Source organism: Hypanus sabinus, chromosome 1, assembly GCF_030144855.1.
Source record: "Hypanus sabinus isolate sHypSab1 chromosome 1, sHypSab1.hap1, whole genome shotgun sequence".
NCBI lineage: Eukaryota > Metazoa > Chordata > Chondrichthyes > Myliobatiformes > Dasyatidae > Hypanus > Hypanus sabinus.
This window is the reverse complement of record NC_082706.1, coordinates 200,378,202-200,666,559: the sequence shown is the minus strand read 5'-3', so window position 1 is coordinate 200,666,559 and position 288,358 is coordinate 200,378,202. Positions and strand designations below refer to the sequence as shown.

The window sequence follows — 288,358 nt, the reverse complement described above, 5'->3', positions numbered from 1 at the left end:
CCTTGCCGGTGCGTAGGCTGGTGCAGGTAATGCGTTGGGCAGTTTTGAGGAAGGAAGCTGTTAAGTAGCCTTGTGGTTTTAGTTTTGATGCTCCTGTGACGTTTACCTGAAGGCAGAAGAACAAACAGTTCATGGAGAGGGTGTGAGGGGTCTTTAATGATGTACCGTATCTTCTAGAGGCATCGACTCTGAAAGAGGTCTTGGACAGAAGGTAGGGAGACCCCAATAACCTTCTCTGCTCCCCTAACCACTGCAAGGCTTTTTTGTCGGCAGCACTGCAGCTGGAGTACCAGGTTGTGATGCAAAAGGTCAGCACACTCTCAACCACGCCTCTGTAGAATGTAGTTAAGATGTTAGTGGGGAGTGATGCTTGTTTAAGCTTCCTCAGAAAGTGCAATCTCTGCTGGGCTTGTTTCACAATCCCAGTGGTGCTCCTGTACCAGGTGAGATTGTCTGAGATCTGCACCCCAAGGAACTTGATGTTTTCCACTCTCTCCACTGTGGAGCCGCTGATGCTGAGGGGTGTGTGCTCAGGCTGAGACCGTCTGAAATCGATGATCATCTCCTTGGTTTTGGTGACATTAAGCATCAAGTTGTCACTGGACCAGCTCTCTAGGTGTTTGACCTCCTCCCTGTACATTGTTTCATCATTTTTGCTGATGAGCCCCACCACTGTGGTATCATCAGCAAATTTACTGATCAGGTTCTCCTTGAATCTGGCTGCACAGTCATGTGTTAGCAGTGTAAACAGCAATGGGCTAAGCAGACAGCCTTGTGGGGATCCAGTGCTCAGTGTGATGGAGTCAGAGATGTTCCTGCCAACACGGACTGACTGTGGTCTCTCTGTCAAGAAATCCAGAATCCAGTGACACATGGCAGTGTTAAGGCCAAGCAGCGACAGTTTCTCCACTAGTCTCTGCGGGATGATGGTATTGAACGCTGAACTGAAATCAATGTACAGGATTCTGGCATAAGTGTCTTTGTTGTCCAAGTGAGAGAGAACTGTGCGCAGTGTGGTGGATATTGCGTCCTCTGTAGAGCGATTGGGACGATAAGCAAACTGTAGAGGATCCAGCGATGAGGGGAGGCTGGCTGTGATATGAGGCTGGACAAGCCGTTCAAAACATCTCATCACCATCGGGGTCAGGGCAACGGGACGGTAATCATTCAGACAGGCTACAACTGATTTCTTTGCTACAGGGATGGTTGTGGAGGTTTTGAAGCATCTGGGGCTTGACTAAGGGAGATGTTGAAAATGTCTGTCAGGACATCTGTTAATACATCAGCACATTCCTTGAGCACACGTCCAGGGATGTTGTCGGGACCTCCTGCTTTTCGTGGGTTGACCCTGGCAAGGGTCCTCCGTGTTTGCTCTGAATCAATGATTGGAGCCGGCTGGTCAGATGGTAAGAAGGGACTGGCTCTCAAGTTTGGACCACACCTAGAATATTCTGTTCATTTCTGGTCACATCATTAAGGGAATGTTGTGGCAGCTTCGGAGAAGATGCAGAAGAGGTTTACCATGATGCTGCTTGGATTGCAAAAAAATATCTTATGAGGATAGGATGAGCGAGCTAGCGCTTTTCTCTGTGGAGCAGTGGGGGATGAGAGGTGACTTGATAGAGGTGTAAAAGATGGTAAGAGGCACAGATCAAGTGGATAGCCAGAGACTTTTTCCAGAGTGGAAATGGCTAATTGAATGTATAGGGAGTATGTCAGAGCTAAGGATTTTACACAGAGAGTGGTGAGTGTCTGTAACACATTGCAAGGGGAAGTGGTAGAAGCAGATACATTAGGGAGATCTCTTAATTCTGGCATGGTCACGAAGAACTGGAAGACACGAATATCACTCCACTTTTCAAGAAGAGAGGAAGGCAAAAGAAAGGAAATTATAGGCAGTTAGCCTTACTTCAGTGGCTGGGAATGTGTTGGATCCATAGAAACATAGAAAATAGGTGCAGGAGTAGGCCATTTGGCCCCTTGAGCCTGCACTGCCATTCAGTATGATCATGGCTGATCATCCAACTCAGAACCCTGAACCTGCTTTCTCTCCATACCCCCGATCCCTTTAGCCACAAGGGCCATATCTAACTTCCTCTTAAATATAGCCAATGAACCAGCCTCAACTGTTTCCTGTGGCAGAGAATTCCACTGATTCACCTCTCTCTGTGTGAAGAAGTTTTTCCTCATCTCGGTCCTAAAAGGCTTCCCCTTTATCCTTAAACTGTGACCCCTCGTTCTGGACTTCCCCAACATTGGAAACAATCTTCCTGCATCTAGCCTGTCCAATCCCTTTAGAATTTTATATGTTTCAATAAGATCCCCCCTCAATCTTCTAATTTCCAGTGAGTATAAGCCTAGACGATCCCGTCTTTCTTCATATGAAAGTCCTGCCATCCCAGGAATCAATCTGGTGAACCTTCTCTGTACTCCCTCTATGGCAAGAATGTCTTTCCTCAGATTAGGGGACCAAAACTGCACACAATACTCTAGGTGTGGTCTCACCAAGGCCTTGTACAACTGCAGTAGAACCTCCCTGCTCCTGTACTCAAATCCTTTTGCTATGAATGCCAAAAGTCTATTATTATGCATGAGGTTTCAGGGTACTTGGAGACTAATAATGTAAGTCAAAGTCAGCATGGTTTCTGTAAAGGCAAATCTTCTCTGACAAATCTGTTAGAGATCTTCAAGTAAGTAACGAGTGGGGAGAACAAAGGGGAGGAATTGAATGTTAATCGGATTTTCAGAAGGCATTTGATAGGATGCCACACATGAGGCTGCTTAGTAAGGTAAAATTTTTTGGCATTACAGGAAATGTACTGGCATGGATAGCGGAATGGCTGACAGGCAGAAGGCAGCGAGTGGGAATTAAACTGGCTTTTTCTGGTTGGCTGCCAGTGACTAGTGGTGTTCCTCAGGGGTCAGAATTGGGACCACTGCTTTTTGCATTGCTTGTGAATGATTTGAATAATGGAATTGATGGCTTCAAGGCAAAGTTTGCAGATGATACAAAGATAGGTGGAGGTGTAGGTAGTGCTGTGGAAGCAATGCGATTGCAGCAGAACTTCGGCGAATTGAAAGAATGGGGGAAAATGGTAGATAAAATACATTGTTGGGAACTGTATGATAATGCATTTTGGTAAAAGGAACAATAGTGTAAACTATTATCTAAATGGGAGAAAGTTCAAACATCAGAGGTGCAGAGGGACTTATGAGTCCTCGTGCAAGACTCCCAGAAGGGTAATTTACAGGTTGAGTCTGTGGTAAAGAAGGCAAATGCAATGTTGACATTTATTTCAAGGAGAATAGAGTATAAAAGCAAGGAGATAATGCTGAGCCTTTATAAGACACGAGTCAGGCCACATTTGAAGTATTGGCAACAATTTTGGGCCCCTTGTGTCAGAAAGGATGTGGTGTCATAGGAGAGAATTCAGAGGAGGTTCATGAGTATGATTCTGGGAATGAAGGGGTTAAAATATGAGGAGCATTTGGCAGCTTTGGGCCTGTACTCACTGGAACAGAAGAATGCAGTGGGATCTCATTGAAACCTACTGAATGTCTAGATGTGGAGAGGATGTTTCCTATGGTGGGGGTATCCAGAACTAGAGGGCACATCCTCAAAACGGAGGGGTGACCTTTTAGAACTAGGTAAGGAGAAATTCTTTTAGCCAAACCTGTGGAATGCTCTGTGGAGGCCAAGTCCGTGGGTATATTTAAGGTGGATCGTTCCCTGATCGGTCAGAGAATCAGAGGATATGGCAAGAAGGCAGGTATATGGGGTTGAGTGGGATCTGGGATCAGCCACGATGGAATGATGGAGCAGACTTGATGGGCTGAATGGCCTAATTCTGCTCCTATGTCTTATGGTCTATTTAAGGAATTCTTAGGTACATGGATGAAAGAAACAGCGAGGGTTACATGGGAGGGAAGGTTAGGTTGATCTTGGAGTGAGTTAAGAGACTGGTACAACATTGTGGGGTAAAGAGCCTGCCCCGTACTGTGCTCTATGTTAAACTGACTCACGGTGGGAACACTGCAGGATGACCATGTCCAGCCAGAAGAAACTGCCAGTGTTATGCCAGGAGATGATATGATGATGTATATCATATCTGACTAGTTGTCAATGCTGCCGTTTTCCCAAATTGAACAACACATTAATTATGCACTGATGGACAAGTCATAAAAACGAACAAGAAGGATCGGGCAGTGCCAGTTAAAGGAATCAAGAATTATTTTCAGGTTCATTACTGGATTCTTCATTTTATCTATGGTTGCAATCATATTTGATTTTCAAGGTGTGCTCCCCTTAGCCATAAAGTCATCAGCCTTTCTCTTACTTCCTTGTAAGTAAGGAAAGGGCAAGTGAGTCAGTAGGGTCCTGCGATACGGAATTTAAAAGAATGAGAGTAGGGGTGATCTTTCAAATATTGAAAGGCCGAGTATGTACAAAGGGTCTTTGCTAGAGTAGGAGAGTCGGGGACCAGAAAGCACAGCCTCAGAATAGAAGGATGTCCCTATAGAAATGAGATGAGGAGAAATTTCTTTAGCGAGATGGTAGTTAATCTATGGATTTCATTGCCACAGACAGTTTTGGAGGCCAAGTCATTAGGTATATTTTAAGTGAAGGTGATCAGTTCCTAATTAGTAAAGTCCTGACTAATCAAGAACCTATCAACCTTTGTGATATGTTTTGCAGCTCCAAAACAGTAAAGTGAGTGGAAGGAAAAGATGGGAGTCCACAGTGTGAGCTAACTTCTTGTTTACTTTAAGCAAGGCACACCCATATCAGATGGTAGTGTGATGATGTATATCATTCATGTACATATATATATATAACCCACAAGGAATTGTTTAAACAAACAAGAATGCTTAATCAAACAATGCATTTACAATATTACTGAAATATTAACTACACAACACTCCTCACTTCTTAGCCTTAAACTCCAACCCAACTCAATATGCTTTTCAACTGTATGCACAGTATACTATATAAAACATTCATAGCATAAGAAATGTTTACATTGCCCTTTTCTGGCCTAAAGGTTTAGTACTGTTGAAGCCTGCTTACCCCTGCAGGTTTGAGTCTTTCCTGACAAGGGGGGAGATGGACACTCTGCTTGGCAGGTGAGACTTGTAGCTGTGAGAAACTCTCAGGAGAGGCTCCGATATCGACATCCCGAATGGTGCAAGGCAAGCTGCTCGATCTGCTGATCTATCCCACACCATCAGACAAAGTTTGAAGCCAAAGCTTTAATGTTAACCATGCCTAGATGACCAGCATGTATCTCCTCCAGTACTTTAGCTCTCAGCTTAGATGGAACCACAGCTACCATTCCCCACAAAAGGCATCTCCATCCAGAACAAGTTTATCCGAGCGCTGGTAAAAATGAGTGAACTGGAGTTTCTGCTGCACATTCCAGCCATTATGGGTGGCCTCATAGAGCTGAGACAGTGTGGGCTGTTTTCTGTTTTCCCTTTGGATTGTCTCAGTCAGAACAGGGAGACTCTCAATTTGAGTTAGGGAGAATACATTAAGGACTGTAAACACAACGTACACTGCTGATGCTGTGGTCAAATCAAGACGTACAAAGAAGCTGGATGAACTCAGCAGGTCGGGCAGCATCCGTGGAAACGAGCAGTCAACGTTTCGGGCCGAGACCCTTCGTCAGGACTGAAGAAGGAGGGGGCAGGGGCCCTATAAAGAAGGGGGGGAGGGTAGAAGGTGCCAGGTGGAAAACCAATCAGAGGAAAGGTCAAGGAGTGGGGAGGGGAAATATGGAGGGGATAGGCAGGAGAGGTGAAGGAGGAATCTGAGGGGAAAGCACTATGGGTAGTAGAAGAAGGCAGAGTCATGAGAGGTGATAGGCAGCTGGAAGAGGAGGCAGAGTGAAAGTGGGATGGGGGAAGGGAGAGGGAGGGAATTACCAGAAGTTGAAGAATTCGATGTTCATACCAAGGGGCTGGAGACTACCCAGACAGTATATGAGATGTTGTTCCTCCAACTGAAGAGCCTCCTCTACATCGGCGAGACCCGACGCAGATTGGGGGACCGCTTCACTTTCTTCACCTCTCCTGCCTATCCCCTCCCTGCTTCCCCTCCCCCACCCCTTGATCTTTCCTCTGATTGGTTTTTCACCTTCCCCCCTCCCCCCACCTTCTTTATTGGGCCCCTGCCCCCTCCTTCTTCAGTCCTGACAAAGGGTCTCGGCCCAAAACGTTGACTGCTCCTTTCAACGGATGCTGCCCGACCTGCTGAGTTCATCCAGCTTTTTTGTACATCAAGGACTGTATTCTTTTGTAAATTTTTTCAGGTATTTCCTTTTCCAATGGTAAATGGGACAAGCCATCCCTATATCCATGCATAGTCATCATCTTGAATTCAATCTTGTAATTGTGTCCTCCAAGAAACAGGGCTAATCTCTACATTTGTGCTGTTAGTGGATCACCCTTCTGTGGATTGCAAATGGACACTGGGGTTTGCTGATCAGTAGTGAGGGAAGCTCTCTCCCATACAAGTACTGGTTGAAACGTTTTACACCCCAAACCAGACTCAAGGCCCCACTGTCAATGTGTGCGTAACTGTTCTCTGCAGCAGTAAGGGAATGCTATAGGGTGTTCACTTCCATCACACATAACATGTGACATGACTGCACTAATACCATAAGCCGAGGTGTTACAGGCAAGTTTACTGAACAATGTGGACCATAACATGTGAGGACCGAGTCTGACATCGCTATTTCCTTTGCCTTGTGGAAAGCCACTTCATACTTCTTTGTCCATTATAATTTCTTCCCGGTCTGTTGTAACAAGTTCAAGGGGAGGAACATGTTGCCAGATTTAGCAGGAACCTGTTACAGTAATCTACAAATCCTTAAGACTGACACGTCCTTTGTCCTTGGGGCATCCTTCCCTGCTGGAATTTTCTCAGCACCCTTGAGTAATCCTTGTGCGTCAACTGACTTTGTAAAACTTGGGTGTGGCATTTTCACTTAACATTATATTGGCCTTGATATGCAAATACTGGATTAACTTATAGTTGTCTCAGCTAATTATTACCCCACAATGCTGGTCCTCCTGTTTTCACCACATATGAACCCAGTTTGGCTTGTTAATTGTTGTATTTCACTGTTAGAAATGTCACACACTCCTTCTGTGGACTCACTTTCAAGGATAGTTTAGCTAATGTTCTCAAAATTTATTTCTTAATTATTTATTATTATGATTATTTCTATCTTTTTGTATTTGTACAGTTGTCTTTCAAATATTGGTTAAGTGCCCAAGTTGGTGTGGTCTTTCTTTGATACTATTATGGTTATTTTGCTATTATACATTTATTGAGAATGCCTGCAAGAAAATGGATCTCACAGTTGTATATGGTGACATATATGTACTTTGATAATAAATTTATTTGAACTCTGGAAAAAAAAGAAATGTCACTCCCATAAGAGTTCTTATTTTTTCAGTGTAATTTCTTAGATACCTACAAGCTTCAGTTCTGCATCTTAGAAGTGCCGTTCAAACTCATTTTGTGGAATGACTGAAACAGCTGAGCCAGTGTCCAATTCCATCTTTAATTCATTTGCCGTTAACTCCTGGTGTAAGCCATATTGTTTGTTGTTAGTTTTCAGTGTAAATCTCAAGGCTGTGTCACTCTCGGATTTTTCATCAACCGCATGCAGATTAGTGCTTTGTAAAACTGCAGCTTGACTTTTTAGCTTTTTCTCTTCCCTGTGCAGTCCATTTATTCTTGTCTGCCACGCACGCTCTTTGTTTGTGCTCTACTTCGTTGCATTTTCTGCAAGCTTCACTTGCAAACTTACATTTGGTCTGGTGTGTGTAAGCCCCTGCCACAAGAGTGACACAATTTGTTCAGCCAGACTTGCTGCTGTTTAAACGTTGCAATTTTGTTCATGCTCACTTTCAACCCCGACTGCAACTCGATTGAATCTCTGCCTGCTGTTTCCATTGATACAGCTATTCCAACTGCTCTTTCAAAAGTAAGTTGTGCTTCAGTTAGGTTGCCATTTTTGAATGCTTTCTTGTAAGATTCCACAAACTAGGTGATCTCTCAAAGTACCATTAAGCCCATCACTGAAGTGACAATGCTCAATCTCTTCAATTCTGCCACATGTGCTGAAATGAAACCTAAAGCAATCAACAATGGTTTCAATTCTAAATGTACCTGCGTTACTTCCACATGAGGAAAGCTTATATTCAGCTGGTTTGGTTGTAGCAGGCAAATTTCTAAGCAAACTGTATGCCTTTAAACCCAATGCATTCAGCAAAACTGGTACACAAGAAGTCAGCCATGATGGAAAGTCACAGCAGATGTGATGAAATGATTTGCTAAATTCTGATCCCACATTTTATGGTCTAATATCTATAATACAAAAGGCAGTAGGAGTTCCTATGAGCAAATGAAGAGTAATTACAGTAAATATTGGTCTCTTAGAAGATGAGAAAGTGGTTTCACGGTAGCACAGCAGTTAGCACAATACTTTATAGTGTCAGTTGTAAGATAGGGGCTCAATTCCCATCGCTGTTTGTAAGAAGTTTGTGCATTCCTCTGTGACCACATGTGTTTCCCCTGGATGTAGAGTCATACAGTCATAAAACACCACAGCATAGAAACAGGCTCTTCGGCCCCTCTAGTCCATGCCAAGCTATTAGTCTGCTTAGTCTCATCAACTTGCACCCGGGCCCTCAGCTCTCACCTGTGGCTCCAAGCAGCTGTTTGCATGCAACAGCGGCCACAGCTTAGATCAGACGACCTAAACCAGGTGAGGGTAGCTGGTGACCACATACCCCGGTGAGATAGGGACATGTCTGTCCCAGCATGCAAAGTCAGCTCTGGTGGACTCAGCAGATAGAATCTACTGTGAGGTCCAATGGTGAGAAAAGCGGTACTGCAAAGAGTGAACGCACGACAAGGCACAGAAGATATTATGGTCAACCACTGCAACCAATGAAGACCTCAGTTTGTGATGCTTGTTTGTACCTCTGGACCTACGGTGGACATCTGAGGTCGAGAGAATGAAAGTGCCCCAGTGAAAATGGCTTTTCCCACTCAGGTCTCCCGCCATCATTGTGATAGACATCCACCATGACTCCAAATGTACTAAAGTTCTTTGAGCATGTGACAAACAGGATGGAGGTAGAGGAATCATAAGTTGAAATACATTTGGATTCCCAGTTATTGATAACGTGCCAATTAACATGTTCCTGTACCAAGTATGAGATCATATCCTTTGGGATAAGATACTATTTTATTTAGAGACACAACACAGAATATAATAATGGATTTTAGATTGTGTAGACAAATTATTTTAAAATTTATTCCTTGTTCTTTTCTGATTCAGCAGCAAGTGTATCCACAAAGGAGGCACTGTACACATGTAAGAAGAAATAAGAAATAACTTTATTAGAGTTATATAAAGAATAAAATACAGAAGAAAAGGAAACAAAAAGTAGTAAAAGAGACAAATGTCAGGTTTTTTACTGGCAACTCCTTGCAAAAAATCTGATCAAGATCACACTCGGATTCTGACATACATCCTAGGATGTGATTGGACACATTACCAGTGAGGTAACCTGACGTCATTGAGTGCTCTTGGACATCCTCACCCAGGCAACCCAGCTCGGCTTGATGTGTCCCAGCAGCACTGGTGCACAGGTCACATCTTTGATCCGGAGCCATCTTGAGGCTCGCTCAGCAGCCTCTGTGACTGTCCTGACAGCTCTCTTCTTTGTAGCCCCTGGAATGCCAAGGAGAGAGGAGGTGCTGCGCGGCGAGCAATTGCATAACTATAAACACCAGAGATCCTGCAGATTATGGAAATCCAGAATAACACCTGCAAAGTACTGGAGGAAATCAGCAGGTCGGGCAGCATCTGTGGAAAGTAATAAACAGTTGACTTCTCAGAGGCTCAGCCCCAAAACATCGCCTGTCTGTGCTGCATAAGTTAATTAGTTGCTATGGGGACAGACTGCTGACATTTAGCTCCATCAGAGACCCTATCAGTTTTCCAATATCACAACTTGCAGACTCTGAATCAGAATCAGGTTTATTATCACTGACATCTGTCATGACATTTGCTTTATTGAGGCAGCAGTACAGTGCTAGACATAAAAGAAAAGTTACTATAAGTTACAATAAAAATTAAACAGTACAAAAGAGGAAAGGTGAGGTGGTGTTAATTGACCATTCAGAAATCTGAGGATGGAGGGGAGGAAGTTGTTACCTCCTCCCCGATGGTAATAATGAGAAGAGGGCAAGTCCTCCATGGTGAGCATCCTTAAAGATGGACACTGCCTTCTTGAGACACAAGCGTTAGAAGATGTGTTTCATGATTGCCCATAGTGGAGCTGGCTGAGTGCACAACTCTCTGCGACCTCTGTCGATCTTGTGCATTGGAGCCTCCATCAGAATTCAGGCTCCTGTTCCCAAACACCACCCTGTGTTCATGGCCATTGGGGGGGAGGATGGAGGGTTTTCTTCCCTTTGTGCTTCTATCCCTCACTGTGGCAATGAACTCCATAGATTCACCACTCTCTGGCTGAAGAAATTCCTTCTTATCTCCATTCTAAATGGACGTTCTTCTAATCTGAGATTATGACCTCTGGTCATAGATTTACCCACTATAGGAAACATCTTCTCCACATCCACTCTATCTAGGCCTTTCAACAATCGATAGGGTTCAATGAGATTGCCCCCTGCCTGACTTGGAGTCTACACCTCGTACGAGGACTTTGTGGAAGTGCAGGGCGATGGAAGGGCCCACCGCGAAAGAGACTGGGCCGGGCCCAGCCCCGGAAAGGGATATGGATTCGGAAGGTGCTGATTCAGATGTGTGGTACATGCCGCCATTCGCTAACTCCCCCGTGACAGAGGAAGAGACTCCAGGCCCTTCTCCCACCTGCATCAGGTGAGGTGAAGGGGGCTATTGGTGGGCAGCAGGGAGTGCAGCAGGACTCGGGAGGAGAGGAAGTGGGGCCTGAACCTGAGGCAAGGGGCTCCGAGTTGCAGAGGGGTTTGAGTGACAAATCGTGGGAGGTTTCACCAGATAGCCCCAAAGTGTCTCCAGTAGTGTCTGAGCTGGAGGAGCTGGAAGAGGGGGTATGGAGGTCTCAGAGAATTAGGAACACCCCGGAGAGGGTGGCATATGTAGCACCTGGGAAACAGGGTGTGATCTCTACTGTTTTGGGGAGTTATGTCACCCTCTTCTACGCTTGGATTGGGCTCTGTGTTTTGCAGGAAGGGTTGGCAAATTATCTGAATGTCATGACTAAGGGCATGACTAAATTTGGTGGTGGGAGAATGTAGAGTTCTCAGTAATATTAACTGTAATGGTAACTGTTAACTGCTAATAATAAAATGGTTTCTCTGGAATGTTAACTGATGAGGTAATGTTCTTTGGAGCTGAAATGTTTGGGTTATAATTATAGATAATGGGGAACTAACCAATGGAAGTCATGTTATTCTATCTATATATGTGGGAACCTGGATGAGTGTGTGGGAGATCGGCGAGGAGAAGCAAAGAAGAAGGATGTGAGGGAAGTGCTCTGGTCGACCACAGTGGTTGGTCCCAGTCCGAGGGTCGTGGAGTCCGGAGGAAACCAAATGGTGGACTGAGGATACTGCATGAGCTCCAACGTTGTGCATGGACTGTATATTCTCTATTCTTCGTGGCTTGTTTATTTTATATTTTTGTTTCTCTGCTAACCCCATAGACCCAGTACAATTTATAAAGTGTAATTGTTCAAACGTTTGTTGTGTACTGACTGATATTTCACGTTGTGGGTTTGTGCCGGGGTGCATACACAGCATCTACGCAAACGTGAGACAGTTTGGCGGGCAGATGGCAGTCTCCGCTAGATGAACGTGAGTGGATAGAGCTGAGTGTTACACCTGGACTCATTCTCATGAATCTCCTCTGAACACTCCCCAGTGTCAGCACGTCCTTTCTTAGGTAAGGGGACCAAAACTGCTCACAATAATTCAGGTAAGGCCTCACCGGAACCTTACAAAGCTTCAACATTAAGTCCTTGCTTTTATACTCTAGTCCTCTTGAAATGTATGCTCACATTGGATCACTACTTTCCTCAAGTTAATCTTTAGGGAATCCCGCATGAGGATTCACAAGCCCCTTTGCAGCTCACATTTTTGAATTTTCTGCCCAATTAGAAAAGAGCCTACGCTTTTGTTCCTTCTACCAAAATGCTTGACCAAACACTTCCTGACACTGTCTTCCATCTGGCACATCTTTGGCCATTCTCCTCACCTGCTTTAGTCCTTCTGCCGCCTCCCTGCATCTTCAGCATGATCTGCCCCTCCACCTGCTGTATCTTTGTGCTGTGACAACCAAGCAGGAGACAGTTAACATTAATAAAATTTAGAGTTCAAAGTAAATTCATTATCAAAGTACATAGATGTCACCATGTACAACCCTGAGATTCATTTTCTTGTGGGCATTCACAGTAATCTAAGAAACATAATGGAATCAATGAATGTCCACGGCCAACAGGACAGACAAATAATCAAGATCACAAACTGGGCAAATACAAATGAAAATACATATAAAAACAATAAATCAATCAATAAATAAATAGATGGATAGATAGATAGATAAATAAATAAATAAATAAATAAATAAATAAATAAGCAAGCAATAAATATCAAAAACATGAGATGAAGAGTCCTTGAAATTGAGTCAATAGGTTGTGGAAACAGTTCAGTGATGGGGTGAGTGAAGTTATCCTCTCTGGTTCAAGGGCCTGATGGGTAATAATTGTTCCTGATCCTGGTGGTATGAGTCCTGAGACCCCTGTACCTTCTTCCTGATAGCAGCAACAAGAAGAGAGTGTGTCCTGAGTGGTGAGGTCTCTGATGATGGACGTTGCTTTTCTGCAAAAATGTTTGTGTGGATGAGGGAGGTAGGGAGGGCTTTACCCGTGATGGACCGGGCGATATCCACTTCTTTTCGTAAGATTTTCTGTGCAAGGTCTTTGACTGTGATGCAGCAAGTCAAGATACTCTCCACCACCTATCTAAAGAAATTTGCCAAATTTTAGAATGGTCACTCATGAACGAACAATATCTAAGGAAAGGTGGAGAAAGATAAAAATGGTACGTATAAAAGCTGAATGTTCAATTCCATGTTACAATTTTATGATGATCAAAGTTTTTTCTTCTCTTCTGGTAATACTAAAGAATAATAGTGTATAAATAATTTCACACCACTATATTGCATATTCTCAGCAGCAATAAGTATAGTATTTAAATTTAAATATTTATGATGTATAAAAAAATCATAAATCTGTATGCACTTCATAATGGCATTTTCCATTATAGACTCTCTTTTGCAAATTTATACTGAGCACTGGATAGCCAATGTATTGTTCTTGCTGAAGCACCGTCATACGAGCCTATGAGGGACAATCTCTGCATTGCGTCTATATTTTTCCCAAGTAAATTAAAATCATGAACCTGTTAAATATCTTGAACTCACAACACTTCAGGATCTGATTAAATTTTCCAAAGAGCATATTTATTTGATATTATTGATTTAATAATAACGCACTGGAAATGATTGATGACCAAGGCAAGAATCATTGCACAGGATCAGAATTTCATCCCCAGTTGCAATTTTCTACTTACTTTTGATTGAATATCAGTTGAACAAACTATGGCTTTTCTGTGCGGAGCGAAGGAGCACGAGAGGTGACTTAATAGAGTTGTACACAATGATAAGAGGCACAGATTGAGTAGACAGCAAGAGATACTTTCTCAGGATGGAAATGGACCTGTACTCATCGGAATTTCAAAGAATAAAGGGGGATCTCATTAAAACCTATTGAATATTAAAAGGCTTGGATAGACTGTATGGGGAAAGGATGTTGCCTATACGAATGGAGTCCAGCACCAAAAAGCACTGTCTCAGAATAGAGGGACGTCCATTTAGAATGGAGATGAAGAGAAGTTTCTTTAACTAGAGAATGGCGGATTTGTGGAATTTGTTGCCATGGGCAACTGTGGAGGCCAGGACATTGGGTGTGTTTAATCTGAAGGTTGATAGGTTCTTGATTAGTCAGAGCATGAACGGTTACACGGAGAAGGCAGAAGAATGGGATTAAGAGGGATGAAATGACGGAGCAGACTCGATAGGTCGAATGGCCTATTTCTACTTGTATGTTTTATGATCTTATGGAGATGCATACGGATGATAGAAAAGTGGAGGGTATGTGGGAGAGAAGGATTAGACTGATCGTAGAGTAGGTTAAAGCACAACATCGTTGGCAAGGGGTCTGTACTGTGCTGTAATGTACCATGTCTAATTTTGTAGTTAGTTACATGGTTACTCCAGGCCTGTCCCCTTCTCCCTGCCAGCCCCTCAATTTAGCCAGCTCCACACCTCTGATTTTACTGGAAAAACTGATAAAAGATTAGTTGAATCCTCCCCCCAGTAAATGAAAACCTAAACATCTCCAGATGCTAAAATCTAAAGCAAAAGCAGAAAAGACTGGCAGGTCAGGTTGCAACTGTGGGAAGAAGGACCAGGATGGAGGCAGAGCCTATGAATATGTTTAAAGCAACAGTTGACAGAAACTTGTGAATGCTAGAGTGAAATATCAGACTGGGTGCTGGGGTAGACGAGAATGCAGGGTGAAGGCCTTTCAGCAGAATCCTCCACATTGTGCAGATAGAGACACTGAAAATCTTTGGAGGTAACATAGGCCATGAAACATAGAACAGTACAGCAAGTACAGGCCCTTCAGCCCACAATATTGTGCTAACCTTTAATCTCCTCTAAGATCAAGCTAACTCTTCCCTCCTAAATAGTTTATCATCCATGTTACTATCTAGAAGTTTCTTAAATATTCCTAATGTATCTGCCTCTACCACAATCATTGGCAGCATGTTCCACACACCCGTCACTCTCGGTGTAAAAAGCTTTCTTCTGATATTCCCCCCCCCCCATACTTTTCTCCAATCACCTTGAAATTATGCCACCTGGTATAAGCCATTTCTGCCCTGGGATAAAGTCTCGCTGTAGTCCATCTAAACTTCTTACCACCTTGTACATCTCTATCAAGTCACGTCTCATCTTCCTTTGCTCTGAAGAGAAAACCCTTAGCTCAACAAGCTATCCTCATAAAACATGCTCGCTAATCCTGGCAGCTCCCTCGTAAATCTCTTCCGCACTTTCTCTAAGCCTCCACATCCTTCCAACAATGAGACGACCGGAACTGAACACAATATTCCAAGTGTGGTCTAATCAAGGTTGGAATGGTTGGAATAAAGCCATGCGAATACTCAGGAGGATTATTTTAATCCAAAATATAGTAGGAAGGAAGCACACACACCAAAGCAGACGTACACAATATATTAAAGTGAAAAGCATTAACAAATAACAGCTGAAATAACAGCTCAACGTTTAATGGGCTAGTGTCCCGATAGATTACTGGAGGCATATTTAAGTGTGATCACTCAAATCAAGCATACTGTTCCCTCAAGGGATTACTCCCTCAAAGGAGAACGCCTGCACGTGTCTTTGTTTAATGCGGGGTGGCTGATTCACGGGCACCACCTCACGGTCTTTGACAGTTCTGGATCAGTGTCCACTGGCATAAGATGGTTGAGGACCCTACAGTGCTGGGACCTTCCTCTGCCTTCACTGCCGCTGTGATGTGTCCTCATCATCTGCCAACTCCACCGTTGAGGTCTCGGTTGGGTTGCTCTTTGTCTGGAACCTTACCCCTGACCTCACTGACTTGGACGACCTTACCAAGAGCTAAGCTCCAGACTCAGTCGATCTCCGAGTCTTGGGAACTCGCAAGCCCCTCCAACGCAACAAAGTGAAGATCCTCAGAGAAGGGAAGAACAATTAAACAACTACTTTGTGTCAGTCTTCACAAAAGAAAGCACAAAAATATTTGCCAGAACTATCAAAGGTCCCTAAATCAGCAAGAATGTAGATTATTGAATCCTTGGGCTTTACTAGCTTTCAAGATCACCAATTTCTCTGGAACATATTACTTTGCTCATACCCTGATGTATTGTGGAGTATTAAATTTTGTAAAATTATTAAATGAAATTCTGAGCAATTCCAAATGACACTTTAACGCTTTGTGAGCTCACAACATATAAGATGTCTGCTCAAGTTAAACACTATAGGTTTGTTAATAGCAGTTGGATTCTTTTTGACTTCAGGCGCAGTGGCATGAGAACAAAAGACCAGATAGCTTCTCTACCTCTCTGTGTATCGCTGTATTTGTGGATTGAACCCCTATTTATTAAGGCACCTTTCGCTCAGTCCTTGGGACTTCACATAGAGCGAGGAACCGCAATCGATCGGTGCCTAGGACGGACTCAGTGTGATTTCATGTATCAGAATTTAGAGTTCCCCCAACAACAGCAACAACCAAGACCCCCGACGACAACAACAATTGAGTGGAGACGAAGAAACGTGAGTCCTGAACTATTTGTAACTTACTACATAGTATATTTTGTAATTTCTGTTTTATGATAATAAATTAGGTTTAAGTTATTTTGTTGTGGTTCTATTGCCACAGTTCCTGCACTCTGAGCCTTTATAATACACTAGTCAGGTTGCACTTGAATTGAATTGAATTGACTTTATTATTTACATCCTTCATATATATGAGGAGTAAAAATCTTTACGTTGTGTCTCCATCTAAATGTGTAATCTGCAATTTAAGGTAATTTGTAATAAATAGTTTGTACAACAGGATAGTCAATATAACATAAAAGTACAGTTTAGTCAGCATGAGCTAATCAGCCTGATGGCCTGCTGGAAGAAGCCGTCCCGGAGCCTGTTGGTCCTGGCTTTTATGCTGCGGTACCGTTTCCCGGATGGTAGCAGCTGGAACAGTTTGTGGTACTTGAGGAAGGATATACTGGCTTTGGAGGCAGTGCAGAGGAGGTTCACCAGGTTGATTCCAGAGATGAAGGGGTTAACCTATCAGGAGGGATTGAGTCACCTGGGACTATACTCTCTGGAACTCAGAAGAATGAGAGGGGATCTTATAGAAACATACAAAATTTTGAAAGGGATAGATAAGTTAGAAGTAGGAAAGTTGTTTCCTTTGGTAGGTGAGACAAGAACGAGGGGACATTACCTCAAGATTCAGGGGAGAAGATTTAGGACAGAGATGAGGAGAAACTGTTTTTCCCAGAGAGTGGTGAATCTGTGGAATTCTCTGCCCAGAGAAGCAGTTGAGGCTTCTTCACTAAATATATTTAAGATACAGTTAGATAGATTTTTACATAGTAGAGGAATTAAGGGTTATGGGAAAAAGGCAGGTAGATGGAGCTGAGTTACCGACAGAACAGCTATGATCTTATTGAATGACAGGGCAGGCTTGATGGGCCGGATGGCCTCCTCCTGCACCTATTTTCTTATGTGGTTGAGGTGTCTCAGGTCCCCAGTAATCCTCCGGGCCCTTTTACACACTTGTCTCTGTAAATGTCCTGAGTAGTGGGAAGTTCACATCTACAGCTGGGCTGGGCTGTCCGCATCACTCTCTGCAGAGTCCCGCGATAGAGGGAAGTACAGTTCCCATACCATGCAGGGATTCAGCCAGTCAGGATGCTCTCAATTGTGCACCTATAGAAAGTTCTTAGGATTTGGGGGCCCATACCAAACTCCTTCAACCGTCTGAGGTGAAAGAGATGCTGTTGTGCCTTTTTCACCCCACAGCCGGTACGTACAGACCATGTGAGATCCTCGGTGATGTTTATGCCGAGGAACTTCAAGCTGTTCACCCTCTCAACCCCAGATCCATTGATGTCAATAGGAGCTAGCCCGTCTCCATTCCTCCTGTAATCCACAACCAGACATTGAGGGAGAGGTTGTTTTCTTGACACCACTGTGTCAGGGTGATGACTTCTTCTCTGTAGGCTGCCTCATTATTATTTTATATTAGGCCAATCAGTGTAGTGTCGTCAGCAAATTTAATTAGCAGATTGCAGCTGTGGGTGGCAACACAGTCACTTGAAGTATTGTCAACAGTTTTGGACCCCATATCTCAGAAAGGATGTGTTGTTATTGGAGAGAGTCCAGAGGAGGTTCACAGTGATGATTCCAGGAATGAAGGGGTTAAAATATGAGGAGTGTTTGGCAGCTTTGGGCCTGTCCTCTCTGGAATTTAGAAAAATGCATGGGGATTTCATTGAAACCTATCGAATGTTGAAAGGACTAGATAGGGTGAATGTGGAGAGGATATATCCTAAGGTGGGGGTATCCAAAACTAGAGGTCACAGCCTCAAAATTGAGGGGTGATGTTTTAGAACAGAGTTAAGGAAGAATTTTTTTAGCCAGAAAGTAGTGAGTCTGTGGAACGCTTTGCCACACACCGTGGTGGAGGCCAGGTCCATGGGTATATTTAAGGCAGAAGTTAATCGTTTACTGATCAGCCAGGGCATCAAAGGATATGGTGAGAAGGCAGGTGTATGGAGTTGAATGGGATCTGGGATCAGCCATGATGGAATGGCGGAGCAGACTCGATGGGATGAATGGCCTCATTCTGCTCCTATGTCTTACGGTATTATGGACGGTCAAGCTGTTTGGGTCTTGTGGGCCTGATCAGCCCCGCACGTTACACCTGAGGAAATCTGTTTTAGCAACATATCGCCACCACGACAATGTGACAATCCTTGGAGAAGAATGTAAGCAATGGTTACAAGTGTGGAATTGTCTTCTTTGCCCGTTGTCTTTAACAGAACTGCAGGCATGCTGGTAACAAACATCCAGACCTGTATGACCAATACACACAAAATGCTAGGGGAACTCAGCAGATCAGGCAGCATCTAACGGACGGGAATAAGCAGTCAACGTTTCTGGCCGGGATCCTTCATCAGGACTGGAATGGAAGGGGGAAGAAGACAGAATAAGATGGTGGGGACAAGAGAAGGAGTACAAGCAAGAAGATGAGAGGTGAAGCCAAGTAAGGGGGAAGTTAGGTGGGTGAGGGAAGGGAATAAAGAAAAAAGCTAGGAGGCGATAGTGACCGAGAAGAAAGGGCTGAAAAAGAATCTGATAGGAGAGGAGAGTGGACTACAAGAGAAAGGGAAGGAGGAGGGGCATGAGAGGGAGGTGATGGACAGGTGAGAAGAAAAGGGGCAAGAGAGGAGTGAAAATTGGGAATGGAGAAAGAGAGAAGGGGGAGGGGGAGGAATTGCTCCTGCATGATGCAGAATCTCAACTCGAAATATTGACCAATCCTCTGCCTTCGCAGATGCTGTTTGTCCCACTGACTTCCCCTGGTGGTCTGTTGTTTTATTCCAGGCTTGCATATCTAAAAAGGAAGTGAGAATATTTTCTGGAACTTAACATTAACATGTCAGCAATTTCAACAGCTGATTAGATTTTCAGATTCCGATTTATTCATCATGTGGTCATTTGAGTGAACAACCAACATACCAAAGGATGTGCTGGGAACAGCCTGCACGTGTTACTACACATTCCAGTACCAAGAAAACATATTCACAATGTTCAGCAGAAAAACAAGCCCCTTTCCTCCTTCCCATCCACCCACTTACACACACAGACAGTCCTCCAACCTCGGAACAGGCCACTTCTGCGCCTCCAGCCCCCTTTGGGCTCACAAACTTGCGGACATCGGGCCTTGGATTGCATTTCCAGAGGACCCACAGATTCACAGAGCCAGAGCTTTGGCCATCAGCAGCAAAACTTCCAACTGACATTCGAGCTTCAATCTTCAGTATCAACCCTGGGGCCTGCTGGTGACGGGACTGATGATGGAACCCCAAAATCCAGGTCCAGAACAGCCAACGTAGAGAAGGACATTGTCAAACACTCTTCGCTTCTATTTTATTTTAAATATCTCAATTTTGAACCCATTAAAAACGTTAACAACCACATAACAGGTATATTTATTTGGCAAGAAGCAATGATTCGATTTTCTCTATTCCTAGTTGAACCTGGGATCATTCTGAATAAAAAGTTTTCTGAACCCCCAGCCAATCATATTCACACACATAGAAACAGTAATTGAAGACATATTAATATACTAATATGAACCAGAAAATTACATTGTGTTATATTATTGTGAAAATGCTTAACACATTTGTGTTAAATTATTCTGTCACTTTATGAAAACATTGTTCACGTTAGTGGATTTTAAAATGGTAGTTGGTAATAAGATTGTAATCATATGATTTGCTTAATAGTTCAAAGTTCAAAGCAAAGTTATCATAGAAGTGTTTCCTTGGCTGTGTAAATCTAGGGAAAACACACTCCAGTCCCACCAAACCCATGAGATTGAGACAGCTCTCCCACCCCAAACTCCGGTTTGTGTAAATTTTGCATAATTTGCTACCCTGTTATGACTCAGTGCCAAGAAATAACAGATAGAACACTACATGCGATTAAAGGAATTACATTTATGAATCTTAACAAACTGTTCAGCAAAGAAAAAGAAAGAAAAAAACAAAAAAGGCCCATTATAATTAAACCGTCAAATGTGCACACGTTGGAGCTCAACTCTTCCGAAAGTCATATTCGCCGATCCTCAGTTGACCCTGGCACCTTGTCCATTGTATCACGATCCCCCACCTGCTCGAATCTTCCCTCTTCGTCTCCCGCCGAACAAAGGACCCAGCTCACATTCCAAAGTACCCATTATCTCCAACCATAACCCTAACAGTGCTTCTACAAATATATAATTGTGTGTGTGTGTGTGTGTGTGTGTGTGTGCGTGCGCGCGTGTGCGTCCGCATGTGTGCGTGCGTGTGCGCGTGTGAGCATGTGTGTGTGTGTGTGTGTGCATGCGTGTGCGTGAGCATGTGTGTGTGTGTGTGTGTGTGCGCGCGCGCGAGCATGTGTGTGGGTGTGTGTCCATATGCTACCTTGCAGGCATTCATAGTAGAATAAAGAAATACAATTGAATCAATGAAAACCTACAAACAAGGCCTGACAAACAACCAATGTGCAAAAGAAGACAAAGTGCAAATTAACAATATATAAGTGAGTAAATAACTAATACTAAGAACATGAGTTGCAGAGTCCTTGAAGATGAAGATTGTGGAATCAGTTCGGAGTTGGGGTGAGTGAAGTCAGTAAAAGGAAGATTAAATTTTGATATTTCAATTTTCTCTTTTCCTTTGCTTTTCCGTTCTTCCTCGCAGCAATTATTAATGACCAGGTTGAAAGTCGATTCAGAGGAGATCTCTTACACCACTCTGTACACCTACAGGAAGATGTGCGAGAACAATATGTCGCTATGTTGTGTATTTCCAACAATTTTAGTCCTCAACATGCTTTGCACCTCTGCTCAATGTCTTTGTTCTGGAATTCTCTAAAGCAGCAAGAAGGATCTCAGAGCATCGGCACCACTCACTCTCCAAACTCCACCCCACTTATTCCTCCAGTTCCATATTCTTCAAAGTCAAAGTAAACTTAAAGCGTGCTTATGTCACCTTATGTTACCCTGAAATTGGCTCTCCTGCAGGCATTTACAGGAAAATAAAGGAATGCAATAGTATTTATAAAAAACATAAACAAGGACTGACAAACCAGAAGACAAATCGTGCAAAATACAGAAACAATACTCAGAACATGAGTTGTAAATAGTGAGTCTGTAGGTTTTGGAATCAGTTCAGAGTTGAGGTGAGCGAAGTTATCCATGCCGGTTCAGGAGCTTAGTAGCTGAAGGATAATAACTGTCTCTGAAGCTGGAGGTGTGGGTCCTTGGGCTCCTGTACCTCCTGCCCCGTGGTAACTGCAAGAAGAGACTATAGCCTGAATGGTGCAGCTCCTTGATGATGGAGGATGTTTTCTTGGGACAGTGCTCCTTATAAACATGTTCAGTGGTACACATCCTTGATCTAGAAGCTTAAAGGATCAAGCTTGAATGTATAATATACAGCACCTACCATGAACTTGGGACACGTCAAAACACTTCGCAACAAAGTGCTGCCCACATTGACAGTCCAATTGCACACAGAAATGTGATAAAGATTCAAATTTAGTCGATGTTCAAGGGATAAATACCACCAAGGACTCTGTTAAAGATTCCCCCTGCTTTTCTTGATAGTCGTGCTACGGATTAGTCAACCGATACTGCAGAAAGCAGAATTAGTTTAATCTTTCTGCAGGACTTGGAGAGATTAAAAGAAAGGGCAAAGAAGTAACAGATGGAATACAGTGTAAGGAAATTGTTCAAATGCTTCAAACAGCTCTGTCTATTATCAGAGAATGTATACAGACGGGAAACTGAGATAGTTTTCGCAGACATCCACAAAAACGAAAGAATGAATGAGAGAATAGTGTTAAAACCCCAAAGACCCCTCTCCCCCTCCCCCACATAAGCAGCAGCAACCTCCCCCTCCATCCCTCACTCATTTCAGCACCCACCACCCGCCAAACAATAACAAAGCACATAAAGAGAGACCATGACCTGCAGACAACAAAAACTGTTGTTAACTGTGGTGAACTACATATACCTGTCTGGACACGCCCCCCTGCTGACTGCTCCTGTGGCTCCTCCCACAGTCCCCTGTATAAAGGCAATTGGAGGCACTGCTCCTCCCTCAGTCTCCAGGATGTTGTGTGGTGGTCTCTTGCTGCTGACAGTGCTTTCTTCCAGCTAATAAAAGCCTATCTCTCGCCTCTCGTCTCCGAGAGTTATTGATGGTGCATCATTAACCCGACAGATTGATATGCTGCAGGCTCTCTCTCTCTCTCTCTCTCTCTCTCTCTCTCTCTCTCTCTCTCTCACAACACACACAAAATGCTGGAGGAACTCAGCAGGCCAGGCAGCATCTGGGAAAAGAGTACAGACGATGTTCCGGGCGGAAACCCTTCAGCACGACAGGAGAAAAAAAGCTGAGGAGTAGATTTAAAAGGTGGGGGGGGAGGGAGAGAGAAACACCAGGTGATAAGTGAATCCGTTGACTGCTCCTTTCAACGGATGCTGCCTGACCTGAGAGTCCATCCAGCCTTTTTGTACGTCTTGATTTGACCACAGCATCTGCAGTGTACTTTGTGATAGGTGAATCCTAAGGGCCGGGGGCGGGGGGGGGGGGGGATGAAGTAAAGAGCTGGGAAGTAAATTGGTGAAGGAGGCAGAAGGCCATGGAAGATAGAAAAGGAGGAGGAGCACCAGAGGGAGGTGATGCATAGGCAAGGAGATGGGTGAGAGAGGGAACAGGGGATGGGAAATGCTGAAGGGGTGTGGGGGGCATTACCGGAAGTTTGAGAAATCAATGTTCATGCCATCTAGCCAAGCGGAATATAAGGTGTTGTTCTTCCAACCTAAGTGTGTCCTCATCAGGACAGTGGAGGAGGCCATGGATGGACATATCGGAATGGAAATGGGAAGTGGAATTAAAATGGGTGGCCACTGGGAGATCCCGCTTTTTTTAGTGGAAGGAGTGTAGGTGCTCGGCAAAGCGGTCTCCCAATCTGCTTTGGGTCTCACCAATATTCAGAAAGCCACACCAGGAGCACCGGACATAGTATATGACCCCAACAGACTCACAGGTGAAGTGTCACCTCACCTGGAAGGACTGTTTGAGGCCCTGAACGGTAGTGAGGGAGGAGGTGTAGGGGCAGGTAGCACTTGTCCTGCTTGCAAGGATATGCGCCAGGAATGAGATCAGTGGGGAGGATGAATGGACAAGGGAGTTGCATAGGGAGCAATCCCTGTGGAAAGCAGAAAGTTGAGGGTAAGGTGCTTGGTGGTGGGATCCCTTTAGAGGTGGTGGAATTTTTGGAGAATTATGTACTGAGTTCGAAGGCTGGTGGAGTGGCAGGTGAGGACAAGAGGAACCGTGTCCCTGGTAGGGTGGCGGGAGAGTGGGGAAAGAGTGTGAAATGTAACGATTGAGGGCAGCATTGATGGTGGAGGAAGGGAAGCCCTTTTCTCTGTAAAAGTAGGACATCTCCTTCGTTCTAGAATGAAAAGCCTCATCAGGAGAGCACATGTGGCAGAGACGGAGGGATTGAGAGAAGGGGATGGTGTTTTTACAACAGGGTGGGAAGAGGTATAGTCCAGTTAGCTGTGAGAGACATCAGTGGATAAGCTGTCTCTAGAGATAGAGACAGTGAGATTGGGAAAGGGGAGAGAGATGTTGGAAATGAACCAGGTGAATCTGAGGGCAGGGTGGAAGCTGGAGGCAAAGTGGATGAAGCTGACGAGTTCAGCACGGGTGCAGGAAGCAGCACCAATGCAGTCGTCAATGTTGCATGGGAAAAGTGCGGGACGGTCACCAATGTAGACTTGGAACATAGACTGTTCCTTGTAGCCGACAAACAGGCAGGCACAGCTGGGACCCATGCGAGTGCCCATGGCTGCACCCATTTCACAGCGAAAGGGGAGACTGACAGTTACTGTTACGATATTACAATCTGCCATGTCGCTTTTTATTCCAAGATTCTCTCATTCAAGAACTGGCTGCAGACTCTCCCGCCATCAAGAGTGCGATCACTCGACTGCAGAGACTTCCGTCCATGCATCTGCTGCAGCAAAATCGTGATGCTCCTTCTGTGGGCAACGCTGACCTGGAATCGGTCATTCACAAAGCCGCGCAAGGTGCACCCTGGGGAATGTCGGAAAATGGCCGCCTGGCAAGCCATGAGAAAACACAGTTTTTGAATGCCATTGCAGATGAGGAACCTCGATAGAACCCCAGCCACCTTGAAAAGGAAAAGAGAGGAACTTAAGCTGAATGGTCATGCACTTGGACACAAGGAACAAAGACGTAGACTAATTTCTAAACGGTGAGAAGATTTAAAAATCTGAGGTGCACAATGACTTGGGAGTCCTCGTACAGGATTTCTCAAAGGTTAGATAGAGTGGATGTGAAGGGGATGTTTTCTCTGGTGGGGGAGTCTAGGACCAGAGGGCAAAGCCTCAGAATAGAGGGATGTCTGTTTAGAACAGAGATGAGAAGGAATTTCTTTAGCCAGAGGGTGAAGAATCTGTGGAATTCTTTGCCACAGGCAGCTATGTAGGCCAGGTTCCTGGGTGTATTTAAAATGGAGTGTTCTGTACTTAATATTTGAATTGCATTTGAATAATATTGTAAATATATTGCTTGATTAGGATTCTGATTCATTTAAATAATTCATTATGGGTTATAAATAAAAATAAGTGAATTGAATACATCATGACACAAACAGAGAAGAATTTCTTTAGCCAGAGGGTGGTGAGTCTGTGGAATTCTTTGCCCCAGGCAGCCATGGAGGCCAGGTCATTGAGAATATTTAAGGCAGAGGTTAATAAGTTCTTGATTAATCAGGGCATTTAAGGTCATGGGGAGAAGGCAGGAGAATGGGGTTGAGAAGGAAATGGATCAACAATGATGAAATGGCGGGACAGACTCAATGGGCCTAATGGCCTAATTCTGCCCCTTTATCTTATGGTCTACCGTGAAGATTAAATTGGTAGTAAGGAAGGCAAACATAATGTTGGCATTCATTTTGAGAGGACTAGAATATAAATGCAGAGGTATAATCCTAAGGCTTTATGAGGCACTGTTCAGACCACATTTGGAATATTGTGAGTACGGAGAGCAATTTTGGGCCACGTATCTAAGAAAGGATGTGCTGGAATTGGAGAGGATCCAGAGGAGGTTCGCGAGAATGATTCCAGGAAAGAAATGGTTAACACATGAGGGGTATTTGATAGCTCTTGGCCTGAACTCACAGGAATTTAGAAGGATAAGGGGGATCTCATTGAAACCTATTGAATATTGAAAGGCCAAGATAGAGTGGGTATGGGGAAGATGTTTCCTATAATGGGGGAGTCTAGGACCAGAGGGCACAGCCTCAGAACAGAAGGACAACCCTTTAAAACAGAGACGAGTAGGAATATCTCCAGCCAGGGGATGGTGAATCTGTGGAATTCATTGCCACAGAGAGCTGTGGGCAAGTCTGTAGGTATATTTAAAGAGCAGGTTATACGTTCTTGATTAGTAGAAGTGTTAAGGGTCATAGGAAGAAGACAGGAGAATGGGATTGAGAGGAAAAATAAATCAGACATGGTGGAATGGCAGAGCAGACTCGAAAGGCCTAATCCTGCTCCTATGTCTTATGGTCTCATGGTTTCATGGGGTGTTTTGATGACCAGGAGTACAGGGCTCTCTCAGTAGTGCATTAAGGCATCCAGTATATTTTTGTGCTTTCAGTTCTGGAGGGGCATTTAGACGGACAACGTTTGTTCTCAGAGATGGGAATGCCATGACCAAGTGACGGATGATTGGTGATCTAATTATACTTATTCTTTCCTCCAGTTGCTAAAGCTAATGTTTATTTTTACTTCTTGAGCTTGAAGTCAAATTATGCTTGCCTAGAAATTGAATTAACCAGAAGCACTAATCCCGCAGTTAGCCCATGACAATTCGGCGCTGGAGTGGCTCGGGTGTGAGATTCCAGTTCAGAGGAACGTTTAGACTCTCCAATGGGGACTCTGAAGTGGCCATCTGTACAAAATCCAATCGTCAGTAATTCAATTTGGTGCACCAGCTGTCACATTAACATGCTAATTAATGCCAGGTTCCCCAACCCAGAAACAACAGCCTCCAGTAAAGCAAGGCCCTACTGCTGTTTAAACTGAACATTTGTTGGTGGTGGGGGTTGGGGGGGGGGGGGGACAGAGAGCAAGTCCCCACAACTGATCTTTCTCCGATCTATGGCTCATTGTTTTTAACATCATAAGACATAGGAGCCGAGTTAGGGTATCAGCCCACTGTCTGTTCCACCATTCTGTCACGGCTGTTTTTATCATCCTTCTCAAACCCATTCTCCTGCCTTCCCCCTGCAACTTTGGATGCCCCCCTAACTAATCAAGAACCTATAAACCTCCACTTTAAATATAACCAGTAATTTGGCCTCCAAGGCCGTCTGTGACAATGAATTCCACAGATTTACTGTCCTCATCTCTGTTCTAAAGGGACTTCCCTGTATTCTGAGGTGGTGCCCTCTGGTCCTAGACTCCCCTTCTATAGGAAACATGCACTTCATGTCCTCCCTGGACAATTCAATATTTGATGGGTTTCAATAAGATTCCCCCGCCCCCCGAATTCCAGTGAGTACAGACACAGAGCCATAAGTGGCCCTTTATATATTAGTCCTTACATATCTGGAACCGTTCACGTGAACTGCATCTGGACTCTCTGCAATGCCTGAACATCATTTTGTAGATGGGGTCCAAAACTGCTCACACAGTTCTCCAAGTGCAGTCTCACCAATGCTTTAGAAAGCCTCAGCATTATATTCAGAACAGGAGCAAAGAGGGGGTGCAGGCAGTAATGGTGCAGCTTTGGAAAGCACCTCTAAAGCATGTACATGAGATATTCTGCCGAAGGCCAGCTGGAGGCTCAGGTTGATCCACCTCTGAGTCCTGTACGTTAAAGATGTTTTCATGAGCAACACAAGGCAACCAAGGATTTCTCTCCGTGGTAAATTGCTCTTTCAATCTCAACCCCTCTGGTATTGGAGGATTAAGAGGCCTACAATCTGTGGATTTCCAAAGCAGGATCTTCATTTAATGGCTGGCATATACTGTAACTACCCAAACTCCACCTTGCCAGCACATCACTTTTTAGACAGAGGTCCAACACCGCTCTCTATACAGTCCCAAGCCCGACTATGAAGGGAGGAGGGTTGGGCATGGGGCCAGCAAACCCCATCCCATAAAAACCCAGAGCTACAGAAATGGCAAAAGAAGCTCGAAACGCCTCATCCCCAAGAGAGGAAGGAAAGACTAGACCGGGTCAGAGGAACACAAACAAAGTGCTGGAGGAACTCAGCAGGTCAAGCAGTATCTATGGAAAAGAGTAAGCAGTCGACATTTCGGGCTGAGACCCTTCTTCAGCTGCTGTTGGTAGCCTATGCCCCAGTAGGGGAGATGGGCTTAAGTAAGTAGGTAATTAAGTAACTAACAGGAAACAACACAACCTGCTTGCAGTGGAGTGCCCAGCAAGAGGATGGTAGCTCTGCCTCTTACATCCCTGACTTTGAGTGTTGGTCGTAGGTCCTCGCTGTCACCAGTTCTGTCTGCCAGGTTCTCCCCCTGTCCATCCTGAAAAAGTCACTGGTTAACCCATTCCATAGATGCTGCCTGACTTGTTGAGTTCCTCCAGCTTATTGTGGGTTTTGCTCTGGATTTCCAGCATCTGCAGAATCTCTTGTGCTTATATACTGCTGTAACCAGTGTTTACCCATTCCTTCGCTGTTAGCTTTGATGAGATCAGTATTAAAACCATACTTTAGATTGCTTTCTGTCAGTTGGACAACTGCCTATTCTTAAAACTTATCTGCCTTGGTGGGATTTGTATTAATTGCTCAGCACAGATGTGCTTAGTGTTTTGGGTGACTTCATTCGCCATTCTCTAAACTAATTCTACAACCTACAGACTCACTTACAACTCTTATTCTCCATATTTGCACAACTTGACTTCTTTTGTACATTGGTTGTTTGACAGTCCTTGTTTATGTATGTCTGTTTTTGTAAAATCCTATTGTACATTTTCGTGTAAATACCTGCAAAAAAATGAATCTTAGGGCTGTATATGGTGATATAAATGTAATTTGATAAATAAACTTACTTTGAACTTTCCTCCACTAGTCTGCATGTCAATCTAGGGCAAGGAGTGGCACCTGCTTAGCCCCCAAACATTGTCACGTGAAACCAGGGGAGCAAGTGGTGGATGGCCGTATGAGCAGCTGGTCCATATCACAAGTCCTGGTTATACAACCACAGATGCCAGGAAGACAATCTCTGAAGAGTATTGATAATGGCTGGGGTCACCATCTTGTAAAGGCTCTGCCCAGAAAAGGCACAGAAATGGCAAACCACTTCTGGGGAAAAATTTGCCAGGAACAATCATGGTAATGGAATGGATGGCCCACTCATACGACATGGCACTTAATGATGATGATGCAGAATATGTATTTTGATAATAAATTTAATCTGAACTTGTAGTTTTAATACCTGCTTGGCTGGAAACTCGTGTTCATTGTCCAGTGACTTGCCTTTTTAAATATTTGAGCCACGTCCTTCTGTCTGCATGCTAATTGCTGCATCTTCATTGGCCTATGACGTCCCCTCTTGTTTACCCCCACAATGTTTAGCTGAATTTAAACTCCCACCCAACTGGTGGCCATATACTTAATCTGGCTCTGACATCATCCGAAACATGTTCCTCCGAACACAATAAATGACAATAAACTTGATTTGCAAACAAGAGAAAATCTGCAGATGCTGGAAATCCAAGCAGCAAGCTCAAAATGCTGAAGGAACTCAGCAGGTCAGGCAGCACCTGTGGCGTGCTGAGCTCGTCCAGTATTTTGTACGCATTGCATAAACTTGATTTGATTTGACTAAGCAATTCTGGTCAATGTTTAGAATCTGCAGCACTCCAGATCTGATCTAAGTGAATCAGCAGTCTCTGTCTCTACTTAATTGCTAATGATCTGGACACGATTTTATAATCATCTTTTAAGCAATGAAATTTGATCTGATTCCGATTCATGAACTTATCACATGTACATGCAGTGAAATGCATCGTTTGCATTAACAACCAAGACAACAAGATGTGCTTGGCAACCGTCTCCAAGTGCCTTCACACATTCCGGCATCAACAGAACATCAAATAAAATCTTCAGCTCTTTAGTGTTGATGACGTTAAATGTGGTGCCACTAAACCAGGTGTCCCAGCTTGCTCTGGTAATCTGACTCATCTGTCCAATCACAGTGCTGCTGGCAAATTTGTATATGGCATTGGAGCTGTGCTATAAAGTTATATATATGGCCAATTATTTGATACCTATCAAATGTTGAAAGGCCTTGATAGAGTGGATATAGAGAGGACTATTCCTGTGGTGAGGGAGTCTAAGACCAGACGACATAACCTCAGAATAGAGGGAGGAATTTTTATAGCCAGAGGATGGTGAATCTGTGGAATTCGTTGCCACATGCAGCTGTGGAGACCAAGTCATTAGGTACGTTTAAGGCAGTTTGATAGATTCTTGATTAGTCAGGGAATGAAGAGATATGGGGAGAAGGCAGGAGATTGGGGCTGAGAGTGAAAATGAATCAGCCATGATGAAATGGCAAAGCAGACTCAATGGGCCAAGTGGCCTAATTCTGCTCCTCTATCTTATGACCTTATGGTCTTATTTACATCAAAGCATACAGAGAAATGTGTTGTTTGCGTTAACAACCAAGACAACATAAGGATATGCTGGGGTCAGGCCCAAGTGTTGTCACACATACCAGCATCGACATAGCATGAAATAGAGTCTTCAGCTCTTTGGTTTCGATGGTGTTGAGTGCGTCACCACTCAACCAGGTGTCCCATCTTTCTCTGGTAATCCATCCAGTCACAGTGTCATCGACAAATTTGTATATGGAAGTCTGATTTGTATACAATTTGTATTTGGGCCATATAAATCTGTATATGGCCCTGTATATGGTCAGGGAAGACCGTGGATGTTGCATCCTAGCTGTCTAGATACATGAGCCAGATCAGCACGATATGGAGGGCAAACTGTTGTCCATGTAACAGGCTGCAGCTCTCCATGCACCTGATGAACCCAAAGGAACGGCAGAGGCCGATACAGTTTGGCACCAGCAGTGTCGCTGGAGTTGCCAGGCAGTGCTGAACTCAACTTAGAACTGCCTTAGGGATTCCAGTTCTGGATTGTTCCCTCGGGGTTTATGCCTAAAGCCTTCCCCATGAGTGCGAATGGTCGCAAGGCAGCGGAGGTTTGCGATCAGAGTTTTCCCTCTCCTAGTTGAGCTGACAACCACAGCTGATGAGCCCCATCTGTCTGAAGTGACTGGTTTTAAGACACCATTAACCCACTGTGCCCCTTTTCCTGTCAGTAGAAATGGTTCCGCCAGGCTTAGTAGCTAAACCATACTTGAAGGCCAAGAGCTGGATTTGGTTGTCAGAAGCTATTTGAGATGTACGTCATTGGGAACATTTAATAGGTAGCGGGTGCTTGTCCCCATTACCACCCCCGGCTATAACGACATTAAGGAGCCAATAAGGCACTGGAGCTGCGCTACATAGTTATCTGTATATAGAGTGTAAAACAAGGGGTTAAACACTGTCGTGAGGCGCAACTGCGTGATGGTCAGTGAGGGGATGTTGTTACCAGTCCTCACTGTCTGTCAATGAGGAAGTTGAGCCTCCTGTTGCAGAGGGAGGTATGAAGTCCCAGATACTGAAGCTAAATAATGAGCTTGGATGGGACGACTGTGTTGAACGCCAAGCTACAGACGATGAACAGCGGGATGAGTATATGAGTTCCTGTTGTCCAGATGCTTCGGAGCAGAGCAAAACAAAGAAATCATCTGCTGTGCTGTTGTGGCAGTAGACAAATTGGAGCAGACCTAATCCGAGGCAGATGTGATTACAACACTCAAAAGGCATCTAGGCAGATACTTATATAGGAAAGGACAGAGGAATATGGATGTAATGCAGGCAAATGGGATTGATGAGAATAACCATTGTGGTTGGCATGGACAAGTTCAGCTGTAAGGGCTTAATTCTGTGTTGTTTTTTTTAATTTAGAGATGCAACATAGTAACAGACCATTCCAGCCTAGTGAGCCCCCACCGTCTAATTACACACATGAGACTAATTAACCTATTAATCTGGAAGCCTTTGGTATGCGTTAGGACACTGTACATCCGGAGGAAACCCATGGGGTCACAGAGAGAACGTACAAATGCCTTACAGACAGTAGCAGAACTGAACTATGGTCATTGGTGCCGTAATAATATCACATTAACTACTGTGCCACAAATGTTTCCATGATTCCTCTACTTCCCAGACTGAAGCTGTCTACACAGGGACCTGGAGTAACAAACAGGAACACATCTGAAGGTTTCACAGAGTTTTACCCATCAGGCAGTTTTGTATCTGTGCCATACCCCGTCTTGGCGTGTATCAAGAAAACAAACTCTCCTCAATGTCGCAAAAACAAAGGAGCTGGTTGTGGACTACAGGGGGAATGGTGACAGGCTAGTCTCTATTGACATCAATGGGTCTGGGGTTGAAAGGGTGAACAGCTTTTAGATCCTTGGCATAAACATCTCCAAGGATCTCACGTGGTCTGTACATACTGGCTGAGTGGTGAAAAAGGCACGACAGTGCCTCTTTCAGCTCAGACGGTTGAAGAAGTTTGGTATGGGCCCCCCAAATTCTTAGAACTTTCTACAGGGGCACAATTGAGAGCATCCTGACTGGCTGCATCACTGCCTGGTATGGGAACTGGACCTCCCTCAATTGCAGGACTCCCCATGATTCAGGACATTTATAAAGACAGGTGTGTAAAAAGAGCCCAAAGGATTATTGGGGACTTGAGACACCCCAACCACAAACTGTTCCAGCTGCTACCATCTGGGAAACGGTACTGCAGCGTAAAAGCCTGGACCAATAGGTTCCGGACAGCTTCTTCCACCAGACAATCAGACTGCTTAATTCATGCTGATGCAAATGTATTTCATTGTAATATTGACTACCCTGTTGTACATAATATTTGTCATAAATTACTATAATTGCACATTGCATATTTGAACGGAGATGTAAGGTGAAGAGTTTTACTCCTCATGTATATGAAGGATGTAAGAAATAAAGTCAATTCAATTCAATTCAATATCCTTTGATATACATTGATCCCAACCATTGAGCACATCTACATGAAATGCTGCTGCAGGAAAGCAGCATCCATCGTCGGGGACCTCCATCGCCAAGGACATGCTCTCTTCTCACTTCTGCCATCAGGAAGAAGTTACAGGAGCCTCAGGATTCCCACCATCAGGTTCAGGAACAGTTATTACTCCTCAAACATCAGCCTCTTGAACCAAAGTGAATAATTTCACTCGACCTCACTTGCCCTATGATTGAACTGGTCCCACAACAAATGGACTCCCTTTCAAGGACTATTCGTCTTAATGTTGTCGATAGTTATTGCTTATTTAATAAGCATTACATATTTTTATTATTTCTTCTTTTTGTACTTGTACAGTTTGTTTTCACCACTTCATAAGAATAGTATTGTTTCAAAGATTTCAAAGGTTTCAAAGATACATTTAATGTCAGGGAAATGTGTATGATATACATCCTGAAATGCTTTTTCTTCGCAACCAGAGTAGTGCCCTCAAAGAATGAACGACAGTTACATGTTAGAACCTCCAACTCCCCTCCCTCTCGCGCGAAAGTGGCAGCAAGCAATGACCCCCCTCTCCCCATTGGCAGAAAGAAGCATCGGCACCCACCACCGAGCACTCAAACGTGAGCGAAGCAACAGCAAAGACACAGACTTGCAGTGCTCCAAAGACGACTTGTTCACCCAGCATTTGACATACCACAGGCTCTCTCTCTCTCTCCCCCTAATAAGAAGTGTCTCTGTTGTGTTATTGAAACCCAGAGATTTCACATATTTAGTAGCAGAGCAGTTAATGTACCACTATTATACTGCCAGCTACAAAGGGTCCATCCTGCCACTGTCTATAAGAGTGTATGCTCTTCCCTCCAGGTGCCCTGGTCTCTTCACACATTCCAAAGATGTATGGGTTGGTAGGTCACATGGGTATATTTGGGAGGAGACGGGCCTGTTAGCATGCTGAACCTCTAAACAAACTACAACTCTCTGGGTGTTCTGGTGCCCATCAGGGTTCCCATTCTCCATTATCCAGCAGAACAGCACAGCACAGCACAGGACCTTCAGCCCTCAACGTTCTTCTGACCTTTCAACCAACTCTAAAATCAATCTAACTCTTCCCTCCCACACAGCCCTCCATTTTTCTGTCATCCCCGTGATTATCTAAGAGTTTCTTAAAAGTCCTTGAACGTCTGCTTCTACCACCACCCCTGGCGGCACGTTCCACCGCACCCACCCCTCTGTGTGTGAAAAAAACTTACTGCTAATCTCCCCCCTATACCTTCCCTCAATCACCTTAAAGTTATGCCTCTCTTATTAAGCAGAGGAAGGTCTTGAATGGCATTAACAGTAAAGCAACGCAAAAAAAATTATCTCTGCTCCTTATTCACATACTGATCACCCACTTCCCACGAGACTGTGCTATTCTGAAGGGACAGCTCCAAACCTGGATGTTTTTGTCATGACTAAAACCTCCAGCCTCCTATGACCTTGAGCACAACCACATCTCTGTGCCTTGACTGCATTGTTGCTGTCCCGGAGACCCGGACCGTGGTCACACTCCATTTCCCACCCTCGGCTACACTGCTGATCACCGATACATCTCCCTGGATTGTTTGGTCACCAAGGTACAATTACTTTTGCTTTGACCACAAGAGCTCCCACTGCAGGGTTCAAAAGGTGTTGGCACTTATAAACCTGACGTTACAGAGATCTTCCTGACCAGAGTATCTGGTCTCCAGGAATTTCCAGGCTTTTCAGGTTATTCCACCTGTATACTGCAGACAATGGCAGGATTCTTGACTATGGAGGGACAGAAGGATCTTCGAGTCCATGCCCTTGGATCCCTCAAAGTTGCTGTAAAAGTCAAAAGGGTAACTAAGAAGGCACGAGATGTGTTAGCCTCCGTTTGTGAGGGGACTGAATTCAGGAGCAGCGAGTTTACAAAAAGCAAAGTTCCCAGCAGATTCCTGCTGAACACCACTGGTCACCGACCTCCTAGAAGAATAGATTCCATCTACTATCACTACTACCTCCACTGGGCTGGGAAATCCTGAATGCACATAGCCAAGTTTCCCTGGACAGTATACCTCCTGACATTCTGAATGAGCCTCTCAAGGGGAACCTTGTCAAATGCCGGCAGACATATTCCAGCTGGGTGTTGTGGTAAACTTTAAAACATAGAAATCTACAGCACATTACAGGCCCTTCGGCCCACAATCTTTAGCCGACCATGTAACCTACTCTAGAAACAGCCTAGAATTTCCCTACCACATAGCCCTTTATTTCTCTAAGCTCCATGTACCTACCTAGAGTCTCTTAAAAGTCCTCTGACATCCCCCCTGTACCTACTTCCAAACACCTTACAACTGTGCCCGCTTATGCTAGCCATCTCAGCCCTGGGAAAAGCTTCTGGCTTTCCACACGATCAATGCCTCTCATCATCTTGTCAGGTCAGCCCTCATCCTCCGTCGCTCCAAAGAGAAAAGGCCAAGTTCACTCAATCTATTCTCGTAAGGCACCCTCCCCAATCCAGGCAACATTTGTGAGGGAACCAGATAAGCTCTGTATAGAAATTAAGGTTTTACCGCAACTGATACGTATGGAAGGATCCCAGCCATAGTGACATGGTAGCCCAGTACAAAATATAAGGAGTGCAAGACAGGTCACACTTGTTAGTTCTTTGTCTGGGTGTAGAATCGGTAGAGAAAAGTTCCCTTAGGACTCGCCAAATAATCTGATAATCCTTTCCAGTATCTCCTGAGGAGGTACCCTTCATCCACCAAAACCCTCTTATGCTATCCCATGTGTCATTTTTTCTGCAAAGGCCGGTTCCTTCTGCAAAAGATAGTACAATGCTCTTCTTGCAGGATGTGGGGAGAGGGGGGGGAGACCTCCAGCGTCCCTGATAATTACAAACGTGAGAAGTGTATCCAGCTGCAGCTTCTAACAATCCACATTAAGTTGGAGCTGGAACTAGATGAACAGATCATGCAGGAGGCTGAAGCGGTACGGAGTTAAGGAGTCAGTGCAGGGTACCCCTGTGGCCATCCCCCTCAACACAGGAGTATCACTTTGGATACTTTTGGGTGGGGGGGGGGGTGGGGGATGACCTAACAGGAGATGTCATAATGGTCGGGTCTCTGGAACTGAGTCTGGCTCTATGACTCAAAAGAGAAGGGAGGAGAAGAGGCATGCTATGGTGATAGGGGATTTGTTAGTTAGGGGAACAGTCAGGAGGTTCTGTGGGTGAGTGAGAATGAGATTCCCAGATGGTATGGTCCTTCCTGGGAGCCAGGGTCAGGGACATCTCAGCTCCAGTTCTCAGCATTCTTAAGTTGGAGGGTAAATGGTCAGAGGTCATGGCCGATGTAAGTAGCAATGACATGGGTAGGGTGAGTGATGAGGTTCTGCGGAGTTAAGTGCTAAGTTAAAGGGTAGGATCTCCAGGGTTGTGATCGCAGGATTGCTACCCATGCCAAGTGCTACTGAGGTCAGAACCTGGAAGATTATATCATTTAACACGTGGCTAAGGAGTTGGTGTAGCAGGGAGGGCATCAGATTTTTGGATCATTGGGCCCTCTTCCTTGAAAGGTGGGACTGTGCTGAAGGCACCTGAACTGAAGGGGGACTAAAATCCTAGTGGGAAGGTTTGTTAATGCTGCACAGTGGGGTTTAAACTCGAGTTGCAGGGGGGGTGGGAACCAGAGTGCCAGAACAGTTAGTGGAGAGGTTGTGGAGGCAGATGTTGGTCAGACCTCAGACAAAGTTAGGAATCAAAAGGTTGAGCATGGTGTGACTAGTCTTCCGAGCTGTGTGTATTTCAAAGCAAGAAACACCATGGGAAAGGCAAATGAGCTCGGGGCATGAATCAATACCTGCAATTATGACGTTGTAGCCATTAGTGAGATGTGGTTGCAGGAAGGGCAGGACAGGCAGCTCAATATTCCGGGGTTCCATTGTTTTAGACATGACAAAGCGGGAGGGATTAAGGGAGGAAGGGTGGCGTCACTAGTCAGGGAAAATGTCACAGCAGTGCTCTGTCAGGTCAGACTGGAGAATTCGTCTATTGAAGCAATGTGGGCAAAACTGAGAAATAAGAAAGGTATGACCACGTTAGTGGGCAATATTACAGACCACCCAAGAGTCCTAGGGATTTAGAGGAACAAAATTGGAAAGAGATTGTTGCAAGAATCATAATCGGGTTTCTTATCACCGGCATGTGTTGTGAAATTTGTTAACTTAGTAGCAGCAGTTCAATGCAATACATCATACTATAGAAAATAAACAAGGAAACCAATTACAGTAAGCATATATACATGTATGTATATTAAATAAATTTTAAAAGTGCAAGAACAGAAATAATATATGCTGAAAGTAGTGAAGTACTGTTCAAGGATTCAATGTCCATTTAGGAATCATAGAGCAGAGGGGAAGCTCTTCTTGAACCACTGAGTGTGTGCTGTTAGGCTTCTGTACCTCCTTCCTGATGGTAACAAGGAGAAGAAACCATGGACCTCCTTTCTGAAACACTGCTTCTTGAAGATGTCTTGGGTACTACGGAGGCTAGTACACCTTGTGTACCTAGTACACAAGGTGGAGCTGACTAATTATACAACTTCCTGCAGCTTCTTTCAGTCCTGTGCAGTAGCAACAATCCCCCACCCTACCCAATACCAAACTGTCAGAATGCTCTCCATGGTACATTTATAGAAGTTTTTGAGTGTTTCAGGTGACAAACCAAATCTCTTCAAACTTCTAATCAAATATATCCTCGGCCTTGCCTTCTTTTTAGCTCAACACTATGTTGGGACCAGGTTTGATTCTCAGAGATCTTGACACCCAGGAACTTGAAATTCCTCACTCTCTCCACTTCTGATACCTCTGTGAGAATTGGTTCATGTTCCTTCGTCTTACCCTTCCAGAAGTTCACAATCAGCTCTTTCATCTTACATTGAATGCAAGGTAGTTGCTGCGGTACCACTCCACTAGCTGGCATATCTTATTCCTGTACACCCTCTCATCTCCATCTGAGATTTTACCAGCAGTGGTGTGTCTTCAGCTAGTTTATAGATGGTATTTGAGCTATACCTAGCAACATAATCATGGGTATAGAGGGAGTAGACGGTGGGCTAAGCGCATACCCCTGAGGCGCACCAGTGTTGATCGTCTATGAGGAGGAGATATTATCAATCCACATAGGTTGTTGTTTTCTAGTTAGTAAGTCAAGGATCCAATTGCAGGGGGAGGCACAGAGGGCCAGATCCGGTAACTTATCAATCAAGATTGTGGGAATGATGGTGTTAAACGCTGAGCTCTAGTCAACAAACATCATCCTGACATAGGTGTTTGTATTGTCCAGGTGATCTAAGGCCGTGTGAAGAGCCATTGAGCTTACATCTGCCATAGACCCTTAGTGGCAAAAGACAAATTGCAGAGGGTCCAGGTCCTTGCTGAGCCACAAGTACATTCTAGCCGTGACCATCCTCTCAACGCATCATAGTTATGAGTGCTACTTGGCAATAGTCATTAAGGCAGCTCACACTACTCTTCTTAGGCATTGATATAATTGCTGCCTATTTGAAGTAGTTGGGAACTTTCGACCTTAGCAGTGAGGGGTCAAAAATGACCTTGAATATTCTTGCCAGTCAGTTGGCACAAGTTTTCAGAACCTTAACAGGTACTCATTCGGGGCCTCTCACCTTGAAAGGGTTCAACGTCCTGAAAGACAGCCTGACATTGGCCTCCAAGACAGACAACACAGGGTCACTGGGTGCAGCAGGGATCTTCACAGTTATATTCTCTCTTTCAAAGAAGGCATAGAAGACATTGAGTTCATCTGATAGTGAAGAGTCTCTGCCATTCATGCTATTGGGCTTTGCTTTGTAGGAAATAATTTCCTGCAAATCGTGCCAGAGCAGACGTATATCTGATGTTGTCGCCTCCAACCTCACTCGGAAATGTTTCTTTGCTCTTGAAATAGCCTTCACAAATCATACCTGGTTTCCTTGTGCAGACTTGAGTCACCAGTCTTCAATGCCATAGATCTAGCCCTCAGCAGACGATGAACCTCATGGTTCATCTACAGCTTTTTTTTTGGAATAAGGTTGCTAAAGTAGGTGATTTTAACTTTCCACATGTTGACTGGGAATCATGTAATGGAGAAGGACTAGATGGAATAGAGTTTGTCAAATGTGTTCAGAAAAGTTTCCTTCATCAGTACATAGATGTTCCAATGCGACAGCATGTAACACTAGACCTGCTATATAGGGAATAAGACAGGGCAGGTGACAGAAGTTTGTGTCAGGGAATACGTCGTATCCAGTGACCACAATGCCATTAGTTTCAAAGTAAACATGTAAAAATATAGGTCTGATCCACAGGTTGAGATTCTAAATTGGAGAAGGGACAATTTTAATGGTATCAGAAATGATCTGGCAAGTGTGGATTGGAACAGGCTGTTTTCTGACAAAGGGGTACTTGGAAAGTGGGAGGCCTTCAAAAACGAAATTTTGAGAGAACAGAGCTTGTATGTGCCTGTCAGAATGAAAGATAAAGATTGCAACTATGGAGAACTTTGGTTTTCAAGAAATATTGAGACCCTAGATAAGAGAAAAAAGGAGGTGTATAGCAGATATAGGCAAGTGGAAACAAATGAGGTGCTTATGGAGTATAAGAAATGCAAGAGAATGCTTAAGAAAGAAATCAGGAGGGCTAAAAGAAGGCATGAGATTACTCTAACAAACAAGGTAAAGGCAAACCCTAAGGGATTCCTCAGAAATCTTAAGAGCAAAAAGATTGCAAGCAACAAAATTGGTCCTTTGGAAGATCAGAGTGGTAATCCACGTATCATACCAGAACAGATGGGGGAGATCTTAAATCAATTTTTTGCATTCCATATGGAAGGTTCAATCTTTAGGTATTAATATTGAAATAGTAAAATGGATTCAACAGTGGCTGGATGGCAGATGCCAGAGAGTAGTGGTGGATAACTGTTTGTCAGTTTGGAAACTGGTGACTAGTGGAGTGCCTCAGGGATCTGTACTGGGTCCAATGTTGTTTGTCGTGTACATTAATGATCTGGATGATGGGTGATGCACCATCAATAACTCACACTGAGACGTAAGGCGAGATATCGGCTTTTATTGACTGGAAGAAGGAACCAGGAGTGAGTGTCCATCATACTATGTCCTGGAGACTGAGGCCGAGCATCAGGCCTCAGATCGCCTTTATACAGGGGCCTGTGGGAGGAGCCACAGGAGCACTCAGCAGGGGGCGTGTCCAGACAGGCATATAGTTCACCACATTCACCCCCCCTTTGTTTGAGAGTCCCCATGTGGCGAAGTTTCTTACAAGTCAAGTCTATCAGGTGGTCGAATCTGTCGCTGCGATCTACGTAGCACCGGCTGTGATCGCATGGATGCCGGCGACATTGGTGATTGCACAGGGGACGGAGGTTGCGCTTGTTCCTGCCCACTAGGCGCCGGTGATCCCTCACGCATATGCGAGGCGCCTGGTATAAATGTGTACGAAACGCCCGGTATACAAGTGTCATGAGGAGTCTGTGTAGGGCCTGGTGAGTACGGTGTCACCACTGGTGCAGGGTTCATAGTTACCGGAGAGCCTTCAGGGTAGTGGTCTGCTGCACCTGCGGGTGCCAGGTCGCGGGTGGAGACCATGTCCTCCCGCCCATCAGGTAAGACCACGTAAGCATACTGGGGGTTCGCATGTAGAAGGTGAACCCTCTCTACCAGCGGGGAGTATTTATTGCTCCTCACATGTTTCCGGAGCAGCACTGGCCCCGGGGACGTCAGCCAAACTGGTAGGGTGATCCCAGTGACAGACTTCCTGGGAAAAGAGAATAGGCGTTCGTGAGGGGTGGCATTGGTGGATGTACATAACAGAGAGCGGATAGAGTGCAGTGCCTCAGGGAGGACCTCCTGCCATCGAGAGACCGGCAACCCTTTTGACTTAAGGGCTAAATGTGTGGCCTTCCACACTGTGGCATTCTCCCACTCCACCTGGCCATTACCCCGAGGATTATAACTCGTGGTCCGACTGGTAGCAATGCCCCTAGCTAGCAAGTACTGGCGCAGCTCCTCACTCATAAAGGAGGACCCTCTATTGCTGTGGATATAGCAGGGATACCCGAACAGAGTGAAGAGCTGGCGCAGGGCTTTTATGACGGACGTGGCAGTGGTGTCGGGGCAGGGGATGGCAAAGGGGAACCGTGAGTACTCGTCGATAACACTGAGAAAATAGACATTGCGGTCAGTGGAGGGAAGAGGGCCCTTAAAGTCAACACTCAGTCGTTCAAAAGGGCGGGTGGCCTTGACAAGTTCTGCCGTGTCAGGACGGTAGAAGTGCGGTTTGCACTCAGCGCAAATTTGGCAGTCCCTGGTCATCGTCCTGATGTCCTCCAGGGAGTATGGCAGGTTCCGAGCTTTCACAAAATGGTAAAATCGGGTGACCCCCGGATGGCAAAGTTGTGCATGAAGGGCGTACAGCTGGTCGAGCTGTGTGCTAGCACATGTTCCCCGGGATAGGGCATCAGGGGGCTCATTGAGTCTGCCAGGCCGGTACAGGATATCATAGGTGTAGGTGGAGAGTTCTATCCTCCACCGCAAAATCTTATCATTTTTGATCTTGCCCCGCTGTTGGTTGCTGGACAGGAACGCAACCGAGCGCTGGTCGGTCAGCAAGGTGAACCTTTTGCCAGCAAGATAGTGCCTCCAGTGCCTAACAGCCTCCACTATGGCCTGGGCTTCTTTCTCCACCGTGGAGTGCCGAATTTCGGAGCCTTGGAGGGTGCGAGAAAAGAATGCTACTGGTCTGCCTTCCTGATTGAGGGTAGCAGCCAGAGCAAAATTGGAGGCGTCACACTCCACTTGGAAGGGAGCGGTCTCGTCCACGGCATGCATCGTAGCTTTGGCAATGTCCTCTTTAATGCAGCTGAAGGCCGCGGGGGCCTCAGCAGAGAGGGGAAACGAGGTAGACTTGACCAGGGGGCGTGCCTTGTCTGCGTAATGGGGGACCCATTGGGCGTAATAGGAAAAAAAAACCCAGGCACCGTCTGAGGGCCTTGAGAGTGGTTGGAAGAGGGAGCTCTAACAGGGGGCGCATACGTTCGGGATCAGGGCCAATAACCCCGTTTTCCACGACATACCCAAGTATAGCAAGGCGGGTGGTTCCAAACACACACTTGTCCCTGTTATAAGTAAGGTTCAGAGCTGTGGCCACTTGGAGAAATCGTTGGAGGTTGGCGTCGTGATCTGGCCTGTCGTGACCACAGATGGTGATGTTATCCAGATAGGGAAATGTGGCCTGCAGTTGGCACTGGTCCACCATCCGGTCCATTTCCCTCTGGAAGACAGAGACACCATTCGTGACACCGAAAGGGACGCGCAAGAAGTGATAGAGCCTGCCGCCCGCCTCGAAGGCGGTGTAGGGGCGGTCCTCTGGGCAGATGGGGAGCTGGTGATAAGCGGATTTCAGATCTATTGTCGAGTACACCTTGTACTGAGCAATCTGGTTGACCATATCCGCGATGCGGGGTAGGGGGTACGCGTCAAGCTGCGTGAACCTATTGATGGTTTGACTATAGTCCACCACCATCCTATTTTTCTGCCCAGTCCGAACAACAACCACCTGGGCCCTCCAAGGGCTTGTGCTTGGCTCAATGATCCCCTCCCTGAGCAGCCGCTGCACCTCCGACTGAATGAAGGCCCTGTCCCCCGCGCTGTACCTCCTGCTTTTGGTTGCCACAGGTTTACAGTCGGGGGTCAGGTTGGCGAACAGCGGTGGGGGAGGGATCTTGAGAGTGGAGAGGCTGCAAGTGTCGGTAGCGCAGCTGTCGGCATGGTTCTGGATGGGATGTGTGTGCCCGTGTGTGTGTGTGTGGTCAGTAGCGGGGTATGTGAAGAAGTCCCACAAAACTGAGGATTCCTGACAGTGAGTGGTGGGAGGGGCCCGTCATACACCATAGTCACACTTTAGAGATGGCTCTGGAAGTCCAGCCCCAATAGCACAGGTGCACACAGATTAGGCATGACCAGCAGTTCAAAGTTCCGATATTCTGTGCCTTGCACCACCAAAGTCGCTACACAACCCGCCCGGATGTCTGTGGACTGCGACCCAGAAGCCAAATGGAACCTCCGACTTACCGGCCGCGTTGCGAGTCCGCAGCGTTGCACTGTGTCCGGGTGAATAAAACTCCCAGTGCTGCCCGTGTCAAACAGGCATCTAGTCCAGTGCCCCTCCACCTGGATGTCCATCATGGACCTTGCAAGCTGGCGTGGGGCGCTTTGGTCGAGAGTTACAGTGGCCAGAGTTGAATCGCCGTCGGGGTACCCGGTAAGCATCAGAGGGCCGGGGGCGGGGCATGCTGACGTCGACAAAGATGGCCCCTCACATCCGGGGTACCTGGTAAGCATCGGAGGGTCGGGGGCGGGGCGTGCTGACGCCGACAAAGATGGCCGCCCACATCCGGGCATGCAAGATGGCGGCCCCCACGTTTCACCCGCAGCGCTGCACTCCGCTCGAGGTTGAGACTTACAGACCTTGGCGAAATGGCCCCGCTTTCCGCAGCTGGAGCAGGTCGCTTCTCGCGCTGGACAGCGTTGTCGAGGGTGTTTTTTATGGCCACAGAAAGAACAAAGCACAGGCTTCCGACAGGCCACAGCCGTGGTCGGGTTCGGGGAGCTCGTGGAATCGCGACTGGCAGTGGCGTAGGCGAATTCGCTCCCGGGAGCCGGCGGTGGCGGGGTCTGAGGTGTCCACAGAACCGGCGGGGAATCGCGTGACTGGACAGTGTCGGCATAGTGCAGCGCAGCTTCCAGAGCGTTGGCCGTCTCCATTGCCGAGCTTAAGGTATGGTCGGCATTTTCCAGCAGGCGCTGGCGCATGTACACTGACCTCAGTCCCGTCACAAAAGCGTCTCGCACCAGCAGCTCCGCATGCTGTTCTGCCGTGAGCGTCTTGCAGTCGCAAGCTCAGACGAGCGTCTGTAGTGCTCGGAGAAACTCAGCGCACGATTCGCCAGGCCGCTGTTGCCGGGTAGCTAAACAATGTCTTGCATAGACGGTGTTCACCGGCCGCAGGTACTGTCCTTTGAGGGCGTCCAGTGCCCCATCGTAGGTCGGCAGGTCCCGGATAATGGAGTAAACTTTGGGGGTGACCCTCGAGAGTAGAATTCTGTGCATAACGGCGGGTTCAGTTGCACGAACCTCCTCCAAGTACGATTGGAAGCATGCAAGCCAGTGTTCAAAAGCGAGAGCTGCGTCTGGGTCTTGAGGGTCCAAATCCAACCGGTCCGGACGCAAAACGGTTTCCATGTTTTAAAACTTCCAGTCAATAAAATTGATGCACCATCAATAACTCACACTGAGACGTAAGGCGAGATATCGGCTTTTATTGACTGGAAGAAGGAACCAGGAGTGAGTGTCCATCATACTATGTCCTGGAGACAGAGGCCGAGCGTCAGGCCTCAGATCGCCTTTATACAGGGGCCTGTGGGAGGAGCCACAGGAGCATTCAGCAGGGGGCGTGTCCAGACAGGCACATAGTTCACCACAATGGGGTGGTAAATTGGATTAGTAAGTATGCAGATGATACTAAGGTAGTTGGCGTTGTGGATAATGAAGTAGGTTTTCAAAGCTTGGCCAGTTAGAAGAGTGGGCTGAAAGATGGCAGATGGAGTTTAATGCTGATAAGTGTGAGGTGCTACATTTTGGTAGGAATACTCCAAATAGGACATACATCGTAAATGGTAGGGCATTGAAGAATGCAGTAGAACAGAGTGATCAAGGAACAATGGTGCATAGTGCCCTGAAGGTGGAATCTCATGTGGATAGGGTGGTGAAGAAAGCTTTTGGTATGCTGACCTTTATAAATCAGAGCATTGAGTATAGGAGTTGGGATGTAATGTTAAAATTGTACACGGCATTGGTAAGGCCAAATCTGGAGTATTGTGTACAGTTCTGGTCATCGAATTATAGGAAAGATGTCAACAAAATAGAGAGAGTACAGAGGAGATTTACTAGAATGTTACTTGGGTTTCAGCACCTAAGTTACAGAGAAAGGTTGAACAGGTTAGGTCTTTATTCTTTGGAGCATAGAAAATTGAGAGGGAACTTGATAGAGGTATTTAAAATTATGAGAGGGATAGATAGAGTTGACATGGATAGGCTTTTTCCATTAAGAGTAGGAGAGATTCAAACAAGTGGACATGAGTTGAGAGTTAGGGAGCCAATGTTGTTCTGCTGTTTGAAAAAGGCTCCAATCATAAACCAGGAAATTATAGGCCACTGAGTCTGACATCAGTTGTGGGAAAGTTACTGGAAGGTATTCTAAGGGAACGGATTTATAAGTATTTGGCTAGACAGGGATGGATTAAGGATAGTCAGCGTGGCTTCGTGCTTGGTAGGTCAAGTCTAACTAATCATATGGAGTTTTTGGAGGAAGTTACCAGGAAAATGGATGCTGCCTGTATGGATTTTAGTAAGGCGTTTGACAAGGTCCCGCATGGGAGGGTGGTCAAAAAGGTTCATTCGCTCGGCATTTAGGATGAGGTAGTAAATTGGGTAGTAACTTGTATCCACAGTGACCAAAGTGTTATGGGAGAAGTATTTCATTTATTATGGCATCCCCAGGTGGATACATAGTGATCAGGGATGGGATTCAAGGGTAACCTCATCCGTGAGTTACTGAGCATGCTCAGAGTCGAGAAGTCGAGGACTCCTCCTTATCACCCATAGGGTTATCCCCAGCCCAAGAGGTTTAATTGGACCTTACTGGACTTGCTCGGAACCTTGGAGATCAGCCAGAAGAGCAGGTGGAGTGAACATATTGGGCATCTGGACCACTGTTACATCTGTACCTGAAATGAAGCTACCAGATACTTGACATATTATCTGATTGCCCACTGATCTCTGTTTTGGGACTGACAAGGACGACCTACCACCAAAGACCCACCTGAAGTATGTGTCTGATATGACAAGGGAGCTGAAAAAGGCATATGAATTAGCTGATGTCACAGCAGCCAAGCAGAATCAAGGAAATAAAACAAGACATGATCAAAAGTTTAGATTCTCCCAACTCGTGCTGGGAAACAGAATCCTCATAAGGAATCGGGGGCTACCTGGGAAGCATAAGTTGGCCAAACGCTGGGCGGCTACGGCCTATGTGGTGGAGAGTCAGATGCCAAACGTACCAGTTTTCCAGGTGAAACCAAAGGATGAGAATGGGCCTGCCAAGATTCTCCAGCGAAACGAACTCCTGCCTCTGGGACAAGAGGAGCAGGTTGATCCAGAGCCCAAGCTGAAGCCTACACCTAGTAAGAGGACTCTGCAGTGTTACAGGACCAACAGCAGGAAAGGTTAGACCGGCCCTCACCCCTGAGTGGGATGTGGATTCTGAGAATGAGGACATTCTGGATGTGGTATGTGTTGCCTTTTACTAAGTCAGCACTCATTGAGGAAGAGACTCCCAACCGTTCTCACGCTGAGTCAGGTGATATCGAGGGGGCTATCTGTGGACGGCCTGGGTTGCAGTGGGACCCTGCATGGGATAAAGCAGGGCTCAAGCCAGGGGACAGAGGGGTCCGAGTTGCAGGTGGGCACGAGTGATAGGCCAGGGAAGGCCTTGCCAGGTAGGCCAAAAGTATCCGCGGTGATGTCGGAACATGAAGAGGTCGATGAGGAGGTACGGAGGTGTCTCAGAATCAGGAGGTCTCCGGATAGGCTGGTCTGTGTCACACCAGGGGAACTGAGGGTGGCCCCTATCGCTTTGGGGAGCTATGTCACTGGGTTGTACTTTGTGTTTTGCAGGAAGGATTGGCAAATTATCTCAAAGTCATGAGAACATGACTAAATTTGGTGGGGGGGGAAGTGTAACACCCTGGGAAAGATTTCACTGCTAATGTAACAGTTTCTCTGTAGCAGCAGTCTTTGGGTTATGACTGGGGATGACCAGAGGGGCTTTGGAATGGGTGGCGTCCAACGAGGGCAGTGTTTTTCTTTCTTGTGTGCCTGAGTGTGAGGGATTTGTGGGCTTTTGTTCGGCAGAATGGAGAGGTCGTAGCCTGCAGGACTGAGTGGACTTGTAATAAGGTTGGAAAAACGAACGGACAGGAAAATCATGCGTTCCAACGTGCATCTTAGACTGTTTCATTAAAAAGGAACATTTTTCTTTTTGTTTTCTTTACTAACCCTATAGTCAAATTAAGAATGATAAAACTCAATCGTTTAATTGCATATGCTGTACTGTTTGTTACTTGGTGCTACTGATTTACACAAGGAAAAACATCACACAGCATCCACACAAACGAGATTTCACAAGTCTGGTGGGCCCTGAGACTGAATTCCCCTAGACTAACGCTGCCGGCCGAACCTGAGGGTTACTTGGGTTTAATTGGATCAGCAAGTTTGTGGATGGCACCAGGATTGGGGATGTATGGACAGTGAGGAAGGCCATCATGGATTGTCGAGGGATCTGCATCAACTGGAAAAATGGGCTGATAGGTGGCAGATGGAATTTAATGCAGAGAAGTGCAAAGTTTTGCACTTCCGTAGGGCCAACCAGCATCAGTTTTACACAGTGAATTGTAGGGCACTGAGGAATGTGATAGAACTGGGGATACATATCAATAATTCATTAAAAGTGGCATCATAGGGTCGTAAAGAAAGCTTTCGGCACATTGGCCTTCATAAATCAATATATTGAGTTCAGGAGGTGGGATGTTATGTTAAAGTTGCACACAATGTTGGTGAGGCCAGGGTTAAATGGCTAATACAAAGAGATATAATTTTAGGTGATTGGAGGAAATTATGGGGGGATATCAGAGGTATTTTTTTACACACGTGGATGTGTGGGATATGCTGCCAAGTGTGGTAATAAAGGCATATACATTAGGGACATTTAAGAAACTCTTAGATAGACACATGAGTGATAAAAAAAAAATTGAAGGCTATGTAGGAGGGAAGGGTTAGATTGATCTTAGAGTTGGTTAAGCATTAAGTTTTTACTCAGTCTAGCCTCTATGTGACTCTAACCACTGGTGATGCATTTCAACCATAGTTTTATAAACTGAATTCCAGAATTCTGACATCAAGATAGCAAGAGACTAGACACATTATTTTCCCATCAGAAGCACCAGAGATTCTGCAGTTGCTGAAACTCCAGAGTAACGCACACAAAATACTAGAGGATCTTAGAAGGTCAGGCAGAAACTATGGAAATGAATGAACAGTTGACGTTTCAGGACAAGAACCCTCTTGATGACTAGAAAAGAAGATGGAAAATGCCAGAATATAAAGTGGTGAGAGGGGAAGGAGGGCTAGATAGAAGGTGATAGGTGAAGCCAGGTGGGTGGGAAAGGTAATGGGTTGGAGGGGAAGGAATCTGATAGGAGAGGAGAGTAGACCATCAGAGAACGGGAAGAAGGAAGGGCACTAGGGGAGGCAATAGGCAGATGTCCTGTGTATGTTACTCAAAATGGCTTCTTTGGTTTGTTAAGAGTAGGAATGCTTCTTTGTCTGACAAGTGTTTCTCTCGCAGTTGTTTAGCTTTAGACTTGCTGATATGGGGATGGTATTCATTTGTTAACCAATGGGGAATGTTATTTTGTCAAGAGGCTGGGAGCTTGGGGGGGGGGGGTTCGCGGGTTTTCAGGAGAGTCGGGAAGAAGACGCCGAGGAAGGTGGAAGTGCGCTGCACTGCTTGGTTGACCACCGGGGGTGGTCCCAGGTGCGAAGACGTGGAGGTCGGAGGAAAGCGACGAGGGGTCGAATGGTTCGATGGTTGAGCTCCAACGATGTGCACAAAACTGACTGAACTTTGATAAGTTGGCGCCTTTTGCTTTTTCTTTTCTTTCATATATATTGTATTGCCTAGTACTCTTTTAGTTTTAGTAAACTCTTTAAAGTGTATTTCATAACGGTATCTGTTGTGAATTTGATGTGTGCGTGCGCGAGGCATAAACTTGATTCCCACAGCACCTGCGTGTATGGGAGGTGGGGGTGGTGTGTTGCTGGATCTCCTTTTCCCCTAGACATATACCAGCCTGTTGGGTGAGTGTTACATGGAGAAGAGATATGAAGCTGGACTGGGGAATAGAAGAAGAGGGAAGGGGGAAGGAAAGGATGACAAGAAGGAGATTCGATGTTGATGTCATCAGGTTGGAGGCTACATAGATTTATATAAAAGGTTTCAGTAGACAGTTTGTCTCCAGAGATGGAGAAAGGGGAGACTGTTGACAGAAATGAACCATGTGAATTTAAACGCAGGGTGGAATTTGGAGGAAAAGTTGATGAAATTGACGAGCTCTGCATGGGTGCATGAAGCAGCACCAATGCAGTTGTCGATGTAGTGCAGGAAGAGTTGGGGAGTTATTACCAGGCAAGACCTAAAACATAGACTGTTCTACGTAGCCAATGAAAAGGCAAGCATAGCTGGGGTCCATTGCTGGCCCTTAAGTTTGGAAAAGTGTGAGGAGCCAAAGGAGAGGTGGTTGAGGGCGAGGACCAGTTCTGTCAGATGGTGGTGGCGGTGGGGAACTGGTTGGTTCTTTCGTTGAGAAAGAAGCAGAGAGCTTTAAGGCCTTCTTGATGGGGGATAGAAATACATTGAGACAGGATACCCATAGTGAAAATGAGGCACCCATGGTCAGAGCCAGGGAAGTGAAAGTTGTTGAGGAAATGGAGAGCATAAGAAGTGTCAAGGATGTAGGTGGGAAGGGACTGAACCAAGGGGGATAGAATGGAGTTGAGGTATGAGGCATGAGTTCAGTGGGGCTGGAGCTGGCTAGACAAGTTTCCCATCAGAGCTGTACATGATGTAGAGGTAAGGGTGGAGGCAGATGTTCTCCAGATATAGATAGACATCATGAGTATGCTGATGACACAGAGTCTAAACTACCCGATGAGTAATAAAGGAATGCCAATACAGACAGGTTCAAATCCTAGTATTGTAGGTGTGGAATTGACATTCATTTAATCATGTGAATTACATACAACTATGCAGGACATGCCCATTTCTCATTACTGCCTTCAAGGAGGAGGTACAGGAGCCTGAAGCCACACACTCAATATTTTAGAAACAGCTTCTTCACTTCCGCCATCCAACTTCTGAACAATTCATGAACCCACAAATATTTCCTCACTAGTTTGCTCACTTTTTACACTATTTATTTGTATTTATCTGTTCGTATTGTAAATTATAATAATATTTTATGTATGATACTGTACTTGTGCTGCACAGCAACAAACTTCACAACATTGATCACTGTTAAGAAACTTCATTTTGATTCCGATTCGGAGACTGAAAGTTGTGATACTGGAAAACCAAAAGGATCTGAAGTGGTGCTAAGTGTTTGCAGCCTGTCACACCAGAATACTGTGAAGCCTGCAGATCTTTACATGCATTCTTTTTAAATCTCTGTTCCACAAAAAGTACATGAAGTGCCTTTATGCTGAGCAGTGGCGGTGTTCAGTATGCGGTGAACCGTGGCAGAGACCAACGACACAAGAGATTCTGCAAACACTGGAAATCTTACACAAAATGCTGGATACGGGACACAAACAAAACAAAGGTGAGGACCAGTCCTCACCTGACCTCATGGCCAGATTGTGGGGATCTGGCTACATCTTTATTTGAGGAAGAAGCGGGGAGCTTTAAGACCTTCCTGATGGGATAAGCAGTGCAGGTTTCACCTGCAAATTGCACTGCTTACCCCTGTCCTTCTTATTCTGGGTTTCTTCTCCCTGCCTTTCCAGTCCTGATGAAGGATCTCGGCCCAAAACATCAACTATTTATTTGGCTCCATGGATGCAGCCTCACTTGCTGTGTTGTTCCAGCACTTTGGCAGAGATCAACTGTTGCTATTTGGTGTAACATAAGACAAAAGCTAAAGTCAAAGTGATTCTATTATCAGAGTACACATAACACCATAAGACAATAACACACAGGAGCAGAATTAGGCCATTCAGTCCATCGAGTTTTCTCCACCATTTGATCATGGCCGATTTGTTATCCCTCTGAACCCAATTCTTCTGCCTTCTTTCCATAACCTTTGATGCCCTGCCAAGTTAAGAATTATCACCCTCCACTTTAAATATATCCAATGACTTTGTGTCTATGAATTCCACAGATTCACCACCCTGAAAATAAAGAAATTCCTACTCATCTCCACTCTTAAGGGATGCCCTTGTATTCTGAGGCCATGCCCTCTGGTCCTAGGCTTTCACCCTATCAGAAGCATCCACTCTATCTAGTCCTTTCATTACTCTGTAGGTTTCAATGAGAATCTCCCCCCATCCTTTTAAATTCCTGCAAGTACAAGCCCAGAGCTACCAAATGCTCCTCATACATTAACCTTTTCATCCCTGAACATCCTCTGTACCCTCTCCAATGTCAGCACATCATTTCTTAGATAACCAATCCAAAATTGTTCACAATATTCCAAGTGCTGTCTGAACAATGCCTTCTGAAGCTTGAGCACTACTTCCTTGCTTTTATACTCTAATCTTCTCAAAATGAATGCTAATGTTGTATTAAGTAGCATTAAATATTGGATTTTTGAAGATTTAACTCCAGCCCTCTCCACCTCCCCAAAATTCACCTCCCCACTTAGCCTTGTTCTGTTCCCCTCTCATGATGTAACAGGGGTATTAAAATTCCACCATCATTCTGGCACTGTTATTCTGTAATCTCCTCTGGTTATGAGTCAGCGTTATTGTACATGTTAATGTAAAGACTTCCGCTGATAAGTTACTCTTCACAACATTGTAAAACCACTCAGACCAAACACATTTATGACTCTGCCGGAAAAAGTGATGAGAAGATGACTTTATCCTGTACTTACTGTGCAAAGACCAGAGGAAATCATCCCCATGTGGACAATAACTTAAAAGATTCAATAAAGTTTTCACTTCCTTTGTACATTAATCAAAAACAGAAGCATGATGTTTCTCTTCTTTTTAATGTTAAAACAACAGGAATGACTTACATTTATAGAGCACTTTAATATGGGAAATGACCTAGAACTTTTAAATGTACCTTGTTTACAACATCCCAAAGGGTTTTGTTAACCTGGCCACCAGGAATATCCGCTGACAGGGCAAGTGAGCAATGAACTTGTCAGCAGGGTGAACTTGCTGGAAAGGAGCACTTGCAGTAGTTTCAAGTTCCTGGGCGTCGACATTTCGGAAGGTCGACTCAGGGCAACACATTGATGCAATTACAAAGAAGGCACATCAATGGCTATATTTCATTAGGAGTTTGAGGAGATTTGCTATGTCACCAAAGGCACTCATAAATTTCTACAGAGGTATTGTGGAGAGCATTCTAACTGGCTGCATCACCGTCTGGTACGGAGGGGCCACTGCACAGGATTGGAAAAGCTGTGGAAAGTTATAAACTCAGCCAGCTCCATCATGGGCACCAGCCTTCCCAGCATCCAGGACACCTTCAAAAGGCCTTGCCTCAAAAAGGCAGCATCCATCATTAAGGATCCAGCTGGGGGCATAGTGGCATCAGCGCTGGACTTCGGGGCAAAAGGTCCTGAGTTTGAATCTGGCTCACTCCCTTGCACGCTCTCCATCCGTGCCCGGGTTCTGTGAGTTTTTATAATATTTTTTACTATTTCCTTATTCTCCAATACTAATTTCTCCAGCCTCTGCCTATAATGTCTATTAACCTTTGCTAAAGCTTTCTTTTAAACGTATGACTGCATATGCAATCACCTGAAATGGCCTCATTAACGCAAAATTCAGTTAGCCTCAGAAATCCACCCACCCAATGTCCAAACACAAAACTCACTTTTTCTTCCAACTTCCACTTACCCAAACCAGTCCTGCAAACATCCATGCACGTCTTCACAATTCCTACCACCCAGTTCATGCTCACTCTCTTCACTGCTGCCGTCACGCAGGAGATACGAGAGCCTTATGCCCCACTCCACCAGGTTCAGGGAGCGACCACTCCCCGCTGAACATCGACGGCTCCTCGGTAGAGATGGTTAAGAGCACCAAATTTCTTGGTATTCACCTGGTCCCTCAACACCAGCTCCATAGCCAAGAAAGCCCAGTAGCATCTCTACTTTTTGCGAAGGCTGAGGAATGTCCATCTCCCACCCCCCATCCTCATCACATTCTACAGGGGTTGTATTGAGAGTATCCTGAGCAGCTGCATCACAGTCTGGTTCGGAAATTGCACCATCTCGGATCGCAAGGCCCTGCAGCGGATAGTGAGGTAAGCTGAGAAGATCATCAGGGTCTCTCTTCCTGCCATCATGGACATTTACACTACACGCTGCATCCACAAAGCAAACAGCATTATGAAGGACCCCACGCACCCCTCATACAAACTCTTCTCCCTCCTGCCGTCTGGGAAAATGCACTAAGACATTCGGGCTCTCACGACCAGACTATGTAACAGTTTCTTCGCCCAAGCTATCAGACTCCTCAATACCCAGAGACTGGACTGACACTTGCCCCATTGTCCTGTTTATTATTTATTGTAATGCCTGCACTATTTTGTGCACATTATGCAGTCCTGCGTAGGTCTGTAGTCTTTTTTTTCTGTATTGTTTTTTACGTAGGTCAGTCTAGTTTTTCTCCTATGTCATGTAACACAATGGTCCTGAGAAAAGTTGTCTCATTTTTACTATTTACTGTACCAGCAGTTATGGTCAAAATGACAATAAAAGTGACTTGACTTGACTTGATTACCCTCCAACCACTGGGCTCCTGATCCAGCATGGATAACTTCACTCTCCTCAACCTTGAAGCAATTCTGCAAACTTTGGTCTCACTTTCAAGGACTCTACACCACATGTTCTCAGTTTTATTTATTTACATTTTTTATTAGAAACATAGAATACCCGCAGCACAATACAGGCCCTTCAGCCCACAAAGTTGTGCCGAACATGTCCCTACCTTAGAAATTACTAGGCTTAACAATAGCCCTCTATTTTATTAAGCTCCATGTACCTATCCAAAAGTCTCTTACAAGACCCTATCGTATCCGCCTCCACCGCCGTTGCCAGCAGCCCATTCCACGCACTCACCACTCTCTGAGTAAAAAACTTACCCCGACATCTCCTCTGTACCTACTCCCCAGCACCTTAAACCTGTGTCCTCTTGTGGCAACCACTCCAGCCCTGGGAAAAAGCCTCTGACTATCCATACAATTATTGCCTCTCATCATCTTATACATATTGGCACAGTTTAACTTCTTTTACACATTGGTTGTTTGCTTGTCTTTGCTTGTGTGTAGTTTTTCATTGATTCCATTGTATTTCTCTCTTCTACAGTAAATATCTGCAAGAAACTGGATCTCAGGTGCAGTATGTTGATAATAAATTTACTTTGAACTCCGGTGTTGATGCAGAGATGCATCCTAGGATGTGATGGAACACAAAATCAGTGATGTAAGCTGGGATCATTGGGAGTTTTGGGTCTTTCAACACCACACTCTCACCCAGGTGACCCAGCCAGGGTTGATCAGGCCCTATCTTCTGTCCCGGCAGCACTGGTCCACAGGTCATAACTCTTGATCCATAGCCATCTGGATGATCACTCAGCAGCCTCTGTGATGGTCCTGATGGGTCTTTGCTTTGCAGCTCCCATCACACCATGGAGACAGTAGGTTCTCCAGAGTGAGCAGCCAGCAAAACCTCTCCATCCCACCTCTATAGGAGCCTTCCACCCCTGTTTCTGGCACTGCTATACAGTTCCCGGTATTTGGCCTTTTTACAGTCAAATGCCTCCTCAATCAATGAACAGTTCTAACATGAACACTTACTTTAAGATTTCTGATAGAACAACCAAGACTGACCTCAGGGATGATGACGTGCTGAAGTCATCTTCCACAATTTCACAAATGAAATAGCCTCTTTCATAATTCCATCAGAAAATACATCAAACTATGGAGAAAGAAGAACTGAAACTTCTATTATTGCACAGAGGTACTTGTATAAGCATAGATGTTTTGAAAGCGTCTCTATGTCTCAAGCCCATGTGTGTCAGCAGAGTGGCTGTTTTGATAAGAACATAAGAAATAGGAGCAGGAGTAGGCCATCTGGCCCATCGAGCCTGCCCCGCCATTCAATCTGGCCATGGACTCATCTCCACCTACCTGCCTTTTTCCTCTAACCCTTAATTCCCCTACTATACAAAAATCTATCCAACCTCATCCTAAGTATATTTACTGAGGTAGCCTCCACTGCTTCATTGGGCAGACAATTCCACAGACTCACCACTCTCTGGGAAAAGCAGTTCCTCCTCATCTCCGTCCTAAATCAACTTCTCCAAATCTTGAGGCTATGTCCCCTAGTTTTAATCTCACCTACCAGCGGAAACAACTTTCCTGTCTCTATCTTATCTATCCCTTCATACTTTTACATGTTTCTATAAGATCTCCTCTCATTCTTCTGAAATCCAGCGAGTACAGTCCAAGACGAGTCAATCTCTCCTCATAGTCTAATCCCTCATCTCTGGAATCAACCTGGTGAACCTCCTCTGCACTGCCTCCAAAGCCAGTATATCCTTCCTCAAATACGGAGACCAGAACTGCCCACAGTACTTCAGGTGCGGCCTCACCAGTGCCCTGTACAGTTGCAGCAATGAAGGCCAACATCCCATTTGCTTTCCTGACAGCCTGCTGCACCTGCAAACCAACCTTTAGTGATTCATGTTCAAGCACTCCCAAGTCCCTCTGCACAGCAGCATGCTGCCATTTTTTACCATTTGAATAATAATCTGATCTTCCATTTTTCCTTCCAAAATGGATGACCTCACACTTACCAACATTGTACTCCATCCCCCAGTCCCTACCCACTCACTTAGCCTATTTATATCTCTCTGCAGACTCTCCGTATCTTCTGCACCATTTGCTTTTCCACTCAATTTAGTATCATCAGCAAACTTAGATACACTACATTCGATCCCCCATTCCAGATTGTTAATGTATATTGTGATCAGTTGTGGACCCGGCACTGACCCCTGTGGTACACCACTCACCACTGATTGCCAACCAGAGTAACATCCATGTATGCCAACTCTCTGCTTTCTATTGGTTAACCAATCCTCTATCCATGCTAGTACATCACCCCCAACTCTATGCATCCTTATCTTATGGATAAGTCTTTTATGCAGCACCTTATCGAATGCCTTCTGGAAATCCAAGTAAATAACGTCCATCAGTTCCCCTCTAACCACTGTGCCCGTTATATCCTCAAAGAACTCTAGTAAGTTTGTCAAGCAGGACCTGCCTTTGTTGAATCCATGCTGCGTCTACCTGATGAGTCCATTTCTTTCCAGGTGCCTCGCTATTTCTTTTTTAATGATAGCTTCAAGCATTTTCCCAACTACAGATGTTAAACTAACTGGCCTATAGTTTCCTGCCTTTTGCCTACATCCTTTTTTGAACAGTGGAGTGACATTCACCATTTTTCAATCCACCAGAACCTGCCCAGAGTCCAGGGAATTTTGGTAAATTGTTACCAAAGCCTCTACTATAAATTCTGCCATTTCTTTCAGTACCCTGGGAGGCATTCCATCAGGACCAGGGGACTTATCCCACAGGTTTGTTCAGCACTCCCTCTTTAGTGATAGCTATTAAATTGACGTCCTCACCTCCCATCACATCCATAATATCTCTCTTTGGCATATTAGATGTTTCTCCACCGTGAAGATCGACACAAAATAGTCATTCAAATCCTGGCCGTTTCCTCCTTGCCCAATATCAATTCCCCCTCCTCATCCTTCAAAGAACCTATGTTCATTTTAGCCACCCTTTCCCACTTTATATAATTATAAAAACTTTTACTATCCATTTTTATATTTTGTGCTACTTTATTTTCATAATCTATCTTCCCTAGTTGCCCAAGGCTGGCTCTCCCCACCCTTACTGTCCTTGCTTTTAACTGGAATATACTTTTGCTGAGCACCGTGAAAAGTCACTTTAAAAGTCTTCCACTGTTCCTCAACCGTCCCACCAGATAATTGTGTCCCCAGTCTACACTAGCCAAATCCTCCCTCATCCCATGGTAGTCTTTATTGTTTAGGCATAATACATTGGTTTTAGATCGAACTAGTACACCCTCCATTTGTATGAGAAACTCAGTCAGTCTGTGATCACTCTTTCCAAGAGGATCCCTAAGTATAACATCACTGTCTCATTGCACAGGACCAGATCTAAGATAACACTTTTGCTTATAGATTCAGTAACATGCTGTTCAAGAAAGCTATCATGCATGCATTCTATGAAGTACTCCTCAAGACTACCTCGACCAACTTGATTCAGCCAACCTATATGCGTTAAAGTCCCCCACGATTACTGTTGTTCCATTCTTAGAGTAATTTTATTATTTGGTGGCCAATAGACAACACCCACCAGTGATCTTTTCCATTTACTATTCGTAATCTCTACCTAGATGGATTCAACATTCTGCTCCTTAGATCTATATCGTCTCTCACTATCACCTTGACCTCATCTTTAATTAGGAGCGCTACTCCACCTCCCTTCCCTTCCTGCCTATCCTTCCGTATTATCTGATAACCTTGGATATTTAATTCCCAATCCTCTCTACCCTGCAACCATGTTTCTGTAATAGCCGCTATATCATACCCCCTTGTGCTGATTTGGGTCACAAGTTCACCGACGTTGTTTCAAATTCAGATAAAGTGCCCTTACACTCATAGTGCTTTTAAAATCTTGTAAACTTTTTCTCTTTTGCACTTGACTTTGCTTCACTCCACTCTTGTTTTTCTCTTTTTTGTCTTTTGCTTTTACTTTATCTTTATCCACACTTTTCTCTTTTACTTTATCCATATTTCTCCAATCTGTTGAACGCAACCCCCTACTATTTAGTTTAATCCTTATCCACGGCCCTAGTTATGCGATTCGCTGGGATCCAGGTCCCATCACGGTTCAGGTGGAGCCCGCCCATTGCTACAGCTCCTTCCTTCCCCAATGCTGGTGCCAGTTTCCCATGAATTGAATATTGGGGATGGATGTCTAGCCTGGCCAGAGATGACTTTGACCTTTTTAATCAGTATTTTCTAATTCTGTTCTTTTGCACCTGAACAAGGTCAGGTTCAAATGCAAAGATGAAGAATCTGCAGATGCCGGAAATCCAAAGCAACACACACAAACTAGGCAGCATTTATGGAAAAGAGCAAACAGTTAACATTTCCGGCCAAGACCCTTCATCAGGAATGGAAAGGGGGGGAGGAGTCAGAGTAAGAAAGTGGGGGGAGGGAAGATGAAGTGCAAGATGGCAAGTGATAAGCGAAACCAGGAGAGGGGGACGGGTGAAGTAAAGACCTGGGAAGCTGATTGGTGAAAGGGCTGGAAAAGGGTGAATCTGATAGGAGAGGACAGAAGACCATGGAAGAAAGGGAAGGGGGAGGGTGCCCCAGATGGGCAGGTAAGGAGACGAGGTGAGAGAGGGAAACAGGAATGGGCGGAAGTTGGAGAAGTCGCTGTTCATACCAACAGGTTGGAGGCTACCCAGGCAGAATATAGGATGTTGCTCCTCCAACCAGAATATGGCCTCATCTTGGCAGTAGAGGAGGCCATGGACTGGCATGTCAGAATGGGAATAGAAAGTAGAATTGAAATGGGTGGCCGCCAGGAGATCCCATTTTTTTTTTGTGGTAGGACAGAGCACAGGTGCTTATGTTCCATCAGGGTAGCCTCCAACCTGATGGAATGAACATTGGTTTGTTAGGTTCAATTCAGTTCACTGGCTGGAAGAGACGTTTAGCGAGTGAGAAGTGGGGGCACCTTGAGCAGCAAACCCACTTCCATATCCTATTTTGCTATTACAGGTAAAGAAGAAATGAAGGATTATCTTTATTTATCACATTTTCATCAAAACATTTGGATGTGGAGAAGATGTTTCGTATGATGGGAGAGTTTAGGACCAGAGGGCACAGCCTCAGAATAGGGGGACATTCTTTCAGAATGGAGATGTGGAGAAATTTCTTTAGCCAGAGAGTGGTGAATCTGTGTAATTCTTTGCCACAGCCAGCTATTAAGGCCAATTCTTTATGTATATTTAAGGCAGAGGTTGATAGATTCTTGATTGGTCAGGGCATGAAGAGATAAGGGGAGATTGGGGCCGAGAGGAAAATTGGATCAGCCATGATGAAATTGTGGAGCAGACACAAAGGGCCAAACAGCCTAATTCTACTCCTATACCTTATGGTCTTACAGTCTAAAATATCCAAAGAAATGTGTGTTTTACATCCATGACCCGAGGATGAGCTGGGGACAGCCTGCAAGTGTGGCCATGCTTCCAGTGTTTTTGGAATCTGGGAGGAAATTGGAGCACTCGGAGGAAATCAGTGCGGTCACGGGGAGTATCTAGAAACTCATTACAGACAGCAGAAGGAATTGAACCCAGATCGCTGGCACTGTAATAGTGTTACGCCAACCGCTACGCTACCATATCGCTTGTGTGTGTTCATATCCCAGTCGATAAACATTTACGTCTGATTATATTGTTTAATTGTGCTTATTCTTGGGAATCTCTAAACTTCTAAGTGTGTGCAGAAACCTGAGTGTAATTTCCACAACGTGTAACACTAGCAGAGTGTGGGAAGAAACTGGAGCTTCAGAGGTAACGTCTGCAGTCATGCAGAGAACATCCTGTATGTGTTGTGTATTTAATATTTCAGTAATATTTGAGTAATCTTGTACATATTGTATTCTTATTTGCTTAAATAATCCACTATATGTTATGTGTATAAATACATGCCAAGTTTGGAAGATTTTTACTTCTGATTAAGTGAGATCATTCAACCATTTACCATGCTACACCCATCACACCACTACTTTCAACCACACCCATGTTGAAATAATAGCAACATAATTCTTTCTTGTACTTCTTAGAAATGTATATCATACTTTCTCCAAACTGCAACCACCAGTAATCCTGGGATTATGACTTGTAATTGAAAATTAAAATAAAACAGGATGCTGGAAGTCTAAAATAAAACAGAAAATTATTTACAAGGAAGCTGCCAGGACTAGAGTCACTGAGTTATAGAGAGAAGTTTGCCAGGCTAAGTCTTTATTCCATGCTATCCTGCTGGGATACATCCCGACCTGGTGTGGACACACAAATGTCCAATAGTCGACATTTCGAAAGGTCTCAGCCTGAAACACTGACTGCCCATTTCCCCATTTCTAGTGTCGCGTTGAAGCCACACTCAGGCTGGAAGAGCAACACCTTATATTCTGTCTAGGTTGCCTCCAACCTGATGGCATGAACATCGATTGCTCAAATTTCCAGTATCTGCCCCAACTTCCCCTTCCCCATTCCTCTTTCCTGTTTCCCTCTCTCACCTCATCCACTTGCCTGCCCATCACCTCCCTCTGGTTCTCCTCCCCCTTCCCTTTCTTCCATGGTCTTCTGTCCTCTCCTATCAAATTCCCTCTCCTCTAGCCCTTTATCTCTTTCACCAATCAACTTCCCAGCTCTTTACTTCACCCTCTCCCCACTCTTGGTTTCACCTATGACCTGCCACCTTGTGCTTCTTCTTCCCCTCCCACTCTCCTTCTTACTTTTTTTTTCAGCCCTGATGAAGGGTCTCAGCCCGAAACATCAACTGTTAATTCCATCCATAGATGCTGCCTGACCTGCTGAGTCCCTCTAGCAATTTGAACCCAGGAAAATGTTTGGTGGGGCAAGAATGGGTGTAACACTGGTTCTGCCTGGACGGTCCTGCTTATTGGTCCTGGGCAAGAGGTGCATGTGGCACGGGGACTACAGGGGCATGAATTGTCGTGATTGGTTCTCAGGAGGAAATGAAGACCGTGATTCTTTTGTAGACAATGGCCTGAAAATCAGTGGTGGGATCATGGTCCAGAGGAGGTGCTCGGGAGCTGCCACATGGCCTCTGAGAGGTGAAGGTCAGTTTGCCAGACAACAACGGAGACGCAGGAGGCTACACACAACCTGCTGGGGGAACTCAGCGGGTCAAGCTGATCATTGAGAGGAAAGAAATTGTTGACGTTTCAAGCCAAAACCCTGCATCTGCACTGTGAGTGGAGATGTGAGATGGCCAGCAGAGAGAGAAGTATGCTTACTTCGATAAATAATTTACTTTGAACTTTGAGTAAAGGAGTGCCCAGAACTCTCTTCAGTTACCTCACAGACTTTTCTTGCCACTCCCCTTCTCCTCCCTGTGCTAGCCCCCTCCCCTCTCCAATCTCAGTCATGACACAGGATTTCAGCCTGAAATGTTAACAATTCCTTTCCACCCTCTGATGCTCCTCGACCCACTGAGTTCTTCCAGCAGATTGTGTGCTTGCCAAATCTCGTCAGCAGGTTTGATGCCATGTTGTGATTGGTTCCCAGTGAACGGAACTCTGCACGTTTTTATTGATTTTTTAGAGAGTAGGCCCTTCCGGCCCTTCGATCCACGCTGCTGAGTAATCCTCAGGTTTAACCGTAGCCTTATCACAGGGCAGCTTACAGGGGCCAATTACCTACCAACCAGTGCATCTGAGAGAAAACTGGAGCACCGGAAAGAAACTCGTACGGTCACAGGAAGAACGTACAAACGCTCCACAGGCAGTGGCGGGAATTGAACCCAGGTCACTGATACTGATGCTAACCACTACACTACCATGTAGTGTACCATGTACCTCTCCAACTACCCAGATCTCACAGTTCTTAAGTTTCTTTGCTGGCGTTCACACTCTGAAACTGCCCTTAGTAATCTATCACTACTGCTGACCTGGTCTCAATGATCAAAGGCATTTCTTTATGATATTTCTTCCTCAGTCTCACTGCAACTTAAAACTCATCTTTTTCTCTCTCTCTACTCCAGTACTGAGAAAGATTCTTTAGCCTGGAATATAATCACTGTTCCTCTTTCCATAGCTGCAGACTGTCATTCTGAATATTGCAGGCATTTTTGATTTTACGCAATATTTACTTCTTGCTCTGTGACTGTTACTGTTTCTGCAGAAGAGATTGCAGCAGCACAAATGAGAATGCTGGAAGTTCAAAGTTCAAAGTATGTATATTATATACAACCTTGGGATTTGGCTCCTTACAGGCAGCCACAAAACCCTTCAGTTTAAGACGGCACTAGCGAAGACCTGCAAAAGCCTACTGTAGTTTGAAAGCAAAGGAATTCAATTTAAACCATTATTAATATCACCTTTGTTGAAGTAAATTGCGGTAAACGATCATCGCAAGCAATAAAGAAGCAAGTGAAGGCAAAGCGAGAGCGCAGGATGTGCCCTGCTGGTGTGCTGCAAGATTGACGCACTTGGAGTTGGAGTCATTTTGGTTGGAGTGAATGATTTTGAGGGGAGAAAAACGGGACCATGGAGTTCCGATGGGTATAAGAGCGGATCACTCCAAACGCCAAGCTGAATTGGAGAGGTTGTGAACGGCTTCTTCGCCAGCAAAATCCAGGTGAATCATTGGGTGACGTATTGAATGCCCACAGCGAGGCCCAGGTCCTAATGCGAGGTATGACCCACTGGCTGGACAACCTAAATGCTGGCCCGGATAGACTGGAAGGCAGGGTGTTGGAGAGTTGGACGAGGCTGGATCACGCTGGGCTCATATTTGGAGAGCTCGAGAACGACTCCTTCGGCAGCAAAGTCTAGGCCCAGAGTGATTCACTGCAGTGGGGCCAGGGTCCCAGTGCGAGGTTGACCCAGATTGCCAGGAGGCTCCCCTCTCCGTGACTCTTGTGAGACTACCCCTGGCTGCTGTGTTTCATGTCTGCGAACTTTGTGGCGACTTGCCCCATTAATTTAATGAACTTTACCAAGGCTTTGGGCCTACTCTGGGCTCCTCCAGGAATTTGGATGTTAGGACTCAATTTGGCTCGGAACGCTGTTGTTGATGCTCGCTTCTGTCGGTTTTATGGTTTGTTTTGTGTTCATTTTTCTCTTTCTCTGTAGGCACTGGGGGGTGTGTGGGGGGGCAGGGTTGGTCTTATGTTTTTTTTAATTGGATTCTTTCAGGTTCCTTGTTTTGCAACTGCCTGTAAGCAAACTCATCTCAAGGTTGTGTAATTTAAACATTCTTTAATAATAATTGCACTTTGAAACTTTGAACCCATTTTTTAAAAACCCATCAACCCATCTAATAAGCAGAAACAAACACCTCATGCAAACAATAAAAGCAAGCAAATAACATTCAGTACTAAAGTTCACGAAAGTGAGTCTCCATCTATGAAGCCAGTCACAGCCGATCCAGGAGCCCCATTGGTTGCAGGCCACAGCCTCAGTTCAGCACAGAGACAAGTCAAATCAAGCACATCAAATAGGACATAATTTACATTTTTTAATTTTTAATACTTAATTTACATAATTTAATTTGCAGCATGTGGGAAATCAGGGATACTTCCAGTGTCCCTGACGACTATGTGTGCAGGAAGTGTGTCCAACTGCAGCTTCTGGCAGACCGCGTTGAGTGTCTAGAGCTGCGATTGGATTCATACTGGAGCATCCGCGATGCTGAGAAAGTCGTGAGTAGCACATTCAGTGAGTTGGCCACACCGCAGGTAAAGGCTACACAGGCAGAAAGGGAAGGGGTGGCCACTAGACAGCATAGCAGTAGGCAGGTAGTGCAGGAGTCCCCTGAGGTCATCTCCCTCCTAAACAGATATACTGTTTTGGATACTGTTGGGGGAGATGTCTCATCAGGGGAAGGCAGCAGCAGCCGAGTTCATTGTACCATGGGTGGCTCTGCGGCACAGGAGGGAAGGAAAAGGAGTGGGAGAGCTATAGTGATAGGGGATCCAATTGTAAGGGGAATAGATAGGCGTTTCTGTGGCTGCAAATGAGACTCCAGGATAGTATGTTGCCTCCCTGGTGCAAGGGTCAAGGATGTCTCTGAGCGGCTGCAGGACATTCTGGAATGGGAGGATGAACAGCCAGTGGTCGTGGTGCACATAGGTACCAACGATATAGGTAAGAAATGGGATGATGTCCTACAAGGTGAATTTAGGGAGTTAGGAGATAAACTAAAAGGTAGGACCACAAAGGTAATAATCTCTAGATTACTACCAGTGCCACGTGCTAGTCAGAGTAGAAATAGGAGGATATTTCAGATGAATACGTGGCTTGAAAAATGGTGCAAGGGGGAGGGATTCAAATTTCTGGGGCATTGGAACCAGTTCTGGGGGAGGTGGGACCGATATAAACAGGATAGTCTGCACCTGGGCTGGACTGGAACCAATGTCCCGGGGGAGTGTTTGCTACTGCTGTTCAGGAGGATTTAAACTAATGTGGCAAGGGGATGGGAACAAGTGCAGAGAGACAGAGGGGTGTAAAATGAGGGTAGAAGCAAAAAGTAGTAAGGTGAAAAGTAAAAGTGGCAGGCAGGCAAACCCAGGGCAAAAAGCAAAAAGAGCCACTTTTCAACATAATTGTATAAGGGCTAAGAGTGTTGTAAAAACAAGCCTGAAGGCTTTGTGTGTCAATGCGAGGAGCATTCGTAACAAGGTGAATGAATTGAATGTGCAGATAGTTATGAATGAATATGATATAGTTGGGATCACAGAGACATGGCTCCAGGGTGACCAAGGATGGGAGCTCAACATCCAGGGATATTCAATATTCAGGAGGGATAGACAGGAAAGAAAAGGAGGTGGGGTAGCATTGCTGGTTAGAGAGGAGATTAATGCAATAGCAAGGAAGGACATTAGCCTGGAGGATGTGGAATCAATATGGGTAGAGCTGCATAACACTAAAGGGCAGAAAACACTGGTGGGAGTTGTGTAAAGGCCACCTAACAGTAGTAGTGAGGTTGGGGATGGCATTAAACAGGAAATTAGAAATGCGTGCAATAAAGGAACAGTAGTTATAATGGGTGACTTCAATCTACATATAGATTGGGTGAACCAAATTGGTAAGGGTGCTGAGGAAGAGGATTTCTTGGAATGTATGCAGGATGGTTTTCTGAACCAACATGTTGAGGAACCAACCAGAGAGCCGGCCATTCTAGGTTGGGTATTGAGCAATGAGGAAGGGTTAGTTAGCAATCTTGTTGTGTGAGGCCCCTTGGGTAAGAGTGACCATAATATGGTGGAATTCTTCATTAAGATGGAGAGTGACATAGTTAATTCAGAAACAAAGGTTCTGAACTTAAAGAAGGGTAACTTTGAAGGTATGAGATGTGAATTAGCTAAGATAGACTGGCAAATAATACTTAAAGGGTTGACGGTGGATATGCAATGGCAAGCATTTAAAGATCGCATGGATGAACTACAACAATTGTTCATCCCAGTTTTGCAAAAGAATAAACCAGGGAAGGTAGTGCACCCGTGGCTGACAAGGGAAATTAGGGATAGTATCAAGTCCAAAGAAGAAACTTATAAATTAGCAAAAAAAAGCAGCACACCTGAGGACTGGGAGAAATTCAGAGACCAGCAGAGGAGGACAAAGGGCTTAATTAGGAAAGGGAAAAAAGATTATGAGAGAAAGCTGGCAGGGAACATAAAAACTGACTGCAAAAGCTTTTATAGATATGTGAAAAGAAAAAGATTGGTCAAGACAAATGTAGGTCCTTTACAGACAGAAACAGGTGAATTGATCATAGGGAACAAAGACATGGCAAACCAATTGAATAACTACCTTGGTTCTGTCTTCACTAAGGAGGACATAAATAATCTTCCAGAAATAGTAAGGGACCGAGGGTCTAGTGAGATGGAGGAACTGAGGGAAATACATGTTAGTAGGGAAGTGGTGTTAGGTAAATTGAAGGGATTAAAGGCAGATAAATCCCCAGGGCCAGATGATCTGCATCCCAGAGTGCTTAAGGAAGTAGCCCAAGAAATAGTGGATGCATTAGTGATAATTTTTCAAAACTCCTTAGATTCTGAATTAGTTCCTGAGGATTGTAGGGTGGCTAATGTAACCCCACTTTTTAAAAAAGGAGGGAGAGAGAAACCGGGGAATTATAGACCGGTTAGTCTGACATCGGTGGTGGGGAAAATGCTAGAGTCTGTTATCAAAGATGTGATAACAGCACATTTGGAAAGAGGTGAAATCATCGGACAAAGTCAGCATGGATTTGTGAAAGGAAAATCATGTTAGACGAATCTTATAGAATTTTTTGAAGATGTAACTAGTAGAGTGGATAGGGGAGAGCCAGTGAATGTGGTATATTTAGATTTTCAAAAGGCTTTTGACAAGGTTCCACACAGGAGATTAGTGTGCAAACTTAAAGCACACGGTATTGGGGGTATGGTATTGATGTGGATAGAGAAGTGGTTGGCAGACAGGAAGCAAAGAGTGGGAGTAAACGGGACTTTTTCAGAATGGCAGGCAGTGACTAGTGGGGTATCGCAAGGCTCAGTGCTGGGACCCCAGTTATTTACAATATATATTAACGATTTAGATGAGGGAATTAAATGCAGCATCTCCAAGTTTGCGGATGACACGAAGCTGGGCAGCAGTGCCAGCTGTGAGGAGGATGCTAAGAGGATGCAGGGTGACTTGGATAGGTTAGGTGAGTGGGCAAATTCATGGCAGATGCAATTTAATGTGGATAAATGTGAGGTTATCCACCTTGGTTGCAAGAACAGGAAAACAGATTATTATCTGAACGGTGGCCGATTAGGAAAAGAGGAGATACAATGAGACCTGGGTGTCATTGTACACCAGTCATTGAAGGTGGGCATGCAGGTACAGCAGGTGGTGAAAAAGGCAAATGGTATGTAGGCAAAAGGATTTGAGTACAGGAGCAGGGAGGTTCTACTGCAGTTGTACAAGGCCTTCGTGAGACCGCACCTAGAATATTGTGTGCACTTTTGGTCCCCTAATCTGAGGAAAGACATTCTTGCTATAGAGGGAGTACGGAGAAGGTTCACCAGATTGATTCCTGGGATGGCAGGACTTTCACATGAAGAAAGACTGGATCGATTAGGCTTATACTCACTGCAATTTAGAAGATTGAGAGGGGATCTTATTGAAACGTATAAAATTCTAAAGGGATTGGACAGGCTAGATGCAGGAAGATTGTTTCCGATGTTGGGGAAGTCCAGAATGAGGGGTCACAGTTTAAGGATAAAGAGGAAGCCTTTTAGGACCGAGATGAGGAAAAACTTCTTCACACAGAGAGTGGTGAATCTGTGGAATTCTCTGCCACAGGAAACAGTTGAGGCCAGTTCATTGGCTATATTTAAGATGAAGTTAGAAATGGCCCTTGTGGCTGAAGGAATCGGGGGTATGGAGAGAAAGCAGGTACAGGGTTCTGAGTTGGATGATCAGCCATGATCATACTGAATGGCGGTGCAGGCTCGAATGACCAAAGCGTCTACTCCTGCACCTATTTTCTATGTTTCTACTTGCCTCACTACTTAGTGAGTCAAAGATCTTATGTTTTAATTAATTGGTGAAAGTAACTTGAGATTGCTGCTCCTGACCCAATGACTCATAATATGCCATCTCACCTTCTTAGCGGCTGTCTTCGTGCCTAAAAATAAAATGATCTACTGACACAAAGGTGAAAAGAAACATTTTAAAAAGTTGTTAAAATTTGCTTGTCTCAGAAAGGAGAGGTAAAGTCCTCCCCACCTCTGAGCGCACCTACAAGGAATGTTACCACAAGAAAGCAGCATCCATCTTCAAGGGACCCACCAACCAGGTCATGCTCTCTTCTCCCTGCTTATGTGGGGAAGGAGGTACAGGAACCTTGAGGTACAGGGACAGTTATTACCTTCAACCATCAGGCCCTGAACCAGTGTGGATAACTTAACTCACCTCAACACTGAACTGATTCCACAACCTATAGACTCATTTTCAAGGGCTCATTTTTCATTGATTCTATTGTTTTTCTCTGTGGCACTGTGAAATCCTGCAACAAAATGAATCTCAGGGTTCTATATGCATATAGAACATACATATACTTTGATAATGAGTTTACTTTGATCTTCATATGATCACGTGCAAAACAAAATATCACTCTGAAACTTGGAGATACTGAATCAGATTTAGCGAGATTTAATCTCCCTACGCCGTGGAGCACCACAGTAGCGTAGCAGTTAGTGCGACACTATTTCAGCTTAAGGCGCCGGAGTTTCATTCTGGTAACCTTTGTGAGAAATCCAATCATATGTCTTTCTGGTGAGCACGTGGGTTTACTCTGAGTGCTCCAGTTTCCTCCAACAGTCTAAAAGCTTGCTAGTTAGTAAGTTAATTGGTCACTGTAAATTTTCCTGTGATTAGGCTAGGGTTAAATCGGTGGATTGATGGGTGCAGCCACTTGTTGGTTTAGAAGGACCTGTTTTGCGCCTGTATCTCTAAACTTAAAAAATAACAACAATCTCCTTTTGACATTAAAAACAGCTTCTTCCACCAGACCATCGGGCTGATTAACACGCTGATTTGAGTGTATTTCTATGTTACATTGACTGTTCTATTTATTATAAATTATTATAAATTACTAAGATTGCACATTTAGACAGAGACATAACATAAAGCTTTTTACTCCTCAGGATGTGAAGAATGTAAGAAATAAAATCAATTCAATTCAGGACATTTACTGTTGGCAGAATTTCAGATGGTGATGAGAGGATGTACAGGAGTGGGCTAGTCAGCTAGTATATTAACTAGTCAAGTGGTGCCACAGCAGCGACCTTGCATTCAACATCAGTAAGGCCAAAGAACTGATTGTGGACTTCAGAAAGGATAAGATGAGGGAACGCACACCATATAGAGCAGCCAGAAGTGGAAAGAGTGAGCAATTGCAATTGAGGATCTTTGAGGATCTAACCTGGGCCCAGCATATCGATACAGTTACAAAGGAAGCATGACTGTGGCTATATTTCATTAGGAATTTGAGAAGATTTAATATGTCACCAAAGACACTTGCAAATTTCTACCAATGTATCATGGAAAGCATTCCATTTGGCTTCATCACCATCTACTGCACAGGTTCAAAAAAAGCTGCAGAAAGTTATGACTCAGCCAGTTCCATCATGGACACTAGCCTCCCCAGCATCCAGGACATTTTCAAACGGCGATACTTCAAGGGGCGACATCCATCATCAGGGACCCCCATCACTCAGGACATACCCTCTTCTCATTTCTGCAATCAGGGAGGAAGTACAGGAGCCTGAAAGCACATGCTCAGTGATTCAGGAACAGCTTCTTCCCCTCTGCCATCAGAGTTCTGAATGAAATTTGTACCCATGAACATGACCTCACTACTTTTTTTCTTCCTTATTTGATATAACCATATTTTATACATGTATGCATACTGTAATTCAGTTTTGGTTATTGATGTATGTATTACATTGTACTGCTCGCACAGAACAACAAATTTCACAACATATGCAGGTGATATTAAACCTGATTCTGATTCTGACTTCAATAATCCACGTCACTTGCTTTGATAAGTAGAGTTCCATAACATTAAGATCCTTTTTCCTGTGGCTCTTACGTAATTTCATACAGTGTCAGCTTTTTGGGTAGACAAGGCGGGATGGATTACTGCCTATTAACGTGTGGGCTTTATTTTCTTTATGCACTCCATTCAAACTTCAGAAAATATGATAATATTTCTGTGGATGTATATCATTTTAAATATAAACAATTGGAAATAGTGACTAAATTGGAAGTGGTGGCTAAAGGAGATGATGTAATTGTCAGTTCTGATAGATTTTGTTCACATGTTGGTGTGAATTGCATTAGTACACTGGCCCTGCAAAGGCTCTTTCTGGCAATAGTCCTGTGGGAAACTGCTTGAAATCTGAGATAGGAATGCTCCCTATGGAAAATGAGGGCAATTGTTACACGACATACCAAATATGACCTTGTTATGGCTCATTTCCCCTACAAAAAGGGAAATACTTCAAATACTTTCAAAATGCTAGTCTTTCCCTGGCCTTTCTGATGTCTTTCAGATCCATTAAAAAACGTTTCACAAGCCAAGTTCATGATACAATCTTAGTTTCAGTGGACATTAATATGCTTGATGTGAATGGAGCTAAGGTGTGAAAAATTGTTACTTCAAAGTTCAAAGTCAGTTTATTATCAACGTGCATGTATGCCATCACGCGAAACCCCAAGATTCATTTTCCTGCGGGCAAAACAATAGAATCAATGAATAACTGCACACAGAGACTGACAAAGTATGCACAGAAGAAGACAAAATATGAAAATTTATTTATTTATTATTTGTGTGCAAAACACAGATAGATAAATAAATGCATAGATTGTTAGATAGATATTCAGACAGACAGATAGATAAATCAATCAATTAATCAATCTGAGAACACGAGTTGCAGAATCCTTGGAAGTAAGTTTATAGGTTTAGGAATCAGTTCAGAGTTGTGGTGAGTGATGTTATCCACTCTGGCTCAGGAGCTTGATGATTGAAGGGTAATAACTGTTCCTAAACCTGTTTGCAAGGGACCCAAGGCTCACTACTCACTATTCACTTCTCATTACGTACTTCTCACTATTTCTGTCTCTGCTGCTTAAAGCTAGAATGTCAGATTCACCACATGATAGAAACATAGAAAACCTACAGCACAATACAGGCCCTTCGGCCCACAAAGTTGTGCAGAACGTCTAGGGTTACCCATAGCCCTCTATTTTTCTAAGCTCCACGTACCTATCCAAAAGTCTCTTAAAAGACCCTATCGTATCCACCTCCATTACTGTTGCCGGCAGGCCATTCCATGCACTCACCACTCTCTGCACAAAAAACTTACCCCTGACGTCTCCTCTGTATCTACTCCCCAGCACCTTAAACCTGTGTCCTCTTGTGTTAGCCATTTCAGCCCTGGGGAAAAGCCACTGACTGTCCACATGATCAATGCCTCTCATCATCTTGTACACTTCAATCAGGTCACCTCTTATCCTCCAAGGAGAAAAGGCCCAGTTCACTCAATCTATTCTCATAGGGCATGCTCCCCAATCCAGGCAACATCCTTGTAAATCTCCTCTGCACCCTTTCTACGGTTTCCACATCCTTCCTGTAGTGAGGCGACCAGAACTGAGCACAGTACTCCAAGTGGGGTCTGACCAGGATCCTATATTGCTGCAACATTACCTCTCGGCTCCTAAATTCAATTCCATGATTGATGAAGGCCAATACACCGTATGCCTTCTTAACCACAGAGTCAACCTGCGCAGCTGCTTTGAGCGTCCGATGGACTCGGACCCCAAGATCCCTCTGATCCTCCACACGTGATGGCTTTTCAGCTGAAGTACTGGATTCAATGCAAGCCACTGTATCTTCCTCAGCAAAGCATTCATTACATTTGCTTCTTTCTGGCAGAAATCGCATTGCACTGATGTATCGATCTCACATAAGAGGCCACCTGTCCTGCACTCAGACATTACAAATAATGGCAGATTTAAAGATTACAGACAAAATGCTGTAGGAACTCAGCAGGTCAAGCAGCATTTATGGAAAGCAGTAGAGTCAACTTTTCGGGCTGAAACCCTTCATAAGGGCAAAAACAGTGCTTCATCTCATCATTTCTGGACTTTCAGCATCTGCAGATTGTCTTGTGCTTAAGATTTGAAGTAAAGTTTCCCAACCTTTTTTTAACCCAACACCCACCTAAGGCAATTTCATACTCACCATGCCCCCTCTTAGGCACAGTATACTTTGCAGCACCCCCATTGTGAAAAAATATGTCTACCATATGCTCATGCAAAAAATGATTCTGCTTTAAATTTTTGTTTTTCTTTAAATGGAGATTGCACAGTACCGGTACACTGTACAGGAGCTTCAGTATCAATTTAATGCTTGAGCTTGATGGTTTTTTCGCAAGAGTGGAAATATTTGGTTCAAGTTGTGACAGCAAAAGCCTTAAATCTCCATGTGTAACAATGATCAAGCAGTTTCTGTTTTTTGTGAATATGTGGTTCACTGCACTGAAGCCTCTTTCAACAGGATAGGAGGATGGAAAGGTTTGGCTCTTCTCCAAAGACCCAGAAACTTCGTATGACAATGTAGCCACACATCGCAAAAGCTGACAATTTTGAAAAGGATTTTTTGCTTCTTCATTATTCTGAATTTCGATCATTTCTTCTTACAAGCTCTCTTCCTGTTCTTCCACCTTGCAAAGAAATGGGTTAATTACCCAATGCAGAATTTCCTTGAAAATCCTTCTTCAGTGTCTACAGGTATAAGCAGTACTCTTGCAAATCACCATCTGTGAAAGAGAATGCCATACTTTCCATGCAGGGAAATTGTAAGAACATTCTTCTCCTAGTGTTTTGGTTATATATTTCCAATGTTCTGGTAAAAGTGGACACTGCACTGATTAAATTGACATTCTCACCCTATGGTTTCATATTTAGAATGTTCATTTTGACATACAGGTATGCCACATCTCCACGTAGAAGTTCATTCTTGTTTCCCAAGCTCTTGTCAACTTTGAACAAAAATTCAGCCACAGTGTTAAAAATGTCAAAGAATGTTTTAAATAGCAGCCTTTTGATAGAGAACACACTTCAGTGTGAAGAAACAAGCGTTCAAGCTCTTACACGAGGAAATCTGCAGATGCTGGAAGTTCAAGCAACACACACAAAATGCTGGTGGAACACAGCAGGCCAGGCAGCATCACCACCAGCATTTTGTGTGTGTTGCTGATACTGTCTGGCCTGCTGCATTCCACCAGCATTTTGTGCGTGTTGTTCAAGCTCTTCATCATTATCTTGGCATAACTGGTGAAATATTCTGCTATTTAATGGATGAGCTTTAATTTTGTTGATAGCAGATATCACAAGTGTCATGCTTGAAAAAAGTCACTGGCTGAGGTTTTTGGCTGCAAGATATTGACGATGAATTGCACAATAAATTGCAAGCAGACTTAGAATTTCTTTTTTCATAAATGCTACTAAACCAGCTTTGCAACTTGTCATATATGGTGCTCCATCTGTTGCACAAGAAAACATGTTCCTAATCACAATACTTTTATACTCAATATACATTTTGAGCTCATCATAGATTGATTCTCCATTGATACTTCTTTTAACTTTTTACAAAAGAGAATGCCTTCATAAACTTCTCCATTTTTGATAAACCGTACATAAGCCATTAGTAATGCCTTGTTGTCTTGCACATTTGCCTCTTCCAGTTGTATCTCAAATTCTGTTTTTTGTAGCTCTGTGCATAGTTGATTCTCAATGTCTCATTTCGTCAATACAATGAGCTACAGAGTTATTACTCAGAGGAATTGAATTTAAAATGCTGGAATCCATTCTGAGTACAGTGTTGAGCACTTCTGGTACAACAGGCAATTTCATCTCACCCAGTTGTGTGAAAGTTTCCTCACTCTCCTGTTTGGAAATGTTGTAAGAGGCAATGAGACCATTATCAAGGTTATTTCTAGATTTCTTGGCAAATAACTCGAGTGTGCAATGATTTTCAAATACTTATTTCATCTTCTGCAACTGAATAATACCATATGTAGCCTCTTCAGGGTGCCTTTTACAGAAGTATTCCTGCAACCTTGATGGTTTCATGGCTTCATTAGACAGTTTATTAGATAGATTTTCAGAAGGCATTTGATAAGGTGCCACAGATGAGGCTGCCTAACAAGATAAAATCCGATGGCATTACAGGAAAGATACTGGCATGGTTAGCGGAATGGCTGACAGGCAAGATGTTGATCATTTCCTGATTGTTCAGGGCATCAAAGGACATGGCGAGAAGACAGGTGTATGTGATCGAGTGGGATCCGGGATCAGCCATGATGGAATGTCAGAACAGACTCGATGAGATGAATGGCCTAATTCTGCTCCTATGTGTTACGGTCTTAAGATCTTACACAAGGACAATTGTTGATCTGACAGCAATGGAATAAAACCATACTCCAGGTATGTAACATTGTATTGACGCACTTTCTGTAGTTTCTGTTTCTTAGCAGGATTAGACTTTGAGGCTTCACCACCTTCAGACTCAGAGATTGCGCTGTACATATTTATCCATCATTAATCAGGCTAAATTAAAATAAAATATTAACACAAACTAGGATGTTGACAATGGCAGTGAGTTGACATGACTGGTCAGGTCTTGCACCTCAAGTTAGGGTGCTGCTTACTACTTAAAGCCCCCCCCCCCCAAGAATCTCAACAAATTCTGTATCCCCTAGCACCCCCTTAGGACACATAACTGCCTTTGAGAATGCCTACTAGATGGGTTTTCAGATCAGATTCTGGTTCAGCCCACTAGGGGAAAGGTTATTGTGGATTTGATGTGGTTTGATGAACTGAATTTGATTAGGGAGCTTAAGGTAAAGGAGCCCTTATGAGCCAGTGATCATAATATGATAGAACTTATCCTACAACTTGAGAGGGAGAGGAAGTCAGATGTATCAGTAATACAGTGGAGTAAAGAGAATTATAGAATCTTGAGAGAGCAGCTGGCAAAGGTTGATTGGAAGGGGACATTAACATGGATGACAGCAGAAAAGAATTGTCTGGAGTTTACAGGAACAAGTCAGAAAGCACAGGATAGATACATCCCAAAGATGAAGAAGCATTCTAATGGGAGGATGAGGTAACCGTGGCTGACAAAGGAAGACAAAGACTGCATAAAAGCAAAAGACAGGGCATATAATATAATAAAAATTAACAGGAGGCAAGAGCTTTGAGAAGTTTTCAAAGACAAACAGAAGGCAACTAAAAAAAGCAATAAAGAGAGAAAATATGGAATGAAAAGGCAAGCTAGCCAATAATATCAAAGAGGATACTAAAAAATATTCAAATAAATAAAGAGAGGCAAGAGTAGATGTCAGACCACTGGAAAATGACGCTGGAGATGTAGTAATGGGAGGGCAAGGAAAGGAAAGACAAGCTTAATAAGTATTTTGCATCATTTAATCACTGTGGAAGACACAACAGTATGCCAGATGTTCGAGAGTATTGGGGCAGAAGTGAATGCAGTTGCTATTACGAGGGAGAAGGCTCTTGGGAAGCTGAAAGGTCTGAAGTCACTTGGACCAGATGGGCTACACCCCAGGGTTCTGAAAGACGTAGCTGAACTGACTACGGAGATATTAGTAATAATCTTTCAAGAATCACTAGATTCTGGCATGGTTCCAGAGGACTGGAAAATTGCAAATGTCACTCCACTCTTCAAGAAGGGAGGGAGGCAAACAGAAGGAAATTATAAACCAGTTAGTCTGGCCTCAGTGGTTGGAAAAATATTTAAGTTGATCATTCAGGATGAGGCTTCAAGATGCTTGGAGGTACAAGATAAAATCAGAATCAGAATCAGAATCAGAATCAGACTTTAATTGCCAAGTACCTGTACACATACAAGGAATTTACTTCCGGCAGATGTTGTCTCTCTGCTTATAACAATAATAATGATAAATATAAATGAAAATATAGATTATACATACAAGTAGTGCAATCCAAGTAATAGTTAACCAGCAGTTAACTGTTCAGCAAAGTGACCACAGTAGGAAAAAAACTTCTCCAGTGCCTATTAGTCTTAGTCTGGAGGGATCTGAAGCGCCTACCAGACGGAAGCAGTTCAAACAGTCCGTGCGCAGGATGGAAGTAATCCTTTATGATGCTATGATAGACCAAAGTCAGCATGATTTCCTTAAGAGAAAATCTTGCCTGACTAATCTGTTGGAATTCTTTGAGGAAATAACAAGCAGAATAGACAAAGGAGTATCAGTGGATGCTTTGTAACTGGATTTTCAGAAGGTGTTTGGAGGTGCCGTGCAGGAGGCTGCTTAACAAGATAAGAACCTATATTATTACAGGAAAGATAGAGGATTGGCTTATTGCAAAGAGTGGAAATAAAGGGAGCCTTTTCTGATTGGCTACTGGCAACTAGTGGTGTCCACAAGGGTTGGTGTTGGGAACACTTCTTTTTACCTTGCTTGTCAATGATTTGGATGATGGAATTGATGGCTTTGTGGCCAAGTTTGCAGCTGATACGAAGATGGGTGGAGAGGCAGGTAATGTTGAGGATGCAGAGAGCCTACAGGACTGAGGGGCTACAGGAGACCAGCTCACTGGGTGTATGTAAGGCAGAGATTGATAGGTTCTTGATTAGTCAAGGCATAAAAGGTTACAGGGAGAAAGCTGAAGATTGGAATTGAGAGGTAAAATAGATCAGCCATGATGAAGTGGTGAGCCAGACACAATGGACCGAATGGCCTAATTCTACTCCTAAACATTATGGTTGTATGGTCAATAAAATTGAATGAGTGCAGAGAAGATATAATAGGATGCTGCTGGGTCTTGAGGACCTTAGCTACAGGGAAAGGTTGAACAGATAGGAATTAATTCACTGGAACATAGAAGACCGAGGGGAGATTAGATAGAGGTATACAAAATTATGAGGGGTATTTTGTTGTTCAACAGTTCATTTGAGTCCTGCTCTTCATGACCTCATTTTCTGTAGGGTCCATGGAATTTTATGGCAAGATACGGAAGTAGATTGCCAGGACTTTCTTCTGCACAGATACTGCTGCTGCCCAGGTTGGGATCCAGCTGGATTTGAACTCAGGACCATCTGACTTGAAGTCCAGTGCTGATGCCACTACACCACCAGCCAGGGTATGAGGGGTATAGAGAGGGCAAATGCAAGTAGGGGTTTTCCACTGAGGTTGGGTGAGATCAGAATTAGAGGTCATGGGTTAAGGGTGAAAGCTGAAAAGTTTAAGTGGAGCATGAGGAGAAACTTCTTCACTCGAAGGGTGGTGCAAGTGCAGAAGGAGCTGTGATGGAAGTGATAGGTTTGAGTTTGACTGCAATATTTGAGAGAAGTTTGGATAAATCAATAGATGGAAGGAGTATGAACTGGTGTGGTCCAGATGTTGGACTAGGTGGAATAACAGTTCAATATGGATGATGAGATGAAGGGCCTATTTCTGTGCTGTAGTGTTCAGTGACTATTTAGAAACAGCCTATAAGAATACATAGAATACCACTCTACAATGTTAAATCTAATAACTTCATTTTATCATATTCTTGCAAATACGTATTTAATAGAGTTTTGCTCCAGCTAAGTTTTTAAAAGCAGGGCTTGAATGGAAAATCCTACAAAAAGGTAATGGATATGGCCCAGTCCATCATGGGTAAAGCCTTCCCCACCACTCAGCATAGCTATACGAAAGCATCATCCATCATCAGGGATCTCCACCACCCAGAACATGCTCTCTTCATGCTGCCGTCAGGAAAAAGGTACAGGAGCCTCAGGACTCACGCCACCAGGTTGAGGAATAATTACCCCTCAACCACCAGACTCTTGAATCAAAGGGGATAACTTCACTCAACTTCACTTGCCCCATCATTGAAATGTTCCCACAACCTATGGACCCACTTTCAACTACCTTTCATCTCATGTTCTCAATTTTATTTATTTATTATTGTTATTATGTCTTTCCTCTTGCATTTGTACTATTTGTTGTCCTTTGCACACTGGTCGAATGCCCAAGTTGGTGCAGTCTTTCATTCATTCCATTATTTATATGACTCTGTTATGTATTTATTGAGTATTCCCAGAAGAAAATGAATCTCAGTCCTATATATGGTGACATATATGTACTTTGATAATAAACTTATTTTAAATTTGTTTTGTTGATAACATTAATCGGTTTAATCTTTCAAGGGAAGCAATAGCCCTGTTTTTTCATTGAAATGTACAGCTTTAAAACCTATAAGGCAGGGTTTCCCAACTTTTTTATGCCTTGGACCCCTAACATTAACCATTGGATCTGTGGACTCCATGTTGGACTAAGGGATATTCCAGCATAATTAATCTTAGAGTCAGAACATAAATGCAACTCAATGTCACCGCTAGGAGAGAGGGAACACGTCCTTTCCACCAATAAAATTACATTTGATAACTTCAGCATAAGACTTAGACAATACAGCAGACTTTTGCAATCTTTTCTTGCTGTGTGTGAGATGAGTGTTGTGAAGGGCTTTATGAGCAGTGGGGAGGGAAAGGTCAGATGCAAAGTTTGGCAGCCACTCTGTCATCACTTCATCCAAAAGCATCAGCATATCAGCTGCATATATCCAAGATTAGTAATCAGACAGAAATCATCTCGGCTGAATAAATATAGCAAAGTCATGTCTGGTTTTAAGTAGCACTTTTATATTCATTACTGTCATGCCAATAAATAATAGGCTTCTCAAACTGTAGCTGCTCCCATGCCACGCACAATATCGTCCCAATCATTTTATATCACTCAGGCAAAGTCAAATTCAAAGTCAAAGTAAATTTATTATCAAAATACATGTGTCTCCATATACTACCTCGAGATTCATTTTCTTGCAGGCATTTACAAGAAAATAAAGAAATTAAGCAGAATTTATGAAAATCTATACATAAGCAATCTGCAAAGGAAGACAAATTGTGCAATTTTTTTAAAAAAAATGAATAATACTGAAAGCATGAGTTCTAGAGTTCTTGAAAGTGAGTCTGTAGGTTGTGAATTCAGTTTGGAATGGTGGTGAGTGAAGCTATTCATACTGGTCCAGGAGCCTGACAGCAGTAGAGTAATAACTGCTCCTGAACCTGGCAGTGTGGGACTTCAGGCTCCTATACCACCTGCCCAGTGATGGTAGAGAGAAGAGAGCACAAGCTGGATGGTGGGGGGTTCTTAATGGTACATGCTGTTTTCTTGTGGCAGCGCTCCATGTAAATGTGCTCAGTGATGGGGAGGTGTTTTGATGGACTGGGCTGCATCCACCATTTTCTGCAGACCTTTCACTTCCTGGGCATACCAGGCCAGGTGGAAAACTCTTCCCCCTGCATCCATAGAAGTCTGTCAAAGTTTTAGGTGGACATATTGTATCTTCACAAACTTCTACAGAAGTAAATGAACTGTCATCCCTTCTTTGTGATGACAGTTACGTGCTGGTTCCAGAACAGATCCTCCGCCTTATTGGATCTCTTGAGTAGTTGCAACAAATTATCCCATTGAATTTTATCTCCAATTAAACCACCTAAATGATTATGGGATCCTCCTTGTCAGTATTTGTCAATTTGATGCAAAGCAGCCATTATCAAAACATCCCCAGATTCTGAATTGAAATAGCCAACATATCTTTCTTCATAACTCATCTTCTCCCTTTCAAGAGGTGTGCTGTACACACTGAAGTCCTTTAGAGGTGAATTGCTTTAGAAGAGGGAAATTTCATCTGCAGGTTAGAGCTTGCCTGAAAGTAAGTTTCACTTTGCTCTGGGAAGTGATGATGTTGTGAAAATTTAGGAAACGCCTGTTTTCTCTTCCTATTAGTTTTCAAGCTGCTTCAAGCTCAGAGTCACGGGGGTGCCAAAAAATTCCAGAGGACTCTTTGGTCAAATCCCTCACCACAAAGATTAGGAAATTCCTTGCTCTCATCAGTGTAGGAAAGGGCCAGCAAAGATGACAAACAAAGATCATTGGCTGGAGGCACAGCAGATAATTCCACACGTCTAGTGATCTTAAAGTCATATCTCCTGGTTGATGGTTAGATAATTCATGCTCTCGAGTACCTGTGTAGTCTTAGCCACAACTGCCACTTTCAGATTGCGTGTTCCTCTGAGTTTTCGTTGGAAAATGTGATCAGTTACGTGTGACTTTCTTAAGCGGCTACCATCCAGAAGGACATCAAACTCATTCAAGTGCAATGAAGAGATGGACTAAAGCTTCAGGGTCGAAATCAGGTTTATTATCACTAACCAACATCATGAAATGGGTGGCAGGATGGAGATATGTCTCTACCAAAGGAGGTGTGGGCACTCCTTGCCTCCACGAGCCTGCAGGTCACCCTTGGACTAGGTGTAGCACCTGCCTCGTCCCCCTCCACCCTCCCACCAAACAGGGTCACATGAAGCCATAGGAGCAGGTGGTGGATGGTCGTATGAGCAGCCGGTGTGTATCACAAGTCCTGGTTATGTGACCACTGACTCCAGAGAGACAATCTTTGAAAAGTAGTGATAATGGCTGGGGTCGACCGTCCTGTAAAGACACTGCCTAGAAGAAGGAAATTCAAACCTCCTCCTGCATAAAGATTTGTCAAGAACGATCATGGTCATGGATAAGACCAGGATGACACATGTCATACGATACAAAATATGATGATATGATAATGATAATGTTGTCAAGAAATTGGGTGCTTTATGGCAGTGGTACAATCAAAAATGCAAAAAAATATATTACTATAATTTCCAAAAAGTATAAAAATATAAACAGGACAAAAAGAGAGACAAACAGTGAGAGACTGGTCAGAAATCTGATGGTGGAGGAAGAAAGTTGTTTCTAAAACGCTGAGTGTGTGTCTTCAGATTCCTGTACCTCCTCTCTGATGCTGGTAATGCAAAGAGGGTGTATCTTGGATTATGAGATTCCTTCATGAGGACTGTTGAGCCTTTTGAAGACATTTACGGCTCACTGCGGCTTTTTCCGATCCTGTGCATTGGAGCCTCCATTCAGACAGTGATGCAACCAGTTGGAATGTTCTCCACGGAGAAATTTGCTAGTCTTTGGTGACACGCCAAATCTCCCGCGAACATCTGATGCAATATAGCAGCTGTCTATAATGCAGGTAGTTTGGATGGAATAAAAGTAGGTAGGTGGAAGTGTAATTAAATATTAAACAAATGTTTGCCGTGGCAAGAGAAAGGAGAATAGGTTCAGAGTCAGTCATGTGTTGTTATGTCTGATACAGGAGTTTGGGGAGACTTCCAGTGTCCCTGATAACTCCATCTGCATGAAGTATATCCAGCTGCAGCTCCTTACAGACCGTGTTACAGAACCGGAGCTGCTGGAGTTATGTCTCATACAGAAGAACGAGGAGGAAATGGAGCTATAGGAAGGTAGTCCTATGTAGATGTAGGAGGTGGAAGACTGTTGAGAGAGGGAAAGGAAATAGACAGACAGTACAGAACATCCCTGTGGCCATTCCAAGAGATGATCAGACCATAAACATAGGACCAGAATTAGGACATTCAGCCCATTGGGTCTGTTCCACTATTTCATCATGGCTGATTTATTATCCTTCTCAACCCCATTTTCCTGCCTTCTCTCCATAACATTTGATGTACTTACTAATCAAGAACCTATCAACCTCTGCTTTAAATATACCCAATGATTTGGCCTTTACAGCTGTTTGTGGCAATTGGTTCCACAGACTCATCACCTTCTGGTGAATGAAATTCTTCCTCTTCTCCTTTCCATACGGTCGCCTTTTCCTTCTGAAGTTGTACCCTCTGGTCATTGACTCTCTCAATGTAGGAAACATCCTCTCCATATCCATTCTGTCTAGGCTTTACAATATTCATCAGGTTTCAATGAGACTCCTCCCTCCCATACTTAAAAACTCCAGCGAATTCAGGGCCAAAACCATCAAACGCTTCTCATACGTTAGCCGTTTCATTCTCAGAATCAGTCTCGTTAGACCCTCTTCAATGCCAGTACATCTTTTCTTAGATAGGGCACAAAACTGCTCACAATACTCCAGGACAAGTGTGTTCTATCCAACACCTGATAAAGCCTCAGCATTTTATCGACCAATCCTCTAAAAATGAATGCTAACATTTCATTTACCTTCCTTACCATCAACTGAGCCTGTAAATTAACCTTTAGGCCTCCCTAATCCCTTTGCACCTCTGATTTTTCAATTTTCTCCCCACTTAGAAAAGAATCTATGCCTTTATTCCTACTATCAAGATGTATGACCATACAATTCTATGCACCATATCCCATCTGTCCCTTCTTTCCCCATTCCCCCAATCTATCTAAGGCCTAAGTCTTTCTCTAGACTCCCTGCTTCCTCAATACTACTTGCTCCTCCAACTATCCTTGTATCAACTGCACGGTCATGTAGTGGTTAGCACAATGTTTTACAATACTAGAGACTCAGATTCAATTCCTGCTGCTGCCCGTAAGGAGCTTGTATGTTCTCCCTGTGACCACCAGGTTTCCTCCAGGTTGTCTGGTTTCCTCCCACAGTCCAAAGATGTATCAGTTGGTACGTTAATTGGTTATTGTAAATTGTACCATGATTAAGCTAGGGTTAAATTGGTGGGTGACATGGTTCAAAGGGTCAGAAGGGCCTTTCTGCACTAATTCTCAATAAATAAACAAACAAAATAATAAATAGAACTTTGCCACAAAGCCATCAATTCTGTCATCCAAGTCATTGCCATGTAACATGAAAAGAAGTGGTCCCAACACTGACCCCTGCAGAACACCACTAGTGTTGGCAGCCAACCAGAAAAGACCTTCTTTATTCCCACACTTTGCCTCCTGCCTGTCAGCCAATCTTCTAACTATTATATTATCTTTCCTGTAATTTCCCTCAATAATAGGGGCTGCACTGTGCTTTAGTGCTCTATCTTCTGAATGGAAGAAGGCACAAACAATGTCCCAGAAAGAGTACAGAGCAAATTTAGAATGAATAAGGAGCTTAAAGAAATTATCAAAACTAAACCAAAATGGAGAATATAATGAAATTGAAAACTGATAAATCTCCTAGTATTTAAGAAAGGAAGGAGGGTGCAATTAGTGAAATACACAGCAGTTAATCTAATATTAGTAGGAAAGTTGCTATCTACTATTAAGGAAGTGGTAAATGTGCACATGATAATAAGCTTGGAACAATTCAGCATAGATTTGTCTGGGTTATGAGGTCGTGTGTAGATTTTTGAGGTTCTGTTCTGATAAGTAGTTATGGCCAAACAAGCTGAAATGCATTTGGACTTCCTGAAGGCTATTAATAAGGTACCCTGCAAAAGGTTATTGAGCAAAGGGAGGTTGGTGGACCACCTCCTTTTGTGAGCAGAGGAGGCTACCTCAATAAATATATTTGAGACGAAGTTGGATAGATTTTTGCATATGTCCTTATGTGAGCAATATATTGGCATCGGGTGACAGGGTGGAGATAAGTCTTTACCAAAGGAAGTGTAAGGTACTCCTTCCCTCCGTTAGCCTGCAGGACACCCTTGGGCAAGGTGTAGCACCTGCTTAGCGCCACCACTGCTCCCCGCCCGATCAGGGTCATGTGAATCCATGGGAGCAGGTGATGAATGGTCGCACAAGCAGCTGGTGCATATCACAAGACGCAGTTATGGCGACAACTGGTATCAGGCAGACAATCTGTGGAGAGCACTGATAATGGCTGAGGTCACCTATTTTGTAAAGACACTGCCCAGAAGAAGGAAACGGCAAACCACTTCTGTAGTAAAGATTTGCCGACAGCAATTATAGTGGTAAAACCACGGTCACCTATGTCATAATGAGGATGATTCTGTTATAGAAATACTAGAACACCAGAGCGTCTTCGAGTTTTGTTTTATGAGTTTATTAACATGATGTCGTGGAGAGTCTGCAGCAGTCTCCACCGCCACCAGATCGTCAATTTTTAGGTTATACAGAGCTCATATTAAACAGCAAGGCAAACAACTTCACATGACCTGGTTCAGCATCCCCACAGTCATGACATGATCAATCACTTAAAAGACATCAATTATCTCAGAGTACGAGTGTAATGGTCCTCTTCATTTCCTGTTTTCGGACACTTTTAACTTGCACTGGACACTTATAACTTGTTTTTAACTGACATATGGCTGTTGTGTTTTACTATTTATTGTTTATTATTTAGTGTTGCATTTGTTATGTTACGATTGTACTGCTCCTGGGAAACGCTGTCTCACTCTGCCCTGCAGAGCTGATGTACGGTTAGAATGACAATAAAGTTTTTGAATCTTTGAATCTTTATCAGGACTCATGATTTACCACCTCCTAGTTCCAGGGACTTACCTTGTTTATTTGAATTTCTGGCACTGTGCCTGTCAGTCAATGTTATTCTCGACTTGCCGCAGCAGTCTCACATCCAGCTACTGCTGAGTGGTCAGGTATCCCATCATACACTAGATTTAGCCATTTCTACCACAGAGGACACCACTTTGAAGGAATTATGGATCTATATTCTCATATGTTCTACTCCTCAGTGCCCTACCACACACCTTGTAAAACCTATCTCGGTTGGTAGTGCAACTCCTCACACTTGTCTGCGTTAAATTCCATCTGCCAACGTCCAGCCCAATATTCCAGCTGGTCCAGATCCCACCACAAGTTTTGCTAGTCTTCCTCGCCGTTCATTACACACCCAATTTCGGTGTCATCCACAAATTTGCTGAGCCAGTTTAACATATTATTACCCAGGTCGTTGATAGAGATGACAAATAACAATAGACCCAGGGTCGATCCCTGTGACACACCACTAGTCACAGGACTCCAGTCAGAGAGTCTTTAATTATTTAAAGAAGTACAATAATTAACAGCATGTAAGTCAAAACCTTTTCCTTTAACTATTTCATGTGTCAATGATTGTGAATGACATGCCTTTACATACACAGGAACTAATGTAGTTATTTCTGATGGAAAGTAAGCGATGACCTCATTGAAATCTATTGAATGCTGAAAGGCCTTGATAGAGTGAACGGCAGGAGATTGGGGCTGAGAGGGAAATTGGATCAGCCATGATGAAATGGCGGGCGCAGACTTGTTGGGCCAAATGGCCTAATCTTGCTCATATGTCTTATGATCTGACCAATGAGAAACTACACACAAACAAAGACTGACAAGCAAACAATGTAAAAAAAATGCAAACTGTGCAAATACCAACAAACAAACAACTAAAGAAATAGAAAAATAAATAAATAAATTCTGAGAACATGAGTAGTGGAATCCTTGAAAGTGAGTCCATAGATTGTGCTCAGCAATCAGCTCAGTGTTGTGGTGAGTGAACTTGTCCACTTTGGTTCAAGAGCCTGATGTTTGAAGTGTAGTAACTGTCCCTGAACCTGGTGGTGTGGGACCTAAGGCTTTTATACCTCCTTCCTGATAGTTGAGGGGTGGTAACTGTCCCTGAACCTGGTGGTGTAGGACCTGAGGCTTTTATACCTCCTTCCTGATAGTTGAGGGGTAGTAACTGTCCCTGAACCTGGTGGTGTGGGACCTGAGGCTTTTATACCTCCTTCCTGATAGTTGAGGGGTAGTAACTGTCCCTGAACCTGGTGGTGTGGGACCTGAGGCTTTTGTACTTCCTTCCTGGTAGTTGAGGGGTAGTAACTGTCCCTGAACCTGGTGGTGTGGGACCTGAGGCTTTTATACCTCCTTCCTGATAGTTGAGGGGTAGTAACTGTCCCTGAACCTGGTGGTGTGGGACCTGAGGCTTTTGTACTTCCTTCCTGGTAGTTGAGGGGTAGTAACTGTCCCTGAACCTGGTGGTGTGGGACCTGAGGCTTTTGTACTTCCTTCCTGGTAGTTGAGGGGTAGTAACTGTCCCTGAACCTGGTGGCGTGGGACCTGAGGCTTTTGTACTTCCTTCCTGGTAGTTGAGGGGTAGTAACTGTCCCTGAACCTGGTGGCGTGGGACCTGAGGCTTTTATACCTCCTTTCTGATGGCAGCAGCAAGAAGAGAGCATGGCCTGGATGGTGGGGTTCCCTGACGATGGGTGCTGCTTTCTCGTGGCCATGCTTCTTTCAGACGTAGAAAGAAACCAGTCAGAAAATATTGAAATTACTTTACAGATATTAATTTGATAGCACTAAACCTCTTCTGGCTGCCAAAGACAGTATTTTCATATGCCAACACTTTAAAATACCCTACATCAATAAAACAATGCAAATGAAATCTTCCCTGAGTGCAATGTCTGACATTAGTAGTAAATCACGGTTATTCATTTTCTTATTGATTTTCCCATGTACTACTTCCACCAGAGTAGCTACCAGGAAATCTGTAGAGCAAAGTAATGCATATATAATCATATTCTGCCAATTTCCTTACTGACCCATTTACCCATTTAAGAACACTTTGTGTGACCAGAAGCATCCCTGAAAGAGTAGCCAGAGCTCCCTGTAAAGTTACCAGTTCACATTCCAAGCATTTTTAAACAGAGCCTGTTCTTTCTTCCAAATGCATCCATCACCTCTTCATGTCCTGGATAACTACTGTTAGCCCTATCATTTAAAAGACAACACTAATTTAACTGTAAGTTGCTGGAAAACTAGCACATGATCGAATTTTAATATTCAAGTAAATTATCAGATGGTCTCTCCTGTCTACACATATATTGTCTTTCTTAAGATAACCTATTTCACGGTATATTGAGAGCAATATATTAGTTATTGAATCACGTTATAGCCAGGGGTGGTAATGGGGACAAGCTCCCACCACCTATTAAAAGCTCCCAATGATGTGCACCTCAAATAGCCTCTGACAACCAAATCCAGCTTCTGGCCTTCAAGATGAAGCCACACTCAGGTTGGAGGAACAACAACTTATATACCGTCTAGGTAGCCTCCAACCTGATGGCATGAACATTGACTTCTCTAACTTCTGTTAATGCCCCTCCTCCCCTTCTTATCTCATCCCTGATATATTTAGTTTTGCCCCCCCTTTTTTTCTCTCTCTGCCCATCACTCTGCCTGTTCTCCATCTCCCTCTGGTGCTCCCCTTCCCCCTTTCTTTCTCCCTAGGCCTCCCGTCCCATGATCCTTTCTCTTCTCCAGCTCTGTATCCCTTTTGCCAATCACTTTTCCAGCTCTCAGTTTCACCCCACCCCCTCCGGTCTTCTCCTATCATTTCGCATTTCCCCCTCCCCCTCCTACTTTCAAATCTCTTACTATCTTTCCTTTCAGTTAGTCCTGACGAAGGGTCTCAGCCCAAAACATCGACAGTGCTTCACCTTATAGATGCTGCCTGGCCTGCTGTGTTCCACCAGCATTTTGTGTGTGTTTCCTGGCCTTTATGTGTGGTTTAGCTACTAAACCTAGCAGGACTGTTTCTACTGATGCTTCGAGCAGGTGGGGCTTTTCAGCCATAGTTGGCAGTTCATCTAGGAGAAGACAAATCTGATCTTAAACTTCTGCAGTCTCATGGCTATATCCCTCACGGGGAAGGCTCCGGAAGTAGCCCATAAGGAAAAGTCCAGAGATGGATCCCCTGCTGATGCCAAACTGTATCAGTCCCTGCCGTTCTTTGGGGTTTATCGGATGAATGGAGAGTGTTTAGCTGGCTACATGGACAACAGCTTGCTCTCCAAAAAGGGGGAAGGGGAGCACCAGAGGGAGATGGAGAACAGGCAGAGTGATAGGCAGAGAGAGAAAAAAAGGGGGGGCAAAACTAAATATATCAGGGATGAGATAAGAAGGGGAGGAGGGGCATTAACAGAAGTTAGAGAAGTCAATGTTCATGCCATCAGGTTGGAGGCTACCTAGACGGTATATAAGTTGTTGTTCCTCCAACCTGAGTGTGGCTTCATCTTGAAGGCCAGAAGCTGGATTTGGTTGTCAGAGGCTATTTGAGGTACTGCTCAGGCTTTCACACTTTGCTAGGATGCAACATCCATTGTCCACCTTGACTGAAGGAGGTCTCACTCAGAACCATAGAGAACTACAGCACTGAAAAAGGTCCTTCGGCCCATCCACTCCATGCTAAATCTAGCAGAATGCAATGGATGTTAGAATTACCTTGTTTGGTAACAGACACAAAATGCTGGAGGAACTCAGCAAGTCAGGCAGCAACAATGAAGAGGAGTAAAGTGTCTTGGCCCAAAATGGGAATTGTTCATGACTTTACACAGATGCTGGCTGACCTGCTGAGTTCCTCCAGTATTTTGTGTGTGTGTGTGTGTGTGTGTGTGTGTCTGTGTGTGTGTGTGTGTGTGTGTGTGTGTGTGTGTGTGTGTGTGTGTGTGTGTGTGTGTGTTTGTGTGTGTGTGTGTGTGTGTGTGTGTGTGTGTGTGTGTGTGTGTGTGTGTGTGTGTGTGTGTGTGTGTGTTACTCTGGGTCTCCAGCATTTGTAAATTCTCTTGTGTAAGTATTTTGTATTGTTTTGATTAAGCATGAAGCACTAACATATCTGTGTGGAAATCAGGATTGTGGTCAGATTTTCACTAATCTGAACTGTAACTTTGGTGTGTTTTCCATAAAAAGAAAGAAAAAGAAGCTTGCCAACTAGTGTCATTTTTATTTTGATCTGCTTTATCTGGAACTCCTAAAGTCATAGAGTCGTAAAATACAGTACTTCCCCTGCAGAACTGGACAAATTTAAGCCTCAATTCCTATTCTGTAATCATATACAGTGATTATATTAAAGATCAGAAACAGAAGCAGGTTTAGTATCCCCAGCATACATGGTGAAATTTGTTGATTTTGCACAAACAGTACAATATAATACACAATAGTAGAGAAAAAAACTGAATGCAATTAAGTATAAGTTTAAGATGGCACTATGAAGATGTGACAGCTTACAGGTAGTTAATAAGGCAAGAGATTTGACTAAATTAAGCATTGCTTAAAACTGTAGCGGTGTGCTACAAGCAGCGCTAAAATTACGACACGGAGTCGGTAACTGCAGTCGAAGGAAAAAACTTTATTCCAAAACTTCAGCCTCACTTTTAAGCCTCTGTCAACCGGCCCCCCATGGCGAAGAGGCTCCAAAGCTCTGTGCTCGCAAACCCCCGTAGGCTATCTAATTGTGAGTCGGTTCGGATACGCTAGGAAATGAGGCGCTACATAAGCCCCCCACCAGAACCGGCGATACACCCCCCAATGTCCACAGCCTGGGCCAGAACCTGCTTGGGAGGTCGGCCTCTGCGCCGAGGCGCCGGAAACTCGGCCGGTTGCGCCAGGTCCACATGGGCTGGCTTGAGGCGGTCCACCGTGAAAACCTCCTCCTTCCCCCCAACGTCCAGCACGTTGTTCCGGAGCACCGTAAACGGCCCCTCGTATGGCCGCTGCAGCGGTGGCCGATGCCCGCCCCTTCGTACAAACACAAACTTACAGTTCCGTAGGTCTTTGGGTACGCAGGTCGGGTGCAGCCCATGCTGTGAAGTGGGTATGGGGGCCAGGTTACCGAGCTTCTCGCGAAGTCTGCCCAGGACTGCAGCGGGTTCTTCCTCTTGCCCCCTCGGGGCTGGTAGGAACTCCCCGGGGACGGCCAGGGGCGCGCCGTATACCAACTCGGCCGACGAGGCGTGCAGGTCGTCCTTGGGCGCTGTGCGGATGCCGAGAAGGACCCAGGGAAGCTCGTCCGCCCAGTTGGCTCCTCGCAGGCGGGCCATGAGGGCCGACTTCAGGTGACGGTGGAAACGCTCCACTAGCCCGTTCGACTGTGGGTGGTAGGCAGTGTCCATTCTGGGATGTACTAGCATTGCGGCGTCAGCCAAAGCTTCCTTCGTTTGAACGAAAGCGGCGGCGGACTCCTCGTCCCAGGTAATGTTCTTGCTCGGACCCGACATCAGGGCGAACAGGGGGCGCATGATCCGGGCAGCTGAAGGGAGGAAGCGGCGGTAGAAATTGACCATACCTACGAATTCCTGAAGGCCTTTGATCGTGGTGGGTCGGGGGAAGTGGCGGACCGCATCTACCTTAGCGGGCAGAGGGGTTGCCCCGTCTTTAGTAATCCTGTGGCCCAGGAAGTCAATGGTATCAAGTCCGAACTGGCATTTGGCAGGGTTGATGGTAAGACCGTACTCACTCAGTCGGGCGCAGAGTTGACGGAGGTGGGACAGATGCTCCTGACGACTGCCGCTGGCTATGAGGATGTCATCCAAATAGATGAACGCGAAGTCCAGGTCCCGTCCCACCGCGTTCATTAACTGCTGGAACGTCTGTGCGGCATTCTTCAGGCCGAACGGCATGCGGAGGAACTCGAAGAGGCCAAACGGGGTGATGAGAGCCGTTTTGGGGACGTCGTCAGGATGCATCGGGATTTGATGGTACCCTCGGACAAGGTCGACCTTGGAGAAGATCCGGGCGCCGTGCAGGTTTGCCGCAAAGTCCTGAATGTGCGGCACAGGGTAGCGGTCCGGTGTGGTAGCCTCGTTCAGCCTGCGGTAGTCGCCGCACGGTCTCCAGCCCCCCGTCGCTTTGGGCACCATGTGCAGGGGGGAAGCCCAGGGGCTGTCGGACCGCCGGATGATCCCCAATTCCTCCATTCTCTGGAACTCCTCCTTCGCCAGTCGGAGCTTGTCCGGGGGAAGCCGCCGAGCACGGGCATGGAGGGGTGGTCCCTGTGTCGGGATGTGGTGCTGTACGCCGTGCCTGGGCATGGCTGCTGTGAACTGCGGTGCCAGAACCGATGGGAACTCTGCCAGGACCCTGGTGAAATCGTTGTCGGACAGCGTGATGGAGCCGAGGTGAGGGGCTGGCAACTGGGCCGCGCCCAGGGAGAACGTCTGAAAGGTCTCGGCGTGTACCAGTCTCTTCCTGGGCAGGTCGACCAGTAGGCTGAGAGCTCGCAAAAAATCCGCACCCAGAAGCGGTTGGGCTACGGCGGCCAGTGTGAAATCCCACGTGAACTGGCTGGGGCCGAACAGTAGCTGCACCTGACGGGTGCCATAGGTCCTTACTGTGCTGCCATTCACGGCCCTCAGGGGGGGACCCGGTGCCCTGCTGCGGGTGTGGTAACTCGTCGGAGGTAAAACGCTGATCTCAGCCCCAGTATCGACCAAAAACCGGCGTCCCGACCTTCTATCCCACACATACAGGAGGCTATCCCGATGGCCAGCCGCCGTAGCCATCAGCGGCGGCTGGCCCTGGCGTTTCCCGGGAACTTGCAGGGCGGGCGGCAACAGCGGGCTTCTGCGCCCCACCGCTGGTGGTAGAAGCACCGGTGGTCATTGGGCCGGGGGTTAGTGGGCTCTGCGGCCGGGCCTGGACTGGTTTGCTGCCGGGAGCGTGGCTGGGAGATCTGTGCGATGGACGCCCCGCTCACCTTTTTGGCGTTCCACAGCAAGTCCGCCCGGGCTGCCACCTTCCGGGGGTCACTGAAATCCGCGTCGGACAGCAGCAGGCGTATGTCCTCGGGCAGCTGCTCCAGGAATGCCTGCTCAAACATGAGGCCTGTGTGTCCCTCGGCCAGAGACAACATCTCATTCATTAAAGCCGATGGAGGTCTGTCGCCCAAGCCATCCAGGTGCAGTAAACGGGCAGCCCGCTCGCGCCGTGAGAGTCCGAAAGTCCTGAGGAGCAGGGCTTTGAATTCCGTGTACTTGCCGTCTGCCGGGGGCGACTGTACGAACTCCGCGACCTGGGCCGCTGTGTCCTGGTCGAGGGAGCCCACCACGTAGTAGTAGCGGGTGTCTTCTGAGGTGATCCGGCGAACGTGGAATTGGGCTTCGGCTTGCTGGAACCATAGGTCCGGGCGCTGTGTCCAGAAACCCGGAGGTTTCAACGAAACCGCATGAACAGAGGCGGCGTCGGTCATTTCTGGTCCAAAAATCGTTTGGACCGTCGGGGTCACCAATTGTAGCGGTGTGCTACAAGCAGCGCTAAAATTACGACACGGAGTCGGTAACTGCAGTCGAAGGAAAAACTTTATTCCAAAACTTCAGCCTCACTTTTAAGCCTCTGTCAACCGGCCCCCCATGGCGAAGAGGCTCCAAAGCTCTGTGCTCGCAAACCCCCGTAGGCTATCTAATTGTGAGTCGGTTCGGATACGCTAGGAAATGAATCAGCCTCACTTTTAAGCCTCTGTCAACCGGCCCCCCATGGCGAAGAGGCTCCAAAGCTCTGTGCTCGCAAACCCCCGTAGGCTATCTAATTGTGAGTCGGTTCGGATACGCTAGGAAATGAGGCGCTACAAAACCTCTTTTCTGCAGCAGGTTACGGTGGACTACACAGCAGGTTACAGTGAGGAGGCAGGCGGAGGCGAGGCTGGTTCAGGGGATGAGCCAAGCTGGGGCATTGCAAGCCGCTATGTGTTTGAGTCATGGTTGCAGATGGAGTTGGTGGGATCACTCCCAGAGATGCAGTGATGGATTTGGAGAGGAATTTCGATGCCTGTCTGCCTAAGGCGGGTGCGAGGTTGCATCTCTCCAAGCACCAAGCCGATTTGGTGAGATCGAGAATGGCTTCAGGGCAAGCGGCCCACATGGATCGTGGCACTACCTGGTGCTTGGAGAATTTAAACTCCGGCTCAGATAGACTGGAAGCCGAAGTGTCAGGAATGGAAGTGAGAGTCGGGCTGATTCCACTCGCCGTCCTGGAAACGTTCATTCCTCCTCCGTGGTTCCAAGGCTGTGAAATGATTCGGTTGCTGTGTGTGTTTTTTGCTCCGTTGGGATGACAAACTGGGAGTGGGGGTTCGGGTCTAGTTTGAGCTGCTCCAGGATTCAGATCCAATGACTCAATTTTGGCTCGGAATGCTGTTGTTCCCTTCAATTGGTTGTTTGCATGATTTTTTTTCTTTCTTTTGTACATTGAGTGTTGGCCTTTTATTTTAATTTTTAATCTTTCTTTAAATTGGGCTCTTTCAGGTTTCTTGCTTTGTGGCTACCTGTGAGCAAGCTCATCTCAAGTTTGCATACCTTAATAAATGCATCTTCGATCTATTGTTTGCATGATTTGTGTTTTTTTTTTCTCTCTTTCTCTGCACAGCAGCTTTGCTCATTCTTTTATTTTAATTTGGGTTATTCAAGTTATTGGGATAATAAATGTTCTTTGAATCTAAAATAGTTAAATTAAATAAGTAGTGCAAAAGCTGAAATAAAAAAGTAGTGAGGTAGTGTTCATGGATTCAATGTTTTTTCAGAAATCTGATAGCAGAGGGAAGAAGCTGTTCCTGAATCATTAAATGTGTGTCTTCACACCTCTGTACCTCTTTCCTGATGGTAGCAATGAGAACGAGGCATGACCTGAGTGATAGGGTTCCTTACTAATGGATGCTGCCTTTTTGAGGCATCACTCCTTGCAGATGTCCTGTGGCTAGAGCTCATGGTGGAGCTGACAGTTTACGACTCTCTGCAGCTTATGTCATCCTATGCAGTATTCCCCCCCCCCCCCCCACCAACCAAAGCAGACAATAATGCAGCCTGGTCCACAATAAGGTTTACAAATCTATTAGTCCACTGGAGGCCAGAGGCCAAAGACAGTTTGTCCTGGGGTTAGGGGACTGTGTATGTGGATGGGTGGGTGGGTGGGGGTGAGGAATAGGGCTTGATTCATTGTTGTTTGTTGTGCTCTGTGTTGTTCTGTCAAGTATGGTGGGCAATCTATGTTGTCATGGGCATCGCTTTCTGAAGATGTCCTGCATACTAAAGAGGCTGGTACCCATGATGGAGCTGACTGAGTTTACAGTTTTCTGCAGCTCTTCAATCCTGTACAGAGCCACAGCCTGCTCCCCACCCCGCATACCAGACATTCATACAGCCAGTTAGAATACTCTCCACAGTACATCTGCAGAAGTTGTCGAGTGTTTTAGGTGACAAACCAAATCTCCTCAAACTCCTAATGTAATATAGCTGCTGTCTTGCCTTCTCTCTAGATGCACCGATATGTTGGAACCAGGTTAGATCCTCAGAGATCTTGACATTCAGGAACTTGAAATGTCTCACTCTCTGCATTTCTGATCCCTCTATGAGGATTAGTTTGTGTTCCCTAGTCTTAGCCTAATTCTATTACTATTTCATTCACATCCAATAAGTAGTTCAAACACTAATTCTTCACATGTAAGCTTGGCTATGAAGTTTGATGTCTACTTTTCCGAGTAAGGTCTTACATCTGAACCTGATCCTGTCTCCACTTACACTTGCATAGTATTATGAGTGACAGGTTATTTTTGTGAGATAACTTCAAAACATTGAAGTAATTCAAAGGAAGACATAAGACTCCAGGATGTGAGTCTGATGTCAAGTTTACTTTTAAGCAAGCTGTTTACATATCTCATGGTAGCATGATGCTGTATATTATTGATGCATTTGTACATAACCCATAATAAATTATTGAAAGATCAAGAATGTTATCATACAAGATTACTCAAATATAACTGATACATTAAATACACAACTATAACCAGCCGGAGGAAGCTTTCCTTCTAAAAGATGAAGTGTACACTTATGTGTAGATATTAATAACCCTTACTATAACAGCCAGTGTGTTTCAGTGGCAGCTGGCAATGAACGTAGCAATAAAAATTTAACGTAGAACTATATATTTCATGGTTGCTATGTTCTTTAGGAATTTGTCTCACGGGACAGTGGTTCCAAGAGTAGAATACACTCAATGGCCACGTTATTAGGTGCACCTATGCACCTGCTTATTAATGCAAGTATCTAACCAGCCAATGATGTGGCTGCAACTCAATGCATAAAGGCATGTAGACATGGTCAAGCAGTTCAGTTGGTGTTCAGACCAAATATTAGCAAGGGGGAAAAATGCGACCAAAGTGACTTTGCCCACAGATGAGGTAGTATCACAGAAACTGCTGATCTCCTGGGATTTCCATGCACAACAGTCTCTGGAGTTTACAGATAATGGTGTGAGAAACAAAAAACATCTAGTGAGCAGCAGTTCTCTGGGCTAAAATGCCTTGTTAATGAGAGAGGTCAGAGGAGAATGGCCAGATTGGTTCAATTTGACAGGAAGACGACAGTAACTCAAATAACTAGGCGTAACAATAGTGTGTACAGAACACCAACCCTGAATGAACAGCGCATTGAACCTTGAGGTGGATGGACTACAACAGCAGAAGACCACACTGGCTTCCTTCCCTTACCTAATTAAATGGCCACTGATTGTATATTTCAATGCTAAGGTCATTGGGAATTTGCCTTGATCACCCATGGGACGGTGATTCCAAGAGTAAGAAAGTGTCCTGATGAAGGGTCTCAGTCCAAAATGTCAACTGTTTATTCCTCTCCATAGATGCTGCCTGACCTGCTGAGTTCCCCCAGCATCTTGTGTCCATTGCCCTGGATTTTCAGCATCTGGAGAATCTCTTCAATGTCACTATTTAACAGAAATTTGGGTAGGTACATGGACAGGAGAGTTTTAGGGGGCTATGGTCCAGGTACAGATGGATGGGACAAGGCAGATAGATATTTTGGCACAGTCTGCATGAGCTGAAGGGCCAGTTTCTGAGCTACGGTCTTCTTTGACTCTAAGTCTTATGCTAAAATAGGGGTCTGTAACATTATAGATGGAAATACACTATTTGTACTAATGATAGCACATCAGTCACAAGTGTGCTATATTTTGCACAGTAAACACACATTACATGTCTTGGAAATGCATGCCTGTAGTCTGAAAATAAACCATGATGTAAACCATAGATTTTAAAATGTAATTAAGAAACAGGGTAATATGGTAGCAGCAGTCTAGTGAGCAAACTTCCACTCCACATTATTCATTCTTGTTGAATTCAACTCTAAAAAAACTGTGAGAAAAACATTAACTCGTGGTGACTGCATATTCTGATGGGAATTGTGAGGGGAGGCTGGGACGAATGTACCGTTTGAATGCAAAATGAACTGCAAAGCTGACAGCGTTGTGGGGGCATAAAAAAAATCTAAATACCAATATAAATTGGTGTTCGACGGATTTCTAAAATGCATGAACTTTGAAATAGAGGTCAGCTGTGTAACTGCGGGGGGTCACAGGAGCGGTTACTGTAATGTTTTACAGTGTCACTAACCAAGGTTCAGTTCTCACTACTGTTTATAAGGAGTGTGTATGTTCTCCCCATGAGCGTATGGGTTTCCACTGGGTGCTCCGGTTTTCTCTCACACTCCAGGGATAGGGTGGGTAACATGGGGGCTTGCTATAATGGTGCCGGAAGCGGGCCAACATTTGTGGGCTGCCCCTAGTACTTTCTCAGACTGTGTTGCTCATCGACGTAAAACAGCACATTTCACTGTGTGTTTCGATCTTCTGACGTACATGTGTCATTTTTGATAAACCTAATCTTTTTAACTTTCTGGATTGGAGGGAAAGGACTGGTCACTTTCAAAGCTTTCGAAAAATTCAGTGCACGTGTTGAACTGAAATTGAATGATCATTTTCAAACCACGATGCAGAAATCAGAGTAGCCCTTTGATTTCCTCACAGTGAAGGGCCTCTGTTCATGGAAGTCGTGTCCTAACTGTCTACGTGATACGCGAGCCAGGGAAGTCCGATATGGAGAGCAAGCTTTCCTATGTAGCAGGCTCCACCTCTCCGTGCAGCTGGTGAATCTGAAGGAAGGGCAGATACTGATCCATTTTGGCACCAGCCACATCTCAGGATTTACCCGGCTGAGTTGAACTCAACACAGGACAGCTTTAGGGGCTCTAGCTCCTGACTTTTCCCTCGGGGTTTACTCCTGAAGCCTCCCCCGTGGAGTGGGTGTAGCTTCAAGGCGGCAGAGATTTGAGACCAGCATTTTCCTTCTCCTAGATGAGATGCCAGCCATCGATGACAAGCCCCACCTGCTTGAAAAGACTGGCTTCAAGGTGGCAGTAAAACACCTTTGCCCCTTCTCCTGTCAGTAGAAACCGGGTTTAATAGCTAAGCCACACGTGAAGGCCAGGACCTGGACCTGGTTGTCAAAGGTGATTTGAGATGCAAGCTATTGGCAGCATTTAATAGGTATCAATGCCCAATATCTCCCGTCAGCTATGACAATCTTAAGGAACTAATTTCATTACAAAGCTTGAATGAAAATTCAAGGAAAGGAATGAAAGTTGAGAGGGCCAATTCCTCTGTGGTTGCAGAGAAAACTTTGAGGACCTGGTTAGAGAACAGGCCAGAACACAGCAAGCAGCAGGAAGACAGACAAAATTCCTGCTTTCTCAAACAGCCATTACCCATTCAGCCCTGAAAATCGAAGCAGGGCTGAAACAATAAAGGCAGAAGAGAATGAAAAATATACTGAAAGAACGCTGTACAGGAGGTGTAAACGATTACGTGGATGTGCAGAAAACAATCACTCCACAGACAGATCAAACTGCAGATTATGTGGAACATTCAGCCATTGGTCCACAGGACCATAACACATAGGAGCAGAATTTGGCCATTCAACCCACTGAGTCTGCTCTGCCCTTTCATCATGGCTGATCTATTATTCATCTTAACCACATTCTCCTGCCTTCTTCCTGTAACCTTTGACAACCTGACTTATCAAGAACCTATCAACCTCTTCCCCCAGCCCCCGGTCAACCTCCAAGGGCATATGTATACAGGACATTTGATTATGAAAGAACACACAACAATTTATTTGATCACATATTGAAACTATTTACACAGACACACACACACACACACACACACATATTCCTTGTTGAGTATTTTGTTGGCAATCTCACTGCTAACAGCTAAATGCTAATGCAAATAGTTTTTCTATTTCTTTTTCAAACTTTCCTTGTACTGTGACATGGCTTGCTTGGCAGATTTGAGCATTTTGCCAGAAGTCTCAACCTCACAGCAGTCTGTGTCAATGAATTTGTTAATTTTGCAAGACATCAGATTCACAAGTGTTTTGTGAGACAGCTGACTTCTGAATTCTGTCTTAATGTGATGCACCATGCTGAATGCCCTTTCTACATCACAATTAGAATTTGGCAGCACCAAAAGTAGCTTCATCAACTGGCAGAGCTCTTTGAATCTCTACTGCCCTGTGCTCACAGATTTTACTTTGGACAGCTTCCCCCAGAACTCGTCAACTGGCAAACTCTTGTAGTTTGGCACCAGTTCTTCAAGGTCAGTTGAGACATAATCCAGGACTTCCAAGTGGAGCTGTTCTCTTGCATATGCCTTGATCACTTTTGGAAATCTCTCTGCCAAAGTCAAAATCTGCTCTATTAGGCAGGGGTACACTTTTAGTGTAGTCTGGGGTGAAGAACGTTTTATATTTTCTTTTTTTGGAACACTCCGCCATGGCACTGCAGGACATGAAACTGAACTGATGGACAATGAAAGAGAGAGAGAGGTCGACTGTAAAGCCCGCCCACAGAGAAAACTGATAGGTCTACCTAGCACAAAGAGAGACCAATCAGGATGCTGTCTCTGTCACTTTCTTGCTACGTATGTCACTCGCTCTCTCTCTCTCTCTCTCTCTCTCTCTCTCTCTCTCTGTCTCTCTCTCTCTCTCTCTCTCTCTCTCTCTCGCTCTCTCTCTCCCTCTCGCTCACTCACTCTCAAAAAAACTGATTTCCGGGATATCGTATGTAACTTGCAGGCGTCAGGGAGCCGCTATCAATATGCAGGAGACTCCCGGAACTTCCGGGAGAGGTGGGATGCCTGTAAATATACCCAATGACATAGCCTCCACTGCCATCTCCACCCTCTAGATAAAGGAATTCTTCCTCATCTCTCTGTAAAGGAACATCCATTTACTCTGAGGATGTGCCTTCTGATCGTAGACTCCCCCACTATAGAAAACATTCTCTTCACATCCACTCTGTCTAGGCCTTTCAATGTTCGATACGTTTTAATGAGATTGCCCCCCCGCCCCGATTCTTCTAAGCTCCAGCAAGTACAGGCCCAGAGCCTTCAAATGCTCCTCATATATTAACCCTTTGTTTCCTGTTCATTCTGGTGAACCTCCTCTCGACCCTCTCCAATATCAACACATCCTTTCTTAAATAAGGGGCCCTAAAATGGTCAGAATACTCAATGTGAGGTGAGTCATAGAACTCTGCAGCACAGAAATAAGCCTTTTGGCTCATCTAGACTGAGCTGACCTATTATTCTGCCTAGTCCCATCAATCCCCACCCAGGAATTACATAACAACATAAGAAATAGGAGCAGGAATAGGTCATCCAGCCCATCGAGCCTGCCCCGCCATTCAATAAGATCATGGCTGGTCTGTCCGTAAACTCAGCTCCATCTACCTGCCTTTCCCCAATAACCTTTAACTCCCCTACTATGTAAAACCCTGTCTAACTGTATCTTAAATATATTTAATGAAGAAGCCTCAACTGCTTCCCTGGGCAGAGAATTCCACAGATTCACCACTCTCTGGGAAAAACAGTTTCTCCTCATCTCCATCCTAAATCTTCTCCCCTGAATCTTGAGGTAATGTCCCCTAGTCCTAGTCTCACCTACCAATGGAAACAGCTTTCCTACTTCTATCTTATCTATCCCTTTCAAAATTTTGTATGTTTCTATAATATCCCCTCTCATTCTTCTGAATTCCAGAGAGTATAGTCCCAGGCGACTTATTCTCACCTCACAGGTTAACCCCTTCACCCCTGGAATCAACCTGCTGAACCTCCTCTGCACTGCCTCCAAAGCCAGTATATCCTTCCTCAAGTACAGAGACCAGAACTGCACACAGTACTCCAGGTGTGGCCTCAACTGTACCCTGTATAGTTGCAGCATGACCTTGCTGATTTCCTCACTCAGCTTCACTGGCCCCATCACTGAACTGTTCCCACCACCTATGGACTCACTTACAAGAACTCTCCATCTCATGTTCTCAATATTTATTGCTTACCTATTTATTAATATGATCATTTCATTCTTTTTTGTAGTTGCATAGTTTTTTTGGTTTCTGCAGTTAGGCTGAATGCCCAAGTTGGTTAGTCTTTCATTGATTCTATAATGGTTATTATTCTATAGATTTGTTGAGAATGCCCACAGGAAAATAAATCTCAGGGTTGTTTATGTTAACATATATATGCATTGATAATAAATTTACATTGAAATTTGATTTGATGCAAACAACATATTTCATTATATATTTTATTGTTTCAATGTACATGTGACTAATAAAGCAAATCTAATAAAACTAATCAATATTCCTTCAGCAGAACTGAAATACTGTATCCCATAAAGTGAATTGAATATGCTATAAACATTAATTTTTATACTCTTGGGGACTTCAAGATGAAGCTGAGATGGATCACTCCACGTTACTGGTTAAAAACGACTGCGAATGGTTCAGTGTTATTTTGAGCATTTGTATGCTAGGCCCTGTAGTCACTGAGACTGGGATGTGTCTTAATCTTTTTTCTCCTGTTTTAGCAGCTTAATTGTCCACCATCATTTACCACTATCATCATTATGTGCTGTGTCGCATGACCTGGGTGATCATGGCCTTTCATCTGTCCTTAATCTGAGAATTTCTAATAAGCTCTTCAAAACTTTTGCCTGTCCATCCCTTGATGTAACTCATGAATGTCATACACTGTCGACCGCAAGTTTTTCTTCCCTCAGACTTCCCGCCACTGCAAGCTGCTCGAGCTTCTCTTTCCTCAGTACCTGTCCCAGAAATTCGAGCTGCTGGTTCCTGATTAATACCAGCTCTCTTCTTATTCTGGCTTTTCATAACACTTCCTTATTTATTACTGTCCTTCCATGATCTTTTCATTGTTCTTCTCAAAAACCATGTTTTTGCAGCTTTGAGTCTTCCCTCATTTTCGTTTGATATTGTCCAACATTCGCTTCCATATGTTAGTGTGGAATGAGCGTAACATCGCTACACTCTGCAGCCATCATTTACCACTAGATGTAAAAGGAATGCGGAGCTTTAATCTGAATGGTTGGTTTTGTGATTCCTTTGTTTTGTGTGCGGTGTGCATAGTAGTAGCAATTGAATCGAGTATGATGTTCTCCCAAGGGGTTATTCCCTTAATGGAGAATGACTGTGCATGACTTTGTTTAACAAGGACAGCCACCACTTGGCAGATCAGTCCTTGGCAGATCAGTGTCAGTCCATTGACGTGGAATGTAAGACAACTGGCAGCCCATCACTGCTGCAGTCTTCCTCCACCTTCACAGCCATTGTGGAGTTTCATCATCTTCCACCAGTTCCACTGTTGAGGTCCTGGTTAGATCACTCTTTGTCTGGAACCTCCCCTTTGACCTTTCTGCCATGGGTGACTCCACCAGCAGCCAAGCATCAGATGATATTATTCTTTGGATTGCATGAGCTCACAAGCACTGTTCCTTCTAAGTTGTGTGGGTGCATGACCGCACAGTAACTGAAATATTCCTGTGCACATAGCCTTTGTTGATGTGCAGCTGGAAGTTTATTTTATATAATGTTAATATAATTTTGAAATGATGCTAATGTAATTGTGAAATACCCTGTAATTAATTCTGTTAATGAATATAATCTATATATTGTCTAAATAATGGATGTACCAAAACCTTACTTTGAAACATTTTAGAGCTTCAACATATCTACATTGTCAGTGTTTCAAGTTACGTCAGTATTATAAATTGTAACAATAAACACAGAATGGAAGCCGCTAGCTCATTGCTAATAAACTATCAGCCCACTGATCACCGATGCCATCTAGTCAAAACATTTTATTTTTGCCATTATGCCTGTCAGTTGTTTTGACTGCTGAACATCGTTTATTTGCGTTGTGGTTTGTGATTTATATTTGTATGATGCGCATATTACAAAAACAGAACAATTAAAGTGCTGCACAGTTTTCAGGCCATGTAAAAAATTCCTGGTCAGAACAATGGTTGGACCACCCAGTAGTAAAAATTAGAGTTGACAATCCTTGGTGTGCATACAGAGTATAGAACATAGAACATACGGCACAGTACGGGCCCTTCAGCCCTCCATGTTGTGCCGACCCATATAATCCTTTAAAAAAAGTACTAAACCCACACTACCCCATAACCCTCCATTTTTCTTGGAGGGTTATTGGAGAATAAGGTGGTGTAGTGGTTAGCATAACTCTTTACAATGCCATCAACCCAGGTTCAATTTCTTCCACTGTTTTTAAGGAGTTTGTATGTTTTCCCTGTGACTGCATGGGCTTCTTCCAGCTGGTCCATTTTCACCCCACAGTCTAAAGACCTACCAGTTGGTAGGTTGATTGGCCATTGTAAATTGTCTCATGATTAGGTTAGGAAATTATAGATCAGTGAGCCTTCCATTGGTGGTAGGGAAATTATTGGAGAAGATTCTTAGTGACAGGAAGTACTCACATCTGGAAAACCATAAACTTTAGAGCTGGTGAGCATGTCTTTGTGCAGGGGAGAACATGACTTACAAATAGAGTTGTAAGTTTGAGTTTTTTGAGGAGGTGATGAAGTTAATTGGTGAGGGTAAGGTAGTGGTTGTTGTACACATGGACCTCAGTTAAGCTTTCATCAAGTTTGCTAATGATAGCTTACTACTCCCTTACTGCCTAATACACCATTGGTCACTTAGGGCAGCAATGAAGGTCCTCCATCTCTGCTGATGTTCTGGTCTTCTGTCATCATGCCAGTAGCTTCCTCTCGGTTTTCATTACTGTCAGCCATGCAAATTCCAGGTGGAGACTCCGGAATACCATCGCACCCAGATGTAGAAAGAATTTTTCATTGATGTTTCTATAACAATTTTGTTTTACCAGTCAGGTAAGCCCTGAGCTGAAGCCCCCGAACCTGGAGGACTGGTGGACCACTCTCAGTCTGACCCCGACCCTTTGATCTGTTTGGCATAGGTGACCTTACCGAGAGCCAAAGCATAAAGCCCTGACTCCTGCCAACATCACTCTCCGGGTCACTGAACTGAAGCCTCCAAACCTTAACATGGTTGTGGTCCTCTTGGAGGAATGGTAGCTGATCCAGAAGATTAAGCCACATGGGGTCCATGGAGGCTTGGTGGATTTGATGCAAAAGGAAGCCAAATAGGAAATATCAGAACCCTTGGGAATATTCTTGGACAGAGGGAACTAGGGAACTGGGAGTATTGACGTACAGATGAATCGTAGCTCTCTGAAAGTGGCCGTACAAGGAAACAAGAAGGCATACACGTGTCCTCAACCTCTTCCTCAATCTTAAAATTACAAAGGTAGTTATCAACTTCAGGAAAATCCACACCACTTACAACCCTCTTTTATGATAGAGCATTGAATAATCCAGCTTAAGAAGAGGCCTTTCAGCTCATGATGTCTGTACCAAATTAGATGCCAATCCAAGCCAATGCAATCTGCATGCACATGGTCTATATCCCACTATTCTTTGTCTGGCAAAATGCCTGTCAATAAACATTGATGTCATATCTGCCTCCACCTGTACTCCTAACTGTGTATTCCAGGCCCCAGCACCACCCTGTTCAAAATAAAAAGCCTCACAGATCTCCTTTAAGCTTTCCCCTTCTCAAATTAAACCTATAACCTATAACCTCTAGAATTCCACCCTGTGAAAAAGACTCTCACAATCTATCCTGTCTATGCCTCTCACAACTTTATATGCTACTGTCAGTTCACAGGTGGCGGGGTCTCTACCCAAGGAGCTGTAAGGCGCTCCTTCTCTCTGCTAGTCTGCAGGTCACTCCTGGGCAAGGTGTAGCGCCTGCTTAGCACCCCCACCTCCAACCCAGCCCCCCCAGATCAGGATCACGTGAACCCACGGGAGCAGGTGGTGGATGGTCGTATGAGCAGCTGGAGCATATCACTTATCAAGTCCTGGTTATGCGACCATTGACTCCAGGTAGACAATCTCTGAAGAGTATTGATAATGGCTGGGGTCACTCATCTTGTGAAGACACTGCCCAGAAGAAGATAATGGCAAACCACTTCGGTAGAAAAATTTGCCGAGAACAATCACGGTCATGAGATCATGTTCGGCCATGTCATACAACGTGGCACATAGTGATGATGATGACATCAGGGTCACACAGCAGACAAGCAGGCTATTTGGCCCATCGCATCCATGCTGACCTTCAAGTTCCATCTATCGTACATTAATCCATTTTTCAAGAGAAACAATCAGCCGAAGGAACTTAGTGACTCGAACAGCATCTGTGAGCGAAAACGAACTGTCAGGTCTTCAGATTGAAAATTCCTTTCTCTATATCTCCATTTTCTACCATGTGTCCCTGTCTCCTCCTTACAGCACCTGGAAGCAAGAGGTTTCAAGGAGATATAATGAAACCTCTTCTTTGTATCCTTTCTACACCTCTTACCCTTTACCTTAAATATATGCCTTCTGGTTATACACACCTCTGCTATGGGCAAAGTTTACTATCATCATCAGAATTTTGTTCACCTCAAACAGGTGAACCTCAGTCTTCACAGCTCCAACTTGTAATAGAACAACATTCCAATGAATCTCCTATACGTCCCCTTCGGAACATCTATGTTGATTTTATACTGATGTGACCAAAACTACAGATGTGGCTTCATGTATATTTTCTAAAGAAATATTCTTGTTCCTATATTCTATGGCCTAGCTAATGAAGACTAGCATCTCATTTGCATTCTCTATCACCTGTGCTGCTGCCTTTAAGGATCTTTACATTTGTCCACTGAACTTCCTCTGTTTCTCTGTATCCTTTGGTCTTACCGTTCCTTGTGTATGCCTTTTCCTTATTTGACTTCCAAAATGCACCACTGCACACTTGTCATCGGTAACTTCCACTTGTGTTGCTCTGCCCAACCTACCAGCTGATCAATATCTTTCTGTACCTGAGACTATCCTCCTTACCATCCACAACACCATCTATTTCTGAATCCTCTATATCCCAGCTCCCTACATTAAGATCTCAGTCACTACAGTATATAACAAACAAAAAGGGTCCCAGTTCCAATCCCTCTGGTTTGTTCACAGACTTCCAATCACAAAAGCAACCCTGCACCATCACCCACTGTCACCTATTACCAAGCCAATTTGGATCCAATCTGCCAATTTGACTTTTATCTTGTTTGTTGGTCTAGGCTACCAAGGGGAACTTTGTCAAATGCCTTCCTAAAGTCCATGTAAACCACACTGGCCTTATTGACATACTTTTCACGATGTTCATGCCATCAGATTGGGGACTACCGAGGTGGAAAAGGTGCTATTCCTTTCATCTGCATGCAGCCTCAACTTAGCACTAGTAAAAGTTGTGGACAGACATATTGGTGTGGGAAGCGGAAGTGGGTTTAAAATGGCTGCCACCAAGAGTTTCTGGCTGTTAAGGTGTTTGGAACAAAATTGCTCAATGAAGCAACCCCCGATCTGTGTGGGGTCTCATGGTGAGACTCTCGCCTATGTAGAGGAGGCTGCATTGGGAGTGCCAAATGAGACCCTTGGCTTCCCATGTGAAGGACTGCCTCACTTGGAAGGATTGTTTAGGACATTGAATAGTGGTGAGGGAGGAGATGTAGGGGCAGATGTAACACCGAGCATGCTTGCAGAATAAGTGCTTGGTGAAGGATCAGTGGGAAGGGGTGAGTGAGCACTGCAGAAAGCGGAGAGGGGAGGGGAACATGCCTGGTGGTGGGATCCTGTTGGAAATTGCAGTAACTGCAGAGAATGATGTGCTGGGTGCTGTGGCTCACACCCTACATGAGGACAAGGGGAACACTAACCCTGTTATGTTTGGGGGATGGATGGAGTATGGGTAGATGTATGGGAAGTAGAAAAAATGAGGTTGAGGAAAGTGTTGATAGCAGTTGGAGGAAACCCCATTTTCTGAAGAAGGAGAACATCTCTGATGTCCTGCAGAGGAGAACCTCATCCTGAGAACAGATGGGGCAGAGACTGAAAAACTGAGAGAAGAAAGTAGCATCCTTGCACGTGACAGGGAGGGAAGAGGTGTAGTCAACATAACAGTGCGAGTCAGTGGGTTTGGCGAAGATGTCCGTGGATACTCTGTGTCCTGGGGTGGAGACGATGATATCAAGAAAGAGCAGTGAAGTGTCGGAGATGGAGCAAGTGCATTTCAGGAGGGAATGGAAGTTGATGATAAAGCTAATGATATTGCTGAGCTCAGCATGAGTTCTGAAAGCAGCACAGATGCAATCATGAACATAATGGAGAAAGAGTTGAGGAGCTCTGCCAGTGTAGATTTGGAATATGAACTGTTCCACACAGCACCCATGTGAATGTCCAAGGGTGTATGTTTGTTCTGGAGAAAGTTGAGGAGCCAAGAGAGAAGTTGTTGAGGGTAAGGATCAATTTGGCCAAACAGAGGAGGGTGATAGTGCAGGGAAATTGGTTGGGCCTGTTACCCAGAAAGAAGCATAGAACCCTGAGGGTTTCCTGATGTAGGATAGAAGTATACAGGGTCTGGGCATCCTTGGTGAAAATTATGCAGTTATGGCCAAGGACCTAAAAGTTGCTGAAGTGACAGGAGCATGTGAAGGGTCACGGATGTAGCTAGGAAGGGACTGAACCAAGGGAAATGAGATGGAGTTAAGATATGAAGATGTGAATTTAGTAGGGGAGGAACAGACAGAAACAATGAACCTACCAGGACAAACACGAGGAAATCTGCAGATGCTGGAAATTCAAACAACAACACACACAAAATGCTGGTGGAACACAGCAGGCCAGGCAGCACCTATAGGGAGAAGCACTGTCGACGTTTCGGGCCGAGACCCTTCATCAGGAACACAGGTCTCCTATAGATGCTGCCTGGCCTGCTGTGTTCCACCAGCATTTTGTGTGTGTTGTTGTTTGAACCTACCAGGACAGTTAGGTTTGTGGATCTTGGGTATGGAGATAGAGATGGGAATTGTGGTACTGGGGAAAAGTGAGGCTGGAGTTTGTAGAGGGGTGATCTCCAGAGATGATGGTATCAGTCATGGTGCAGGAGCCAGTGGCCTGATGCTTCTCAATGAGGTCCTGGTTCTGGGGTAAGTAAGAGGGAGGTATCGGAGATCTTCCTTCTGGCCTCAGCAAAATAGAGGCAAGACCGCCAGACTACAGAGGTGCCGCTCTGCGCTGCAAGTTTGATAGTGAGATTCTGAACTAAAATCCAGAAAAAAACTAGTCAGAGTCAGAATCAGTTTGTTATCACTGACATACCTCATGAAATTTGTCGTTTTGTGGCAACAGTACAGTGCAATACATAAAATGTACAATAAATTATAACAAGAAATATACACATAAAACATTGACAATCTCCCTTTTATTACAATAACAATGACAATTCATATCCTGTTTGCAGGACATAGGTTTCCTGTAAACCAGGAAGGAAAATGACAATGGATCCTACTTCACCTCTGGATAATTTAAAAAGCTTATGGAATGATGTAGTTTTATTGTTATGATCTCATTCACATGCCAGCTGAAAGGATACGGTTTTGTACAGAGGTACTGTACTGTGCAAAGGTCTCGGGCACACGTAAAAAAATTCTGTGAAGCGAAGATGCTTTCAAAAATAATGAAATGAAAAGTTTCTAAATATCAAAACATTTACGATAAAGAACAATAAGCAGTAAAACACTGAATCAAATCAATATTTGGTGTGAGCACTCTTTGACTTTAAAACTGCATCAAATCTCTTAGGTACACTATCATGCGGTTTTATAAGAGAATCAGCTGGTAGCTTGTTCCAAGCATCTTGGACAACTTGCCACATTTCTGCAGACCTTAGGTGTCTCGCTTGCATCTGTCTCTCCAGGTAACCTCAGACGAGATGAGGATAATGTTGAGATCCAGGGCCCTGTGGAGGCCGTACCATCTGAAACCTTAGAAAAGAAATCGAGGGGGGCTTATGACTTTTGAACTGTATTGTATGTCCAAACAGTCAAGTGAACCCTTAGCAAAAGCACAGAGACAAAGAAAAACAAGTCAACACACACAAGATGTTGGAGGAACTCAGCAGGTCAGGCAGCACCTATGGAAAAGAATAGATAGTCGTTGTTTTGGCCAAAACCCTTTTTTAGGACTGAGAAAGAAGGATGAAAATGCCAAAATAAAAAGGTGGGGGGGAGGGAAAAGAGGCTAGCTGGAAGGTGAAGGTGAATCCAGGGCAGGAAGAAGAAGGAACCTGATGGAGATGTGAGTGGACCATAGGAGAAATGGAAGGACGAGAGTTCCCAGATTGGAAGTAACAGGAACTGAGAAGAAGTATAAAGTCAGGGTGGGAAAAAGAGAAGGGGGGGGGGGGAAGGAGGAAATTAGTTCATTAGATCAATATTCATTCCGTCAGGTTGGAGGGTACACAGATGGAATTAAGGTGTTGCTCCTCCGCCCTGAGGGAAGTCTCATCTTGGCACAAGAGGAGGCCGTGGACCGACACGTTGGAATGGGGATGGGAATTAAAGTGTTCGGCCACCAGGAAGTCCCATTTATGGTGGATGGTGCGGAGGTGCTCGGCAAAGTGGTCCACGAATTTACAATGGGTTAATTAATCTGGAAGTTTGACGGCAGTCTGCATCTTGATTCAACACAGAATTCACATGCATTAATTAAATACTAATAATGCATATCGACCCTGCATAAACCATAAAGGGAGACTTCCACGCACTAGCTTACACAGCTTCTACGGGAAACCAAGTTAACAGCATGGATAATACATTAAGGCATGGAGAAGTTCTCCTCCGCGACAAAAAAAAAACGATGCCAAGGCACCATGAAGACAGCAGAGACTGGGATTTGTGAACACCTTTCCCTCCGACAGAAATAGGTATGGTTGAAACCCCGCCGAAACTTCAGTTTCCAGGAAAAGTGAGTCACATCCTTTTCAGAAACTAAACAGCAGATAAAGCGTCCCCTTAACAATAAGCAATGAAAATATGTCACGCCGGGAATAATACTGAACAGCTAGATTGAATGGGGAACCCCAAGTGTGCTGATAGTAAACGCGAGCATACACACAAAATGCTGGAGGAACTCAGCAGGGCAGACTGCATCCATGGATATGAATAAACAGTGGACGGTTTCGGGCCGAGACCCTTCCTGGGGACTGAGACGTCGACTGTTCACTCTTTTCCATAGATGCTGCCTGGCCTGCTGAGTTCCTGCAGCATTTTGTGCGCCTGGCTTGGATCTCCAACATCTCTCGTTGGCGTGAGGTTTCTTTCGGCGTGGAAGTGTTAACAAAGAAGAGCTGGCCAATCACTGGTGAGGGCTTGAAGACCTGTGTGAGTCACGACTTCCTCTTTGTCACATCTCGGAAAACTCGGGCGACCGAGCGAGTCGGCGCTTGCCATGAATGGGCTCCGCCGCGGCCCCGCCCACCGCGCCGATGATTGGACGGGAGTCAGCGGGCGAGGAAATGACGCAAGCCCGCGGGCACGGGGAGGTGAGCGGTGTGATGGGGGGGTTCGGAGTGAGGATGGAAGCGGTGCTGAGGCGCCGGTGCTCGGGCAGATCGCACGCAGCCCCCCGGGGAGGGAAGACGGCGTCGCAGTAACCGGCTCCGGTGCGCCTCCCGCCGGCGGTGGCGGCGGCTCTGGGTACTCGCTCGCTGTCGATGAGAAGCGGCGTTCCCTCTCTGGCGGGGGACGGCAGCGGTACCGCCACCGGAGTCCGCGAGCGCCGCACCGACGTCGAGGGCGCGCGGCTGCCCGAGCCAGCTCGATGGGCGGCGGGAAGCCGCCGAGCCGGAGCGCGGCCCCTCGCCGCTGAGGCGGTCGGACTCTGCTGCTGCCCCTCTCCATGAGTTAGCGGCGGCGGCGGCGGCGGCGGCGGTGGGAGGAGGAGGAGGAGAGTACTATTTTAAAAAATCGCCCACATGCGCTGGAATCGCAGGAGCTGGGAGCGAGTGTTCAAGTTTCTTCAATCAGTGCGCGGCCGTGCGGCGGGGGGAAGATGGCGGACTGGAGGTGATCGCCGAGGATCGGGCTCGCGTTTCTTCTCTTCACCCGGCGCTGCTGGGCGACGAGCCCCCTGCCACTGGACCCATGCAGGCCAAAAAGCGCTACCTCTTACTGGCGGCCGGCGCCTGTGTGCTCCTGCTCGGCTACCTGGCTGGAAGGCATCTTGGGGGTCAGCCGCCCGCGGCTAGGGCGCAGAGCCGGCGAGGGGCGGCCGAGCCCGGCTCGCTGGCTCTGGCGCTGGCGGCTGACCCACTGCAGAGCTTCTGGGTGGGCGGCGAGCAAGAGCAGGAGGATGAGGAGTTCGCGCAGCGGGGATCACCCCAGCACAAGAGGGAGATCCACAGTAGTGTGTACAAGGGCAAAAAGTGCCGCATGCTCTCCTGCTTCGACTTCTCCCTATGCCATAGGAATGGTTTCAAGGTCTACATTTACCCGCAGCAGAAGGGGGAGAAGATGTCCGAGAGTTATCAGAACATCCTGGCGGCCATCGAGAGCTCTAAGTTTTACACTTCGGACCCGAGACAAGCGTGTCTGTTCGTTCTAAGTTTGGACACTCTAGACCGGGATCAGCTTTCGCCTCAGTATGTTCACAACCTGAAGAGCAAAGTTCAGAGTCTGCACTTGTGGAACAATGGCAGGAACCATTTGATTTTTAATCTTTATTCCGGGACCTGGCCCGATTACAACGAGGACTTGGGGTTTGATATCGGTCAGGCGATGTTAGCCAAAGCCAGCATCAGCACAGAGAACTTCAGGAGCAATTTTGACGTTTCTATCCCGCTCTTTTCGAAAGATCACCCAAGGACGGGGGGAGAAAAGAGCTATATGTTTTTCAGGAACATCCCTCCCTTGACAAAGTACTTACTGGTGTTTAAAGGGAAAAGGTATTTGACTGGAATTGGGTCTGATACCAGGAATGCTCTGTATCATGTCCACAATGCAGAGGACATTGTCCTCTTAACCACCTGTAAACATGGAAAAGACTGGCAAAAACACAAGGACGTCCGCTGTGACAAGGACAACGATGAGTATGAAAGGTAAACGTTAGCTTTGCAAAGTTTTGCCCGCGAGGGAGGTTGGTGTTCAAATTGAAATCGAGTAACAAAAATGCGCTCTTATGCTCTGCATCACGTTTCTTCGTTGGTGAGGGAGAGGTGTTGCAATATGATACGTTGCAAGTGTAAAGCAAGAGTCTAAACAAAAGTAGATTAAAGTGTAAACTGAGAGAACAAGTTTTCTTTCTCTCGAGGCAGTGATGTTTTATGACCTAGCGTTTTCAGATGCAGTTTGTAGTAGGGCAATGATATTCTATGGCACTTTGTACGTTAGTTGCCCATTTTGTCGCCTGTCAAGACTGAGAAGCTCACAGAAATGTTTCTTGCCAGGAACAATGTAAATAAGATTGAAAGAGTACAGGGAAAATCTGCAAGGATGTTGCGAGGTCTGGAGGACCTGAGTTAGGACTGTATTCTTTAGTAGAAAGTAGAAGATTGAGAAGAGATTTGATAGAGGTGTACAAAATTTTGTGGGGTATAGAAGGGGTAATTTGCAGGCTTTTTCCACTGATGTTGGGTGAGGCTGCAACCAGATGTCATGGGTTAAGGGTGAAAGGTGAAAAGTTTAAGGAAACATGAGAGGAGACTTCAGTCAGAGGGTGGTGAGAGTGTGGAACAAGCTGCCAGCACGGGTGGTGCACGCCGCTAGATTTCAGTGTTTAAGAGGAGTTTGGATAGGTACTTGGACAATAGGGGTGTGGTCTTGGTGTAGGCCCATGGGAGTACTGTAGATAGCTTAAATGATTTGGCATGGACTAGATGGGCCAAGGGTCTGTTTCTGTGCTGGACTTTTCTATGACTATTCTGAAGCCCATCGTATCAGAATAGCATTTCAATTTGGACAGAATTATCAACTTCAGTTGAAATTTCAGAAATGGGGTTCCAGAGATTTACTTAATGATTACATTTTGTACCTTGTTTGGATTCTAGTTCAGTACTGTTGCTCATTTCTAGGAATACCCTCTTTAACCCCATACATTCACAAGGGTGTCATTTTTGCCAACCCTGATTAAGTTATCCAAAAGCAGAATTTTAGCATGCTCCTTGGATATCTTTTCCTTCCACTTGAGGGATTCAGCAGTTTTTTTCTATTTGAATTATATTTAGTCAGTTAAATTTTCAGTAAGAAAAGTATTTCAACTTTTTGATAGATGATGACTTTCATCAGATAAATTTTTTGAGTCTTGTGACATTAAATGTAAGCTTGTGATTTTGCTGTTTGCCTGGTAGATGAAAAGCTGCATTTTTTAAGAGATGTTGCTTCTGAATTCTTCTGTTGATAAATGATATGACTGTTTTATGAATGCCTTCTAGCTGTCACTGCAGATGGCATGCAAAATGACCTTATTCTTTGCATTTCTTCAACCATTTATGAGGCATTCAAATTATTTCAATTCACAACTAATTACTGGAAATGTTTCCTAGTGTGTAGAAAATTAATCTCTGGGTTACATGGTACTGTAGTAGTCTTATGTGTTGCTCTGTATTGCTGCTACAAAAAACACATTTCATGACATATGTGAGTGATAAACCTGATTCTGATGTGGGTCTCTATTGTGGACTGAGAGTGGGAAGGGGACAGGAAAAGGGGATTCATGGTTGCGAGGGGGAGGGAGTGGGAAGCACCAGAGAGACATTCTGTGATGATCAATAAACCAATTGTTTGGAATCAGATGATGTTGCCTGGTGTTTCAGGGCTGGGTATACCTGCACCCATTCTAAACCCTGCCCCAGCACTCCTCCTCTGCCAGCTCTCCTGTGGCACTCTACCCATTCCCAACATCCTTCACTGTCACCAGATTTCCAAACTTTTTCTCCGTTCCATGTTGACAAATATAGTACTGTGTAAAAGTCTGAGGCATATGTGATTAGCTAGGTGCCATGTATGTGCTGTGATGATAAATTTACTTTATTCAGTGGCTATCCAGCAGTTAAAATACATTTTAAATACAAAGTGTACCCTTTAGATTGCTAGAATTAGGTGGCAAAAAGAAAGCCTCACTGTTACTTAGTATACAGTAGTAATTTTACAGTTATATCTCAGGGTTGTTTTCTGTTGCTATGGGATACTAACCCCTCCCACTGTAACCTCAAACACTATGCCTTTCAACACTTAGTGCTTTTTGAAATTAATAGTTGTTCATGAAGAATGCTAACGATTAAAGGTTAAACATTTGGTTCTTGCAAATTCAGTGGTTATTGGGATGAGTCTATGTTCTTTATGACCTTGTTTTAATTTTATATTTGAAGATGCTTGATTGACTCCCAATATTTATTCATTGTGTAGCATGTATATACCCGGTTTGCTGAAGCTGCAAAATTGGAAAAGGGTTTCGCTGACTCTGTTAAATTTTTGAATAGACGTCCATAGGCTGACAAGTGAACAGCAATGTGTGCTGTCTCCTCATTATGTGATCCCTTTATAGGCTCACAGGCCCATTTAACAGATTGGATTCTCCTACAAATGTTTCACTGTGGCACTTCGTCAAATTAACCTGAGTGGTTAATGAATTTAGGCTGTAACAAAGCTTTAGTATTTTGACATCAAAGTGCTCTGACTTGATTTATTTGTAATTACTGGCTTGCCAGTAAACCCACCACCTCAGCCCTGCTGTAACCGGTAGCTGAGTCTAGGAAAGCTTTGCATTTTACATTTTCTTTATTGTGCATTTCTTTCTGAACATGAACTTCGTTTAATCTAACACCCCAAAACTAACCATTTCTACTTTGCACTTTAAAACAAGTTTTACCAAAAAGCTTAATTCTAGTGCTTGAATCTGAAGTTTGTAGATTATATTCAAAATGTCAAGGCTGCAAATGATTTATTGAGAAAATGTACATGCACACTTCAGTAACATTAGATGGCATTAGCTGCAGGGAACTGGATCTGCATTCGTAGTACTGACTTAATATTGTGAAATTAAGGTGCTGTTTTGGGGGTAAATAATTCAATGATCATACAAAGTACATCACAGTCCTTATTTGAGAGTGTTTAATATTACTATAATTGGATGACTACAATTTGAGAGATCTGTGCAACAGACTAAAAATAATTATTATGCTTGTTAATCTTGCTACTGGTTGCTGCATGATCAAGACAACCAAGTAATTGTGTTTTATTCGGTCTAGTATAGATTAATCAGAATAAGTCTAATTAAAGTATTAAATCGACACCACATTGTTCAGGAGGGCTGAAGTGAGTTAATACCTTGCAGAAGTGTCTTGTATTTACTTGACTAATGTAGCATTTTACTTGCATCATGTAATTGTTACAGATGAACAAAATGTATTTGTCCCATGATCTTGTTTGAAAGTGGAGTTAAGTTGTGCAGTTAAGGTTCCAAGTAGCACAGCTGCTAGCAATGTCAAATACTTGTGCATTTATTTACATGGACATTATTGTGTCATTTGCCCTTTCATTTTGTCCAATTGCCCAGTAAAGTAGCTGAGGCCTGCATATTAATATAGCTCCAAATTTGTTCTGTTCTCTGTACTGTTGGTCTGTACTAAAATAGCTGATTTCAGTCATGTTTAATTGCTATCAATTGCCTAGGTAAGTTGGAGATGGTTGGTTCTGGTTCTGGTTCTCATTCCTGAATTGCTGCTTCAGTGACTGAGAGGTAAGCAACATGCTTTTGGGAATGTTCAGAGGATGTGATTGACTAAGATTATCTTTTAGCAAAGTAAATCTGCTTTTTTGTTCAGTTATCGAAGCTTCTTTGTTCAGGTGTCTTTACCTGTGTATTTCCTACCTCAGCAGGGAGAAGGTGTGTGAAAAGATTTGAGCTGGGATCAAAATGGCACTTTGCTCAGAAATATCAATTTTATTTCATGTCTAAAGATTGAAGTCTGGCCTCACTACAGAGATGTGAATGCATCAGATTGTTAACATTGTGGTGCCTGAGGACAGTTATGATATCAAAGATGTCAACTTTCACATGAAACAAGAATCTGAGCCTGGTGTCTTCTGTCTGGTGGAAATAAAATCCCATGTCGAGCAGTAAAGAGCAGGAAAGTTGTTCAAGTTTCAGCATTGCGAGAAGTAGATCATCTGTCAATTGTATCTTTGTAGGACCTTGTTCATAATTGGTTTCCTTTCTTTGTAGAGTGACAACACATCAACTATTTCATTAGTACAGACCATTTTTCGACTAGGCTGATTTCATGAAGGCATTGGATTTAACTGCTTGTTAAACATAGAGGAGGTTAATGAGTATCATTAATTTCAGAATCTGTTCGATTAGATGAATAAGTTGTTTAAGTGCCTTGGATTGAGAGTGGGTTTGGGAGAAGGAATGAAAGTGATGTCAGTGTCATCTCTGAGTGAGTTTCAGCTGGAAGATCATTTGCCTACTTGCCCTCTTAAGTTAATTCTTTTGTGTTTCAGACTTGAAGTTTTTTTTATTTTTGATGGTTACTCTTGGAAATAATTCTAGATTTTATTTCAGAAGTTCTGGAGACCACACCAACATTTTCTTTAGTTCAATTTTACATGTCAAGATACATTTGTTTTGGGCAAACCTTTTTATCCATCAAGTGCATTGCCATCTGTTCCCCCAGTGATTCATAGTATGCCCCTAAAACAGGCCCTTCAGCCTACAATGTTGTCCTGAACTATGTTAATAATCAAATACCCAACTACACTAATTGGTTCTGACTACACAATATCCTTCCACTTTTTGCACATTCATATACCTATCCAAAAGCCTCTTTGCACCACAGCACAGGCAGTACATTCCAAGCACTCCTCATTTTGTGTATGAAAAACAATTGTCCTGTACATTACCTCTGGACTTAATCCCATTGCTTAAATGCATGCCCTCTGGTATTAGACATTTCAAGCCTGGGGAAAGGTTACTGGCTGTTCAGTCTTACAAACCTCTATCAGCCTCTGTCACACCTGAGAAAGCCACACACAAGTTCTCTTGTATCTCTTCCCCAGTTTTGTTTATAAGTGAAATGATGAAGCTGTAAGCGTAATCTGCACATTCATCTAAAGTTAGTTAGTTGATCTGAAGGACAATTGATGCAGATTTATAGCTTGAATTGAACAGGCTAACTAAATCATCTATTTATTTATTTTTGGCTGTAGTAGGATACGGTGATTTTAGTTGTGTATAGTTTTGTGGGGGCCCAGAAATCTTGCAAAGGAAGAAGTGTGGAAAGAATGCAGAGCCACTGCAAAAGGTGTAATATTTTGTTTTCAATTATATGAAAACGGTGTCTGATGATCGGATATCATGCGAGCCTTCCTTTAAGAAAAGTAAAGCAACCAGTTGCTACATCTCAGAATCAGGTTTATCATATCCGGCACTTGTCATGAAATTTAAGTTAGCAGCAGAGTTCAATGCAATACATAATATAGAAGAAAAATAAATAAATAAGTATATCAATTACAGTGTATGTATATTGGAGATTAAAAGTTGTGCAAAAACCAAAGTGATATATTTTGGAAAAAGTAAGGTAGTGTTCACAGGTTCAATGTCTATTTGGGAATCAGATGGCAGAGGGGAAGACATTCCTGAATCACTGAGTGTGTGCTTTCAGGCTTCTATGCCTCCTGCCTGATGGTAACAATGAGAAAAGGGCATGCCCTTTGCTGGGGGGTCCTTAATAATGGATGCTGCCTTTCTGAGACACTGCTCCTTGAAGATTCCCTGGGTATTTTGCAGGTTTGTACCCAAGATGGAGCTGACTAACTTTACAACCCTCTGCAGCTTATTTTGATCCTGTCCAATAACCACTCACCTCACCTCCCCCTCCCCACCCCCACACACACCAGACAGGGATGCAGCCAGTTAGAATGCTCTCTACAGTACATCTGCTTGTCAAACTAACATCGTTAAAGCTCTCAGTGTAAATGGTAATTGGAATGAAGGTAGATTTACCATGAAGTATATGGAATCCTTTTGGAACAGGAAACTTGTAGACACATTGCCAAATATTTAAAAGTATAGCAATTGGTTAATTGTCTATTAACTGCATTTTCTTTATTAGGCAACATGCACAAAATGCTGGAGAAACTCAGCAGATGAAGCAGAACTGGACTGGAAGAAGGGTCTCAGCCTGAATCAATGATTGTTTATTGATTTCCATAGATCCTGTCTGACTTGCTGAGTTCATGCAGCATTTTGTGTGTGTTGTTTTGGTTTCTAGCATTTGCAGAATTTGTCGTGTTTATGATGATCTGTACAAGTTCATTTTAAAATTATTAAATTTTAAGCATTTGAAGGTTACTGATGCTCTTTCCAAAATGCTTCACCACAAATTATTGAATACTTCCAATCCTAAAAATGTATTCTGATTATGGTTGCCAGTTCTGTAAGGTAAATTTGTAAAAGCTTAGTTTGCCTAAACAAGCGAAGATATTTACTTTTTCCAAGGATAATGTATTAAATCTGCTTTCTTTTACATGTGTTGCATCACCACAATAAGGTGTATAAGATGACGAGAGGCATTGATCGTGTAGATAGTCAGAGGCTTCTTCCCAGGGCTGAAATGGGTAACACGAGAGGGCACAGTTTTAAGGTGCTTGGAAGTAAGTACAGAGGGGATGTCAGGGGTAAGTGTTTTACTCAGAGAGTGGAGAGTGTGTGGAATGGGCTGCCGGCAATGGTAGGGTCTTTTAAAAAGCTTCATGTACCTATCCAGAAGCCTAGTAAAATAGAGGGCTATGGGTGACCCTAGGTAATTTCTAAAGTAAATACATGTTTGGCACAGCATTGTGGGCCGAAGGGCCTGTATTGTGCTGTAGGTTTTCTGTTTCTGTGTAGATGGTCTTTGAAAAGTGTGGAGTTAGTATTCAACTGCTTTATGAAAGATTTTAATTTCATTCATACTCCCCTTTTTTAATGTAGGCAACAATGTATTCGGTTTAAGAAAGCATAACCACTTCTTGTTGAAACCCTGGTTTACCTAGATTGGCACTGAGTCCAACACGGAATATTTAGTTGCAATAAAGCAGATACTAATGAGTAATTGAGCATTAAAAGCACGTTGTCTTGCGTTTGCCCTGAGTCTGGACTAATACCAGCACTTGTTCTGGCATGGTGATGAAAACATGTACAAGATGAGAATATACTTGCACAGTAATCTAATGATTAATGATTACCAGGATCTGAGAAATTGTAAGTCTTGAATTTGTCTCCAAAATGGAGTAGTGCTTATAATAAAGTTGGGGAGCAAACTCTGTGCATAGGGACCAACACACATGCTTGAGCACCCACATTCATTTACTTTATCCATAAACTAAAACACTTAATGAGCGTCATTCACCTACCCATTTATCTTCCCATCAAATCCAATAGTTAACTCAGCCAATAGCAGAGTAATCCCATACTACCAATCTACCTTTGTATTTGGCACTTCCAATTACACCTGTTTGAAGATGCTACACTGGCTTCTCCCATCATTCTGCCAAAGCCAGCCTGCCTATCTGAAATATCAGCCTAGTAAAATACTGTAAGTAGTTTACAAACACGTCCTTCTATGTGTTCGTGACGGTGCCTTATGATTCCCATTACTACTACCACTAATTATAAGTAGTTGTTTACTATCCCCTAATGAGGATTAATCACGGAGGCTGTGGACTTGTTTTGGGGGAGGTTCATGTTGCATGTATTCCTGGATTCTGCTTTTTTTCTTTTGCTCTGTAACCATCAGATTCGGCCGGCAGCATTAGTCTAGGGGAAAACAGTCTCTGGCCCCACCAGACTTGTGAAATCTCATTTGTGTGGATGCTGCATGAGGTGTTACCCTGTTACAAATCAGTACCACAAAATATCAGTCAGTACACCATATGCAATTAAACAATTGAGCTTTATCATTCTTAATTTGACTATAAGGTTAGTAAAGAAAACAAAAAGAAAAACGGCCCTTTTAATGAAACAGTCTAATGTGCAAGTTGGAGCTCATGGTTTTCCCATCTGCTAGTTTTCCATCGATTTCCCCAGGTGTCGTCGGCTCCCAGCCCCATTCCAGATCCACTCCATTCTGCATGACTTTTCCGTTCCAGCATCTTCCACCGAACAAAAGACCACAAATACCTTGCTCTCAGGCACACAAGCAAGAAAACACTCCCCTCATTGGACGGCGCACATTCCAAAGCCCCCGCTATCTCTAGTCATAACCCAAACACTGCTGCTTCAGAGAAACCATTGCACTACCAGCGAAACCTTTTCCAGGGCATTACAGCTGTTTCTGAGCATTTGATTGGGGTGATCGATGCAGTTTGGGGTGCTTCAGTGAAGACTTCTTTGCCCTGTGGTCAGCAGTGGGGTGGCTGCACGAAGTAATATGAATACTACTGGTTTAACATTTGTGCGGCTTGCTTATTTTCACAGGTTGTGTTTTTGATGTTTTCTTGAATGGGTTCCTTGGTGTTACTTTGCTTCATGGCTGGCTGGGGGTAGATGAGTCTCAGTTGTATTCTGTATACATACTTTGATAATAAATGTACTTTGAATCTTTGGTAGTAGCAAAGTTCTTTTTTTAAAAAATAAAAAAAATCCACAAAATATATCGACAGTATTAAATGTTTGATGAAGATGTGCCCAGAACTTTCACTGTAGCTAGTTCAAAGTAAATTTATTAACAAAGTACATATATCACCATGTACAACTGAGTTTCCTTTTCTTGTGGGCATGCTCCATGGATCCAATATCCCTAACAGAATCACTGCACCAATGGGTGGACAAACTGTGCAAGTCCAGGCAGTCCCTGGGTTACGATCGAGATCCGTTCATAAGTCTGTCTTTAAGTCAGATTTGTACGTATGTCGGAACAGGTTAGTCTGTCCTTTGATACATTATGCCCTGGTGCACTCTTTTTCCTTTTTCAAAATGTAGGTCCTTTCAGACGTGAGCCAGTCTCATCTACATTAAATATTTGGTCAGGCAAATAACCTCCCTCAATTTTTTTCAACGTTTCAGGAAAATCATTCGCAGCACTTAAATCAGCACTTGCTGCTTCACCTTTAATATTATGTAAATTTGCCCTCACTTTGAAATGCTTAAGCCAACCCTTACTTGCAACAAATTCTTCATCACAGATTGAAATAAACACGAGATGGGAATTACCGATCCTAACTTGTTTAACTTGCTTACCACGTCTGTCAATGGAACAGAAACACTGCAGACTCAGCAACAGCTGTGAGCACGGGTCCTGAGCTCTGCAGGTCCTAAAGTCCACCTGCACTAAGACAGGTTAAATAGGACACACTCTACGCAGTGTTAACAGCAATGTGATCCGACTTAAAATGGCGGACGGTGTTCTCCTTCCTTGAGCCGATGAATTTTTTATATAACAGGCTTTGTGGCAGGTGATTCGTAAGTACAAGTTGTTCATAAGGTCGTAACTCGGGGACTGCCTGTACGAAAATAAATATAAATAAATATAATAAAAAAAGTAATAAATATCGAGAATATGAGATGAAGAGTCCTTGAAAGTGAGTCATGAATGGTTCATACCTGTTGGATTAAGGCTGCCTGTTGAAATTACATTTTCATGAGGGTTAATCAGATCACAAGAGGGTTAATAATTGCAACATTATGGATAATGGCTATATATTCATTTTTATTCATAAAGCTATTGGGCTCACTCCCATGACCAGGTACCTAACATGCAAAATCAGCACAATTGCTGGAGCCAGACATCATCAGCCCCATTTCCTGGTATAATTATCAGGTGTCTTGAGCGTTTTTCCTTGACAAACTAGTCTATAGAATTTGTTTGAAAATTTTCTTCCACATAAATTTAAAGTTCTATATAATTTTAATATATAAAGATGCATTAAGTGGGGATTTTGTTACTCTCAGGGAATTGAGAATTTTTCTAATATATTTGTACTGACTAAATGAAGATGCTATCAAAGGTTGCATGATGGGCAGTTATTTACTAGTTCAGGATTTACAGTCATATGAATGACCTGTGAAAAATTAGCTTGCAGCAGTGTCACAGACATACAGGTTTCCCCTGCTATCTGACGGTAGAGTGTTCCTACGAAACCATTTGTAAGCTGAAATGTTGTAAAGTGAAGAAGCAATTACCATTAATTTATATGGGAAAATTTTTTGAGCGTTCCCAGACCCAAAAATTAACCTACCAAATCATACCAAATAATGTAAAACCTAAAATAACACTAGCATATAGTAAAAGCAGGAATGATAAGAATAATATACAGCCTATATAAATTTGAAATATTTTATGTACAGTGTAGTTTCATTTATCAAAATCGGGAAGACAGCGAGCCAAAATTGATTTGGAAAAAAAAAATCGGCGCGTACACGCATGCGCACACAACTGCTCGCACTTGGTCATAGTAGTCTTTCTCAGGGTAAACGCGTATAAATCGAGCGTCTTTTTTTGGTAAATCCTCTTTGGTTAGCGAAAACGCGTACCAATGTAGGTCTTTCGTAACAGTGAACTGTCATAAAGCAAACGTTCGAAAAACGGGGGCCACCTGTATAGTAACATGTAAGCGGCGTTCACATAAAACATTAACTATACATTATTTTTTACAAGAAAACACAATTGGACCAAAAGTCCACTTTAATGCAAAGTGATCATGGTATTTCAAATCTGTGTAAGCAGTATAGCACTGTCTTTGTATTTTCTGTAGTATTCTGCTTCCAGATGTACTTTGGAACTTTGGTATTTCAAATCTGTGTAAGCAGTATAGCACTGTCTTTGCATTTTCTGTAGTATTCTGCTTCCAGATGTATATTGAAACTTTCAGCTGAAAATGAAAGCTTCTTCACAGTGACCTCATTATAGTATTCAATCTCCCTCAGAATTTTTCTTTATTGCATAGCCGCTCTCGTAATTAAATATGAGTGATATCTAACCTTTCTATATTCCCTTGTTTTCTCCACCTCACAAGATTACGTTGGGTTCTTGGAGAGTAGTGTGTATCTAGTACAAATCTACCTAGGACCTGTTGAGGTTTCCTTAAGAATTACCATCATTATTGTATGTAGTCAGGCTAAAGCTGTTGATACACTTCCTGCGTAATACCATTTAACACTCATTGCCAGGTGCCAAGGACAAGGTATCGAAATGATTGAAAAACTGGAATGATTTTTTTATATATTTGCTTCTGAAGTGTTTGCTGTTTAATAATAGATTTTGGAAAGGCAGCAGTTTGGGTCAGCATGTACTTGAGCTGCAGTGGATTGTTTGTGTGAAACTGGAGCAGTGGTACATGATTTCACTTTGTTTACGGTGAGATTGAATTACACTAACCCCAGTGAAATTATCAAGAGTAGCCGCTCTTTCTAGATCCAGCTCTTTGTACAGAATATTTTGTTTGCCTATGACCTAAACAAACTAAAATTTCTTTACTATTTTAAATGTTCTTCAGACCAGAATAGTTGGTTTAAACTGCAACTCTCAAATTTGAAACTTCTCAGTTTTCAATTTTGAGTTGTGTGCAAGTGGACTGATTATTCATGAGCAAAGGTAGTTAATAGGAATCATTGGTTTGTGTACTGCAGATGAAGAGTTGAATATTGTTGCAAATAGTTAACAGAACCTCTGGCATAGCGGTTAGCGCAGTGTTATACAGCTCGGGACGTCGGAGTTCAATTTGAGTGTGATATATAAGGAGTCTCTGTACATCCACCAGGTGTTCCTACAAGGTAGCTTAATTGGTGGTTCTAAATTAGGTTAGGGTTAATCGCGGTTGTGGGGTTGCTGGATGGTGCAGTTCGAAGGGCCAGAAAGGCCTACTTCAGTGTTGTATCTCTAAATAAAGTAAATCTCCAGTGCCAAATTTGCATTGAAATGTTGAGTACTCCATAAGAGTTGCTGCACTCCATACACAGTATCAAATTGTGCTGTTAGTCTTCAGTCTCTTTCAATATGATCTAGGGCAGGTGCAAACCTTAAATATTCAATAAACTTTGTTTAATCTGTTGCAGAATTATTAAATTATTGTTTCTGAATTCCATTATTTGAGCATGAGCAGCAATGGCATTGAAGTCAGAAGTATGTTATAGTTTCTGAATCAATTACTTTATAACATTTGAAGGTTAATTTGTTTCAACTTTGCTACATTGAATTAGTTACTATCACTATTGTAATCTTATTTATACTGTAAACTGCCTACTTAAATTTGTCGTGGAAAAGATGTATGGAAATAGACCTTTTCCTAGTAATTCTGCAAGCTAATGCTGTTAGCTCTACAGATCGTGGAGATGGGATATGCAGCAGTTACATGATACACTACTTGTTACAAAATAAATATTTACATTTTTATATGCAATAAATTAAGTAAAATGGATCTTAAGTAATTTGTCTTGATCTGTAATTCTTCTCCTCCCCACCCCCCCAGTGCGCGCACACACCTCCAGTTGTGTTTCATTAGAACAGGGGTTCCCAACTTTTTTTTAAATGCTGTGGACTCCTACCATTAACTGAGGGGGTGGGGAACCCCTGCACTCCAAGAATGTACTTAGTGCCATGTGTATATCAAATCTTTGGATTTATACAGTGCAAGTATATCAACACAATTAAGAGTTCTGTTTTGTTCTAAGATTCATGCTCTTGTAAAATGCCAGTGTGGAATAAACAGCTGTTCTCCAAAAGTTCTTTCTCCCAAAGTGGGAAGAGTTGAGTATTTGCATACCACAGTTTCAACTTTAAAAACAGACATTCTTTAATTGCCTGATTACACTTAATTTCCTGAATTCTTTTCCATTTTTAGCATTGAATTTTTGCAACATGAGCAGGTGTCAAAGATTTCAGTTTGGGCCTTTACAGATTATTCTAATCATATTTGTTTAGCCCTAAGTGACTTGCAGAATGAAAAAGTTCTTGTATTCTCTTTATGGTGTTGTATTATTATCAATTATTAGATTGATTTGCTTGTAATTGTCCTTTGCTAGTATTCAATTCATTAAATTTGTCAGGCTATTTAAAAGTACTGGCTGACTAATTAAAACTCACCATGTAAGTTTGACATTTATGGATCTGTGATAGATTCTATTGCAGTGTGATTTGTTCTTAATGGATAAAGTTCAAGTAATTTGTGTGTTTTTTGTCTCAATCCATGGTCACTTAGGTTGTTGGTATTTTGATTAACTACCACATGATTGTCCTCTTTCTCCCTCTTTCAATCCTCACAATCTATCAAATATTGAAAGGCCTAGCAAGAGTGGACATTAAGAAATGTTTCCTGTAATGGAAAGGGGGTAGTGAGAGGGGTCTAGAACCAGAGAGAACAGCCTCAGAATACAAGGATGTCCCTTTAGAACAAAGATGAGGAGGAATTTCTTTAGTCAGAGGGAGGTGAATCTGTGGAATTCATTGCCACAGATGGCTGTGGAGGCAAAATCATTAAGTATATTTAAAGCAAACATTGATAGGATAGTGATTAGTAAGGGCCAAAGGTTACAGGGAAGAGGGAAGAGAATGGGGGGAAAAAAGGTATAGTGAATCAGCCATGATGAAATGGCAGAGCACTCTTGATAGGCCAAATGGCTTAATTCTGCTCTGAAGACTTGTTGTTTCATCATGTGTTAAAAGGCAATGCAGATGAAACCAGGATCAGATATCTGGCCCTTTAACCACATGGGCTTGTGTAAAGGGAGCCACATATGCACCTTGCCTTTCTACCAGCTATCTCCTCTTCCCCCTCCCCCCACTCTGTCCTCTTGTAGAGTTTCATCCTGAAATTTTGACAATTCCTTTCCCACCCATAGATGCTGTCTGCCAACTGAGTTCTTAACAGAAGGGTTTCCCAACCTTTTTTATGCCATGGACCCTGACCATTAACCGAGGTGTTTGTGGACCACAAGTTTGGAACCTCTGGTTTAGCAATTATTTTCTTCAGATTGCAGCATCTGCAGCCTCCTGTCTCTAGTGATTTTCTTAACCCCAGATTCATCTGTTCCATAATGGAGAAACAAGATATTTCTGCAGATGCTGGAATCCTTGTGCAGCACACATTGGTGAAGGGACTCAGCAGGTGAGGCAGCATTTATGGAGGGAAATGATTTGCTGACATTTCAGGCAGAGACCTTCAGCAGGACTAGAAAGGAAGCAGACAGCAGGATTGGAAAGGTTTAAAAGCATATGGGTGAAATACTGGCCAATAGGACCATTTTGGATAGGGCATCTTAGCAGGGGCTAGCTGGACTGAAGGGCCTGTTTCTGTTCTGTATGACTGTTACAGTGTCAGTTCATTCTAGAAAATCAGTAGCTCATGTAGCATCTATGGAGGGGAATGTCCAACATTTCAGGCCCTGTGTCCTGATGAAGAATCTCCATTACTTCAGATTTCCAGCATCCATAGAATCTCGTGTTTTAGAAAATCAAGCTGTTTAACTTAAAAATAAATCTTTCAACTGTAGTTGGCAGATTTGTGAGTCAATAGTGAGTATATTGTATGAATGCCTTGGAACGTGCTTATTTACGCTTAGCGATTACTGCTTATTTGCGCAGTATTCATGCAACCGCATTAAAGTTGTCCACTATTTTAAGCATCTAAGCTTAAGTGTGCATTATTTCCTAACCTCGGGGAGCAATATGATTACACAACTTTCAGGATTTCAAAGATCGGCTAAAGCCTGTTGGACACACTCAAGGATTGTAAATCTCCTGCTACAGTAGTTTGTGTAGTAATGAGTCAATCAGAGTAGCAGGTTTAAAAGCTGTACTTCACATTTTTAAATGTGATGTGGTCATCTACAAAGAGGGAAATGTGTCTGGATTTAATTTTCTCCAAGATGGTAGCTTTGCAGTAAAATTGGAACAAATAAGTAAGTAGATTGTCCAACCTTTATAGGCATCATAGTGGCATTTGTTCATTTTTTATATGCCATGTTGTATTACATGGGCAGTTGTCTTTCCATGATCATGATTGTTCTTGACTGTTAATTCATTTCTATAGATACTGCCTGACCTGCCATGTTCCTCCAGCATTTTGTGTGTTGCTCTGGATTTCCAGCATTTGCAGAATTTCTTGTGTTTATACTGGCAAATTCTTCCTTTTCAACACACACCAAATGCTGGAGGAATTCACCAGGTCAGGAAGCATCTATGGAGACTAATAGTTGATGTTCCTTCTTCAGCAACTTCTGCAGACTTTTCTCGTGTTTAAAATTCTTCCCTTTTATCCTTTCTATATTGTAGCCACTTTCTGCTTCAAGGTGACAATTCTGTTTGTATTAACACCTTGAAGCAGAAACTCTATACTATAGGGTTTCTGTGTCTAGTGTTTTTATATTTTAACCACCATCTGGGTGAAGTGTTTCTGAGTTGCCTATTCAATTAGTAACTATATTATAAAATAAAAGTGAGAGGATAAAATGTGTGGAAATATCCTAGCCTTTTCATAATAATATATTTAATGTTGCCTATTTAGCCTTTTTCAGGAGATCCCAAACCCTTTGACTTTATCTGGGTTTTTGTATAAGTTTTAGGACCTGATGGATAAAGTATCACAAGACCACTATCAAATGTATTTTGATGTCAAAGCATGTGAGCTGTTAGAGCAAATAGCATCTAATCATCTTTGACAAAGGTTTAAAGAGTTTAAAGGAAGAAAGGATAGAGAAGCTGGGGTTTAGGGAGGATGTTTAAAATTTGCAGGGGTCAAACTGTGTAAGAAGTTAACATTTCAGATCAACATAATGTTGACTCTGATTTGAGGAAGTATCTTTTGCCTGAATGAATGACCTCATTTCCCTCCCCTGATCTGAGTCGCTCCAGCATGTTTTAGACCTGATTTAAATCTTCTGTGCTTTATTGCTTTGCCATCAGACAACACAACTGTATGTAATAAAATGCTTAGATTTGGGGAAAAAGCTGATGAAGAGATTGGAAAAAGTGGCATGCAGTTTCTTGAACCTAAAATTCCTAGCCTCATTTTCAAATACAGTAGCAAAGTTTTGGATGATCTTGTATACTGAAGGTAACCAGACAGGAATGTACAAGGATAGGCCTCTAGAGATGACAAAAATAGACAAGGTCTTTCTTTGATAGCTAAACTCTGGTTACTTGGAGTCAAAGTAGCCTGTTTGACATGCAATGATTTCAATAGCAGGCAATAAAAGTTTTAATATAGCAGCTGCATTTAACTTAACAGGTCATAAAAATAGACATTGCATCTATGTAGTTCTGTCCTGCAACAGTGGAAAGGTTGTTGTAGACCACCTGCTGACACTAACAGACAGTTACTTAAACAAGTTTTACAAGTATGGAATCTTTGCATCTTGGACCCTATGTTTTGGAAACCAATTTGAAATCTGGGAAATTGGTCATCTCAGTACGTATTATTGATAATTTGGGCAGAGCTAGTGGGTTTAAACATTGTAACTGGTCAAGCCTTGTTGCATACAATGAAACATGATATCTCCTTTAGCTCCATTTGGTATAATGTCACAGATTCTGACAAACTTATTTCCTGAAAATACCAACAAGCTGATAATACAATCTTGATACAATTGCTGCATCCTTTTTATTTTGGACAGGCATGTTAGGTGCCTGAATATGCTTAAGATTATATTAAGAATTGAAATTGTTGGTATAATTTATGTTTAAAAGTTCTTCCAACACCCTGGTTATATGCTGTTTGGGGCTGAGTGTCAGGATGTGTTGGAGTATTCTCAGTGATTTTTAATGTATTCCATGCTAAATCCTTTTCTTGTAACCTAACCACCCTAGAGTCAGATATCCAGTGTAGCATTTCTTAGTAAGCAACAAAGACCTTTTGTAGATAATCAGAGGGACAGGTTTAATTCTGTTGCCAGTTGGTGCTCCTGGATTTGCCAGGACCTGACCCCATTTCAGCCATGCTCTAAACATAAACAGGGACAAAGCATTGGTCCACAATACTAAAACAGCATCTAACACTACGCTACCGTGCCGCTTATATACATAGCAGTTAGCACAATGCTTCAGTGCCAGCAACCCGGGTTCAATTCCTACTGCTGTCTCTAAAGAGTTTGTACATTCTTCCTGTGACCACGTAGGTTTCCTCCGGGTCCTTCGGTTTCCTCCCACAGTCCAAGGACCTGTTTGATGGATTAGTTGGTCATTATAAATTGTCCCGTGTTTAGGCTTGGGTCAACTTGAGTGTTGCTGGGCGGCATGGTTGAAAGGGCCATACCTCAATAGATATATAAACTTAAAAACCTGTGGCAAATGCCTCACTTTCTGATTTAAGTTCAAGTTTAATACTGCCAAATAAAACAGCCAAGGTGCAAAACACAGTATCAACAGTCATTCGCAGCACAAGGTACTCATCAGAGAGCAGTACACTACAGTCACACAATAGTTTAAGTCCCTGAGACCATGAATGTTGCAGCAGTTGGACACGATACAGCTTGACTTCTGCTGAGCAAACATTGGAGGGCAGTACTGACTCCAGCATGTTCACCTCTGGTGGAGTGCACTGACTCCACCCCTCTTCTGGGCAGTTACAAGCAGGGAACACTGGAGTTTGAGGCAGAGTTCTCTCTGTAACTGAGACCACGCGGTGCATCCATCATCTGTCCCCACTGTTCGCCAAGACTTAATTGGGCTTGCCATATTCCACATTACTAATGTACAAAGGGGTCTTACAATCACGAGAAAAGTGGCTAAGACAATCACTCGCTGTCAGACTGCACTCCATCTTTGCACATCAATACCTCTCTGATGCAGGCAGCAGCATGATCTGTCATGTCCAGTTCCTTCAGCTTCTCCGCCAACAAGCAACTCACGGATAGGGTAGACCTGCAGTACTTAAGTTCTTGATGTCCAGCAGGGTCTTGCAGTCATTACATACATGTCTATAAAAAGACAATAACACCTTTGGTCAGTCCCGTAAAAGCTGCTGCATCCAAGCGCATTGCCATCTTAAACTTTCCACCATCTGCAAGGCATAATTTAGATGTTTCATGTAATCCTTTGGTTAACATTGCTACCAATCTTGTCTGTTTTCCTAAATGTTGAATAGCTCTGGGCATTGAGCTTCTGGCTTTGCTATGCTGCAGCCACATTTTGTAATGGCTGGCATAATGCATTGCTGGAGGATGTGGTGGCAGTCGATACAATTACTCCATTTAAGAGGCATTTAAGCAATCACTGAATAGGCAAGGTACAGAAGGATGTAGACAAATGGGACTAGTGAAGGTAGGCACAAATTCCTTCATGCAAATAGTGGATCAAAGGCCTGTATCTGTATTGCACAGCTCTGTGATCTTGACTATATTTACTACTGCACAAAATGTTTTCCACCTATCACCTCCCAGCTTCTCACTTCATCCCTCCCACAACTACCTTCTTCACCCTCCCCACCACCTTCTTTATAGGATCCCTGCCCCCTCATTCTTCAGTCCTGACGAAGGGTCTCGGCCCAAAACGTTGACTGCTCTTTTCCACAGATGCTTGCTGAGCTCCTCCAGCTTGTTGTACGTGTTGATTTTACCTGCTTCACCTATGACTTTCTAGCTTGTATACATTCCTCTCCCCCCACCACCTTATTTGGCATCTTCCCCCTTTGTTTCCTGACCCAATGAAGGGTCTTGGCCTGAAACGTTGACTTTTTATTCATTTTCATAGATGCTGCCTAACCTGCTGATCGAAAGGCTTGTCATGTGAAGAGCATTTGAAGGCTCTGGGCCTGTATTTGCTAGAATTCAGAAGAATAAGGTGTCACCTCATTGAAACCTATCAAGTGGTGAAAGGCCTTGATCAAGTGGATGTGGAGAGAGTGTTTCCTATGGAGAGAGAGCCAAAGACCAGAGGACACAGCCTCATAATAGGGGGGCATCTTTTTAGAACAGAAATGATGGGAAATTTCTTTAGCCAGAGTGTGGTGAATCTGTGGAATTCTTGGCCACAGGCAGCTGCTGAGGCCAAGTCCTTATGTATATTTAGGCAGAGGTTGATAGATTCTTGATTGGCCAGGGTATGAAGGGATATAGGGAGAAGGCAGGAGATTGGGGCAGAGAGGAAAATTGGATCATCCATGAAATGGTGGAACAGACTCAATGAGCCAACTAGTTGAGTTCTGCTCCTATATCTTATGGTCTTATTATCTCTTATACATTCCACTTTCTTTCCTGAATTCCCTGGAAGCCCCCCATTCCACTGCCAGGGTACCTTAAATCCCTCTAAAGAGCTCGGAGTCTTGTTGAAATGTAACATATAATGTGTACAAATTCTGCTTACTTCAGAAACTAAATGCCTTGGTGGTGGGGGGGTGGTGGGTCTAACGTTCTCCGCTCTTCAGAATCTCAATTTGTTTGCTCTGTCAATGCTTGTTAATAAAAGTGGGAGTCATTCTGAGATGAGGACCTTCGTATGCCTTAATTATTTTCATAGCTCCCTAAAAACTGCTTGCAGGATCTTTAGGTGAATTGCTTGTAGGTGAATTAAAAGCTTGCTTCTTGGTGCTGCTGCTGCTGTTTTTTTTACATAACAGAGCTTCTGTTAATCTTGCAGTCTCTGTAGCATTATGAGTCATTGGAGAGACACTGAAGCTGGTGATAAAAAGGTCTTTATTCAACAAGTAGGCATTCTCCAGGAGACCCCCTCAGTAGTGACTCCCAAACTCTCACTTTCATACCCTTTTAAGGATCAACTATATAGCAGGTGTTTGATACAATTCAGTGGTTCCAATGATGAAGGGTCTCAGCCCGAAACGTCGACAGCACTTCTCCCTATAGATGCAGCCTGGCCTGCTGCGTTCCACCAGCATTTTGTGTGTGTTGTTGTTCCAACATTGTTTATTTTAATATTTTAGGTTGACAGTGCTTCTTTTGAATTACATACTGCAGTGAGAGATACCTCTGAATCTTCAATCACCTTTGCTGACACTAAGTAATTCACACAGATGACCTAACAGCTTCTGAGGACAGAGGTCCCAGACACTCAGAATTAACGTTGTCAGTGCTACTCTGAGTACACAACTATTGATTGATCAATTATACCTGTGACAATGTTTGATGTGCTAAGTGACAACATCAGTCTGGTCTGCCAGCTGGAACTCAGTCACAATGGTGCAAAGTAAATTAGCCCATGTATCCTGTTTTGATGCAGGCCAATTAACGTAACCCCGTTGTCTTGTGTTTGGTTGATGCAGATGAGAATGTCTCGTGATTACTTCACTTTACAAACCGTATCTCTTAGCAACCAGTCCCCTGCAGCCTGTGCTCTGTAGAATATAGTTTTCAAAACTCTACCTTTAACTTGAAACTGATTACTGCAAGTAGAGTTCTTTGGTTCATTAGCGAGATCGATGGCAGGAAAGCTGCGTGGCCTCGGTTGCAGCACAGAACAGGGCCTCATGTCGCAGGGTTGCCTGATGCAGAGGAGATGATGATGCTGAATGCAGTGTGGTGAAGCTACTTATTTGAGCAAGTAATGATTGGACTACTGTGAGCTTGTTCATCTATGGTTGAATAATAATTAAACTTGTACTGCTTGTAATTTACATCAAGTACTGAAGACTTTGGTTCTTGTTTGAAATAAATATCTGTTATATTCACATAACTCCAGAATAATCCCTAGCAACAAGCTCCTAGACACAGAAGGTTGTAAAGGTAAATACCGGCAGCAGCGATATTTTTAGACACTCAATGGTGTTTAATTGAAAGTGGAATCTGTTTCATGAGTTTTTAAGCAAACTTGGCCAAGTTCGGATTGAATGGTGGGGTGGAGGGGGGAGGGTGGAGGTTTAAGGAAGGACAAGTTATTTAGTTGGATTCCACTATACAGATGTATTTTACCATTAAGACCGTAAGACGTTGAAGCAGAATTAGACCATCGTATTGAGTCTGCTCTGCCATTGGATCATGGCTGATTTATTTTCCTTCTCAACCCCATTTCCGTCTGGGGTCTATAGACCCTGTGATTGATGGTAATTAATGCCCCAGAATCTTTAGCACCCTTACGAATTAAGAACCTGTCAACTTCTGCTTTAAGTATACCCACTGACTTGGGCTCTGCAGCCGTCTGTGGCAATGAATTCCACAGATTTTACCATCCTCCGGCTAAGAAATTCCACGTCATCTCTGTTCTAAAGAGATTTCCTTCTATTCTGTGGCTGTGCCTCTGTTCTGATTTTTCTTTTGTTTTTTTTTGCTCAGCATTAGGTTGATCAAATTTGCTTCTAGTGAGTTTTAAAGACGTTCTATTTCTGGAACACTGTTGACAGTGGGGTACCAGATTTCCTCATCTTAGCCTGTTTGAATTAACAGCAGCTGCTCTTGTTATGAATTTTTCATGTGCTTTCCCCTTATTTTTGTCTGTCACTGCTTGCTGCATTGAATGTGAATAAGTTATTAATGGTTATCTGTTGTAGGGAGGAGAGGTAGAGAAACAGCTCTTTTGAATAGCCTGACCCTCCAATTCAATACTTGAATTTCCCTGGTAGCAGTTTTGCTGTGAGAAAATTTGTTAAAATGCCACTACAGTTCTCAAGCTGTGGTTTGGCTGGGCCCCGAGCTTTTTCAGCTGAACTTGTCTGGAACAGTCACTGTCAGAGCTTTTGAACTTCACAAGCAACAAAGCCCATCTAGTTACTTTACTGGGCCTCATTTAGATGAATTCATGACACTTCATGGGTCGCTGATGTTACTTTCAGAAAGTGAAATCTGAATGTCTGGCCAAGAAAGTGCCACCTTTTTGAGGATACTTGGGCACCTCTTGAAATACTTGGCCTGTAGTAACTTTTGAACACCAATGGCCATGCAATTTAGCAAACAAATTTGCTTTATTCTTATAAACATTTATAAAGTTGATTTGGATTCTTAAGTATTCTCATTCTGTGAAATGCTTTGTTTATTCTTTGAATATGTGTGAGTACTTACAAAAATGTAAACTTGTTTCAGCTTGCAGCATGTAGCTGACCCTGGAAAATATATTTTGGATTACTGGTATAGTGGATTCCAGTTAATCAGTCTATCAGTTAATTAGGACAGCTACTTATTTGGGACAACTCTTAAAAGAACAAAAATATAATGGAGAAAAATAGCTGGGATTCCCTTCATTTATTTGGGACACTATGACACTTAAGTGGAACAGGAGACCGTTTCTAACTAGCATTAGTCACATGCAGTTGTGTGACCAGTTTTTAAATAGCGTCAGTTGTGTATGTTTGTGTTCAAAAAGCATTGATTTTTGTCACTGATGGCTGGTGAAAAATAATAAACAGATGATTCAGAATTTATGCTTACTGTATTCAGGCTTGGAGATGCCAGAACTGGCTGTTAGACATTACGGGCAAACAGTTTTTAAATAGTCAGTTGCATGATGTGTTTGTGTTACATTAACCATTTGGGCTGATGGATGCCAATTTAAAAATCTGTGATTTTTGATCATTTTGATTTTTATTTTGACTTTATGAAGGAAGGCAATGAAGATGGTGTGCTATCTGCTCTGGGTGGCTGCACTGATTTTGTTCATTTAGGCAATTAAAAGAACATGGCAGCAATGAATTCTTCCATTGATAATTATTAGGAGCTAATACAGTTTTATAATAGTGTACTAGTATTGGTGCTGTTCTAATTGTGTTCTGTATTTCATTTAAAGGCATAATTTGTTATTCAGTTAACTGCTAGTTGGCCTTTGTTTATGCCTTTTTAACTATTTCCATGAAACTTCAGCTAAATGGGGCAGCCGCTTAATTGGGCTGAAATTTACTGGTCCCAATTAACTAGAATTCACTATATATACTCTGCCAACTATGGTTATAGTCAAAAGTAAAAAATTCACGAACCTTTAGAGGTTGAAAAAAATGCTGGATTTACACAAGTACTATAAACCTTACAATTATTTGTTATGAATTATTTTTAAAACATTTGGAGGTGGTAAATAGTTGGAATAGTTTGGAAACGGGTCTAATTGCAACTCTATTTGAAGATTTCTGTCTGTAGTGTTTATAAAATGGATTGCCTAATTTTATAGCTCTGGGATTTATGGTTGTAATTGGGTGAATTATATGTTAATTTGGGAGAATCATTTGGTACTGCTGGTAAGTTTATACCAAGATTGGCTCAGAGTCACTGATTTGCATTTTATACTGTTAAAGCAATTAAACCGTTTGAGTTGTAACTGTTTTCATTTTCAAATTAAAGCATTATAATTCCACAACCCTTTTCTTCCTTATTTCAAGTTTATGTAGATGGTAAAATATTTCCAGTTTCTGATTTTCTATTTAAATCAGTTAATTGGTTCTATGCAAAGTGTTTCAGATTAGAGTTTTCTACCTTTTAGCTTGCTGTCAAAGGCTTTTGCACATCTGCTTGACTGCCCATTCAACCTGGATGTTCCTGGATGTCACAGATCCTCTGCAAGGTGTCTGACTAGGATTTGGAAATCCATTATCATAAGATATCATGCTTGAGTCTTTGTGGGCAGGCTTCCTCAAACCAGAATGATGTCCCTTCAAAACTGTCCAGAAAATCTAGCCATTGTCTAGCTAGCTGGATGACCAAAGGGCCTGCCACTGCTATTGAGTATTTTATCCACTCTGTGAAATTGTGATTTCCATGGTTCACTGCCCTCCATGTAAGAGCAATTCAGTAGGTCTTGCATCCTACAATTAGATCAGGCCAGGATGCTACAATTTTACAAGATTGTTCATGCAAACTTTATTGCTGGTTCACAGAATAAAGGTAAACCAATAAAAAAGCACAACTTCTGTTTACAGTTCTGACATGAGTGAATATTTATTTTACATGTGTTTCAACCAGATTGTTTTTGAACCGCTGAATATTTTAAAATGTGAGTGAAAATCACAGGAAGATTAAATTGTTCTAAAATTTTGTCTATTCTTTTTATTTTTGGCTTGGTTTGTCTCCCTGTTACCTGTGTACACTTGTTATTTAAGATATTGGAAAGGTGAAAGAAGCATTTACATAAGGCACCATCTTGCTACGTTGTTTCCTGTATAATATGTTTTATTGAATTCTGTGGAATCATGGCAGGTAACCAATCCAGGTTGAATTTTTTTTATATCACAATCAAAGCAGTGTTGAAAATGAAGAAGGGAAAGGCAGTGGGAGTGCAAAAGGATGAAAATGTCTTTGATATACTCAATCAAAACTCAACAGCCCCCAGGAATTATGCCCCTGGCTGTTGCTGACATGTATTGTCCATTGGTATCCAACATGTGAAATTTTAAATTTGTGGACAATTTACAGTTCCTCTTTAATGGTGTTAAAACACCAATGGGTGTCAAGCAGCCAAAGTACTAACCTCAGGATACTTCTAGCCAACTTCTGCTATGAAAGATAGTTTGCTGCTGAATGCATTTGGAAGATTACCCTAACTGCTTGATTAATGAGAAGAAATTATTTTTCCTTAATTTCAGGAGTGGGTCTGGGAATTTGCTTGCTTTGCAGTCTTGCACAAAGTACAGGCATTGATGTGACCGTATTCTTTGAAACCTCACTGACAATCCCTTGCCAGGAGAAGGAGCAGCATCAAGGTCTATTTACGATGGGTAACATAGTAGTTAGCGAGATACTATTACAGCTTGGTGTGTCAGATCAGCATTCGATTCTGGCACCATCTATAAAGGGTTTGTACACCCTCCATGTGAATGTCTAGGTTTCCTCCAGGTGCTCTTGTATCTTCCCACATTCCAAAGACCTGCTGACTTGTAGGTTAATTGGTCATTGTGCTGTGACTAAGCTACGGTTAAATGGGTGTGGTTTGTTGGGCCAGAGAGGCCTGTTCTGTGCTATATCTTTAAATTAAAATTAAAATAAAAATGTGACTCCTGTGGGGGGTTACTGTCCAGGAGCTAGAAGAGTCATATTTGATTTGCAGCATTTACCTTTGAGAGAGGACTTCAGACATTGCACTTCCTGGAATAAATGGCGACAGGTGTGAGAAACTAAGACAAATATCCATTCAATTCCAGTGCAATGTTCTACATTTCTGGCACTATCTAGAACTAACACACTCAGAAACGTGTGCGAAAATTGTCTTGAGTTAAGCTAGTTTTCAACTATAGTGTTTTATTGCTTAGAACTACTTGTAGGAGTTGGGCCAATCCCTTTTGTAGCACCTCTCCACCAATCTGTTGAATGTTTACCAGGATCTCAGCTTCTTCTCCCAGAATATTTCCTCTGATTTTGGATACTTTTACTTTTGTCCTTCATGCACCTTTAAAGCTCCTGTCACTGAATTTTCCTCTTTAAGATCTTCCTTAAAGCCCATCTCTTTAACCAAGGTATTAAATATGCTGTCATTACACTGTTCCTTATTTGCCCCATTGTTATAAAGTTAAAATGAATCTAATAGCAATTAACTTAATTAAGTTAATTAACCAGAATGGGAACCCTCCGGGCTTTTGTACTGCTGTAAAATTTGAATATTTCCTTGTAAAATCTGATGTAAGAATGAAGTTTAAGTTCAAAGGCAAGAGTGTCAAGTCAAATGAAAGTATGACTCAATTGTAATCCATTTATAATAGGGAGTTAATTGGCCATTCAGGTTTCTATGTTCCATGTTGCAATTTAATTGGAAGAATCTTAGAGGATCCAAAAAATGTCAAATGCCAAATGCTCCCATAGTCTCTACGTCTTGGATTTTCAATACTTGCCTTTTCTGTCAGGGTTAAGAGTGTTGGGTAGAAAGGTACCTTCCATTTCTTTCCATCTATTTTGGGAATTGTTTGGGCTGTTAGAACAGCAAAAATTTGAAGTTTGCTGAACTTAAATATTGTACACCTTGGTTCTGAATATAATTTTGTTAACAATTTCATTTTATAAGTGTTAATTCAAAATTGGACTTGTATCACTATTACTAATCTTTAGTCTTTAAGACCCCCCCCCCCCACCTGAAATTGAGGCACTAATATGATTAAAATGGATGAAAATGCAGCTTTTGAAGGAAAGTTATTTCTTTGTCAACAGCTTCTATCCTCAAGGCTGGTCCGCACAGAAATCCTCTTTATTTTTCTGAGGATTCAGTAATTGTAGTCAAGGCAACTTCGCGACCAGATTTAAAGTGCTATACTCCCAAGGGCAGAGAACAGCAATCACTGTCAAAAAGGAACAATACTAGAAAGAAAACCTGTGAATTTTCCAGTTTTATGTGGAAGACGGTTAACTCAAAATTGTATCATTTGAAGGAAAAACATCTGATCAGATTTATTACATTGTTCCTTTCACTTGTTGAACTTGGTAACCATTGCACAGTTTGTAATTTATTTCCATGTTCAAATTAATATGATCCTGTGTGGAAAAACACACTTCTGCTTAGATAAGACTTATTAAACAAAATTTATTTCCTGTGGATAACATTAATGAACTTGAAGTTGATAAATAAGACTCATGTAAGGCCAGGCAAACGTTGTCTACTTTTAAGGTAGACATTATTTTTGCAACCTTTCTGGTGATTTACACTCAAAGCATCAGTTAATTGTTTTAATTCATGGAATAGGTTTTGATCAGAACACCAAAAGTAACAAATATATCACTGGATATTTTGCATCATCCAGTTGCAGACTGGGATTTAATGTTCCATTTGAAAGATTGTACACATGCTGTAGCAGTTCCTCGGTACTGTAATAGAATATCAGCCTAGAATTTTGTATTCAAATTTCTGGAATACAATTTGACATTTGCAGACTTCTGAGGCCCACCAAGTGATTCTCCGTTGATGCAAGTGAAGATTGCAATTTTCACAGAATTTAACAATATTCTGTTGAATTCATTGTTCTTGTAATTGACAGATACTCCCAAGGGCTGAGCATTGGGTGCACTTTTAATTTGTCTTGTGCCTTGCTCCATTGCTGAGAATCTTCGCTAGCTCCTGAATTATGCCCATAAGTACAATGTGAAACAAGTGGTACGTTTCTCAATAGTCTGTGGGTTTGAAATGGTTGCATTCACTTTTTGATAAATTGCTGAACTGTTTGTCAACCATGTGAATGGGGTTATTTAGCACTCACTGCAGCAACGACTTTCTACATTTCATTAATGACCATGTTCGTCCACATCAATGTGGGGAACCCCTTTATAATTGTATTGGATCACAGCTAGATCACACATGCACAATGATGGAATAGATGCCCCTTACTCCATAGAAGACATTACCATGTGCAAGCAGTGATCACATTTTCATGCTCATTCTGAATCTCCATTTAATTATTGAAGATTGTATTAACAGTTCAGTTTAATTTGGTGTTAAACTTATGGTACGATGACAGTATCCACAAAGGGTGCCACGGTAGCATATCGGTCAGCATGATGCTATTACAGATTGGGGTGTTCTGGAGTTTGGTATCCAATTCCTCAGCACCTCACTGTGGGATACATGGGTTTTTGCCGGGTCCTCTCTTTTCGTCCCACAGTCCAAAGACATACTGGGTAGGTTAATTGGTTGTTCTGTACTTTGTCCTGTGAATAAGTTAGTGTTAATTATGTTTGTCATGAGTTGCTGGGGCACAATGGCTCGAAGAGCCAGAGAGGTCTACTGTGTTCTCTGTATTGCGCAATAAATTTTCCCAATGAATAATTAAAACAATTATAAATTAATAGCATCACTGCCCTGATCTACACTTCAGCATTTAATTTGATTGACTTGCATTCTCAAGAGGTGTTTTTGATCTCCATCAGTTACAAGTAAGAAAATCAATTACTATCTCGCATTTTTTCCCAGAAGCACTCTATTCCATTCCCCCAGTTTGTCCATTTGTTTCGACTGTATAAGTAGATCATCTCCTTTAGCAACTTAGAGATGCAGCATTGGAATGGTCCCTTGTGTGCCACCCAATTACACCCATATAACTAATTAACGTACTAACCCATACATCTTGGAATGTGGGAGGAAATCAAAGCACCTGGAGGAAATGTGTGTAGTCACAGGGAGAATGTACAAACTCCTTATAGACAGCGGCAGAATTGAAATTGAGTTGCTGGTGCTGTAATAGTATTATACTAACAGATAGGCTAATACTGCCAGGTCCACTTTCCATGCACCCCCGCCCCCCACCACCAACATAGTGATCATTTTCTTCATGGCTTCATTCAGCTACTTCCCCTTTCCCTCTCTTGAAAATCGAGCTTCATTTTCTTACGGGCATTCACAGTGGAACAAAGAAATATAATTGAATGAATACAGCTACATCACAGTAAAAGACCTTTCTGGCCCATCAAGCCTGTGCTGCCCAATTCCACCCATGTGACCAATTAACAACAACCCCTATGTTTTTGAATATGGAAGGAAACTGGAGCACCAGGAAGAAAGCCATGTGGTCATGGGGAGAACATACAAACTCCTTACAGGCAGAGATGGAATTGAATTTGGGTTGCTGGCAAAGTTATAGCATTGTGCATAGTCTGTGAAGCAGACTATCCGTTTCATTCTCTGGCATCTCACCAGTTCTGTTGAAAGCTAGTTGAACTGCCAAGTATTAATTCTTCTTTCCAGATGCTGCCTGACATCTGAGCATTTCCAATCATAAACGAAAAATCTACAGGTGCTGGAAATCTGAGCAACACACACAAAATGCAGGCTAGGCAGCATCCATGGAAAAGAGTACAGTCTACCTGGCCTGCTGAGTTCCTGCAGCTGTGTGTGTGTGTGTGTGTGTGTGTGTGTCTTTCTCTCTCCATGTGTTTCCAGCACGACATTTTTACTTGTGCATAACAGTATGGCACCAGACCATGGAAAACATTGTTACATGATGACAAGTCTGAGGCATGATTACATGCACTCTGGAATAATACTATTGCTCTGTAAAGAGCAGTATATCTGCCACTTTTTGTGCAAAAGAAAGGTTATTACAGATAAGACCCTGTCTCCACAAATTTTGATTTAATGTAATGCAGTGAAAAGTAAAAAAAGTCTCTCATTCTGTTTTTGCTTTTCGAAGTGCTGAATATTTCTAGTGTATTCTGTTTCTGTTTTTAGTGTGTACTTTTGCTGCAATCTATGCTTAAGTATATTTTTAACTGTTCAATTATAGCCTTAGTTATTGCTCTTGGATTACAGTACAAGAACTGATGCTGGACTTCATATCTGTTTGTGTATAGGATTTTGGTATGATTGTGAATGTATTTTTGAGAATGTTTTCTGCCTTGTAAAGGAGTTAACTGAAATTACAAAACAAGGGTATAATAATTTGAATTTGGGTGAATGAAGTGTAGTGGTGGCACAATTCACGGGGCAGCAATTAAGTGTGAACAGTCCAATTATCCTAGCAGTTTTGGTCTGTCACTTAGCCACACAGTGGCTTATTAGCTGAGTTGTTGGATTGAGTTCTATTGTCCATTGTAGGGACAGAAAAAAATCTTCTATGGCAGCTTGAGTGCTCAGTGTATCATATTTAGAAAGAGAGCATAGAATAGGCCCTTCCAGTTGCACCATTCAGCAACCCCCAACAGTCCTGACTTGATGGCTGGTTCTTTGCTTGTGAAGATCACAAGGGAAAACTTCATCACCATAGGACTTTTCTTCCCACTACACTGCATAGGTTGATAGCGAGGATTGTTTTGTGTGAACTGATTCCACTCTTTAGGCCGGAGGACGTTCCACAATGCCACAACAAGCTGTGATGACCACAAGGCTGTAGACTGACTATCAGTTTTTCTTCTTAACGTACTGTCTGGCAGGGCTAACAAGTCCCATCTACTTGGGTTTGAAATCAGAGCTGTCCTTCTCCTAGGCCAGGGGTCGACAACCCGCGGCTCCGGAGCCGCATGCGCCTCTTTCATCTCTGTGCTGTGGCTCCCCGTGGTTTGTTAGTTTTTGAAATGTAATTCGAAATTTGAAGATTATGGTGATCTTGCACAATCTAAAAACGTTGTGGAGACCCCATTTCCTGGCGCATCCGAACCGGCTCACAATTAGCCACCGTTCCGGCTAAGGGAGATAGCCTACGGGGGTTTGTGAGTATGTGTCTTTTGGAGCATCCGCGCCCACGGGGAGGGGTTGAGGGAGGCTTTAAAGCAAGGCTGTTTAGTTCGAATAAAGTTACCTTGACTGCAGTGTCTTTATTTTAGCGCTGCGCGTAGCACACCGCTACAACGTGTTTTTTATCGCTATTAATATACATCACCACTGCCAATGCATGACACCCGCCAGTGCGCGCTTTCTTTTAATTCTTCGATCCAAGGTAGGCTAACTATGGAGTAACCTTCAACCCAACATCTTTTTTTCGGAGTTCAAAATGTTTTTGTTGCATGCAGAAATGTAATTTCGTTTTCTTTGCAGAAGTTCATCAATTTACATAGCATAAAGGCAAAAAAAAACCGTTGTATGCAGTGTTATTTCATTTTAAATGTCAAACGGGTTTTGTGGCTCCCAGTGATTTCTTTTCTGTGGGAAGTGGGTCCATATTGCCTCTTTCAGTGGTAAACGTTGCCGACCCCTGTCCTAGGCTGACTGTAGACAAAGGCAGCCTGCCTGCCCAGTTATACCGCTGGACACTTGGTGCGAACTCAGTTAGAAAAGGGATGCTATGTGAGGGCATTGTTATGGGTACTGTAGTGTAGCGGAGGCCACATGCAGGTGAACTCCTGCATGAAGCCAAGCAGTGGTCCAATGGTGATCACTACACCTGAAAAGGAGAGGCTGTGGAAGACACTTCTCCTTAAGTGAGCAGGATGTTTATCCCAGGACTCACCTGTCCTCAATCCTGACTTATAATAACTAATTAACTTACCCAGTGCATCTTTGAGGGAACTGCAGGACCCAGAGAAAACTCACGCATTCCACAGGGAGGATGTGCAGAAACTCCTTGCAGAGGACACCAGAACTGAACTCTGATGCCCCAAGCAGTTAGCACGGCTCTATTACAGCTATGCTACTGTGACACAGAATTAAATCTTCATTTCATAGAGCAACCACCTTGCAGCTCCATTGGCCATTTGGTAGGTTAATTTTGTTTTGAAACTTAATTGTAAGACCTTATTGAAGGCTGCTCAAGGAACATGCATACCACATCAACTTTTTAATGCTACAAGATACCACCTCAAAATTAAACAGCTGTTCTGGAATCTCAAATCAAGTCAACAAATATAACAATATAAACCATATAACAATTACAGCACAGAAACAAGCCATCTTGGCCCTTCTAGTCTGTGCTGAACACTTACTCTCACCTAGCCCCAACCGACCTGCACACAGCCCATAACCCTCCATTCCTTTCATGTCCATATACCTATCCAATTTTATTTTAAATGACAATATTGAACCTGCCTCTTCCACTTCTACTGGAAGCTCATTCCACACAAAATCATGGAGATTTTTCATTTCCTTAATAGCTTTTTTCCAATAAATCTCTTCGTCTGAGGTACAATTTACTTTCTGTTAATCTTTTCCTTTGTACAAATTGACAAAAGCTCTTATCTGTTAACAATGCAGTCGAGCTGCTGGAGGAACTCAACAGGTCAGGCAGTGTCTATGAAAAAGAGTAAACAGTTGATGTTTTGGGCCGAAACCCTTCAGCAGGACTGATGCACATTGCCTATAAAAAGTGTTCACCCCCCCCCCAAAAAAAAAGTTTTCATGTTTTATTGTTTTACAACATTGAATCACAATGACTTTAATTTGGCTTTTTTTGACACTGATCAACAGAAAAGGCTCTTTCATGTTAAAGTGAAAGCAGATCTCTTTAAAAAGTGATCTAAGTTTTTTACAATCATTGAACACAGGATAATTGCATAATTACTCACCCTTCAGGTCAGGATTTAGTAGATGCACCTTTGGCAGCACTTACAGCCTTGAGTCTGTGCGAATCTCTCATCAACTTTGCACATTTGGACACTGCAATTCCTCTCTTCCCCCCCCCCCCCCCATTTTTTTTTTACAAAACTGTACAAGTTCTGCCAGATTGCATGGGAACTGTGAGTGAACAGCTGGTTTCAAGTCCAGCAACAAATTCTGTATTGGATTGAGGTCTGGACTCTGACTTAGCCACTCTGGGACATTAATTTTGTTTTTTAGCCATTCCTGTGTAACTTTGGCTTTATGCTTGGGGCCATTGTCTTGCTGAAAAACAGATCTTCATAGTTCTCTTGCAGACTACAACAGGGTTTCCTGTATTTTGCTGCATCCATTTTACCCCCTATCTTTACAAGTCTTCCAGGGCCTGCTGCAGTGAAGCATCCCCACAGCATGATGTAGTCACCATCATGCTTCACAATACGGATATGTTTTTGATATGTGGTGTTTGGTTTATACCACACATAGCATTTAGCTGATTGTCAAAATGTTCAAACAACACACAAAAAATGCTGATGGAACACAGCAGGCCAGGCAGCATCTATAAGGAGAAGCACTGTCGACGTTTCGGGCTGAGACCCTTCGTCAGGACTAACTGAAAGGAAAGATACTAAGAGATTTGAAAGTAGTGGGGGGAGGGGGAAATGCAAAATGATAGGAGAAGACCAGAGGGGGTGGGATGAGGCTAAGAGCTGGAAAGGTGATTGGTGAAAGTGATACAGAGCTGGAGGCGGGAAAGGATCATGGGATGGGAGGCCTTGGGAGAAAGAAAGGTGGGGGGGGGGGGAGCACCAGAGGGAGATGGAGAACAGGCAGAGGGTGATGGGCAGAGATGGAGAAAAAAAAGGGAGGGAACTAAATATATCAGGGATGGGGTAAGAAAGGGAGGGGCATTAATGGAAGGTAGAGAAGTCAATGTTCATGCCATCAGGTTGGAGGCTACCCAACCGGTATATAAGGTGTTGTTCCTCCAACCTGAGTTTGGATTCATTTTGACAGTAGAGAAGGCCATGGATAGACATATCAGAATGGGACGTGGAGTTAAAATGTGTGGCCACTGGGAGATCCTGCTTTCTCTGGCGAACCGAGCCCTTACACTTCCTCCCTCACCACCATTCAGGGCCCCAGACAGTCCTTCCAGGTGAGGCGACACTTCACCTGTGAGTCGGCTGGTGTGGTATACTGCGTCCGGTGCTCCCGGTGTGGCCTTTTATATATTGGTGAGATCCACCGCAGACTGGGAGACCGTTTCGCTGAACACCTACACTCGGTCCACCAGAGAAAGCAGGATCTCCCAGTGGCCACACATTTTAACTCCACGTCCCATTCCCATTCTGATGTCTTTCCATGGCCTTCTGTACTGTCAAAATGAATCCAAACAGGTTGGAGGAACAACACCTTATATACCGGCTGGGTAGCCTCCAACCTGATGGCATGAACTTCTCTAATTTCAGTTAATGCCCCTCCTCCCCTTCTTACCCCATTCCTGACATATTTAGTTTTTTTTCTCTCTCTCTGCCCATCACTCCGCCTGTTCTCCATCTCCCTCTGGTGCTTCTCTTCCCCCCCCCCCCCTTCTCCCGAGGCCTCCTGTCCCATGATCCTTTCCCGCCTCCAGCTCTGTATCACTTTCACCAATCACCTTTCCAGCTCTTAGCTTCAACCCACCCCTTCCAGTCTTCTCCTATCATTTTGCATTTCCCCCTCCCCCCACTACTTTCAAATCTCTTAGTATCTTTCCTTTCAGTTAGTCCTGATGAAGGGTCTCGGCCCAAAATGTCAACAGTGCTTCTTCCGATAGATGCTGCCTGGCCTGCTGTGTTCCACCAGCATTTTGTGTGTGTTGTTTGAATTTCCAGCATCTGCAGTTTTTCTCGTGTTTGCTGTCAAAATGTTCAATTTTGGTTTCATCAGGCCATAGAACCTTGCAGCCTGCTCTAGGCAGATTTACAGCTGTACTGTATTCTTGATGATGGATTTAACTGAACTCCAAGGTATCACACCTGTTTTTCTCTCCAGTCCTGCTGAAGGATCTTGAGTCGAAATGTCAGCTGAACTCTTTTCTACAGATGCTGCTGAACCTGCTGAGTTCCTTCAGCATTTTTGTGTGTTCCAAGGGATATTGAATAACTTGGGAATTTTCTTGTATCCATCTCCTGACTTGTGCTTTTCAATAACCTTTTCGCAGAGTAGCTTGGAGTGTTCTTTTGTCTTCATGGTGAAGCTTTTGTCAGGACACTGACTCAACAGCAGTTGAACCTTCCAGATACAGGTGTATTTTTACTACAATTAATTGAAACACCTTCACTGCACACAAGTGATCCCCATAATTACGTGATATCTAAAACCAATTGGCTGTGCTAGTAATGATTTTGTGTTTCATATTAAAGGGGTGAATACTGGAGCAATCAATTATTTTTTGTTTTATATTTGTATTTAATTTAGATCACTTTGTAGAGCTATTTTCACTTTGACAAAGTCTTTTTCTGTTGATCAGTGTCAAAAAAAAAAGGCCAGATTAAATCCACTGATTCAACTTTGTAAAACAATAAAACTTGAAAACCTCTGGGGGAGGGGATGAAAAAGAGCCCAATCTTATGAAACAGTCTATTGCGCAATGGTGGAGCCCACAGATAAGCTGATGGTCCACCGTCCACCACCGACCTTCGCCGATTGTCGCTGCCTTCAGACCCTCGCTCCAAGTCCATCCAGTCCAGCGGTCTACCAACTCTCTCCATTTGCATCTTCTCTCCTCTCTCCCTGGCAAAAGACCGTGGAAATCTCTCTTCCAGACTCACAAGAAAAAAACAACAGAATTCCAAACCCCATTATCTCTCGTTATAACCCAAACGTTGTTACAGAGAAACCATTACATTGTCAGTGAAACCTTACAGCATGCTACACGCGCAACTGATGTTAGTTAGAATCTGTTCGCACGTCTGCCCTAGTTAAGCGGTATGGTGTCCCAAATGAATGAAATTGTGGCTGTTTATTCGTTTTTGCTGTTTAAGAATTGTTCCAAATAAGTGGCTGGCCCAATTAACTGATGGCCCTATTAACCAGAATCCACTGTATTAAATAAACTGTAGACAACTGCCTTAAAAGATGCTCATTGCTTAAATGCTGTGTTTCTTAAGATGCTCAACACCACTAGAATCTCTTCTGTTTACAGGTCATTTGAAACTATACTTCCATCCTATAGGTTCTTGATCGTATTTGGTATGTGAATAAATTATTCACATTTGCTTCTGTATGGTCTATATTGTTAATTTGCCCAGCTTGTAGGTAAGTTGGTGCTGCAGTTATCTCATGACATCTAGCGTATGCATTGTGCGGTTTTAGAGATAACACTTTAATTCTACAACTCTGTGTGCATTTTGGAGACGTTGATGATGACAAAATAGGAAGTGGTATGCATATCTAAATCATTTAGGTAGTAGCTGCTTAGCCTGGTGTTAAAAACAACAACTAAAAACAGAAAATCCAGCATGTTGTTTAGATGAAAGGCTTTTATGAATCAAGCATTCCAAATACACAACCATGTGCCTAGTAAATAAAGACAACTTTCCTGTAATGACTCACCAAAGTAGTACAGCATGTTGCCCAGATTATGAGGAGTGTGGACCATGATTTCCTTTGTCTTAGCAAAAAAAAAGTTAATTTAGGAAATCTAATTACTATACTCTTAATACTGAGCTTTCCAAATTTTAAAAGAAGTGTATGTATCCTGTTTTAGATGGGTCCTCCAGACCACTCAAGTGTGCCACAAGTACAAAGAAATGAAGGGACTAATTCTCTCTAATTGCATACAAAGAAAAGAAAATCTCATTTGTACATCTCAATTTGTACTTTGAAAATCTCTGTGCATTGAAACATGCAGTGAACTGCATCATTTGCATCAGATCAGCAAGGATTGTGCTAAGCAATGTCATTATGCTTCTGGTGTCAAAACAACATTCCCACAACTCACTAACCCAAAACATACCTCTTTGGAATGTGGGTGGAAACCGGAGCTTCTGGAGGAAACCAAAGCAGTCATGGGGGAACATAGAAACTCATTACAGACAGCGGTAGAGATAAAATCCCAGGCTTACAGCTGGCGCTCTAAAGCAATTGCACTAACCATTACGCTACCTTGTCACATAGAACATAAAAATCTACAGCAGGTTACAGGGCCTTCAGCCCACTTATGTTGTGCTGACCATGTAACCTACTCTAGAAGCTATCTAGAATTTCCCTACTGCATAGCCCTCTATTTTTCTAACTGTCCTGTTTAGGCTGCTGGCAAACCGAGGGAAACAGTTGAATGTGCATGCAGCGCAGAGAAGTGTCAGTGTCTGATGAAGTGAAATGTGAGCAGGCACTTCGCCTTATGTCTTTCAAGCTAGGAGGGGTGAAGGCTGGAGCAGTAAGCTGAGGGTTACATATTTATACATTGAATTAAAGTATGAAAGTTTTAGAGAGAGTGCTAAGGAGATAGTAACAACTCTGCCATCTCATTCACAAATATGTTAAAATATCAGTAGGTATCACATAAGACATAGCAGAGTTAAGCGATTCAACCTATTGAGTCTGCTCTGCCATTCTATCATGGTTGATCTCTCTCAACCCCATTCTTCTGCCTTCTTCCCTGTAACTTTTGACACCCTGATTTTTTTAACCTCCACTTTATGCCCAATGACATGGCCTCCATGACTAGCAATGAATTCCACATATTCACCACCCTCTGGCTAAAGAAATTTCTCCTCATCCCTGTTTTAAATGGACGTCCTTCTATTTTGAGGCTATGCCTTCTAGTCCTAGTAGATTCCCCCACTTATAGGAAGCTTTCTCTCTAGATCAACTCTGTGGAATTTATTTTACCATTCAGGAGGAACCTTTTGGGTCTTTCCCATGAGGCAGTTGAAGAAAGTAAATGATAGCCTTGTAACATATAGCAAACAATTAATTTTTTTGTAAGCTGGTGTGAAGGCATTAAAGTGATCATGAATGGTAAGGTTGTACTCTAAGCAGTTTGTCAAATTAAAATAATCATTTCTTCATGGATGAGTTAGCTCCCATTTTAATGTTTCTTGCTGAACCTGGCAGCATGCACTGGTATTTTTTTGGTGCTGGCTAGTTATATGTGTATGTGTTCACTTGATTATTGCTGATTTGAGTGTTAAAATCCTCTCATATTTACCAAAACCGTGCATCTCATTTGTGTATATAATGTAGAAAAATGGAAATGACAAGTATGCATGGAATCAAAAACAAATCTTTGTTTGGAAGTCAATCATCCCAACCCCTTGAATTCCTCAGGACAGTGTCCTGGATACAGGCATCCCAGAGTTGCTTCTTCAATAAGCTTCATTCCATGATGACATTGGAAACTGGGAATATTTTCTCATTATTGTACGAAGATCAATTCTATTTGTGGTTAATCAAAAACAAAGACTGTGTGAAGTAAGGCTACGTCCATACTAGACCAGATAATTTTGAAAATGCCGGTTTTGCGTAAAAACAATAGGCATCCGCACTAGGCATTTTTAAAAATATCTCTGTCCACATTGAGGCAGATATTTCAGCGAATCATCTCCGACTGTGCATGCGCAGGACACATCTACAGAAAACAAGCGACATGTTTGGTGTCAAATCTCGCTGTGAAAGACGGTGTGTGTTTTTATTCGGTTACAGACTAGACTTAAACGATGGGCAGCTGTTGGCTGTCACGCAGGAGGACTTAAAACTAAAATAAACAAACACTGGAGCATTTGGAGGCAACTGGCAGGGAGTTCACAGACAGTATGACCCAGCTGATGACAAACATTGAAAAACTGATGAACTTTGTTGCATTAATAAAGCCCCTTGTTAAATGTATAAAACATATTTACATCAGTGTTATCTTGTATTTCCATACAATGTTACATTAAGCTGTTACACATCCATTGTCAGAGAAATACTTGCATAAATAGGTAGACCACCTTCATACAAGCAAGGACAGAAAACGGGAAAGTAAGTATACTTATTTATTCAGTAAGTTATGGGTCAAAGTATTTGGTGAGTATATTTCTAACTCTTCTGGCTCCAGTCTCATTGCCATCTGTTCTGAAATTGTTAGGTTGCGTTCAAGAAAACAATGAGATGGCGCGCTGCCGTCACCATCTGTCATGACAGCGTTTTCAGATTTCTCTGGTTACCCCGTCCACACTGATCTGCCCAAGCGGCGTTTTCAAAGTTACACACCCTGGAAAGCGTTTCGAAAAAGCTTCGGTTACGGATTTATCCGGTGTAGCCTAAGACGAGGTTTGGTGTGGTAGCAATGTCTTACAAAATACCAGTAATGACCAACAACAGGGAAACCTAATCACCCTAAGAATAGTATTGTGACAATGAGTAGGGTGGTGGCTGTTCATTGCCTCTCGACACTCCAAGTCCTTCATGTACAAGGCACATTAGGAATATAATATAATAGTTTCCACTTGCGTTTGAATGCAGAACTCACGACACTCAAGTTTTACACCATCAGGTACAGTAGGTTGCATCAATTAAAACACCATATTAGCCAACCTAAACAGTCCATAGTGACTACAACATGAACTATATTTACTTGACTGGCTAGTCCAATGGCACCTCCCAAACCCATGATCTCTAACAGCAAGAATGATAATAACAAGTGCAAGAGATTTCCGATCTCTGCAGGTCTCCCCTCCAAGTCAAACGTCATCCTTATTGGAATTACTTCACTGGATCTCTTTCTCTGCCCAAAAGCATTGTAAGTGTGCCTTCACCAAGACAGTAAATATTCAAGAAAACTACTGAACATCACCTTCTAATGGGTAATTAATTACAAATGGAAGATCACTACTGACCCCCCCCCCCCCCAAAATTTAAAGGGTCTCTAAATAATTCTTTCTCTCCCTGCCAAATTTTCTTTTTTAGAAGCAGTTAAAACTCTCATGAATAGTTGTAGGCAGTCTACTGACTTTAAGGCAGAGATAAATAGGTTCTTGATTAGTCAGGGCATCAAAGGGTATGGGGTGAAGGCAGGTAAGTGGAGATGACTGGAAGAATTGGATCAGCCCATGGTTGAATGGCAGAACAGCCTTGATGGGCTGATTGGCCTACTTCTGCTTCCATATCTTATGGTCTTGTGGTCTAAAATCATCCTTATCCTCTGTATCCTCATTTGAGTACCAGAACCAAAGTTGAACACAAATGGAAATAAAACTAGTGTGGTAGTTTTCATGGGTTCAGTGTCCATTCAGAAATTGGATGGCAAAAGGGAAGAAGCTGCTTCTGAATTGTTAAGTGTGTACCATCACGTTTCTGTACCTTCTTCCAGATGGTAGCAATGAGAACAAGGCATGACCTGGGTGATGGGTGTCCTTAATGAGTGCTGCCTATTTGAGGCATCGCAACCTTTAGATGTCCTGGAAGCTATGGAGGTTAGTTCCTGTAATGGAGCTGTTTATAACTCTGCAGCTTACTTTGATTCTGTGCAGTGGCACCACCCCCCCCCCCACCCCCATACTAGGCAGTGATGCAATAGACAGTAGGTGCAGGAGTAGGCCATTTGGCCCTTCTAGCCAGCACCACCATTCACTGTGATCATGGCTGATCATACACAGTCAATACCCCGTTCCTGCCCTCTTCCCATATCCCTTGACCCCGCTATCTATAAGAGCTCTATCTAACTCTCTCGAATGCATCCAGAGACTTGGCCTCCACTGCCTTCTGGGGCAGAGCTTTCCACATATCCACTACTCTGGGTGAAAAAGTTTTTCTGCATCTCTGTTCTAAATGGCTTACCCCTTATTCTTAAACTGTGGCCTCTAGTTCTGGACTCACCCATCAGCAGGAACATGCTTCCTGCCTCCAGCGTGTCCAATCCCTTAATAATCTTATATGTTTCAATCAGATCCTCTCTCATCCTTCTGAATTCCAGTGTATACAAGCCCAGTCACTCCAATCTTTCAACATACGATGGTCCCGCCATTCCGGGAGTTAAGCTTGTGAACCTACGCTACACTCTCTCAATAGCAAGAATGTCCTTCCTCAAATTTGGAGACCAAAACTGCACACAGTACTCCAGGTGGGGTCTCACCAGGGCCCTGTACAGCTGCAGAAGGACCTCTTTACTCCTATACTCAATTGTTATAAAAGCCAGCATGCCATTAACTTTCTTCACTGCCTGCTGTACCTGCATGCTTGCTTTCATTGACTGATGTACAAGAACACCTAGATCTCGTTGTACTTCCCCTTTTCCTAACTTGACTCCATTTAGGTAGTAATCTGCCTTCCTGTTCTTGCCACCAAAGTAGATAACCTCACATTTATCCACATTAAACTGCATTTGCCATACATTTGCCCACTCACCCAACCTGTCCAAGTCACCCTGCATTCTCATAACATCCTCCTGACATTTCACACTGCCACCCAGCTTTGTGTCATCAGTAAATTTGCTAATGTTACTTTTAATCCCTTCATCTAAATCATGAATGTATATTATATGTATATGCAATATAATAACTAATGTATAATGATTATAAATCATTAATGTATAATGTATATGCAGCCAGTTAAAATGCTGTCCAAGGTTTTTCCATAGAAATTCTCGAGTGTTTTTGGTGACATACCTAATCTCCTCAAACTCCTAATGATATATAGCAGCTGTCATGCATTCTTTGTAACTGCAAAGATGAGTTGGGTCTAGGTTAGATCCTCAGAGATATTGACACCCAGAAACTTGAAGTTACTCACTCTTTCTACTTCTGATCCTCCCGTGAGGACTGGTATGTGTTTCTTTATCTTGCCCTTTCTGAAGTCCGTAATCAGTTCTTTGCTCTTACTAACATTTGAGTCTAAGGTTGTTACTACGGCACTATTCAACTATCTTAAGTCTCGCTCCTGTACATCCTCTTGTCATCATCTGAAATTCTGCCAACAATGGTTGCATCATCAGCAAGTTTATAGATGACATTTGAGCTGTGGCTAGCCAGTCATGGGTGTAGAGAGAGTAGAGCACTGGGCTAATCACTTTGAGCAAAACAACAGGATCTAGCTCCAAACATAGAAAAATGTCTTGATGTTTCCTACCCAAGAATAAAAGGACAAATCTGGTCATTAGCTGATACCCAACATTTAACCATCAATCCTCAGCAAAGAGATAGTGAGTAAGACCCTAACTAAATAGTACTTACTGATCTTGGGTTGGATCTTGCCAGTTTTTTTTCTGCAGAATTCACTGCAGCCATGATCTAAGCATGGATAAAAAGAAATATTTCATCCTATTTCTCTTCCCCTCTCAAGCCTCTAAACTTCAATAAGTTCCATTCTAATAAGGAGATATCCATACAGCGATGGCCGTTTGAATTTAGTAAAGGGGAGATAATGAACCTTTAAATAATGAGACTGTTGTTCATGTGGTGAAAATGAATAATCAGTAATTGTACATAATCTGTATTGTACATCGGAAATGACAAACACTCCTGAACCTTGTATTTCAGCTGACTTCAGTGGTGAGAGTGTGTTGCTTGCATTTCCAGCATGTGCAGAATTTTCCTTGTTTGTGAAAGTCTTGGTAAAGATGGTCTGTTGTCCTGAGTTCCTCCAGTTTGGGGAACAGAAATGTAGAGATCCAAGCAGTTATTTCCATTAGAGCATTTGGGAGTTCTATGTCTAACGTGGATAACATCAACCATGGCCTTAGAATAAACTTGTTTATCAGCTTGTTCAGTGGCTTCAGGTACGCAAGCTTCAGCCAACTTTTGTAAAGCTGGAGGCTAAGTTATTGTGTACTATCCTTTTTCATTGTTATCTGCTTTCCTCTCTGTTGCACAGTAAGCTTTTGTTCCAGAATCTCTTCCCTTCCCTGAGGCAAAAATGTAAAGGGAATTTCAATGTTTGCCCACATACAACTTTTGCAGTTTACATGAGACGCAACAGAATGGTTCTTGGGTTTATTCCTTTTCAATTGTACGTTTTTTCATATTTTGTTTTGATGTTGGTAATTCAGTCCAGAAATTCTTAATTATTTACTGAAATTGAATTTTATATATTCTTTGGAATGAGCATTATTGATATGTGCTTTGTTTTCCACTATGGAGTGCAAAAGATCGAGGCATTCACAACCACTCATCTCCTCAAAAGTTATCAAAGGGCCCAACTTGTCCCCATTTGAACAGTTGTAAATTGCCTTCTTTACAGACAGGGGTGTTGATTACTTTTTAATGGGATGGAAGAGGGGGAAGTTTGTTATTCCAATTTCAATCTTCTCCCAAAATTTCCCAAACAAAACGTAATTTTTAACAGTAAATTCTTGGCATTCATAGAATTGAGTGAATGCGGCACTTTCAAATTCTGATTAAAATCGAGATAAGATTGTTTTAATTATTCAATATCATTGGTTTCATGGATGTTTACTTTATGGAATATGAAAAGTGAAGGAAACTTTACACATACCCCACCTTTTGTACAGTCACTATTATTTACTTAAAAAATAAAACCTTAGTCCTGATGAAGAGTCTCTGCCTGAAATGTTGACTCTTTATTCCGTTCCATCGATGCTGCCTGACCTGTTCTTTTCCTCCAGTATTTTGTTTGTGTTACTCCTGGGGATTGATTTTTGTTCTGATTTGAACTATTTCCAGCATGAAACTTCTCACATACAAATGATAGCACTTTTTGCAAGTATTTAATACTGAATGTTGTAAAAGTTTTATCCTGTTTCATCCCCTCCTGCCCATGCATATACCAGTGAGAATGCTTTAAATCCTTCTGAAGGCTCTCAGCCCAAAACGTCGACTGTACTCTTCCATTGATGCTCTCTGGCCTGCTGAGTTTCTCCAGCAATTTGTATGTGTTGCTTAGATTTTTAGCATCTGCAGGTTTTCTTTTGTTTGTGTGTAGAATGCTTTTAGTTGTTATTTTATATAACTTCTAATATTACACTAGAATACCCATTAGTAAGTCCACTTGTCTGATATCTGAGAGACTATTGACTTCATCATCTGTCGTAACAGTTGCAAAATGCTCAAGCAAGAGGAGACCATAAGACATAAAATGCTAAATCATAACAAGGAGTTCACCATGAACTACATGAAGGGGAGATCTATACCACAATACTGTCCACTTTTTGAAACATTAAATACATGTGGATCTTTAAAACTCTTATGTCTTTACTGAGCTGCATCTACAATGGACTGTCTTCCAAAATTATTTTTCAGTAACATCTTATTTCTTTGAAACTGGGTTTATCCCAGCTTTTTAACACATACCCATAAAGCCTTACTTTTATCTGCCCACTGCTGATTTTGTTTTCCTTTTGAAAGAGAAAAGGTCTACATTGCATTGAATCTGTGATTTTCAGTTTGCATATTGTTCAATGGCACATTTTTGTTGTATAGCCTAGCCTTGGGTTGAAGAATAGACATCTGTTTTATCAGTTATGAACTGTAAAGCCCTTTGGTGGCTTGAAATCCATTGATGTAGATTGGCAGAGGCCAATATTTCAAAAGCTGCCTGTGTCAGCTACTTCAGTGGTCCCCAACCACCGGGCTGCAAAGCATGTGCTACCGAGCCGCGAGGAAACGATATGAGTCAGCTGCAGCTTTCCTCATTCCCTGTCACGCCCACTGTTGAACTTGAACCCACGCGAGGTCATCAGTCGCCTAAACGCACTGATACCCTCGCGCCAGGGATCACTGGTTGGCCTTGTAGATCACTGGTAGAGCAGCTACCTCGCTGCTATCTACTAAAAGTCATCCTTCCAGCCAAGCTTTTGTCAGCCGATAGATTCGACCAACCTACAAGGGGAGAGGCACGCAACCTGTCGCACTTCTTGTTTGGTCGGTCGCTGTCTCCAGACTGTGACTGCCACGGCCCCAGTAAGGGGACCTCTGGCCCTTACCTTGTCCTCTCACCCCACCCATGACCAGCCACACCTGGCCAAGGCGGTGGGCGCGCGGAGGCGGAAGCTCAGGCCCAGAGACTGTCTAATGAGGCAATGAAGCCCTCAAAACTGCTTCGGTACCTTGAGTCCAAGCACCCTGCACTTAAAGACAAACCTGTTGAGTTTTTTGAGTGGAAAAAACGTGAGCAGGCGGGACCGAAGCAAGTGCTGGTAGCCACGAAAACTAAGTTGCAGAATAGACTGGACATAAGGAACCCCCTTTGAGTATCGCTGTGTTCTGGTCGTGATTAACCCCCGCCCCCCCCCCCCCCCGCCCCACTTTCCGCAAGAATATTGTCAATATTAAACGGGTCCGTGGTGCAAAAAAGGTTGGTGACCCCTGAGCTACTTTCATTCACAACTCTGGAATGTTGTCTGTTGAAGTTGAGTTGCTCACAGTAGAAATCACAAGAATTAACTTGTGTTGGTGAGTGCAAAGTATACAATGGATATTGTATGCATTATTCACATACCGGATTACTTTCTTACCCAGAGGTATTTTAGTGGCACAGACATTGTTGCACGTGCTTCATATTATTAGTAATAATGGTTTCTGCCTGGCCATGATTCCATCAAGTTCCTGGATAATTTAGGTGTAAAATAGCCTTCAGTGTTTATTGGTTAGTTGAAATATTACACTATTCTTAAGTAAATATTAAGCAATTTCAAAGAGGCATCTTGTATACACTCAACATTTGAGCTGCTGTGTATCCTGCTTCAGCAAAGAGAGCAAAATGCATATGACCTAATGTATGGCAGTCTTTAACGTTTAAGAAAAAGCTACCACAGACTTAGTGTTTATTTTATTTAGAAATGCAGCCTACTGTGAAAATAGTAAATGTGCAAATATTTAATCTACCTGTTTATTAATGCTTGAAAGGATTCTATATTGAATTATCTTATTACTTCATGTATTTTAAATTTTGAGTGTAACCTAGCTTGAACATAGTGGATCAAGTGGTTGCTTTGTGCAGCTTGGTATTCTATGATTTTGGTATCAGAGATTTCAGCTGTAGAATTTCTCAGGACATGGTTGTGGGGTCAAATATCATCAACTGATTCACATCACAGGAAAATCCCTCTCCACCATTGAGCACATCTTATACTATTTCTTCTTTCAGTTACTCCTGACGAAGGGTCTCGGCCCGAACGTCGACTGTACTGTCTGGCCTGCTGCATTCCACCAGCATTTTGTGTGTGTTGCATCAATAACAAGCTATCATGTGAAATAAATGCCATGTTCATATTTCAAAAAATATATACTCTTAATTAGTTCCAAAAATGCAATATATCTTAACATTTTAGTAAAATTGTCATGAGCCTGCAACAGCTCTTTTAGCATCTATCTTTTTTACAAAATAAATCGGATCCTTAAAAGTATCAAAAATGGAGGTTGAAAGACATCTCCGAACCATCCATACTGATGAGCTAAAAGATGAACCAATACTTGGCCCAGCTGACATTCCACCAATCTCTCCCTCATGACGTCAATTTAACATTATCCCTCCCAAGCTGAGTGAGGTGAAAGGGGCAGTGAAGAAGGCAAGATCGGCATCACTGCCAGGCCCTAACAGTGTTCCGTATTGTGTCTACAAGAATGCCCCGGATGTTCTGAAATTTCTCTGGAGAAACATGAAGGTTGCATGGGAAAAGTAAATGATCCCAAAGCCTGGAGAAGAGCGGGAGTGCTGATCCTAAAAGAAAAGAATTTGTCCACCATCAAACAGTTTTGCCAAATAAACCTTCTGAACATAGAAGGCAAAATCTTTTTCAGAATGTTGGCAAGAAAACTTATAAAGCATCTGAAACAAAACCATTTAATTGAAACGTCAATCCAAAAGGCTGGCATAGCAGGCTTCTCAGGATGCCTTGAACATACCAATGTCATATAGCATTAAATCCAGATGGCTAAGAAAGAAGGAAAAGATCTGCATGTCTTGTTCCTCAACCTGGCCAATGCCTATGGATCAATTCCTCATTCCCTGCTATGGACTGCTTTTGAATTCTGTCAGGTGCCTGCAACAATAACAAATCTGGTAAAACACTACTTCCAGGATCTGCAAGTTTGTCTCACAACATCAGACTTCACCACAGCTTGGCAACCACTGGAAGTAGGCATCATGGCGGGATGCACCATCTCCCCATTGGCCTTCACTATGGCAATGGAGCTCATTATCAGAGCCTCAAAATGGGTTGTGGGAGGAAAACGGCTACAGTTTGGTCAACGGTTACCACCAATACGAGCCTGTATGGACGATATAACAATACTGACGACAACTGTCCCCTGCACCAAGAGACTTCTGGAAAAGCTTCATCAAAACATCTCATCAGTAAGGATGAAGATCAAGACCAGCAAGTGCAGAAGCATCTCCATTGTCAAAGGTCAAGTCACGGATCAAAGATTTCATATTGACGGAACACCTGTCCCAACTGTGTCAGAAATGCCAGTGAAGAGCTTGGGCCAATGGTATGATGCTAAGCTCAAGGACACCGAGCAGTTTAAACAACTCAAAAAGGATACCATCATGTACAAAGCTCGCATCAACGAGACCTGACTGCCAGGAAAACTCAAGCTGTGGTGCTTCCAGTTTGGCATACTTCCAAGACTCATGTGGCCTCTAACAGTGTATGAAATCCCCATCAACAAGGTGGAAAAGCTCAAAAGAGTGATCAGCACACATGTGAAACAGTGGCTTGGACTTCCACGATGCTTACGTCCTGTTGGACTGTACGGGAATGGTCAATTAGAATTACCAATTCCAAGTCTTGTGGAAGAATTCAAATGCACCAAAGCAAGGTTGGTCATGACCCTCACTGAATCTGAAGATACTGTTATTCGAACAGCAGCCCCTGTGTAGCAACGGGGAGGAAATGGCCCCAACTGAAGCTGTTCAGAGTGCTAAGTCTGCTCTTCGCTTCAGGGATGTGGTTGGCCAAGTCCAACATGGGAGAGCCGGGCTCAAGCTCGTCCCAAAGGCTCCTCAATGGCACAAGGCAACATCGGTGCAGAAGAGACAGCTCGTGGTGGAGGAGGTGAGAAGACAGGAGGAGGCAGAGCAACATGCCAGGGCCGTCTCAGTGGCCAAGCAGGGCCAATGGACTAATTGAGAGAGCCTGGAAAAGAGGAAACTCAGCTGGTGTGACATCTGGGAGAGATCTCGGCTAAGTTTTGTCATTAGAGCCACTTATGACCTCCAACCCACACCCCAGAACCTGAACCAGTGGTGGGGAGAAGACCCCACTTGCTCTCTTTGTCAAACACCTGGATCACTAAGGCACATTTTAACAGGATGCACCACGAGCCTCAGCCAGGGGCGGTACCCATGGCGGCATAACCAAGTTCTCAGACAGCTGGAATCAATCTTGGAACAGAGGCAAATCACCACAAATGTTCTCCCACAAACATCGGCAAGAAATGTTCACATCACACGATTTGTACCAGCCGGCCAACCTCTAGAGCACCATATAACATCCACAGAGGTAAGTATTCTGCAGCTTGCTCGGGATTGGAAAATGAATGTGCACTTGGGGAGAAAAATCTTGTGTTTCCCCCAGACATTGCGGCTACAACACTCCGGCCAGACATGGTCCTGTGGTCCACAACAGCCAAGCTGGCATAAGTTGTGGAAGTGACAGTACCATGGGAAGATGATGTTGAAGAAGCTTATGAGAGGAAAAAGTCCAAGTACTCTCAACTGGCAATTGAAGCTGCCCGGAACAGCTGGAAGACCAAGATTTTCCCTGTAGAAGTGGGATGCAGGGGATTTGTGACTACATCTACGACCAGTCTATTGAAGATGGGGGTGAGGGGTTATTCACTCCCAACAAGCAATCAAGTCCTTGTAAAATGCAGCAGAAGAAAGCAGTAATTGGATTTTGATTAAAAGGAAAGACAACAACTGGGCTGCAAGATGAAGACAGGAGGGTATGGATCTGAGGGGGTGTGTCTGGGATGCCAGGTAGCACCGTTGAGCCCTCTGGAGACGTCATGGGCTTATCACTGGAACATCAAAGAAGGAAGGTGCCCACCTGATGACCCCGATGGGGTATCTACCCTCCTTGTCACCACTACAAGCCCACTGCCGGCATCGACAGTGCCAACTTATTATAGGGATTGAAAGATCAAATCCTATTAGTTTTACATTTACTTTACTGTAACAACAGTTCCTGAATAGTGATAGCATTCTACAAGGCTTGAAGCTGACACATTGTTTAATAATAGGACAGATTGTTATACCTTTAAACATATGGGAATTGTGTTGGCAGAGAGAATATTTCTGTTTCTTCTTTTGGATGAATGATTGCAAGCGTAGCTGTACAGTCAATTAGTTTGCTTGTATTGTCACAGTATATTGACTTTGGAACAATGCAATTATGTATTAAACAGAAACAGTGCCTATATTTACAATGCATCAAACATTTGGATCAAGTTTATCCTGAGCTGGGATATTATATAGATGGAAAAACCTGCTGTTAGAGTTATACTTAACAATTGGTATGGACTTTTCTATATATTTATGTAATACTTGGTTGATGGACATTTAATTGTCTTAGAATAGAGGGTCATTCATTTAGAATGGAGATGAGGAATTTCTTTAACTGGAGAGTGGTAAATCTGTGAAATTCATTGCCACAGGCAGCTGTGGAAAACAGGTTTTTATGTATATTTAAGACAGAGGTTGATAGGTTCTTGATTGGTCAGGGTGTGAAGGGATATGGGGTGAAGGCAAGAAATTCGTGCTGAGAGGAAAAATGGATCAGCCATGATGAAATGGCGGAGCATACTTGACGGGCCAAGTGGCTTAATACTGCTATATCTTATGGTCTTAATTCTCATTGCTTTCAAATTAGTGTTGGCACACCCAGAATATTAAATGAAAAATCAGTATCTCATGTAGCATTGTACATAAAGCAACCATTGCACTCTACTTTGTGCATACTGGTGCTTTGAGGCATAACTGAAAATTGTTCCTAATACATCAAAGAAGCTAACTATGGGACCGGAGTGAGCTTACTGTGGTTTGTGATTCTGAAGGGAACTTCTGGCATTCAGTCACTCAGACAAATGTGTCCCAGACTTGCTGGCTCCATCCCAAGTCTAGGACAAGCCAAATGTTGAAGCAACCATTACTCTGCTCTGGTGGTGAGCTGTAATGTCAAGTCCAGCAGCAGAGGCTGCTTATACTGAGATTCCTCCTCTGATCCTTTGCCAACTTGAATTGGCATAGGATCTATATCTCCATTCTTTTATAGGGCTAATCCTGACATGAAGGTTAGGAAGGAAAAAGTCTTTTTTTCCAAGTTCATTCATTATGACATGGGTGATAATGGTCATTCCATGACCATAATTGTTCTTGGAAATTTTTTCCACAGAAGTGGTTTGCCGTTGTCTGCTTCTGGGCAGTTTCTGTACATGATGAGTAACCCCAGCCATTATCAATACTCTTCAGAAGTTGTCCGCCTGGCATCAGTGTTCACATAATCACATGACCCTGATTGGGGAGGTGGGGGGGGGGGTGGCTAAGCATGCACCTTGTCTAAGTGCGATCTGCAGTCTAGTGGAGTGAAGGAGCGCCTTACACCTTTGGCAGAAATGTATTTCCACCACACCATCCCATGTTATTGGTTTTAATTATTAGTATGTTTTAATTTTAGTGTACAGATTAGTCAACACTGAACTGTCAGAGGTTACAGTGGGACATTGATAGGATGCGAAACTGGACTGAGAAGTGGCAGATGGTGTTCAACCCAGATAAGTATGAGGTGGTTCATTTTGGTAGGTCAAATATGGCAGAATATAGTATTAATGGTAAGACTCTTGGCAGTGTGGAGGATCAGAGGAATCTTGGCATCCGAGTCCTTAGGATGCTCAAAGCTGCTACGCAGGTTGACTCTGTGGTTAAGAAGGCACATGGTGCATTGGCCTTCATCAATCATGGGATTGAGTTTAAGAGCCAAGAGGTAATGTTGGAGCTATATAGGACCCTCATCAGACCCCTCTTGGAGTACTGTGGAAGGGTGTGGTAACCATCGAAGGGATGCAGAGGAGATTTACAAAGATGTTGCCTGGATTGGGGAGCATGCCTTATGAGAATAGGTTGAGTGAACTTGGCCTTTTCTCCTTGGAGTGACAGAGGATGAGAGGTGACCTGATAGAGCTGTACAAGATGAGAGGCATTGATCGTGTGGATGGTCAGAGGCTTTTTCCCCCGGGCTGAAATAGTTGCCATAGGAGGACACAGGTTTAAGCTGCTGGGGAGTAGGTACAGAGGAGATGTCAGGGGTAAGTTTTTTACGCAGAGAGTGATGAATGCGTGGAATGGGCTGCTGGCAGCAGCGGTGGAGGCAGAAACGATAGGGTCTTTTAAGAGACTCCTGGATAGATACATGGATCTTAGAAAAATAGAGGTCTCTGGGTAAACCTAGGTAGTTCTAAGGTAGGGACATGTTCGGCACAGCTTTGTGGGCCAAAGGGCCTGTATTATATTGTGCTGTAGGTTTTCTGTGTTTCTATGAACTGATCCTACAAACTATGGACTCACTTTCAAAGATTTTACAATTCTTGTTCTCAATAATTTATTATTATCATTTATTTGTATTTGCACTTTGTCTTTTGCACATTAGTTGTTTGTCCACCTTTGTGTGTAGTTTTTAATTGATTCTGTTGTGCTTTTTTATTCTCAACTGTGAATTGCCCACAAGAAAATGAATCTCAAGGCAACATATACTTATGAGTTTACTTTGAACTTTAATATTTTTGAAGTAATTCTACATTTCTAAATAACTTTGACATTAAAATTGTTAGAGAATTTTGCCAAGTTGGACAGGAGCTGGAGCATTCTGGAGTTTGGGGCTTCAGTATACTGGCTGAGGCTTGCCTCACTGCCCAGCTCTGAGAAGCCACAGTTAAAATGGATCCATATTGCATCGGATCTGATTAAAACTTGCTTGAGGAGAGCACTGATTTCAGGTGGCATATTGAATTAGCCCATACAATCATGATTCAGCTTCAGATTCCCAATATAGGTGGTATCTAGCACTATGAAAATCATATTCAAAGACACTCTGCTTCTGTAAACCACTGAGGAAGTGTTGCAATGACACACATCCCCGAAAGGAAAATCATCTCATCTATATACTAAATAGCAACCTTGGCTTCCAAGGTTCTAGATTCCCACTCAAGGTGTCTTCTCCAGAACATTCTGTCATAAACCTTCAGGATCATGTTGCAGTCAAATTAGTTGTTTTGTAGGAAATGTAGCAACCAGTTTTGAGCACTGTTAGATCCATCAGTCAGCAAAGTGAAATGACAAAATCACATGTATGATATAAAGTCATTGTGAAATTGATAATTGGCTGGCACAAGTAGCATGCTGCTCTTTGAAGTAGGGAAGAAGTGTAATCAAGCGAAAGCCAGAATTACCTAGATGAAAAGGAAAGTGGGTGGGGGAGAGAAAGAAATTTGAGATGGATAATGCAAGTGTGAGGTTAATTACAGAGTTGAGAGGGAAGATTTTTAAATAGTCAAAATGTGGAGGGGGGGGAGTCAATAAGAGAAGCAAAAGCAATGCAGGAATATGAAGAGGAAAAATGTAAGAACCCAGTCGGAAACCAAATAGGAAATCTGTTCATGAATGTAGTAGCAGAGTAAAGGTACTAGTTAAATACACTACATTTCTAACAAAAATGCATGGTAGCATAGTGGTTAACACAATGATTTACAGTACCAACAATCCAGATTCAATTCCCCCGCTCCATATAAGGAGTTTGTGTGTTTTCCCTGTGATTGCATAGGTTTCCTCCCAAAGTTCAAAGACCTACCATCGGTAGGTTAATTGGTTATTGTCCCGTGATTAGGCTAGGATTAGATCGGGGGATTGCTGGTCTGCAGGCTTTGAAGGACTAAAATGGCCTATTCTGTACCATTTCAGAATATGTCAATAAATAATGAATAAAACAATGCTGCTGGACTTTGCAAAGGATATAGTTGAATAGGACTGTGCTAAAAATTGGCATGTGAAGTACAAATTCCAGCGGCAATTAAGTTGCATGGGTGGCACAGTAACATGGAGGTCAGCATAATCACTTTATAGCTCCAGCAATCACCAATCAGAGTTTGACTCCCATTACTGCCTGTGCATTCTTCCCATGACTGCATGGGTTTCCTCCAGGTGCTCCAGTTTTCTCCCACATTCCAAATATGGTATGTTAGGCACTTAACTAAGGTATGGTGACACATCAGAATCAGATTTAATATCACTGGCATATGTTGTGAAAGTTGGTCATGGGGAGGGGTCAGAGAGATTATTGGATGGATGGGAGAGATCACTGACAATGCCAAGGGCCCTGCGTCCACATTGCTCCTGATATCTGTCTCTAATGGGTGGAAGAGAGACCCCACTGATCCTCTCAGCAGTCCTCACAATCCATCGTGGTTAGATGCCTTTTAATCCCTGTAATGCAGCAGTCAGGTAAAAATTGGTTAAGCTGGATTGGGGGTGGGTGAGCCCCAATCTCCTCAGGAAGTGGAGACATTGCTGTGTTTTTTCTTGTCTAAAGAGGTGTTGTTGAGGGACCAGGGTATAGATTTTAGCTTTTAGAGAGATTGCAGAAGATATTTTAAGATTCAAGTATGTTTATTATCAATAAATGTATAAATTCTACAACCTTGAGATTTGCTTGCTCATATTTAGCAGATTGATTCCAGGAATGTTGTGCTTTTGATTTGAGAGAAGACTGGAGAAGCTGGGGTAGTGGTTTTTGCTGTAGCAGATATGACTGTATCCTGCAGAGATCATGGACAGTAGATTTTAAAAATGTTCTATATATCAAAGATGTAAATCTGCAGGGCACAAAGGATGAAAGTGATTGGCAAAAGAATGAAAACATTCTGAAAATTTGCTTGGCTTCTATGGTGCAGACTTGGGTCTATGTGCTGAAGTAGTGTAGGCAGATTTAGCTTTACCATTTAAAAGGCAGTAAGACATATCAAGAAAGGAGAGAATTTGGTTTATGAAGAACAGTTGGGTGGGGGTGGAGTGTGGGGAGAGGTGAATTGTTCTGACAGAGATGATGCAGGATACTTCCATGTTCTAAGCATCATTACCCCTGATTTCTCTGTCATTTGTGAGTGAACTTAACATTCTTTGTTTTTGTTATTAGAGTAGATTTCTTATCACTGATATAGATAAGTCATGAAATTTGTTGTTTTGCAGCAACATTAGAGGGCAAAACATAAAAAATTACTATACACTCTATTAGGTATAGCTGCTTGTTAATGCAAATATCTAATCAGCCAATAATCTGGCAACAACTCAATGCATTAAAAATTGTGCATGCATGGGCAAGAGGTTCCATTATTCAGACCAAGCATCAGAATGGGGAGCAAAGAAAAATGTCCAGTGAGTGACAGTTCTGTGGGTTAATGCAAGAAGTCATAGGAGAATGGCCCAACTGGTTCAAACTGACAAGAAGGCGACAATAACTCAAGTAATCATGAGTTACAACTATGATGTGCAGAAGAGGGTCTCTGAATGCGCAAGGCATTGAACCTTGAAGTAGATGGGCTACAGCAGCAGACTGCGAACATAGTCAGTGGCCACTTTATTAGATATGGAGGTACCTATTAAAGTGCCCACTCTATAAGTTACAATAAGAAATATATTTTTAAAAAGTGCAAAAAGAGCAAATAGTGAGTGTTCATTGACCATTCAGACAGTGGAGCAGACTAAACTGTTCCTAAAACATTGAATGTGTGTCTTCAGGCTCTTCTTCCATGGTAGTTGAGAAGAAGGCATGTCTCAGATGATGAAGGTTCATAATGATTGATGCTGCCTTTTAACAATATCCTCAGTGATGGGGTGGCTGACTCAGTTTATAGTCCTCTGCAGCCTTTTCCGACTCTGTGCATTGCCGTCTCCATGCCAGTCGATGATACAACTGGTCAGAATGCTCTTCACAGTACAAGTCATTGATGACATCAAAGCTCCTCAAACACCTAATGAAATATAGCTGTGTTTCTCGTAATTACATCAATGTGTTCTCTCTCTACTTTTGCAATGATAGGTAGCATTCTAAGTTAGTGAAGCCAGTGTTTCCCATGGGAGGGGTGTTTAAAACTAGAAAGCATAGCATTTATTCTCCATTCTGAAATATATCTGAACCTAACAGATTGCAAAACTATTCTGGTATAACTTGTTGGATTGTGTTTTTGTGATCTAGTAGTGTTATAGTCACCACGATGAATTGTTATTGCAGATTTTTAAAATTATGTGAATTTCAATTATCAAACTGCCAATATGGAATTCAAGCTAATTCTCTGGGTCAGTAGATGACATTTCCCCATGCTTTGTGCAGCCACTTAACTACCAAGCTGACATGGTGGCTGTAGAGAAATGCTTGCAAGAGGGAATAAGTTAAAATATGGTTCAGTAAACCTGGCTTTAAAACTGGTGCTAAAATAATAAAAGTGGGAAAGAAAAGTTACAGATGCCTGGGCCAAGCATGGATTTCTAATGACACTTGCTTACCAACTTCCTAAGTCCCAATATCAATTCTCCATCACGCATTTTCTTTTAATACTGTTCTTTTAAGATGGTATTTATTAATTTGAACTATCATTTTGACATTTTAAAACATTTTGGGGGGTTATTTCATTTTTTTGGAGTTTAGACTATCTATGCGTCAGTTAATTAACCGAGTGGGGCTAGGTACAGTATGCTTTAAAATTCCTCATCGAATTCAGGATGAATATCAACACTTGCTAAATTAAAGGATCCTAATACCCAATTATCTTTAGGAGGAAGAAGCAGAGCATTTCTGTTTATTAATGAATTGAATAAAGAGCTAAATGTAATGACCAAAATACAACTAGAATATGGAAAATCTGTAAAATGTAGAGATCAGGATGAGAGGGGAAAGACTCCTGTGTAAGTTGATAAGAGTATTCTTAGCAAATTATTTTTGCTGAACTTTGATTAAGATCAGTCATATGTGACTGCATTATCAGTCAGGTGTGTACTTACAATTTCTGACTTTTTCTTCCTCTGTAGTAATTGCGCGTTGGAACTAGATCTCATGGCTGCTTTGCAATGCTGAAAAGGCGGGAGAGTGAATTTTATAACCCCTTTGTTTGCTTCAGGGTACAAAAGAATTCTTTGTCTCTGCTTAACTGCTTTAATTAGTATTGCATGGTGTGGTATTAGTTTCTTAATATAAATTCAATAATTTTGTACCACAAAAGACTTCATTCTGAGACTTACCTGCCCATTATGCCACTAGCATTTAGGACAACAATGAAGGACCTCCATCTCTGGTGGTTTCAGGGCTTCCTTCATCATGTTAGTAGCTTTCTCTCGATTTTCACTACTGTCCGTACACAAGTCCCAACTGAAGACTCAGGAAGACTTTCATACTCAGATGTGGAAGAATTCTTCATTGCTTTCTCTGACAATTTTGATTTACCAGTCAGGGTTATTCACCATGAGCATTACCCCTGAACCTGGAGGACAGGTGGACCACTCTTAGTCCGGCCTCTCCCTTTGACCTGTTTGGCATAGGTGACCCTACCAAGAGCCAAAGCATAAAACCCTGACTCCAGCCAACATAGCTCTCCAGGTCATTGAGGCATACAAGCCTCCAAGCCACAAGTTTGTGGTCCTCTTGGAGGTTTATTCTGAAAATACTTATTTTTAAAAAAATAGGCATTTTAAAAGATGGAATACTTTTTGATTTTTGTTTCTGGATATGATGACATACTAGCATTTCAGAGGACTGAAATTACTTGGCAACAAATTCAATTCACATCATGTCTGTTTTGCGCTTTCTGGGATCTGTATATGTATTGGACCAAGACGCTTCTATTCGGTATACTGACATGCTCACTTTAAAAGAACTCGCACTCATGATTTTCAAATCAGACCCTGTTAATTAAATTTAAATTGATCAAAAATGTAACTGAAATAGTCTTATGGCTTCATGTCCAGTAGGTAAAACAAGGTGAAATCAAGAACTTGGGTTCTTAAAGTAAGTGAAAGTTTAAATGGCTCAGTAAATTTATTCAATGCATAACTTAGATCAAAAAGGTTGCAGATCACAGTCGAAGTCTATTCTGAATCAAGATGAACAAGTCAATCTCTCCCATACCCTTCATCTGCTTTATGATTGCAGCTCTTTGAATTTTTTTTTCTCAACTATCAGTTGCATTTCTACAAAGAAGTTTAGAACACATCTCTGAACCTTTCATTTTCCCTGCTAATTTCCTCCAATGGCAGTGCTTCCCCAGAAATGGCAGCTTCTGGAATATAGCATTGAGTATGCGAACAAATATCTAGACCTCTGTAACTGAGAATAACTAGTGCTTTGATACCAGGGATATTGGTCTAGGAGAGGAAGATAATATTGGTATCAGTATTAAATAGAGATAGTGATGATATTTTTCTAGCATGATGCCTCATTAGGGTCACTCAAGTTCAAGCATAAAGGAGGAAAAATTACTTTGACCTGGCGTACCATAAGTTCTAAAGCAACTCTTGAGATCCGGATATTCTCATGCTTTTCTCAGTTCACCAAAGGCTAACACCGAAAATGCAGATGAATTTCATCTCCACTGAGGAAAGACACCTGATGTATGGCAAGTGGTTTGCATCTTCCAGAGTAATTTAATGAACCATAATTTCAGATGGCAGTGTTGTACATTCGAGGTAGTAAATCATAAACTGATGAGATTAAGCAGATGTTTGAAATCCAGAGTAACACACAAAATGCTGGAGGACAGGAGGAGGATCTTTGCTTGAGATGCTGACTGCTTATTCCGCTCCATAGGGCCTGACCTGAGTTTCTCCAGCATCTTATGCTATGTGTACATGTGTTACGTTGGAGGTAGGTTGTTCAATGGCCTGGATCATGTGGGTACTAATTGTGTATTCTATCCTCTTGTTTCACAGAAGCAATTAGTGTGCACTGGCATACAATCTACCCACATAGCCTGGATACAAGGTGCTTTTATTTGGATTTTGAAATTTGATCTTCAGGTGCTTAAGCTTTAATCTTTGTATTGTTAATAGTAACAGGTGCTTTCCAAGAACAGGAGTTTCTAGTCTTGAGTAATAATTTTAAGACTTAAATAGAGAATTAAGACTTTAATAATAACCTGTACACGCTGGAGTTTAGAAGAATGAGGAATTATGAAAAAAATCAATCTTATTGAAATCTACTGAATATTGAAAGACTGTGGTAGAGTGGATGTTTCCTATAGTGGGGTGTCTCGGACCAGAGGGCACAGTCTCAGAATAGAAGGGGATCCCTTTAGAATAGAGATTAAAAGAAATTTCTGTAGCCAGAGGGTGGTGAATTTGTGAAATTCACTACCATGTGGCATTGAGAGAGGTACTAAATGAGACGTGATACAGAGCAGACTTGATGGAGAATTATGCTATTTGATCCAATGTCTTAACAGTCTGGAAACAGGCCCCTTGGCCCACTTGCCAACCATCAACCACCCACTTAAACTAATCCTGGATATTTTTTCTGTTTGCTTCATTCTAATCAACCCTCATGGATCTACCACTTGGCTACACAACAGGGGCAATTAACCTACCAATCTGTACATCTTTTGGATGTGAGAGGAAGCCAGAGAGTCCAAAGGAAACTCCGCCAGTTACAAACTCGCAGAAGTACCTGAATTCAGGATTGAACCCTGATGTCTGGTGCTGTGATGCAGCACTGTACTTTAACAAGTTAATGAGTTGGAATATATTGATTTAGTTTAAAAAAGATATACGTATTAATTATGACTTCCAACAATATCAAATTAATTGGCAAGACCTAGTAGAGCAACTGCTTTGGCTTCATTACGTTGAATTTACTCAAGTAAACTGAGCGTTAAGTTTGTATTTATTAGGGTTTGGTTCACCTCAACTAGACTTATTTCCTTGGGCTAACTAATATTGCAATTGCTTGGGAAATTACTGGTCTCAACCTGAGTTTAGCTTGTAGATACACCAGAAGATGGTGTCATTTGGCCAGGTGTCCTAGTTTATCGTGAAAGAAGGTTCTTCATTGCTTCAGCTTTGGTAGTTCATTGTCTGTCAAGAAAACAGTATTTCTTAAAAAGTTGGTTCACTGAATGTAAGCAAATAAAGTTAATTGTACAAATGTATACAAAAAGATTTGAGCACATCGTTCAACTTTTCTTCCTGAATAGGAGCAGAGCTATGGATAAGTAATGGGCTAACTCAATAAGGTACTTTTATTCCACAGTGTTTAATCATGCCCATTAAATATCAATGCACCAAAGTTGTCAAGTTTTGACCTGGACAAGTTGAAAGGGCTTACCAGAAAATTATACAAGATGTGCAGAGATCTTGGAGATCTCTTATTCTGTGCAGAACTCAAACTGCTTTCTGATTTCTTAATTTGCAACAGGCCACTTGGTAGCTCAGTCAGGTTTCCTAAATATGGCTCATGGGAAGATTTCTTGCCACTAAGTTGAAGGTTGTGCTCAAAACTTACTGTCAAGAGAGTGCTGGGGGTCTAAGCTAACACTCCAGTGCAACATTGACCAATTGATTAATTGCTGGAAGTCCTTCTGTAAATTGTGTCATGTCACATTATCAATGAGACCTCAAAGTTTTGATAAGGCATTCCAAAAATATCAAGGTATCATGGATAATTATCCCTCAGTCAATATTGTGAAACATAGCATCCAGCTTTCACCTAAGAAGGTTCCAAAAACAATGTTTGGGGTTCAAAACCAGATAGGCTACATTGCTCTTCACTACATCCTAAGGTTGTAAAGGGCACAATATAAATGCAAGTAATTTCCCCCTCTATCTGAATAATTTAGAGCAGTATTTTACACCTGTTCATTTGGGTAGTCTTGTTGAATAACACATATGCTCTGCTTCAGTCGCTGGAAACTAACTTCAAAGCACAGTGTATCTTGACCTATGACTTTTAATTTTTTGCACTTATGTGAATGGAAACATTAAAAGGAGTTTATTTAACCTAGTGCTCCTTAGCATTTCTGGTTGCTGGAATGCTGATAATTTCAATAACAGAGTTCATTCTGTCAAAAGGGACTCCAAAATTCCTATTGAAGAGAAGAAGAATGTTTTCCTGTGATTCCTTCTCACTGCTTCCCCCTGTCTGATTTCTGCTGCTCTTTCAAAAGTTCAAAGTAAATTTATTATTAAAGTACATATGCACTCAGTGTCCACTTCATTAAATACACCTGGTTAACAAAGGTCAAATCAGCCAATCATGTGGCAGCAACTCAATGCAGAAAAGCACTCAGACGTGGTAAAGACGTTTAGTTGCTGTCCAGGCCAAACAGGAGAATGGGGAAGAAATGTGATCTAAGTTGGTGCTACTCAACCCTTTTCTGCTCTTGGCCCATTTATGAGTTTCATTCACCTTTGTGGCCCCACCCTCTGTTTATTTTAGTCAACTGTACTAATTATTCTAATGTGCCATCAATATTTATATTTAAAAGGTTATGGATATTATATGTTAAATATAATGTTACAGGTGTATCTGAAAAATAAAACTGTTTCAAAGTTTTGAATAGGATATTTTATTTAGAAAATATATGACATTCTTTGAACCAGCGACAAAAAGGTGCTTATTGTTGTGACTTTAGGATTTAGTGAGATGCTTGCGACAGATGCAAACTAGTGAGTTCTTGAATATCCTGTTGCAACCTGATTAAAGACATAGCCATATAACAATTACAACACGGAAAGAGGCCCTCTCAGCCCTTCTAGACCGTGCCAAACGCTTACTCTCACCGAGTCCCACTGACCCGCATTCAGCCCATAACCCTCCATTCCTTTCCTGTTCATATACCTATCCAATTTTGCTTTAAATGACAATACCAAACCTGCCTCTACCACTTCTACTGGAAGCTTATTCCACATAACTACCACTCTCTGAGTAAAGAAATTCCCCCTCGTGTTACCCTTAAACTTTTGCCCCCTAACTCTCAACTCATGTCCTCTTGTTTGAATTCCCCCTACTCTCAATGGAAAAAGCCTATCCCCCTCATAATTTTAAATACCTCTATCAAGTCCCCGCTCAACCTACGCTCCAAAGAATAAAAAACTAACTTGTCCAACCTTTCTCTGTAACTTAGGTGCTGAAACCCAGGTAACATTCTAGTAAATCTTCTCTGTACTCTCTCTATTTTGTTGACATTTTTCCTATAATTCGGTGACCAGAACTGTACACAATACTCCAAATTTGGCCTTACCAATGCCTTGTACAATTTTTTAACATTACATCCCAACTCCTATACTCAATGCTCTGATTTATAAAGGCCAGCATACCAAAGCTTTCTTCACCAACCTATCCACATGAGATTCCACCTTCAGGGAACTATGCACCATTATTCCTAGATCACTCTGTTCTACTGCATTCTTCAGTGCCCTATCATTTACCATGTATGTCCTATTTGGATTATTCCTACCAAAATGTAGCACCTCACACTTATCAGCATTAAACTCCATATGCCATCATTCAGCCCACCTAACTGGCCTAAATCTCTCTGCAAACTTTGAAAACCTCCTTTATTATTCACAACGCCACTTACCTTAGTATCATCTGCATACTTACTAATCCAATTTACCACCCCATCATCCAGATAATTGAAGATCACCTCTTTTCACAATATCAAGGTGGCTGAGCTTTCGATAGTTTGACTAAAACCACATCCATCTAGATAAGAGGTGAAAGATCCAATTAGAAACAAGTTTACTTTATCCCAGAGCTGTGGAAGTTTATTTTGAATATCCAAAAATTTTGTTTGAGCTGTTATATCACTCTGCAGCTCAACAAGGTACGCTTGCAATGTGGTGTCAGCATCATTCACATTCACCCCAAATGGATCCACTACCCAATCTGGAAAATGCATTTCCAGCAGGTCTTTGAAACGAAGTTCCGTATCAGTCCGTGTGCAGTTGTTTCAAATGATCAGACAATCAGATTGTCATCTTGCCATTATACTTTAAGGGTGGTCATTGAAGGAAATTGTATAAACTCAGAATGTCCAATATTGCTGCTGATAACTTTGCTTTCCAAGGAAAGTCGTAATTGCATCCTTGCATGATATGAGAATGTTTTTTTCCTTGTAACTGTTCAGTTTTTCAAATATATTTGACAGGTAAAATGCGTCAGACTTAGCAGCAACAATTTGTTCCCTGAGTTGCTTATCACTTAGAAATACAGTTGGCCCTCCTTATCCGCGGGGGATTGGTTCCAGGAGCCCCCCCCCCCGTGGATACCAAAAAACGCAGATGCTCAAGTCAGTCGACTTTAGGACCCAGCGGAGCTTGGGACCCGCTGCCCGCAGTGTTTCTGTTCCGGAAAACGAACACAATTGAAAATAAAGTGGAAATAATCAAGTGATTGGAAAGAGGTTAAATGCCATTGGTCATTGGAAAAGTGTTAGGCTACAACAGTCGGGATAAAGTGAGAATAATGGAGCATGTGAAAGCCCTGCCCTGGTGAAAGCTACAATTATTACTAAGCAAAGCAGTGGTTTAATTATTGAAATACATATGTTTATTAAGTGTTTTATATGCATAGAAAGGTAAAATATATACTATATAATAAGACAAATGTTTGACTAACTGACGTTAAATAATACCGGATGTACCTGTTCCAACTTAGAGAACTTACGGGGGTTTTTTTCGATTTCCAATCCGCAGTAACCTATGCACATCCTCCCGTATACTTTAAATCATCTCTAGATTACTTATAATGTGGAATTAAGTCAAGTCAGACACCATATAATTTCAATCAACCGTTTCTTTATTGCGACTTCAGCCAGCAAGAGATCCGAGATCTACAGTAGGCAAGAAGCACCCTCTTGCCGACTGGACCCTTGTCCTAGGATCTCTACCTTACATACAGACACCATCCCTTTTATACAGGTATTCTAACAGTTACTACAGCTTTTGAGTTACTTCCCCTTAAGCAATCAGCACAGCAAAGGGTCCATACTTGTCCATGCCTTGTATGGGGATCTAGGTGCAAAGCCTGCTCCGACAGTTTTGACCACAGGTTAATTATAAAGCAAGAACAATCTTAAACATAAAGGGAACATTACGGTCTGCCATACTTCACATACGTGACTAACTCAAATTTGCCATTTCTATAGATCAGCTAGCAACCTTTTAGCCTCAAAAGGGGACAATAATGCACCAAAAAATCCTTTAGCCGTAAAAGGGAGTAAGACAGTACCTCCATTACATTATCAATATCACCTAATACAATGTAAATGCTATGTAAATAGTTGTTATACTGTATTGTTTAGGGAATAGTGACAAGAAAAAGAAGTCTATACATGCTCAAACAACAACTGCTGGAGAGAGAACTTCCAGGTTTTCCCGATCCGCGTTTGGTTGAATCCGCGCATGCGGAACCTGTGGATAAGAAGGACCAACTGTACTACAATACTATCAAGAAAAGCAAATTGAACTTCCTTTCAAAATATGATGAGTATCAGGGATTTAATGGAAATTGTAGTGGTAGATAGTGATACAGTGGGAGACATTGCACATTCTCACCTCTTGGCAATTTAGCAGTTTCTGGCATATAACTCCACTGCAGTACCTGTAGCCACCTTGCCACATTTTATAAGTATTATGACACGCATGGGTCAGTGGAAGACAAACAGAACCAACCTCCTGCTGCATACTCGTTGATTGGCCTTGCTGCAGACAGTCCTGTCCAATCTGCAGTGTTTGATTTGGGGGTGGAGGTGCAATGAGGATCAACAGGCCGTCCTGCAGGGTGTGAACATTGATTTGTGTGAGGTCAATCAGGAGCTGAGATTGACATGCTGCACGCAAGCACATACACCAGTTTCACTGTCTCACTTGCATCCTTATACTTTCCCATTCATTTCAGTGGGGTTACAACTAAATTACATATTCATTTCTTTTTTATTTATATAGTTCAGTAATACTTCATTAAAACAGTAAACTTATCAGGGTCCATTCAGAAGCTCCTGTGGTCCCCAGTTTCTTGATTTTTAATTGTGCCCCCTATGAAATCTGGCATGGACTCCTAGGGGGTCATATAATGTCCAGTGAGCAGCAGTTCTGTGGGTGAAAACCCCTTGTTAATGAGAGATGTCAGATGAGAATGGCCAGACTGGTTGAAGGCGACAGTAATTTAAATAACCACGGGTTACAACAGTGGTATGCAAGAGAGTTTCTCTGAATGCACAACACGTGGAACTTTGAAGTGGGTCGTCTATCGAAACAGTAGACCACACCAGGCTCCACTCCTATACTTAATAAAGAGGCCACTGAGTGTATGCTACCATATACTACTTTGAAATTCATTTACAGGAATGTAAAGAAAAACAATAGAATTTATGGAAAATCTGTATAGAATGAATGCTGACAGCCAATGTGCAAAAGAGTACAAATGGTGCAAATAATGTGTGTGTGTGTCTCTCTGTTCATGGGTTCTAGAGTGTTGAAAGTGAGTCGATGGAATCATTCGTCATGGCATTATTTCAGTATTGAGGTGAGTGAAATTGTCCACAAATATTCAGGAGCCTGATGGCTGAAGAGTTATAACTGTTCTTGAACCTGGTGGGTATGGGTCCTAATGTTCCTGTACCTCCTGCCTGATGATGGCCATCCTTGATGATGGATGCTACTTTCTTGTGACAGCTTTTCTTGTAGATGTGCTGGGGAGAGCTTTGCCTGAGATGGACTGGGCTATATTCACCACTTGGTGTAGACTTTTTCACTCCTGGGCATTGGTGATTCATCTCTCACCTGCCACTGTCTCACCCCTTCCTCTCAAGTCATACTGGCTGTCTCCCACCTTGGTCCTGATGCAGGCCTTGACTTAAAACATCACCCATCTCTTTCTCCTTACAATCGCTGCCTGATCCACGGAGCTCCTCCAGAAATTTTATTTTGCAGTATTGAAGCTTTTGTCTTCTAATTCCATAGTTGGCAAATAGCCAGAGGTGAAGAGCCAATGTCAGCACTGAATGTGCAGGTTCAAGATGTATATTATCCAGTTAATGCCAGCAGGGGTAGTGATATAATTCCTAAATAATTCTGAATTCTTCCTTGGGCATTAAAGGTGACGTCATAATGGCATCAAATTTCAGGCAAATTATCAACCAGAATTTGAAAACTATATTAGGAGAAGGATTTATTTTACAGATTGAATTGATTTATTCTTGTCACTGGTAATGAGATACAGTTAAAAGCTTGTCTTTCATGTTGTTTGTATAGATCAATTCATTACATAGTGCATTGAGCTGCAACAGTAGCAATGCAGAATGAAGTGTTAACAGCTTCAGAACAAGTGCAGTGCAGGTAAACAATGAGGTCCATCTTATCGTTCTTGGGTACCAGGCAATAGGTTTATAATTGAGTGGAAGCTGTAATTGAGCCTGGTGGTGCATGCTTTTTTGTATCTTTTGCCCATTCAAAGTTCAGAGTAAATTTATTATCGAAGTGCATATATATGTCACCATATATAAATCTGACATTCATTTGTTTCTGGTCATACTCTGTAAATCTAAGAAAAGTAATATAATCAATAAAAGACTACAGCCAATGGGTAGAGAAACAACCAACGTGCAAAAGGCAACAAACTCTGCAAATACAAAAGAACAATAAATAAACAAATATTGAGAACATGGGATGAAGAGTCCTTGAAAGTGAGTCATATGTTGTGGGAACAGTTCACTGTGGGGTCAGTGAACTTATCCCCTTTGGTTCAAGAGCCTGGTGGTTGAGGGATGATAACTGTTCCTGGACCTGTTGGTATGGGTCCTGAAGCTCCTGTACCACCTTCCTGAATGTAACAGTGAGAGGAGAGTATGGCTTGGGTGGTGAGGGTCCTTGATGGATGCTCCTTTTCTGTGTCAGTGCTGTCATCAGGAGAAGAGAGACTGCTCAGTCTGGGTGAGATCTTTTGATTATGCTGGCTGCTTTACTTGAGGCATTGAGAAGTATTCCTTGGTGGAAGGGGACAGTGTGTGTTTTTGCTTGGCAAAGGACATTGTTGGATGAAGAAGGCAGATAATGCAGCGTCTGTAGAGGCAAAGGAAGAAATATTGACCTTTCCTTTCTCTTAGCTGATGTTGCTTTATCCAACAGTTTGTTTGTGTTTTTCCACTCAGTTCAATGTTCTGAGTAGCAATCTTGTATAAAGACATACACAAATAACCCTAGGCCAACTTTCAGTAAAGGTAGAGAGAGTGCTATATTCTCTCAAACCATCCAAGTGTATGGAAAGGGTGTATGGTGTTCTGTTGTCAAATATTGTTGAGTTGGATTGCCTTGCTGCTGTTTGTGCTGAATGGCCCGCTCTTGGTGTATATGCATGCATAGATTTCTACAGTATACACTCTGACATGTGTTCATCTGCTCATTATTACCAGCACCTAATCTGCCAGTCATGTGGCAGCAACTCAATACAAAAAAAAAGCATGCAGACATGGTCAAGGCTGGCGTAATGGTAGTGTAACACTATGACAGTTTGTGGGGTCAGAGTACAGAGTTCACTTCCAGCATCTGGAATGTGTGTTTTTCCCAGGCGCTTTAGTTTTCTCTCACGTCCATAAATGTATCGGATAGGTTAATAGGTCATTGTAAATTGTCTCATAATTAGTTTAGGGTGAAATCAGGGTTGTTGAAGGATCTGGGGTGGTGTGGCTCAAAGGCCCAGAAGGGCCCACTACATGTTATATCTCTAAATATAATACAAGAGGTTCAGACCAAACATTAGAATTGGGATGAAATTCTTCTTTAGGCAGAGAGTGGTGAATCTGCAGAATTTGTTGCCACAGCCAGCTGTGGAAGCCAAGTCTTTAACATGTATGTTTAAGGCAGAGGTTGATAGATTCTTGATTGAGGGCATGAAGGGATATGGAGAGAAGGCAGATTGGGAATGAGAAGGTAAATGGATCAACCATGATGAAGTAGTAGGGCAGACTTGATGGGCCAAATGGTGTAATTCTGCTCCTTGATCATATGGTCCTGTGGAAATGTGATTTAAGTGACTTTTACCCTGGAATGATTGTTGGTGCCAGATGGAGTACTTTGAGTATCTCAGAAACTGCTGATCTGGGATTTTCATGCACAGCAGTCACTGTGGAGTTTACAGAGAATGGTGAGAAAAACAAACACATTCATTGAGCAGCAGTTCTGTGAGCAAAAACACCTTGTTAATGAGAGGGGTCATAGGAGAATGGCCAGACTGTTACAAGCTGACAGCAAAACTAAGTGTTACAACAGTGGTGTACAGAAGAGCATCTCTGAAGGCACAATACATCGAATCTTGAAATGAATAGGCTACAGCAGAAAATAACGAACGTACGCTCAATGGCCACTTTATTAATAACAGGATGTATCTAACAAAGTGGTCACTGAGTGTAGAAAAAGAAATAGGTCATGAACCTATGTATTTGTTCCTCCATATGACTTGCCGAGCCTGCTGTCCCTGTTCTGTCTGTACATATGTGCCTCCTCTAATCCACCTTCTGCTCCTATCTTTGTGAATGACTTCTCTATCTCTTTGATATCTATGGATCTTGCTCATGTTATTTTGCTTATTCAATGAATTTCTTTTCAGTGCATTACGGTTGGCAAATTCCAGGATACGAAAAGGTGACAGTAGTCATGCAGTGGTATTATTTATCCTGTATTGTAAATTTTTTGTATACAAATGTGACCAAGTCCATTGGTCAGTTCTCAGAATTTAGTTTAGAGGCTTACTGGCACAGTGGAATAGCTAGCAGGAGTGGCTGCCATGCAGCAGCAGCAGAGAGCCATGCTCAATCCTGACCCTGGGTGTTGTCTGCATTTTCCCTGTGACTGAGTAGGCTTCCTTTGCTAGCTCAAGTTTCCTAGTTCAATTGGCCACTGTAAATCACTGTTGAGTGTAAATCTGAGGCATTTACACACAAGTGGTAGAATCTGGGGGAACTGATGAGAATATGGAGAGAATGAAAATAGGATTAACGCAGATGAACTAGAATGGGTGATTGATGGTAATGTGGGCCAAAAGGCCTGTTTTCATGCTGTGTCTTTCTATAAATGCATATTTGACATTTTATCAGATTCTGTGTATGTATTAAGATTATGTGTGTGGTGAAGCTTGTTTATGCACATGGTAGCATACCTGTAATTCCAGAGATTTGGAATCATCCAGCAACAAAAGGTTAAATCCCATTATGGCAACTGCAAAATTGCATTATGTAGTGTTTGAAGGAACATTTCAAGTCTAGATCTGGTTCTGAAATGTGGATTGAACCATAGAGTCTTATAGCATGCAAATGGAGCCGTCCACACGCCCGGTCTGAACTAACCGTTAAATACTCAAAAGTAGGTTTATTCAAAAGGAAAGAAAAGTGTAAATTTTTATGTGGCACTTTGCCAGAAGGATGCTCCCAAAACATATTAAAGCTTTGAATTAAACATTTGCACAAAACAAAGATAAAAGTCTTTTCATTATTTTCTTGAAATTAAGGATAACTTGCTTCCACTACAGTTCTGAAGATGCCTGTGTGAGAATTGTTTCGAAGTGGGTTGGCTGCTGTTGCATACAACCTTTATGATTATGGCCTTCAGGGCGCAGGAGCAGAATTAGGCCATTCAGCCCATCTCATCTGTTCCGCTATTCCATCGTGGCTGATATATTATATCTCAACCCCATTCTTCTGCCTTCTCCCCGTAACCTTTGATGTCCTGAATAATCAAGAACCTATCAACATCCGCTTTAAATATAACCAATGACTTGGCCTCCACAGCCATCAGTGGCAATGCATTCCACAGATTCACCACCCTGTGGCTAATGAAATTCCATAAGAGATAAGAGCAGAGTTAGGGCTCCTCATCACTCTTCCAAAGGACATCCTTCTGTTGTCTTGATCCAATGTACAGTCACAAATATATTGTATGCAAAATTGAATCTCATTTGTCCATTATTTATGGCCAATGGACTAGGGTTAAATTTGAATATAAATGCAGTGAAATAATGGGAGAAATAAAGCAGCTAATTAACATTGGGTGGGTATTTTCCAACACAATATAAAACAATATAGAAAAAGCGTTTTTAGAATCTTGGATATAGCAGAACAGAAATAGAATAGAAATTTCAAATAGAAACCAACCTGAAGAAATATCTGATGGTAAGTTTGGGTAAAATAAAATTAGATCATTTTGTAAAGCGATTGTGAAGTTCTTCACCAAAACTGCATTTTTTCAGTTGATTGAATCAAAAATGGAGTATTGGATATCAAGATACCCAGTCTATCCCTGTGACTCCATTTCTCTAAATGTCATCGAATTCAATCCAGCTGGAGAAATTGCATTTAAATTTTGTTAGCTAGATTTACCCCTAGCAAATGCAATATGACTTAAATTACCCATCTGGTGTGGGCTTCGTTTGTTACTGCAGCAGTCTGCCATACTTGTTAGAGTCTATTATAAAATTTTCAGGTTTAAGATGTCACTGGTGAAGCACAGCAGCAATGGTAGCAAAAACAGCTATCAATTGCTTTATTCATCACACTTTTTCTCAAATACAATCAATTTAATCAATAGCCTGTAACTTCCCTTTCATAGTCGAGCTTTTGAACCGCCTTTACAACCTGGTATTTTTGCAGTGTGAACTGAACTCCTGAAGGTGCAGGACAGTTGCGACATGCCGTGCATGGACTGAATTAAAGCAACAGTGCCCGGACTAGTGCGGGCAACAAGCCAGTGTTTAGCTGCTGGAGTGGATTTAGAGATGAGGCAGCAGTGCCCAGGCCTGAATACAAGGAACAAGCTGAGGATTGATCAATTTAAGTGCCAGGCTGAATTGGAAAGGTTGAGAACAGATGGCAGGTCCTGGGCTCAAAAATGTATTGAAGCGGCAGGGCCTGGGTCTGAGAGAGAGAAAAGACCCGCTGATTTAAGCACTAAGGCAGGTTGAAAGAGTTAGGGTGTCAGGGCCTGAGGCACAGGACAGGCTAGCATTCAGCTTTCTGCTCTGTGAAGTTTACTCGCTGAACTGAAGCTGTGGCCTGGTTTAGCTGCAGTGATGACTGGCTTTGTGCTTATGGAATCACTTTTCCTGAGCTTCAGTTCTGAATGTTACTTACTTTTATTGTTTTTTTCCTGCACATTGGGTGTTTGATGTTCTACTTTAAATGATTTCTATTGCATTTCTTTGTTTTGTGGCTGCCTGTAAGGAGATGAATCTCAAGGCTGTATAATTCTGTTAATCATGGATTCCAGTATTTACCCTATTCTTGAAGTCAGGCTAATAGTTCTTTTCTCCCCTTTATATCTCATTTCAACCAGTGAGTTTATGCCTGCTGCCTCACGGTCTGTGGGAAACATTCCAGAAAGTATACGTGATGCTAAGTAGCCCATTATCTATATCCATATCCACCTCATTCTAAACCTTGAGTGGAATCATATTGCAACAATCCATCTTTAACAATTAGATTAGCTTTATTTATCACACGTACATCAAAACGCATAATTTGTATCAACTCAAATCAGCGAGGATTGTGCTGAGCAGCTCGCAAGATTCACCAGGCTTCCTGTACCAATATCGCGTGCCACAACTCATTAACCCTATGTCTTTGGAATGTGGGAGGAAACCAGAGTGGCTGCCCAAAATAGCAGCAAAAAAAGGAGTGACAAACTCCTTACAGCAGATCGTATCAAGCCCTGATTTCACTACTGGGTTGTCTAAAGTGCTGCGCTAATCGCTATGCTGCCTTGCGGCCCAACTATACCACTACTTACCTCCATAGCCACCTCATAGGGAACCTTAGGTTAGAATCATACTGCAGTGATCTATCTCCAAGGTTATCCAGGAGTAGTTCAGTTGCAAGTACTTCTTCTCCAAGTTTGCAGGTGTGCACAATGTTTTTGATTGCTGTCATATCTTCATCTTGTCGCGGAAGACTAGATACTACTTCTCTTACCTGGCTGCTTGGAGATCTTAAGCATTGTTGGTGGCATTCAAAAGACCAACATCCCAAGGGTCAACCCAACTTAATCCATCTTACAACTGTATATATTACTGAGAAAGCTATTGGCGTACTACAGATGCCTCTAACAGACAGCATCAGATGCATGGTAAGGTTGACCATAGATTCCTTTTGCCCATTTCCTGTGTTCCCAAAGTTTAGGCAGTTAAAGTAAATTTATTATCAAACTGCGTATGTTGCCATATGCTACCTTGAAATTCATTTTCTTGCAGGTATTTTCAGGAAAAACAGAATTAATGGAAAACTATGCATAAACAAACAAAGACCGACAAACAACCAAATTGCAGAAGACAAACTGTGCAAATAAAAAAAATAGAGAGCATGACTTATAAAGATCCCTTGAAAGTGAATCTGTAGGTTGTATATATCAGTTCAGAGTTGCAGTAAGTGAAGTTATCCAAGCCAGATCAGGAGCCTGATTGCTATAGGGTAATAACTGTTCTTGAACCTGGTGATGTGGGGCTTAAGGTTTCTGTACCTCTTGCCCAATGGTGGTAGTGAGAAGAGGGCATGGCCTAGATGGTTGAGGTTCCTTGATGGATGTTTTCTTATGGCAGTTCACATACATTTTCTCAATGTAGCGAGGGCTCGGCTTTTGATGAACTGGGCTGTATCCACCACTTTATAGCCTTTTCTGTTTGTAAGTATTGTTTTGATACCTGGCTAGCCTGAGGCACCTTTGCCTGATGTGTTGTCCATAATTGCGATGCATGAAAGAATTTATATGGGGATGGGAAGAACACTGCAAATACCCTGTTTTCAAAGTTCAAAGATTGGAAGTACATTTATTGTCAGTGCATTTTCAGTATACAACCTTGAGATTCATCTTCCTCACAGACAGCCGTGAAACAAAGAAACACCATGGAACCGGTTCAGAGAAAATGTCAAGCCCCTCCCCCGCACGCTGAAAAAAATGCAAATGGCGATAAGAACAACACAGAAAAAAAAACAGATATATTCAGAGTCCAGGTATATTCGATTCAGCTCAGATTTCGTTATCTGCAGGCCACCTCAATTCAAAATAGCCCAAAATAGCAGCAAAAAAAGGAGTGACCAGGAACACATCATAATGTGAACTACAAAGTTCAATCCACAAGCCACATCAATTAAACCTTGCCCAAGACCTGGAATGCCAGCACCATCCTCTGACAGTGTTGAGGGAGAGAGATAGCATCCAAATGCAGGGATCCTCCTCCAGGAGCAGTGAGTGAGAGGCTGATAAATAGCACCGAGCACCCCCTTGCTTTTTGCACTCACCTCGGTGATTTCAACCTTCCATGGCACTTTAATTGGCAAGATTGGTGAGAAATAGTCAAATCATGGGCTCACTCCCCATTTCCAGGCTTCTTGTCCTTGAGGCTGCATGTGCCACAGAACGCTCGAAGACAGCAAAGTGCTAGATCACTCAATAGGCCCAAAAATACAGGACCAATACGTAGATCACAGGCTCCAAATTGTTGAGGAAATCTTCCACATAATTTATGAAGATAAATTCCACTTACAGAATAAGCGCTCTTAGACATCTATATAGATCTATAAGTGTGCGTGAGTTCTGCTGAGGTGAAATATTTAACTTTAGTTAAAACAGGTAACAGTCCCATGCACATTTGGTTACTCCTAACCCTTGTGTCATCCTAATCGTAAAATCAATAGATGAAGTCAGTTAAATGTATCCTGTGATTTTCCAAGACTTGGACTTTATAGAGAGTCAAATGGTGCAATACAATGGGTGAACAGAAATTTTGAAAGTTCAACCTTTTTATGGCTTCTAATGAAATACTAAATAAAATAGTTGTTTTTGTGATAAAATAGAGTTGCTGAAAACTGCAAGTATAAAATTTACATTGAGTTAATGGTTAAAATTTAAGTTGTAAAGTAGTAGCTATTTGAGCTACGTGATATGAAAGAAATGCTCTGAGCCTTCTGGCTGATAAATTGCATGCAATCTTTAGCTTTCATGCACAAACCACAAGAGAGAATTCCCTGCATTTTTAAATAAGGAAGTTTTTATTAATTTGGTAGATATACAAGGCTGCTAGTAAATTTTAACATTTGTCTTCATGTACATAACAGAAAGAGCAGTGTTTGCCCATGCATGGTTAAACTAGTACCTTTCACACAAGTAGCCCTGAAGTGATTTGGGTTGTAAATCTGAGCCTTTCTCTAAAAAGCAGTGCACTGTTAATTTTGATCCCAGTAATCCCGCCATCTGATATCTTAATGCCAAATCATCCTATCCTATCCTCTCAAACATCTTGTCCTGGAGGAAACCAGTCTTGCAAGCCTATCACAGATACTCACTACTCAGTAGCAGTTGAAGTCTTGTCTTTCCACGTGGCTAAGGCAATACTTGCCAAAAGGGAACCAAAATAGTACAATTTTTTTTAAATCATTTAATTGCAAAATGTTACAATCTTTTAGTTGGGTATTTGTCCCATCTTAATATTAATTGTTATTTTAGTATCTTGAGAAATTTGTACTATTCTTATTGAGGTTTACAGTGAGAAACGACATCTTAATCTTGTGTTTTAATGGTTAAGTTAATTTTTGCTTCATCTAAAGCTATTGAAGGTTCAAGATAGTTTATTGTCATTCATCAGTTTACAAGTGTAAAGGAGAATGAAATGATTGTTACTCCAGATCCAATGCAGCACAGAAATAAGTCTGTATAAGGAAGATGATTTTTAAAAAGCTAAATATAATACATAAGGTTAGTTTGTATACATAAAGTGTTGTCTTTCCAGATTTGAATTGTTACTTTATTTCGAATTACTAGATCTCAGTGCTTGTTTGTGGGTTCATAGCTGTTGATTGCTCATTATTGCATTAAGCAATTACCCTCCGCCATCAGACTGGCCATTATATAATCGCTTATATAATTATTCATTCATTCGTTAGAAGTACTTGTTATAGTTAAAGAAATTTCAATCGATATTTAAATCTGCCTTTCATTAGAACACTGAGAAGTACGTACGGTCTTTTTACACCAGCTCCTTGCGAACTATAACATGTTGGTAAATAATAAAACTTTCTTCAACCACCCCTGCATGGAGATTGGAGTTTTCTATCTGTCTAGTTTAAGAAAACAGGGAAAACTCTTGAGCGAGTGCAGAAAATAAACATAAAGCTGATATGCTATATACGTACATAAAGTAACACCTGGTATCTTTGTTAGATCTCCGAAGATGCCGAACTCAACTTCATTTGAAATTTACCCCCAGACTTTGGAGTCATAACGTTGATCATTTAGGTGAAATTTGAAATAATTTACATGATAAAACATTGAGAGTAATTGATTTATCTAATAACATTTCTCAATACATAATTAAAACCTCCATGCCCGGAATTAGTTTACCACAGGAGTTACAATGTTTTTAATTTACTGATTGTAAAGAATGGCCTGATGTAATGTATTTGTCAACTGGAGAACCTTGAGCTGATTAAAGCACTCATCCGTGGAGTGCATTTAAATAATACTCATTTTACCTTCCCAGCATAAAGCATAGCATACTGAGCATTTACTGCAGGACCTGCTGATTGACAATCCAAGATTACGGACATGCTGTTATCCTCAAATTTATTAGAGGATTTCTTTCTTTTGATTCTATGTTATTTTCTTTCTGATATAACTTCACCTCAATGCAAGCTATAGACTCACTTTCGAGGACTCTACAATTCACACTTTCAGTATTATTTATTTACTATTATTATAGTTATTGTTTTATTTTTGTATTAGCACACAGTTTGTCTTTAGCACATTGGTTGTCAGTCTTTGTTTTTATTTTTTTCATTGATTCTATTGTACTTTTTACTGTGAATGCCTACAAGAAAATGAATGTCAAGGTAGTGTATGGTGACATACCTAGTTTGATAATAAACTTGCTTTGAATTTTGGGATACAGTTCATAAAACTAGCACACGTCAATGGTTTTGCTTCAGGCCTTGCTGCTAGTGGAAGGTAGGTGAAAATGCATCTGTGGTTAGTTGCATGGAAATCTTTGCACTTTGCTACTGCTGAGCCTACAATTACATGCAACCCTCGCTTTTACCATTGTTTGGGTAATGAAAATAGGCCATACATAATTCACAAATGACTACACAAAAATTTGAAATGCTAAATAAAATTTCCTTTCAGAATTTGTCAGGAGCTGTAGGGTGTGATAAGGGCATAAACATTTTTTGAGCCCTACTTTTCGTAATGTATTTATAGATGTTACAACTTTGCATTATGGTGACTAGGATTATTTTTTAGGAACTGTAATATGTAGGAACTTCTCTTGTATTTTTGACAAGCACTTCATTATGTTCTCAGTTGATATTTGTCAGTATGGAGTCTTGATCGATTGTGCACAAATCATTTATTCAAGGTGTGTATTCTAAGATTTCAGTCAGCTTAATCTGCACCAACCAGGCAAATAGAATTCCCATTTTATAAACGCCCTCCCTTTTCTAACATACAATTGAGCTCCTGTGAAACCAAATTCAAATATCTGATGTACAGTACAGTAGATTGCAGTTAATTGGGACACATTAGGACCAATACATTTTAATCCAATTAAGCAGCTACCCTAATTAGCCAAAATTTCAAAGAAATAGTTAAAAAGGGGTAAAAAAAAGACAAACTACCATTTAACTGAGTAACAAATGATATATTTATATGAAATACAGAACAAATTAGAAGCCTACTAATACTTCTACAGTACTATAGAACTGTGTATTAGCTCCTAATAGTTATCAACAAAGAAATTCATACTGTTTGTACTACTATGTTCTTTTGACTATAAATGAACAAAATCCATGAAGACACAATGCAGATGATGCCTTCTTTGCCTTCCTACCTGAAGTAGTGTCAAAAAAAATCACTCCTTAATTTGGTATCCATCAACCCAAATGATTAACATAACAACACAAGCACACGCAACTAACGCTACTTAAAAACTGTTTGCTCTAAGCAAGGTATAGTGTCTAACACCACACAAGTGCAAATGACTGACGCTAGTTAGAAACTGTTAGTGACCAGTTAGTGACCAATTGGCATTGCCTGTACTCAGTGCTGGTACTTCTGAATGCAATTGCAATTATTTTGTAAAACCTTGCTTAGTTGTCACAGGTTGCCAAGACTTTTTGTATAGCTAAGATATTTCACATTCAATGTGAAATGAAAACTGAGATTTCCTCTTCCTTTCTCTTCCCTGCCATCATTTCAGGTAAAAGCTTCTCTTTTTACTACATAATTGCACATTGTAATTTTTTTAACATCTTTTAAAAAGCAAAAGAGAAACAGGTGATTTATAACAAAAGTAGAAATCTGGAGTCCTGCTTTCATTTCATTCCTGGTTGGAGGTAATGGTGAATTGTTTCATCAAATAGTTTATACTGAGGCTCCATGAATAATGTGGTCTACCACTTTGTTACAAGAAAGTATTAACAGCACTGCACCTCTAGATGGAAAGAGAGAAGTGGTATTTTTTCTGCAGCATATACTCTTATTATAAAGGATAAAATGCTGTCTATTCAGAAAACTATTTATTTAGTTTATGAACTCTAAGCATGGCTTGGATGGTGGAAGTCCTTGAAGAAAGCAGCATCTGTCATTAAGGATCACCACCGCCCAGGCCATGCTCTGTTCTCGCTGCTACCATTAAGAAGGTGCTACAGGAGCCTTAGGACCCATGCCACCAGGTTCAGGAACAGTTATTATCCCTCTACCATCATGCTCTTGAACCAGTGTGGATAACTTCACTCTTCTCAACACTGAATTGTCTCCACAAACTATGGATTCTCTTTCAAGGACTCTACAACTTGTATTCTCAATGTTATTTTCACTTGTGACTTATTTACTTGTATTTGCGTATTTTACCACATTTGCACATTGGTTGTCTATCTGTTTTTGTGTAGTTTTTCATTGATTTTGTTGTATTTCTTTGTATCTACTGTAAATGCCTGCAAGAAAATTAATCTCAGGATAGTACTTTGTGACGTGTACGTACTTTGATAATAAATTTACTTCGAACTTTGAGCTTCCTATTGAGGAAAAGTAATTTTTTCAGATAAATATAAAGAATAGTTGTATATAAATCATGTGTAACATCAGTCACATGCATGCAAAGCAGAGCCATTACAAATTTAGTTGGCAGTGGAATCCAACTTTCATTATCCTTTGCATCGTCTCTAAGTGAGCCGCAAGATGTGAAATGTTACTGAATTGTTACAGACATGCAATACTGAACATCCTGTTTTGATTTGTCATTCATTCTAAACCTTTAATCGTGAGGCTTGTTTGAGGACTTTAGAGTATGTTCATTTGAATTTGTTCCAGTAAAATATTGCAATTATTCTTTTAAATTAAATATTAGTTTTATTTGTCGTGTACTCAAAACATACATTGAGGTGTGTTGTTTTGCATCAGTGACCAATGCAATCTGAGCATATGCTAGGGGCAGCACTCTTCCTGCATTAACTTGGCATGCCCACAACTACTAACCCTAACCCATACATCTTTGGAATGTGGGAGAAAACCAGAGCACCGAGAGTAAACTCACATGGTCACGGGGAGAATGTACAAACTTCTTAGAGCGGTGGAACTGAACCTGGACTGCTGGCACTGTAAAGCATTTAGCTCCAATGGTACCATGCTGCCTAAGCCCAACTGAATAACTAAGTGTTCCATTGTGTATTGAGTAAACACAAGAAAATAGCTGGCAGGGTTGGCCATGTTGCTCTTCAATTTCTCTCTCCTGCCCCCGCCCTCCATTTTAGTGGGTCATGTTCAATCTTTGCCCGGCTTGACTCTTCTGTACCATTTCTCCTTATTTGTCTTCCACTGCTATAAGTATTTCTAATAATCCAGTTTCCACCACCCACTGAGGCAGAAGTTTACCATCCACTGCAAGAAGCCACTTCTACATACCTCAGTCTTAAATGACTGTCACTTTGAAGGAATGTCCCCTTGTTTGTAGCTTTCCCATTGGTGAAAAGGTCCCAACAACTGCCCTGTCAATCCTCCTTGGGACCCTGTAGGCAACCCAGCATCTAAGTTCCAAGGAATACATACCCGAGCTACCTAGTGTCTCTAAGTAGGGCAACTCTCTCATTTCACTAGGTAGCCTGGTGAATCTCCTTTATGGTTTTTGTAATGTTAGTGTTTTTTTTTATATAAGGGGGTCATAATCATTTGCAGGATTCGTATCTCCTGTACATTGAGATCATTGACATAAAAACATGATTAGACCATCTGGCCCATCGACTCTGCCATTCCAGTATAGCTGATTTATTATTCCTCTCAACACGTTCTCCTGCCTTCTTCCTGTAAGCTTTGACACTTGTATTAATCAAGGACCTGTCAACCTCCACTTTGAATATACCCAATGACTTGGCATCCACAAATTCACCACTAAATCTCTGTTCTGAAGGGATGTCCCTTTATTTTGAGGTTGTGCTGTCCATACAATTGCAAAAAATATACCTTTGTATTTTTAAACTCCAATCTTGGGACAAAATACAGTTCCCTTAACTACTTGTTGGACCTGTCTGTTGTTTTTTTATGATTCATGCGGTATTAACACCTTGATCCATTTGTGCTTTAGTTTGCAGCCCCTCTCCATTTAGATAAGCTGTAACCAACCTTTTTTATGCCATTAACCAATGGGCTGTGGACCCCAGGTTGGGAACCCCTTCCTGAATTGGATCATCTGTCTTTTGATTTCTCTTGTGAATGTACATGACCTTAGTTCCAAGCATGAAATTCATTTGAATGTGTAGACTCTACTTGGGCTTCATGCCATTCATTGGGAAACATATTTTGCCAAATCAAGTTGGCAGTAGTAGATGATTGGCTTCCAAGGGGTTGTCAATTTCATGCAATTTGCAGAATATTTATGGTAAAGCTTATCTAATACTAATTGGCATTAAAAAATAGAAAATAGGCAAAAGGAAGAGTGAAGAGTATTTCATGGAATATCTGAAGTAGGAGAGACTGAATTAAATGGGTGGCATTCATGCTGGCTGAGTGTGGGTGGTTAAAGCTTGTTACTTCAAAATCAGGTTTAATATCACCAGCATATGTCATGAAATTTGTTAACTGAGCAGCAGCAGTACAATGCAATACTTGATAAATATAGAGAAAGATTAATTACAGTAAGTATATGTGTATATTAAATGGTTCAATAAAATATAGTGCAAAAGCAGAAATGATTTTTAAAAAAGGTAATGTTCATGGGTTCAATGTCCATTTAGAAACTATATAGCAAAGGGGAAGAAGCTGTTCCTGAATCACTGAGTGCGTATCTTCAGGCTTCGGTACCTCCTTGATGGTAACAATGAAAAGAGGGCATGTCCTGGATGATTGGGGTCCGTAATAATGGACGCTGCCTTTCTGAGGCACTACTTGGATGCTACAGAGGCTAGTACCCAAGGTGGAGCTGATTAATCTTACAACTTTCTGTAGCTTCTTTCGATCCTGTGCAATAGCCCCAACCCAAATCAGACAGTAAGGTAGACTATCAGAATGCTCTCGGCAGTACATCTGTAGAAGTTTTCGAGTGTTTTAGGTGACAAACCAAATATCCTCAAACTCCTGATGTAATATAGCTGCTGACTTGCCTTCTTTCTAGATGCACCGATATGTTGGAACCAGGTTAGATCCTCAGAGATCTTGACACCCAGAAACTTGAAATTGTTCACTCTCTCCTCTTCTGATCCCGCTATGAGGATTGGTTTGTGTTCCCTCATCTTACCCTTTCTGAAGTCCACAATCAGCTCTTTGGTCTTACTGACATTGAGTTGCTGCGACTCTATTCAGCTAGCTGGTATATCTCGCGCTGATTCGTCTGGAGGAGGTGAAATTAAAGGAAAAGAGGATAGATCTGAGATACGCTGGATACACTCATTGCAAATATATGCGGAGTATCTGCAATTACTCAGCAGTCCAAGCTGCAGCTGTGGAGCAAAAGAATGCAAGTTTGACTCCGTTGTTCATTATCCTATCTTGGAAATGTTTCTCTTTCACGATTGTTAAAAATCCTAGAATTTCACTATTAGTATTGTGGAAACGTATCTGCAGCCTTACCAAATGAGGGCTCCTGGACATGACGTGTATTAATGAACTGATAATACTAGCTTTACCAAAATTATATTAAAATAGTGTTTGGTGTGAAATAAAATGATGCTGGTGCACTCAGCTGATCAGGCAGCATTTGTGGAAATAGAGAATGTTTACATTTCAGGTCAGAGATCCTTTGCCAGAAATTTTCTGTTAACTCCGTTTCTCTTTCCAAGGATGCTGCCTGATCCGCTGAGTGGTTCCAGCATATTGTTTTTATTTCAGATTTCCAGCATATGCAGTTTTTTTTCTATTTCAAGTTTGTTTGTTTGTCATTCAACCATACTCATTAATGCAGCCAAACGAAACAGCATTCCTTCAAGGTGCCAAGCTGCAGGACACAGTACCAACCGTAGCACACAGCATATATAGCACACATAGTGTTATGATAGCAGAAAATCATAGTCATTTAAAAAAAGCACATCCTTGAGTGGCGTGGTCACCAGATTGATGGTATGTGCGACATTGTCCTGAAGCCACATTTCTGCAAGAACAAGCACATTTCCTCATCTCGTGCTAGTGGCAGCTGCAGACAAATGCACTCCAGCTTGTCTTCCACCGAGTGAACATTCCATCTTATACAAGTATTATTTTCCTATACTACCAGTGACTGTCTTCAAGCGGCCTGTAGTTGGTGTTTCATGTGGTGCAATATGGAATCTGTACACTGTAGCAAAACAATAACATTTGGAAGGGGATCAGTTCGAAAGCAAAGATTTATTGATCTTTAAAAATATGTGCATAATGAGGATATTCCCATGTTTGCTGCTGGAGGAAGTTCTCTGCTGATGCCGTTGGCTGTGTTTTGTTAAAGAGCTGAATTTTCTTCAAGTAAATGAATTGCTGTATCATAAAGTTGAGGAACATCTATTTAAGCTCTGAATGTGTTTCTCTAGTAAACTGATTTGATACTTTTAAGAGCCTGCAGTGTTAAAAAGAATACTGTGCTGGGAATTTGTGGCATGCATTTCAGTAGAAATGGTCCTTATTTGTATTATTGCAAATATTGTAGAGTTATGGCACAATTCATAGTACAAATCATAAATACAAAGTATACTGCAGGTGCTTTGGTCAAATCAAGATGTACAAACAAGCTGGATGAACTCAACAGGTTGGGTAGCATCCGTTGAAATGAGCAGTCAATGTTTCGGCCCAATATGTTGACTGCCCATTTCAACGGATGCTGCCCGACCTGCTGAGTTCATCCAGCTTGCCTGTACGTCATAGTACAAATCATTTCAGTTACCCAGAAGACTTAAATTATTTCTGGATGACATCAGTTTTATTTCTCATACATTCCATGAACATGTCAAGAATTTTTATTCAAGTTCCAGCTTTTTGGTGTGCAGTAGCCTTAAAACCATAGAGGATTTCTGGAACAAACAAGATTTATTGAGACCCTGAACATGTGGACCTGGGTCTTTGAGAGTCTCTGTTTGCAAAGTTCATGTTTATATATAGCTCTTTTCACTGGAAGGCGGAGCTGTCAGACAGACCAAATTGCATCTTTCACCAGGTTGAGAAAGAGCAGTTGCATGTCCCTGCAGATAGCTCATAGCCCTGTGTTATTTAGCTACTTGTGTGAACCTTGACAATTCTGTTTCCCTTTCCAGACATCCTTGGTAAACGTAAATTGGGATGGGAATGAAAGGCCACCTTATACCCACTCTATATACTTTCAAGGCTGTGTGCCTTGGCACCTTGACCTCCAGCTGTTTTTGGAGGATTTGACAGAAACGACCTTTCTTAGTAGCCAGCAAATTGTACCACAATATCCTTACTCTTATATTTTCTGTCCTGGCTAACGAAGTCATGCATCTCATATGCCTTCTGCTGCATCGTATCTAACTGCACTGCTATTTTCAGGCATCCTTGGACTTTGTGTGCTGAGGTTTCTTAATATTCCTTAAGGCTGTCAATCACTGCTGTCAATCTGTTTGGTTTGATGTAAATTATCAAACACAAACTAAAAACTTCAGCTGAAAATTAGGATTTTATTCCTTGGGACAGAGAAGATTGAGAGGAGATTTGTTAGATGTATGCAAAATTATAAGGAGTATAGATGAGGTAAATGCAAACAGACATTTTCCACTGAGATTGCATGGGACTACAACCAGAGGTCATGGTCATGGGTTAAGGATGAATGGCGAAAGGTTTAGGGGGAATGTGAGTGGAAATTTTCACTTGGGGTGGTGAGAGTATGGAATGAGCTATTAGTGCAAGTGCTGCATGCAAGCTTAATTTCATCGTTTAAGAGGTTTGCATTGGAACATGAATGGTAGGGATGTGGAGGGCTATCGTCCCAGGACAGGTCATTGGAAGAAGGCAGTTTAAATGGTTTCAGCATGGACTAGGTAGGGCTTGTTACTGTGGAGTACTTTTCTATGACTCTAAACAATTTCAATCGAAAGCGGTAGCAAACACGAGGAAATCTGCAGATGCTGGAAATTCAAACAACACACACAAAATGCCGGTGGAACACAGCAGGGTCTCGGCCCGAAACGTTGACAGTGCTTCTCCTTATAGATGCTGCCAGGCCTGTTGCGTTCCATCAGCATTTTGAAAGTGGTAGCAAATGGATTCAGCCAACACAATCTCATATAAACCTTCTTTGTTAATTTTTTTCAGGTAATGTTGACAAATTGAACACTTGCAATTAGCCTGTTCTTGAAGAAATTCTAACCATTTGATTATTGATTGATTTAGAAGGTCTCAGTACAAGCAGAGTTTAAACTTAGGCTGCTGAAAGTAAATTAGATTATTTGCTTAATTCAAGATTTGGTGACTTTCACCTTGGAAATCAAATTTTTTTAAGTACTCAGTCACAAGTCTGAATAATCCTCTAACAATCTGGAGAGTTGTCCAGGTCTGTAATGCCATTAAAGTTCCAAGCAGATTTTTCTCTCTCCTCCAGTCACCTTCTACCCTCCCCCATTCCCAAGTATTGGCTCTGTTCATTCTCTGCATTCCGTTTTGCTGACAAAAGTTATAGTGAGGCCAGCCTGTGTTGCAAATGAAGTTGGTAATCTGCAATGGCATGCACCTCTGTCCAAAATTAACAGCCAAGTTTGTTTTAATCACTTCATAGAATGCAATTAGCCCATGAATGCAAGCATCTCTGAACTTTCAAACCAGATCCTAAAGCATTCCATTCACTGGGGAGCATGCTGTGAGGGAAAACAGAACCTAGATACCACCATGCAAAAAATTACTCCTGCAGCATTATTAAACTTAATTTGCATCTATGCCGGTGGTCTATCAGGTAGTGTGACATTGGACTTATTTATATTATGCAATAACTGATGCTTCATAACCAGTGTTTCATTGTACAACTGTTTAAAAAAAATTGCTGTACTGCATGTTTTATTTTATACATATATATATAAAACATGCAGTACAGCAATTATATATTTTTGTTTTACAGAAAATAGTTTCTGTAAAGCCATTGTCCCTTTGCCTGTTGACTTCTATAATTGGGGTGCATTCCTATGAGATGTTTTCTATCATTTAGCTGTTTTATCAGTGTTGACAACATGACCCACTGCTATTATTTAACAAGAGGCCACCACCACCACCACCATTATCCCCTCACTAATAATCAGGCTTCAAAACCTGGTCTTTGTACCTCCCTCTGCAACTGTGTAGGAGACCACAGTCAGTGTGGGTAATAATAACATATCCTCACTGGCATTCAACACAGGTGCACTTCAAGGATACATGCTCAGTCCTCTGCTCTTTTCACTCTACACACATAACCTACACTCTACACCAATGCCCTTGAATGGAAAATCCAGTCCATCACGGGTAAAGCCCTCCCAACCATATGAGCACATCTTACATGATGGTGCAGTAAAGCAACATCATTATCAGGGACCCCCACACCACCTAGCACATGCTGTCTTCTCACTGCTGCCATCAAGAAGAGGGTACCAGAGCCTCTGGATGCACGCCATTAGGTTCAGGAAGTTATTACCCCTCATCCACCAGGCTCTTGAACGAAAGGAGATAACTTCACTCAACTTTAATTGCTGAATCATTGAAATGTTCTCACAACCAATGGACTCTTCATCTCATGTTTTTAATATTGCTTATTATTTCTTTCTTTATTCTTTATTCATTATTATTCTTTAGATTTTTTGAGTATGTCCCAAGAAAGTGAATCTCATGGTTGTCATATGGTAATAAGTTTACTTAGAGCTATTCTATATATTTGCTGATAACACCACTGTTGTTAGTAGAAGCAGGATATCATCTACTCCCAAAGCAACTTCTTGTATCTGAGATATGGAAGCTTTTGTAGGTCAGGAATAACAAGACTGAACCAACTAGGCAGATAAGTTAAAAGGGAGTCTTTGAAGTGTTTGCTTTTTTTTCCAGAATACAATTACTGCCTGTGTGAGAAACTCAGAAATTTACTGAATTTTATAATTTACTTAGACCAACCAGCAGTTGACATCAGTCGTTGTCATCATTATGTGCCATGTCCTATGTCATGGGTGATCATGATGTTTAATCTAAAAAGTTGTAATAAACTTTTGCCTGTCCATCCCTTGATGTAACTAATGCATAAATGTCATGTGCTATGGACGGTGACCTTTTCTTCTGTGACAGACATATCACATCTCTACCACTCCTGTAGCAACATGCTAATTTAGCACAGATGGAAAATTGAGCTGACACCTTGTTCCATACTGCTTGGCTATTCATTGTGTAGACTTGTTGGCTGAATTTTGGAGATCACAGTATTACTCAATTACTCAAGGAGCTAATGTTAAAGATCACTATACTTCTGATCTGTTCTGATGATATGTGACCCAAGCCTGAAGTAATTTAAGAAAATTAATTTCAAATAGCAGCTTTTGTGTTTTAATTCACATTATTGGTACTGTTTCATTATCACATGTACTGAGATACAGTGAAAAGCTTTTTTTTGCATACCATCTACAGATATCATTCCTATAGTAAAAAGAAGAAACCGTGCAGAAAATAGTATTGCTGTTGTGAATAAGGTGCAATGTTGGTAAACAAATATAATGCAAAAGCTACAGCGGTGTCCTTAATGATTGATCAAGGGTTCATCTTTTAGCATAGGAATGCTCCATTGAAGAGTAATAACAGTGGGATAATATCTGTCCTTGAGACTGGTGGTTTCTCAGGGTATTTGAACTTCTGCTTGATGGGAGAGGGGAGAAGAGAATGTGACTAGCATGGGAGGAGTCCTTGATTATGTTGACTATGTCTTGGAGGTAGTGCAGAGTCATTGGAGGGAAATTGGTTTACAAGATGGTCTAGGTTGTATTCTGCAATTTCATGCAGTGCACAAAATGAAGGAACTCAGCAGGCCAGGCAGCATCTATGGAAAAATGGACCATCGATGTTTCAAGCCGAGACCCTTCAGCAGGACTGAGGTTTTGGTGTACTTTCTTGGCCATTGTGTCCATGTGGTTGATTCAGAACAAACATTTATACCTAGGAATTTGAAGCTTTCAACTCCCACCTCAGCACTAATGGAGAAGGTGTTGTGTGCCTATCCTTACTGATTGCAGTCTCTTGTTTGAAAGTACTGGATCCATTTGCAAAGGAGTTCATAGTTGTAGACTTGGGTTAGAAATGAGTTTAAATGCTCAAATTTGGTCAGTGGTAGGTATAGGTCAAGGTTCTCTGAGAGCGGCTGGTCACGATGTATGCCATGACCAATTATGATGCATGTCTTGACCAACAGGGGATAGTCGTTAAAGCACACGGCCTTATTTTTCTTTGGCACCAGGATGCTAGTGGCTATTACAAGCAGGTCGGAACCTCTTTCGATGAGGGAAAGTTTAAAGATTTCTCTGAGTACAGTGGGTTCCAGTTAGTTGGACCCCTGATTAATTGAGGCAGCTGTTTATTTGGGGCAACTCTTAAAAAACAAAACTAATTGAAAATAACTGCATTTCCTTCATATCTTTGGGACACTATGCCGTCAGTCGCCTCCACTTGCATGGCTGTTTGACACTACACCATGCTTCAAGTGAACAATTTTAAATATCGTCTGTGTTCAAAAAAACAGTGATTTTTGTCACTGATGGCGAGAAATAAGCTGGAAAACATTTCAGAACCTCTTTGTTCACTGCGGTTTCAAACATTCAGGTTTGGAGATGCCAGAAATGCCAAGAGTGAAAATGAAATGATTTCATTACTTCAAGTTAGGAACTACAAAGAATTTGAAGATATCCACAATTGTCCTGAATATGAAATTGAAAATTTGGAGGATGTAGTCACTTAAAAACATAACCTGTGACTCAGTTAAACAGCAAACACGAGGAAATCTGCAGATGCTAGAAATCCAAGCAACAGACACAAAATGCTGTTGGAACACAGCAGGCCAGGCAGCATCTATAGGGAGAAGCACTGTCAATGTTTTGGGCCAAGACCCTTTGTCACTCAGTTAAGCAGTAGTTTATCTTTTATTTATACCTTTTTAGCTATTACCATTAGGGCAGCCACTTAATTGGGCCAAAATGTCCTGGTCCTTATGTGTCTACTATATTCCTATCAACTCATCCTTGATTTTAAACAAAATATAGAAAAAGACACCAATTCTGGCTTCATAATGTTCTTCTAAGGGAGAAAATATCATACTTGCCTTGTTTGCAGATAATTAGTCATTTTTGGACGAGAATAACTACTCGCCTATCAAGTTATTTGGGGAGCTAGGAATAAGACCATGATTCATAGGAGCAGAATTAGGCAGTTTGGCCTATCAAGCCTGCTCCACCTTTCAATCATGGCTGGTCCTTTCTTCCCCTCATCAGCCCCACTCCCTATAACCTTTGATGCCATGTCCAAACAAGAGCCTATCAAGCTCTGCTTAATGACCAGGTCTCCACAGCTGCCTGTGGTAAAAAAAAATTCCACAAATTCACCACCCTCTGGCTAAAGAAATTTTGCTACGTCACTGTTTTAAATGAACGTCCTTCTATCCTGAGGCTGTACCATCTTGTCCTAGACTCCCCCACCATGGGAAGCATCCTTTCTACATCTACTCTGTCTAGGCCTTTCACCATTTGAAATATTTCAGTGAGATCCTTCCTCACCCTTCTAAAATCCAGCAAGTACAGACCCTGAGCTATCAAACATTCCTCGTATAATAACCCACTCATTTCCGGAATGATCCTTGTGAACTTCCTCTGAACCCTCTCCAATCCCAGCGCATCTTTTCTTGGATGAAGAACCCAAAACTGTTCATAATACTCAACATGAGGTCTCACCAGTGACTTGTAAAGCCTCAGCATCACATCCCTGCTCTTGTATCCTAGACCTCTTGAAATGAATGCTGACCTTCCTCACCACTGACACTTCCTGCAAGTTGACCTGCTCTGTCCCTCCGTGTCTCAGATTTTTGGATTTTCTCCCTGTTTAGAAAATAGCCTGCACATTTATTTCTCTTACCAAACTGCATGACCGTGCATTTTCCAACATTGTATTTCATTTGACACTTTCTTGCCCATTCTCCTAATCTAAATCCTTCTGCAGCGTACCTGTTTCCTCAATGCTACCAGAACCCTCCACCAATCTTTGTATCACCTGAAAACCTGACAAGGAAGCCATCTATTGCACCACTTAAATCACTGATATACAGCATAAAAAGAAGCCAACACCAATTCCGGCAGAACACCACTAGTCACTGGCAGCCAACCAGCAAAAGATCCTTTTATTCCCACAAGCTGCCTCCTACCAATCAACCAATGCTCTAGCCATGATAGTAACTTTCCTGTAATGGGCAGTAAAAGACTGGTATGCAACATTCAATAAGAATTTTAAAAATGTTTCAACTTCTTTGATTTGAAGTCATCTGGATAAGTTTTATAAACTTTTAAATTATTCTTTCCTAGGTATGATTATCGTGAGATATTGCACAATTCCACCTTCTGTTTGGTTCCAAGGGGTCGTAGACTAGGGTCTTTCCGATTCCTGGAGGCTTTGCAGGTAAAATGATGTTGTGCTGTGCTTTTTTTTAAAGTAAAATTAAAAGTTTGTAGCTATTTGTGTACATTATAAACATCAATTTGGTACAATTGTGTTTTATAATGTAGATATATCTGAATTGTGCACTTGGTTCTCAGCAGCCTATTCATTGAACCCTTTCTGATGGAAGATTTATTTAACAATACAGCGTGAATTAGGCCATTCTACCTCTTCAAGCCATACCACCCCAGAAACCCCCAACAACCTCAGTTTAACCCTGTCTTAATCACAGGACAATTTACAATGACCCTTTAACCGAGCCGGTATGTCCATGGACTTCAGGAGGAAACCAGAGGACCCAGATAATTGACATGAAATCATTCCAAAGACAGTCCGTAGCATGAATAAAAATACAGTGCAGGCTTCACAAAGAATAATTTAGTTTTAAGGTGCAATAAAGGTTCATAATAGGGTTACAACACACAAAATGCTGAAGGAACTCAGCAGGTCAGGCAGCATCTATGGAAATGAATAAACAGTTGACTTTTCGGGTGGAGACCTTTCTTCAGCACTGGAAAGCAAAGGAGGGGAGTTGCCAGAATAAAAAGGTGGGTGTTATTTGCTGGGGCTAAATATATATGCACATAAAGATGTGGAATCATTGTGTATTGTCTCTTTTGGAAGTGTGTAAAATTCTGAAAGAACGGAACAATTTTAATGCTTGTACACGGAAGATGTAGGACTTAAAATGAGTCATTGATACATGTAACAGGCAGATGTTCTTGCTTGGGATTGGTGTTTGAGAACTTATTAGATTCTAACAAATTTAGATTGTATAAATGGATAGAAACTGATAAAAGTATAGTGGAACAAATTTAGTGACAATGACTTAGAAGAAATTGTTTCTCAGGTAAATGCTGTTATTGCTAGCTGGATAAAGTAATCAGCTGTCGGAGTATCACAGTGATGTGTTTGTTTCTAGATTGTTCAGTGGCTACATTAACCATCCAGAAATCTGGGCACATGAAACTCGACTCCCATTGCATCTTTATTAACACTTAACTGTTGTGCAGTGTGCCAAACAAGAGCCTCAGCAATTGGAGTTTAAGGGACTTAAGTTGCTCCATTTTGAGGAGAGTTCATGGGAACGTCAGGAGAATTAAATGAGATTAGTAAATGGATGCTTGATCGTTGATCCTTCTCAGAGGGTAGAATGCCCTGTTTATGAACTGTTTAACTTTTTAACCTAGCAAACCTAATAATGGGCTATAAATGCCAGTGGTGCTTAGATCCTAAGAATTTTGAGATGCTTCATGTTGTGATATTTTTTTCCCAGTCACTGAATATAAATCTCTCTTCTGGGAAATGTGGAAAAGGAAGCTTAAGTTCCAAACTGGAAGAGAAATGACAATTGTGAAAATCTTCTATTAAATAAATACTACAGCTCTAGATTGAGTCACAATTAATAAAGGATATTTTTAATTTCATATCTTTTTAGCAATATTTATTTTCAAAATGCTTTTGTACATTTTCAGTTAGTTTCCGTATTTCCTTTGCAGGCTGCATGTATTCCAGTTATGTTAAGTAATGGCTGGGAATTGCCATTTTCAGAAGTCATCGACTGGAACCAAGCTATTGTCATTGGAGATGAAAGGTTGCTACTGCAGGTATGTTGGGGGGAAGTGGGGTGTTGTAACCCCTTGTTTAAAAAAAACTTAAGCTATTTTGAAAAAATTCAGTCTGTGAGGATGGACTGCAAGACAGAAGTTGTAAATTATTGGTAGAAAAACAACTGGTTTTTATTTTAAATAATAAGTACAAAAATTTACTTGACATGTTAACTTTTTCTCTTCCCACATATACAACCTACTAGTATTTCCTGATTTTTATTTTAGGGTTCCTGAATCTCTGCAATTTTATCTTTTTAATTTGAGTTTTTTTTATTTCCATTACCTGTAATTGGTTGCTGTTGATCAGAGGTTCCTAACCTGGGGTTCACGGACCCGTCAGTTAATGGTAAGGGTCCATGGCATAAAAAAGGTATAGAGCGTTCTGTTATCTCCAACAAGACTTAACAAGTGTATTGCTTGCAATCTTGTTCTGCACTCTGTATTGGAGGTGTGATGATGGAGAAAATATATTGGACTAGGATTCTGTCTAGAATCAATAAATATGGAGAAGGCGCTTCAGATTTTGAAACTGGTATAGATTATTTAATGAGCATTTTAAATTAAGACGTATGGTAGATAGAAACAGGCCAGTGATGTTGTAGGGAGATAGGTCAAGAATAAAGAGGTGCAAGTAGTAACAGAAATCTCATAGTTGTAAAGTCAGGAATAGATACCACTCTTGAGTTACAATGTTGTCAAGTGCACCTTGGAATTAATAAATGCAGCAAATAAAATCAGGTGCTTGGATGAATAAAGATAATACTACAGAATATGACAAGCTAAGGTTTTTCAAGTAGCTTCTATAGGCTGGAGAAATATTAATGTTTTAATATTTAATCAACTTAAAGATTGGTTATTGTAATTTTTACCTATCAAATTAGAATTTTTTTAAAGGCAGGTTTAAATAGGATGTTACCATATGAAACAAGCCGTCTGGCCTATTGCGTCTGCTTCTCTTGATATTTATAGTAAAACTAAATCTTTATTTAACTCTGTTTAGAAGCTGCATGAATTTAGATTGAAAATTCAGAAAAGAGAATGACATCTCTTTCTCCTCTTTCTCTATCTACTGACGTCTTTTATAAACCTACTGATTCCCAAGACTATCTTACCACCTGTTTCCACCCTGTCTCCTGTATATAAAAAAAGGCTATTTGCTTTATTCAGTTCCTTTGTTTCTGCCACATCTGTTCCCAGGATGAGGCTTTCCTTTCCAGGACATCGGAGATATCCTTCAAAGAACAGGGTTTCCCTTCCTCCACCATTAATGCTGCCCTCATTCACATCTCCTCCATTACACATACATCCACACTCACCCCATCCTGCCATCTTCACAGGGATAGAGTACCACTTGTCCTTATCTACAGCCCAATGAGCCTCTATACAACACATCATTCTCCACAATATCTGCCATCTTCAAAAGGATCCAACCACCAACCACCCTCCCCCACCCACCCCCCCCCCCCCCTGTCTCCCACCTGGCACATAGCTCTGCAAGTGATAGAAATGCTAAATCTGTCTATTAACCTCCTCCCTCATTTCCATTCAGAGCCCCAAAGTGTCCTTCCTCTGTGAATCTGTTGGAACCATCAATTGTATCCGGAGCTCCCAATGCGGCCTCCTACGTTGGTGAGACCCATTGTAAACTGGGGAACCACTTCATCGAACACTTCTGTTCCGACTGCCAAAAGCAGAACTTCCTAGTGGCCAATCATTTTAATCCCTATCTCCTTTCCCATGGTCTCCTCTTCTGACAAGATGAGGCCACTCTCGGGTGGAGGAGCAAAACCCCCATTTTCTATCCAGGTGGCTCCCAACCCGATGGTGTGAACATTCAATTTCTTCTTCCAGTATTTTTTTTCTTTTTCCTCTTCTATTCCCCACTCTGGTCTCGTACCTCTACTCATCTGCATGTCACTGTCTTCTGGTGCCCCTTATTCCTTTTCTCCCATGATCCACTGTCCTCTCCTATCAAATTCCTTTTTCTCCAGCCCTTTGCCTTTCCCACCCACCCGGCTTCACTTTCTAACTAGTCCTCCTCCTCCTCCCTCCATCTTTTTATTCTGGCATCTTGCCCCTTCCTTTCCGGTCCTGAAGAAGGGTCTCAGCCCAAAATGTCGACTCTTTATTCCTTTCCATAAGTGTTGCCTGATTTGCTGAATTCTTCTAGCATTTTGTCTGTGTGGCTCTGAATTTCTGGCATTTGCAGAATCTTTTATGTTTATGTTTCCACATGATGCATTGCTTTGAGTCTGTAGAAAGGCATTACCAATTCCTTTGGTATGTGTATTTGTGTTGCTGAAAGCAGGGGCCTCCATTAATGACGTCGACAGTTCCTGCTATGTTAGGAAAACAATTATCCCACTGCACTTGCATCACTTGAATCTGACATTTTTGGTTACATGGTTAATATTGAATCAAGATTACAGTTCAGAAAACTGTTATAAAGTTGCATTAAATATTTAAGTTTTAATATGATTTAAACTTAAACCATGTTTTTCTAAAATTACTTAGGAATATAATGGTCATTCTTGTATATATGTTGATATTCATTTATTCTCAGGGCTGTTAGTGTGATGACTGACACTAGAATTTATAATGCACAGTAATCATTAGGAAAATTAAATTTCCCAGTCTATTATTTTCTAATAATGATATTCTGTGCAAGTGGCATAGAGATTATTTTCATACCACATTGTTGTACTTGCAATGAATTTTCCAGCTGTGATTTTTTAATTTTATTTTCATTTCCTGTTTTCAGTTGAACTGCAATTTAAGCCACACACTGGCATACAGCAGGAGGCCAATTATAGGCTTCTGAGATGTATTAAATGCTTTTTCATAAAAACAGTGATTAAAACATTTAACAACTTCACTTTCCAGATAATTGTTAGTCACAGCAACTAGATTGATACACAATAGCCTCTATTTTGCTGCCAAGCTTGCCAGAGATCCTGGTACCTAACTGAAATGCGGGAAGCTCAGAGTTGCTGGCTGAGTTCCACTGGCTGTTTCCAGACTCCTAATCCGATGATTGAGCAGCAGTTTGCTGGAATTCCCAAATATTTTTGGAAGGATCCTCCCTCTGATCAATCACCTGACTGTATTAACATTCATTTCTTTCAGCTACAAGGTGATTTGCAGGTTTTGTTTAATTGCATTTGCAATCATATTTTTAAATAGTGTTCCAAGTTTTTTAGGAAAACCAAAATGGATCATAGAATACCACAACAGAACAGGCCCTTCAGCCTGACATTTTAAACTATTCTAAGATCAATCTATTCCTTCCTCCCTACATAGCTCCCCGTTAGAGATTTGTTCAGAACAGAGGAACATCCATTCGGAATGGAATGAGGAGGAATTTCTTTAGCCGGAGAGTGGTGAATCTGTGGAATTCATTGCTACGGGTGGCTGTGGAGGCCAAGTCTTTGGGTACATTTAGGGCAGAGATTGGTAGATTCTTGATTAGTCACAGCATTAAGGGATACAGGGAGAAGGCAGGAGATTGGTGTTGAGAGGGAAATTGATCCACCATGACAAAATAGTGGAAAAGAGTTGATGGGTCGAAAGGCCTCATTCTGCTCCTATATGTTATGGTCTTTTCCTCTTATTTTTCTGTCTTCTATCTAAGAATTTCTTACATCCCCCTATTTTTTCTGCCTCTACTAACACCAACAACAGGGCATTCCCTCACTCACTACCTCTGACATTTTCACCACCCCCCTTGCTTTCTTCCAGTCACTTTAAAATTATGCCCCCTGGTATCGGACGTTTCTGCCCTGAGGTAGTTTCTGGCTGTTATGACTTTTATCAGGTACACTGAATTCATTGAAGTTTTTGATAACTATATAAATCTTTTAATTTCTTTAAATTGTCTTAAACGTTTAAATTTTAGTCACTTTGAGGATGGCATGGTGGCATAGGAATTAAGCATAATGCTATTGCAGTGCAGCAATCAGCAATTAGATCTAATTCCTACCACTGCCAGTAAAGAGTTTGTACATTCTCCCTGTGACCGCAAGAGTTTTCTCCAAGTGCTTCAGTTTCCCCAACGTTCCAAAGATGTATATTTAGGGTTAGTGAGTTTGTGGCATATTATGTTGGTGCTGAAAGTGTGGTAGCATACGTGGATTGCCCAGCACAAACCTCGCTGATCTGATTTGACATAAACAATACATCTCACTGTATCTTTTGATGTACATCTGACAAAAAAGCTAATCTAAAAAATAACCTTAAGAATGCTTTGCATTATTCTTGACACTGAAGTGTTTTTTTTAAAACAAAAGGTACATGGCTTTACCTCCACAAGATTAATGTCTAATAATGAAGTTTGCTTAATGTAATTTCCAGTATACAAGTGTAAAAGAGAACAAAATTATTGTTTCTCTGGTTTTGAATTAGCACTAAAAACCTAATAAGATAAAGAACAACATTTTAAAAATACAATAATTTAAATACATAGATAGATTGAGTGAAGCTAGGCACAGAAGTGTCTGTACATAACGTGATTGACAGGAAATTAGAAATGGTAATGTGGAGGGCTGGGTTAGTGGGTCTGTCTCAGCATTTAATATGCAGAGCTTGTTCTGACCTGCATGTAACCTAATCATGTTGACTGAGGCCCTAGCTCGTCACATGGCCTCACTAGTTGATGCAGGTTGCCCTCAGCAATATTCTTAAGGGGTTTGGGGCTTTTCAATCTTATTCTTAGCTCCCTGTAATCTAGACATTGCTTACCTGACAGCCTATGTCACTGGCTATCTGTAATCCACCCCAGAATTTCGCTGCCCATTCATTAACAACCGTAAGCAGCATTCTACCCTGTCCTTTATGTAATGGCCACAGTAATACCTGTATTCCAACCACCATACTTCTAATTACTGAAATCCCTAGAACTCTCATTCCTTTTTCTGTTCCAACCAATGCAAGAACTTATTTGCACTCACCTAAATAACCAGCACTATTCAGGCCAAATATGGGTTGGCTTTAGTGGCTGCTCCACAATTTATCTGCTCATCTTCGCTTAAGGAATCCATCATTAAAGACTCCCATCACCCAGGACATTCCCTGTTCTCATTGCTACCATCAGGAAGAAGGTACAGGAGCTTAAAGTTACACATTCAATGATTCAGGAACAGCTTCTCTGCCATCCGATTTCTGAATGGACAATGAGCCCATGAACTCTACCTCACTACTTTTTTATTTCTAATTTTGCATTCATTACTTAAATTAATTTTGATTTACCACATGGCATTGGATTTGCATCTAGCATATTTGCAAAGCCCTATTTGGGAATAAAAAGTCAAAATCCAACCACCAGGGCACAGAAGTATGTGATGTATCCCCCTACATGCCAACTGCTGTTGTCATTCTTTGATTTTTATCCTCAGTCTCTGGAGTAATGATGAGCTTGCTCCTGTTATTTTGTTCATCTTGGTTGATTTAAGGCTCTAAACGGAAGCACATTGCCTTTCTGTCCTAGAATGAAACATAAACTATTCAAGGAAGTGCTGTTAATGTTAGTAAAACGAAGTAACTTATAAAAATATATTTGAAGCTTCATGTTTATGATTTTTTTTAAATGCAATGACTCAGAATGATCAATCAGTGGAAATTGTCATTTTATATCTTTTTAAAACAATGGTTTGATTTACGCTTTCTCCACTGGGGAAAGGAAGGATGTGCAGAGATGGCACTGTTAACCTGAAATCTGTTTTATTATTTGTTGGTCTGATTCACATGTACTGTTACACAAGTGTCTTGCAAATTTATTACCAAACTGAAGCAATAAATTGTTAGTTTTCCTCTGGGAAGGTAAAGTATTGATCAATTAGTAAACTTAATGAAGTTTACATTTTGTACAATTACTGATCATGCATTTCCTTGTCTTACAGATACCGTCTACTGTAAGATCTATTAATCAGAACAAAATCTTAGCACTTAGGCAACAAACACAGTTTTTATGGGACGCTTATTTTTCTTCAGTTGAGAGGATAGTATTGACTACATTAGAAGTGAGTATGACTTTGCAATTTAACCTTTAATTCATTCATACTTTATAAAAATGTTTTGAACCTTCTGAATCAACAACTATAGATTGAAGTTTTTAAACCCATTTAGAGATCATTCATCAGATTAATTTCTACTTGTGATTATGTCTACTGTAAAATTTTAAGTCTACAAGGAGCATATTTAATTGTATATGGAAACCTTATCCAATGCCACAAAATTATTCTGTACATGTAAATGCAGTGACAGTATAAATGGGTTTAGTTCTCAGGGGGCCTATAGCCAATTAAGTTGTCTGCAGCATGCCATACTACTTGTGTTCATCAAGCTTCATGAATGGAAGCGAGTACTGAATATTTTAATTTGTGTGCATGTATATTAGCATATTTATTTAGATGTCATTCACACTGTGGCCTTGTAAACAATCAGCAGCTTCTCACTTCCATTCATTTTAGTTGAGTAACTTCACAAAGTTTGGGTTGATGAGAATTACATTTTATAAAGATTGAAGTTACCAATTTTATGAAATACTTTTAATATTGTTAAATTATTTATTACTGTTTTCTACTGCTAAATTGGTGGGGTAATCAGACCAATATGATCATCCATTTGGAAGTATGCCCAACTTATAATTTCAATGCGTAGATTGCACAGCTGCTATCAATGATGAATTGATTAGTGAGGCCATGTGACAAGTCTACCCTTATCTTGAGATTCACCGTAAAGTCTCCGTTCTTAAAAGCTAGAATCAATCTATAAAGAATTAAAATTTTGAAGATGTGCTTTGTATTCCCCAGCAGGAAAACATGTACTTACTATATAGCCTAGATACGGGAAGTTTAATTCATTGCATGTGATAAGATGGACTAGCTAGCATTTACAGCAATAATTCTGTTATAACTTGAGCACCTCATTAAAATTCTTCAAGATGTTACAATATTTAAAGCTTTCTCCCCATCATAGTGAGCATTGGATCTATGTACAGGAGGGTGTGGATGGCAGAAGTGGATAGGGCTTTGGAAGTTGTGGTGAGTGGGGGAGACAATGGGAATAAATGAATGTAATGGATCAACCAAAGTTCCCAGTGCTAATTTTGTTGAATGAAAAGCCTAGTCAGCTTTCTGAAAATAACCATTCTGAACCATCATCCAAATTTTTCACCCAGTGTAGGAGAATCACAATCAGCTGTAAGAAGCAGATTTGTCATTTCTCTTGCCTTCCACTATTCAATCTTTTGCAGCCCCATTTGTTCCTATAGCTATAAAAATGCAAATTCAGCTTAGCTGGGGATTTGAGTCCGGGGTGACTGGTTCTGTGTGACGTCTAAGGTCATAATTTTTGCCACATGGTTACACAGCTACTCAATTTGCAAATGTTTGCTATGATGCAATTGACTATTTAGAGACCATGGCTTGATTAACAAAGCTTTTCTCACGTCAACAAACATTCCTGAATACACAGAAAGATGTCCATTTCTAATTCCATATTATAAGGATTGAGGTGGGGGGTTGGGGTGGCTCGTGTTCCTAGAAAACGGTCCATATCATGATTTTCAGTAACCTGAAACCAACTCCTCTGCATATACATCAAGGAGGTTTTTCTGCATAAATTCCATAAAAGTGAATTTTATTCTGTACATGTTAAATTTGGGGTAGTGATTTGTGAACTTCCATTACCTGAAATGGCTGTAAGATGAGGGTCACCTGCAATAGGAACTAGTCTTCAACATGTTTCTATTGTATCCTGTCTGGACATTGCAAGAACCTCCTGTTCACCTTTGTTAATATAATTAATGAACAACAATGATATGTGAAACTTCTTTTTACTGGGCATCTTGGAAAACAGTTTGTTAGCACCTCGCTAACAGCAACTGGACTCAGCAGTGAGAAAACCACTTTTCTTTAACTCTGCATCTAGGGTCGGGAAGTTGGGATGTTTCAACCATCCGAACCGTGATCTGTGTAAATACTGCCCCCCCCCCCATGCAATTAGCCATTGCCAAGAAATAACAGATTGTACGCTGCAGACAAATATGAAAAATGCATACTTACGAATTTTAGCTTTATCAAACAATTAGTAGGAAAAAGAAAAGGGAAAAAAATGAAAGGGCCCATTACAGTTAACCCAGTCCCCACGCGCATATAAAGTTGGAGCTCATGTTGAAGTTGTCTGTAACTCGCGAGCTGGTCCCACGGTCTGTGGGAAAGCACACACTGTCTTCCAAATGTTACAGAAATCCATCTCGAACAAACAGACTCCTTCACTGGAATATTGGCCCTTCCTCCTTGAAGTCATTCATCTGCACAAAGCACCCTGTGCAACCAGGACAGCATCCTCAGCCATCTTCCCTCTTGTCTTTTCCCAGCTCCCGCCAAAAAGACTTCAACCCATCACAGTGTCCATCACAAAAATCTCTCCTCCTGGCTTTCTCCAGAACCTTCTCTCAATTCCACCATACTGACTGACTGACGTAACACTCCTAAATGAATAACACAACCCTTTATTTCTAACTGAAACCCAATCAGCAGAACACACTACTACAAAAATCTATTAAATGAAATACTCGACAGCATTAGCAGTAAACTCTTAACCAGTGCGTTACATATGAAAATCCCTATCCAATAGTTTAATCATTTTACTTGAACGCCTTGAGACACCAGACAGCAGCCGTTTGACTTGTGGGGTTCCTATTGACATTGATCTTTGAAACTTGCCATTCAGTGAATTCTGGTTCATTGGGACACATCGTGACTTGAACATTTTGGCCCAATTAGCTGAAGTTTCATGGAAATAATTTAAAATGCTAACAAAAAAAACACTATTGTTCAACTGAGTCACAAATTATGCATTTAAGTGGAATACAAAGCACTACCAATACTACTGGTGGCTGTCTGTCATATCCAATGATCACAAGAAACCTGTGCGGGAAAGCTGTTCAAATGGAGCGCACTCAGCCTCTCAGAAGTCCAGGTCTGGTGGTACGAGTAGATATCAGGACTGGGGCCTTCCCTGGTTGCTGTGGATGACCATGACTACTTCGTGCCTCGTCATGTTCTTCGCTCTCTACACATCACAGAACCACTTACCTGGTTGTTAGATTTCACTATAGATGATACCAGCCTAGCCTACTAGAGCTGACTTTGCCTGCTAGGACAGGCATGTTCCTATCTCACCGGCTTATAAAGCTGTTGGCTACACTCACCTAGTTTAGCCCGCCTGTCGAAGCAATGTACAGTCACATTCAAGCAGCTGCATGGAGCCACAGCTGAGACCATTGGGGACCAAAGGCAACTTTCAAGATGATTGCCAATACCTTCAAATTCTTCATAGTTCCTGGCTTGTTGAAGAAGTGAAATTATTTCATTTTCACTTCTGACAGTTTCTAACATCTCCAAGTATCAATGCTTATTTCTTGCCAACTATCAGTGACAAAGATCACTGCTTTTTGAACTCGAGTACATGTAACTGATGCTATTTAAAATGCATGGTGTCGCATTGAACAGACACACAGCTGCGTACGATTGAGGCTAGTTAAAACCTGTTTGGCAAGTCCTCTTCCCCAAATGAAGTGGCATAGTATCCCAAATAAACAAAGGGAATCTCAGCAATTTTCATGATTTGCTTTTGTTCTTTAAGAATTGTCCCAAAGAAGTGGCTGTCATGGTTAACTAATAAGCCAGTTATCTATAGTAGTGTAGTCTACACATGCTTGAAAGTGACAACAACAACGGAAGTAAATCCCTAAAGTGTAGACTAGAAGCATAGTGAGGGATCTTACTTTTCTAGAAAAATCTCCATTTTTCTGTAGATATATGAACAGTTAAAGGAAGAGATGTAAGTATGAGGTTATCGAATTGCAATCAGTGGCATGCACCCTTGAGAGTGATTTAGAAAAGTGCATGATCCTCATGGCAAAACTTAAAAGAATATGTGGTGAGGGATGAATTCTTTGAAAGATCCAATAGATTCAAGCAACGCACACAAAATGTTGCGAGAAATTCAAAAGGATAGACCCAAAACATTAAATGTACTTTTTTCCATAGATGCTGCCTGGCCTGCTGAGTTCCTCCAGCATTTTGTGTGTTGCTTGGATTTCCGGCATCTGCAGATTTTTGTTTGCAATAAATTCAAGGCTAGCCATGACTGATTCATGTTTTTCGAGGAGTTTAAACACTTGCACATTAGGTATAATTCTGCAGTTATTTTGGCAGTGAAAGATTTTTCACAGAAGCTAAAGTCATTAAGGAAAATCATCACTAAATCAGCATTTATTATAGATGAGCATGATGTTTTTGGATGAAGATGCTCTTGTGCACTTCTCAGGATGAGGAAGTAACCATATGACAATCACAGCACGGAAACAGGCCATCTTGGCCCTCCTAGTCCGTGCCGAACCCTTAATCTCACCTAGTCCCACCTACCCGCACTCAACCCATAACCCTCCACTCCTTTCCTGTCCATATACCTATCCAATTTTACCTTAAATGACACAACTGAACTGGCCTCTACTACTTCTACAGGAAGCTCATTCCACACAGCTATCACTCTTTGAGTAAAGAAATACCCCCTCGTGTTTCCCTTAAACTTCTGCCCCCTAACTCTCAAATCATGTCCTCTAGTTTGAATCTCCCCTACTCTCAATGGAAACAGCCTGTTCACGTCAACTCTATCTATCCCTCTCAAAATTTTAAAAACCTCGATCAAATCCCCCCTCAACCTTCTACGCTCCAATGAATAGAGACCTAACTTGTTCAACCTTTCTCTGTAACTTAATTGCTGAAACCCAGGTAACATCCTAGTAAATCGTCTCTGCACTCTCTCTAATTTATTGATATCTTTCCTATAATTCGGTGACCAGAACTGCGCACAATATTCCAAATTTGGCCTTACCAATGCTTTGTACAACTTTAGCATTACATCCCAACTTCTGTACTCAATGCTTTGATTTATAAAGGCCAGCGTTCCAAAAGCCCTCTTCACCACCCTATCTACATGAGACTCCACTTTCAGGGAACTATGCACAGTTATTCCTAGATCTCTCTGTTCCTCTGCATTCCTCAATACCCTACCATTTACTCTGTATGTTCTATTTGGATTATTCCTGCCAAAATGTAGAACCTCACACTTCTCAGCATTAAACTCCATCTGCCAACGTTCAGCCCATTCTTCTAACCGGCATGAATCTCCCTGCAAGCTTTGAAAATCCACCTCATTATCCACAACACCTCCTACCTTTGTATAATCGGCATACTTACTAATCCAATTTACCACCCCATCATCCAGATCATTTATGTATATTACAAACAACATTGGGCCCAAAACAGATCCCTGAGGCACCCCGCTAGTCACCGGCCTCCATCCCGATAAACAATTATCCACCACTACTCTCTGGCATCTCCCATCTAGCCACTGTTGAATCCATTTTATTACTCCAGCATTAATACCTAACGACTGAACCTTCTTAACTAACCTTCCATGTGGAACTTTGTCAAAGGCTTTGCTGAAGTCCATATAGACTACATCCACTGCCTTACCCTCTTCAAAATTCCTCGTAACTTCTTCAAAAAATTCAATAAGGTTTGTCAAACATGACCTTCCACACACAAATCCATGCTGGCTACTTCTAATCAGATCCCGTCTATCCAGGTAATTATAAATACTATCTCTAAGAATACTTTCCATTAATTTACCCACCACTGATGTCAAACTGACAGGTCTATAATTGCTAGGCTTCCTTCTAGAACCCTTTTTAAACAATGGAACCACATGAGCAATACGCCAATCCTCCGGCACAATCCCCGTTTCTAATGACATATTAAAGATCTCCGTCAGAGCTCCTGCTATTTCTACACAAACTTCCCTCAAGGTCCTGGGGAATATCCTGTCAGGACCCGGACATTTATCCACTTTTAAATTTCTTAAAAGCGCCAGTACCTCCACCTCTTTAATTGTCATAGGTTCCATAACTTCCTTACTTGTTTCCCACACCTTAGACAATTCAATATCCTTCTCCTTAGTGAATACCGAAGAGAAGAAATCATTCAAAATCTCTCCCATCTCCTTCGGTTCCACACATAGCTGACCACTCTGATTCTCTAAGGGGCCAATTTTATCCCTCACTGTCCTCTTGCTTTTAATATAACTGTAGAAACCTACAGTTTCTAGTAGAACCTCTCTTGGGTCTGACACCAACGTGGTTGGACTGAAACAGATGTTCACACCTGGAAATTGAAGCTGGTGAAGATAGGGACAGTTTCTAGGTTCTCCTGCAAAAGGATATATCCATCTTGTTAAAACTCCTCTATAACTTGTATTTTACATAACATAGCATGAAAGGATGCAGAATATTCTGTATACTTTTATTGCTCATTCAAAACAATGAAATGTTATTAATATTTATTTCAAAAACTTATGTTGGTATATTTTCAAGATAGTGAAGTTTTATGACAGATTTCTGACATCTGCTGCAGAACTGAAAATAACATGAAATGTCATTTTGGTTTGAGTTTTCACTTAATCTAATTTTTTTCCTTTGTATATCTGGGAAGCCCTGTAGATTTTATAATACACATTCATGACAATAGTTGTATCTTCACGCAGTGTTCAAATATTTATTATGGTGGAACAGATTAAGAAACTGGACGAATGGGGAACTGAGCAGAGAGCAGTTACTCATGCATTGGATATGTCACCTGAAGATTCATCCTTTGCAGTAGGAAGACATTGGTATTGCTAATAATATATATTCTTTTACAGATAATTCAAGACAGAATTTTTAACCATATGTCTCGCAATGGCTTAATTTGGAATAAACCTCCAGGAGGATTATTCAGTCAGCCACAGTATTCAACCTATCTAGGAGATTTTCCTTTTTATTATTCTTATCTAGGTAAGTAATCATTTAAATTTGTACATCATGATCAGATATCAATACTGTACATTGTTAATCCTTTGTATATTTCAATACTTGTGTAAAAAAATAATAGCAAGTGTACGTTACAAACTTTGTTGGTCATAAATTAACTTCTCAGAATAACCTGGAACCTGGATGTTAAACTATTTCCATTCAAGGGCTAAAAGGGCATTCAAGTAAAAGGGCTTGCAAGTACAGGTGGACCCTGTTTTTCGAACGTTCACTTTACGACAGCTCACTGTTACGAAAGATCTACATTAGTACCTGTTTTCGCTAACCAAAGAGGATTTTCACTTTTACAAAAAAAAAGACACCTGCTTTATACATGTGTTTACCTCGAGAAAGACTACAATGACCATGAAGCCTTGTGCGGGCAGTTGTGCGTGTATGCGTGTATGTGCTGATTTTATTTTTCTCTCCAAATGGGTTTTGGCTTGCTCTTCCCGATTCTGATAAATGAAACTACACTATGCATACAATGTTTCTACTTTATATAGGCTGTATATTTATCATATCATTCCTGCTTTTACTATATGTTTGTGTTATTTTAGTTTTTATGTGTTATTTGGTATGATTTGGTAGGTTATTTTTGGGTCTGGGAATGCTCAAAATTTTTTCCCATTGCTATTAATGGTAATTGCTTCTTCGCTTTACACCATTTCGGCTTACGAAAGGTTTCATAGGAACGCTCTACCTTCAGATAGCAGGGGAAACCTGTATCTCTAATGCAATCTTATAATTCATTGGTAATCTATTGATGTGGTTGCAGAGGTATTTTATGAATGGAGAAATACCAGAGAAGCGATCCTTGGTCTTTACTCACTTCTGATGTTTTAGGATGGCCACAGACAAAAATGGTTTAAGAAAATACAATGAATGCATTCAAACATTACAGGTGCAAGTCTGTAATGACAGGAATGCAAAGTTGATTGGTGTTCAGATTATTTCTGGAATGAGTCTTTTTTGTCTATCAGATTTGTATTTATTGAGAATTATTGAGTATATGGCACATTTTATTAGAGCATAAATCATGCAGCAGTTTGAAATGAGGAAGAGTTGCCCTGTGAATAGTAAAATCAGCAATTGCTGGTCAGTTTGTACTCTTGTACTGTTCGCTTCATAAGAGGAGAACTTCTCCATCAACTTTACTCAGCCTCCTAGAGGTTTCTTCACCTGTGCTTTAACTGCAAATTTGCTGTAAAGTTAGAGCTCAAGTCTTTGAATACTCAATGACCTGACTTGTGTTTTTACAATGTTTCTTAGCCTAATCTGACCAGAAATACAAACTATGGGGGGTATAGATAGGATTAATACAAGTATTTTTCCATTGAAGTTGAGTGAGACTAGAACTGGAGGTCATAGATTAAAGAAGAAAGGTGAATTATTTAAGGAGAACCGAAGAGGGAACTTCACTGGTGATAAGAGAGTGGAACGAGCTGCCAGCAGTAGTAGTGGATGTGGGTTTGATTGCAACACTTAGGAGTAATTTGGATAATACACAGATAGGATAGATATGAAGGGTTATGGTGTGAGTGGAGGTTGATGGGACTAAGTAGAATAATAGTTCTGCATTGACTAGATGGGCCAAAGGGCTTGTTTCTGTGCTGTAATGCTCTGACTCTAAAAGGAATAGATGTTTAATGGCAATAGTATATTCCTGTGTTTAATATTCTTTCCATCTGTTGCAATGTTTGCATTCTACTTGCAAACATTTTAATTCTACTTGCCCTGTATTTCATACAACCCTTATTTGCTTCTTTGGCTTTTCTGACCTTGTTTTATCCAACAAGATATAACCATTTTGATCCATTCACCAAGACATCAGATACCACATTGATCTTTCCATATCATTATCAAATCACAGTACCAACAATTTGCAGTGGAGAAAAGATTTCAAGCTAAAGGTTGAAGAGAAAAGCTACAGAGCAAATATAAACTTACCCACTCCAGCAATTCCGAGTCTGGTGGTGTTGGATTTCCTAATACGGAAAGCCAAGTTTCAGTTACAAGGTTTAATGTTGTTATAGTCATCCTCTCTAGTTGTTTTTAGCTTCTGTTTTTTATAGCTTCTCTGATTTTTTTGTTTCAGGTATAATGCCTTCAACAAAGTTTACTGCCATTATCCATGCAGTGACTCCGCTGGTTTCGCAGTCACAGCCGATATTAAAGCTCCTGCTGGCAGTAACTAAGAGTCAATATTGTGCCCAGGTAGGCTGTCCATTTCTCCATTCAATTTAGCAATTACATAGTTTACATTGTCATTCAAGATTGGAGATGGGGAGCTGTGGTTCGTGTCTCTGCAAGTATTGTGTGGTTAGGCTGTAGTCCTACAAATAGTAGCAGCCGATGGAAAGCTCGTCTTAGGCTACTATCAATGTCAGTTTTAATGACAAGCTTTAGTTTGACTGCAGTTGTTCTTTTTGCCTTAACTGGAATTTAGAAGAAAGTGGAGGTGGTGGAATCTCATTGAAACCTGTTTAATGCTTGAAAGGCCTTGATAGAATGAATGTGGAGAGAATGTTTCCTATGGTAGGGGAGTCTAAGACCAGAGGGCACAGCCTTAGTTAGAATAGAGGGACTTCCATTTATAAATGGAGATTAGGAGTAATTTTTTCTGCCAGAGGGTGGTGAATCTGGAATTTATTTCCACCAGTGGTTATTGAAGCCAACTCATTGAGTTTATTTAAGGCAGAAGTTGATAGCTTCTTCATTAGGATATGAGGAGTTACAGGGAGAAGGCAAGAGATTGGGGCTAAGAGGAAAATAAATCAGCCATGAAGAAATGCAGATTCAATTAGGGAAAATAACCTAATTCTGCTCCTATTTCTTATGGTCTAATGGTCATAACATAGTCAAAGCATAGTTAAGATAATCTACTGAACACTGAAAGACCTAGATCAACTGGGTGTTGATAGGATGTTTCCATTGGTAGAAGAACCTTGGATCAGGTGATGTCCCTTTCAAACTGCGGAGAGGAATTTCTTCAGCCAGAAGGTGGAGGAGAATCTGTAGAATTCATTGACACAGTGAGCTTTGGAAGCCAGGTTATTGGGTATATTTAAGGCTGATTGGTTCTTGACAAGTTAGAGGATTAAGGGTTACCGAGAGAATGCAGATGAATAGGATTGGGGAAAAAAATCAGCTAAGAATGAATGCTGGAGCAGACTCAGTGGGCCAGGTGGGTCTTCTATGCCTAAGGGTCTTATAACTACCAGATATTGGAATGTATATAGACTTCTTCCCTCCTTCTGCCCCGTGAGCTGATCACAATCACATTGCTCCTACAGTGACAGAAATTGAAATTACTAACTGAGCACAGATTAACAATCAAACCTACATGATTTTATTTAGTGTACTTTGGCTGCCCAGTGAATAAAAGCAGTTTCTGTTGTGTAAATTATTAATAAAGTCAGAGACATTACTATAATAAAACAATGTTCCTCCATATCTCACTGCATCTGTAAACTTGAAAAGCTTTTATTTCTGGCTGTAATTGCAGACTTAGAAAACACATTTCTATTGTTTTTATTCAGTTCCTTCTTTTGAAATAGTGATATTTCCAATAAACATGCCATTTAGTTTAGGATCACAAAACTTGTCAAAATCTGTATTGTATGAAAAACAGATATATTCCAAGATTAAAATATATGACGTTATTTTGGAATAAGTAATGATATTTTAATTTATGAAATGTATTTTAATTGCCCTGAGATTAGCATCAGTGTAAATTCTGTGCCTAACTATTATTGGTTGTTTTCAGGTTATTGTTTTATGGGACTGTGACAAACCCTTACCAGCCAAGCACCGTTGGCCCTCAACTACAGTACCTATACTAGTAATTGAAGGAGAAAATAAAGTAAGTTTGCTTGCAGTCTTCATGATGCGCGCACACACACACACACACACACACACACACACACACACACAGAGTCTTCAATATACATTGCACTCTGAATTGACAGATGGAGATGATTTGGCAGTAATTTTGATGGGGAAGAAAAATACATCCAAGCATCAGAATCTTTTGAACAATTTAAGCTTGGTTATCATGATAATAGATTTATCAACAATAACCAAAATTCATATTTTGTATATTTTTAAATTTATATTTTAAATTTCTGTTTTGTATGGCCTGATGTTTTCAAAAAGAATGAGATGATACTTATTTGTATCTGTGATGGATTGCAAAATCGGAGTTTGTGTCTTTGGCTTAATGACACAGCAGCTTGACTGGCCAGTAATATAGAGTGAATGTACAATAATGATCGAGAGCTTACAGAAAATTAACCATTAGTGACCTTTGAGGAAATTATACATTCATTGGCCTTACTATTAGGTACACCTGTTTAGTAATGCAAATATTTAATCAGCAATTATGTGGCAACAACTTAGTAGATAAAAACATGCAGAGATGATCAGGTGCTTCAGTTGTTGTTCAGACCAACCAGCAAAATGGGGAAGAAATGTGATGTAAGTGGCTTTGACCATGGAATGATTGTTGGTGCCTGACGGGGAGGTTTGAGTATCTTAGAAACTGTTGATCTCCTGGGGTTTTCACACACAACAGTTTATAAAAAGTTTATGCGATAAAAGTAATGCTAAAGAATAATGCGAAAAACAAAAAAATCCAGTGAGAAGTAGCTCTGTGGGCAAAAACACCTTAATAATAAGAGAGGTCGTAGGAGAATGACAAGACTGGTTCAAGCAAGAAGGCAACAGGAAATCAAATACCGGGCATTACAGCAGCAGCGTGCAGAATAGCATCTCTGAACGCACAACACACCAAATCTTGAAGTGGATCAGATAGAACAGCTGAAGACCGTCAACATATGCTCAGTTAGGTACAGGAGGTACTGAGTGTGTATAGTTTGTGGTCAGAATTCTGAGCTGTTTTCTTAGAAGTTAGAATCTTCAATGCAAATTTAAAGATTTTTTTCAAAAGAAACTTTGACAACTTTTTTGTGATACCTGTTCGGAGTGGGTCACTCTTCTATAGTTTGTGTAACGGCCATGGAATCATTTACTGAGGACTTTAACTGATGATGACGAACCTGTGACTCACTTAATTTATGCAATATCAAGTGAATTGGTTAAAAACAGTGATGCTATAAAAATATTTGATTCTGATGAGATTAGCTTTATTTGTTACATGTATATCAAAACATACAATGAAGCACGCCATTTTGTATCAGTGACCAGCTCTCTGAGAATTGTGCTGGGGCAGCCTGCTAGTGTTGCCACACTCCCCATGCCATCATAGCATGCCACAACGCACTAAACCCAACTCGTACATCTTGGAAATGAGAGAAGAAACCCACATGGTCACAGTGTGATTACACCTTCTTACAGACAGTAGCAGGAATCAATCCCCGTTGATGATCGCTGGTGCTGTAAAGCGATTGCGATAACCACGATGCTACTGTGCCACTCCAAATTCTGTACCCTCAAACAGAAAATCAAATTTCTAGCCTGGATGTCTTTATTTTTCAGGCATTGGCTAGTGAGGCAAAGTTCAAAGTAAATTTATTATCGAAGTAAGTACTGTATATGTCACCATATCCCTACTACCTTGAGATTCGTTTTCTTGCGGCTATTCAAATTGGAATCAGTGAAAAAAGAGAACATAAGTAGTAGAGACTTTAAAAGCTTTTATTGCCCACCCTTCCTGAATTGCTGCAGTCCTTTGGGTGAATGTTCTCTCACAATGACATTGGGTAGGGCGATTGAGAGTAAGACACCATGAAGATGAAGAAATGAGATGCATTTCCAAGTTGGGGTGATGTACATTTAGCTGTTATAATGTACAACTGTTGCATGCTGTGATAAATATTAGCAATAAGTACACCTCTTTGGGCTCTTCAGCCTGTCCAGCGACTATTTACTGAGCATTTTAGAGTGTTGAAAAACTCCTGTAGGCAAAAAGTGCACCAGTTCTGAAATCTCTAGTGTGGCTTTTGTTTTATTTGGAAATCTTTCCTATGAAACAATCCAAGAAACTATGTTATAGAAATGTTGTTAGGGTAAGAATCATTTCGACTTTTTTTTTTAAATCCTGTCATTCTGTAATGAAGGGAGCAAAATGAACAGGAGTCTGCTGATTATTTCTCTCAAAGTGCAAATAATTGGGCTGGGTGGACCATTTTAAAGTGATAAATCTTTTCATTAAGTATTTGGTTATTGTGTTGAAGATCACCAAAGGTAACTTTGGACAGAATGCAACATGCCATCCCCAATTCTGCTCTTATTGTCCAGATTGATGTTAGTAAATGTGCTGAACAAGATCTTCATTGCCCTGTTGTGTCACTACTTTCCAGTTATTATGTGCCTGTACCATTGGGTCTCTATTCTAGAAGAGTGAGTTTTCAGCAGTGGGTAAGTTGTTGGAGAAGATCCTGAGAGGCAGGATTTATGAGCATTTGGGGAGACATAATCTGATTAGGGATAGTCAGCATGGCTTTGTCAAGGGCAGGCCATGCCTTATGAACCAAATGTAATTCTTTGAGAATGTAGCAAAACACGTTGAAGGTAGAGCAGTGGATGTAGTGTTTATGGATTTCAGTAAGACGTTTGATAAGGTTCCCCATGCAAGGCTCCTTCAGAAAGTAAGGACACATCGAATCCAAGGGGACATTGCTTTGTGGATCCAGAATTGGCTTGCCCAATGAAGGCAAAGAGTATTTGTAGATGGGTCATATTCTGCATGGAGGTCGTGACTCAGGGATCTGTTCTGGGATCCTTACTCTTTATGATTTTTATAAATGACCTGGATGAGGAAGTGGAGGGGTGGGTTAGTAAATTTACTGACACAAATGTTGGGGGTGTTGTGGATAGTGTGGAGGTGCTGTCAGAGGTTACAGTGCGACATTGATAGGATGCAAAACTGGGCTGAGAAGTGGCAGATGGAGTTCAACCCAGGTAAGTGTGAGGTGGTTCATTTTGATAGATCAAATTTGAAGACAGAATATAGTATTAATGGTAAGACTCTTGGCAGTGTGGAGGATCGGAGAGATCTTGGGGTCCATGTCTATAGGGCACTCAAGGCTGCTGCACAGGTCGACAGTGTTGTTAAGAAGGTGTATGGTGTGTTGGCATTCATCAACCATCGGATTGAGTTCAAGGGCTTTGAGGTAATGTTACAGCTATATAAGACCTTGATCAAACACCACTTGGAGTACTGTGTTCAGTTCTGGTCACCTCACTGCAGGAAGAAGGTGGATAGTATAGAAAGAATGCACAGGAGATTTACAAGAATGTTACATGGATTGGAGAGCGTGCCTTATGAGAATACGTTGAGTGAACTTGTCCTTTTCTCCTTGGAATGACGGACGCTGAGAGGTGACCTGATAGAGGTATATAAGATGATCACATGGTTGACCAAAGCTTTTTCCCAGGGCTGAAATGGATAACACAAGGGACATAGTTTTAAGACACTTGGAAGTAGGTCCAGGGTGGAATGTCAGTGGCAAGTTTTTCACAGAATGCACTGCCAGCAACAGTGGTAGAGACAGATACAGTAGGATACAAAAGACTCTTGGGTACATGGAGCTTCGTAAAAGAGGGCTATATGGTAGGGAAATTCTAGGCAGTTTCTAGAGTAGATTATGTCGTCAGCACAATATTGTGGGCCAAAAGACCTGTAATGTGCTATAGATTTCTATGTACAACACTGCAGGGTCCTACTATTTACTGTGCACATCTTGCCTCCATTTAGTTACCCAGAATGCAATACCTTGCCCTGTCAGAGTTCAATCCATCTGTCATTTCCTCAGTTGTCCTATTTACATTGTAATCTTAGCTGATCTTCTTTACTGTCCACTATACCACCAATTTTGTTGTCATCTTCAAACTTACCCAATTGTTAATATATGTGACAAATAACAGTGAATTCAATCCCTGTGGCACAGCAGTGATCACAGGCTTTGAATTTAAATGACAACTCTCTGCAACCACCACCTTCTACCAAGCCAATTTGCTAGTTCACCCTGAATCCTTTATGATCTTACTTTTCAGACTACCTTTCAAGCCTTGCTAAAGTCCACGTAGACAGATGAAGAGTCTCAACCCAAAGCTTTGATTGTTCCATTTCCATCTGCGATGCTGCCCGATCTGTTGAGCTTCTCCATCTTTTAGTTTGCTTCACGTAGACACCATCCGCTGTCCTGCCCTAGTTAACCTTCATCACTTCCTAAGAAAATCTCAAATCAGATTCATGAGATGTGAAGTCCCAGGAGCAAATGTAAACATAAAACTGAGATTGTTGTAAAAAGCCATCTGGTTCAGTCAGTGTTTCACGCAAAGTAATTGGCCATCCTTGCCTGTTTGTGCTCCAGACCCACTAATTTCCAACTCCTGCCTCAGATGAGATGAAATGAAGGATGATCAGTCAATGTTCGCATTGCCAGCAACAGAGAATATTAGCTGAGCTGGAGGTTCATTGTGTCAAATTACATCAGCTCATTCTTTTCACTCTTTAAACCCTTGTCTGAAAGGAGAAAAACATATGGCTCAATGGGCTTATATTTGTGAAGATAACTGGCAGGCTTGCCAGTGTGCAATGTGGATTAAGATCAGGAGTTTAGGGTATTTTTAGTTGTATTCTTGCTGGAGTGTCAGCAGTGACCTTCCAATTCCAGCTCATCTTTTCCACAAGCTAAGAAGCTATAGTCTTTTCCAGACTATATGACATCTTGTACTACAGGGGAGACATTGATTCTTTAAGTATGATATAAAATTTGTCATATGATAGAACATAGAACAGTGTTCTGAGGACATAACTGAATGAATTTGATAAGGCTCATTGCTCATGCTTAAAAGGGCTGTGAAAGTGTGTATTTGTTTACATGCCCTGGCACTTAATTTTAAATGAATAAGTGCTTTTTTTTCCAAGAGGTCTTGAATGAACAGAAGAGGAATACTTCATAGGTCTGGTACTTATAATGCTCAAAGCTCAGTTTGTAATACTTTATTCATTTAAAATTTTGTTTTTGTCAGTGAGAGCAGAAAAGACAAGGCCATATTTATTGCAGATTCTTTTCTATGCCAACAATTATATTTTAGAAAACACGAGTATTGTAGCTTACACGAGAGCTTTATTAACTGAACATTAAACAGTTCAGTACAGGAACAGGCCCTTCAGCCCACAGTCTTGTGCCAAACCAATTAAATTAGTAATCAGATGACCAACTAAACTTATTCCTTCTGCTTACACAATGTCCATATCAGCCCCTCACATTCATGTGCCTAGCTAAATATCTCTTAAAATTACCTAATGTATCTGCCTCTGCCTCTACCCCTACCCCAGACAGCACATTGCCGGCACCCGCAACTCTGTGTTTATATTTTAAAAAACTTGCCCCTCACATCTCATTTAAAATTGCCCCCTCTCACCTTAAGTATATCCCCTGTGGTATTAGACATTTCAATCCTGGGAAAAAGATTCTATCTACTCTACCTATGCCTCTCATAATCTTATAAATGTCTATCAGATTTCCCTTCAGCCTCTGCTGCTCTAAAGAAAGTTTGTCCAACCTCTCATTATAGCATATGCCCTCTAATCCAGGCAGCATCCTCGTAAAGCACTTCTGCACCCTCTCCAAAGGCTCAAATTCCTTTGTATGTTGGGCAACAAGATCTGTATGAAATATTCCAGATGCAGCCTAACTGGAATTTTATAAAGCTAAAACCTAATTTCCTGACTTTTGAACACTTTCCTGACTTTTGGCTAATAAAGGCAAGCATGCCATGTCTTATCAACCTGTGTTGGCGCTATCGGGGAGCTCTGAACTCTGACCCCGGGATCTCTCTGCACATCAACACTGTTAAGGGTCTTGCCCTTAACAATGTACTGCCTCTTTATATTTGATATTTGTAGGTTCTGACTTGGACCACTCCTGAGCTATTCTGCTTCTTGAGGCACAGTATTTGAGTTCTACCAAATGAAAAAAGTACAGAATGCCTACCAGCCAATGGTGAAAGCCCTGGGGCAGGACAGTATCATAGTTGTTAGTGTAATGCTGTTATAGTGCCGGCAATCCAAGTTCAATTCTGTCACTGTAAGGAGTTTGTATGTTTGCCCTGTAACTGCATGGGTTTCCTACAGGTGCTCCAGTTTTTCCCCACATTACAAGGACGTATGGATAGGAAGGTTAATTGGTCACAAGAGTGTAATTAATCAGTGTGGACACGTTGGATTGCAAAGGCTTGACACTGTGCTCCATTTTTATTTAGAGATACTGCACAGTAGCAGGCCCCATCAGTCCATGAACCCGCGTCACCCAATTACACTTGTGTGACCAATTACCTACTAACTGCACATCTTTGGATTAGAGGTTAATTTTTTATTCTAAACGTTTTTTAAAAAGCACCCCCCTTTACGAAGCACTACCTGTATCAAGCAACCTAGCACCAGTTAATGCCACATCCATTTTCAAGGCCAGTGCTTTACAGTCCCCAGAACAAAATTAAGAGAAAAAATGGAGGAAATTGTATCTTACAATGTAGATATCAAAATCTGGAGCAGCAACTGGATGACTTTCGACTTATAAGGGAGAATGAGGCAGTCATAGATGAGAGCTATAGGAAGGTAGTCACACCTAGGCTGCCGGAAGCAGGTCGTTGGGTGACAGTCCGAGGTGGAGGGAAGCAAAGGAGAGTAGACTCGTAGTGCAGAGCACCCCTGTAGACATTCCCCTGAATAATAAGTTTACCGTCCTGGATGCTGTTAGTGAGGACAACCGACCAGGTGTGAGCCACGGTGGCAGGGCCTCTGGCCTCTGGCAGAAGGATGGGACAGAGAAGAGGAGAGCTGTCGTCATTGGAGACTCTGTAGTCGGGGGAGCAGACAGGAGATATTGTGGATGTGAGAAGGAAACCCATATGGTTTGTTGCCTCCTGGGTGCCAGGGTCCGGGATGTCTCTGACCGGGTGCATGACATCCTGGTACGAGAGGAAAAGCAACCAGAAGTCATGATACATGTTGGGACCAACGACATAGGCAGGAAGAGGGATGAGGTCCTGAAGTGTGAGTTTTGGGAACTAGGCAGAAGGCTGAAGAACAGGACCTCAAGGGTGGCATTCTCAGGATTGCTGCCAGTACTACGTGATAGTGATGGTAAGAATTGGAGGAGATGGCAGTTGATTGCGTGGCTGAGGAGTTGGTGCAGGGGGCAGGGTTTTAGATTTTTGGACCATTGGGATCTCTTCTGGGGAAGGTGGGACCTGTGCAGATTGGATGGGTTGCACCTGAACTCGAGGGGGAGCAATATCCTTGCTGGTAGGTTTGCTAGCGTGGTTTGGGAGGGTTTAAACTAATTTGCAAGGGGGATGCGACCCGGAGCAATAGAGCAGTGAAAGAAGTGCATGGAGTAAAGCCAGATCTAACATATAGAGAGGCTTTGAGGAAAGAGAAGCAGAATAAGGGGTATTAAGGTAGAAGGGCTAAAGTGTGTGTACCTCAATGCAAGAAGCATCAGGAACAAAGGTGATGAACTGAGAGCTTGGATACATACATGGAATTATGATGTAGTGGCCATTACGGAGACTTGGCTGGCACCAGGGCAGGAATGGATTCTCAATATTCCTGGATTTCAGTGCTTTAAAATGGATAGAGAAGGGAGGAAATGGGGAGGAAGGGTGACATTACTGGTCAGGGATACTATTACAGCTGCAGAAAGGGTGGGTAATGTAGCTGGATCCTCTTTTGAGTCAGTATGGGTGGAAGTCAGGAACAGGAAGGGAGCAGTTACTCTACTGGGGGTATCCTGTAGGCCCCCTGGTAGCAGCAGAGATACCGAGGAGCAGATTGGGAGGCAGACTTTGGAAAGGTGCAAATAACACGGTTGTTATCATGGGTGACTTTAACTTCCCTAATATTGATCGGCACTTGATTAGTTCCAAGGGTTTAGATGGGGCAGAGTTTGCTAAGTGTGTCCAGGATGGATTCCAGTCACAGTATGTTGACAGGCCGAATAGGGGGAATGCCATACTAGATCTAGTATTAGGTAACGAACCGGGTCAGGTCACAGATCTGACAGTGTGTGAGCATCTGGGGGACAGTGATCACCGCTCCCTGACCTTTAGCATTATCATGGAAAAGGATAGAATCAGAGAGGATAGGAAAATTTTTAATTGGGAAAGGGCAAATTATGAGGCTATAAGGCTAGAACTTGCGGGTGTGAATTGGGATGATGTTTTTGCAGGGAAATGTACTATGGACATGTGGTCAATGTTTAAGGATCTCTTGCAGGATGTTAGGGATAAATTTGTCCCAGTGAGGAAGATAAAGAATGGTAGGGTGACAAGTGGATGACAAGTGAAGTGGAAAATCTAGTCAGGTGGAAGAAGGCAGCATACATGAAGTTTAGGAAGCAAGGATCAGATGGGTCTATTGAGGAATATAGGGTAGCAAGAAAGGAGCTTAAGAAGGGGCTGAGAAGAGCAAGAAGGGGGCATGAGAAGGCCTTGGCGAGTAGGGTAAAGGAAAACACCAAGACATTCTTCAATTATATGAAGAACAAAAGGATGGCAGGAGTGAAGGTATGACCGATTAGAGATAAAAGTGGGAAGATGTGCCTGGAGGCTGTGGAAGTGAGCGAGGTCCCCAATGAATACTTCTCTTCGGTATTCATCACTGAGAGGGACTTTGATGACGGTGAGGACAATATGAGAGAGGTTGATGTTCTGGAGCATGTTAATATTAAGGGAGAGGAGGTGTTGGAGTTGTTAAAATACATTAGGACGGACAAGTCCCCAGGGCCTGATGGAATATTCCCCAGGCTGCTCCATGAGGCAAGGGAAGAGATTGCTGAACCTCTGGCTAGGAACTTTATGTCCTCGTTGTCCACGGGAATGGTACCGGAGGATTGGAGGGAGGCGAATGTTGTCCCCTTGTTCAGAAAAGGTAGTAGGGATAGTCCAGATAATTATAGACCAGTGAGCCTTACATCTGTGGTGGGAAAGCTGTTGGAAAAGATTCTTAGAGATAGGATCTATGGGCATTTAGAGAATCATGATCTGATCAGGGATCAGGGACATGGCTTTGTGAAGGGCAGATCGTGTTTAACAAGCCTGATAGAGTTCTTTGAGGAGGTGACCAGGCATATAGATGAGGGTAGTGCAGTGGATGTGATCTACATGGATTTTAGTAAGGCATTTGACAAGGTTCCACACGGTGGGCTTATTCAGAAAGTCAGAAGGCATGGGATCCAGGGAAGTTTGGCCAGGTAGCTTGCCTGCAGAAGGCAGAGGGTTGTGGTGGAGGGAGTACATTCAGATTGGAGGGTTGTGACTAGTGGTGTCCCACAAGGATCTGTTCTGGGACCTTTACTTTTTGTGATTCTTCTTAATGACCTGGATGTGGGGGTAGAAGGGTGGGTTGGCAAGTTTGTAGACGACACAAAGGTTGGTGGTGTTGTAGATAGTGTAGAGGATTGTCGAAGATTGCAGAGAGACATTGATAGGATGCGGAAGTGTGCTGAGAAGTGGCAGATGGAGTTCAACCCAGAGAAGTGTGAGGTGGTACACTTTGGAAGGACAAACTCCAAGGCAGAGTGCAAAGTAAATGGCAGGATACTTGGTAGTGTGGAGGAGCAGAGGGATCTGGGGGTATATGTTCACAGATCCCTGAAAGTTGCCTCACAGGTAGATAGGGTAGTTAAGAAAGCTTATGAGGTGTTAGCTTTCATAAGTCGAGGGATAGAGTTTAAGAGACGCGATGTAATGATGCAGCTGTATAAAACTCTAGTTAGGCCACACTTGGAGTCCAGTTCTGGTCGCCTCAGTATAGGAAGGATGTGGAAGCATTGGAAAGGGTACAGAGGAGATTTACCAGGATGCTGCCTGGTTTAGAGAGTAAGGATTATGATCAGAGATTAAGGGAGCTAGGGCTTTACTCTTTGGAGAGAAGGAGGATGAGAGGTGACATGATAGAGGTGTACAAGATATTAAGAAGAATAGACAGAGTGGACAGCCAGAGCCTCTTCCCCAGGGCACCACTGCTCAATACAAGAGAACATGGCTTTAAGGTAAGGGGGGGGGAGTTCAAGGGGGATGTTAGAGGAAGGTTTTTCATCCAGAGAGTGGTTGGTGCGTGGAATGCACTGCCTGAGTCAGTGGTGGAGGCAGATACACTAGTGAAGTTTAAGAGACTACTAGACAGGTATATGGAGGAATTTAAGGTAGGGGGTTATATGGGAGGCAGGGTTTGAAGATCAGCATAACATTGTGGGCCAAAGGGCCTGTAATGTGTTGTACTATTCTATGTTCTATGTAAAATCTTTAGGATATTCTATGCTTTCATTAACACTGTAAATTTTAACTTTTTGTAATGAAGTCAAATGATATTGCATGTTATCTCATGCTTAGAATATTTTGACAATGACTTACAATGTCTTTCTGCAGGATACAAGTTTGTGCATAGGAAAAACACTGAGCTTCTTTAAAATTGGGACTATCCTTGTCATAGAGCACAGATTACTTCAGCAGTGACATTATCAAATGCACATAATATAGGAAGTGTTAAAAGTCCTTTTTAGAAGTGAATTGAATTAACTATTTCTTACATCCGTCACATACATGAGTAAAAATCTTTACATTACGTCTCTAAATGTGCAATTTATAGTAAATTGTAATAAATGGTATGTAAAATAGGACAATCAATATAGCATAGAAATACAATTGTATCAGCGTGAATTAATCAGTCTAATGGCCTGGAGGAAGAAGCAACATTTTGTCTTGCATTTCCCTCCTTTCAGATGCACAGTTGGTTATGTTTTGTTTCTCTGGACATATACAGGTTATGAGCAGCCGTTTTCTTCCATATGATGCTATCCATACACATGCCGTTCTTAGCCTCGATGAGGATACTGTTCTTTCTACTACAGAGGTGAGTACATTTAATGCTGCTGAGGCTACCTGTCAGTTTCCTTTGCAAATGCATTGTCTGTGTTGCGAGGTTCAATTGAATCCTCTTCCTAACAATTAAATTGATCTCATCCAATGAGCAGAACAAAGTCCTGCTACAATTCTTCTGTTCATGTGGATTAAGGAGTGAGCAAGTTATTACGATTTCTGCTGCTGATTGTTACTGCATTGAAAAACACAAGATCTTGAATGAAGCTATTGTTAGTTAATGAGTAAAAGTCCACAAACTGTGCAAATAAAAAAGAAAGTTTTAAAAAAGACTAATAATAAATGACATAACATGAGCTGAAAGCACCTTGGAAGTGAGTTCATGAGTTGTGGTTCAGTGATGGGGGTGAGTGATGTTATCCCTTCTGGTTCAAAAGCCTGAAGGTTCAAGAGAAGTAACGGTTCCTGAGTAGTACAGCACATTACAGGCCCTTTGGCCCACAATGTTATTCTGACCCTCAAACCCGGCCTCACAGATACCCCACCCCCCCCCCACCTTAAATTCCTCCATATACTTGTCTAGTAGTCTCTCAAACTTCACTAGTGTGTCTACCTTCACCACTGACTCAGGCAGTGCATTCCACGCACCAACCACTCCCTAAGTGAAAAACCTTCCTCTAATATCCCCCTTGAACTCCCTCGCCTTAACAATGAGGACATAAAGATCCTAGACAGAGGCTCAGCAATCTCTTCCTTTGCCTCATGGAGCAGCCTGGGGAATATTTCGTCAGGCCCTGGGGACTTATCCGTCTTAATGAATTTTAACAACTCCAACACCACCTCTCCCTTAATATCAACATGCTCTAGAACATCAACCTCACTCATATTGTCCTCACCGTCATCAAGTTCCCTCTCATTGGTGAATACCGAACAGAAGTATTCATTGGGGACCTCGCTCACTTCCACAGCCTCCAGGCATATCTTCCCACTTTTATCTCTAATCAGTCCTACCTTTATCTTGTCATCCTTTTGCTCTTCACATAATTGAAGAATGGCTTGAGGTTTTTCTTTACCCTACTCGCCAAGGCCTTCTCATGACCCCTTCGTGCTCTTCTCAGCCCCTTCTTAAGCTCCTTTCTTGTTACCCTATATTCCTCAATAGACCCATCTGATCCTTGCTTCCTAAACCTCATGTATGCTGCCACCTTCCACCTGACTAGATTTTCCACTTCACTTGTCACCCATGGTTCCTTCACCCTACCATTCTTTATCTTCCTCACCGGATAAAGATAAAGGAGATCCTGAAACTTAATGTAATGTGGCTTATTACATTTGTTATGAAATAGAGAGCTAAGGAATGGAAAACCAGGATTCTTAATGGAAGTAACTTGAGGGCAAGGAAGAAGAGAGGAGAGTTTTGCAATTCTGAGGCATTGTAATTCTGATCAATTAAACATGGAATATTAATTTCTTGGGGTCATGGGCCTGTGTGAGTAAGGGATGGGAAGGAGACATTTTTGCTGCTGCTTCTGTTGAACATCATGGATATCCTATGCTGACACCAGAATGTGTGGTGACACTTATGGGCCAGCCCCCAAAACAGCCTTGGATCGGTTGATAGTTAACACAAATGACCCATTTCACTAATGAGAAAATCTGCAGATGCTGAACATCCAAATAACACTAAGAATGCTGGAGGAACTCAGCAGGCCAGGCAGCATCCATGGAAAAGAATGTAGTCAACATTTTGGGCTAAGACCCTTCATCGGGACTGGGAAGAGAAAAGATGAGGAGTCAGAGTTAGAAGGTGGGGTGAGGGGAAGAAGAAGCACAAGGTGATAGGTGAAACCGAGAGGGGGTAAGGGGTGAAGTAAAGTGCACGTATCCATTTCACTGTACACTTCCATGTAGATGTGATCCAAAACAATCTAAATCTGAAGATAATTCAGTGTGAATGTTGTAATATGGTACTAGACCACAAATTGTTGGTGGATTGTAGTTTACTTATTTGGAATAGTGATTGAGGTTTTTGCTGATATTCCCTCGGTCAGTGAGTTAATATCCAAGAATGTGTATCAATACTTGGCCCAGTGGGTGAGGTGAGTTTCTTGCATCAGATTCGAATTAGTTATTTTCCTTGCATATCATTGAGGAAAGATTCTAAATGTTTAGCTGATTTATTCTTGTTGGTCTTATTCCTTTCACTGGTTGTCCCTCAGTAAAAACATTTCCAATTTGTTTAAGCAGAGAGTTCAGGAATTAAGGTGGCGCCTAGACCCTAATTACTAGCCTCACTATTGAAGCAACCTTCTGTGTTAATCTGTGTCAGCTGCATTTGAGTCACCACAAACCAAAAAGAGTACATGACAACTGCTATTCATTGACAATATAGCGGATGTCTCACAGACTTAACTCACACAAGAGCAGCATTGAAGTTCATGCAGTGATGTAAAATGTGTTAAAGATGATCATTGATGTATGCTAGAATAATTCTGCCTGCATCACATTGGAAGGTGACTTGTGTCAATTTTCATAATGGCCTGCTGCATCTCAAGAGAAAGACTGTCATCGCTATCAGTGGAACAGGAAAGTTTCAAGCAATTTAAACAGTCCCTGTCATCGTGAATGATCCAGTCAATATAACATTCATATTAACTCTAATTTCTCTTTCACCAACAATCTCAAAACTAGCTTTTCCTTTTTCACTGGGCTTCTCAGCAATTGCTTAGTTACAATGAAAACATGACAAAATAAATTATATCATGCCATATACTGTTTGGAAGCCAACTCATTAATCTTATTGTCTGCCAAGCAAGTACTTGCTTCTCCTACTTCACATGCAAAGGAAGAGGCAGGCGGCTTTTGAAAATGAGCTAGGCTTAGAAGTAATAGTAAGAACACTACTGGGATGCCAGGACCATCCTTGAAAGGATAATAGGTGTTAGGCGAGAGAAGACCTTTCTCTTCACATAGGGAAGGAGTTCAACAATTCTTTACATTTGTTAGAAGACAGCTTGCTGGTCATCTTAAACAAGAGAAATTCTGCAGATGCTGGATATCCACACACAAAATGCTGGAGGTCAGGCAATATCTATGAAAATGAGTAAACAGTTGCCGTTTCAGAGCGAGGTCCTTCATCAGGACTGAGAAAGAAGAGTGAAAATACCAGAAGTATAAAGGTAGGGGTAGGAGAAGAGTTCTAGTGAACTCTAGTGAAGAGTTTTGTAGACAAGATTGTCTTGGTTGCAGTATCTTTCTTAGTTTTCTTTAGCAAAGTTTTGTGAAACCAGGAAACAGTTGGTTGAAATTTGTTGAAATCTGGTGTCCACATTGGTCAAATCGGTTGATCATGAACTTAAAACCAAATCAGTATAAATAAAGTAAGAAATCCAAAAAAAAATCTGCTGAAGTAACTTGGCAGATGGAGAATATTACATTTGTAACTTATGTGAAATACATTGCCCCTCCCCCTACCGCCCCCATCTGATTTATAGACAGTAGGTGCAGGAGTAGGCCATTTGGCCCTTCGAGCCAGCACTGCCATTCACTGTGGTCGGGGCTGATCATCCACAATCAGTACCCCATTCCTGCCTTCTCCCCATATCCCTTGACTCCGCTATCTTTAAGAGCTCTATGTAACTCTTTCTTGAAAGCATCCAGAGAATTGGCCTCCACTACCTTATGAGGCAGAGCATTCCATAGATCCACAACTCTCTGGGTGAAAAACTTTTTCCTGAACTCCGTTCTAAATGGCCTACCCCTTATTCTTAAACTGTGGCCTCTGCTTCTGGACTCCCCCAACATTGGGAACATGTTTCCTGCCTCTAGTGTGTCCAATCCCTTAATAATCTCATATGTTTCAATCAGATCCCCTCTCATCCTTCTAAACTCCAGTGTATACAAGCCCAGTCGCTCCAATCTTTCAACATATGACAGTCCCACCATCCCGGGAATCAACCTTGTGACCCTACGCTGCACCCTCTCAATAGCAAGAATGTCGTTCCTCAAATTTGGAGACCAAAACTGCACACAATACTGCATGTGTGGTGTCACCAGGGCCCTGTGCAACTGCAGAAGGACCTCCTTGCTCCTATACTCAGCTCCCCTTGTAATGAAGGCCAACATGCCATTAGCTTTTTTCACTGCTTACTTTCAGTGACTGATGAACAAGAACACCTAGATCTTGTTGTACCCCCTCATCCTACTAACTGATTTAGCAGGATGGTACCTGGATTAGAGAGCTTCTTCTAAATCAGTTCCTTGGTATTATTAATACTGTATTGGCATGTGGCCAAGTGGTTAAGGCGTTCGTCTAGTGATCTGAAGGTCGCAGTTCGAGCCTCGGCTGAGGCTGCGTGTGTTCTTGAGCAAGGCACTTAACCACACGTTGCTCTGCGACGACACCGGTGCCAAGCTATATGGGTCCTAATGTCCTTCAAGCCTTGCTGATCTTCCATTTAAAAAAAAGCTTGCCCAGGCTTGTGCCCTGCTTGGAAACTTTACAAGGCGCAAATCCATGGTCTATTGAGACTAATGGAGGCCTACACACACACACATTACTGATATTAAGTGCAAAACTTTTGTTGTGACATCACTCAACTAACTGATCTATCTCCTGCCTCACCATAATCTGAAATTCTGCCTAATCAGTTGTTTCATCAGCAAATTTACAGACGGATTTCGAGCTGTGGATAGCCACAAAGTCGTGTGGGTAGAGAGAGTACCGCAATGTGCTAAGCACTGACCTTTGAGTAGTTGATTGTCAGCAATTAATATACTTTTCATCTCATTCCCATTCAAACTGATTCAACACTTTCCAAGCTTCTCACAACTCTGCTAAAACATCATTTATATTAGAACCACCCCACCTCATTTCAAAATCATTGGGATTGCCAAATGTAGACTGGAAGCAGCTACTTGCAGGTAAATCTACGAATCCCATTTCCAGAAAAGTTGGGATATTTTCCAAAATGCAATAAAAACAAAAATCTGTGATATGTTAATTCACGTGAACCTTTATTTAACTGACAAAAGTACGAAGAAAAGATTTTCAATAGTTTTACTGACCAACTTAATTGTATTTTGTAAATATACACGAATTTAGAATTTGATGGCTGCAACACACTCAACAAAAGTTGGGACAGAGGCATGTTTACCATTGTGTTACATCACCTTTCCTTTTAATAACACTTTTTAATCGTTTTGGAACTGAAGATACTAATTGTAGTAGATTTGCAATTAGAAATTTTGTTCATTCTTGCTTGATATAAGACTTCAGCTGCTCAACAGTCCGTGGTCTCCGTTGTCTGATTCTCCTCTTCATGATGCGCCATACATTTTCAATAGGAGATAGATCTAGACTGACAGCAGGCCAGTCAAGCACACGCACTCTGTGTCTACAAAGCCATGCTGTTGTAGCCCGTGCAGAATGTGGTCTGGCATTGTCCTGCCAGCTGGGTGTCCCGGGAAGAGATGTCACCTTGATGGCAACATATGTCTCTCTAAGATCCTAATATATGCCTCAGAGTCAATGGTACCTTCACATACATGCAAATGGCCCATGCCGTGGGTATTGATGCACCCCCATACCATCACAGATGCTGGCTTTTGCACCTTTCGCTGATAACAATCAGGATGGTCGTTTTCATCTTTGGCACAGAGAACTCAACGCCCGTTTTTTCCGAAAACTAGCTGAAATGTGGACTCATCTGACCACAGCACACAGTTCCACAGTCTTTCGGTCCGTCTGAGGTGAGCTCGGGCCCAGAGAGCTCACCGGCGTTTCTGCATAGAGTTGATGTACGGCTTCCTCCTTGTGTAATACAGTTTCAAGTTGCATTTCTGGATGCAGCGACGGACTGTGTTAAGTGACAATAGTTTTCCAAAGTACTCCCGAGCCCAGGTGGTTGTAATTGTCACAGTAGCATGACGGTTTCTTAGGAAGTGCCGCCTGAGGGCTCGAAGATCACGCGCATTCAACAGTGGTTTCTGACCTTGCCCTTTACGCACTGAGATGTCTCTGAATTCTCTGAATCTTTTCACAATATTACGTACTGTAGATGTTGAAAGACCTAAATTCTTTGCAGTCTTGCGTTAGGAAATGTTCCTTTTGAACTAACTAACAATTCTCTCACAAATTTTGGCACAAAGGGGTGAGCCACAACCTATCCTTGCTTGCAAAGACTGAGCCTTTGATGGACGCTAATTTTGTACCCAGTCATGATACCTCACCTGTTACCAATTAGCCTGCTTAATGTGGTCTTCCAAACCGGTGTTACTTGAATATTCTGTGCACTTTTCAATCTTACTTTAACTCTGTCCCAACTTTTGTTGAGTGTGTTGCATCCATCAAATTCTAAATTTGTGTATATTTACAAAATACTATTAAGTTGGTCAGTAAAACTACTGAAAATCTTTTCTTTGTACTTTTGTCAATTAAATAAAGGTTCACATGAATTAACATCACAGATTTTTGTTTTTATTGCATTTTGGAAAATATCCCAACTTTTTTGGAAATGGGTTTTGTACATATGAGAAAGTCTTTTAAAAGTTAAGTAGTGAGATATCAGGGCCAACTTGTTCCTGTAAAGTCAGTGGATAGAGATGACAAGTCTAGACAACACTGCATGTTGACACATCAAGAGCTTTATTAATGGTAGGTAAAATTAAATGCAAATAGTAGGTACAGAGCACTGAAAGGTTTGGGGAAGGAGGGGAGGAAGTTGAGGGTGTCAATTTTTGGAGAGGCAAATGAATATATTTATAATCCCTCTGCAGCTGATGTAATTTACATGGACTTTAAAAAGCCCTTTGACAAAGTCTCGCATGGAAGGCTGATCCAAAAAGTAAGGACCCATTGCTAATCTGATCAAAAATTCTTATTAATAGGAGACATTGGTATTGGTGAAGGTTTGCTTCTTTGCTTAGTTATGATTTGATTGCACTGGAGAGGATGTAGAGGAAATTCACAAAGATATTGCCTGGTTTGGAGTGTGTCATTAATGAGGAGAAACCAGATGGGTTGGGGTCTCCAAATCCAACTAATTTCTATAAGGTCTGCCATCTTCAGAGGGACCCTAATGGCAAATATATCTTTACCACCCCCTCCCTCCACTTTCTGCTTTCCACAGTGACTGCTACTTCCATGATTCCCTTGTTCATTCACCCTCCTCACAAATCTCCATTCAGGGCACCAAACAGTTCTTTCAGGTGAAGCAACCCTTCACCTGCAAACCTTTTGGGGTCGCCAACTGAATCCAGTGTCCCAATGCAGCCTCCTCTGTTTTGGTGAGACCTGCCATAGATAGAAGGACTACTTTGTTGGGCACCTTCACTCCATCCATAAAAAGGAGGATTTCCTGGTGGCCAGTCTTTATAAATCCAATTCCCATCCGACATGTTGGTCCATGGCCTCCACTTTTGCCATGATGAGGCCACACCTCATGTTCCATCTACGTAGCCTCCAACCTGATGGCATGAACATTGATTTCTCCAACTTCTGGTATTTTCCCCTCCCCCTCCTTCTCCTTCAATTCCCCTCTCTGGCTTTCCTCTTACCTGTTCTCCTCACCTATCTATCACTTTCTCCTGGTGCCCCACCTCCTTCCCTTTCTCCCATGGTCCAGTGTCCTGTCCTGTCAGATTCCTCTTCAGTCCTTTGTCAATTCCATCTATTACCTCCCAGCTTCCCCGATCTCCTTCTCGCTTCTTCTTCTTTTTCTGCCCCCAACTGTCGTCTTCCCCTTCCTTTCCAGACCTGAAGAATGGTCTCAGTCCAAAAGGTATTAGATGCTGCCTGACCTGCTGAGGAAAAGTTTCTGCACACAAGAAACTGGAAGAAAAGACCAGTTTAGTTCCATAGATTTGTACAGAAGTTCCAAGTTGCCTTTGTATTGCCAAAAAAAAGCAAATTTTTTTGTTTTAAAAAGGGCCCCATATCTCAGAAAATATCTGTTATCATTGGAGTGATTGAAGAAGATGTTCACAAGGATGATTCCAGGAATAAAGGTGTTAACATATGAGGAGCATTTGGTAGCTCTGGGCCCTTAGTAGAATTTAGACGGATGCAGGAATGTGTTCCTGTAGAGCCTACTGAAGGTGGAAAGGACTAGATAGGGTGGATGTGGAGAGGATGTTCCCTCTGGTGGGGGACTCCAGAGCTAGAGGCACAGTCTCAAAACAAAGGGGCAGCCTTTCAGAACAGAGGAAAGGAGATTTTATTTTTAGCCAGAGAGTAGTGAATCTACAAGACCATAAGATAGAGGAGCAGAAGTAGGGCATTCTGTTCTGTTCTGCCATTCAATCGTAGGCTGATGAAATTCTTCCAGTCATCCCCTCTCCCCTACCTTCTCCCCATACCCTTTAATGCCCTGGCTAATCCAGAACCTATCTACCTCTGCCTTCAAAGCACCCAGTGATTTGGCCTTTACAGCCACTCGTGGCAACAAATTCCACAGATTTACCACACTCTGACTAAAGTAATTTCTCTGCATCTCTGTTCTAAATGGACGTCCTTCAGTCCTGAAGTTGTGCCCTCTTGTCCTAGAATCCTTTACCATGAGAAATAGTTTTGCCATATGAAATCTGTTCAGGCCTTTTAACATTCGGTATGTTTCTGAGATCCCCTCCCCCATTCTCCTGAACTCCAGGGAATACAGCCCAAGAGCAGCCAGACACTCCTCATATGGTAAACCTTCCATTCCTGGAATCACTCTTGTGAATCTTCTCTGAACCCTCTCCAATGTCAGTATATCCTTTCTAAAATAAGGAGCCCAAAACTGCACACAATACTCCAGGTGCAGTCTCACAAGTGCCTTATAGAGTTTCAACATCACATCCCTGCTCTTATATTCTATACTTCTAAAAATGAATGCCAACATTGCATTCGCCTTCTTCACAACCGACTCAACCTGGAGGTTAACCTTTAGGGTATCCTGCACAAGGACTCCCAAACCCCTTTGCTCTCTGCATTTTGAATTCTCTCCCCATCTAAATAATTGTCTGCTCATTTATTTATTCCACCAAAGTGCATGACCATATACTTTCCAACATTGTATTTCATTTGTCACTTCCCCTAAACTATCTAAGTCTCTCTGCAGGCTCTGTGTTTCCTCGACACTACCTGCTTCTCCACCTATCTTTGTATCATCGGCAAATTTAGCCACAAATCCATTAATCTCACAGTCCAAAACATTGGATGTACATTGTAAAAAGCAGAGGTCCCAACTCTGACCCCTGTGGAACTCCACTGGTAGCCGGCAGTCAGCCAGAATGGGTTCCCTTTATTCCCAGTCTCTGTTTTCTCTGATCAGCCAATGCTCCACCCGTGCTAGGAACTTCCCTGTAATTCCATGGGCTCTTATCTTGATAAGCAGCCTCCTGTGCAGCACCTTGTCAAAGGCCTTCTGAAAATCCAATTACACCACATCAACTGCATCTCCTTTGCTTGTAATCTCCTCAAAAAATTGCAGTAGATTAGTCAGGCAGGATTTTCCTTTCAGGAAACCATGTTGGCTTCAAACTACCTTGTCATGTAACTCCAGGTATTCCGTAATCTCATCCCTAACAATCGATTCCAACAACTTCCCAACTACTGATATCAGGATAACAAGTCTATAGTTTCCTTTCTGCTACTTCCCACTTAAATAGCGGAGTAACTTTTGCAATTTTCCAATCATCCGGTACAATGCCAGAATCTATTGATTCTTGAAGGATCATTATTAATGCCTCCTCAATATCTCCAGCTACTTCCTTCAGAACCCAAGGGTCTGTTCCATCAGGTCTAGGAGATTTATCTACCCTCAAACCATTAAGCTTCCTGAGCACCTCGGATGTAATTTTCACTCTACATACTTTACTTCCCTGACTCTCTTGAAAGTCCATTATATTGCAGGTGTCTTCTACTGTGAAGACTGATGCAAAATACGCATTCAATTCCTCTGCCACCTCTGCATCTCTCATTACAATATCTCCAGCGTCATTTTCTATTGGTCCTATATCTACCCTCAACTCTCTTTTACCCTTTATATACTTTAAAAAGCTTTTAGTATCTTTTGATATTAGTCACCAGCTTCCTTCCATAATTCATCTTTTCCTTAATGACCCACCTTGGTTTCCTTCTGCAAGTCTTTAAAAGCTTCCCAATCCTCTATCTTCCCACTAGCTTTGGCTTCCTTGTATGCCCTCTCTTTTGCTTTTACTTTGGCTCTAACTTCTTTCGTCAACCATGGTAGTGTCCTTCCATTGAATGTTTCTTCTTATTTGAAATATATCTGTCTTGCACTTCCCTTGTTTTTTTTGCAGAAACTCCAGCCATTGCTGGCCTGCTGTCCTTCCTGCTGGTGTTCCTTTCCAGTCAACCTTGGCCAATTTCCCTCTCATGCCATTGTAATTTCCTTTATTTCACTGGAATATCAACACATTGGAATTTAGTTTCTCCTTCTCAAATTTCAAAGTAAATTTGACTTTGTGATCACTGCTCCCTAAAGGTTCCTTAACCTTAAACTCTCTAATCACCTATGGATCTTTGCACAATACCCAATCCAGCACAGCCGATCCCCTAGTGGGCTCAACAACAACTGTACTAAAAAGCCATCCCTTAGACATTCTACAAATTCTCTCTTGAGGTCCAGTACTGATCTGGTTTTCCCAATCCACTTTCATTTTAAAATCCCCAATGATTATCATGACATTGCCCTTCTGACACACCTTTTCTATCTCCTGCTGCAATTTGTAATCCACATCCCAGCTGTTGTTTGGAGGCCTGTATACAACTGCCATTAGTGTCCTTTTATCCTTGCCATTTCTTAACTCAACCCATAGAAACTCTACACCTTCTGATCCTGTGTCATCCGTTTCTAATGATTTAATATTATTTCTTATACACAGGGCCACACCACCCCCTCTACCTACTAACCTATCTTTCTAATACACCATATACAGTATCCTTGGATGTTCAACTCCCAATGAATCTATGGAATGCTGTGCCACAGACTATGGTGGAGTCCAAGTCCATGGGTATATTTGAAGCGGACATTACCTGGTCGGTCAGGGCATCAAAAGGGATGATGGGAAAGCAGGTGTATGGGGTTGAGTGGGATCCAGGCTCAGCCATGATGGAATGACGGAGCATACTTGGTGGACTGAATGGCCAAATTCTTCTCCCATGTCTTATGATCCTCCAGCGTTTTGTGTATGTTGCTCTGGATAGGTTGAGAGGTGACCTGAGGGAGGGGTACAAGCATCAATAGGATAGATACTAAGAAGCACGAGTCCTGATGAAAGGTTATAGCCTGAAACTTCAACTATTCAATTCAAAGTACATGTATCTCGTGGTGGGATAGAAATACATCTCTACCAAAGGAGGTATAAGGCACTCCTTCCATCCGCTAACCTGCAGGTCACCCTAGGGAAAGGTGTAACACCTTCTTACATGAAGCTATTGGAGTAGGTGGATATCACAAATCCAGGTTATGCAACCGCTGACACCAGGCAGGCAATCTCTGTAGAGTATTGGTAATGGCTGGGGTCACCCGTCTTGTAAAGACACTGCTCATAAGAAGGCAATGGCAAACCACTTCTCCAGGAAAAATTTGCCAAGAACAATCATAGTCCCCCACATCATATGACAGGGCATGTAACGAACAAGCATATATGTCACCATGTACAGCCCTAAGATTCGTTTAAAAAATCTGTAATAGAATAATAACCATAATAGAACCACAGAAGGACTGGACCAACTTGTGCATTCAATCAGTGTGCAAAAGATGACAAACAATAATTATTGGGAACATAAGGTGAAGAGTCCTTGAAAATGAGTCAATGATAGGGCAAGTGAAGTTATCCCCTTTGAATCAGGTGATTGATGGGTTGCAATTGTTTCTGAACCTCATGGTGTGAGTCCCGAGGCTCCTTGTACCACCTTCCTGATCAGCAAGAAGAGAGAGCTTTACCCGTGATGGACTGGGCTGTATCCACTACTTTTTGTACTCCATAGATGCTGCTTATCCAAGGTCTTTTTAAAATGCTTATAAAAAGTATTCATCCACTCCTTCCCCCCCCCCCCCAGAGGTTTTCATGTTGTATTGTTTAACGATATTGAATCACAGTGGATTTAGTTTGGCTTTCTTTTATGCTGATCAATGGGATAAGACTCTTTTGTGTCAAAGTGAAAACGGGTCTCTGCAAAGTGATCTAAATAAATTACAAATATATAACACAAAATAATTGATTGCGTAAGTATACACTCCCATTGTTATTATTTTGTAGATGCATCTTTGACAGCAATTACAGCCTTGAGTCTGTGTGGATAGGTCTCTGTCAGCTTTGTACATCTGGACACTGCAATTTTTCCCTGTTCTTTACAAAACTGCTCAAGCTTTCAGATTGCATGGGGATTGTGAGTGAACAGCCCTTTTCAGGTCCAGCCGCAAATTCTCAATTGGATTAGAGGTCTGGTCTCTAACTTGGCCACACCAGGCCATGAACTTTGTTCTTGAACCGTTCCTGTGTAGCTTTGGCATTATGCCTGGGACCATTGTCTTGCTAGAAAGCAAATTTCCCAAGTTACATCTCTTGCAGGCTGCATCATGGTTTCCTCCAGGATTTCCCTTTTTTATTTTTGCTGCATTAATTTTACCCTGTACCTTCACAAGCTTTCCAGGGCCTGCTGCAGTGAAGCATCCCTGCAGCCTGATGCAGCCATCACCACACCTCCTTATAGGATTAGTGTGTTTTTGATATGGGGTGTTCGGCTTACATCAGGCATAGAATTTAGTCTCAGAAAGCTCAATTTTGGTTTCATCAAACTATAGAACTTTCTTCCAACTGACTTCAGAGTCTCCCACATTCCTTCTGGTAAAATCTAGCTGAGATTTCATGTGAGTTTTTTCCCCATAAAGCTGTGACTGGTGAAGCACCCAGGCAAGAGATGTTTTATGCACAATCTCACCCATCTCAGCCACTGAAGCTTGTAACTCCTGCAGGGTTGTCTAGTTCTCTTGGTGGCCTCCCTTACTAGCCTCCTTTTTGCACAGTCAATTAGTTTTGAGGACAGCCTGCTCTAGTCAGATTTACAGCTGTGCCATATCCTTTCCATTTCTTGATGATTGACTTAACTGTACTCCAGGGGATATTCAGTGACTTGGAAATTTTTTTGTACCCTCTCCTGACTTGTGCTTTTCAATAACCTTTTCACAGAGTTGCTTGGAGTGTTCTTTTCTCTTCTTGATGTAGTTTTTGCCAGGATACTGACTCCTTAGCAGTTGGACCTTCCAGATTCATGTATATTTTTACTACAATCAATTGAAACGCGGTGACTACACACAGGACTCCAAAAACAGATCTCTATTTAACTGATTATGTGACCTCTAAAACCAATTGGCTGCACCAGTGAAGAATTGGTGTGTCATATCAAGGGGGGGGGGGGGGTGAATACTTGTGCAATCAATTATGTGTGTTTTATATTTGTAATTAATTTAGATCACTTTGTAGGGATCTGTTTTCACTTTGACACAAAGGAGTCTTTTTCTGTTGATCAGTAGCAAAAAGGCCAAATTAAATCCACTGTAATTCAGTGTTGTAAAATAATAAATCGTGATAACTTCCAAGGTGGTTGAATACCTTTTATAGGGACTGTATGTGTTACTAAGTGACCACTCACAGCTTCCAAGGAAGATTCATGTAATGAGTTCCTCCAGCATTTTATGTTTGTTATTTGTAATGATTCACAGCTCAGAATAAAGAAATTTTGGGGTCTCAATCTTAAATGCTGACATTTTATTCTGAGAAATGACATGTAATTTGATACTATCCAATCTGAAGTAACAAACTCCCAGAAGTTATCTCATTAAAGCTTCCAGAATGTCATGTTTTAGTGCAAGTATTTAGGCCCTCATTATACTTGCCAGGGTTGGTTGCAAATAAATATTACTGTAATTTAAGGAAACCTCATAAATGTCTGTTTTTTATCCTCTCTTGATATTGTGCATATATTTGCATCTCTTTGTGGCTTGGGAATCTTAATATTCTCAAGGTTGACTGTAAATACTAACTAGCAAATGTTAACTAATCTCTACTTCCTTTCAAAACTGGTTTACAAATCTGCATTTATAAACAATTCAGCCTTAAAAGATGTGTAACTTGAATTCAAAGATAAATATTGCAGCTGTAGTCTCAAAAGAATTGTTCAGATTTATACCTCAGGGTTAACTCTTTAAAGGTCAGTGTACTGAATTATCAGAAGAGCAATCATCTTTCCCTTCTGAATTACCTCTATATGCATTTAACAATTTGTCTTTCACAGTTATTTTGAAAGTTGTGTTAATATAATTCCGTAACATGGTGGACTCTGGTCTTACGTTTTGATTTTTAGGTAGATTTTGCCTTCACTGTGTGGCAGAGTTTCCCTGAGAGAATTGTGGGATACCCAGCCCGCAGCCATTTCTGGGACAGCACAAAAGAAAGATGGGGTTACACATCTAAATGGACAAATGATTACTCTATGGTCTTAACAGGAGCTGCATTCTACCACAGGTATGAATATAGGCTTGTAATAAGTGATCTGCTGGATTATTTTATTCAGCAAACAATCATAAAGGGAAATTCTTAGCCAGGAATTCATTAACATTTTCCACAGGCTATGTACCTTCCTAAACAACACACAAAATGTTGGTGGAACACAGCAGGTCAGGCAGTATCTATAGGGAGAAGCGCTGTCGACGTTTCGGGCCGAGACCCTTCGTCAGTACAATCTGTACTGAACCACGTTACTTGTGGCAACACCTAACTGCTGGATGATTGTCCACCGCAGCAGTAGTGCACAAATGGATTTCCACTTTATATTTTAAGTTCAGAAAACATTGTAAGCTTTCTGAACAACTGTGAAATACATTATTATTCATCCTTCATCCCCTGACCTTAGACATAGGCTCCCAGCCTTTTTTATGCCATGGGCCAATATCATTAAGCAAGGGGTCTGTGGGCCCCAGTTTGGGAACCCCTGCGCTTAGATAAACACGATTTTTAACATAATTCTTGCTTGTGATGAAGTGGTTGATTTCTTAAACTTTCCTATCCCGGTACAGGTCAAATTGTTATTAGAACAATTTTGTCAATGCTTATGGAGTGCTATATTGTCGTTCATGTCTTCTGTTTTTCCTTCATTTGTATGGATAAATTTACAGTCCAATCAGATCATCGAGTGCATTAACTTGCAGATAATTTACCGTTTTCCCTACAAAAAGAAACCAGAAAGGTACAGTTTTAAAGTATTTAACAGAAAATGTACTTTGTGATTAATTGAGGTGTGTTATTTTATTGTTGATATAGATACTATCATTATCTGTACACTCATTACTTGCCTGCCACTTTAAAGAACATGGTGGACCAACTGGCCAACTGTGAAGACATTCTGATGAACTTCTTGGTGTCAGCAGTCACCAAGCTGCCTCCTGTTAAAGTAACCCAGAAAAAGCAGTACAAAGAGACTATGATGCAGCAGGTAATTTCACTGTGGGTTTAATGTCATTTGTTGAACTTTGAGCTTGGAGCACTGATCCAAGTTTAGGGCTGGAGAGATGTAGAGGGTGGCTCTTTCCTGTGTTTGCGCTTCAGTGGTAAACAAGCCTAGCTTTTTAAGCCAGAAGCAAACAATAAAGACAACAGGTCCAAAATAAAGGCAATGTGCTCAAAGTAAGCAAGTTGGGCAGCATCTTAGAAAATCTGTTAAAGTTTCAAGTTGATAATATTTCAGCAGAAATTAGGAAATTGTAGAGAAATAGGTGGGGTCAAGAGAACAAAGGAAATGTCGGAGCGGAGAATGAGCAACTGAATAACATAGATGGTGTGGTGCTGGCTGAGCAAAGGTGGTGAAGTTAAGCTGTCTGGACTTTGGAGGAAGTGTAGATAGAGTTAGGGGTCCCCGATTTTTTTTTTATGCCATGGACCAATACCATTAAGTAAGGAGTCCGTGGGCCCCGGATTGGGAACCCCAAGATAGAAGGAGATCAGTGTGCAGTAGAAACTGCTGGAGCCGTGATATATGGAACACTGTTTCTAGAAATCTGAAATAAAAGAGGAAATATTCCATGAATCAGGCAGCATTTATGGAGAGAGAAAAACAGTTAACAGTACAGGTTGATGACCTTAAATGAGATGCTCCTCCAGCTTTCATTGCGATTTGCACAAATAGATGTCTACTTTGCAGTTTTAAGCCCCATGTTAATGAAAGCATTGGTGAGGTGGCACAGTGGCCTGGGGTTAGTACAACACTTTACAGCAGCCTGTTGTTAGATCAGGGGTTCAATTCTCACTGCTGTCTGTAGTTAGTCCATTCTTCCCGTGACTACATGGGTTTCCTCCAGGTGCTCCAGTTTCCTCCCATATTCCATAGCCGTACAGGTTAGGGTTAGTGAGTTGTAAGCATGCTATGCTGGCACCAGAAGTGTGGCAATACTTGTGGGTTGCCCAGCACAATCTGGTTTGACACAAAACATATTTTACTGTATATTTTGATGTACATGTGACAAATAAAGCTAATTTTTAAAAAAAAGATTTTTTTGGAGCAGTGTCAGAGGTTCCGAGGTCAAGGTAGAGTCCTAATGGGATGGAGGATTAAAATTGGTTCATAATTTTCAGACTCTCTTAAACCACTGTTCTCAAAGATTTTTGTATTTAATGGCATGTGTGTGTTACGTATGCCCTTGACGTTTTGTGCAATGACACCAGCTCACTCCATCTCAAAGTTGTTCTGGTTGGCAATTGTACATTATCATTCAGCACTTCAATAAGAAACTCTTCCTTTCTTACAAGAATCAGAGATTGCAAGTGTGAACCACTCCTCTGTCTTTTTCCTCCTTCACTTCCCTCTAATTCTGTCCCTTCTTTCCCCACCCCACCATCTACCCAATTCCCCTCCTCCCCACAGTCTTAGCCTGTCACCTTATCTTTCTCTACCTGACCTCAGATAAACTGTCCTCAGTAGAGGCCTCAGCTTTATCGCCCTACATTCCCAGCTCGATTAAATTTAAATTCAACAGGGTATTGATACCTTCTGTTTGCCTTTCCTCTACACTTACTTTTTCAAACAGGAAACTTCATCCTCATTGCTCAGGTTCAAATTCATTTATCACATGTACTTTGAAGCATTCAGTGAAATGTGCCATTTGCTCTATCAAGCAACAAAACAACAACAAAGCAAGCCCCTTTCCTCATTTCTACTACCTTCCCACCACACACACGCTCAAAGACACAAACACACATGGACACGGACACTCAGACTAACAATTGATATAACACTTCCTGTCTTACCCTCTGTGCTGCCCTTACAAGCCTTAGCTGGCCTAGCTCTGCACTCAGCTTAATTGTCACTAACTATCACCCCTGGAGCTTGTTCCCTTGCCTCTTCATCCCAGACATTGTTGCTGCTTTTTGCTTGTCCAAAAGTCAGAATTTTTCTTGTTGCCAATTTGTAGTGTGCTCTTGCTTCCCTGTGGTCCAACTCACACTTATCCCTTCCCCTTCTTGGCTTCTTTATCTTCAGATTGATGTGTCCACTACAAGCACGAGAGCGCTCAGATTCCCACAACGAGCATCATAGGATGTTCACCTACATTGCAGGGACTATTCTCACAGTTTCTTCTTCTCCATTATATATTTGCACAGCAGTGCTTTGGAGATGTCTTCCTTTAAAGATTAGTTTTATTTGTTACATGTACATTGAAACATAATGAAATGTGTTGTTTGTGTCTACTCAATGTGAACTGGAGAGCAAGTTTAGTAAATCATGTGGGAGCAAAAGATGTTGGGAATGGCAAGGCTGGAGCACCACGGGAGAGGTGTTGGACAGGTGACTGAGAAGCAGTGGCAGGGGATAGCATGGCTGCAGACACATCCAGCCCTGAGATACCAGGCAAGGTCATTTGATTCCAAACAATTGGTTTATTGGTCATTACAGAATGTCTCTCTGGTGCTTCCTGCTTCCCTCTCCCCTCTCCCCCTTTTCCCAACCATGGTTCCCCTCTCCTGCCCCCTTCCCACTCTGTCCACAACAGGGACCCATATCAGAATCCGATTTATCATAACTCAGATGTGTCATGAAATTTGTATTTTTTTTACAGCAGCAGTACAGTGCAATACATAAAATTGCATTACTTTGCAAAGGCCTTGGGCATCCTAGCTATATAGAGTATATGCGCCTTGAGACTTTTTGCACTGTACTATGCATTTCACTCCAAGTAAATTTGAGATCATCTTTTTCTGCCAAATCTTGACTCCACCCTATTCCAATTTGCTGAGTACTCTTGTTCTTGCAGATTTACATTAGATTCCAAATAACCAGTGGTTTTACTTTATTGTCATTCTTCTTTTTCTTTAAGCAATCCTCCGTAATCACATCAATTGCCTCCAGCTCCATTGCATTTGTCATATAGCAATGGCATAATCTCTTGAAGAGGTTATAACCTCTTGAAGATTCCTGAATTTAATCACTCTTATTGGCAACCCTGCATTCAGTTGGGGTCTAATCTCTGTAGTTGCTTCTCAAAACTTTTGTTTCTATATACATCTTTCTCCCTTTGACTTTGAAAAATTACCTACTGTATAACCAAGACTTTGGGAACCTGCCTTGCTATCACCTACTGTGTTTGACAGTTTTTTTTTATTTTAAGCTGCTCCTATGAAATCCCATGGGCATTATTGCTGTGCATAAGGTACTATGTCAATGGAAGCTGTTGAAAAATTGACACTGAATTTCATGGAAATATATTAAATCAAGTCAAGTCAACTTTTATTGTCATTTTGACCATAACTGCTGGTACAGTGCATAGTAAAAATGAGAACATTTTTCAGGACCACGGTGTTACATGACGCAGTACAAAAACTAGACTGAACTACGTAATAAAAAAAAACACAGAGAAAGCTACACTAGGCTAGAGACCTACACTGGACTGCATAAAGTGCACGAAAACAGTGCAGGCATTACAATAAATAATAAACAGGACAGTAAGACAAGTAAAAAATATATATATATAAAAAGCTTTAGGGCACTTTTGAAAGATTAGGAGGAATTAGGAAAGGATTCAAGAGATTGGTGTCCAGACCACTCAAAGTTCAATGTAAATTTATTTCGAACTATAGCTTTTTATTTTATTGAGATACAGTGCAGAACATGCCACCCAGTAGCCCCCGATTTAATCTAGCCTAATCATGGGACAATTTACAATTAGTACGTCTGAGGAAACAGGATCACCTGGAAGAAATCCATGCAATCATAGGGAGAACGTACAAGCTCCTTACAGACAGTGGACAGAAGTTGAACCAGGATTGCTGATACTGTAAAGCATTGTGCTAGTATGCTACTGTCTGCCCCATCACCATATACTACATTGAGATTCATTTTAGAGCATTCACTGTAGATACAAAGAATACAATAAAATCATTAAAAGTCTGCACACAAAGACCGACATCAACCAATGTACAAAAGAAGACACACTGTGCAAATGAAAAAAATGTTTTTAAATTAATTAATACAGAGAACAAGAGCTGTAGAGTCCATGAAAATGAGTACATGGGTTGTGGAATCAGTTCAGTGTTGTTGTGAGTGGAGTTATCCACACTGGTTCAGGAGCTTTATGGTTGAAGGATAACTGTTCATGAACTTGGTGGTGTAGGACCCAAGGCTCCTCTGCCTCCTTCCTCATGGCAGCAGCAAGAAGAGAGCATAGTCTGGATAGTGTAGTTGGGGGAGAAGAGAGGCAAGGGAGGGTCCCTTGAGGATGGATGCTGCTTTCTCGGGGCATTGCGCCTTGTAGATATGTCCAATGGAACTGAAGGCTCAGCTGCCAGTGGTAGGATGATTAAGGATCTGGTTCATGAAAAAGGCCAAAATCTGAGGGGTTTTGTCATAAAGCTGAGGTCACCCATCTTGTAAAGACACTACCCAGAAGAAGGCAATGGCAAACCACTTCTGTAGAAATATTTCCCAAGAACTGTCATGCTCATGTAAAGACCAGGATCATCCATGCCACATAACGAACAAACATTGTGACGACTGTACTGACGCACACAGCTCTAATCTGCTGATCAAGTTTGTAGATGACACTATTTTGATTGGCCATATTTCTAGCAGTAATGAGACAGCCTACAGTGGAGAAGTTGACACCCTGACACAGTAGTGCCTCTTGCTCAATGTCCAAACAACAAGAGCTGATTATGGATTACAGGAGGAATGGAGACAGGTTCGGCCCAATCAACATCAATGGGTGTGCAGTTGGGAGGGTGAGTAGTTTCAAGCTCCTCAGTATACGTAATCACTGATGATCTCACCTGGACTGTACACACCGGCTCTGTGGCAAAAAAAAAAGCACAACAGCATCTCTTCCATCTCAGGCAACTGAAGAAATTCAGCAACTCCTCAAGACCTTCTACAGGAGCCATTGAGAGCATACTGACTGGCTGTATCACTGCCAAGGTACAGGAACTGCACCAACCTCGATCGTTGGCACTGCAGAGAGCTGTACGGACAGCCCAGCGCATCTGTGGATGTGAACTTCCCTCCATTGAGGACATTTATAGCAGCAGGGGCAGAAAGAAGGCCTAGAAAATCACTGGGGACACCAGTAACCCCATTCCATAAACTGTTCCAGCTGCTTCTGTCTGTCAAACACTACTGTAGCTTTAAAGCCAAAACCAACAGGCTATGGGACAGCTCCTTTCTACAAGTCATTAGGCTTTTAAATTCACGTGTCTGTACATTGGAGTGGTGTCATAACACAAAGATTTTTAGTCCCTCACGTTGTGGAATGGATGTGAGATTTAAATAAATTCTAAATTACAGGCAAAGTCATGTAAGCGTTTGAAAATGAAGAGGATATTAGTGTGGTCAGGAGCCAGCAAATACAGAGCCATTTAATGACTAGGACTAAGTGATGTCTCAGCAAAATGTTGGGTAGTTCTGGAGAGTTGATGATAAAAAGCCAGTTGGGAATATGTGCTCACGTAATGGTTACAGTAAAACACTGTTACTGGTTCAACTTTGCAGTTATTAGAAAGAGCGAGCAGTTTCTGATGGAGGCAGAACACAATGTCTTTGACCTCTGCCATAGGTGTTCTTCACAAATATTTGAGTCTGTTCTATTGGTGAAGAACTAAAATATCCTTGAGCCAAATAATTGGAATACATTGACTTTGGTCTTTATAGAATTTATATATTTTGTTTGTTTATTGGGGTACAGCATGGAATGGGCCCTTTGAGCCCCACCACCCAGCAATCCCCCAACTTAGCCTTCTCACAGGACCATTTACAATGGCCAGTTAATCTACTGACAGGACGTTCTTGGGCTGTGTGAGGAAGCAGTAGCATCCGGAGAAACCCCACGTGGTCACAGGGTTTACGTACAAGCTCCTTACTGGCAATGGCAGGAATTGAACCCTAGTTGCCTGTATTTCGAAGTGTTGTGCTAGCCACTATGCTACCGTGCCACCCTAATTTAATTGGAAGATGTACTCAGGACTCAGTACTCAGGACTTCTACATATCAAGCACCATGATGGTTCAGAGAAAATAAAGGCTTTGATGAATGTGGAGATTATAAAGATCATCAAATTGCCTATGGAATCTCTTGTTGGCTTTGAATGATGCAATATCAGGAATCACTAAGATGAGAAATAACTGGTGGTCCAAGTTAAGAGGATAAGAAGACTTCTGAGTAACAGATTCTCTTCAGGAAACTGGAGTTCAGCCCATTGAGGTGAGAAGCTAGACATACACACCTTCTCAAAGAAGGAACAGCATTCTTTCAAGTGTACTAGTTCTAGAGGGGAAGGAAGTGTGAATCTAGCAGTAATATGTTTTAAAAAAAATGGGCTAACAATGAGACTTATTCCTAAAGCATTCATCTCTTCTGTCAGACGTAACTGAGCCATTAGTCCGACAACACAGTAGCGTAGTGTTTAGTACAACACTTTACAGTGCCTGCAATCACTGATTGGAGTTTGATTCCCACCAATCCCTGTAAAAGTTTGGATGTCCTCTCCGTAACCATGTAGATCTCCTCTACGTACTTCGGTTTCCTCCCATATTCCAAAGGCTAATGAGTTAGGCTTAGTTAGTTTGGGCGTGCTACCTTGGTGCCAGAAGTGTAGTGATGCCCCAGGCACAATCCTCAGACTGCCATTGGCACAATTGACGCATTTCGCTATATTTCAATATACATGTGACAAATAAAGCTAATCTTTATTTTTTCCCCAGTATTCCTTATTGGTATTTTATCAGAATTATATACTGTGTATTTTAATCTGAGTTCTGGTGTACTCACATTAATCAGAGGTAAATGTTATTTTTCAGTCATCCAGAGCTTCCAGATGGGCTGATCCAGACCACTTCGCTCAACGGCAAACGTGCATGAATACTTTTGCAAGTTGGTTCGGATTCATGCCTTTGATCCACTCCCAGATGAGGCTAGATCCAGTTCTCTTCAAAGATCAGGTGTCCATATTGAGAAAGAAGTATCGGGACATTGAGCGACTCTAAGAAGCACAAAGCCGTTGATTGTTGGACTGTGTTGTGAATAAAGCCATCCTCGGCTCAACAGGTAGCAATCTGCACAAGGTAACTCTTAGCTGTTACCCTTCAATGTATTCTTCAGGCTCGCAGACAGCTGGAATCGGCTTATTGACTATGATCAGTGTGACAGTTAGAATTTAACCTTGTGTTTATCACTTTATCAATCTGAGAGACTGGATCAATATCCTGTCACAAGGAATATCAAAAGAACCATGAACTTCGAATGAAGATCGATTACTGTGCAGCACTGTGAAGAACAAAGTGAAACACTATTCAGTTGTTCAGAATAGAGTGTCTTAAATTTTGGCCTGGACACAATTAAGGCCAACTAAATACCACTTAAGCCAAGTATGTATTAGGAAAAATGAACAGTGTTTGGAATGGCTGGCCATCAGGCTTATATAGGAATTGGCATCAGGGCATTCGTGACAAAAGAGCATGAAATTCAGTTTCACCAATAATAACTGCCATTAGCATGCAAAAGAATTTATTTCACAATAAAAATATGCATATACGCTGTCCACTACAGCATAACCGTTACTGTGTAGGAGGGAGCAGCTCCTCCTCAACAGTTCAGGGTGGTCTGCCACACAAAATACAGATTGCTGATTGCCTGCATGTTAACATGCCTTACAGATGACCTGCTGTATGGCTTTTACAAGGTCAGTGGGCTGACCTATGGAATTAAAACATTGGCTTTGCGTGTTTTAAAGCAAATGGCACGTATGGTGCTCAGACAAGGGGTAACCCCTTGTTTCTATATAAAGTTCTATTTTTTAAACTGGCAAGGCTATGTTAGCCTTTGCTCACAGGTACTTGAATGTCTGAAGACTTGAAGGAGTGTTGAGCGTGTGGCCTTTTAATCACTTTATTTTGGTTAATAATGGTTCAACCTAGTTTTTTATATGTAATTCACTTATTTTCAATAGAAATCCCAGTTCATCTTGTGTGCTGAATCTCCAATCAACATTGTCACTTCATGATTAAGGGTGTGAAAATGGGCCTTGTTATAATGTACGTAATCTTGTATATTTATTTTGACAATTGTGTATAGTGTATGGTTCCAAACTGACGAAGCAATGTGGGAATAAGTAGATGGATAACTGTAAAGCAAAACAAATTATTTTGTATAAGATGTACATTTCTGAGGTTTTCTAACATATTTCCAATGTTTTTCGTAGTGTATCATTGCTTTATATATTAAAAAGAATTCCCAACTGGTTGGAATGACATGATTACACACAATTAATGGGATTAAACCTACAAGTGAGTGGAAAGAATACAAAGCCATATATTTTGATTAGCTCGCATAACACTGTAGCTCTATCAAAGATAGCCTTTGTATAGATAGTATCACCAAAGACTTGACAATTTGACGTGCAGATGCTTTTGTTAATTTAATTGTACCTTTTAGAGCCATTTGCAAAATGTGTTTATACCATTGAACATATCTTAGAATGGATCACTACATTTCTGCTGCTTCTATTAGTGTTTTGTTTTTGTACCTTGAGCATTTGCACACTTACTGCCATTTCTTCGTCTAAATGTACCAGTGTACACTGCTGTAATGTCACAGTGGTTCTAGTGAAACAAGTTCACCGGCTGAACTGCTGCCACTCTAGAGCCTCTGCAGCCTGTAGTCTTCTCTGAACAATCTCTTCACGAACCATGTTATAGATTTGGAATTAACCATGTTATTTTTGTTACATGTTTGGGACTGATATAGAAGCGAGGTGCTAGCTAAAGGGGTTACTGCAATAATAAAATTTGTAAACAGCAGAGGGTAAAGTTGCTTGGTCTGTTAAAATTGGATTATTAAAGTATAAAGAAAGCAGCTTTTGATGTTGAGCCCCAGGATCAATGTACTTGTTACCTTTTTGACGATCAAACTTTTAAATTTAAACATTCTGTTCAATTGCATGACTGATGGTATAAAATAATACACCGTTCAAGAAATTCCAGAAAATAAGTCATTTTGTTTTTAAAATAGTGCTGAAACCTAATTTTTATTTAAAAGCTATAGTCTAAATTACTCAAAACTTAACTTTAAATATCTTAGTTACACTACTGGTTTCAAGAAGTGAATATTGATCAGAATACCTGTTACTCAGTTTGGAATAAATAGTAACTCAAAAATATTCAATTACAGCAAAATACTTGTTTATATAGGGGTTTTTTTCATCACTTTAAGGATGTCCTACAGTGCTTTTGAAGTACTTTTAAAATGTAATCCATTTGCACACTGCTGGCTTTCAAATACAGCTTTCTGTTAATGAAAAGATAATCTGCTTTAGTAGCTTTTGAGTGAGGGAAAATAAGTGCCATGGGATTTGTTTATAAATGCACCCCACCTTTAAAGTACTGTTTAAAATCTGAACAAAATCCACAGTCATTGTGGAAGAGCTAAGTTTTAAGTTCAGACGGTGGGCCGTGGGTTTTTCTTTTAAATGATTGCATTTAGCTCAGTGAAATGCAGACTAAGGTTCAGGTTTGAACATGAAGCATTAAAGAATGCGCACAGAAAGCTGAAACTGTACCTCTCTGGAGGCACTCTGGTTATGTGAAAGATCTTTAAAATGTAGGCCAGGCAAAAGCTTTTCTTGTAAACCTTTAGTCCAATGCTGCCATCTTTTCAAGTCTTACCTGGAGGCAGAAATGGTTGCATTAGGGAGAATCTGAATGTTGTATATTTAATTCATCTTCCCTAACACACCCTTTTTGCTTTAGGAGCACTGGAATAATTATTAGATGTTTTACTGACATTCCTTGGGAGTTTTCTTTACAGTCTCGAGGGTACAGGCTCTAGAGCTGCATTTTACTTTCTGTTTTATTAATTTTTCCTATTGATAATAAGTTTGCACCACACTTGAAATATTCCATTACCCCTTAAACCCCATCATGCCCTATGTTTCCAGCTCTGTAATTAGTATTATGTTGGTTCATTTTATAGACATAAATAATTACAAAACTTAGAAGATAAATTGAAATTTTGTAAGTTTTTTTGTTAAAAATAAATGATATTTGATAATACTCTGACTTCCATTTTAATTTTCTTGTTTGTTGTTAAGAGTTTCACCTTCTATTTATTTACCTTTACAGTAGCCTCTATGGCCATCTGAGGACTCAGGAATAGACATCCCCTTACGTTATACTTGAGTGATTGCCTACTTACCTTTACAGTGTGTAGTTTACCTATAATCGAATCTCTGGACTGTAACTAATGATAGTCTACAGATCTGATTATTGAGTTGTGGGGTAAGACACTCCTTCCCTCCACTAGCCTGCAGGCCATCCTTGGGCAAGGTGTATCACCAGCTTAGTCCCCCAATCAGAGTCATGCAAAGCCATGGAAGCAGGTGGTGGATGGTCATATGAGCAGCCGGTGCATATCGCAAGTCCTGGTTATGCAACCACTGACAGCAGGCAGACAATCTTTGAAGAGTATTGATAATGGCTGGGGTCACCCATCTTGTAAAGACTCTGCCCAAAAGAAGGCAATGGCAAACCACTTCTGTAGAAAAATTTGCCAAGAACAAACATTGTCATGGAAAGACCATTATCGCCCACGTCATACGACACAACATATAACGAACAAACGTAACTAATGTTTTTCTTCCTTGGGCATTCAGCACCTTGGGTATCAATGCAAATTTTTACTGAAATACTTCCTAAATCTCAGGTAAATTCCTCAGAAACTATAATCTCAGCCAATAAATTTGAGGCTTCTATATTTACATAGTTGTGTCAAAACTTGCATGCACCACAAGACTTGACAAGTTTTGTAAATTGGAACTGAGAAGGCCAATATATTTTTAAAAAGATTGGTGCATCATCTTATTTATCATGTCATCATCTTGGAAACTTTTTGTGATAGAGCCATACAAGTTTATTATCCTCCTTGGTGTTGAGTATGTAACACTCAGCTTCTGTCAGCTGTGGAAGGCTAGGGAAGACTATCCTGACCCCACCAAATGTATGAGATTGAGGTGCAAAACCACCTGTTTGGGTGGATGCTGCGTGATGTGTCACCCTGTTACAAATCCACTTCTTCTTGTTGCTGATTTCCAAGGGTTCCAAGCATGTCCAGCAAGATCTGATTAAACCTCTCGGGCTGGGGATCACCCTGCAGATGATAAGGCAGGATCCTCAACTTCTCGACTCTGAGCATGCTCAGTAACTCATGTATGAGCCTGTCCCATCCCTGATAACTATGTATCTGCCTGGGGAGGCTATTATAAATGAAATACTTCTCCCATAACACTTTGGCCACCATGGATACTTGCTGATGCTTGGTAGGGAAAGCTTGTGCGTATCTGGTGGTGTGATTTGTGGTGACTAAGTCATTCGCCATGTTGCTGGCATCTGGCTCTTGGCAGGAAATCAATAGACACCAAGTTAGGTGCCCCCTCACTCTGTAAATGGGACAATGGAGCTGCTCTCATAGGCAGTGTCTTCCTCTGTATGTATCGAATGTGTGACTTGCAGTATTCTTCGACTGCTGGCTTCATTCAGAGCCAGTAAAACTGATCTCTGAGCAATCCATAGGTCTTTTCAACCCCCAAATGTCCAGAATCATCGTGAAGTGACTTCAACACAATCCACCAATGCTTCTCAGGTAGAACCAGCTGGGAATGCCGAGGTTGGTCTGGAGCCGACATAACCCGGTAGAGGATCTGGTTTCTCAAATCCAATCTGAGCCATTCTCTCAGTAATGGAGGCACTGCTGTGTGTTTTGTCTTCTCTGCTTGGGCTATGTCTCTCTTTTTGACAGCTGTCCAAATGGTACCAATGCCTGGGTCAACTCACTAAGCAGCTGCCACTCCCCCAGAACTCAATTCCTGCAACTGGTTTGTCTTCAGAGTAGTCAGGTTAAAATAAACTTGTGGAATGGCATCATCAGAAGCCCCCAAATGATCTACCACTCGATCCTGCCCTTGCCTTCTATCTGCCTTCACCGTGATGGCAAAGTGACTTTCACTCCCAGTGTCAGGAATGCTCTCCCACTCCTCATGCCTGTCTAGTCCTTCATGTGCCTGTCAGGAAGCATCAGCATCAATGTTCCTGCTTCCCATCCAGTACTTCAGGCTGAAATCATAGGCAGACAACACCGCCAACCACTGATGGCCTATGGCATCCTATTTCGCCAAGGTCAGGATTATAAGTTAGGGAATTTTTGTCTGTCCTCATCTCAAACTTGACACCATAGAGGTAGTCACTCAACCTAACCGCCACAGCCCATTTCAACGCCAAGAACGCCAACTTGTGCATGGGATAGTTTTTCTCAGAGAGCAACAGACTCCGGCTGACAAACGCATCAGGTCTCAACCCGGTGCCCTGATCCTGATAGAGGACACCCCCTAAGCCCTCTCTGCTGGCATCGGCATGCAGTACATAACGGCAATTGGGGGTCTGCAAAAGTAACCACAGGTGCATGGGTCAGCATCTCCTTAGCGACTGAAAGGCTTCTTCACATTTCGCATCCCACCTTGATCCAAAAGGCTCCAAACGGCTAAGGTGCTCTTTACCCTCCTCTCCTTTTGTCCTCTTCCCTTTCTTCCCCAAGGGGGGGTGGGAGTAACCACACAGAAGCTGATTTAAAGGGTAACTCACTTACACGTAGTCTTACATGAATCTCCAATAGTAACCACAGAACCCAAGGAATGAGCGCAGAGTGCTCACAGTCTGGGGCCTTGGCCATATGGTCATCGCCTCTGAGATCTATAGCTACTCCATTCCATGAGACTATGTCCCCAACGTAGCTAACAGATGTCTTGAGAACTGGTACTTGTCCGGGTAGAGTTTTAACCTTTCAGCTTTCAGGCAGCCCAGCAGCTTCAGCAGCTTTGCTTCATGTTCCTCCAATGTGAGGTCATCCAGATACACCAATACCTCAAGCAAGTTCATATCCCCCACCATTTTCTCCATGACATGCTGGAAGGTGGCAGGGGCTCCCGATATGTCCTTGGAACTGGAAGAATACCAGTGGACATATAAATGCCGTCTTCTCTTTGTCAGCCTCTCTCATGGGGATCTGGTAATATCCACATCTCAAGTCCAGCACACTGAACCATTTTGCACTACTCAGACAGGCCAGCATGTCTTCAATCCTTGGGACCTTATACTGGTCAGAGCAGGTACCCCTGTTCAGAGTCCTATAGTCCACACACATCCATACCTTACCGTTCTTTCTGGCCACTATCATTGGGGGCACATAGGGGCTTCCGGACTCAGTGATGATCCCAACTTCCTTCAACCTACACAAATGCTGACAAACGTCTTCCACCTCTGCAGGGGCCAGTCGCAGAACAGTATGTTCTCAGTCACCCAGATAGTGGAAAAGACACCTTCCAGTTTCAACATCTTCTCTATCAACCTCCCCTTCCACCCCACAGGTACAGGAGAGTCCCCAGAATTGAATTGACTCAGCAGTCGTCTTGCCCCCTTTTTCAGATAGTTTCTCCCTAGCTTGTCTCAAAGGGTCATTAGACGTTACCGTCACCAGGAAAAGTTGCACCAGGGCGTCCCCCACTTGGAAGTGACCTCCCTCTTTGCAGTGTTCCTGACGATCACTGCCATCCTGTTCACCTGTACAATCGAGGGCTTTTACAGTTGGGGCCTCACCAGTACCCAAGCAAGCGCTCCCAACTCCTCTTCGTAGTCTTCCAGAGCATCCACCAAGAGGGCCTTTGGCCTCAGGCATTCCAGGAAATTTGGGGGTTCCCATGACTCTCACTTCTTCCCTGGCCGTAACACGATTGGCTTGGACAAGGTGAACCATACAGTTCCTCGTCTAAACCTGTTATCCAGCCTAATGCAGACACACATTTACTGAAAAGCAGCTTGAAACAACAGGTGAATGGAGAATAAAAACATAGAAAACCTACATCACAATACAGGCCCTTTGGCCCACAAAGCTGTGCCAAACATGCCCTTACCTTAGAACTACCTAGGCTTACCCATAGTCCTCTATTTTTCTAAGCTCCATGTACCTATCCAGGAGTCTCTTAAAAGACCCTATTGTTTCCACCGCCACCGGCAGCCCATTCCATGCACTCACCACTCTCTGTGTAAAAAAACTTATCCTTGACATCTCCTCCGTACCTACTTCCAAGCACCTTAAAACTATACCCTCTCATGCTAGCCATTTCAGCCCTGGGAAGAAGCCTCTGACTATCCACACAATCAATGCCTCTCATTATCTTATACACCTCTATCAGGTCATCTCTCACCCTCCTTAGCTCCAAGGAGAAAAGGCCGAGTTCACTCAACCTATTCTCATAAGGCACGCTCCCCAATCCAGGCAACATCCTTGTAAATCTCCTTTGCACCCTTTCTATGGTTTCCATGTCCTTCCTGTAGTGAGGCAACCAAAATTGAGTACTGTACTCCAAGTTCTGACCAGAGTCCTATATAGCTGAAACATTACCTCTCGGCTCTTAAACTCAGTCTCATGGTTGATGAAGGCCAATGCACCATATGCCTTCTTAACCAGAGAGTCAACCTGTGCAACAGCTTTGAGTGTCCTGTGGGCTCGGACCCCAAGATCCTGCTGATCTTCCACACTACCAAGAGTCTTACCATTAATGCTAAATTCTGCCATCATATTTAACCTACCAAAGTGAACCACCTCACGCTTACCTGGGTTGAACTCCATCTGCCACTTCTCAGCCCAGTTTTGCATCCTGTCAATGTCCTGCTGTAACCTCTGACAGCCCTCCACACTATCCACAACACACCCAACCTTTGTGTCATCAGCAAATTTACTAACCCATCCCTCCACTTCCTCGTCCAGGTCATTTATAAAAATCACAAAGATCAGGGGCCCCAGAACAGATCCCTGAGGCACACCACTGGTGACCGACCTCCATGCAGAATATGACCCGGCTACAACCACTATTCCTTCTGTGGGCAAGCCAGTTCTGCATCCACAAAGCAATGTCCCCTTGGATCCCATGCCTCCTTACTTTCTCAATAAGCCTTGCATGGAGTACCTTATCAAATGCCTTGCTGAAATCCATATACACTACAACTACGGCTCTACCTTCATCGATGTGTTTAGTCACATCCTCAAAAAATTCAATCAGGCTCCTAAGGCACGACATACCTCTGACAAAGCCATGCTGACTATTCCTAATCATATTATGCCCCACCAAATGTTCATAAATCCTGCCTCTCAGTATCTTCCCCATCAACTTACCAACCACTGAAGTAAGACTCACTGGCCTATAATTTCCTGGGCTCTCTCTACTCCCTTTCTTGAATAAGGGAGCAACATCCGCAACCTTCCGGGACCTCTCCTGTGCTCATTGATGATGCAAAGACCATCATCAGAGGTTCAACAATCTCTTCCCTGGCTTCCCACAGTATCCTGGGGTACATCACATCCAACTTGATGCTTTCCAGAAGTACCAGCACTTGGTCTTCCTTATAATCCTCATGCTGAAGCGACGTAGTGAATTCTGAAGCAAAGTATTCATTAAGTACCTTTTTGAGGGGGGATCTTATTGAAACGTATAAAATTCTAAAGGGATTGGACAGGCTAGATGCAGGAAGATTGTTTCTGATGTTGGGGAAGTCCAGAACGAGGGGTCAGAGTTGAAGGATAATGGGGAAGCCTTTTAGGACCGAGATGAGGAAAAACTTCTTCACACAGAGAGTGGTGAATCTGTGGAATTCTCTGCCATAGGAAACAGTTGAGGTTGGTTCATTGGCTATATTTAAGAGGGAGTTAGATATGGCCCTTGTGGCTAAAGGGATCAGGGGGTATGGAGAGAAAGCAGGTACAGGGTTCTGAGTTGGATGATCAGCCATGATCATACTGAAAGGCTCGAAGGGCTGAATGGCCTACTCCTGCACCTATTTTCTATGTTTACCTTTGTATCTCCTCTGGTTCCATACATGCTTTTCCCCTTACTCCAATTAAACGATTCCCTAACTTGTCTGCTCCTATCCCTCTCCAATGCTATGGTAAAGGAGATAGAATTGTGATCACTATCTCCTAAATGCTCTCCCAATGAGAGACCTGACACCTGACCAGGTTCATTTCCCAATACCAGATCAAGTACAGCCTCTCCTCTTGTAGGCTTATCTACCTATTATATCAAGAAATCTTCCTGAACACTCCTAACAAACTCCACCCCTTCTAAACCCTCGCTCTATGGAGTTGCCAATCCCATATGTGGGAAATTAAAATCTCCCACCACAACAATCCTGTTATTAGTACACCTTTGCAGAATCTGTCTCCCTATCTGCTCTGGGTGGTCTATAAAAGCACCCATTAGAGTTATGGACCCCTTCCTATTCCTAACTTCCACTCACAGAGACTCCGTAGTATTAGACTACCCTTTCATGATTTCCTTCTTTTCTGCAGCCGTGACACTATCCCTGATCAACAGTGCCATGCCCCGACCTCTTTTGCCTCCCTCCCTGTCCTTTCTGAAACATCTAAAGCCTGGCACCTGAAGTAACCATTCCTGCCCCTGCACCATCCAAGTCTCTGTAATGGCCACAACATCATAGCTCCAAGTGCTGATCCACGCTCTAAGCTCATCAGCTTTGTTCATAATAGTTCCCGTATTAAAATAGACATACCTCAAACCATCGGTCTGAGCACATATCACCTGTCTATCCTCCCTTTCGCACTGTCTCCAAGGTAACCTTCCTTCCCTCCGTCACATCAGTTTGGTTCCCACCTCCCCAGCAATTCTAGTTTAAACTCTCCCCAATAGCCTTAGCAAACCTCCCTCTGAATATTGGTTGATTCAAGTGCAACCCGTCCTTTTTGTACAGGCCATGCCTGTCCCAAGAGGTCCCAATGACCCAGAAATCTGAATCCCTGCCTCCTGCTCCAATCCCTCAGCCACGCATTTATCCTCCACCTCATTCTATTCCTATATTCACTGTCACGTGGCACAGACAGTAACCCTGAGATTACTACCTTTGTGGTCCTGCTTCTCAACTTCCTTCCTAACTCCCTGTAGTCTGTTTTCAGGACCTCCTCCCTTTTCCTACCTTTGACGTTGGTACCGATATGTACCATCACCTCTGGCTGTTCTCCTTCCCACTTCCAGATATCGTGGACACGATCAGGAACATTCCAGACCATGGCACCTGGGAGGCAAACTACCATCCATGATTCTTTCTTGCGTCCACAGAATCGCTTGTCTGATCCCCTAACTATAGTCTCCTATCACTGCTGCCAACCTCTTCCCTTCCCTACCCTTCTGAGCCACAGGGCCGGACTCTGCGCCAGAGGCACAGCAACTGTTGCTTCCCCCAGGTAGTCTGTCCCCCCACTAACAGTACTCAAACAGGAGTATTTATTGTTAAGGGGGACAGGCACTGGGGTACTCTCTAGCATCTGCCTCTTGCCATTCCCTCTCCTGATTGTTACCCACTTATCTGTCTCCCCAGGCCCCGGAGTGACTACCTGCCTGTAGCTCCTCTCTGTCATCTCCTCACTCTCCCTGACCAGATGAAGGTCATCAAGCTACACCTCCAGTTCCCTAACGCGGTCCCTAAGGAGCTGCAGCTCAACGCACCTGGTGCAGATGCAGCCATCCGGGAGGTTGGGAGTCTCCAGGATCTCCCACATCTGACACCGAGCTTTTTCCTTGCAGGCTCCCATGAGCATCCTCCCAATAGGAGCATTGGTCCGCACAACAATTGAAACTCTGCCAATTTCAACGGGGTCTGGACAAACCAGCGCTAATGTATCAGCCACTCCCACGTTGGCCATCGAAAACTCCAGCTGCACTGACAAATAACCATAACCCGCACTAACACACAGATCTCTAGTGCACTGAATGGCGTCAATGGTAAACATGTCAAATACTGGTTGTAAAATGAATGGTACAGCAAAGTGACCTGTGACCCTGTGTCAAGCATGGCTCTAGCATAAATACCCTCTATCTGTAGCAATACACTGGAGCTTGGTCCCACCAAACCTTCAGGAATATGATTTTTTTTGGCTTCAGGGTGCTCCTTGATATATTGCTGGGGATGTGTTGCCCTCGATATGCCAGGCCGTCCCCTCACAGGGTCTCTTTAAGTTTTCCCTATGGCTGTTTCTGCTTAGGGGGCTCACTCTCCGAGGGGTTTCCCGTCGTTCACACTCTGCCCGAAATGCTCCACCTCCCCACATTGTAACAGACAGTACCGGCTGATAGCAGGCCCTCTGCATAGTCCGTCCCCTTGGGTTCGCCTCCCTATCAGCTCCGTCATGGGTGGGGGGGGGAGGGCCACACCCACTGGTAACAACTGGGACATCTCAGTTCTCAGCTCTGCCACAAACTCTTCTACCACTTCCCGGAGCAGCCTATCCGCGGTTACCTCACTGCAGGGGACCGCTACCGAGGACTGCATCCTGCTGACAGAGGCCTCCCACACCTCCGACACATTCTCCTCCTCTTGTACTTCGCTGATCAGCTCAACAAACGAGGGATGGGGGTGCGTCTTACAAGACAGTCGGAGACCCCAAGCGATCAGGTCCTGGGACTGGGCGCCCTTCGCTATTTGGTCCATCCGTAACTGATCCACCTCAGCCGTCTGACTGGCCCCCATACGCCACAAGCGATTTAGCTGCCTCTCTAGCCGAAAGACATAGGTAGAAAGCTTCTCCCCTTTCTCCTGACGCATGTCCTGAAACCCCGTCATGAGCTCCACTGGGCTTCCCGTTGGGCCAAACACCTTCTCTAGTGCTTGCGTGTAGGCCACAGAAGTGGCAAGGGGGTTCTGTGCCTTGACGGCTCTCACTACATCAGCAGCCCGCCCACTCAAACTTCCAACCAATCCCTGTCGCTTACGTCATCAGAGCACTGCCACTCACCTAACAACTGGGAGGTCTGCTCCACTCAAATCTCATACTCCTCTTCCCCTTTAGGGGTGGGCTTCGTTCCTGAGAACAGGTGGGACTTTGGACTTGGGCAGTTTTCCATTTATCTCCCAGAGAGGTAAGGCCAGGTACTAACTCAGAACTCTCACTCTTCACTGGGGGACGGGGACTCATTAAACATTCCAAATCAGACCACACCTTGCCCTCACTAAGCAGAAATGAGAGAACCCTGTCTTTGAAGTCTCCGCCTCCAGCTACAGGAGACTCAACTTGTGATTTGGGCCACTCCCCTACACTCTCCTCTTCCCAGAAAGTATGGACAGTCCACTGCTGCCCCTGTCCTGGGGGCACCAGCAGTACCAGGCAGCTCCACTGCCATTATGCCAACACTCCTCTGAACTAAAACAAAGTCTCTAACCACCATTTTATCAAATCTGCACCCCACCATCATAACTTTGCCTTCAGTTTTAACAGTACTTCAACGTCAAATTAACAGTTCAGCAGGAGTACGAATGTCTACCCCACTCAACACGCATGCATTCGTTACGGTAACCCCGTGAATGCACACTACACTCAACCCTGGCAGCATCCATACCCACATATCGTAATCGCTTTACCGGACAATAGTTTAGCACAGACTTAAACACACAGCCCACTGGTTCAATGCTCCGGGCAATCACACGGCATCCAAAGAAATCAATCCCGAACGATACCCCCACGATAGTGACCCTCGGGCTCTGTCGGCTGAGTAAGTCTAGGGAAGGCAATCTCTGGCTCCCCCCCAGACATATGAGATTGAGGTGTTTGTGTGGACACCTCCTGCTTGTGTGAATGCTGTGTGATGTGTCGCCCTGTCACAAGTCAGTACTACGAAATAACAGACAGTACACCATATGCAATCAAACGATTTAGCTTTATATTTCTTCATTTGACCAAAGGGGTAGTAAAGTAAAACAAAAAGAAAAGGGCCATTTTAATGAAACAGTCTAATGCAACAAGTTGGAACGCATGGTATCAGTTCCACTGATCCTCCATCGATTTCCCTGGGCTTCATCGACTCACAGCCCCACTTCAAGTCCATTCTTTTCTGGTGTCTATGACTACCTGGTATCTTTTCTCTCCATCTTCCACCGAACAAAAGCCCCAGATCACCTCAGTCTCAGGCACACAACAAGAAAAGAAAACTCCCTTCATTGGCCCGTGCACATTCCAAAGCCCCCTGTTATCTCCAGCTATAACCCAAACACTGCTGCTACAGAGAAACCATTACATCAGCAGTGAAACCTTTCCCAGGGTGTTATACGTATAAAATACACTTTCCTTCTAAGATTGTTAAAGTTAAAATTTTAAAGTTGTCAAGTGTACATTGAAACATGCAGTCAAATCGAGTCAGCAATGATTGTGCTGGAAACTGTCTACAAACGTTGCCATGCGTCCATAAGACAATAAGACAAAGGAGCAGAAAAGGGTTCTTTTTTTTCTTTATGGCTGATCCATTTGCCCCCAACTCCATCCTCTTGCCTTCTCTCAATAATCTTTCACTCCCTAACTAATCAAGAATCTATTAACTTCTGCCTTAAATACACCCAGTGTCCTGGTCTCTGTAGCCGCTTTTGGCAATGAATTCCACAGAGATGCCACCCTCTGGCTAAAGAAATACCTCCTCATCTCTGTTCTAAATGGGCATCCCTCTACTTTCAGGCTTTACGCTCTGGTACTAGACTCCCCCGGCAAAGAAAGCATCCTCTTCGCATCTCTGCTATCTAGGTGATGCACCATCAATAACTCTCTGAAACGGGGGGTGAGATATCGGCTTTTATTTACTGGAAGAAAGAACAAGCAGTAGTTGACCACCATGCTACATCCTGGAGACTGAGGGCAGGGCTCAGGCCTCAATCGCCTTTATACAGGGGTCTGTGGGAGGAGCCACAGGAGCAGTCAGCAGGGGGCATGTCCAGACAGGTATATGTAGTTCACCACACTAGGCCCTTCAACATTTGATAGGTTTCAATGAGATTTCTCTCCCCCCACCCCCCCCCAACCACCTCATTCTTCTAAATTCCAGAGAGTACAGGCCCGGAGCCTTCAATCACTGCGCATACTGCTTTCTTTCCTGGAATCGTTCTCACGAACCTCCTCTGAACCCTCTCCACATCCTTCCTGTTGATCACAATACTCCAAGTGAGGCCTCACCAGTGCCTAGACGTCCTCAGCATTACATTCTTGCTTTAATATTCGAGTCCTCCCAGAATGAATACTAACATTGTATTTGCCTTCCTCACCACTGATTCAACTTCCAAACTAACCTTTAGGGAATCCTGCACGAGGACTCCCAAGTCCCCTTGCACCTCAGATTATAAAAATTTTCTTCCCATTTAAAAAAGTAGACCACACATTTACTCCTTCTGTCAAAGTGCAGGACCATGCACTTCCTGACACTGTATTCCATTTTATTTATTTATTTAGATATTTATCTGTTTGTTTATTGAGACACAATGTGGAATAGTCTCTTAATGCTGCACCACTTCCAGTCGTATCCTTCGCGCTCTCCATGAATGCTGCCCTACCTGTTGAGTGGTTCCAGTATATATCTATTTCAGGTTTCCAGCATCAGCGATGTTTTGCTTTGGGGCACTGCAGTTTCTACCATTTCACCTCTGTCCCACTTTCTGGAGAATCAAATGCACCTTCCAGTAACATCTTTGATTCTGCATCCAGAGCTGACAATGTGGTCCGCTTTGGGCTGTAAAAACCGAACGCCAAGTCAGAGACCAAGTTGCATTCAGCTTGTAAGAATGATGCTCTGTTTCTGTTTGCCTGTCATCTTTATTCTCCATTTGCCTCACTCTGACCACCATCTTTTTGCAACCTACACAGTTTTTAAAAAAGTACTCGTTGGCAAACCACTGAATTCAAATACACCATTTGGAACGTCAAACATTTACAGCACATTTGCAGGCCCTTCAGCCCACAAAGTTATGCCAACCTTTTAACCTTCTCTAAGATCAACCTAACTCTTCCCTCCTGCATAGCCCTCAATCTGTCTATCATCTATGTGCCTCTCTAAGAAGGTGACACAGTAGCATAGTGATTAGCACAACACTCTACAGTACCAGTGACCAGGGTTCAATTCCTGCTGCTGCCTAAGGAGATTGTACATTCTCCCCGTGACTGCGTGGGTTTCCTCCGGGTGCTCCGGTTTCCTCCCACATTCCACAGACGTGCCAGTCGATAGGTTTATTGGTCATTGTAAATTGTTGGGTGGCACGGCTCGAAGGATTGGAAGGGCCTATCCCTCACTCTATCTCAATAAATAAACAAAAATAAATAAAAGTCTCTTAAGTATCCCTAATGTATTCATCTCTACCACCACCCCTTGCAGCATATTCCACGCAGCAACCACTCTGTGTTTAAAAAAATAAGAAAAATCTTCCCTCTAATATCCCCACTATACTTTCCATGAATTACCTAATACTTATTCCCACTGGTTATTTGCCACTTCCACCCTAGGAAAATGTGTCTGGTCATCCACACGATCGATGCGTCATCATCTCGTACATTTCTACCAAGTAACCTCTCACTTCAGCCATGCCTTCCAATTCTAGCATGTCTTAACCTTTCTTGTAAGTTCAGATTTCATTTGTCTCAATGGTACACCTGAGGATTTTGTCACTATCAGAAGCTGCTTCTTCTTTTGCCCGTTATGCTGCTGGCGTTGAGGGCAGCAATGAGGGTCCTCCATCTCTGGTGGCGTTCACGACTTACTTCACCGTGTCAGTAGCTGCCTCTCGGTTTACTGTCAATCATGTAAATCCCGGGAGGAGACTCAGGAATACCGTCACACACAGATTACTGTTTCCATAACAATTCTGGTTGACCAGTCAGGGTTGTTGAACCCCAAAAGCTGGAGGACTGGTGGGCCTCTCTTAGTCTGACCTCTACCCTTTGACCTGTTTGGCATGGGTGACCCTACCAAGAGCCAAAGCATAAAGACTTGACTCCAGCCTGCCATAGCTCTCTGCGTCTTGAGGCACGCAAGCCTCCAAACTCAATGACAAGGTTGTGGTCCTCTATCAGACAAGGGATTGTTATCACTATCCTTTACAACCCTCCTTCTATTACATTGCCACTGTCTGAGAGATTTAATTTTTCCTGGCCTCCATCCTATCACAGATTCTTTCTTCGATCTGCTGTTATAAAACTATTAAATGTTTCGCTAGTATGATGAGATGGACTCTTGACCTCACCATCTAACTCATTTTGATCTTGCACCTTGCTTTCCTGCACACTGCACTTTCTCTGTAGCTGTTAAATTTTATTCCGTGTTCTGTTATTGTTTTACCTTGTTCTACCTCAATGCAGTGCGTAATGATTTTTCTACAGCACAGAAAAAGACCCTTTTGCCCATCTAGATAGGGCCAAAACTATTATTCCGCCTAGTCCCATTGACCCGCACCGGGACCGTAACCCTCCATACCTCTCCCGTCCATGTACTTATCCAAACCTCTCTGAAATGTTGAAACCAAACCCCCATCCACCACTACTGCTGGCAGCTCGTTCCCCACTCTCACCACCCTCTGACTGAAAAAGTTCCAAGTACATTTACTGTCAAAGTGTGTATACATTATACAACCCTGAGATTCATCTTTACAAGCAGCCACAGAACACGAAATCCAAAAGAACCCATTTAAAAAGACCAACAAGCATCGAATACACAGAAAGGAAAAAAAACAAATCATGCAAACAATAAAAGCAAGCAGCAGCCTTCAGAACCAAGATGAGTTCATCGATCCGGAGCCTAGAGCAGCCGGAGCAGTCGAAAGTCAAAAAGCTTTTGACTTTTTTCCAGTTATGATGAAATGCCATCGATCTGAAACATTTCATTTTTGCCGTAGATGCTGCTGGACCCAAATATTCCCAGGGTTGTCTATTTTCAAATTTGCAACATCTTGCATTCCATGATTTTAAGCACTTAACTGTTTCAAGGGGGAAACAAGCCCATAGCTCAAATCTCTCAGTTCCAGAGATGTTCTAATTAATCTCTTCAACTCTGTCACATTCACCCTAAATTGTAGAAAACAGAACTAAACAGAATTCTCTTGAAATGCCTAATGTTCACTGTAAGTTGGTACAAATTCCAAGAAATGTCAACTGTTTATTCATTTTAATAGATGAATTTCCATAGTTGGGACATCTTCCCAGAAACATCAACTATTTATTCATCTCCCTATATGCTGTCTGACCTGTTGAGTTCCTCCAGAATTTTGAGTGTGTTGCTTTGGATTGCCAGCATCTGCAGACTCTCTCATGCTTTGTTTCACTTTCCTTCCATCTGCAGATACTTGCTATAAGTCTGAGTCCTCAGCCCCTGTACAATCAGAACTTTGGATTCAGAATTGGCTCACCCATAGAAGGCAGAGGGTGGTTGTGCATGGAGTATATTCTTTCTGGAGGTGGTGACCAGTGGTAGACAATAAGGCCATAAGACATAGCAGCAGAATTAGGCCACTCAGCCCATCAAGCCTGCTCCACCATTACATCATCTCTCTCAACCCCATTCTCCTGCCTTCTCCCTATAACCCTTGATGACCTTAGTAAGCAAGAACCTATTAATTTCTGCTTTATGTAAATATACCCAATGACTTGGCCTCCTCAGTCATCTGTGGCAATGAATTCCACAAATTCACCACCCTCTGGTTAAAGAAATTCATTCATTCCATCCAGATTCAGGCTCAAGTTCAGATTTATTTATCACGGGTGGAAATGCTTTATTTGCAACACACTCAAGGATGTACTGGGAGAAGCCTGCAAGTGTAACATTCTCGCATCAGTACGGCATGCCCACAACAACAGACACAAAATGCCAGAGGAATTCAGCAAGTCAGGCAGCACCAATAGAAATGAATAAACAGTCCACAGTGCCTACAATGAAATATGCCAATCATTGAATGCTGATTTACGATAATCCATGTTTCCTCGCAGATCTCCAAACTTTCATTCCTGCCACCCACCTACATTGGCACAATGTCCAGAATCCAATTAACCTGCTGATTAAACCACTTCTTGCATGCATCTTTATAGCGTTAGCAATCAGGGTGCATTTCCTACCGCTGTCTGTAAGGAGTTTGTGTGAACCCTCGTGGCCGTGTGTGTTTCTTTTGGGTGCTCCGGTTTCCTCCCATATTCCAAAGTTGTATGGGTTAGGGTTAGTAAGTGTTGCAACGATGTGGCTGCGGGGGGATCCCAAGTGCTGGACATAGGCACGGAGGCTGGATCGAGATGTGTTAGCGCAGTTGCGAGCATGGAATAGGTATCCAGGTGAGTCTTGACACAGAGACAAGGTTCACGTAGAGAATCCAGGAAAATGATGCAGAACTTAGAACTGACAGTCCTAAAGCACCATGAAATGTGGTTACTCCTACAAGAGTCGACCAACGAACTGGCAGCTCCTTGTTGTGATTCCAGAGTTTTTATCCTGCATTTACTGATGAAAGGTAGGTGTGTGTAATTAGTGGAACTGGGAATGATTGGAAACTAGACGAGGAGATTGAAGCCCAATTATTGAGGTAATGGTAAGGTGGGGAATTGCCAGTCGTGACCATGACAGTAAGTTGTGAATTTGACTGAAATCAAGATTGTTTAATGTTACTTCCTGTACATTAGTGTAAAGAAGAACAAAGTAATTATTGCTCCAGATGAAGCACAAAAAAAACACAATAAGGTGAAGGCCACAATAATTAAAAAATATAAATATATATGATAGCTTATATACATTGATCGTATGTCCACAGGTGACAATAGACAGAGGAGAGTCTGTACATAAGGTGACTGTCAGGAAATGATAGTGGTGGGTTAGTAGGTGAAGGTGTTCATCAGCCTCACTGCTTGTGGAAAGTAACTGCTTTTGAGTCTGGTGGTCATGGATGCTACGTAGCCTTGTCCCTGATAGGAGAGAGACAAACAGGGCACGTGAGATCCTTCAGGATGTCGCTAGCCTTCTTCAACACCTTTCTGTATGAATGTTCCTGATGGCATGCTATGTTAGCGCTAGAATGACCAGCCCTTTTGTTATGCTCATACTGAGTTAGTGCATTTTATCTTCGGTGTTACTGTACTTTGCAGACCACCCAAATTGTATGTTTCTTTTTCAGTGAATCCCACTGACCACACCACATCCTGCTTTTCTAAAACTATCATGTGTACAACCTTTGAAATCTAAAAAAAAGTTGGTATTTTTAAATCTCTTAGATACTCCTCACGCGGGGGACGTCACGTGATGACGTAGGATCGAGCCATGGAAATCCAGCTCTCCCGTAAAAAACCAGTAAAATAATGTTTAAGTGAAGAAAAGTTAGTAAGTGCTTTTTTAAAAATTACTTATAAACTACTCAGGATTGTCTTAAGATATGTCTCCTGAACAGAAACAGAAGAAAACTACTACTTTGAAGACAACACAAGTTGGAAAAGAATCAAGGCCGGCCGCCATGAAAGAGCCTCGGGCTCAAGTGCATTTTACCTCCAGCGATACAGAACAGGAAACTGCAGCAACATCAACCGTTTCCAAAAAAAAGAGCAACAGGAATTGCGCATGCGTAAAGGAAGGGGCATGCGCAAACACGAGCAGCCCAAACTACAAATCCCAGCTATGATCGGAACTGAAAGGGAAAGTGAATATGAGGTGGAATCAGATTCTCTGGATAAATCAGATGAAGATGAAGAGACAAACAAAGAAGAGCAACAGGAAGAGGTTGGAGGTGATATTGGAGACATAAAAAAATCTTCGGTGCAAATAATGCAAGATATTCCTCACGCATTGAAGATGAATTAATTTTCTAGTATGAAAATATTTTATTACTTACCAAATGCACAGGAGGAAGTTAGGTTGTACTGCTTCCCCCTACCTCATCTTCCTAATCTGGCTTCTACCCCCTTCCTTCCCAGTCCTGATGAAGGGTCTTGGCATGAAACATCAGCTGATTATTCCCCTTCATAGATACTTCCTGACCTGCTGAGTTCCTCCAGCATTTTGTGTGCTTGTTGCTCAAAATTTCCAGCATTTGCAGAACCTTTTGCATCTAAGAGGAACTAGCCTATTTTTACCCTCTGCTTCTTTCTCCCCAAAGATGTTTTTGACAGCTATTAATTCCATCTTTTTTTGTTGTAACCTTCCCAGGAACCAATTATTCACAAATGGGAAGGAAGGCCTTTCTTATGTTCTAGAAAGTTGCCTATGCTGCAGTTTGTGTTTCCACTGCTGGCTTGGTTAGGATCCTTGCCAGTTATTAAAGCAACGAGCAAGAGGCTTATCTGGAGAAATGTGGTTTTCTGTGAGCGTCATAGGGCTGGAGCCAGGGTCCCCAACCTAGTGTTGATGGACCCCTTGCTGGATGATATTGGTCCGTGGCACAAAAAAAAAATTGGGAACCTCTGGACTAGAGGACATTAAAGAGGTGAATGGTTTGGTGAGTTTTTCTAGTGCAGTTTTTATGTTGTTTTACGTAGTCTAGTGTAGGCTTGTGCTGTCTCACACAGTCTAGTGTAGTTTTGTGTTGTTTTATGTAGCGCCAGGGTCCTGGAGGAACGTTGTTTCATTTTTACTGTGTTCTGTGCCGGCAGTTTATGGTAGAAATGACAATAAATGCAACTTGAACTTGAAAATAAGATAAAAAATGTTAAAATGAGTTGCTGCTTATCCATGAGCTGCTGTGGAACAGCAAGGCTGGGATTACTTTACCATGATAAATGCACCTTATAAATATATCATTTACTCTTTATGGTAGTATCTTTGGATTATAAATTAGCAGAGTTTTGGACGGCCACAAGTTTACTCGTGAGTTCTAAGTCCAACGTAGATAATGGTTTTGGCAGTAGGTGAGCTGAGACAAGAGAAGTAAGCATTCCCTGATTCAACAGTGGCTGACAAGAGAAGTCAAAGCCAACATAAAAGCCAAAGAAAGGGCATGTAATAGAGCAAAAATTATTGGGAAGTTAGAGAATTGGGAAGCTTCTAAAAACCAACTGAAGGCAACTAGAAAAAGGTATAAAGAAGGAAAAGATGGAATATTAAGGCAAGCTAGTCAATAATATTAAAGAGAATACCAACAGTTTCTTCAGATACATAAAGTGTAAAGGAAAGAGGAGAGTAGATACCAGAACACAGGAAAATAATTCCAGAGAGGTAGTAATGGGGGACAAGGAAATAGTGGACAAGCTAAATATTTATTTTGCTTCAGTCTTCACTGTGGAAGGTAGTAGCAGTACGCTGCAAGTTCGAGAGTGTCACGGGGCAGAAGAGGGTACTAGGAAGAAGTTGCTTGGGAAAATGAAAGATCTGAAAGTAAGTCACCTAGACAAGATGGTTTACACCCAAGAGTTCTGAAAGAAGTGGCTGAAGAGATTGTGGAGGAAATAGGAATGATTTTTCAAGAATCAATGGATTCTGGTATGGTTCCAGAGAACTGGAAAATGGCAAATGTCACTTTACTCTTTGAGAAGGGACAAAGGCAGAGAAAGGAAATTACAGGCCAGTTAGTCTGACCTCAATGATTGGGAAGATGTTGAAGTCCATTATTAAGGATGAGGTCTCTACTTAGACGCAGATGATAAAATGGGTGTGTGTGTGTGTGTGTGTGTGTGTGTGCGTGTGCGCGCGCGCGCGTGTGTGTGTGTGTGTGTGTATGTGTGTGTGTGTGTGTGTGTGTGTGTGTGCGGCGTGTGTGTGCGCGCGTGTGTGTGTGTGTGTGTGTGCGTGTGCGCGCGTGTGTGTGTGTGTGTGTGTGTGTGTGTGTGTGTGTGTGTGTGTGTGTTGAGATGTTTTCTATATTAATCTGGAGATTGTAGCTCGGCAGGGAGGAGTGTTGTTTATTTAATAATAATAATAATAATACTTTATTGATCCCGAACGGGAAATTCTTTCGTTACAGCAGTAACAATTAAAAACACCACTAAGCAGTGTGCAGACTTAACTAATAATAAAGTACAGAATGACAATATAGATGCACCGTGTAAAAATAATACACAATTATAAAGCACAGACTATTGTACTATGAAGTGCGTTCTCCTGTCACAAGCGATGAGCCAATTGATGGATAAGCAGTGTCCGATTAGCAAAGAGTGGGAACAAAAGGAATCTTTTCTGGCTGGCTGCCGGAGATTAGTGGTGTTCCACAGGGGTCTGTGCTGGGACCACTCTCCAATCCAGGCGACATTCTCGTAAATCTCCTCTGCCCTCTTTCTATAGAATCCACATCCTTCCTGTAGTGAAGTGACCAGATCCTCGCTTGTACACAAGTGGAAGATCCTGTACTGGGGTGACCACAACTGAACACAGTACTCCAAGTGGGGTCTGACCAAGGTCTTATAGAGGTGTAACATTACCTCATGGCTCTTGAACTCAATCCCATGGTTGATGACTGACAGTACACCATACACCTTCTTAACAACACTGTCGACCTGCACAGCAGCTTTGAGTGTCCTATCAACACAGACCCCAAGATCTCTCAGATCTTCCACACTGCCACTTATATTTTATTTTGAGTAAAATCTTTGACCAGGAATAAGAATCACTCAGCAGCATCCATAAGAGATGGACAATAAAGAAGCTCAACAAATAACAGAGGACGTGACACAAGCACTTCACACACACTACACTCCCATGCCATCTGGACACTGCTGCCGGTCCCTGCCCATCAGCACCAAGAGCCTTATCCAGTTTTGTGCCTTCCACCATTTGCCTTCTGAGCACCCAATTTTGAATATATAGTATAAATAGCACCTTTGACGGTAATAACAGTCAGTTTTATTATGTGTATTTGTATCGTTACATACCCCGTAACTGGGTGTCTGACCAGCAGAGAAAGAAGAATCCGTTGGAGTCTGGTGCTACCAAACTAAAGGTGTTTATTAGTAAACTACACAATACAATATCAAAAATGCAAATATGCATATAAAACATGTTAGCAGTAATAAACCTAAAAGTGTAGGAATAATAATAATCAATAATAAACAAGCTCTATCGATGTCTAGGGGTAAATGAATTGTCATAGGAAAATATAGAGTTCAGTTCATAAATGCTGAAGTAGTTATGGTTGTTGTATTGAAATTGTTGGAGAGAGAGAGAGAGAGAGAGAGAGCCAGCGAGATGTAACAGCAACAGCTGCTGTGGCAAGCAAACCTTTTGTGGCTTTCTTAATCCATCGTATTGTTGTGGTCATTCAGTTATGACCACTCTGGTCTTCAGCTAGACCGTTCTTCTGTGGTTCATCACTCTGGTATGAGTGGACACACACACAAGTCCCCACCAGCCCTGCTGTAACACTGTGAGCTTTACTGACCGATCTCCTGGTTCGGTCTCTGAAGCTCCCCACCTTTCTGTGGGTTCCCAACACTCAGTCAGTGTCCACTGGTGTGTCTCCTGGTGTGTCTGAAGGGTGTCTCTCCAGACCTGTCTTTTATCCCTACTCACAGGGTCTCAGCTATCCATCAACTGTGAATGACCGTGTCCATCAAATCAGGCCACTCCTGCTGTTTCCTGAGGAATGTTAACAAGCAAAGTACAGTCCTTGTAGTAGAGGGTAAATAATCCAGGAAGAGTCATAATACAGTAAATCAGCAGTCTCTCTCCCCTTATCTGTAGCAGATGTTCTTGACTGGGCTTTATCTCTCTCTCATGAGCAGCATAGCAACAGTCATAGTTCGTAGTTCTCAGGAGGGGGGTTGGGAATGGTTAACTCTGCACCCCATTGTCCATCAGAGTCTGTTCATCACTCATAACAGTATCTTAGTATTTGTATCTAAGATTTATGGATTAAATCTTAGTATTTAATATCTATTGTGAATATTTTATATTGTGTTTAACTATATGTATTGTGGTGTTGTGTATTTTAAGTTGTGTGATGTTCTCCTTACCACTTCACAAACAAAGTTCCTCGCAGAAAATAAAGTGAACTGAAGATTGAAGAGCGTGACTAGACTTTGTCTGAAACTGACCTTTGGACGTTTTATTTGACTCTGGGTTGAATGGGAAACCTCAAATCAATATTTAGGCCGTCACCCTTGAAGAATGGACAGAATCAGATCAGTGTGCCAGTCCTCACCTGTAAAGTATGACCAAGCGTGGACTGCCTTCAAGGTTTTTTACAGCTACTCAACCACAACACATGACTCATCTTCTTCAGGAGAGAAAAATGAGCTAAAATAGTCCCAGTACATTGCAGATATAAATAAAACTCAATGCCTTCCTTGTAGATCTCGCCTATTTTCTAAATGATAACAACAGGACTCTTGTACAAGAAACAATACTCGTGTTTCCAGAAATATTTCCTAATTCTTGCCATAGAAAAGAATCTGTAATAAATATGGCCTTGTCTATTCTGCCCTCATCGAAAAAAAATATATTTTAAAATAATAAAGTATTGCAAATTGAGCTTCAAGCTTTATAAGCACCAGATCCATGAAGTAATCCTTTCTGTTCATTCAAGCCCTCTTGAAAAAAGCACTTATTCATTTAAAGTTAAGTGCCAGGGCACATAAACAAATACACACTTTCACAGGACTTTCACGCATGAGCAATGTGACTGAGAGACATCTCAAATTCAGAAAACCAGTTCATCCATTTCTGTCCTCAAGTAGCAGGTTTACTGCTCCTGTATTCCCAAGTGGAGCCTCTTCCAAGTACTGATCTCACTTCAGACTAACAATCACAAAACATAAGAGGAACTCAGCATGTCAGGCAGCATCTATGGAGAGGAATAAACAGTCGACATTTTGGGTTGGGACCCTTTATCAGGACTCACCTGAGACTGTCTGTTTAGATATTCTCGGAACTTAACAAGAACACCGATCTATTGGACCCCTTCGGTTGCATGAAGATTTACAACCAATTCATTCAGCCGACATAAGACTCTCTTGCCTTCTGCATTTATGAGTTACTGTATATGCCTCCATGTTCTTTGACTATCTTCTATAACCTGTCACTTGCACACAGGCATTATCTAAGTATTTATGGATTTCTGGTGCCAATTATTAGGCTCCCAACAGCTGAGACAAGAATTTGGTGTTGAGTTGATTAACTTGAACCATCAAGTCTGGGAAAGCTTTGGAGAATATTGGTGAAGAAAAGAAAACTGTCACACTCAGTATCAGGTTTACTATCACTGACTTACGTTGTGGAATTTTAAATGTAGAAGATTCTGCAGATGCTGGAGATCTGAAGCAATACATACAAAATGCTGGATGAACTCAGCAGGTCAGGCAGTATCTGAGGAAAGGAATAAAGAGTCAACGTTTTGGGCCATGACTCTTCCTGACGAAGGGTCTCAGCCAGAAATTTCAACTCTTTGTTCTTTTCCACAGAAGCTGCCTGACTTGATGAGTTCCTCCAGCGTTTTGAGTGCTACTTTGTCATGAAAGTTGTTGTTTTGTGGCAGCAGTACAGTGCAAGACATAAAAAAAATTATTACAGTTACAAGACGAAATACAAAGAATAAATAAATCTTGCTGGAAGAGAACAAAATGAGATAGTGCTCGTGGGTTTATGGAAGATTCAGAAATCTGATTTCAGGAGGGAAGAAACTGTTGAGTGTGTGTCTTCAGGCTCCTCTACTTCCTCTCCAGTTATATAATGAGAAGAAGGCCTGTCTTGGATGATGGGGGGTTACCTTCTTGAGGGATTGCCCTTTCAAGATGTCCTCTATGGTGATGAGGCTTGTGCCTCTGATGGAGATGTCAGAGTTTACAATCCTCTGCAGCTTCTTCTGACCCAGTGCAACCAGACAGAATGCGCTCCACCGTAAATCAGTAGAATTTTTCTCGTCTTTGGTGACATATCAAATCTCCTCAAACTCCTAATAAAGTATAGCCATTGGCGAGCCTTCTTCTTAATTGCATTAATATGAATTAGTGTGTGAAAAAAGCCCTCCCCACCATTGAGTATGTCTCCAAGGAGTACTGCCACAAGAAAGGATCCGTCATCAAGGACCCCCACCATGATCTCTTCTCGCTGCTGCCATGTGGGAGGAGATACAGGAACCTTAGGTCCCGTGCCACCGGATTCAGGAACGGTTAATACCCTTCAGCTATCAGGCTCTTGAACCAGCGTGAGATACTTCACTCACCTCAACCCTGAAATGATCATTGAATACAACCCATGGACTCACTTTGAAGGACTCTACAACTCAAGCTATCAGTTTTATCAATTTATATATTTATTATTTTTTATTATTTGTCTTTTTTTTTGTATTTGCAGTTTGCCTCCTTTTGCATAATGGTCTTTTGTCAGTCTTTGTCTGTAGTTTTTCATCGATTCTATTGTATTTCTTTGATCTACTGTGAAGGGTTCTAAGAAAATAAATCTCAGGGTAGTATATAGTGACATATTTGTACTTTGATAAAAAGAAACATCGATTTCAAACTTTTAAACTTTGAATATTTGAGAAAATTTGACCAGTGAGATGTTCCCATCAGGTCTGGATAAAGGTCAGGTCCCAGCACATCTGGATAAAGTTCATATCTGCAACCTCACTGACTCCAGGACATTTACTTACTGCCAGATGCACCACATGCGCTTAGGCCAGCGATGAAGGTCCTCCATCTCTGCCTGTACTGTCACACATAGTTGTAGTAGGGTTCTCCATTGCTGCTTCCATCACAGTTCTCTTTAACCAGTCAGGATTGATATCGCTGAGCTGTACCCCCAAACCTGGAGGACCAGTGGACCATTCTTAGTCCGGCCGCTACCTTTTGATGTGTTTGACATGGGAGACCCTACCAAGAGGCAAGACATAAAGTCCTGGCTCCAGTCAGCATAGCTCTTTGGGTCATTGAGACATGCAAGCCTCCACGTCACAACAAAGTTATGGTCCTCTTGGAGGTCCAGGACGTTTCAGTAGCCAGACTGGCAGTAGAGTCTGGAAATCAGGCTTACAATGATTCTACAAAGTTTACAGATGCACATTTGGAAGTGTCCTGACTGGTTGCAGCATTGCCAAGTACTGTATTTCCAACACTCAAGAACACAAGAGGCTGCAGACCGTAGTGGATGCGCCCCTGTGCATTACAGGCACAATTGCTCCACTATTGGCGGCATCTAGAGAAGGTGCTGCCATAATAAGGCGGCGTTTATCATCAAGGACCCCCACCGTGCCCTCTTCTTGCTGCTGTTATCAGGCAGGAAGTACTGAAGACTGAAGTTCCACACCTCCAGGTTTAGGAACAGCGACTTTCCTATAACCATCAGGTTCATGAGCTAACCTGCCTCCCTCAGCATGGACTTCTATGAACTTGTCCCTGATTTCTTTTTTACATACTAATGTTTTGCATCATTTTTTTTCTCAGAATTTTATATAACTTTCTTGAGATCTGTATTTTACAAGTTGTCTGAACCTGTGATGCTTCTGTAAGCATGTTTTTTCTTGTAGCTGCACCTCAGCATTCTTGTACCCATAGTAATAAACTTGACCTCATAATTTTTCTTTAGGGTCAGATTACCAAAGCAATTAGTTTATTATTATCACATGTACCAAGGTACAGTGAAAAGATTGTCTTGTGCACAGTTCATACTGTTCAGATTGTTACACAGTGCAATGAGGTACATGTCACAAGATAAAACAATAACAGAATGCAGATTAAAGTGTTGATGTTACAGAGAAAGTGTAGTTCAGGTAGACAATATGATGCCTGGTCACAGTGGGGTCAAGAGTCCATCTTGTCATATGAAGGAAACTTTCAATAATCTTGAAAAAGCAGGATAGAAGCTGATCTTGAACCGGGTGGGATATGGTATCTCCTGGAGGGGGAAGTGAAGGAGGAGTCTTTAATTATGCTGGCTGCTTTACTGAGGCAATGCGTGGTGTAGACAGAGTCCATGGAGGGGAGGGGCAAGTGTCTGTGAATTTGAGAGTTCGGGGCCAAGGGCAAGAAGTCCGGAGGTGGCCTGTCCTGGGGTTGAAGGCCTGTCTGTGTGTTTGAGGGGTTGGGTGGATGGGAGGGGAGGGGAGGGACTCGTTTTGTTGTAGTTACTGCCTGTGTGGTCTGGCTGAACATGGTGGGCATGCTATATTGGCGGAAAGCACATCCCTGAGCGTTGGTTAACACGATCAATGCACTTCACTGTGCATGTGATCAATAAAAGTAAAACTGAATCTGATATTCAAAGAATGAATGATTTGAAGCGTTAAATGACTGGTTTCTGTTTCTCATGTGCCTTCTCTTCTGTCCTCCTAAGATAATCAAAAGGTTAAAGAATGTAGGCTTACACACTCGACAATTCAGGAACAACTTCTTCCCCCTGCCATACGATTTCCAAAAGGGCATTAAACCCAAGGACATTGTCTCACTACTTCTTTTTCTCTTTTTGCATTACTTATTTAATTTAACATCTTAAATATATACATATATATATATATATAATTCTTACTGTAATTTACAGTTTTTATTACATTTTGCAATGTATTGTTGCCGAATAACAAAGATTTTACAACATCTGCTGGTGAAATTAAACCTGATTCTGCCTGATTCCATCTAAATCATACATTGGAGAAATTTTGCTTCTATTTTACATCGGCCAGTCTACAGACTAGTGGGGTGGAGATACATCTCTACCAAAGAAGGTGTAAGGAACTCCTTCACTCCACTAGGCTAGGTGTAGTACCTGCTTAGCTCTCCGATCAAGGTCACGTGAAGCCATGGGAGCAGGTTGTGGACGGTCGTACGAGCAGCCGGTGCCTATCACAAGTCCTGGTTGTGTGACCACTGACGCCAGGCAGACAATCTCTGAAGAGTATCGACAATGGCTGGGGTCACCCGTCTTGTAAAGGCACTGCCCAGAAGAAGGCAATGGCAAACCACTTCTGTAGAAAAATTTGTCAAGAGTAATCATGGTCATGGATAGAAAAAATGCAAATGTGGTCTTCCCCACAGGCGATGATCAGATTAAAGACAGATCAGAGACCATGATCGCCCATGTCATACGAAAGGTATATACTGATAAGTCTAATGAAGTCCAAGGTCAATATCCATGCAAAAGGAAGGATGGTTTCAGTCAGGATTTCGGTTATTCTAGCATTTCAGAAGCTCTATGAAGAAAACCAGAATCAACGTTCACAGAATGCTGGAGGAGCTCAACAGATAAGCAGCAGCTGTGGAGTGAGATAAACTGTTGACATTTTGGACCGAGCCCATTCATCAGGACCGCAATTCTTGATTAAGTAATTGCTCAACAGCTCATTATATTATCAAATTAAGTCATCATTTGCAAAGCTTGTGGCTGACCCAGAGCCAAGTTCCAGAACCTAAAGCAACACACAGAAATGCTGGCGGAACTCTGCAGCTCCAGCACCATATATGGAAATGAATAAACAGTCGACCTTTCAAGCCGAGACGCTTCATCGGGATTGGAAAGGAAGGGGGGAGATGAAGGAATAAAAAGGTGGAGGGAGGGGAAGGAGGTTAGGTAGAAGGTGATAGTTGAAGCCAAGTGGGTGGGAAAGGTAAAGGGCTGGAGAGAAAGGAATATGATAGGAGAGGAGAGTGGACTGTAGGAGTAGGGAAGAAGGAGGGGGCACAGGGGGAGGTGATAGGCAGGTGAGAAGAGGAAAGAGGCCAGAGATGGGAGTAGAAATGAGGCAGGAAGATGGAAAACATTTTCACTGGAAGGAGAAGTTGACATTTGTTCCCTCAGGTTGGAGGTTACCCAGACGGAATATAAGGTGTTGCTCCTCCACATTGACGGTGGCCTCATTGTGGCACAAGAGGAGGCAGCGGACAGACACGGCAAAGTTAAAATGTTTGAAAGTTAAGCTGTTGGCAGACGGTGCGGATGTGCCCCGATTCGCGATGGCTCTTACCAATGTAAAGGAGGCTGCACGGGGAGCAGCGGACACGGTGGACAATCCCCGCAGATTCACAGCTGAAGAGCTGTCTCACCTAGAAGGACAGTTTGGGGCCTGACTGGGGGTGAGGGAGTACATGAATGGGCAGGGGTAGCATTTCAGCTGTTCACAGAACTGTGCCTAAATGTCTCTTTTGAAAAAGGTGTTGGAGAATGCAGGCTCCTCCAACCATTTAGGCTGTAATTGTCAACATTCTGCTGTGAGGTCACCACTAGTGACAGGGAAGGCAGATTTGGGGAAAAACAGGATACTGTCACAAACAGTCCTACCAAGTGAGGCAACACTTCACCTACAAATCTGCTGGGGTCACCTATTGTGTCCAATGGTCCCGATGCAGTCTCCTCTACATTGATAACATAGAACATAGAATAGTACAGCACATTACAGGCCTTTTGGCCCACAATGTTATGCTGACCCTCAAACCCTGCCTCCATATAACCCCCCAACGTAAATTGCTCCATATACCTGTCTAGTAGTCTCTTAAACTTCACTAGTGTATCTGCCTCCACCACTAGCTCAGGCAGTGCATTCCACGCACCAACCACTGAGTGGAAAACCTTCCTCTAATATCCCCCTTGAACTTCCCTCCCCTTACCTTAAAGTCATGTCCTCTTGTACCGAGCAGTGGTGCCCTGGGGGAGAGGTGCTGGCTGTCCACTCTGTCTATTCCTCTTAATATCCTGTACACCTCTATCATGTCTCCTCTCATCCTCCTTCTCTCCAAAGAGTAAAGCCCTAGCTCCCTTAATCTCTGATCATAATCCATGCTCTCTAAATCAGGCAGCATCCCCTTTCCAATGCTTCCACACCTTTCCTATAGTGAGGCGACCAGAACTGGACACAGTACTCCAGGTGTGGCCTAACTAGAGTTTTATAGAGCTGCATCATTACATCACGTCTCAAACTCTATCCCTCGACTTACGAAAGCTAACACCTCATAAGCTTTATTAACTACCCTATCTACCTGTGAGGCAACTTTCAGCGATCTGTGGACATGTACCCCAAGATCCCTCTGCTCCTCCACACTACCAAGTATCCTGCCATTTACTTTGGACTCTGCCTTGGAGTTTGTCCTTCCAAACCTCACACTTCTCCGGGTTGAACTCCATCTGCCACTGCTCAGCCCACTTCTGCATCCTATCAATGTCTCTCTGCAATCTTTGACAATCCTCTACACTATCTATAACACCACCAACCTTTGTGTCGTCTGCAAACTTGCCAACCCACACTTCTACCCCCACATCCAGGTCGTTAATAAAAATCACAAAAAGTAGAGGTCCCAGAACAGATCCTTGTGGGACACCACTAGTCACAACCCTCCAATCTGAATGTACTCCCTCCACCACAATCCATAGGCAAGCCAATTCTGAATCCACCTGGCCAAATTTCCTTGGATCCCATGCCTTCTGACTTTCTGAATAAGCCTACCGTGTGGAACCTTGTCAAATGCCTTACTAAAATCTATGTAGATCACATCCACTGCACTACCCTCATCTATATGCCTGGTCACCTCCTCAAAGAACTCGATCAGGCTTGTTAGGCACAATCTGCCCTTCACAAAGCCATGCTGACTGTCCCTGATCAGACCACAATTCTCTAAATGCTCATTGATCCTATCTCTAAGAATCTTTTCCAACAGCTTTCCCACCACAGACGTAAGGCTCACTGGTCTATAATTATCTGCACTATCCCTACTGCCTTTTTTGAACAAGGGGATAACATTCACCTCCCTCCAATCCTCCGGCACCATTCCCATGGACAACGAGGACATAAAGATCCTAGCCAGAGGCTCATCAATCTCTTCCCTTGCCTCATGGAGCAGCCTGGGGAATATTCCGTCAGGCCCCAGGGACTTATCCATCCTAGTGTATCTTAACAACTCCAACACCTCCTCTCCTTTAATATTAACATGCTCCAGAACATCAACCTCACTCATATTGTCCTCACCGTCATCAAGTTCCCTCTCAGTGGTGAATACTGGAGAGAAGTATTCATTGAGGACCTCGCTCACTTCCACAGCCTCCAGGCACATCTTCCCACTTTTATCTCTAATCGGTCCTACCTTCACTCCTGTCATGCTTTTGTTCTTCACATAATTGAAGAATGCCTTGGGGTTTTCTTTTACCCTATTCACCAATGCCTTCTCATGCCCCCTTCTTGCTCTTCTCAGCCCCTTCTTAAGCTCCTTTCTTGCTACCCTATATTCCTCAATAGACCCATTTGATCCTTGCTTCCTAAACTTCATGTATGCTGCCTTCTTCCACCTGACTAGATTTTCCACTTCACTTGTCATCCACTTGTCACCCTACCATTCTTTATCTTCCTCACCAGGACAAATTTATCCCTAACATCCTGCAAGAGATCCTTAAACATTGACCACATGTCCATAGCACATTTCCCTGCAAAAACTTCATCCCAATTCACACCCACAGATTCTAGCCTTATAGCCTCATAATTTGCCCTTTCCCAATTAAAAATTTTCCTATCCTCTCTGATTCTATCCTTTTCCATGATAATGCTAAAGGTCAGGGAGCGGTGGTCACTGTCCCCCAGATGCTCACACACTGACAGATCTGTGACCTGACCCGGTTCGTTACCTAATACTAGATCTAGTATGGCATTCCCCCTAGTCGGCCTGTCAACATACTGTGACAAGAATCCATCCTGGACACACTTAACAAACTCTGCCCCATCTAAACCCTTGGAACTAATTAAGTGCCAATCAATGTTAGAGAAGTTAAAGTCACCCATGATAACAACCCTGTTATTTCTGCACCTTTCCAAAGTCTGCCTCCCAATCTGCTCCTCAGTATCTCTGCTGCTAACAGGGGGCCTATAGAATACCCCCAGTAGAGCAACTGCTCCCTTCCTGTTCCTGACTTCCACCCATACTGACTCAAAAGAGGATCCTGCTACATTACCCACCCTTTCTGCAGCTGTAATAGTATCCCTGACCAGTAATGACCCCTCCTCCTCTTTCCCTCCCTCTCTATCCCTTTTAAAGCACTAAAATCCAGGAATATTGAGAATCCATTCCTGCCCTGATGCCAGTCAAGTCTCCGTAATGGCCACTACATCATAATTCCATGTATCTATCCAAGCTCTCAGTTCATCACCTTTGTTCCTGATGCTTCTTGCATTGAAGTACACACACTTTAGCCCTTCTACCTTAATACCCCTTATTCTGCTTCTCTTTCCTCAAAGCCTCTCTATATGTTAGATCTGGCTTTACTCCATGCACTTCTTTCACTGCTCTATCGCTCCGGGTCCCATCCCCCTTGCAAATCAGTTTAAACCCTCCCGATAAGACCCATTGTAATTTGAGGGACCACTTCATCAAGAACCTCTGCTCCATCTACCACAAGTGGAACGTCCCGGTGGCCAAACGTTCCAATTTAATTTCCCATTCCTGTTTCAACGTGTCGATCCATGGACTCTTCCTGTATCAGGATGAGGACACTCTCAGCGTGGTGGAGCAACACTTTATATACAGTCTGGATGGCCCTCAAATCACGTGAATAGCGATTTCTACTTCCTGTAAAAAAATCCCTCCCCCTCCCCTCTTCTTCTATTCCTCATTCTGGCTCTTACCTCCTCACCTGCCTATCACTTCCCCCAGGACCCTTCCTCCTTCCTTTTCTCCTATGGTCCACAATCCTCTCCTATCAGATTCCTTCCTCCCCAGCCCCTTTACCTTTCCTACTCACCTGGCTTCACCCATCATCTTCTAGCTAACTTTCCCCTCCCCCCCCACATTGTGTTCTGGCATCCTCCCCCCTTCCGTCTCAGTCTTGAAGAAGGGTCTCAGCCTGAAACGTTAACTGCTTTTTCATCTCCATAGATGCTGCCTGACCTGCCGAGTTCCTCCAGGATTTTGTCTGTTGCTTTGTACATCGGTTGTTTAGTTTCAAACAACTGTAAGTTGTGATTGCGAGATAGAGGGGAATAAAAAGTCAAATACAAACCCTTCATCAGGACTGGAAAGATAAGGGAGAAGTTGCTAGAATAAGGTTTGGAGGAGGGGAAAGAACCATTCTAACTCCCCTCTTAACTTTCCCTTCCCCTCACCTGACCATCTCCTCCCGCTGATGTCCCTCCTCCTTCCCTTTCTCACACGGTCCACTCTGCTCTCCTATCATATTCCTTCTTCTTCAGCACTTTACCTTTTCCACCAATCACCTCCCAGCTTCTCACTTCATCCCACCTCCACCTTCCCCCTCATGTGGTCTCACCTATCACCTGCCAACTTGCACTCCTTCCCTCCTCTCCATCCTCCTTACTGTGGCTTCCTCTTTCTTCATTTCCAGTCCTGATGAAGCACTGCAGCCCAAAACGTTGCCTGTTTATTCATCTGCATAGCTGCTTCCTGACCCATTGAGTTCCTTCAGCACTTTGTGTGTTTTGCACTGGACTTCCAGCATCTGCGGAATCTCTTGTGTCTTTGAGGAAAGTCAGATGTCGTGCTAACTCCGTCGCTTTCTTCGTAAATTGATCATTAGTCTCCTCCAACAAAAGCAACAGTCACGACCTTCACGTGTTTCTTATTATTGACACAGGAAGGATTCCAAACTTGTTGCGGCTGCTCCTCCCCCACCCCCTGCCCCTTTCCACCTCTCACTTACAGTCCAAAAAAGCCAAAAAAAAAAGGAAGCAGTTGAGTTGTTATTGATCACATCTGCTCTCCTGGCACGTGGCTATCTCCAAAGATCAAAATCAGTGTATCATTGTGATCGGAAGGAAAACTCTGAAGCACAGAGGGCAGACAGTCTGTCGATATCCAGGAGATTGTGACGTGTGGAGCAGCTGTGTAAGTCATCTGGTGATGTCAGGCCATTTATATTTGTACCAGGGTTCACGGTTGATGCGGGTGGTGGGACTATGTTTACATAACCTTTTGAAGTTTTGACTCGCTGCTCCATAAAACATCAGGAATGGAACATTTTCTCATCCGTTAAATACCTTTAACCAGAAATTGTGCACATAAGATCAAACTGAAACGCATTTGATCTTGAACCAGTGCCTTTTAAATAAGGTTAGGCATTTATAAAATTTCTTTAATCCAGTTGCTGAGCTTTTGAAGATAGCTCAGAGTACTGTCGAGCAAGATCTTGAAAATTCTCTGCATTCTTTAGAATCACAATCAGTCAGAATCAGGTTTATTATCACTGACGGACACTCAGTAGTCACTTTATTAGATGCACATGAAGAACCCGGTGTGGTCTCCTGCTGGTGTAGCCCATCCACCTCAAGGTCCGATGTGCCGAGCTTTCAGGGATGTTCTTCTGAACACCACTGTTCCAATGCATGGTTATTTGAGCTACTGTCGCCTTCCTGTCACCTTGAACTAATTTGGCCATTCCCCTCTGACCTCTCTCATCCACAGAATTGCCACTTACTGGATGTTTTTTTTTGCACCATTCCCTGTAAACTATAGAGACTCGAGAGGAAATCTGCATTTTCTGAGATACTCAAACCACCCCATCTGGCACCAATAATCATTCCACAGTCAAAGTCACTTAGATTAGATTTCTTCCCCATACTGATGTTCAGCCTGATCAACAACTGAAACCTCTTGACCGTGTTTGCATGCTTTTATGTGTTGACTTGGTGCCACACAATTGGCTGATTAGATATTTGTGTAGCATCTGTGCCCCCAATTTACCCCCATTTGCCTAGGGTGAACTGCCATCGCCCCGACAACAGTGCAATGCTTCGGTGTAAATACAGTGTAATGCCCCCCCCCCCCAATACACACCCGCAACCCAAATACCAGACAATACACCAAAGGCGAGTAAATAATTACAGCTTTATAGTTATTTCTTAGTGTTAGTAGAAACAGATAACCTAAAGGCGCCAAATCAATAAGTTTATCAGTTTGTGCACATAATATTTTAATACGTTGGAGCTCACACCTCCGGTTCCATTCACAATGACCTTCCGAGACTTCGGCCACCGTCCGAACCGCCAACGTCCAGTATCCGTCGCTCTGGAACCGCTGCCCGCTCCTCACACGTACGTCCTCCTCACTCGCCTCCCGAAAAAGACCGCGAACTCCCGCTCAGCTCACACATACGAGACAGCATAACAATTCTCCATTGGTTAGTTCTCCCCTTATCTGCAGTCATAACCCAATCCTTCCAGACACAGAAACCCATTACAGCATGAAATAACGTTACAGAGAAGCCATTTCATTAGCCTGAACAGTTAACACCACAGTTTATGATACTGAGAGCCCTACATTTGCATTAACAAGCAAGCAATTAGCACTTTACCTAATAAGGTGGCCATTCAGTGTATGCTGTGAAATGTATCATTGTGCAGCAGCGGTGAAGGATATAAAATTAGAAAATGATTTCACTTTGCATCTTTTGATGTATCTTTTACTGGCCATCCTCAGAACTCTCAGCGTGGGTTTTCTGTTTTCCCCCAAAAGTACACTAAACGACATTTAAATTCTCACTTTCAACTTTGTAAAACTGAAAGTCCGTCACTCAAAGAATGCAAATGTTGTGGGTGTCTAACCAAAGATTTTGGTGCGGTTACTCACAGGAATTAATACACCAAACAGCTCCTTTTGTTCCTGCATCTGTGACATCTTTAATGTCTAACAGAACATAGAACAGTTCAGCACAAAATGGGCCCCTTCAGACCACAACACTGCGCCAGTCTCATAACCCACTCCAAGACCTATCTAACTCTTCACTCCCACAGCACCCTCCATTTGTCTTTCAGCCTATAGAGTCTGAGAAAAGTACTGCACAGAAACAGGCCCTTCGGTCCATCTAGCCAGTGCTGAACCATTTAAGCTGCCTACTCCCATCGACCTGCACTGGGACCATAGCCCCCCCCATACCCCTCCTATCATGTATCAATCCAAACATCTCTTAAACATTGAAATCGGACCTGCATCCACCACTGCGCTGGCAGCTCGTTCCACAGTCTCACCGCCCTCGGAGAGAAGAAGTTCCCTCTCATGTTCCCCTTAAACTTTTCACCTTTCATCCTTAACCATTGCTGACAACTTCACCTTTACTGACATAGGTTGGGAAATTTGTTGCTTTGTGGCATCAGTACAATGTTGGAGTTACCTTCACGTTTCTTTCCACAAGTAGTAAATTGATACAGGGGTAATGGGAGAAGATAACTCTGCCATCAGATTTCTGAACGATGAACCCCTGTCTTCTTCAGAAAAGCAAGATGGCCAGTTGCCTTTCTCAGTGCATCATGGGTAAAGCCCTCCCAACCATTAAACCATCGATATAAGATGCAGTCACAGGAAAGCAGCATCCATCACCCAGGACATGTTCTCTTCTCACTACTGCTGCCAGGAAGAAGGTACAAGAGCCTTAGGACTCAAACCACCAGGTCCAGGAACAGTTATTACTCCTCAACCATCAGGCTCCTGAACCAGAGGGGATAACTTCACTCAACATCACTTGCCCCATTACTGAACTGTTCCCATAACCTATAGACCCACTTTCAAGTACTCTTCATCTCATGGTCTCAATATTTATTGTTTATTTATTTATAGCATTGTTTCTTTTTTTTTTGCAGTCTTCTGCTCACTGGTTGAATGCCCCAGTTGTGCAATCTTTCATTGATTCTGTTGTAGTTACTATTCTCCTCGGCCTTTTCTCCAGAGGATGACAGGTGACCTGATAGAGGTTTATAAGATGATGAGAGGCATTGATCATGTGGATAGTCAGAGGCTTTTTCCCCAGAGCTGAAATGGCTAGCACGAGAGGACACAGGTTTAAGGTGCTGGGGAGTAGTTACAGAAGAGATGTCAGGGGTAAGTTTTTTACACACAGAGTGGTGAGTGCGTGGAATGGGCTGCCGGCGGAGGTGGTGGAGGCAGAAACGATAGGGTCTTTAAAGAGACTCCTGGAGTGGCAACATGGATCTTAGAAAAATAGAGGGCTATAAGTAAACCCTAGGTAGATCTAAGATAGGGAGATGTTGGGCACAGCTTTGTGGGCCGAAGGGCCTGTATTGTGTTGTATGTTTTCAATCTTTCTATGTTTCTAATGCCTCTCATTATCTTATGCACCTCTATCAGGTCACCTCTTGTCCTCCGTCACTCCAAGGGAAAAAGCCGAATTCACTCAACCTATTCTCATAATGCATGCTCCCAGTCCAGGAAATATCCTTGTAAATCTCTGCTGCATTCTTTCTATGGTTTCCACATCCTTCCTATAGTGAAGCTATCAGAACTGAGCACAGTACTCCAAGAGAGGTCTGACCAGAGTCCTATATAGCTGCAACATTACCTCTCGGCTCTTAAACTCAGTCCCACGATTGATGAAGGCCAATGCACCGAATGCCTTCTTAACCACAGAGTCAACCTGCACAGCAGCTTTAAGTATCCTATGGTCTTGGACTCCAAGATCCCTCTGATCCTCCACACTGCCAAGAGTTTTACTATATTCTATATATACTATATTCTGCCATCATAGTTGACCTACCAAAATGAACCACCTCACACTTACCTGGGTTGAACTCCATCTGCCACTTCTCAGCCCAGTTTTGCATCCTATCAAAGTCCCACTGTAACCTCTGACAGCCCTCCACACTATCCACAATACCTCCAACCTTTGCGTCGTCAGCAAATTTACTAACCCATCCTTCCACTTCCTCATACAGGTCATTTATAAAAATCATGAAGAGTAGGGGTCCCAGAAGAGATCCCTGAGACACCCCACTGGTCACCAGCCTCCATGCAGAATATGACCCGTCTACAACCACTCTTTGCCTTCTGTGGGTCAGCCAGTTCTGGATCCACAAAGCAATGTCCCCTTGGATCCCATGCCTCCTTACTTTCTCAATAAGCCTTGCATGGGGTACCTTGTCAAATGCCTTGCTGAAATCTATATACACTACATCTACTGCTCTTCCTTCATCAATGTGTTTAGTCACATCCTCAAAAAATTCAATCAGGCTCGGAAGGCACGACTTGCCTTTTACAAAGCCATGCTGACTATTCCTAATCATATTATGCCTCTCCAAATGTTCTTAATCCTGCCTCTCAGGATCTTCATCAATTTACCAACCACTGAGGTAAGACTCGCTGGTCTATAATTTCCTGGGCTATCTCTACTCCCTTCCTTGAATAATGGAACAACATCTGCAACCCTCCAATCCTCCAGAACTTTTCCTATCCCTATTGATGTTGCAAAGATCATCGCCAGCGGTTCAGCAATCTCCTCCCTCACCTCCCACAGTAGCCTGGGGTACATCTCATCCGGTCCTGGTGACTTATCCAACTTGATGCTTTCCAAAAGCTCCAGCATATCTTCTTTCTTAATATTTACATGCTCAAGCTTTTCAGTCTGCTGTAAGTCATCCCTACAATCGCCAAGATCCTTTTCTGTAGTGAATACTGAAGCAAAGTACTCATTAAGTACCTCTGCTATCTCCTCTCCTGCCATACACACTTTCCCACAGTCACAATTGATTGGTCCTATTCTCTCACATCTTATCCTCTTGCTCTTCACATATTTGCAGAATGCCTTGGGGTTTTCCTTAATCCTGTCCGCCAAGGCCTTCTCATGGCCCCTTCTGGCTCTCCTAATTTCTTTATTAAGCTCCTTCCTGCTAGCCTTATAATTTTCTAGATCTCTATCATTACCTAGTATTTTGAACCTTTCTTAAGCTCATCTTTTCTTCTTGACTAGATTTACAACAGCCTTTGTACACCATGGTTCCTTTACCCAACCATTCTTTCCCTGTGTCACTGGAACATACCTATGCAGAACTCCACGCAAATATCCCCTGAACATTTGCCACATTTCTTCCGCACATTTCCCTGAGAACATCTGTTCCCAATTTATGCTTCCAAGTTCCCACCTGATAGCCTCATATTTCCCTTTAATCCAATTAAACGCTTTTGTAACTTGTCTGTTCCTATCTCTCTCTAATGCTAATGTAAAGGAGATAGAATTATGATCACCATCTCCAAAATGCTCTCCCACTGAGAGATCTGACACCTGGCCAGGTTTATTTCTCAATAGCAGATCAAGTACAGCCTTTCCTCTTGTAGGCTTATCTACATAATTGTGTCAAGGAACCT

The 288,358-nt window shown here is 42.4% G+C and overlaps 1 protein-coding gene across 1 annotated transcript; it reads left to right on the top strand.

The window, feature by feature from the left end:
- Nucleotides 1–108,327: 108,327 nt before the first annotated feature.
- Nucleotides 108,328–251,598, top strand: LOC132401844 (exostosin-1-like). Its single transcript, XM_059984112.1, has 11 exons — nucleotides 108,328–109,866; nucleotides 196,497–196,590; nucleotides 198,129–198,236; nucleotides 204,134–204,253; nucleotides 211,005–211,137; nucleotides 213,251–213,369; nucleotides 214,922–215,017; nucleotides 225,953–226,042; nucleotides 240,380–240,540; nucleotides 241,336–241,507; nucleotides 248,350–251,598. The coding sequence occupies exons 1-11, from the start codon at nucleotides 108,914–108,916 to the stop codon at nucleotides 248,533–248,535; spliced, it is 2,232 nt and encodes a 743-aa protein (XP_059840095.1). The 5' UTR covers nucleotides 108,328–108,913; the 3' UTR covers nucleotides 248,536–251,598.
- Nucleotides 251,599–288,358: the final 36,760 nt, after the last annotated feature.

What these genes read in the sequence shown, in the direction of transcription:
- LOC132401844 (XM_059984112.1), top strand. Translation starts at nt 108,914, where the DNA reads ATGCAGGCCAAAAAGCGCTACCTCTTACTGGCGGCCGGCGCCTGTGTG. An exon ending in ATGAAAGGTTGCTACTGCAG is followed by an intron (nt 198,237 to 204,133) that starts GTATGTTGGGGG and finishes CTTGTCTTACAG; the next exon opens with ATACCGTCTACTGTAAGATC. An exon ending in TAGTATTGACTACATTAGAA is followed by an intron (nt 204,254 to 211,004) that starts GTGAGTATGACT and finishes ATTCTTTTACAG; the next exon opens with ATAATTCAAGACAGAATTTT.